This window comes from Periplaneta americana, chromosome 8 (assembly GCF_040183065.1).
Source record: "Periplaneta americana isolate PAMFEO1 chromosome 8, P.americana_PAMFEO1_priV1, whole genome shotgun sequence".
Classification (NCBI taxonomy): domain Eukaryota; kingdom Metazoa; phylum Arthropoda; class Insecta; order Blattodea; family Blattidae; genus Periplaneta; species Periplaneta americana.
In genome coordinates, this window is record NC_091124.1 from 170,250,461 (window position 1) to 170,538,818 (window position 288,358).

General features: G+C 35.4%; 2 protein-coding genes and 1 long non-coding RNA gene across 6 annotated transcripts; 2 read left to right on the forward strand and 1 right to left on the reverse strand.

Moving 5' to 3' along the window:
- Window positions 1–48,218: 48,218 nt before the first annotated feature.
- On the reverse strand, window positions 48,219–213,709 carry LOC138704348 (uncharacterized). The gene is made up of 3 exons (XR_011333330.1): window positions 213,585–213,709; window positions 88,216–88,292; window positions 48,219–48,828 (listed from the first exon to the last, which is right to left on the reverse strand). It is a non-coding gene; the product is annotated as an uncharacterized lncRNA (long non-coding RNA).
- A 5,981-nt stretch (window positions 213,710–219,690) lies between these two features.
- LOC138705236 (uncharacterized) lies at window positions 219,691–224,186 on the forward strand. Of its 3 annotated transcripts, none has more exons than XR_011333675.1 (6): window positions 219,691–219,990; window positions 220,593–220,921; window positions 221,001–221,156; window positions 221,287–221,364; window positions 222,253–222,321; window positions 222,510–224,186. XR_011333675.1 is itself a non-coding variant. In XM_069834051.1 (6 exons), exons 3-6 carry the CDS (start codon window positions 221,060–221,062, stop codon window positions 222,638–222,640), a joined length of 375 nt encoding a protein of 124 aa, XP_069690152.1. In that variant the 5' UTR covers window positions 219,710–219,990; window positions 220,593–220,921; window positions 221,001–221,059; the 3' UTR covers window positions 222,641–224,186. The 3 variants fall into 3 exon arrangements, 2 of the variants coding, with proteins under 2 accessions (XP_069690153.1, XP_069690152.1); XM_069834051.1 differs by having other exon boundaries at window positions 219,710–219,990; XM_069834052.1 differs by lacking the exon at window positions 220,593–220,921 and having other exon boundaries at window positions 219,707–219,990.
- Window positions 224,187–247,942: 23,756 nt separating this feature from the next.
- Window positions 247,943–250,206, forward strand: LOC138704349 (uncharacterized). 2 transcript variants are annotated; one of them, XM_069832189.1, is made up of 4 exons: window positions 247,943–248,153; window positions 248,282–248,359; window positions 249,246–249,314; window positions 249,711–250,206. In XM_069832189.1, exons 1-4 carry the CDS (start codon window positions 248,129–248,131, stop codon window positions 249,944–249,946), a joined length of 408 nt encoding a protein of 135 aa, XP_069688290.1. In that variant the 5' UTR covers window positions 247,943–248,128; the 3' UTR covers window positions 249,947–250,206. The 2 variants fall into 2 exon arrangements, with proteins under 2 accessions (XP_069688290.1, XP_069688291.1); XM_069832190.1 differs by lacking the exon at window positions 249,246–249,314.
- The last annotated feature ends 38,152 nt before the right edge of the window (window positions 250,207–288,358 follow it).

Genomic DNA, 288,358 nt, shown 5'->3' on the forward strand with positions numbered 1-288,358 from the left:
TGGTCTAGCTCAGGGCCGGACATGAGAGCGGCTCAGTCTAGCCGGCCAGAGCTGCTCTCGCTCCGCAAGGCACTTCAATTCCAAGCCGGAGCAGAACGCTCACGCAGTGGCGGACTCGCATTACAGCTACCTTCCCTGCATTAATGTAACAAGAGCCACGGTTGTTCTAGTCATTCAGTCTGTCAGTACATAATAGTTCATCATCATCATCAACAATACGATTTGGGCCCATTGGCCCGTTTCGTCTCCATAGCAATATTAAAATTGGTCTTTCCAGCGTTTTCTAGGGCGTCCGATTCGTCTTCTCCCTTGGGGTTTATAATGGTGTAGTCGGTATGGAATGCGAGTTGGTTCCATCCTACATATATGTTCATGCCATTTATTCCTATATTCTGTGATAGTTTCTGTAATATTTGGCATATTTAGTTCCTGTCGTATGTCTTCATTTCGCTTGTGGTCCAATAAGCTATATCCTGCTATTGGCCTCAGCAGTCTCATTTCAGCTGCTTCTATTCTCTTCATTTGTTGAGTTGTCATGCACCATGTTTCGGATCCATAGGTTAATGTTGGAATCGCCATTGTTTTGTAAAATTTTAAAATTGTGTCAGTCCTAACTTTCTTCTTTAGTGTTCTTTTTATCGTGCCAATTAACTGCTGGAATTTAGAGAGCTTCCTATCTATGTCGTTAATTTGTTCATATGATATCATGCAGCCTAGGTAATTAAAACAGTTCACTTGCTCTATGATTTCATTATTAATAATTATTTTTGTTCTTAATGGCGTTGTTCCCTTAAAACCCATCACTTTAGTCTTTTTAGTAGATATCTGAAGATCATATTCTTTGGCGATGCAGTTCAGTTTAAACAAAGCTCGTTGGAGGTCATCTTCTGTGGGTGTAAATATAGCCTGATCATCAGCAAACAATATTGTATTTAGAGGTGTATTGGTTCGGTTAAAAATTGTTTCCATATGTAATAGCCACCTTCTGGTGACGTCGTCAATGTATAAATTAAATAAAACAGGTGATAAAGAACACCCTTGTCGAACACCTCGTGTTATTTCTTTGCTTTCTTTGCTTATTCCATTCTTTAGTTTAATTCTAATTTTAGTGTTACTATATAAGCCTTGTATTACCCTTATTAGATGATCTGGTATTCCTTTAGATCTCAATACTTCCCATAATTTTTGACGATTAACAGTGTCAAAAGCTTTATTGTAATCAATAAAGGCAATATAAGTTGGGATGTTGTATTCCCTATTTTTCTCAATCATCTGGCTTATGGAGAATACACAATCGATACAGGATCTATTCTTCCTAAAACCATGTTGTTCTTCCAGTAATATATTTTCTGTTATAACAGCTAATCGGTTTGTTATTATTTTAGAATATATTTTATATCCGGTATTTAGAAGACTGATCCCACGATAATTTCCACAATCTCTCCTGTCTCCTTTCTTAAATATGGGGATAATTATAGCTTCTTGCCATTCTTCTGGTGAATATCCATATTTCCAGCAAACATTTAAAAGATTTAGTAATCTGTACATAAAGTTTTCAGGAGCATACTTTATTAATTCCATATTAATGTCATCCGGGCCGGGAGCTTTTCTGTTCCGGCTGTTCTTTACAACATCTTTTAACTCCTCTATCGTAATCGGATCAACGTCTTCGTTATTTATAGATAAATGTTCAAAGTTGTAATTATGCTCAGTTGTCCATAATTTTTCATAATAATTCAGCCATGTATTTTCACTAATTGGGTTCAATTCTAAATCATCTTTCTCAGTTTGATTCAGTTTCCTTAATATTTTGTATGCTTTCGTTTGTTTGCCATGTATATCGTATTCTACATCACTAATCAATTTCTCCCAACTTTGCCTTTTTAATTTCCTTACTTCTTTCTTTACTAGTGCTGATTGTCTTTTATATTTTACATGATCTTCTATTGAACGTGTATGTAAGTAATTTAAATATAACTTCTTTTTAATTTCAATTAATTCCTTTAATTCTTCATTCCAAAAGTGTAAGTAGCGATTATTTCTTCTTTTTTTCCTTTTTCCTAGGGCTTCTGATGCAGCCTGGTATAGAATTGATTTTAATTCTTGCCATTCAAGATTTATATTATTATTCACTGGCATATATGAGGTGAGATTCTTAAGTCTCTCATGGTATAGACTTCGTATAGTATAATAGTTTATAAGGATATTACATCAATCCATTGTACAGTACAGAATTTATAACACTCTTATTAATTTAATAACATAAACTTCGCTCTATGCACACACACAAATCATTAGGCTTATTTACATAACCCATACGCACATACTGCAATCTCCTCACCACGGTTCTACGAGACAGGCGTATGGCTTCCACTTCCCTACTTGCTGTGGACAAAGTTCATCTGCCAATATAATTGAACATCGCTTGATGAATTCACCTTCGTTGAATGTTTTCAATTTCTTTGCAATTTCGTGGCAAATTTTGTATCTAATTCTCATAGCCGATTCACTAAGTGCATTATTGTCATCATGTTAATATATAATATAATATAATATAATATAATATAATATAATATAATATAATATAATATAATATAATATAATATAATATAATATAATATATATATGATACGATACGATACTATATAAGATATGATATGACCATAAATAATACAACTTAAAGAAAATGTTTCTCAGGTACATTAGGCCTATATTAGAGTATCTATTTATTTTTTTATTTCATTGGGTTATTTTACGACGCTGTATCAACATCTAGGTTATTTAGCTTCTGAATGATATGGAGGTGATAATGCCGGTGAAATGAGTCCGGGGTCCAACACCGAAAGTTACCCAACATTTGCTCGTATTGGGTTGAGGGAAAACCCCGGAAAAAACCTCAACCAGGTAACTTGCCCCGACCGGGATTCGAACCCGGGCCACCTGGTTTCGCAGCCAGACGCGCTGACCGTTACTCCACAGATGTGGACATTACAGTATCTATTATATACTTATATTGCATTACAAGTTATTATAGTACATTTAGTAATATATAATTTTAAATTATACAAATATCATGATATATCATAGTATAGAATATTACAGTTCATGATATGTAATATGATATATGATGTATCACAATACTTGTATAATTTAAAATTATATATTACTAAATGTATAATAACTTATAATGCAATGTAAATATCAAATAGATACTCTAATATAATGTACCTGAGAAACATTATCTTTAAGTTGTATTAATTTATGGCGTTCATTACCAACAAATTTGTCATATTCAGTAGCATGTTGTAAAGAATAATGTCGTTGGATATTGAACTTCTTAATCAGTTGGAGTGTTTTATGACTAATTAAACACTTTGCTAATCCACTGCTCTCTACGAAAAATAACTCCTCCCTCCCATGATATATTAAAAGCATTGGGAGTAGCGGGACTCTTTAGTGTATGAGCGGAAGCTCCGTCTTCAAAGTTCGCCATCATATTTCAGAGTCATCACTGTACCGACACTGAAAGACGTACAGTATGCATACGTCACAGCGCCCGCAAGACCCGCTCTTTAAAGCACAAAGGGTTCATTTCTGAGAATCACGTAATGTGCCCAGCCCTGGTCTAGCTGGAAGTTAACGTTCTCTCAGATGAACGTCATTCTTTCCCTTCAAGATATTATTAATTTAGCCAATATAAAAAGTCATTACGCACTAGTCTAAGAAATATACCTTCCTCAACCGGAGAGCAGAGTCGTGTATTATAGACATCCAACAAGGAAAACTCAGTGCGCAGAAACCAGCGGGCGTCACGCGCAGATCACGTGTGCTCCCGTTCCCAGCATGTTCTCACGCCTATTACAGGGGGGCAAGAGGCGTATATCATGCGCGCCGCAAGGAGTTCGAGCTGAGTTTTGCTACTAGGATACCTATATTAATCTACTGCATTGCCAGGTTTTTCTCTGACCAGTCGGCATTCGAACCACTAATCCCGCGAAGTCATTGTTATTATGAACCCACGGTTCGTATTTTGAAAAAAGGTTTTAATAATAATAATAATGATAAAAATAAGAATAGTAATAATGATAATAATAATAATACTAATAGTAATAATAAAATAGTGCAGTACAAAGCATACAGTGACTACAGTATTTTTAAGTACGCACAATAAGGAAAATTATGATTATATATAGCTCAACTTATTACATTAGAGATATACCATTATCGGAAAATATGAAAACAAAAATATAAAATAAGTTGAATATCACTAGAACATTAAAAAAGAATGTGAATACGTGGAAACATGCCATACAACACTTGTCATACTAGTAAGTTAGTTTGGCAACTCGTCATAAGATAATTTTCTAACTTGGATGTGAAAGATTTCAATGTTCGGCAGCCCTTGACTTCAGGCGGCAGAGAGTTCCAGTGACGAGAGGTAGCAATAGTGAAAGATGAGGAATACAGAGACGATGTGTGAAGTGGAATTTCTAGCGTGTTATCGCGTTGTGATCGAGTATTAATATTGTGATAGCGAGAGAGAGTATGAAAACGAGCGAATAAATAATAGGGGGATGAAGTGTGCATAATTCGATATAAGAGAGAAAGTGAGTGCAGATTTCTCCTCTCATGTAACCTAAGCCATGATAACTTCTCGAAAGAAGGTGAGATATGATCATAGTATCGAACATAACAAATGAAGCGGACGCACGCGTTATGAACACGCTGTAGTTTCTGAGCGGAAGCAATCCTGAGATCACTGATGGTTCTTGTTTTGAAAAAGGTTTTAATCGCCCCTAACAGTTTGGAACACCGTGGCTTGCACACATTGTTGATGTAAAGTCGATGGATTGTTTTGAGATACTAGATTGTCGCATCAGGGATGGATGACACAAGACAAAGAGGGTTGGTAACTGCACGTTACACCACTTTTTCTCCCCCCGTGACATGATGTACGACTCCACTACTCCAGTCGGGCTGAGGGCTAAACAAAACAACAGCACTGCTTCAGAGCTGCCGAGTCCATCTTAATTAATGTCACGCTCTGGAAATATAGGCACGGCGACTCCACTAACGGAATATTTACCACACCATCATCATTCGTCCACCAAGGGCATTTCATTAATTGTTATATCATCGGCAGCATCATTATCATCACCAAATGACTCAGACTTTATGCTATTCCGTCCAAATTGTTATACTACTACGCGCAATGTTGAACTATAGTCTAGTGTATACAGTCACGAAGCCCAATATGTAGTAAATATGCATCCTTAGATAGTTGCTAACCACTAGGATCGCTACTATCGCCTCATCACAGACAATGCGAAGTAGTACCTGCACAGTCTATTGTTCCTAGTATCCTTATAAACTCAAGCTTCGTGATTTTATATTAGACTGTGGTAGGACTCTGACGTGCAATCTATGTTGTCCAATGGCACTATGTGAGGTCATAAGGTATAAAATTAAATTTACACTATTGATTATTGCTAAAAATAACCGAAACATTATAGAATTAAATTATGTTAGATACACAAAAATTGGTTTTCGACATATTGTTCTGAATTTTTAAAGAGTTTATTATTATTATTATTATTATTATTATTATTATTATTATTATTATTTATTTATTTATTTAACCTAGTAGAGATAAGGGCATCAGGCCTTTTCTTCCTCTCTACCAGGGGATTACAACTACACTATTAAGAATACAATTACCATTAATATTAAATTTACGAATACAATAAAAATCAAAGTACTAAAAGATTAACTGATTAATAGAAGGTAGACAGTTTATTGTAAAAGTTAAGAAGAGAGAAACATTTTTTTATTAATTAAATAAAAATTAAACATACTCTCCGCAGTAAGAAAATGCTGAATGAGCTTGCTTTTGAACGCTACCTAGTTCCGACAGTCTCTGATGTCACTGGGTATGGTATTCCACAAGCGCGAGAGCGAGATTGTGTATGATGATGAATACGATGATGTCTTGTGTGTTGGTATGGCTAGTATGCGGCTATTTTGCGTGCGAGTGAAGAGATTATGATATGACAGGTAACTGAAACGGGAGGCAAGGTAGGTAGGTGTAGAGGTGTGAAGGACTTGGAAAAGGAGAAAAAGAGAATGAAAATTTCTACGTTCGTTAAGCCGTAGCCAGTTGAGTTTACTGTGCTAATTTATTCAAAACATTCATACAGGATTTTCATTTCAAAACTTTCCAGTCTAAATAACTTTTATTTCAATTAAATTTAATTTAAACAAAAACACGTCAATTTATATATTGAAGGAGAAGTTTAAAATCATGTCAATTGCATTTTAGGTTTCATCCCCTCAACATGCACCTCCCTTTGTAATTCAACATTGCACAACTATATTTTGATATTTAATTTTGAAAAAAAGTATTCAATTATTATTTGTATATCTTATTTATTTACTCTCACTTCTTTTTGTTTTCTACCATTGCCTAGCAAACTTAATGATTGTTGTTGATTAGAGATGAAGGGAATATAACTACTAACATAATGTTGAATATTATACAATATTATGGTCGTCTGTTATAAACACATCCTTTAAAAATTTAAAAGGGGATAGAAGAAAATAAAATCCGAAGTATGTATTTACGTTATTTATGTAAGATTTTGATACTCTGGCTATGCTGTGTAGAAAGTTTCAAACTAGACTGTATTACTGTCTAGCCAACAATACAGCACATTTTGAACATTCAATTTATCAAATTTAGTAAATTATCCAAAATAAACGGTTTTTCATCCTACAGTCAAATAACAATAATAATAATTCAGATTGCCAGGCGAAAATAGAAAACAAAAGACGTCATAACAAATGAATGAGATGTAGTTTTAAAGTTTCCCCTCAATATCTAAATTGAAATTTTTTGTTCAATTACATTCAATTGAAATAAATTAAACAAATTGGGAAGTTTTGAAATGAAGGTCCGGTATGAAATGTACCTTAATACATATTCTCATATAATCAGTAAGCATATCTATTCATAAATTTATTTTATTTATTTTACTTATTTTCCCCAGTCGACTACTTATTTGTACAAAAATAAATAAATTGCATAACAGAAACTTGAAAGTCACAATTAATTTAAAATAAATGTGTTTGTATACAATGCCTATCCAATTCACTTGCGCTTGATTTGGGTTCCGTATATTGCGGATAGATGACAGGAATGTGATCCACTTTCAAGTTGCACACCACTTAGGCGAGCCACGCTATGCATGTATAGTATCTGTGGAGAGTTAGGTCGTGTAGGGTGAGTGTTTGTATACGTATTTGTCAAAGTGCAGTGTAGGGAATGGGTGAGGATGATGATGAAGATGAGGAAGGGAAAAGGGGAAACCCGGTGCCGGTACAACCTGTCGAATAGCACCAAGGGAGTCGCCAGGTTTAACGTTCCTCCGACGAACGAATCACTATCAACAGTGACATATGACTTTTTCTTCGTATGCACTGCGGAGAAGTTCGGAATTTATCCAAGATCTATTGGTACACAATCTAGTGCTTAGAAATTGTGCACCGCCACCTCCTAGTCCCGAGGTAGAAATTCTACACGAAAATCCCTGAGTCCAAATCGAACAAGGGCAGGCTAATCTGGAGGTAGAGCGCTACTACAGAGCCCAGATCACATAAAACAGATTGCTCAGCCTTATAGGCTTTGACGGTAACAACTTCGATCAATTTCACTATGCTGCCATCTAGGTACAGCATATTAAGTCACGTTATAACTCTCATTTTAATTGTATGCAGCAACTGTACTTCCATCTAGCGGTCGTTCCCAATTGACGGTGGCGATCCTGGTGGTTGTTCTCTTCCACATGTTGGCGATTTTAACATGGGCTACAGAGCTAGCCCGGCGAAATGAATTTAAATGTATAAAACAATAAATAAAGGGTGCGTCAGAAAGAACGGATGGATTTCAGACTATCGATACGCAGCGAGGGGAGGCATAGAGTGAGGGGGACCTTGACTGTTGGGTCAGCGAGAGAATGCAGTTTCAGTTGAAAACGTGTAGTGGTCGGGCGTACAACGTGCATTCATCGTAGAGACATTTTTGAAAAACGAAGAGTCTGTGATCGCCACTCAGGACTCATTTCGCGATCGGACGTCCAACTCTGAATACAATTTTGCACTGGATGGCTTCATTTCGTACCACAGGTTCAACATTGAAAAATAAATCTTCTGGAAGAACACGGAGCGCGCAGACTCCTGCAAATGTGGAGACAGTAGGACAGTCGGTTGTCCGGTCACCTCAACGATCAGCCCGCAAACATGCTGTTGCTCTTAGATTTTCCCTTTCTCGTTGCCAAACTTTCAGAACTGCCCCGAGGTTCACTCTGCCTCCTATAAAATTGAGTACCGGGTCTTTCCCGGGGGTAAAAGGCGGTCAGAGCGTGGTGCCGACCACACCACCTCATTCTAGTGCCGAGGTCATGGAAAGCATGGGGCTTTACCTCCATGCCTCCCAAGTACCTTCATGGCATGTTACGGGGATACCTTTACCTTTTACGTTTACGGTAAGATGAATTTTGAATTTAGACCTTTACTTCCAGCCGTATAAAATGGCAATTGTGCAACAACTTAATGCAGGAGATTGGCAGAACCGTGTTCGTTACTGTCGGCGTATTATCATGGACGTGGCTCCTACCACGTTCTGTTAACCATTTTCACCTCTCCGGCTGTGTAAATAAACAGAATTTCCGTTATTGGACAGGAACCAATCCTAATGAATTCCACGAGAAATCTCTTCACAGTGAGAGAGTTGCGGTTTGGTGTGCTGTAGAAAAATTGGGTGTTTTCGGGTTCTTACTTTTTTTTAAGATGACGACGTCTGTGCAGTAAGCATTACAAGTGCTCCTTACGTTCAAATGTTACAAACTTTCCTGCATCCAAGATTGAACGAGCTTGCTGTTGATGCTGTGGATATTTGGTTTCAACAAGATTGGACCACTTCTCACACCGCGCATCAAACATTAAATCTCCTACAAGAGCCCTTTTCGCGGCACATCATCTCGCATCGCGGCTACATTCCTTGGCCGCACGTTCGCCAGATCTCGCGCCCTGCGATTTCTTTCTTTGGGGCCATTTGAAGGCGGAAGTTTATGAACATCGACCGCATATACTGGACGAACTGAAGACGGCGATTCGTGAAGAAATCACGGCAATCCCACCAGCTATGACTGTGACAGTGATGGCGAACTTCAGAAAACGCATCGATGCCTGTATCAAAAGCCAAGAACATAATATGGATGATGTTGTATTCCAAAAATAAACTGCATGATTTGGTGAGTCTGTTGATAACAATACAATTTTTTATTTGATAAATCTTTACAATTTTCTTGCCCTGTGAAATCCATCCGTTCTTTCTGACGCTAGTATTTTCTGCTCGAACCACCATATGATTTTTTTAAGCTTATTTGTTCAGCTACAATATTCAAGTTGTAGTTCAAATGCAGTAGCACTGAGAGATATGGACAGACCAGATAGTTGTACAGGCATGCCTTGAAGCAGTAATGGTATCACCACAGGAGAAAGAAGTGCGTGTTATGATTCGCAGAAACGTATTCAATGATGATTGTCCAAAGGAGAGGGACACCGTGTATGAACGCACTTTGGGCCACTTCTCTTCTAAAGAAGAGAGATTATTTTAAGTTTTATATGACTGGCTATATTAAAGAACTTCAATTTTCTAGATTGAGAATGTGGAGGGCTTAATTTTTCATCATAAAGGAGCCCCGCCAAATAATGCAGAGATTTACAGACTGTGCTCAATAACCGATTCCCAAGGAAATGAGTAAGCAAATGAGGTTACTTTGCTCGTCCACCGCGTTATTCCAATAGTTTTCTTCTTTGGGGGCTTAGTAAAATAATTTTGTATCAAATAAAAGCCACGCCCTTGCCATAGTAGCAACCAGGAATGAAATTTCGATCGATATGCTTACCTGAGTGTGGTCTGGGATGTAATTCAGTTTTGATATCTGTAGGGCTGTTAATGGTGCAGATACAGTATTCAGTTATCGTAACAGGTAATGAAATTTGTAACATTATACTTTAACACTAAATGCTACACATATTTCTGCTTACAAATTTCATAAAATAAATATTTCATTTAAAACCCTTCATCTTTTTATTGCATATTCTGTATTAACGCAAATTTTAACATTCAAGTTTTATTATTATTTCTAAAATCTTATAATAGATGTCGTAACAATGACTTGGCGATATATGGTAGAAAACGAGTGTGAAGAATTTCATCAAAATCTGCCAAGTGCACGAATAACGTCTAATGTACAGTTATGACGAACACTAATTAAAAATCGTTTAAGCCGACTATTGTAGAGAAGAACGAGTGATTTCAATATCTGATGCCCGGTAATGGAAACAAACCTTGCAGACGTGGTCAATGTTTATCAGGCTCTCTGCGTTTAAAATACGTACTTTCCGACCTTTCCTACTTTCCCTGCCTGTCTTATCATTCTTCCCCATTCTTTTCTTCTTTCCTTCTGTTTCTACCCTCTATCTTTCTCCATCCCAAACTTTATAACATCTCATTCACATTAATTTTCAAGATGACTTAATTAGTACAAAAATAATTCAAACTAAATTCATAGCATTTATAGACTATACACCATTAGAATTAGCATATTTTAATAGCTATAAGTAGATAAGAAATGATGGGGAGTGACAGGCTAAATGGGCTTTAGGGCTTGAGGGGAGTGACAGGCTTAAGGGGAGTGACAGGCTTGAGTGGGCGTGGCCAAAGTATTACGTCATAGTGGGCGTGGCCAAAGTATTGCGTCATGGGCGGGGCTTAAATTATGACGTCACGAAGGGGGTGGGGGGGCTTAAATTATGACGTAGGAAGGGAGCGTAACGTAATAAATGGCAATCTAAGAGTTCAAGGTTAAAGTATGACGTAATGCATGTAATGGCATGACATGTTTATCTCCTCAATGTGGAAATTATGACGTAGGAAAGGGGCGTAACTTAAATTACGTCAAGGTTAAAGTGTGACGTGCGAGTATGTAATGGCATGACAAGTTTATCTCCTCAATGTGGGAATTATGACGTAGGAAAGGGGCGTAACTTAAATTACGTCAAGGTTGAAGTGTGACGTCATGCAGGTATGATGTTTATCCCCTCAATGTGGAAATTATGACGTAAGAAAGGGGCGTAACGTCATAAATGGCAATCTAAGAGTTCAAGGTTAAAGTGTGACGTGCAGGTATGTTGTGGCATGACAAGTTCATACATGTTTATCTCATCAATGTCGCTATGTGTTGCTGAGTCATATCCGGCAATTGTTCTAGTTCATACATGTTTGAAAACTGCTATGTGTGCAAATATTATACATCCGGCGAAGAATTAATCTATCACACTTAAACACATACATTCTTTTAATGTAATGGTAATTTAATTGATTGGGGAATGGGTGTTGGAATGTGGGACATAAATGGATAAAAAATTAATCTAGCACACTTGTAAATTAAACAGGATGTGGCTGAAGTGACGTTATAAATTTGTAATTGAAGTTGGAAATGGGGGAGGGGGGGGTAAAAATTTGAAATACGAACGGCATAACTTAAAGTGTGGCGTCATAAATTTTTAATTGAAGTTGGAAATGTAATAATTTGAAATGTACATGTTCATACAAGTTTGTATAGTGGGGGGGGGGGATAGACAAGTTCATACATGTTTGTATATTTGAAAGTCAACGTGTCATATTACACAAATATTGCATGATGCAAATAATATGCAAGCTGTTAATTCACATCCGGTGAAGACGCAAGTGCTGAATAATGGCCAGCTATCCAATGGATGTCCTGAAACTGGTTGTACTTTAAGCCAATTGTTGAGTAATTGATAAAAAATATTAAGATTCTAATGTACTGGTAATTGAATTGATAAATAGTAATGGGAAATGGAAATTAGAATGGGGGAATTATTGATGGCGTAAATGGTTGTACTTTAAGCCAATTGACAAAAAAATTAATCTAGCACACTTGTAAATTAAACACATACATTCTTCTCATATTATTCCAATGTAATACATTTTGAGTGGTTTGTTTAGCGTATTTAATACATTATTACCAACATTAAATTCATCAGAATGTGACATTATTATGATTTAGAGCAGTAATTGTAGCAGATAAATCAATGTAGATGTATATGTTGAAGTGTGTAAATATTATGCAAGCTTGCTGAATCACTTCCGGCGACGATGCAATTGCTGAGTAATGATAAAAGCATGTTCTTTAAGCACCTACAACGTGTCATATTACACAAATATTGCATGATGCAAATAATATGCAAGCTGTTAATTCACATCCGGTGAAGACGCAAGTGCTGAATAATGGCCACCTTATAATTATTATTATTATTATTATTATTATTATTATTATTATTATTATTATTATTATTATTATCGTTCCAATTTAATACATTTTGAAGTAACATTTATTGGATTGATTAATAATTTAATACATTTTGAAGTAACATTTATTGGATTTATTTTAAGCCATATATTATTACCGAAGCACTTCGTAATATAGTAATTGCTTCTTCTTCTTCTTCTCATTATTATTATTATTCGTCATAAAGAAGATTAAAGTGTGACGTTATAAATTTGTAATTGAAGTTGGAAATGGGTGAGGGCTGTTTTTAATTTGAAATACATACGTCATAACTTAAAGTGTGATGTTATAAATTTGTAATGAAGTTGGAAATGGGGGGGGGAGGAAATTTGATAAAATTCTAATGTAATAGTAATTTAATTGATAAATAGTAATGGGTAAGGGAAATTCGCAAATGTTAATTGAAATTAGAAAGGGGGAATTATTGATGGCGTAAATGGTTGTACTTTAAGCCAATTGATAAAAAAATTAATCTAGCACACTTGTAAATTAAACACATACATTCTTCTCATATTATTCCAATGTAATACATTTTGAGTGGTTTGTTTAGCGTATTTAATACATTATTACCAACATTCAGAATGTGACATTATTATTTCGTAATACAGTAATTGTAGCAGATAAATCAATGTAGATGTATATGTTGAAGTGTGCAAATATTATACAAGCTTGCTTAATCACTTCCGACGACGATGCAATTGCTGAGTAATGATAAAAATATGTTTTTGAAACATCTGCAACGTGTTATATTACACAAATATTGCATGATGCAAATAATATGCAAGCTGTTAATTGACATCCAGCGATTGTTCTCACAGCGTTTTATGTTACACAAATATTGTATTGATTACAAGTAAATAATAGCTTTCTGCTATGTGTGCAAATATTATGCAAGGTTGCTAATTTTATATCCGACGATGAAATTGCTGAGTAATGATAAAAAACATGTTTTTGATAATGACCTTGGAGGTAATATGGCTGGATGATGAGGTGAATTATTTAGAAGTGTAATGAAAGAAGTATTGCAGTTTGGAATAATTGATATTGAACAAGTTTAGACAGCAGTGGGAGGGGGGGCAAGATGATGAATAATACGCTCGAATTTATACAACTATTACACTATCACATATTTATAAAAGATCTTTGTCAAAAAAAAAATTTGGTAGTGTAATAGCAGCCATAGCGTTAATAATGTATCACAATATTTATTTTTAATTTTAATTTAGATGATACTGCATCCCCAGTCTCGGTTTGAGCTGAAGAAGAAGAAATCGCACAATTTAAATGCTCTGAGTGTAAAAAAAAAAGTGACCATGATGAAGCGTGGTGAATGCTAAGCTTGATTATGAAGAATCTTTTCGGAAATAGTTTTGCACTGTAATTTCTTTTATGTCTTAACCATCCATTTCCATCTCATATAACCAAAGGGTTGGGTTCGTTTAGAGAATTAAACTATAACACTTTCCTTTCAGATATTAGTAATACTTTTCCAATATTGAGAATTGGTATATAGGTTTTCAAATATTAATAATCCTTAAGAATTGGTGTATAAGTTGAGATTATTCTAAACATATATGTTACAAGAATATAACATAATTCCAGTGGTAGCTTATTGATTTGGGAAGCGGTGGATTCATTACATGTTTGTATGATAAAACCTGAGGATGATTGAGAGAATGTCAATGATTAAACTGAACCTAATCATTGGGGATGGGGATGTGCTTGGTTAAAAAAAATAGTAACAACATAAAATTATGCGTATATATTTATTCATAAAAAGAAATACAATGCATTGAGTATTGAAATATATTTTCAGTTAGTGAATCCCAATTTTGATAATGTTTTCACCAAAATTGAAGAAATTTCTTCCAAATTATACACATAACTGATGATAAATAATTTTTCCATACCCTTTGTATAAACACAACCAATAAGATGGCGCCAAGTGACGGGGTGTTTTCAGCATCCTTGCTGCAAATTGCCATGGAGACGGCGAGTTCATTTAAAATGCAGTTGTTTGTCCAAGCTTCTCGGAAACCATGTACATCATAATAGACGTTCTGAAAAAAAAAACGGTGTAGCATCATACATATTGTAAATTGTATAATGTCACAGAAAATAGTAACACATACTTACATTTTTAAATATATGAAAGCACTTTATACATAATCCAATAGGAAACCTTGTACATCAATGGACGTCCTGAAACAAAATAAAAATGTGTGGCATGGTACTTATTGTAAATTATGTCACAGAAAAAAAGTAACACATACTTACATTTTTAAACATATGATATGAGTAAAAGCACTTTATACATAATCCAATAAGACACTTTGAACATTGTGTTCGAACAACGCTCTTACACCCCTTTTGCACACATCTCCTGCGACTTTTGAATGGGATATATTGTACCAAATGATTTATACCATCATATCGATATTCTCTACTGTTATATGTAATCGGAGAACAAGTTAGTCTCACACCCGCTTTCTTTGTGATAAACATTGCAACTGATACGAAAATCGTAATCTTGTGACATATACGTTACAACTTGTCGAAAATCGTAATCTTGTGACATATATGTTACACCTTGTCGAAAATCGTAATCTTGTGACATATACGTTACACCTTGTCGAAAATCGTAATCTTGTTGCGATAATGCAACACCTTGTCGAAAATCGTAATCTTGTGACATATATGTTACACCTTGTCGAAAATCGTAATCTTGTGACATATACGTTACACATTGTCGAAAATCGTATTCTTGTTGCGATAATGCAACACCATGTCGAAAATCGTAATCTTGTGACATATATGTTACACCTTGTCGAAAATCGTAATCTTGTTGCGATAATGCAACACCATGTCGGAAATCGTAATCTTGTGACATATATGTTACACCTTGTCGAAAATCGTAATCTTGTTGCGATAATGCAACACCATGTCGGAAATCGTAATCTTGTGACATATATGTTACACCTTGTCGAAAATCGTATTCTTGTTGCGATAATGCAACACCATGTCGAGAATGTTTTTCTACAAGTTGCGACGTATATGTCACAAGATTGCGATTTTCGACATGGTGTTGCATTATCGCAACAAGATTACGATTTTCGACAAGGTGTAACATATATGTCACAAGATTACGATTTTCGACAAGGTGTTGCATTATCGCAACAGGATTACGATTTTCGACAAGGTGTAACGTATATGTCACAAGAATACGATTTTCGACATGGTGTTGCATTATCGCAACAAGATTACGATTTTCGACAAGGTGTAACATATATGTCACAAGATTACGATTTCCGACATGGTGTTGCATTATCGCAACAAGATTACGATTTTCGACAAGGTGTTGCATTATCGCAACAAGATTACGATTTTCGACAAGGTGTAACGTATATGTCACAAGATTACGATTTTCGACAAGGTGTAACATATATGTCACAAGATTACGATTTTCGACAAGTTGTAACGTATATGTCACAAGATTACGATTTTCGTATCAGTTGCAATGTTTATCACAAAGAAAGCGGGTGTGAGACTAACTTGTTCTCCGATTACATATAACAGTAGAGAATATCGATATGATGGTATAAATCATTTGGTACAATATATCCCATTCAAAAGTCGCAGGAGATGTGTGCAAAAGGGGTGTAAGAGCGTTGTTCGAACACAATGTTCAAAGTGTCTTATTGGATTATGTATAAAGTGCTTTTACTCATATCATATGTTTAAAAATGTAAGTATGTGTTACTTTTTTTCTGTGACATAATTTACAATAAGTACCATGCCACACATTTTTATTTTGTTTCAGGACGTCCATTGATGTACAAGGTTTCCTATTGGATTATGTATAAAGTGCTTTCATATATTTAAAAATGTAAGTATGTGTTACTATTTTCTGTGACATTATACAATTTACAATATGTATGATGCTACACCGTTTTTTTTTTTTCAGAACGTCTATTATGATGTACATGGTTTCCGAGAAGCTTGGACAAACAACTGCATTTTAAATGAACTCGCCGTCTCCATGGCAATTTGCAGCAAGGATGCTGAAAACACCCCGTCACTTGGCGCCATCTTATTGGTTGTGTTTATACAAAGGGTATGGAAAAATTATTTATCATCAGTTATGTGTATAATTTGGAAGAAATTTCTTCAATTTTGGTGAAAACATTATCAAAATTGGGATTCACTAACTGAAAATATATTTCAATACTCAATGCATTGTATTTCTTTTTATGAATAAATATATACGCATAATTTTATGTTGTTACTATTTTTTTTAACCAAGCACATCCCCATCCCCAATGATTAGGTTCAGTTTAATCATTGACATTCTCTCAATCATCCTCAGGTTTTATCATACAAACATGTAATGAATCCACCGCTTCCCAAATCAATAAGCTACCACTGGAATTATGTTATATTCTTGTAACATATATGTTTAGAATAATCTCAACTTATACACCAATTCTTAAGGATTATTAATATTTGAAAACCTATATACCAATTCTCAATATTGGAAAAGTATTACTAATATCTGAAAGGAAAGTGTTATAGTTTAATTCTCTAAACGAACCCAACCCTTTGGTTATATGAGATGGAAATGGATGGTTAAGACATAAAAGAAATTACAGTGCAAAACTATTTCCGAAAAGATTCTTCATAATCAAGCTTAGCATTCACCACGCTTCATCATGGTCACTTTTTTTTTTACACTCAGAGCATTTAAATTGTGCGATTTCTTCTTCTTCAGCTCAAACCGAGACTGGGGATGCAGTATCATCTAAATTAAAATTAAAAATAAATATTGTGATACATTATTAACGCTATGGCTGCTATTACACTACCAAATTTTTTTTTTGACAAAGATCTTTTATAAATATGTGATAGTGTAATAGTTGTATAAATTCGAGCGTATTATTCATCATCTTGCCCCCCCTCCCACTGCTGTCTAAACTTGTTCAATATCAATTATTCCAAACTGCAATACTTCTTTCATTACACTTCTAAATAATTCACCTCATCATCCAGCCATATTACCTCCAAGGTCATTATCAAAAACATGTTTTTTATCATTACTCAGCAATTTCATCGTCGGATATAAAATTAGCAACCTTGCATAATATTTGCACACATAGCAGAAAGCTATTATTTACTTGTAATCAATACAATATTTGTGTAACATAAAACGCTGTGAGAACAATCGCTGGATGTCAATTAACAGCTTGCATATTATTTGCATCATGCAATATTTGTGTAATATAACACGTTGCAGATGTTTCAAAAACATATTTTTATCATTACTCAGCAATTGCATCGTCGTCGGAAGTGATTAAGCAAGCTTGTATAATATTTGCACACTTCAACATATACATCTACATTGATTTATCTGCTACAATTACTGTATTACGAAATAATAATGTCACATTCTGAATGTTGGTAATAATGTATTAAATACGCTAAACAAACCACTCAAAATGTATTACATTGGAATAATATGAGAAGAATGTATGTGTTTAATTTACAAGTGTGCTAGATTAATTTTTTTATCAATTGGCTTAAAGTACAACCATTTACGCCATCAATAATTCCCCCTTTCTAATTTCAATTAACATTTGCGAATTTCCCTTACCCATTACTATTTATCAATTAAATTACTATTACATTAGAATTTTATCAAATTTCCTCCCCCCCCCATTTCCAACTTCATTACAAATTTATAACATCACACTTTAAGTTATGACGTATGTATTTCAAATTAAAAACAGCCCTCACCCATTTCCAACTTCAATTACAAATTTATAACGTCACACTTTAATCTTCTTTATGACGAATAATAATAATAATGAGAAGAAGAAGAAGAAGCAATTACTATATTACGAAGTGCTTCGGTAATAATATATGGCTTAAAATAAATCCAATAAATGTTACTTCAAAATGTATTAAATTATTAATCAATCCAATAAATGTTACTTCAAAATGTATTAAATTGGAACGTAATAATAATAATAATAATAATAATAATAATAATAATAATAATAATAATAATTATAAGGTGGCCATTATTCAGCACTTGCGTCTTCACCGGATGTGAATTAACAGCTTGCATATTATTTGCATCATGCAATATTTGTGTAATATGACACGTTGTAGGTGCTTAAAGAACATGCTTTTATCATTACTCAGCAATTGCATCGTCGCCGGAAGTGATTCAGCAAGCTTGCATAATATTTACACACTTCAACATATACATCTACATTGATTTATCTGCTACAATTACTGCTCTAAATCATAATAATGTCACATTCTGATGAATTTAATGTTGGTAATAATGTATTAAATACGCTAAACAAACCACTCAAAATGTATTACATTGGAATAATATGAGAAGAATGTATGTGTTTAATTTACAAGTGTGCTAGATTAATTTTTTTGTCAATTGGCTTAAAGTACAACCATTTACGCCATCAATAATTCCCCCATTCTAATTTCCATTTCCCATTACTATTTATCAATTCAATTACCAGTACATTAGAATCTTAATATTTTTTATCAATTACTCAACAATTGGCTTAAAGTACAACCAGTTTCAGGACATCCATTGGATAGCTGGCCATTATTCAGCACTTGCGTCTTCACCGGATGTGAATTAACAGCTTGCATATTATTTGCATCATGCAATATTTGTGTAATATGACACGTTGACTTTCAAATATACAAACATGTATGAACTTGTCTATCCCCCCCCCCCCACTATACAAACTTGTATGAACATGTACATTTCAAATTATTACATTTCCAACTTCAATTAAAAATTTATGACGCCACACTTTAAGTTATGCCGTTCGTATTTCAAATTTTTACCCCCCCCTCCCCCATTTCCAACTTCAATTACAAATTTATAACGTCACTTCAGCCACATCCTGTTTAATTTACAAGTGTGCTAGATTAATTTTTTATCCATTTATGTCCCACATTCCAACACCCATTCCCCAATCAATTAAATTACCATTACATTAAAAGAATGTATGTGTTTAAGTGTGATAGATTAATTCTTCGCCGGATGTATAATATTTGCACACATAGCAGTTTTCAAACATGTATGAACTAGAACAATTGCCGGATATGACTCAGCAACACATAGCGACATTGATGAGATAAACATGTATGAACTTGTCATGCCACAACATACCTGCACGTCACACTTTAACCTTGAACTCTTAGATTGCCATTTATGACGTTACGCCCCTTTCTTACGTCATAATTTCCACATTGAGGGGATAAACATCATACCTGCATGACGTCACACTTCAACCTTGACGTAATTTAAGTTACGCCCCTTTCCTACGTCATAATTCCCACATTGAGGAGATAAACTTGTCATGCCATTACATACTCGCACGTCACACTTTAACCTTGACGTAATTTAAGTTACGCCCCTTTCCTACGTCATAATTTCCACATTGAGGAGATAAACATGTCATGCCATTACATGCATTACGTCATACTTTAACCTTGAACTCTTAGATTGCCATTTATTACGTTACGCTCCCTTCCTACGTCATAATTTAAGCCCCCCCACCCCCTTCGTGACGTCATAATTTAAGCCCCGCCCATGACGCAATACTTTGGCCACGCCCACTATGACGTAATACTTTGGCCACGCCCACTCAAGCCTGTCACTCCCCTTAAGCCTGTCACTCCCCTCAAGCCCTAAAGCCCATTTAGCCTGTCACTCCCCATCATTTCTTATCTACTGCTAAAACGAGGCTATCCTATAAAAGGTTAGATTTTATTAGTAAGCCCTCAAGCTGTATTTTCGTTTATTGTCACAAAATTTGTGTTCTTCTAAGTCTTAGGATAAAGAAGCGGTTTTATAGAACATGCAAATGGAAGTCCATAAAACATATTCTCTACATTTGGAGCCTACTGAAACTTTAATGAATGTTTCGTCCTTAAAGAATTCGAGTCGTTCAAGTTAATCCCGGCGTCCCAATTACGGAGATTATCTAAACTCTTCTCATCCCGAGGATTTGTACTGGAATGAATGGAACTCCATTCAGTAGGCACAATTGCTTGGCATCTTCTGCAGCTTAACATGGAGATTAATCTAATTGTTTAGATCCCAAAAGTTGTAAATATCCACCATTGAAAGAAGCCACGTATGTCAAATTTCTGGGTATCATTATTGATCAGAATTTAAAATGGCCTCATCACATTGCTTATCTTTGTAAGAGGCTTCGTAAAACAATTTATAAATTCGTTAATCTTAGATGCTATTTACCCATTAGAGTTCTACGAAATGTTTATTTGGCCATTATTCAGTCTATCATTCTATATGGTATAATTGTTTGGGGTGGAAGTACAAAAATTAATCTTAGTCCGTTAAATTTACTACAAAAACCAATAATTGAAATTTGTTTGAAGAAACTTTTCGATTATCCAACTAAATTAATTTATTCTGAATTTAATGTATTTAATATTGAACAAATTTATAAGTACACGCTGCTAAAATTTTATCATAAAAATCGTAATAAGTTTGTATTACAGATACACAATTATGACACAAGACGAAATATTAATTCAACATTAGTAGAACCTAAATGTCTCACATCTGCTGGTCTAAAGCATAGCATCAATTTTGGCCCTCGGTTGTACAATGCTTTAACTAAATTACACCCAGAACTTCTAACATGTAACCCACTAACATATAACAAGAAAATTAGAAACGTGTTAATATCTTCAATTTGATTAAATAAATTTATAGCCTATGTGTATGTATTAATCAACCTATATTATATTTGTATTCTATAATTTTGAAATATATATATTAGTCCTACTTTTCACGTGCGATATTATTCTTCTCTAGTGTTAATATTATATTATATAATTCCATTGCCGCTGTAATTATATTTTAGTTCCTATATTATTTTACTTATTTATTATTATTATTTTTTTATTTTAATATTATATCTGAACTGCGACCGAGCACGAGCGCTGCTCATTCGGTCTCAAATTTTGTTAATACCAATGTATCTTCTTTTTATATTGCTTGTATTATTTTATTTCTATTCCTCTTGTTTGTTTTGTAATTATATTCTTCTTTATTCTGTATATTTAAATCTTATTTGTTTAACATAACAACCAGTGCTGCTTTAAGAAACTGAGAGATCTGTTAATGATTATGTTTTTAACATAATCATTCTTCGAGCTCCGCCAGACCAGGGATACAGAACTGGCGAGAAAGGGTAGAAAGCATGGGGAAAGCGTTGGTTCCCCGTCCACAGTTCACCGGCGTTGAAGGACGTATCTGTGGATCGTACACAATCACATAAATCAGACACTGAATACAAATCCCCTCCCCTACCAAGTCAAAGACGCGGGGGTGGAAGGAAGGGGTGAGTGACGTAACGCCACAAATGTCGCCCAGTTCTGCAAGCCTGGCCTAGATCTTGAAAGTCTCAGTTGGAGAAAAGAAGATTAAAAACGATAAAATTCTCGTGAAATGAATATTAATCATCACCCAGTCCGCTATAATATATTTTACAGTGTTGCATAATCTTTTTCTCCAGAATAAAATTACTGATGATAACTATAATAAAAATAATTTGTCTGAAAGAAAGTATGTCTACAGTAAGTATAAACGCTTAAAGAAAACGTGTCTATCACAACATAATAATAAAAATTGTGGAAGAAATTTCAATATCGGAATCGAATCAAAATAAATGAAAGTAAAATTATGACTAAAGCGTTAATATGGTAAAGGAATAAAAATGAATGGAAATAAAAGCAGAATGAAAGCCAATTTAATTAACTATTATTAAGGATGAAATAAGAATGGCATTAGAATGAGACGACATTGTTCGCATTTTAGAATGAGATAACGGAATTGTTGTACATTAATGAAATTGGAACGAGACAAAAATGGAATTATGATGAGAGGAGAATGAAAATATATTGAGAAAGGGAGTAGAACTAGTATAGAATGAAAACAGTTTAGAAGTGGAAGTTTATGAGTGGACTTAGAATAGCATGTGATAAGAATAGAATTACTGTAGAATGAGATAGAAATTAAATCAGTGTAGAAGGAAATGGGAATAGAAATTATTAGTGCAGAATAAGGTGAAATGAAATTAGAATCAAACTGGAGTATAATTAGTCCCGTATGAGAAACCGATTCAAACGAGTGTGGATCGGAAGAAATGAGAGCGGAGCTGGAATGAATGCAGAGACGAATTGAAATGAAATGACCTGAACTTGAATGAAGTGGGAGCGGAACTGGAAGAAAATGGAAGCGGAACTGGAAGAAAATGGGAGCTAAACTGGAAGGAAATGGAATGGGAACTGGAACGAAATGAGAGCGGAACTGAAAGGAAATAGGAGTGGAAATGGAAGGAAATGAAAATGGAACTGGAGCGAAATGAGATACAGGACAAGTGAAATGAGAGTCAGTACTGAAGTGAAATGAGAGTCAGTATTGAAGTGAAATGAGAGTCAGTATTGAAGTCCAATGAGTCAGAATTTAAGTGAAATGAGAGTCAGGATTGAAGTGAATGAGAGTCAGGACTGAATTGAAATGAGTCAGGATTGAAGTGAAATAAGAGTCGGGACTGAAGTGAAATAGGAGTAAGAACTAAAGTAAAATGGAAGTCGAGATTGAAGTGAAATGAGTCAGGACTGAAGTGAAATGAGTCAGTATTGAAGTGAAATGAGTCAGAATTTAAGTGAAATGAGAGTCAGGATTGAAGTGAATGAGAGTCAGGACTGAATTGAAATGAGAGTCAGGATTGAAGTGAAATAAGAGTCGGGACTGAAGTGAAATAGGAGTAAGAACTGAAGTAAAATGGAAGTCGAGATTGAAGTGAAATGAGAGTCGGAGCTGAAGTGAAATGAGAGTCAGGATTGAAGTGAAATGAGAATCAGGATTGAAGTGAATGAGATTCAGGACTGAAGTGAATGAGATTCAGGACTGAATTGAAATGAGAGTTAGGACTGAAGTGAAATAGGAGTCAGAACTGAAGTGACATGGGAGTCAGGACAAGTGAAATGAGAGTAAGAATTTAAATGAAATGAGTCAGGATTAAAGTGAAATGAGAGTCAGAATTGAAGTGAAATGACGGTCAGAATTGAAGTGAAATTAGAGTCGGGACTGAAGTAAAATGAGAGTCTGGATTGAAGTGAAATGAGTGTAGGGACCGAAATGTAATAAGTTGCGACCGAAGTGTAATAAGTCGGGACTGAAGTGAAATAAGTCGAAATTGGAATAAGATTAAGATAGGATTGTAACGAGATTGTACGAGTACTATCAAGAAATCGTACTGGAGTGATTTGAGACTGGAGTGAGATGAGAGTTTGGACTGGAATGAAATTAAAGTTTGAATTGAAATGAAATGAGAGCTTGGACTAGAATGAAATGAGAATATAGAATGGAATGAAATGAGAATTTGGATTGGAATGAAATGAGAATTTGAATTGCAATTAAGTGAGAATTTCAATTGGAATGAAGTGAGAATTTGGACTGGAATGTAATGAGAATTTGGTTGAAATGAAATGGGGACAGGAGAAACGTATAGCCTGAGAGAAATTCTAACACGTACCTGTTAAAACTAAAGATCAGTGAAGAATCGATTAAAAAACTAATTCCAAATTGAATGATTATCATTAATCGAGTCCACACCTGTGGAGTAACGGTCAGAGCGTCTGGCTGCGAAACCAGGTGGCCCGGGTTCGAATCCCGGTCGGGGCAAGTTACCTGGTTGAGGTTTTTCCGGGGTTTTCCCTCAACCGAATACGAGCAAATGCTGGGTAACTTTCGGTGCTGGACCCCGGACTCATTTCACCGGCATTATCACCTTCATATCATTCAGACGCTAAATAACCTAGATGTTGATACAGCGTCGTAAAATAACCCAATAAAATTTAAAAAATCATTAATCGAAACTGTACTGAACACACACTGAAGTTAAAGTAGTCTATTACAGATCACGTAGGCACAAACTAGTGGGAAGTAAGGTTCCCACCTTCACAGATAACCAGTATTAATAGTGGTAGGGATGTCATTCCTAAGTTCTTACACCGTTACCTCCAACATCCTATTATTAATTTCTATTAGAGGCCATAATGCGGCCGAAGGATTATAACATTGGAGAAAATCCATAACCACTATGCTACTACACATTCCAGTGAGTACTGACCATAATGTAGTAATACTCCAGGAGCACATAATATTTGAGAATCTTTCTTTGAAGCCAGTGGTTCAAAGAGGAAACCAAATTTAGATTCTTGAAATAGAAGAGGACGAATAAATCGGAAATAATATTATGCCGCATCTACCATAACAAGAACAAACACACCAGCTAAACAGACCGCAATTTCAAAACCCGGAAACGCTATGGAAAATGAGGAGTGAATGATATGAGTGAAACTCGATTCATTTAAAAACGTCATTGCACTTCCCACTTGTTTTGCTGTGATAGCTGATTAGCTCTTACACGTCACTGTGGTATTAATAAACATAGCTATATTTACACAATATGAATGCCGACGTCAGCTAGACAACATGAGCCTACGACCACTGGACCGAAAGTGTGAAGGTCATGCTTCATTTGCTTGCAATTTCTAGACAACCTTGTGAACCAGGATGGTTGTGTGTGCCGAATCGTAAAGTTTCATATCGGTATGACGTAAAGAACCGTCTGACAATAATTACGGTGTGATTAAATCACAAAGTTTACATGTGAGCGTGGGCGTCAGGATTGCATGCCTCCTGACGTGAGTCTGCATCGCGTGATGCTTACCCATCAGGGGCAAGTTCATCTCTATCTCTGTGATCAGGACTAGTACACGATCCACTCTGTTTCGTCCGTTCAGTGTAGGTGTCGCAGTTAAATCTCTGTACTCCTGACCTGGGTCGTTGCTCGAACGTTCAAATCTGGTCAAGAATCATACATTTTGAGGCAGGATAACATTCTCAACAAGTCTTCATTTGGGGAAAGTGTCATGCAAATTTTCTTGCTTGTATGACGCCACACTTGTGTACACTTGGTCAAATGAAAGTGGCAGGTCTTTTGAGCAGCGAAAATTTTCCAAGTCCCTTCGGGTGAGCGCGCAGTTCACAACCGTAAACCTCCGTGCGCCGCTTTAGTTAACTCCATAATACAAGGCGCTGATTTGGGCTACCTCCACAGCTTGCTTCGAATCTCCGTAGTGAATTTTTTGTTTTGTCCTTTCTCTTATTTTTTACAATTCCTTCTAGTGTAATACTTACTTACTTATAGCTTTTAAGGAATCCGAAGGTTCATTGCCGCCCTCACATAAGCCCGCCATCGGTCCCTATCCTGTGCAAGTTTAATCCAGTCCCTATCATCATATCCCACCTCCCTCAAATCCATTTTAATATTATCCTCCCATCTACGTCTCGGCCTGCCTAAAGGTCTTTTTCCCTCCGGTCTCCCAACTAACACTCTATATGCATTTCTGGATTCGCCCGTACGTGCTACATGCCCTGCCCATCTCAAACGTCTGGATTTAATGTTCCTAATTATGACAGGCGAAGAATACAATGCGTGCAGTTCTGCGTTGTGTAACTTTCTCCATTCTCCTCTAACTTCATCCATCTTAGCCCCAAATATTTTACTAAGCACCTTATTCTCAAACACCCTTAACCTATATTCCTCTCTCAGGGTGAGAGTCCAAGTTTCAAAACCATACAGAACAACCGGTAATATAACTGTTTTATAAATTCTAACTTTCAGATTTTTGGACAGAAGACTGGATGATAAGAGCTTCTCAACGCATTTCCCATATTTATTCTGCGTTTAATTTCCTACCGAGTGTCATTTATATTTGTTACTGTTGCTCCAAGATATTTGAATTGTTCCACCTCTTCGAAGGATAAATCTCCAATTTTTATATTTCCATTTCGTACAATATTCCCGTCACGAGACATAATCATATACTTTGTCTTTTCGGGATTTTCTTCCAAACCGATCGCTTTACTTGCTTCAAGTAAAATTTCCGTGTTTTCCCTAATCGTATGTGGATTTTCTCCTAACATATTCACGTCATCCGCATAGACAAGAAGCTGATGTAACCAGTTCAATTCCAAACACTACCTGTTATCCTGAACTTTCCTAATGGCATATTCTAAAGCGAAGTTAAAAATTAAAAGGTGATAGTGCATCTCCCTGCTTTAGCCCGCAGTGAATTGGAAAAGCATCAGATAGAAACTGACCTATACGGACTCTGCTGTATGTTTCACTGAGACACATTTTAATTAATCGAACTAGTTTCTTGGGAATACCAAACTGAATAAGAATATCATATAATACTTCCCTCTTAACAGAGTCATATGCCTTTTTTAAATCTATGAATAACTGATGTACTGTGCCCTTATACTCCCATTTTTTCTCCATTATCTGTCGAATACAAAAATCTGATCAATAGTCGATCTATTACGCCGAAAACTACACTGATGTTCCCCAATAATTTCATCTACGTACGGAGTTAATCTTCTCAAAAGAATATTGGACAAAATTTTGTACGACGTCAACAAAAGTGATATTCCTCGAAAGTTACTACAGTTGGTTTTGTCCCCCTTTTTAAAAATAGGTACAATTATGGACTCCTTTCATTGTTCTGGTACAATTTCCTTTTTCCAAATAGCAAGTACGAGTTTATAAACTTCGCTATATAATGCACTTCCACCCTTTTGTATTAATTCTGCTGGAATCTGATCGATACCTGGAGACTTGCACTTTTTCAGATTCTCTATCGCAATTTCGACTTCTGAAAGCGTGGGTTCGGGTATAAATGGCTCAGCAGTTTGTATTTCAATTTCGTCTCGATCATTTCTATTTGGCCTATGTACAGTTAGTAGTTGCGCAAAATAGTTTTTCCATCTGTTTAGGATTGATGGAGAGTCTGCAAGCAAGTCATCATTCTCATCCTTGATCACGTTTACCCTTGGCTGATATCCGTTCTTAAATTCCTTTATACCCTTATATAAATCTCTAATGTTTTTATTCTTACTATTTGTTTCTACCTCATTCAGTTTTTCCTTCAAGTAATCTCTCTTTTTATTCCTAAGTGTACGACTTGCTTCCCGTCTTTCTTTGAAATAATTATCTCTCTTCTCCTCAACTGGATCCTGTAAGAATTTCAATTTTGCCTGTTTTTTTCTTTCTACTACCATGCAACAATCTTCATCAAACCACGGTTACTTTTTCTTAGTTTCATAATAAGCTATGCTCTGCTCAGCTGCAATTTTGATACTATCTCTGATATTTTCCCACACGCTATTAACATCTAATTCTTTCTCAACTTCGTCGGAACTTTCTGAAGTGGCAAACCTATTCGAAATTACGACCTGATAATTTTGCTTAGCTTCCTCGTCCTTTAATTTCAAAATATTGAATTTAGTAATATTAACTTGTTGCTCTACTCGCTTGGCTACTGATAATCTTTCTCTTAATTCTCCAATCACCAAATAATGGTCAGAATTACAGTCTGCAGCCCTGAAAGTTCGAATATCTACTAAACTAGTATGTCTCCGTTTATCTATCAAAATGTGATCTATTTGGTTGTGTGTCAATCCATGTGGAGAAGTCCAAGTCTATTTATGTATATCCTTATGGCGGAATGTTGTACTTTTCACAATTAAATTTTTCGATGTGGCAAACGCTTGGGTGAAAATTTCCACACTTACAATTCGCCAGAAAGTGCAGTAGTGTCAATGATTGGATGAAGTGCAGTGTATTCACAATCAGCTGCTCCCACACCTTCCACCTAAACATCACAGCCGTCAACAACACAACCAGACTCCGCAGAAGTGGGTGACGTCGAAGTACCACTGCTCTAGAGGTTCTACTGTACCCGCTATGGACAAAATATGATGAGTTTTCAGATCATCCTTTCACACAGAAAAAAACCGCACGCGCGCACACACTCACACACACACACATACACACACACTAATACACTTACAGGCGTGTAACATTTTTCTTGCTTATTTGTGAAATAAGCATACAAAACGTTTCTTTCATTATACGGAATAATTAGAGAAAAAAGAAATGTAACATCTTTATTGAATTCCCAACGAAATAGCATTAAGATAGTGAAATATAACCAACATATAGAAAGTATAGTTATACTTGATAACACGCAGCCTTACTACATTTATGGATAAACATGTCCATTACTGATTATATTATTGTCATTAATTTTTATATTAATAATTAACTGTTTGATATTATATATATATATATATATATATATATATATATATATATATATATATATATTCAGGATTCTACAGCTACTGCCGTCTTCCTGTGCCTATCCTCCAAAGCCTTCTGTCTTGTGCGTCTTCAGTCCTCAACCCCCTCTTGTGCATGGCCTCCATTACTTCGTTGTCCCAAGTTCTTTTTGGTCTACCTCTTCCTCTTCTTCCTGGAGGTTTCCACTGGTAAATTTGTTTAGGCCATCTATCTTCGCCCATTCTCATCAGATGACTAAACCACTTCAAACTCAAGGGCCCTATTCATAGACATTCCTAGCGCGGGCTTTCGGTGGATGATCAGCGAACTAACATTTTTCGTATTCATAAACCAGTGTCAGCGATATGATATGATATGAATCCTGTTTAGCACGCTCGTAGCCCGGACTAGCGAAATGTCTATGAATAGCACCCTTATTTTCTATTCTATTTAACACTGTCTCTTCGGCATCCATTCTATGCCTAATTTCTTCCCTTTTGTATGTATGTATGTATTTATTCACACTGCAATGGGTATATACCCGGTGGCAGTGGTAACTAATTACACTCAATAATGACAATAATAAACTTATTAATTAAAATACAATTAATGATAATACTAACTAATAATAATAATAATAATAATAACAACAACAACAACAACAGGGAATATACTAAATTAAATGAAACGATCACTTAAAATAACATTTGAAATATTCTAATTTGTATCTTAAAACTAAGATCGAACTAAAACCCACGAGTATATGTTCATATCTGCACAAGTACCTTTCAACATTACACTCATTTCGCTGTTAACTCACTCACTGCACTGGAACTACGACACATTTCACTGATTCTATCCTGATTTCACTAACACTTCAAAAACATTTCACTGTTCAAATACTTTGTACTGCCACTATAACCTATAAAGCTTCAATGACAAGAACACGTTTCACTTACACAGCACACTTCACTGACACGACATACTTCTTCACTGACACAACATAATTCTTCACTCTCTTTATAATGAACATCTTAAAAAAATCCCTGCAGAAATACATATATTCTAATGGGACAAAATATTCCCAATAGCGGACATCTCTTTATAATGAACATCTTAAAAAAATCCCTGCAGAAATACATATATTCTAATGGGACAAAATATTCCCAATAGCGGACATCTCTTTATAATGAACATCTTAAAAATATCCCTGCAGAAATACATATATTCTAATGGGACAAAATATTCCCCATAGCGGACATCTCTTTCTAATGAACATCTTAAAAATTCCCTGCAGATAGACATATATTCTTATGGGAAAAAATATTCCAATAGCGGACATCTCTTTATAACAGACATCTTTAAAAAACCCTTGCAGGAATACACACAATCTTATGGACCGAAATATTTTCAGTAGCGTTCATCTCTTTATAATGGACATCTTAAAAAGCCCCTGCAGAAATGCACACATCCTGATGGAACATAATATTCTCACTATCGGACATTCTTAAAAAGGGACGCGAACATTGACTCTCCCTCCTAACAAATATATGTTCAAACTAAAATATACAAATATTGCAAAATTAAATAGAAATTGAAGGTTTATTTTAATGCATAATATAACATGCAGTACGGTTTTGGTTGAGATTTGTTCAAATGTAGAAAAATTGACAAGAAACAAGACTGAGAGATATCTTAATACACAAACAATACAGTATTATGTTAGTATATATTAAAGTAATAAATGTACAAAATTAAAAAAAGAACTCAAATTATTGTTGATTTATTTTAATGCACAATGCGAAATACTGTACAATTTATGTTATTATATTTTCAGAACTGGAGCTCTATTCCATTTCATCTTGCATTGTATGAGAATATAAATATATATATATAATACGTGTAATATTGAATTTGAAGAATGGTAATGATATTGACATTATTTTCTAAATAGTGGACACTTCTTAATACTGGACTGTGTCCGCTGTTGTGAGTTTCATAGTAAACTACATTTCATGATTTTGTCGTTTGCTCTGTCTGATGTCACAAAGTTTAAAGAATAATGTTCATTGAAATTTAGATTACAAAAATACATAAACCGAAAAAAAAAAAAAAAAACATACTAAGATTAGTAAATCGTGCTCAGTGACACAAAAAATACGTACACCCTGCCTATCCCAATAGAACCGAAGTAAATGACGCCAACCGTTCATGACGAAGACCACGTGACGCAGCAATGACGTCAGAGCCGCGGTGACGCGGCCACAGATGTCTGACGGTTTTAACGAAGAAGAAATCTCATTAAGACAGACGCAGACAGTAACTGCGACGCTAAGTGCCTCGCTTCTTAATCAAGGCAGGGGTGTACAGAGCATACCTCAATTACAACTCAGTTTTATAAAATGACAAATTTGTGAAAATTTGAACTAATATCGCAGTCTTGGAGGTCTAGTTTTGAATCATGAATAGAACGTCCGTCTTGTGTGTCCGGTCTATGTCCGGTTGAACGAATGTTTGACTTTTTTTCGATCTCTCTTCTAGGGTGGACTGCCCACCTAGGTATTACAGTTTTGTATCGTAAAGAGCAACAACGTGCAACGTAGATCTACACCCAATAAGAGCCTCACATTGTATTTTTTTAAATAATTTTATATTTTTTTAAAGCGTTTTTTTAGGCATACACTTTGACTTTAAGGTTTAAACATTGCAATGGAATTTATATTATTTACCCTCCTGTTTTATAATTAATTGTCAGTCTAGTTTTTGCATTTATTTACATATCATATTTCATATCATGCATTTTGTTCATTTTCATTGCTGTTACCGGTGTCCATTTGTCATTTGTGTAATAGTTATGAAATTATTGCATGATCAAAACAATAAAAAAGAAAAATGTATTAAAGTTTCTAATCAATTAAAACCATAATTATTCCATTCTCATTATCTGAAAAATGTAACAAACCTTCTACATCTATATTAAGTATTAAATCACATAATTCTAATTGTCGTCTTAAATGTAAATGTCCGATTATCAAGGAGTCCTCTAAAGTTAAGAATTTAGGCATAATTTTCGACAGTCATTTAAAATGGAACCAACACATTAATTGCCTTTGTAATAAAATACGTAAAATAATATATTACTTTGTTTTATTGAGGAATTACTTGTCAATAAGTTTATTACGCACAATATACTTAACTTTATTTCAATCAGTAATTATGTATGGAATTATAGGATGGGGTAGCTTATTTAAATCCAATTTTAATTCACTTTATTTATTACAGAAGAAAATCATAAAAATATGTCTTCATAAACCTGTTGATTTTCAACCTAAAAAATTGTTTTTAGACTTTATTCTTAAAATAAAACAAATTTATTATATTGTATTAATAAAATTCATACATAAAAATCGAAATAATTTTGAATTGTATTCTCATAGTTATGAAAAGAAATTACGAATTCTTTAAGATTGTTTGAACCAAAATGCAACACTGCTACAGTATTTAATCATGTAGTAATTTATGTCCAAGAATATATAACAAATTTATATTTAAAAATCCTAATCTTAGACTGATGCAAATTAATATTTTAATTTGTTACTCTTTTAACTATCTTTGTTACATTTTATAAGCTCCACATATGTTTTGCAGACTTTTATCTCAAGGCATACTTTTTACGGTCTTAATTTCTACACCTTACAGAGGTTTGAATTATTACAAATATTCGCTTGTTTTAAAGCCATTTTTTACTTTGCTTTTTGCACTGTTGTTTTAATATGTAATTCTCTCGCGTCGTGTACCTTATTATATTTCATTATGTTACTTTTCCATCTATGTCTTTATGTGAAAAGCTCAATAATATGCAAACCAAACCTGAAGATGCTATCTTAATAGCGAAAGCGCTAGTCGCATATGTGTTTTATGTATCTAACCTAATGTAATCTTTTGTATTATGCATCAGGTTTAAAAAATTAGACAGTTACTGAAGGACCTTTGATATTTATTTTCATCTACTTGTTAACTTGTCGGACCAACATGCCTTTCATATATCCTAATCTTGTGAATTCTAATAGTTGTAGTATTACATTTAAAAAGTTACGTATGGATTTTATAAAAATTGAAAACTTGTACATTTAAATTTATATATTCTAATTGCGTAGTAGATATAAGACAAATTTCATTATATATTTCTTAATTTGAATTCAGGAATCCGACCCTGAGCACGAGTTCTACTCTTTCAGGGGCGAGCTAAAGTTTTTCTGTTTATATTATATTTTATGCTACAACTATTAACAAAATAAATAAATAAATAAATTGTAGTTCTATGTCAAGCAAACACATTCTTTTCAATTAGACAAAGTGAATTTCCTTCAATTGTTACTCCCTTTGTGTAGGTAATAAAAAAATCTTAGTATCCGTGTATGATGAAGTACGCCGGTGTTCTGTCTAGTCTGCAAAACATCAGCAGTAACCGCTTGAAAGTCGATGCATGACCTTGACGGAAGTGTTCTGACTGGTCGAAAATAAACCGGTTTTAATCCCTAGTCTGGAGCTCTTTCAGTAATAATACACTCCATACATTGGAAATTATTAAAGAGAGTTACGAAAAGGGACTGTTTTCTTTTGTGCGAAGTTAAATCCGAAGTAAACGTATCAGACATTTGTGTAACAAACACGCTATACAGTATACGAGTATTGCAGGTGCATAGTGCTTGCGTTATTAGTCCATGAACGCTGGTTAAATGCTGCATTTGCTTCGCAACTATGCACGCAGTTTGTGCCGTCGTAGTTTGCGGTTGTATATTGTTTCAGCGCATTCCAGCGCAAGCATAGGACCACTTCCCCGATCCAGGCGCCACCGTCGCTCGACCAGGGGCAGGAGAGGGCGGTGTACCGCAGGGAGAGAACTCCCGAGGGGAGAGTATATTCAGTCGGGCGTAATGAAGGCGTGCGGGGGATGGGGGCTTGAAACCCGGACAGAGAGTAATGGAGCAGCCCATTGAGAAGCTATGAACAACCCAACACTGATTGCATAGCGGGCAAATTCAAGTGAGGAATAGTCGCTTATATCCCGAGTTACGAAGTTGCCGAAGCCGCTAGGTATGGTCGAGTTAGATATTCTTCCACTTTTTAGTCTGACCTGTCGAATTATACTCACAATATGAATGTTATTACTAGGCTTCGTATTCCAGCTACCTGTAAACTGGAATGAAGGTGCCTGATTCGTACTATATGTGAAGTCACAACGCAGGTACAGGTACGTTCGTATACAAAAGAATTACGCATCCTCTGCCCTCTTCCTCTAGAACAGGCATGTCAATTGATGCCCACAGGAGAAAGCTCGCGCTTTAGAGCCCAGGAGAGCCTGAGCGCTTTACAGCGGAAAGGAAAGAGACAGACCAAAGAGGTAATATATGCCGCTTGGTCGAGCTATATTCAGGGATGGCCAGCACTGATTCAATAAATAAAGGGAAGAGAACTTATTAAAACTGTATCCATGTTAATTTTTAGATTTGCCTGAGAAGTATAAGTGCATTATAAGAATGTAAGTTTTAATTTTAATACTCATTTTTCACAAGTTTGATTTTTTTATTCAAAAGAAATATTTTCTCAACTTTTCGTATAGAAAAGTGAAATTTTCAGATATAGGCCTATTTATTTAGTAGCCTTACACAATGTTTTCGTAAATCTGATATACCGTATATACATATTACTGGAGATAGTGTATTGAAAAGTTTGAAAATATTCGCATGGAAAATGTTTGTAAGGAAATGAATTAACAAAGCAACTACTATTACATTATAAGCAAAAGATACGTGCCTGTGTGTTGTAAAAATGTCAGCTTTATAGCTTCAGCAGATTTCGAGAAAATAATTTAATATTCTAATGATAGGAAGTTGCTCACAAATATCACCTTAAAAGCATTATACAATAAGAGTTTTGTTATGTAATATTAGTTACACTTAAAACAGATATAGTACCTAGGTAACTTTGCTTTGTACTGTAATATTGTTTTGATTAGTTTATTGGTTACTTTTGTAAGGCTAAAGATACCATCAATATAAATTCCAACTTATCATGTCATACTCAATCTCTTTCTTTGGAATATCACTTTCTTTATGAATGATGTGTTTCATCCACTTAATACAGTATAATATTATACTACTATGGAATTTAAGTGAATATTCCTTCTTAACTCTCTATTATGTTATTAAGATTTAAAACACAAGTGCAATATTAAGAAATCAGTGTTAGTACTTTTGGTTTACAGACAATATAGATAATATTAAACAGAAAGAAGCCATATAAAAATAACGACATAAAATTTCACGTTCCGTTTGAAGTTTGTGCACCACTGTTTTCTTAATCAACAGGTTGCTTATTCATATACACAACCCTTCCTCTTTCCATACTTAGCGCTTGCTGCCCGCGCACGACGTCAAGGTCAGAAAAATGCGCTTGCTTTGACATCACTGCTTTAGAAAGTCAAAATCTGGACGCAGTCATAGTGAGTAGTCTTATCGATCACTGCTCTTACTAGTCGTATTATTTAAATAACTACATCTTTATGGCTGATTGAAGGTTCACTGCAGAGGTAAAATGCCTTAGGTAAGACGCTCAAGCGTGTAATATTGCAGGGCATAGTTGAGGATATTTGAACCTGTATTTTCAGTTGTCAATATTAGACAACTTTACACATAAATTGTGCAAAATAAACGTAAAAGTGACAAAAACAGTGCGCTAAAAGACAGAGCAATTACCAATGACATTTTTTTCCCTCAGTCAATGACAGTAAATATCATGTACTAGCCCAGGGAGCGTCAAGTGACTACACTCTCGTGCGTACGTACAAACCCTCAAGCCCTGACGTACGGCTGCGGGCAAGGGTAGCTGCTTCCACAGTGGCGGAGCTAAGAACTAGTATGTGAACCAAATTTCTGATAAGAATATAAATTAATTTGAGGTTCTAATTGAAGCAAACTTTCACTGTTAATTGCACTATACTAAAAACAGTACTCTATACAATTTGGTACAGTTAACTATATAAAAAATAAATTCTTGCATGTTTGCACAATAATGAAACAAAACAAAATATACACTTCTATACAGATTAACATACTACGAAATTAAACTCTTCACTGTTTGTCTTCTTCTCATTGCTATACAATTCAGTTAACAAAATAAAACAACAGTACAAACGTTGTTATTAAAAAACAATTCTCTAACTATAGTACTTTTTCTTATACATCAGAGATCCTCGGCGATTTTTGCAGTTTTCTGTTAGTAAGCAGCTTTTCAATTCGCGGAGCTATTGTTTTAGTACCACCCAATCGCAAACATGCTTTCTATAATTCATCACTTAGTTGTCTTCTGTAACGTGACTTCGTAAACTTCATTAAAGAAAACAGTGTTTCGCATACGTAGGTTGTCCCGAACATGCACAACATTCCTGCAGCGAGATTGTGCAGTTTAGGAAACCATTCTCGTGAAAAACAAGTATAGAGACGATTCTAAACGGCGTCGGGGTTGTATCCGGCGTGGCTTAGTGGATAAAGCATCAGCACGTAGAGCTGAAAACCCGGGTTCAAATCCCGGCGCCGGAGAGAATTTTTCTCCGTTCCATCACTCTTTCATCATGTGATGACGCAGAATATCTGCATGGAAATATAATGTGTACTTCGGTACATCAATATATATATATATATATGATATGCGTAATAAATCACTTTGTGATTTAAGACGGCGCCCATACCGTCGGATCCCGGCCAAACAGTCACTCATCTGAGTGCACCTCAACACATGTATGGACTTCGGTCCTGCGTTCATAGACATCTATGACGTAGTGCAGAGGGCGGCCACTAGAGGGAACCCAAGAGATGGAGCTTAATCTGAGACGATTCTAAACGGCGTCGGGGTTGTATCCGGCGTGGCTTAGTGGATAAAGCATCAGCACGTAGAGCTGAAAACCCGGGTTCAAATCCCGGCGCCGGAGAGAATTTTTCTCCGTTCCATCACTCTTTCATCATGTGATGACGCAGAATATCTGCATGGAAATATCATATGTACTTCGGTACATCAAAATATATAAGTATAGAAATGGTTAATACTTTTTCTGTTTTGATACTTATCCTTTAGCTCAATATCGCTTTGTAAATCAAGTATTTCTAATTGTAGTTCAGCAGGAATATCCAGGACACTCGCTGGAAAGGTGTTGCAAATATCTTAAATTGTTGTTCAAGTTCTCTAATATCTTGAAATCTACGTTCGAAGTCTTCGCACAATTGTTGCATTATTCTTTTATATTCTTCCATGTCCAAGGCTTCTAACAGGTTTTCCATGTACATCTATAAGTAAGGCAGTTTCATTTCTAAGTGCGAAAAAACGTTCCAGAACTTTTCTTCGACTTATCCACCTTACCTCGGTATGGTAGAGTAAATCCCCATACTCACTGTTAATATCATCAAGCAGTGCCCTGAACTCCATGTGATTAAGTCCTTTAGACTTTATGAAATTAATTGTTCGCACATCATCATCTATTACATTGCTAAGGTTCATGTTTTTAGCACATAAATTTTCCTGGTGCAAAATGCAGTACACCGATGCACCCAAGCGAAGTTGACAGGTTCCACCTCTGACAGACTGCAGTGTACAACTATACTGCCCGCAGTGGAAGCCGTAAGCAGGCCTCTATGCCCTCTCGTGATCTTGACTCGACCTGGCGGAGTCTGTACTAGGCATTAGACAAATAATAAATACCAAGGACACAGAAAGTGTGTTGAACGTAACCGAAAAAAAAAAAAACAGTATGATCAAAATCTGAAAATGATGAAGGCATTAACTCGACCTTTAGTATGGATTTGTGTAGCCTACCATGATGTTCAGTGCCAACAACTCAATTAATAAATTAAATAATCTATATTTTAGGGAATTTCTAGAAAATAATATAGAAAATTAGTGAGTTTTCAGTGATAAGCGCCATGTGCATCCTAATGAAACACGAAAAACTATCAGAAAATAGGAATATCTTGTACTACATCTTGCACCAATAACGTAATGTGCTATTGAAATAATTTTTTGTAATATAAAATAATTTCAAGTGACATCCACATACGTTTAAATTTCGTAACTTACGAATGCACGTTATTATTCATTGCAAAGATCACGACGAAAATGAACATCATGGCTCAAGCATGTGTTTATTAGTATAGCTTCAGAATGTCGGGAGTTGACTGTACTCCACGAACACGCAGCGACGACCTGTTTTTTTTATATCCTTATCCTTTGCATTACCTGTGTTCGGCATACTACATACCCAATGAGTATTTAACTTCAGTCTTTAGGTAGCTGGAATACGAAGCCTAGTTTTTACTAAGATATTTTGAGCATAAGACGCGACTAGACTCGGCCGCAACAATGAAGATTTTGTATGCCCTGCACTGAGGTTTACCGTCATACCATCAACTTCATTCAACTGAGTCACATAGAGTTACTCTTTTTAATATTGGGCCACTTATGTTTGTAGCCAAATCAATGTTTATTCTGATTATCTTAATGACAAATATGAACAACAAAAAATATAAAGTCAACAATTCCTCTTTCAACATATTACTAAAAAAATTGATCAATCTAAAAATAAAAATAAATTCGTAACAAATAATTGACAATTATCACAGTCACTTTAATATTCGGCCACTTCAGCTTTTAACTAAATTAATCCTCTGTAGAAACTAAACAAATAACATTTATTAATCTGTAGCATGTCCTCTTCTTAAAATCTCTCTGAAGCGTTGTGACATATTGTTAATGTGTTTCTTAATGTTTTCAGTGGGTATTTTAGCCCATTCCTTCTTTATTTTTTCTTCTAATTCACCTTTTGATTTTGAAAGTGTTTTTCGTGTTCGTGATTTCAGCTCAACCCAGTAGATTTTATATGGGGTTCAGGTCAGGGCTGTAGGGAGGGGTGTCAATTATACAGGAGCCAGTTCCTCATAAGATAGGATTTCTGTTTTGAGTCGTTATTCTGGTAAAATTTAAATGTGTCCCTTATGCCCAGTTTGTCTGCATTTCTGAGTAAGTGTTGCTTCAATATACGAAGATAACCTTCCTTCTTCATTATTTCCTCGATTTGTGTCATCTTTACTACTCCTGCTGCAGAGATGCAACCTCAGATCATGATGGTGTCTCCTCCATATTCCACAGTGGGCTGCAAATTCAATTCAAGTTCTTCGTTTGGCTTCCGCCACACATTTATCTTGCCAACTGAATCAAAATCATTAGACTTGCTCTCGTCTGGAAAAATTACGCCATTCCACCAAGAAGTATCTTTATTTACACATTTCCTAGCAAACTGCAGCCTCTTTTTTTCTGTTCACCTCACTAATGAATCACACCACGAGCTCCAATAAGACCAATCACCTCAATGTCTTCAAGCTGGTATTTTGCCTTGAAGTAATCAACTGTTGGCAGATAAATGTTGATCTTTTCTTTATTGACATACTTTGGCTGGCTACTCCCCGTTTCAATCCTTATGGTAGGATCAATTACATATCCTTTCTTGGTAGTCTGGGAATACGCTATGATGTCAATACGTCTAGAGGAGCCATTAGTAGGAAGGCAAAAAACTTCCTCTTCTACTATCCAAGACTTTTTTCTTAAAGCAGTTGCAATTAAGGATCGAACATGATGGTGTCTGGCATTTCGGAGTAGTAAACCTCTGTTACACTGACCTAGGACGTGACCAAGAGTTTCAGTCTCCGGGCAGCCATGTCTGCACCGGGATCCGTCCAAAGAGCGACCAGGTACTCCTCTAACTGCTGCTAAATTGGCATTCATTTTGAGGCAGGGTACCTATTCAAATGTAGATAGTCCAGACTTATTAAAAATCCAGAAGTGTGTGTGTGTCTTGTTTTTGATATGCGGTCAAAATTCTCCATTCTTATGTAGTTGTAACTTTCGTTGCCATCTACGTTTGGTATAAAATGTAAATACTGTACATTCCTTTAACGACATAATTTTAGTTTTCAGCACTTAATAGTACATTATGCAACGAGCCTATAATGAAAGTAATTAAGACGCAAGTATGTTGTTTATGAAACTCGCCTGCGCTCGTTTCATAATTTTCATACGAGAGTCTTAATTACCATTATAGGCAAGTTTCATACGACTTTTTATGCTCGACCATATTTCTAACTTTAAATTATTCAGAAGTATACATTTTATTTGTATCTGACAGAAGATCGGAAGTGACCTTGTTCATAGCTCTTGAATTGTGAGATGTGCGCAGACGCGAAAGTATTGATTTTTTCCGAGGGACAATAATGTTATTGGCCTTGATGTAATGCAGAGAAAGTATAAGCTGGAAATTGATTTAGAATTGAAAAACGAGATGACAAATTGAATTTATTTGAATATTATTTACAATTAACGCTAATTATTATTGTAACAGAACATAACCTTCTGCGACAGTATTGGATTTCCAGCCTCCGTGACGTTTCCCTCGTCTTTCGATTATATATCCGAGAATAGTCGAAAACCTGAACTTTGATGAATAGGTGTACTTTAATGACATGCATTAAAGGACTGCTACCAGGTGTATAATTACTACATTTCGGCATGGTCGAGCATAAAAAAATTAATATTCTTATACTAAATTTCAAGTTTTTACTGTTATTGGTTTTGAAGATATTTTTGTTGTCCTAAACATCTGGACGAATGTGAGTGGACGAAAGGTAATGGACGGAACAAAGTGTGGACAAATTTCAATAAGTTGTTGAAATCCATAAACTACCGTTGTAACTATTATTTCACTAAGTTGACAGTAACATGCCACTTAGTACATTTAGGCTTATTAAAAACCTCCGTTCCTGTAATAGCTTTATAAACTATTGACATTTATAATGAATGTCAAGGGAATTACGGTTACCCAAGAAATTTTAAGCGTTCAGGAATCCGCCAAGAGAACCCTCTAGCGGCGTTACTGTGGAGCAAACACGCAATTATGACATGTGACATGCATTGCCGCACCTCCAGAGCTTATCGTGGGGCAATATTATAAATGTTGGTGGCATTATGGCCGCGTTGCGCTGTTTTACTGTGTTTTCAGTCAATAAACAATACAAACTACACCGCAAACAATGCCTACAGCTGTAATAGTGACGCCCAGTGGTCTGGAAAACTGCTGTATTGTGGTGTCAACACGCTAGGGGTTTGATTGTTGCTTACGTATGACCTATCTTTTCACAGGCGCTGTGTTAGAAGTGTACGAGATATTTTTCGCTTCTGCCAACTTGTAACATCTAATTCTCTTAATATATCGCAATCCGATTTATGCCATTATTCACAGATGACTGTTTGACTTCCGAGGTCATTGGAAAAGTCATTCATAATTGTTTTAAAAAATTGAAAGATGAAATAGAATATCTGGAAAGGTTCATTATAAATGCTGTAAAATAAGTAATTTTATGCTCGACTATGCCGAAATGTAGTAATTATACACTTGGTAGCAATCCTTTAATGCATGTCATTAAAGTACACCTACTCATTAAAGTACAGGTGTTTTCAGCCAATGACAACTCAGCTTACATGTGTTCAGCCAATGATAAGTCAGCTTTGTACCGTTACAAAACCGCAAGTATCGATTATTCTCGGATATGCAATCGAAAGAGAATTAGTGAAAAGCCACGGAGGCTGGAAATCCAATACTGTCGCAGAAGGTTATGTTCTGTTACTATAATAATTAGCGTTAATTGTAAATAATATTCAAATAAATTCAATTTGTCATCTCGTTTTTCAATGTCGAATTCAATAATCAAGGTTATACCAAGTTTAACGGGATTACACAAGGTCAGTGACATTATTGTTCCTCGGAAAAAATCAATACTTTCGCGTCTGCGCACATCTCACAATTCACGACATAGAACAAGGTCACTTCCGATCTTGTCAGATACAAATAAAATGTATATATCTGAATAATTTCAAGTTAGAAATATAGTCGAGCATAAAAAGTCGTATGAAACTCGCCTATAATGGTAATTAAGAAGCTCGTATGAAAATCATGAAATTCGCTTGCGCTCGTTTCATAAACATCCATATTCGCTTCTTAATTACTATCATTATAGGCTCGTTGCATAATGTACTATTATGCAATGTTTCTACATTTTGCGGCATTGAATTCATTTATAACACTGGTACAGGCTAATTTTAGTCATGTCATGTTGAATTACCGAAGAAGTAAGTTACAAATAAATGTGTTGCGAATTCCATAGCTGCTTCGTATATATATTTTTTTTTCGATTATGACAGCAAAATTGAGGGCTTTGCCGGAAGAAAGGCGAATAGACCTATACGCCCTTCTTCGGGAAAACGGTTTAAAATGTAGTGAATAATCATAGTAGCGAAATTTTGTTTTGATTGTACTGTACATACCTGCAGGACAGGGCTGCGTGAGTGTAAAACATTTTATTCAGGTGCGTTTTAAAATCTTAGATTGCATGTATCTCAATTCGCCATATTGACGTATACGCTTTTTTTCCGGCAAACCCCTCAATTACATTTTCTTATGCATTTATCACAACAATTGTTGCAAATCACGCCACTGTTGTAAAGTATTTAAGACTGTACATTAGGGTGTATAATTAAACTGTAAAGAATCAAGTTCCTGAAGTCGTATGATTTGTAACAATTTTTGTGATAAGTGCGTAAGAATGAGGTCATTTTTAGTTAAGAATTGAAAAACAAAATCTGTACAAAGCAATTAACACATTTTTAGCTTCAGAACACTAGCCAATTAAATGAAGACACTTCTGAATAGTTCATTCTCTATTTGTAATATTTTTTTACCCGTAAAACTAAAGAGAAAGATATTTTACTAACAACTTCAAATTAATGTAACTTTGAAAATATTGCGATTAGGACAAATGTTTATATGACTTGCTGTTCAGAATGTCTTCGGAAATAAGCTTCGTAATTGACGGTAAATCCTCGTGAATCACCCTATATATATATAAAGTACGGGCTCCCTTTATGTACAGGAATTGACCATTCTCACTGTCTTTCGTGAAATTCTTTCAAATTTTCTCTTGGAATAGGTCGAATATAAATAATGTCACACGTCAAAAAATAAAATACTCGTAATTATCTTTCTTGAGCTTTTGCGTCGATATGTAAGTATTTTGTCTGTACTCGATTTCAATTTAGTTTTTCTGCGACACGTTCATAGTGAAGCTACACAATCCGAGAAAAAAAAAAAACTTTTCATCTCATTATTTTAGTAGCATAAATGCATTTCTGTCATGGACAAAATCCCACTCCAATAAATTTAACGTCATGGTTAAATTTGAGTTTTAGTGAAGAGGATGAACTACGCTATCGAAAACGAACACATATTGATGTCTATGAACTTCAAATAAAAAGTTGCATCAAAGAACTGATAAGGATACTCGTAAATGCATTTTTAAGAACACGTCGCAATTCAGGAATTTCATAGAAAACACCCAATGTGCCATTATTCTAAATTATATGAAATATTTAAACACATTATAGTCTAATTATGAATTATAAAGAGATTTCAGTGTGCTAGAATAATATAGTAATAAGAAAGACACTCTTTCAGCTTTCCCAATAAGGGACTGCCTCATTGGACAAAGCATAAGAAACACACAGGGTGAAAAAAAAAAAAAAAAAACAGATCACAAAAGAGAAATGTAGGGAACGAACAAAAAAGGGAAATTAAGTACAGGAAAAATAATAGCATACATATAACAGGCCTAAACATAGTAGGCAAACAGATTAGACGTTCAAACAAAAGTTCTGCCTTGTTAGGAAACAAAGTACAGGTGGTATTTTAAAATGGCAAGTGATCCTCTGATAGCGGCAAGGGAAACATCACGAATGAAGTCGTTGTTCAGCTGGAACTTCTTGCAGAAAATGACTAAGAGGAGAAGTATTGTGCCCCTAGCACCAACCATTAGCCCAATTACTTCAATGGAGGTGAGGTGATATTTCTCCAAATAGAATGGAACTGTGGGCTCATAAATGCTACATTTTTCTGCGTGGACTTCAGCGGGCTGTTGTTCCTGTGCCTCGAACCTGACTGTCGGGTCGATAATGTAGGCGGATGTAGAGCCTGGTGGAATGGCAAGCATGTCAATTCGCCGACAGGATCCCTCTTCAGGGATGTCATGGACTTCTTCGTGTACAGTGAGACCTTTCTTCCTCAAGGATTCGGCAATCATGGACCTGGTTCTGTGATGTCTAGAGTTCCGCAGTGTCTCGCTGAAAGGACAGGCACCCAAAACGTGGCCAAGAGTTTCAATCTCACTGACGCAACGACGACAGTGGTTCCCGTCTCGGGACCTTCCTGGTATAGCACGCAGCGGACAAACATTAGCTGTCAGTTTAAGAGCTAGTCTCCATTAACTGCTAGTGAGGCGATCAGATTGTAGAGTCCCTTTATTGGCGGGAGTGAACTCCTTTATAGATGATGACGCCTTTCCCTTCCTGATTTAAAGAGCACCAATATTGAAATGCTCGCTACCTGAGCTCTTGTCTCAATTTTTTTCACTTTAAGTGAATCAGAAGAGATGTTTTGAAATTCAAGTTTATTTAAACAAACCCCTATTTCATTAGACAAGTTGCGACAAGCGTTGTACATAGATATTTTGGGATCGTTGAAAGTTCTGACATGCATATACTGTCATCGCAACAATACCAGAATTTCTCTGGCTATAGTGATTTCAAACTAATCAATTGAAAGTTAAAAACTTGGCAGTTCGATACTAAATACGAGTTCTGGACAAGACTGCTGTGCACAATTCACCTGTACCGTGACGTCAATCGCATGTTAGCAGAGTTTTCTCTTCATTTAATTATTACCTTGATAGACCTTGAGTTACTGAATCGGATGTAAGATATCGGACATGAAGACGGACTGATTATACCAATCTATATTAAATTGCGTGTAATTACATGTTACTACTGAATGAATATCGAATGTAATACGTTTCCGTATAGTTTTCCATTATATTTGCGAACATTCTAGAATATTATTCACTGGCTTGAACAATTTTTATATAACAGTAAGTGTGGTTCCAAACTGAAGGAATTAAAATAACACATATATTGTGCAACGGTTAGGAGTTAATACCTTCAGAAATTGACTAAGAACTTTCTAGAGTTTCATACACTGCCTGTGAGGCAAATTTCATTTAGAAGCAGGGACACATGTGAAATGACGCTTATTACACCCAGGGATTTAGTTCTGCCATGAATTAAAAACTAACGGTAAATTTTATCTAATGTTTCCCTCATTAGGTGTCATGAATTTTTATAATATGATACAAATATGTAAAAGGGGCTCTCGAAAAAAGTCACACTAAGGACTTTATCGTAATTTAAAAACTATCAATCTCGGCCAGGTTTCAATCTTAGGACTTCAGATCTAATGGTAAATATAGTAACCATTCATTGACCAAGGACGAGTGTGCAAAGAATGTGCAACTATTAGAACTGAAATAATATTGACTCTTATCCTTTGCTTTCAAATAAAGTTTTCACATAATTTTCCTTAAAAAGGATGAATAATAATGTAGTTAGATGATTTCCAATAGTTCTGACCCGCAGAGTTTGCGAACAGAAAGAGTCAGTAATCTTGCTTCCAAAAATAGAAAATTACACCAAAATCTTGTAATAATTTTCCAGCTATATTTCAACTGCAGAAATGATTTGGCGAATATTTTCACACCTTCATAGATAACTAATATTTCTGAAGAAGCAAAACAATGTTAATTTGAGATAGCACAAGGTAGCTTACAACAGTTTGAAGTTTATGATATCTAGAGCTCGAAATAATTTAAAAGTAATTTTAATTGTGTTATTGTTTTAGGAGGAATACATCAGGGCGATCCGATTTCTCCCAAACTGGGTGCCAAACATGGTCGCTAACATGGAAACACAGGACCAAACTACAAACGTGTCAAAGAAAAATGATGCGCAAAATTGTGGGCATATCACTGAAGGAGAAAATCTCAAATGCGACATTGTACCAACTGGCAGATACACAGGACATCACTCATGCAGCCATTACATCCAAATGGAAATGGGGTGGATACGTGGCCAGGCTACCAGGTGACAGATGGACATCCCGAGCTACCATGTGGGACCCCCGTATAGGAAGGAGACTTCAGGGCAGATCTCGGCGCAGATGGGCAGACTTCTTCAGAGAACAGGGAGGTCAACAATGGTTCAGAGAGGCAAGAGACAGAAGAAAGTGGAAGCTACTAGAGGGACATTTGTGCATAGACAGGAAGTTGTGAAAGGCAGTGAGAGAATCATTGTTAAAGAAATTCAAGTTCTTAGACTTAAATATCACGTCTAACGTTAACTAGCTCATCACGTTAGAAAAATAGAGCTTTACCTTCATGGGACACAATAGGCTATCTCTATCTTTATCTTATTGTTTTGGGGCAAAATACGATAATTTTCGAAATTGAAAGAAACTTACATTGTACGTTTTTCTGATGTTTGCATTAACCCAAAGACATGCATGAAGCATCTCTGACGCAGGTAATATAAAAATTGCTACAATCCACCACTTAACTCACATAAAATGTCCAGTAAACATGGCACTCATGTCTAGTATCAAGATGTTCTTGAGTTAATTTAAATTTACAACAGATATAAAAATGTTTGCTGTAGTCACTATTATTTCCCCCTACAACAATCCAGATCTCTCTCACATTGCTGCCCATGTAATATTTACGCCCTTTCTCCAATATGGATGGCTGTTCTAGAACAAACTAGATAAATTTGTCGGTGTCAAACATCTCGTAGAGTGCAAGATCACAAAATAAAGGACTGGAACTATGCCCCATTACGCCATACGGAAGGCAGTTTGTTGAAAGACATTGTATATAATACTATACAAGGTCTTTGGGTTTGATATGCGCTGATGTTATATAAATTTGAACATATGATTTTCTATTAACTGTTTAATTTCATTCACGTAATAACAATTCGATAGGCTAAAATTAGGTTAGGTTACCTGTGGGAGTGCGAGCAATGTCAACTGTGCCTTATTTCAACCTTTCCTTCGTGCTACAGGAAAGCATTTTCCATAGCTTGACAAACTCATTCTCGCTGTAGTATGTAAAGGAACTAAAGCAGCATTTACATAGTTCTATTTTCCATGCGTGTATGCATGCAAACTGGAAAGAATATTGAAAGAATCAAGACGATTTTGTGTCTACATGATGCGCCGTTTTGAACATCGTCTTCACTGAGTAAATATATTAATTAATATTAAATATCAATATTACATTCATTGTTTGAATGCGTGAAGTTGAAAGAAAAGTTTAACCGGGTAGATGTATATTAATGGATTCATGCTCATCGATTTACGGGGAAACAGCTGGCGACACTGACTAAACAAAAGAACGACCAGTGGCGTAGCATGAAATTTTGAGCAGGGGAAGCTAACTCAAGTTGCCTTTCATGCAATATGAGAAAACGTATTACAAAAATACAGTCTTAAAATAAATAGTAATCAATTTCAAGTCAGCAGTCGAAGATTGGTTGGAACATCGTAAGTAACACCAATAAGGCATGACCTCAAATGATACGTAGTAAAATATAATTTCACGGTTTACGCATAGCTCTTAACAAATAGACACGTATACGTATAACATTAGCTCACTCCCTGTCATACTTAGAGAAATCACAATATTAGTATCATTACGTAAGTATGCGTCTGTCTTTTGGTTGTGTCCTTCATTGACAGCAAGGGAGTCGGTCATTTGTTTTTTAAATCAAACTTTTGTTCGTAAGTCAGTCTTGATAATACAATTGTCCTAAAAAAAATTCAAGTAAATTAGAGTCAGGAACTGTTATTTCGCTCATTATTTATTATATCAGCCACAATGCACACTAACACTTCAACTGAACACAACTGACGAAAAGGGATAACTCGGAGACTACTTATTTTAAATGTTAAAGCTAGCTTCTTGCGAGCCTTGCGACTAGGGTAGTTTAGTTAGAAAGGAATGGAAAATCTGCGGGATGGATTACACAGAAGAAACGATTCTGCTTGGAAGCTGGTGTGTGCAGGCTTCTTGTTTACTGCTGAATCACAAATCATCCTGAGCTGCCGCATCACAATATTTAACGCGTAAATATAAATTCTATTAAAATTAATAAATAATTTTCTCCATATACTGCAGGTTTATTATGAAACTGGGGAAGCTAAGCTTTTTAGCTTACATTGACGCTACGCCAATGAGAACGACCATACGATAAATCGATAGCGATAAATCTAGCTGCAAAAATTATTGCGATGTCTGACTGATTTGTTGAAATTCAAAATTGGTCGAAAATGGATAGACGTCATATAAACGAAATAGGCAATATAACAATAGTACCAAAAACAAAAATGATGGCCAAAGAATAAGTTGATCTGTTAAATTACACTTTAGGAAGTATGAACATGAAGTTGTAACAAAGACATGCGACTTACGCTGTGAGCTGGATCTGCGAATGATGTTCTCCAGGAAAGTGTTTTGCGGAGCAACAAGACCTCGGCGTCCACCCGGCATACTGGTAGTGACGTCACTCAACAATCAGCGTCGTCTTCTGTCAACTTTATTAAATGGAGGCACACGATCATAGAGGGCAGCACTCACTCGCGAATCCTACTCTCTTGACTTCGTAGCAGACCTATCACTTTCCCTAGCGGGAACCCCGTAATATTCGTTGATTATCATTGTTACGTGAAATAAAAGTCTTTATCTTTCGTCGCTTGTTTATATTTATTCATTGAAGAAGAAACAAAAATATACAAAAGTCCGTCCCACAGTGCGTGCTCTGGTTTACTGCGCATTACATGGTGGTTCCATAGTCCTGTCTTGCACTGAGAGACGCTACAGTCGGCTGTTCCAAGTGTTGCCGTTACGTGGTTGCCTTAGCCACAGTCCAGGTGAATCTCTCTTTCCTGTTGCCGTCTTTGGTTTCGTAGCAACATGGCGACAGAGGCAGAGAGCAGAGACATCCTTCAAAACAATTCCTGCGAGCAGTCACCGTCACTCTCTGATTCCATAACGGCAAGGGGGGCAGCGAGGCGGTTGAGAAGAAATCTGCAACGTAAATCAAAATTCACTTGAGCACTCCTTGTTAAAAAATGTGTCATAAATTAGTGTAATTACTTTTGAATGATAGCAATAATTCTATCACATAATTCAACTATTGTGACGTTTTGTTAAGTGAACTGTGAGTCAAGTTACAGCGAGCTCACAATATGTGCATCAGATACGTGTGCAACATCCGACGATAAGATCACATATCACCGTCCTTCGCAAGTCTCTCGTGGCTCCGACTTAAAGAACGCAGTACTTTACACTCTTTGTCTTTACAATTTCGAATTCTGCACATCTCAACACCAAATTACCTTTCGTCTCGTTTCCCTTGTCTATACTCTAACCACGACGTAAATACCAGATCACTTATCTGTGGCACGCTAAGTACATAGAACATCTTGTTATTCATCATCTTTTACAATATCCACCTCGCGTCAATGGAATTCCTTGTCACAAAGTATTAGGGGCTGCAAGACAACAAACACCTTAAAGAACAGCTTAAAAGATAACATTATTAGCATTTCACTCCAATCATACTGATTTAAACTATCACTGACTACACTGTTACTTTTTTCTTTAGACATCATCCTGATTGTGCTGTATTTTCAAAATTGTCTCATAATAATCTCTTTCTATTATCTAATATCATTTGAAATATATTAACATTCTATGTATTTTAGTTTAATTCTGCTACACAGTTTATTTTAGTGTTTAATTAATAGTTCATAGTATTTTTTGTTTAATTCATAAATAACTCTTGTATACATTAACTCTCATCTAAATCAAATTGTTGAATTCTTTGTAAGTTCATGCATATGTATATACACTTTTTGCTGGTTGAGTGGAAGAGAAGGCCTTACGGCCTTAACTCTGCCAGCTAAAATAAATCATTATTATTATTATTATTATTATTATTATTATTATTATTATTATTATTATTAATATTATTATTAAATTATTGCGTTTATAAAAAAATTTAAATGTATTCCAGAACATTGTATCTTTTCCGTCATGTCGCCACAGCATTCCTTCGGTATCAAATCGTCCTCTGCAGGTTTGTTGCATTTTCAGTTCCGCAGAAACTTTCCATATAAACTAGACTGTGACTTTAAATATTGAATTTGTATTATGTTATCAGCACATTATTATTATTATTATTATTATTATTATTATTATTATTTTGGAAACATCAGTCTTTCTGCAGGATACGTGAATTGGTTTTAAAACTACCAAGTAATAAAACAAGGTGGTTATAATTAAACTGACGGTGTTCAGCGTGGCACAGCACGGACTGTAATGGTCGTAAGAGTGTGAAACTTCGTAGATATGCTAATTACCCAATGCGCTCGCGAATTATGCCAAAAAATTAGTTCTAAGTCTCGCCACCCGTGTAAATATGGCGCTGTAAGCAGTCAAAACGTGCAATTGTCTGTAACTCTCAGGTCAGTATGTTCTCTCGGTTGCATTGCATTCAGCGTATTCCGAATCTCACCGATCCGATGGCATCAATGACGTCACGTTGCAGCGAAATAAGGAACAAAACTGCTGGAAGGATCGATGGCTGTCATGGCGACTGTACAAGTTGTTGTCTGTGCTACGCTAGCAAAATTTTGCGAAATTTTCGTATTGCCATCTCGTTCAAAGAAAAGATAGCATAAACAATTTATTTCTTGAACCGGTAGTAATATCTGGTCCGTTGACATGTTCGCTCATAAGCCATTAACATATTGTTTTTACGTTGTGCTCATTACAAACAATACAGCAGAACTAAAGCAGAACACACCGCCATGACACAACAGTGCACGATGTCATTCGTCTGCTAATTCCCGCCCTATACAAGAACCAATCAGATTCACTGATGGCGGCTGATGGAGACTGCCATTACCTCTGCAAGATGATGGCACCGGTGCGACACCGGTGGAGCATTAATGACGTCATCGGTGGAATTCGGAACACCGTGATGTCATCGGATTGCTCACCGGTGAGATTCGGAATACGCTCATTGTGTGAGTTCCCCGTTGCTTGGTGACGCTTGTTCAAGTGAATGTTCGTTGAAAATTTAAAAGGTTGAACTTTTCCTTGTGAAACGCAATGGCTATTGAGAAGAGAGACCGTGCACTGCTAGTGAAGTTGTTTTACCAGAATGACGGCAATAGCAAAGCTGAATTGCTGGAATATCGCCGACAGAAATAGTTGAGAAGAGGTTCCATGTCAATTAATGGACTGAAGAAAATGATGAAAAAATATTCGAGGAAACAGGTGAATTAGGTGTCGCACCAGGGAGAGGATGGCCTGACCTAAAGGCTAGCATACAAAGACATGTCGCTCTGATTACACCAGATATGGTACGAGCAACCTTCGACCATGCCGTGTTACGGATCCAACATGTTGCTGAGGTGGGAGGCCATGTTGAACAGTGTTTGTAACCATAGTTCCTAATAAACATACCGTTATCATGTGTTTGATCTTTCCTGCCTTTTTCCTGCGCCCATACCTCGTTCTGACTGGTTATTGCGCCATATCTTTACCTGTGGAACTAATTAAATTTTTGGAATAATTCGCGAGCGCATTGCTTAATTAGCATATATACGAGGTTCCACACTCCTACTATCATTACAGTCCGTGCTGTGCCACGCTGAACACCGTCAAGGTGGTTATAATTAAACTGACGAGGTTTCAATTGCTGTACAGTATGAATTTTGTAGCGATACTAGTGTCAAATGCACCGCAAAATCTTGCGAACTCTTGACCAGGCGAGCGACAATTCACGTGACACAGCTTGAGCACTGGCTGCAGAATTCGAATCATGTGTTGCACGGCCAGCTACGGCTACAGAAACTTCATCAACGACTTCTATGAGGATGGGCCGCCAACCTATCCCTGGTGCGACACCTAATTCACCTGCTTCCTCGAATTTTCTCATCATTTTCTTCAGCCCATTAATTGACATGGGACCTCTTCTCAACTGTTTAGGCTGGTTCACAATGTATTAAAAGGTGAGCATTTACAATTAACGAGAAACTTTCCGGATCCCGGGAACGGAAATGAGAGTTGGCCAAATTTTAACTTTGCCATTCTCGTTTCCGATCACAGCCTACTAGATTCATTTTGTTGTCATCAAAAAGCTATTTGGTCGTCATATATTTTGTAGCAAGGAGGCCGTGACATAATATATTGCTTGTAACTAACGCAGAAATTCAATAGAATCACTTTCAATACGGTATATGCTTCGTGTATATGTGACCAGCCTACGACGTGAATTGAATTCTTAAATATTCCATGTCTTATATTTCGAAGCTGGTTAACCTGTGTTTATGTTGCTTGGCTTGTACTCTTGAGAGAATGTTATTGGTCAAGTATACACAAATAATATCAGAATGCTTAATATCGACTTTACACATCGTTATTGACATATACAGGTGTTTCAAAAATACGGGGCATAATTTCAAGTATATATTTCCCTCGTGTAGACAATCAAAATAGTTCCTTACAACATGTGTCCGGAAATGCTTCATTTCCGAGTTATGGCCTTCACAACATTGAAATTCACCGGAACGTTTTTCTTTCCTCAGGTCGTTGTCATTACAGAAGATGTTCAAAATGTCCACCTCCTGCTTGAATACAGACCTCACATCGATGTCTCATTGACCTGCGAACACGATCCCAAACTCCACGAGTATTGCGTACTGTATGTCCTCAGAACATGCCACAATTCGATTCCGAAGGGATTCCAAATCAGGCACCGGAGACGAATAAACCAATGATTTTAAATGGCCCCACAAGTAGAAATCGAGAGGGTTCAGATCAGGTGAGCGTGGAGGCCGAGCAATTGGGCCAACTCTACCTATCCATCGATCAGGAAACCTTCGATCCAAGTACCGGCGAGCCGTACGACTGAAGTGTGCAGGAGCGCCATCATGCAAGAAGTGAATGTGTTGACGATTGAACAGTGGAGTGTCTTCTAAAACATGAGGTATGGTGTTTTCCAGGAAGTTTGTGTACGCCTGCCCCGTAAGTCTGTTTATAAGTTCGTGGGGTCCAACTAATCAATCACCAATGATACAGGCCCACATGTTGAGGGAGAACCGCACCTGGTGATGAGATGGAACAGTTGGACGTAGGTTTTCATACGCCCATACATGCTGATTGTGGAAATTTGTTATGCCATCTCGTGTGAACTGTGCTTCATCTGTAAATAATACTAAGGCAAGAAAGTTCGGATTTACACCACACTGCTGCAAGAACCACTAACAGAACCTAACTCGTGCAGGGTAATTTGCTGGTGACAGGGCCTGTACACGTTGCAAATGATAAGGATACAATTGATACTCTTTCAACAGTCTCCAGACAGTCGTATGAGGAACATTGACTTGCAACGCTACCCTTCTTGTGCTGATAGAAGGAGTCATGTTCACAGCCTCCAGAATCTCCTTCTGTACTTCTGAAGTTGTAGATCTTGGACGTCCCCTTCCCAAACCAGGAGTTAAATTTTCCATACTCGCACAGACGGTAATGGAGACGTACAAATGTCTTCCGATCTGGACATTGTCGCTGTTGGTACCTCTTCTGATACAAACGACGAGCCAGCGCAGCATTGCCGTCCGCCTTACCGTACATGAAGTGTATCTCTGCCAGCTCTTGATTTGAATACATGTCGCACAGTCTAACGCCTACACAACACTGAATGTAACCTTCGCCTCGGAATGAACTGTCAGAGTGCCCTCTTAATGTCTCCTTTGACGGCAACGACCTGCGGAAAGAAAAACGTTCCGGTGAATTTCAATGTTGTAAAGGCCATAACTCGGAAATAAAGCATTTCCGGACACATGTTGTAATGAACTATTTTGATTGTCTACATGTGGGAAATGCATACCTGAAATTATGCCCCGTATTTTTGAAACACCCTGTATATCGATACGCATAATCGTTTCCGTTCTCTGTTTACTCGTACTGTGAATAAAAAAATCTTAATGTTTACGCTCTTCGCTTACTGTTTTCGTTCTGGTTCTCATTCCCGGTTTGTTGTGGACCAGCCTTTTCTGTCGGCTATATTCCCGCAATGCAGCGTTGCTATTGCTGTCATTCTGGTAAAACAACTTCACTAACAGTGCACGGTCTCTCTTCTCAATAGCCATTGCGTTTCACAAGGAAAAGTCCAACCTTCTAAATTTTCAACGAACATTCACTTCACTAACGGAATCAACACGCGTCACAAGCAACAAGGAACTGACACAATGCAATGCAACCGGAAGAACATACTGAAGTCAGAGATACAGACAATTGCACGATTTGACTGCTTACAGCGCCATATTTACACCTGGTGGCGAGACTTGGAACTAGTTATTTTTTGGCATATTTCGCGAATTCATTGGTTAATTAGCGTAATATCTACGAAGTTTCACATTCCTACGACCATTAGAGTCCGTGCTGTGCTACGCTAAACACCGTCAGTTTAATTATAACCATCCTGTATAATCCTGTGCAAATGTGTTTAAAAATCTTTTCCACTGTCCAACTTAAAACACTGAAGTGCCACAGGGTTCAATTTAAATATATCTTGGTGATCTTCATAAATGAAATCTGTAATACAAGAACAAGTACTGACTATTTATTATTCACTAACGTTTTAAAAAATCTTCTGCTAACTTGCAATCTCTTCAAAGTGACATGAAGCAATTGAAAAATGATCGGAAGAGATTGTCATGAAAGTTAATGTTCCCAAAACTGATGTCATAACCTTTTCGAGAAAAACTACGTCTCTGAAATTAGATGTAACTTAAATACTAATCAAATTAGTAGAACATAGTACGTTAAAGACAAAACAACCATGTAGTTTCATGTATAATGATGAAATTAGAATGTTTGCGTCTATTGTGGCCAGTGACTTATTCTTCCTCTACGTTGTTTCCCTTTAATACATCACATTAATCAGTGAGGTCGAAACTGGAACATGCATCTATAATCTGGAATTATACAACTGACCCAGTTGAATTACAGAATAACCTCATGCAAGTTCATGTCGTAGTGTCCATTTATATTTCTGCTATATGACTCCCAAACTATTTATGGGAGAAACTGCGATTATTTCCAAGTGGTACAGTTCAAATTCCAGGCGCCAGAACTTTGATTCCCTGTTTTTACTTAAAATCATTAAAGATAATACAGGGACATCATTTTATTTTTACTTCAATTTTTATTGTACCTGAGTTTTTTTATGTACTTCACTCCCACCACTTCTACTATGAAGTTCCAACTGTCCTCCACACAGGACCAAGGCCGCATATAGTAAACAATACTGAGTTAGTGAGTATAGTACGTTCCAGAAATATGTTCGCGTTTTCCAGTGACGAAAGGACTTTCAATATTAAATCATATTTTCGCACAGGTACTGTCGTCCATTTGCCTACGTCGCATCCCGATTTCCCCCACCTGCTTCTGCTCGTCCCTCTGTAAAGGCTACTGGCTGGGTCGTCTTAGCTCTTTTCTGAAAATATTAATTTCTGTTAGGAATTGGACGTTTACGTAATATTATACAACTGTCTAAAATACTTAAATAAAAGAGCCTCGCTAAGTAATTAACTGTCACATGATTTCCCCCCTTTCTACGATCCTGCGACATGGATGGACAGTAGATATCATGTCTGAGTAATTTTATCTGTGTGGGTCGGGCAGAAGTGAAGACTGAATTTACAGTACGTAAGGTACTCTTTTATAGAGTAGGTAAAGAATTATTTCAATATGAGTTACTAATACGAAGGACGAAACTGGTAATTGGAATTCTGATGAAATAGTCTATAGTGCGATAATATGCACAAAAGAACTGAAGCCTCTATTGAAATCAACGGCCACCATTTTCTAAATGTTTTTAAATATCTACATTATGATTATTTTTCAATTTAACTCCATTCTCTATATTGTACGCTAATGTACTGTAGATAGAATAATATGTACTGCATAATGAATACGTTCGCATGGATAACTCAGTTCGTGAGTAAACACACTCATTGTTAATACAGTACTGTACTTTGATTAACAAAAACCTAATAAAAATTATCAAACTCAAAATCGTGATATTTCCTAGTTTACGTAAATGGATGAACTACTTTTCTTCCCTCCTATACCTAGTAAAGTGATTTGTTTGTATTTTACACCAGTATCATCCAACTCCAGTCGTGGAAGAGGATAGCAAACGAGGTTTCCTTTTCTCAACCGTTAACCCAAAGGTATAGCCAGGTTAATACAGTGTTAAAAATGGCAGTAAAAATAAAATGATATCCCTGTATAATTATGAATCTCTTATGAACAACGTTAGCTTTCGTGTTCACACGAAAGGAATGGAAAGTCACAATCTCCTTTACAACAGAAATTTTTAAATCTCTTTGCCCTATCTTCTGATATATTGCAACTACCAGTTTGTAATTATACAAAAATATACGAATTTAATTTAGAAATTTAGGATTTGGAAAATTATTTTAAATACTTTTCATTATTATTATTATTATTATTATTATTATTATTGACTTTATTATAATCAATAGTACAGAATATGAGAATGAAAGCTGCTATTGGCTCCTGAGAAATTAAGCTTGTGCAATGCGATGAAAGAGTAATGGAACGGAGAAAAATTCTCTCCGGCGTCGGGATTTGAACCCGGGTTTTCAGCTCTACGTGCTGACGCTTTATCCATTAAGCCACACCGGATTCCACCCCGGCGTCGGAAGAATCGTCTCAGTTTTAAGTTCCAACTCTTGGGTTCCCTCTAGTGGCCGCCCTCTGCACTACGTCATAGATATCTATGAACCTAGGACTGAAGTCCACACATGTGCTGAGATGCACTCGTAATGAGTGACTAGTTTGGCCGGGATCCGACGGAATAAGTGCCGTCTTAAATGACGAAGCGATTTACGCATATCATGTACATTATTATTATAATGTACCGAAATACATATGATATTTCCATGCAGATATTCTGCGTCATCATACGATGAAAGAGTAATGGAACGGAGAAAAATTCTCTCCGGCGCCGGGATTTGAACCCGGGTTTTCAGCTCTACGTGCTGACGCTTTATCCACCAAGCCATATTTCTCCGTTCCATTACTCTTTCATCGTATGATGACGCAGAATATCTGCATGGAAATATATGTACTTCGGTACATAATAATAATAATAATAATAATAATAATAATAATAATAATAATAATAATAATAATAATAATATATATATATATATATACTTGTGCAGATATGATTCGCAAATAAACGTCATCGCATACACAGTTGTAATTTACAATTGCTGGTCGCTTACATGATTGTGTCTCCCACCTACATTCTGACGACAAGTTCCACATTCTCCTAATAATCAGCATTCGAACCTTCGCGTGCTTGTTGCCAGATTAATGGCGGAATGCTGGAACAGTATCTCATCATCACACGCTACAGTATCTCTCACGTCATAAAACACAAATCACAGACATCCGGCACAAACAGAACTGTCCTAAGATATGAGTCAGGCATATGTGAATTCCTGAGGTACAAAACGATAGATGTTATTCTTGACGGGCTTTTCTTTTTTGTTGACTATTACACTTTTACTACGTCACACTACTTTTGACCAATAAAACGGAACGAAAGGACGTCTTTCAACCAATCATGGCTGCTTATCGCATAATTTTATCGCGTCCCTAGCATTTGTTTAATTTTATCGCGTCCCTAGCACTTGTTTATTTATATCACTACCCTAGTATTTGTTTCTTTGTTTGCCAATATTTCAAACTGCACTGGTCTGGACGTCAAAAAAACAGAAAATTACAAACCACTCCAGTCGATGCACAGCAGTTTCAAATATGACTCGCATTGGCATTCAAGAACAAGAATTAATGAAGATCACGGGTCATAGCTATGCATCTTCCCTGAAATCCTATTTACAAATAAATGAAGAGTACCATTCGGAAATCCTGAATAAGTTGAGGAATACGCCATGTACATCAACGAGTTCACTTCTTTTACGCACACGTCCAATATAACATCAACTGAACCACCAACCACTAAAACATTCTAATATGAAAATTTTACTTTCAATAATTGTTTCATTTAAAATTATTCATGTTTACTTTTTATTTCATCATCGTTAATTAAAACGTTTGTTGTTTATTTCATCATCCCTAATTAAAACTTTTCTAACACTTGTTTGTATTATTTAGGTTATGTTATAGCTTCTGCTATATGATATTATGAATAGTCACGTATCAGAGATTGTTTAATACTAAGATTTATTGAAAATCATCTGTCAAGTGACGGTGATTACTGGGATCCGGATAATTGAAGTGGAATGCAACTGTTTTAATAAAAATGAAACTGAATCAACAAAGGCATCTTGATCAGTAACTGTCCACAGAGTTCAATGAAGATTCCATAGTTGTACAACTGATAACAATAAAACAGCTAATCTTAACACGCTACTGCCTTTTAGAGTAATATTTGTGATGTTGAGATGGTACAATAATACATTTGAAGACAGTTGTATTTTCGAAGGTCAATTAATATTTTATTGTATTGGAGTACTTCGTTACTTCTAATTTTTATATACTTTCTTCTAATCGTGTAATAGTCAATTAAATTTCACTCGAGTTTTCATTTTCTCTAGATAAATCAAAATCTCTAGTGAGATCACTGTTGATAATAATTTAGCTAATTATTCATGTACTAATAGACTCGCAGAAGTTACTTTATGCAACCTGGATCATAGCTAGCGGTTAGTCACGTTAGTGTGAGAATTCAGGCGTAATCGCAGAGTGAAATAGACGCCATGAAGAACTGAATCATGCCAGTTAATTTGATTTAGGATCGATTACATCCACATTGTTAATTAGAGTAAATTTTTAATCGAAGATCAAGAATGTGAGACATATTTCTATAGACACCTTAGAGGTAATGTATGATAAGCCCAAATTCCTTCAATTTTGAGATTATAGCAATATACATTAGGGGTGAGATGTATCTGAAGTTATATTGTGTACAACTGATTTCGGATTTAATGCACATTTTTTAAAGAAAACGATCATGTACTAAGGATATACTACGACAAATCCACGTAACTCTGTTACTTCTATGCCTGTCTTATAATTTTCAAGATATATGTATATTATGGTTCTACTGTACCAAAAATAAAAGGAATAGACAAGACTAATAGTAAAGGCTTTATACTGGACCCAACTGTTAGATTTGAGATGAGCCAGACCCAACCATCCGAGGTCAACAAAGAGAAACAACAAATTTATAAGCCTACTATTCCGTATTTTCGAGAAAAATATCAGATGGAAGGCACCTGGGAAGTACATGGTTTAATGATCGGAGCGAGGGGCACCATCCCACGATCAACTGTAAACAATATCAAAACATTTGGAATCCATGACATCATTCCAAAAATAATTACTTCAACCATTAAAGGATCTATGGCAATTCTGAAAAATCATTTATACGGAATATCATAATCCCCCCCCCCCATTCTATTCGTTAGTGTGTGATTGTTACAATATATGTACAAATTTATTATTTCTTAAATTTAAGCTCCTAGTTCACATTTCAATTTGACTCATCTATTTTACTGTAATCGTTACTATTCTTATATGTGTGTTATCCTGTGTTTTGGCAACCAGGATGCCTGGGCAGACTATTTCTTGGAAATAAATTATATATATACCATATATGAAAAATAAAAAATTGTAAAATTCAACAAATCAATGGGCATAATTAACAGAGTTTTAAAACCGTCATTAGTACAAAAATCAACCCGTACGCGTCTTTATCAAAAGCGTGGACTATAAGGACAAAAGAAGAAAGCAGACTAACAGCTTGCGAGATGAGATTCATGCGCCGAACAGCTGGCTACACTAAATGCGATCGAAAGAAAAATGAAGATATCCTTCAAGAACTTAATGTATCATCAATACTGGACTATATCTCCAGATGTCAGTCAAACTGGAAGGAACACGTCTCAAGAATGGTTTCATCCAAGATCCTTAAGGGAATAATGAAGTATCGTCCAAATGGGAAGCGGTCACTTGGTCGACCTGTGAAAAGATGGCAAGAAAATCGCTTTTTCAGGCCGTAACAGTTTTTTTGGGACTAGTACTTGACAGGATGATGATGATGATGATGATAATGATGATGAAAAATAAAACTTAAAGTAATTCGTTGCCTGTATTCTAAAGTTGATAAAATGTACTTACCAGGAAATACCTCTGAGGTACAGACTTATGCTGTGTAACACTGATCGTAGGATATTCTGTGAACTTGGTTCTATGCTGATCTAAGATCACAGAAATAGAAAAAAACGAGGTAAAATAATGCTTACAGCGAGTTGTTTGCAATATATTACTCAATATTCAGTTGTTTTCTGATAACAAACGGAACAAAAATATGGAAGAAAGCAAGAAGAATAGAGTTCGTGCATCAAATTTAAAAAAATAAAGAAAGCGAATTCGATTGAAACTTGTTCTGAAACATAAATCGGCTATAGAGAATAAAGAAACATCCTGTCACCACCAAACAAAAGAAGGAGAGTTGGGAACAAATTACTGCAGAGTAGAATTCCACGAATGTAACTCCAAGAGTTTAGAATTGGAACGAAGTCTGTAGTTGTCTTATGAGAAAAGAAACTTAAATTGGGAAGTGACATAACCTACAGCTCAAAGTATACAACAATGCATTGTAGCAGTATGCGCATAATTATACAGATCTTTCTCTACGTACAATTAAAATGAACTTCACTCACCATTTTACTTGAAGTTATTTTTCTCTACTTTGAAAAACATTAATTTAGCTTCTGCTAAACTAAGTTCATCCATCTTGTCAATTAAAATTGATCTTAGATGAAATAAATGTTCTTAGATTAGTGTTTATACAATCAAAAATCCAAGTTCAGCTTAACTGAAGATTGATTTCATTGTGTGATCTCAGATTAATTATTTTTACAGAATCCCTTAGCGACATAAATCTTAGGAAAGGCAAAGAGATAAATGGGTGAACTATTGGAAACATACCTCAAATAATCTCTCAGCAGGCTTGCTGAATAAAGAGGCTTTTCAAAATCCTCCTTAAGGATTGGTAGTAAAGTGCTTAAATTAAAACCCTATAACATTACAGTGGTCCACGAATTGCTACACTGCGACTTCGCGAGTAGTCAGATTTTTTAATTAATTGAATGTTGGAGACTGTTACTGATAGGAGAATGGATCCTGAATTAGCCATATTTTTGGACAAAACATAGTTCGAATTATATATCAAAATCATTTCACAAAACAACCAGTAGTTGAGCACAGAAAACCCTCAGCTAATGCATGACGTTTCACTACATGATAAAGAGATTGGTGTGTGGTGTGGTTTGAAAGCACAAAGAATAAGAGTACCTATTTTTTTTTATTAAGGCACTATCAATGCTGCAAGATATAGCACAGAAATATTAAGATACTTTTGAAACAAGTAATATTTATGCTTGCAGTAGGATTCTGCTACTGTACACACTGCTGACGAATCATCAAATCTTATTTAAGAGATTTATTAGGATAGAGTTATTGTTGTGATGCCCTCGTAGCCCCGATCTCACTCCGTGTGACTATTATTATTATTATTATTTGTCTCGGAACTTGAAAGCGAAATTTGTAAAAATAACCCTCACAAAATGGAGGAGTGAAAGAAAAATATCTGTGGAGATAATTAATTTATTCACAATTGATAAACTTAAACGTGTTAACGGAAGTTTTCTACGGAGATATCAAGAATGTGTCACTGCTGAAGGACATCATTTTCAATAATAGTTGTAACACAGGTTAGAGTTTATTGTCACTTTTAAGGTACAATTACGTTCTATTATTAGCAGCTGAACTTCCGACACTGACAAAAAGAAGACAAATTACAAGAGAAATGAGGGATTTAAGAAATATTACAGGATATACATGCAATATAAGAAGTAAGGGAAAATACATACTTGAGCAAACAAACGTTTTAAAATTAGCAGGCAACATAAAGGAATAATAGAAAATATTATAAGGAATAGTGAAAGACATAACCACTGGATTTTGCAATTAATAATCCGTTAAGTTAGGTCAGTCGCGAAAAGAAATACTAAAACGTCAATGAAATTTAATTTGGACAATTTTAACTGGAAAAATGTCATTAGATCAGGATGGCCCAAAAGACTGAGTCTTATATGCGTATATGAAAATTATAATGATTAAAGTGAAAATCTGTGTGTCTGTCAGTGTTGATATGAGTGTAGAAAATTAATTAATTAGTTCAGTACGCTTTAGGAAACAAATTATTTTTACTTTGTCTCAAACGCTAACTGAATTAAGCTGATGAGTATCTCAGATGAGATCCGTGGGCTTAGGATATTACTACATGATACAGATAACTCAAGTGAAGTGATATAAGTAAGAGGTGAGGTTAAATATAAGAATAATACAATTTTGTGTCTTGTTATAGTTTGAGTCTAATTTAATTTCGTATAGTAAAGCCTAGAAGTGTATGTGCTAGTGACGTGTGAATAATATAAGTGAAGTGTAGTGAAAATGTGCATTTTTTCAGGTAAGTGTGGTACGTGTAACTGCACGCATTGTATTCTTCATCTGATATAATTATGGGAAAATTAAATCCAGACGTTTGAGATGGGCAGGGCATGTAGCACGTATGGGCGAATCCAGAAATGCATATAGAATGTAGTTGAGAGGCCGGAGGGGAAAATACCTTTGGGGAGGAAGATAATATTAAAATGGATTTGAGGGTGGTGGGATATGATGGTAGAGACTGGATTAATCTTGCTCAGGATAGGGACCAATGGCGGGCTTATGTGAGGGCAGCAATGAACCTCCGGGTTCCTTAAAAGTAAGTAAGTAAGTAAGTTGGGTCTTCCAGGACGTTGTTAATTTTTTGTGTTTTCTCAGTTATTGAAGCATTGGAATTCGCTCACTAACGACACCTTCACCCTCGACTTTACATATTCCTGGAGCTACGATAGCAGCTCTATGATCTTGTCTCCAGTAGTGCTACAGAAGGACTGTAATCTCAAAATTTATCACCTCCATTTTATTTATATTCTTTGTGTTAAATATTGAGGGCTGTCATATGCTCACAATACTCTAGAATGACCATAGAATCCTGCAAATTCCATTGTCGAACTACAGAAAATCACTGAACTCTTACAAAACACCAAACTTAAAAAATCCACATTATTTATGAGTCGACCTAATATATCAGTTATTCATAGATTTCACAAAGGCATATGACTGGGTTTAGAGATAAGTTTTATACGATATTCTTATGGAATTTGGTATTCCCAAGAAACTAATTCGATTAATTAAAATGTGTCTTAGTGAAACGTACAACAGAGTCCGCATAGGTCAATTTCTGTCAGTTGCGTTTCCAATTCACTGTGGGCTAAAGCAAGGAGATGTACTGTCACCATTACTTTTTAACTTTGCTCTAGAGTATGCCATTAGGAAAGCCCATGATAACAGAGAGGGTTTGGAATTGAACGTGTTACATCAGCTGCTTGTCTATGCGGATGACGTGAATATGTTAGGAGAAAATCCACAAAAGATTATGGAAAATACGGGAATTTTACTTGAAGCAAGTAAAGAGATAGGTTTGGAAGTAAATCTCGAAAAGACTAAGTATATGATTATCTCTCGTGACCAGAATATTTCACGAAATTGAAACATAAAAATTGGAGATTTATCCTTCGAAGAGATGGAAAAATTCAAATATCTTGGAGAAACATTAACAAATACAAATGACACTCGGGAGGAAATTAAACGCAGAATAAATATGGGAAATGCGTGTTATTATTCGGTTGAGAAGCTTTAGTCATCCGATCTGCTGTAAAAAAGCTGAAAGTTAGAATTTATAAAACAGTTCTATTACCGGTTTTTCTTTAAGGTTGTGAAACTTGGACTCTCACTTTGAGAGAGGGACATAGGTTAATGGTGTTTGAGAATAAGGTGCTTAGGAAAATATCTGGGACTAAGAGGAATGAAGTTACAGGAGAATGGAGAAAGTTACACAACTCAGAGCTGCATGCATTTTGTCCTTCATCTGACATAATTAGGAACATTATATACAGTCTTTGAGATGGGAAGGATATGTAGCACGTATGGGCGACTCCAGAAATGCATATAGATTGTTAATTGGGAGGTCGGAGGGAAAAAGACCTTTGGGGAAGCCGAGACGTAGATGGGCAGATAATGTTAAAATGGATTTGAGGGAGGTGAGATGTGATGGTAGAGACTCTGATTAATCTTGCTCAGGATAGGGATCTATGGCGGGATTATGTGAGGGCGGCAATGAACCTCCGGGTTCCTTAAATGCCAGTAAGTAGGTACAGTAAGTATACCTTGAGTCTTCCAGGTCATTGTAAAATTTTTGTGTTTTCTCAGTTATTGAAGCACTGGAACACGCTCACTAACAACACCTTGACCCTCGACATTACATATTCTTGGAGCTGCGAAAATCATTGAAGTCTTACAAAACATCAAACTTAAAAAATCCACATTATTCATGAGATGACATAATATGTCTTTTATATGTTTATTTTGTTGCTTTTAAGATGGCACGAACTCATTTGGAAGACAAGTCCGAATTCTTCTTCAAAATCTGAATCACTTTCCTAACACCAGCAGTGAGGAAAACACAACGAAAATTCCAGCGTCTTTCTCACCACAAATAAAATCCAAGTGCGGGTAGCAGGTGCCTGTGCCAGGACTGAAACACTACGCTGCGTTATGTATTATTGCATTGACGCCGAGATGGCAGCGCCCATAAATCACCCGCCCTGACAGTTTAATGCCGCTCCTGACACACTTACAAATGCAGAATTGTAAAAAGTGTTTCTAAACATTCAGAGATCGAATTCATTTTTATGTGATCAATGTTTTATGATATAGGACTGCAGAGGGACTCCATGTAATTTCTATTATTGGAGTTTTAATAGTTGGAGAAACGAGCAGGATTAATTTTCCACTAACAATTATGACTCCTATCGTAAAAATGGAATGAATTCCATTTAGTTATAAGACCAGATGGTGTAAATGTCACGAGGGAAGCGAATTGTGTAACATGCGTTGTATGAAACTTTACCACTCTTACGAATGCACAAAGTAAACCAAAAATTGAACCGATTATTTTTGAAAGTTCACATGTCCACTTTTGTCAGTTTTACAGGAGAAGAAAATACTGTTTATTTTGCTAATGGTACTTTGTAATGTAACCAGATATTTTTTTATTCGACGACAAAGGTGTTAAGTTACATTTACATGCATAAATTAATGGTAACATCACTAAAACTGAACTCCAAAAAAAATAATATTTATGACAGACTTGTGCCCTTTCAATACTAAACTATAAGTAAAATGTAATAAAATGAATTTTTATGTTCTTAAATGTGTTTTAACTACTTAAATATTTAAGAATGTAGGTGTTAAGAATAATATTTATCTACGGCAATACATCTTATTTCTGAAATACAGCAATTTAAAAGCATAATAGTACATTATGCAACGAGCCTATAATGATAGTAATTAAGAATCGAGTATGGATATTTATGAAACGAGCGCAAGCGAGTTTCATAATTTTCTTACGAGCTTCTTAATTACCATTATAGGCGAGTTTCATACGACTTTTTATGCTCGACCATATTTCTAACTTGAAATTACCGGTATTCAGATGTATACATTTTATTTGTATCTGACAAGATCGGAAGTGACCTTGTTCTAGGTCGTGAATTGTGAGATGTGCGCAGACGCGAAAGTATTGATTTTTTCCGAGGAACAATAATGTCATTGACCTTGACGTAGTCCCGTTAAACTTGATAATATTATAATATTATAACCTTGATTATTGAATTCGCCATTGAAAAACGCGATGGCAAATTGAATTTATTTTAATATTATTTACAATTAACGCTAATTATTATAGTAACAGACCATAACCTTCTGCGACAGTATTGGATTTCCAGCCTCCGTGACTTTTCGCTAAATCTCTTTCGATTGCATATCCGAGAATAATCGATACTTGCGGTTTTATAACGGTACAAAGCTGACTTGTCATTGGCTGAACACATGTAAGCTGAGTTATCATTGGCTGAAGACCTGTACTTTAATGAGTAGGTGTACTTTAATGACATGCATTAAAGGACTGCTACCAGGTGTATAATTACTACATTTCGGCATGGTCGGGCATAAAAGCTTTTATACTCGACCATGCCGAAACTTAGTAATTATACACCTGGTAGCAGTCCTTTAATGCATGTCATTAAAGTACACCTATTCATTAAAGTTCATGTTTTCGATGATCCTCGGATATGCAATCGAAAAACAAGGGAAATGTCACGGAGGCTGAAAATCCAATACTGTCGCAGAAGGTTATGCTCTATTACTATAATAATTAGCGTTAATTGTAAATAATATTCAAATAAATTAAGTTTGTCATCTCGTTTTTCAATTCCAAATCAATTTCCAAGTTATACATTCTCTGCATTACATCACGGTCAATGACATTATTGTTCCTCGGAAAAAATCAATACTTTCGCGTCTGCGCACATCTCACAATTCACGAGCTGTGAACAAGGTCACTTCCGATCTGCTGTCAGACACAAATAAAATGTATACTTCTGAATAATTTCAAGTTAGAAATATGGTCGAACATAAAAAGTCGTATAAAACTTGCCTATAATGGTAATTAAGACGCTCGTATGAAAATTATGGAACGAGCGCAAGCGAGTTTCATAAACAAACATACTTGCGTCTTAATTACTATCATTATAGGCTCGTTGCATAATGTACTATTAAGTTCCTTCATTAAACACTTCCTCTGAAGTTTTCAGTCATCTTCATTGTTTTTTTTCTTCTGTCGGCCACTGGATAATTTCTTCATAAAATTTAAGATATTCAGGAAGTACATACTGCATCACTTTTCTGGCATCTTCAACTTTCTTCTTATATATTGGAACGTTTCCATAATGTGATTTACTTTAAAGTATTTTCAAGTCATTAGGATACATCGCATTAGTTCTATGCAGTAACTTGAATGTGTGTGTCATTATTCCATCAATATATTCATATGCAACCACTGTAGGCCTACCCGGGGACTTAGCATTAAAAACCATAATTGAATACTGTGAAATTTAAAAATACATTTAGTGATCTTTAGGCACTCCTTTTCCTAATGATTCAACTATTCGACATTTTGTAACTGTTATAAACATGAGATTTTATATTGTACATCATGCAAAAAATTATGGGAAAAGAAGAAGTTTGTTATTGATAGGTCACATGTCCTGGACACGTGCTCTTTCAATACTAAACAGAAATTTCTTTACACTGTAACATTCGGTAGAGTGCACATACTCGAGCCTTTTCTTCAGCAAACGGTGCGCTACACTAAGAAGAATATGGTAGTGGTCATAATTCAATTTGTCAAAAAAGTCGACAAGTGAATTTTCAATAATAATCGATTCAATTGTACAGGGACATCATTTTATTTTTACTTCAATTTTTATTGTACCTGAGTTTTTGAATGTACTTCACTCCCACCCCCTGACTGACTTTCTAAGGACTGAAGGAAATATGGAAAATGTATGGCATAAATTTAAGTGTATAATTTTCGAGGCATTAGTAAAATGTGTACCTTCTAAAATAATTAAGAAAAATCCGGACCCAGAATATTACACTAATTATATTCGCTACTTAAAGAAAAAGACAAGGCGCGCATTTAGCAAACGTAAACGGAGCCATGAGCATTGGGAAAAATATGTCGAATTAATTAAGAAACTTGAGTGTGAAAAAAGGTTAGCTCAGGAAAATTTTCTAAAAACTATTTTAAAAGAAGATGAAAGTAACAATTGGAGACAGTTTTATAATTATGTACGCAGGAGAAAAGGGAAAAATGAAGGAGTAGTGCTTTTACGAAATCAGAACGGAGAAAGTATAACTGATGACAAAGAAAAGGCCGACTTATTAAATTCCTATTTCATTTCGGTTTTCAATAATAATAATAATAATAATAATAATAATAATAATAATAATAATAATAATAATAATAATAATAATAATAATTCCGCTGATAGGAGTGGTTGTGTCACAGACCGTGAATGTGAACCAAATTCGACTTTCAAAATAACTTCCAAAGGGGTTAGAGAGAGAATAACGAAATTAAAAAATCGGAAGTCTCGAGGACCAGATAGTATTGCTACAGAGATTCTTAAATTAGGTTCCGAGGCCATAATTCCATACTTAATGCGTATATTTCATGTTTCCATAAACAATGCAGCTATTCCATGTGACTGGAAATCAGCTATAGTGGTACCCATACATAAAGGTGGAAATAAATTAGATGTCGGAAACTACAGACCGATTAGCCTTACATCTGTCGTATGTAAAGTCATGGAGCATTTGATATCGGATTATATTCGTCATGTTCTAAATGCGAAAGACTGGTTTTACAACCGCCAGCATGGTTTTAGGGAAGGCTTCTCATGTGATAGTCAAATTACGTCGCTGGTTCAGGATCTAGCTGAAGAGGTAGATAGAGGCGGAAGAATCGATGCAGTTGTGATTGACTTTTCGAAAGCATTTGATTTGGTGCCACATGACATATTAATAGATAAGTTAAGTAGGCTAGGAATAGATAAAAGAGTGGTGCTATGGATCCAAGAATTCTTAAAAGGTAGAACCCAGAGAGTTAGAGTAGGTCATGAAATATCGGAAATTGGAAATATAAGTTCAGGGGTGCCACAGGGCAGCGTTCTGGGTCCATTACTCTTTATAATATACGTAAATGACCTATGCCAGGATATTACATCAAATGTGAGGCTATTTGCAGACGACTGCATTATCTATAGAAAGATTAGAAATAATTCAGATGTAGATGCTATTCAAACAGACTTGAATAAAATTTACAACTGGGCGTTAAAGCATAGGATGAAAATAAATGGTTCTAAAAGTAAATCTATAACATTTTGTAAAACCCGAGAGGAAACTACTCTTAATTACGAATTCAGTGGTGTTGTAATTCCGCAAGAACAATGTTGTAAATACCTAGGAGTGTATTTAAACTCCAAACTTTCTTGGGGAGAGCATGTTGATAATGTTACAGGCAAAGCATGGAGGGCACTTCACTTTATTATGAGAATCTTGAGAAAGGCTAGCCCCAAATCGAGGGAAATAGCATATCTAACATTAGTGCGACCGTTAATGGAATACGGAACTACATGTTGGGATCCCTATAGAATATATCAGATAAATTCCTTAGAAAGAATCCAGTATAGGGCAGCTAAATTTGTTAAAGGTAAAAGAGAAGATGGGAACGATACGATAAAAGAACTTAAATGGGAAACTTTGGAAAACAGACGTAGGAAAACTAGAATAACATCATTGTATAGAGCACATCTAGGTCAGAAAGCATGGGTAGACATAACGGCTCGGTTAGAAAAGCCAACGTACTATGGTAGGAACGATCATGATTTTAAAATCAAATGTAGGAAACAGAAAACGGATGTAGGTAAATTCTCATTTTTAAATAGAACTATAAATGATTGGAATGACCTACCTGCAGCGGTCTTTGAGGGCTGTCCTTCCTTAAGGAGATTCAAGAATAATTTAAAGAGTTGTGTATAAAGTGAAAATTAAAATTAAGGTGACATTCAACATTTAATTTTTTTAAGGTGGCATGTATTTATCTAGCCTGACGAGTTTACTTCCTTGGTTTGAATTGTAAATTATTTAAAAATAGCGTGTAAGAGGGCCTTAGACTAGAAATGTTTAGTTTAAATGTAGTTCTGTTTATAAGTACAGTATGCATAAGAATGCAATTATTTGACTTATTTGAACTGTTGTATCAGTGAAGCGAGGTGAGTCAGTGAAGTTATGGTTTTACAGTGCAGTGAACAGTTCCGATCAGTGATAATTTATAGCGTCAATGAAATGTGTTCTATAGTGTCAGTGAAATGTGTTACAGAGTGTCAGTGAAATGTGTGCTAAAGTGTCAGTGAAATGCGTCATAGTGCCACTACAGGGAATGAGATGAGAGTAAAGTGAAAGACTATTGAAAATTATGTAGGACCTATACATAATCATGTAGGTTGTGTTGTAAAATTAGGTGTTTTATTTTATGTTTTATTATTATTGTGTTAAATTGTATTGTGTATTCTTATTGTATTGTGTATAAAATTGTATATGTGTTGTAAATTTTATTATGTATTGTAAATTTTATTGTGTATTGCTTATCATTTTAACTGTGTATTGTTAATATTGTATATACCACTGCCACCGGGTGCTTGCCCACTTGCAGTGTAAATAAATACATACATACATACTAAGGAAGTTCCAACTCCACACAAAACAAAGACCGCAGATAGTAAGAGTACTGAGTTACTGAGTATAGTACGTTCCAGAAATATGTTCGCGTTTTCCAGTGACGAAAGAGCTTTCAATATTGAATCATATTTTCGCACAGGTACTGTCCGTTTGCCTACGTCGCTTCCCGATTTCCCCCACCTGCTTCTGCTCGCCCCTCTGTAATAGCTGGGCTGTCTTAGCTCTTTTCTGAAAACATTAATTTCTCTTAGGAATTGGAAGTTTACGTAATATTATACAGCTGTTTAATTTAACTTAAATAAAAGGGCCTCGTTAAGTAATTAACTGTCACGTAATTTCCTCCCTTTCTACAATCCGGCGGCATAACCACTTGGACGGACAGTAGATAGTATGTCTGAGTAATTTTATATTTTCGGGTCGGGCAGAAGTGAAGATTGAATTTACAGTACGTAGAGTAGGTACAGAATTATTTCAACATGAGTTACTAGTACGAAGGACGAAACTGGCAATTGGAATTACGTACAATAGTCTATAGTGCGATAATATGCACAAAAGAACTGAAGCCTGTATCGAAATGAACGACCACCATTTTCAAAATCGTGTTTAAATATTCATATTATGATTATTTTTCAATTTAATTTCTTTCTCTATATTGTACGCTAATGTGCTGTAGACAGTATAATATACACTGAATAATGAATACGTTCGCATGGATAACTCACTTCGTGAGTAAAAACACTTATTCTTAATACAGTACTGTACTTTGATTAAAGAAAAACCTAATGAAAATTATCAAACTCAAAATCGCGATATTTCCTAGTTTACGTAAATGGATGAACTACTTTTCTTCCTTCCTATACCTAGTAGAGTGATTTGTGTTTGACGCCAGTATCATCGAACTCCAGTCTTGGAGGGGGGAGCAAGCGGTGTTTCCGGTTCTCTAAAGGTATAGACAGGTTAATATTAAAAATGTTAGTAAAAATAAAATGATGTCCCTGTATATTTTCACTGAAACAGGTTCGTGGTTTTGATGATTTTTAATTATATTTATAACTCGAAGCAAGTTCACAATCGATAGACTGATGCTTATTATCTTCTTCTTCTTCTTCTTCCAGTCTAGTACTAGACCTCATTGGTCTGTGACGGGTTCAATCAATCGTAGTGCTTATCAGTCCACATTTTTATCGAATATTTAACGACGCTGTGTCAACTCCGATGTTATCTAGTGCGCACGGAATTTGCAATAGCAAAATAGTATATGTGGAGATGAGTCCAGGATCCACCATGGAATTACCTGACGTTCATTTACAATTACGAAAGCCATAGGAAGCTCTAGTCAAATAGTAATGGTCAAAAAGGATTTTGTTACATAATTTCGTGCGTTTCTGATGTATTTTCATCTGATGATTCCAAAAATTAAGTCAGAAATTTTCCATCACCCACCATTTTCTTTCCTGTTTAATAACATATTTTGTTTCATATAACATGCTGATTAGGAGTATTTCACATTCTTAATTTCATTCCATTGTGTCAACAATTGATATATAACGTTTGATGATTGTTACTTGTGAATTCACGAATAACAACAATGGCATTTCCCTCACAAAACTGTGATTGTAAGGTAAAGTTTCCAGACAAATAGAAGCTTTCTTTAAAGAAAGAAGCTAATCCTGTGCTCTCTTCCGTTGTAAATTGAATTGTGATAAAAGTGTATAACACTGTATTATTGCCGCGCTCTCTTGGTTAACATTTGGCAGGTCTTTGAGCGGCCTCGTGCATAACATTCGGCAGGTCTTTAAGCGGCCTCGTGCATAACATTCGGCAGGTCTTTGAAATTTAATTGTATTATTGTTTTCAATTTCTTGTGACGCCGCTCCAATCACTCGCCTCAATTTCAATATTGCAACCAATAAGCTGCTTTCATTATTAAATGACACCTACTTATCTAATCCGTGTGGACTAAAACCGAGGTTGCAATGTCTTGTGCTGAGGACGAACATTACGGTATGTGATTAAAAATTATTATTAAAGAGTTATTATTAAGGGTTAAGAATGCCAACGTACTCGTATATGAAATAATAATAATGCAAATCAAACTTTCAGGTATAACTCCCTCTAAAGTTGATTTGAATAATTTCGAAGGAAAAATTGTTCCGGGGCCGGGTATCGAACCCGTGACCTTTGGTTTAACGTACCAACGCTCTACCAACTGAGCTACCCGGGAACTCTACCAGACACCGATCCAATTTTTCCCTCTGTATCCACATACCTCAAAGTGGGCTAACAACCGTGAAGCAACGAACATTGAGTCAGATCTGGGATTTTTTCAATTGGGATTTTTTCATTGAAAAAATCCATGTGATACTTGTGGCGGACAAGACCGCAGTTGGGGTTTTTCCCGGGGTTCTCCCGTTTTTCCCCAAATTAGACATTTACATAATTCCGTCACCATTTCTCCATTTCGTTATCATTCCGTAGCATTCCCCGAACCCCGGCTGGCGACGCATGGAGGATACTGGCCTAGGGACGAGTGGGGTAGCCTGCTCGAAACCTGGGTACTCAGAGAACCTTAGTGTGGTCAGCCGGTGTGGGTTTGAGAATGCTTCACCAGAGGATTAGTGCAATAGACCTTAACAGGTCGCAGTGCTGAGCCATAGTGCCCCCTTCGTTAAATTCAATTGAATTGAAAACATTCTGGCCCAGTATTACTGTAACTGTTAGATTCGAGATCTTCTTTTTAATTTTTTTTTTTTAATATTTAAATACCATGGTATGAAAGAAAAATTTCACAACCTCGAGCGGGATTCGAACCTGCGACTTCCTGTACTCCGGTCAGGCGCTCTACCAACTGAGCTATCGAGTTCGTCTCACGCCAAAGGCTCGAAATTCTCCTCTCATACTGGCGACTCTTGTTATAGAGTACTGTCCATAGCGTCTGATCTAGTCAGCACTGCTTATGGGTGGAAAGCAACATTGTAAATGTAAACTTCATCTTACGATGTTGGGTGACGTATATACGTCCATTGATGTGACATATTAATGAATATTTAAATACTTATATAGTCACAATCATGCCATGGTATGAAAGAAAAATTTCACAACCTCGATTTTTTTTTTATTTTAGTAGGTTATTTTACGACGCTTTATCAACTTCTTAGGTTATTTAGCGTTTGAATGAGATGAAGGTGATAATGCCGGTGAAATGAGTCCGGGGTCCAGTTACCCAGCATTTTCTCATATTGAGTTGAGGGAAAACCCCAGAAAAACCTCAACCAGGTAACTTGCCCCGACCGGGAATCGAACCCGGGCTACCTGGTTTCGCGGCCAGACGCGTTTACCGTTACTCCACGGTGAGGACATGAGAGCTTCTTCCCTAGTCTGTGATGTATATGTACTACACGCACTAGCATTTTATTTTTAGCTTTTACTGGAGATAATTTACAGGGCTTCTAACGTTCAAGGTAGTTTAGCGTACCGTACGATACCGATACACAGTTTTCTCTAAGTACAGAGTGTATACAAATGATCCATCAGGTTTTGACATCGTATAGCTTAAAATTTATAATGTCCACCCATTTGTACTCATAGCCAATAGAAAGAGCATATTCTTAAATTTGGTATCTATCATTTCAGATTTCATTCTGAGTCTTCAGTGGCTCACTTGTGACGGTTCGTAAAATGGTGACTGATCAACAGAAAGCATTTTGGAATAATTGAATGTTTTCTGTGCTGTGTCAAGGAGCACGGTTTACGGACCCTACTTTTTTGCTGAGAATACCGTGACGGGTGCGACGTACCTACAAATGTTGTTTCCTCAACTGACAAACGACAACCCAAACTTCATCTTCCAGCAAGACGGAGCTCCGCCTCATTGTCATAGAGAAGTGCGTCGATATCTGAACGAGGAACTTCCAAACCGGTGGATTGGGCGATGTGCTCAGGATGATTTGGCACTCCTCAGGTGGCCCCCACGGCTCCTGACTTCACAGTTTGTAATTTTTTTCCTTTGGGGTACGTGAAAGAGGATGTTTACATGTTACCTATGCCGACAACATTGGCTGAACTCCTGGATCGTATCACTGCTACGCTGAGGAACATCGGCAATGACATGCTCCAAACTGTATGGGTCGAACTGGACTACCGCATAGATGTGTGTCGGGTAACACGAGGAGGGCACATAGAACATTTGTAATGATATGTACAGAACTTGAAAATGTGCTCTTTCGATTGGCTATTAGTACAAATGGATGGACATTATACTTTTGAAGATATACGATGTCAAATCCCGATGAATCATTTGTAACACTCTGTATATTCGAATATATTTAATTATTTTTATTTCCACAAACGAATGATTAAGTAACGACTCTAATATTAGTTACAGTGTGTTATCTTACGTAATGTTTTTACAATTAATGTGTTTAGGAAGTTTTAACTTTTTACACTGTGTAAAACATAAAACAAAAAACGGAACCTGCTTCATTCAGGCCTAGATATTAGCTCTTGGTAATAAGATTCGTGAAGTAGGTTCCTCTTTCATGCATTTCCTGATAATGAGAGTTTATATTCAGCCTCGAAACATTGTCTGTTTCTAGATTTGTGTCACAAAGCAAAACTCGAAACTTTCGTACACCATTATGAATTAGATTAAGGCTACAGGTACATGAAATTCTCCGTCATACTCAGATGAAAACTGTACTTGAAATCACAACTTTCAAAGTCACTTCTCAGTCCATTGTGTTATCTCCTAAATTAAATAGACTACATATACAGTGAAACTTCCCTCAACGGACACTTCCCAATAGCGGACTCCTCTCAATAGCGGATATTTTAAAATTCCCCTGCAAAATAACATTGGCCTTCATGATAAAAGTCTTCCAAATAGCGGACATTCTCAATAACGGACGCGGACACTGAAATTTATCTCTCAACAACAATTAAAACTTCCAAATAACGGACAGCATGAAAGAAAAAAAGGAAAAAGACGATTGTAAATTAAACGGAATTCTAACGGAATTCTTTGCAACAATCATTATCGTGCATTTGAACGTTCTTATACTTTATTGAAGGGAAGCAGCACAGTTGTTAGTTGTGATATTGTACGTGAGCAGTCCGTACTTTCTTAGTTTGTCAAGCTGAGTATTCGGAAGTACAGTCACATTAAAAATGTCACAAAAACGTTAAACCTTTGTCATTAAAAGAGAAAGTGGATATTGTAAAGCATAGTGAGAAGGAGTAATTAAGTGTTCGTGAGCTGGCCACAGAGTTTAATGTGGGAAAAACTCAGGTTAGTGAAATTTTAAAAAACAAGGATGTTATTTTAAATTCATACACTGAGAATGCAAATGAGAACACAAAAAGAGCTTTTCCTAAAACTGAGGGGTTTGTCATTGATAATTTAACATATGAATGGTTCTGCCGTGCTAGAGCAAATAAGATGCCTTTATCTGGGACCTTGATTAGAGAGAAAGCCTTAGAAGTTGCAAAAGAGTTGAGTTATTCTAATTTTAAAGCTTCGGGTGGATGGCTAGACAAGTTTTGGTCACGACACAATATTTCCTACAAAAGTGTATGTGGTGAATCTGCTTCTCTTCATCCAAAAATTGCATCTGACTGGAAAAGTAAACTTACTGACATTTGTATTTTGATGTTCTGTATACATACTAACGATTTTCTGAATAGAGGACACTTCTCAATAACGGACATTTAATTTTTCCCCGGCGGTGTCCGCTATTGGGAAGTTTCACTGTATAAGACGAAAATGTGTGTTGTTTTTAATGCAAGTATTCAACGATTGACTCTTTCTTAAATACTCAATACGACTGTGGAATAAAATGTTATACGGGTATCGAGCACAGGACTCCCCGAGACAGCCACTTGAATCAGTTCGATAAAGCTGTCTCCCGGGGCGACAGTTGAGCAGCTTCGGTGTGCAACTTGTGTCCTTTTATTAGGTGCGGAGCTCACAACCAGAGATAAAGAACTTCTTTAAAGAGAAGGGAAAAAAGTAAACTTCACAAAATTCAACATCCCGCCGAGAGTTCGAACTGTTGCAAAGGATGTGAGGGGGGATCATCGAGGAAATCCCTGAGGTGTGTTCATATCTTCCTTCTCCACCCTCTTAAATTCCCCTCAACCTCTCAAAAATAAAACTTGAGTATCTTCAGGGGGATAACTGCGAAGTGAAAGGAGGAGCATACCGCTCTCTTCTGGACGTCATCGTATTTATTTCTCATTGTGGACGTGCAGAGGTTCGGATATACAATCAACGTTGCGAGGAAATCGATTTCAAAACAAATACAAGAAAAATTCTTCCACCTGTCTCCTTAGAAAACTTCATGAGAGTTATTACAGTTTTCGAACTGAACGAGTGGTTTCTACTTTGTTAATAGTCAATGACCGTCACATTTATTATTATTATTATTATTATTATTATTATTATTATTTATTATTATTATATCATCACCACCATAATAATAATAATAATAATAATAATAATAATAATCCATTATATTCTTCACCTGACATAATTAGGAACATTAAATTCAGACGTTTGAGATGGGCAGGGCATGTAGCACGTATGGGCGAATCCAGAAATGCATATAGATTGCTAGTTGGGAGGCCGGAGGGAAGAAGACCTTTGGGGAGGTCGAGACGTTGATGGGAAGATAATATTAAAATGGATTTGAGAGAGGTGGGATATGATGATAGAACCTGGATTGATCTTGCTCAGGATAGGGACCAATGGCGGGCTTATGTGAGGGCGGCAACGAACCTCCGGGTTCCTTAAAAGCCAGTAAGTAAGTAAGTTTACTAATTGTTTCACCATTATGAGTAATTATTGTAACAAAAAAGTGGCAGTTTTTGTGCACTGATGTGCCGTTTTTATGATAATGTCCAAAAATAACATTTGTGCGAGATCGTGCGTATTTGCTTGGTTTCCGCACAAAACCAATCCGCGGTAAGTCTAAAATTCCACATTCAGTATTCCCAACCTAACACACATAACAATTTCCCTCTTCTTACCGCTTAAGTGACATATTGATTTTACTGCTTTAGGCTTTTAACATATTATTTTTAGAGACGTTCAATATAGTAATAATTATAAATTGGAAACTTACCACTGCAATTTCACCTAAATTGCACTGTTAATTATTGCTTTTAAATATTTGCAAAAATTAAGTAAACTCTACAACTCCACTAAAGTTACTGCATTTCGTGATGCATGTAACATTAAGGAAGCCGTTTGTTTTAAGTTCGCATTTATAGACTGGGGGAAAAAAAGACAGACGTATATCACGGCCTGCTGGAGTATAGTAAACACAGAAAACATTTTAAAGCAACAATGTTGAAGATAGATATTTTTGTTTTGCAAATTTGCAGTCATTGAACAGAAACCAAGATGGAGATTTCATTTCAACTAATTAGAAATTCCTCTTTCAGGTATGTAATAAACGATCTTCGCACAAAATAATGTACGATACACGAGCGGTATGTTTTCTTTCAATTCTCGGAAATTAAAAAAGCTCAACTACGTTTCTCTTTTTCAAACTTTTCCTCAAACATGAAAACTTCAACATACGGCTCTTGTAACGCATATTACTATTCTGAGTCATTCTGAATGTCAAATGAACAATATGAACTACAATCTTTGAAACGTCTACAACAGAAGTATTTTTATTTTTATTTCCTATGAGAAGTTTTAATGTGTTTTAGGTAAAAAAAAATCAAAATAAACTATAAAAGAACCGAAATTGTTTTCTTTTTTTACCGTAAAGTTTTACTAATTTACGCTAAGTAACGTAGTGTGATATTTTAATTTACGTTTTGTTAGCTGTTAGTATAGGACAGATAAAGTTAAAATATACCACCAGATCATGTCATGATAGCAGTATTATTATCCGCTGGGTTGGCAGTATTGCGTAAAGCCGTGCGTAAAATATTTGTGGAGCACATGCCGACTTTCAGTTGTTTTAAAGTTTCATCTGTTATTGGAGAAGGTTCTGAATAATTATTTGTATTTAGTGGTTTGTGTCACTGGATGGTTAGTGTTAAACGTGGAAACTAAAAGAAGAAAAATCGATTGTGAAAATAGACAGTTTTTATCAGAATGGACTAATTTATATTGCTTTACGTTACCATGTCGATGTGTAATTCTATCGGTGTTTTATTTGTAACCAAACCGTTGCATAAATTAAAAGTTCTAATTTAAAAATACATTATGAAACCACACACAAATCGTTTGCAGAACCATACTCTTTCGGTATCAACTTAGAAAAACTAAAATACATACCTTGCTTTCGAACTATTCTACAGCTGTAGAGCTTATGAATCGATCTATGACGGAACAAGAAAAGTGCACCGAAGCATCTGTACGCATTTCATGGATTCTGGGAAAACATACGAAACCTTTTAGGCTACTGACGTAGAGATAGTTAAGGAGTATATAATTGATGTTATAGAAACATTATTTGAATATAAGACGGATATTATTAATACTCTTAAATGTGTGCCAGTGTCAGCTTCTTCAAATACGAGAAATACTACGACATTAGCCCAACAAAATGAAAACAAACTGAAAGATGTTCTGAAAGTCACGCTATATTTTTTATGCACTGCAGTCGATGAGTCCTATGATATTACGGACAACGCCAGGTGTTGGTGTTTGTGCGTTACTTCGATGCAAAAAGAAAAGCAAGAATTTTTGAAGAGTTATCAACTGTTACAGTATTAGAAAAAACACGAGAGGGAGGACTTGTACAAGGGTCTCGTTCAAGTGGTAAAAACTTACGAACTAGATCTGTGTAAATTATTATTGATTACAATAGATGGTGATCCAGCTATGGTAAGCTGTAATAAAGGATTAGTTCCGAGACTGAAAAATATTTGTCCACATTTGTTATCATGTCACCAAAGTCTAATATATACAGTCACGAAGCTCTATACGAAGCAAATATGCATACATGGATAGTTGCTAACCACTAGGATCGCTAATATCGCCTCATTACAGACAATGCAAAATAGTACCGGCACAGTCAATTGTTCCTAGCACCCTCAAAACTCAAGCTTCGTGACTGTATATACTAGACTGTGATGTCACTGTATTATCCATCAAACTGTTTTGTGTTGCAAATTACATCGTGACCTCCAGACAGTGATGCAAAATGTAGTAAACATAGTTAACTTTATTCGTGCTAAATCACCTCTTAAGCCATTGCATATTCAGATCATTCCTTGTTGAATGAATTGCTGAATACGGTGATTTATTGTTGCATAACAATGTAGGATGGTTAAGTAAAGGTGCTGTGCTGCAGAGGTTCTGAACACTTTTGCCAGATATAAAAGAATTTTTGTCTAAATGAAAAAAAAAATCGGCTCAGGAGCACTTCCAATTTCTGGAAGGAAAAACCCATTTAACAAAAGCTGGTTTCTTTTTAAGAGATCTCTTTGAATACACGAACGTACTAAATAAAAAAAAATGAAAAGCAAAGCGAAAGCTCGTGGCTGAATTAATATCGGAAAGAAGAATTTTCTATAAAAGAACTGAAGTTATTTTATAACAAATTTGGCCGGTGAACGGTTGTATTTCCTGAATCGAAAGGATTGGATATTAAATAACACTTAAATAGATTGCAATAATTTCATTATGATAAGTCATTTATTAGTTGAGTTCCAGAACAGAGTCAACTATTTAAAGAAATCAGTTAACGTCGTACAGATTTCAATAATATTTATGATGGACTCTGCAATCAAATACATGTTTTGGAATCAGATAATCAAGATGCAAAATTGGTCTGGCTTCTTCTATCATCAGTTCTTAAGATGTTTCAAACTTAAGGTGGAAGGTGTGCAGGATATATGAATGAACGTCATCCTGCTCTAAATTTCTGGAAGGAGGTTGAGAATTTAGATCCAACACTAGCTGTTCCTAAGAAGATCTCTTTGGTTTTTACTTCAGGTGAACTGAAACGTTTCTCAGCCATTCATGTTCCAGTGGAAGAAATATCAACATATGCAGCAATGGTACATGGAGAAAATTTGTCTTCAACTTCTGCCTTATCTTTCTGGCAGAAACGTTCCACCAAGATGCCTATCCTAAGTAAGCTGGAAATGAAAGCAATTATGGTTCCTGTATTATCTGCTTCAGTTGGAAGAAGCTTTTCTATTCTCAATTGGATTTTTAACTCTAAACGATCATGTCTGACAGAAGAAAATCTACAGTCTCACTTACAACTTGCAATTAATCAATCACGGATGAGTCAGCACTTAGGAAGACGTATGCTCCATCCATCTACCAGGAGACAGTACAGATAAGAGATAAAATTAAAGATAGTCCAATTTGGGTTTCAACGATGAGACTACAGACAAAGGTTTGTTGGCAATGTAGTTATTGTTGCGATGTACCGAAGTACATATGATATTCCCGTGTAGGAATTCTGCGTTAACATATGATGAAGGATCAGTGGAGCAGAGAAAAATTCTCTCAGACACAAGGATTCGAACCTTGGCTTTTACCTCTACGTGCTGACGCTCTATCCACTAAGCCACACCGAATTCCAATTTCGAAGCCGGATTGAATCCTCTCAGTTTAAGCTTCACCTCTTAATTTCAATTTAGTGGCCAACCCTCATGCACTGTGTCACAAAAGTGGGACCGTGGCACAATGTCCAACATACTAATCACTGTTGCCAACATATCGCTCTACAAACTCGCTAACTTTTCAACAAAAAGTAGCTAAATCTCTCCAAAGTTTGTTAAAAAATCCCCAGAAAAGCCGCTAAAATTGATAATAAATATCACTAAATAAAAATAAGAGAGACATACATATGCGTCACCCTCTTCTGCGGAGTCTGGTTGTATTGTTGACGGCTGTGATGTTGGGGTGGAAGGTGTGGGAACAGCTGATTGTGAATACACTGCGCTTGATCCAATCTTTGACACTACACTTTCTGGCAAATCGTAAGTGTGGAAATTTTCACTCCAGCGTTCTTGTGAAATGTAACATTTTTTTAAATCTTATATATTAAAATATATTAAAATCAGCAAAAACTACAGTCTCGTTTGATTCACACAAACTGTCGGCAGAAAATTCCAAAACTCAATTGCCTCGGGTCGGTTCGGAGTGGAAAATCTCCGCGTTGCGGGAAAGAACCAAGAATTAACTGGAGCTGGCGTCTTGTCACATGTCAATCAAAGTTGCCACCGTTTATCGGTGTTGGAGCAGTAGCATTGAGAGAGAGACCTAACCCGTTAGCACCTTTCACCCCTGATCACTGATTCCAAATTATAATATGAGATCAGGACTTTCACGTATGAATCATTAGACGACTCACTCATACACCCGTGCTTCTTCTAAAACTAAGTGCACGACTTCAGTTGAATGTTTTAACTTAAAAGAAAGGAAAAAGTGGAAGAGTATAAAAATCAGGAGAAAAGTTGCTAATCGTATTTTACAAAATTTGTCGCCGAGATTTATTCAAAATTCCCTAGATTTAGCGACTTACCGCTAAATATCGCAACACTGATACTAATGTGCAGAGGTGCACTCATTACGAGTGACTGAGTGGCCGGGATCCGACGGAATGAGCGCCGTCTTAAATCACTATTATATCATATTATTAATGTATTAGCTGTAGTATGATAAACAGGTTATCGGAGCAACTTCGACCGGCTCTAAACCCGCTCTTGTCGTCACTGATCTTTCCTTGTGTAGGCCCTAAATGCACCAAGTTCTCCCTTAAAAACTCCTCTGTAGAGGCGAACCGTAGTGTTGTTTACGGTTAAATATATTTAGTTTTTTGGGGGGTAATCTTTGTAATCTGTTTTTTATACAGGGTGTTTCAAAAATAGAGGGTACAATTTCAGATATGTATTCCCCATATGTAGACAATATAAAAAGTTCATTACAACATGTGTCCGGAAATGCTTGGTTTCAGAGTTATGGCCTTGAAAACAATGATATTCACCGGAACGTTTTTCTTTCCGCAGGTAGGTGCCGTGACAGGAAATATTAACAGAGGACACTCTGACAGTCAGTTCCGAGGCGAAAGGTACATTGAGTGCTGTGTTTGGCGTTGTACTGTGCAACATGTACTCAAATCAGGAGCTGGCAGAAGTGTACTTCATGTACGGCAATGCTGCAAGGTCGTCTGTATCAGGAGAGGTACCCTGATCGATGGATAAGTAAAGGTAGCCCAAATGCTCCACGCTCACCTGATTTCAACTCTATCGATTTATACTTGTGGGGCCATTTACAAAATAATTAGTGTATTCGTCTCCGGTCCCTGACACGGAATCCCTTCGGAATCGAATTCTGGCAGGTTGTGAGGAAATACGCAATACTCCTGGAATTTGGGATCGTGTTCTCAGGGCCATGAAATATCGATGTGAGGCCTGTATTCAAGCAGGAGGTGGACATCTGCTGTAAAGGCAACTACCTGCGGGAAGAAAAACGTTCTGATGAATACCACTGTTTTGAAGGCCATAACTCGGAAACCAAGCATTTACGGACACATGTTGTAATGAACTTTTTGTATTGTCTACATATGGGGAATACATATCTGACATTATAACCTCTATTTTTGAAACACCCTGTATACAGCTGTAATGTAACCTATTTTCATGTTTGTGCTCTAAAAATCCCTTTATACATTCGTTGAAAGTACAGTCGGGAGGTTGATTAATGTGTTTGTTTCGAAAGTTTCACTACATCAGTTAACAGAAGATTTATCATTTTATATTGTACCTAAAGCACGCTCCAGATCACACTCGTAGTAACGGACCATAGCCCCATTGTATCAGAAGGCGGTTGACGTAGAGAAAAAGAATTGAGATCCAAAATGCGCTTTTGTTCCTCAGAAGAGAGACAGAGTGCGAACTCTACACCTTTAGACTCACTTTACAAACTTGTGTGTTTTATGGAGAGTGGCTGGATTTTAATCATAGTTGAGGAGAGAAAAACCTACAAATTACGCTAGCCCGAGGGTGCACTGTGCTGATGACCGCTGTGCTACACGATATAAAGTAGCCTATGTATTTCATTGTACAATAGAGTAATATGATCATGTTACAAACATATAAAGTATGTGTTACCTCTTTTCAAAGAATTAAAGAAAAATGAAACTGTAAATAAGGATAATGGACATTTTGAAGAGCACACGTCCAAATACTAATCAATAATTCTTCACAAGTCCCTTTTCTGTATGAAAGAAATACTAATTTCTCCAATCGTTCAGAATAATATAAACACAGTAAATAAACGCAAATTATATTTTTCAAAGTTTGATGCGCCATACTGTCCGCAATTCATGTTCTATTCTCAGGATCGGTAGGCTTATCACATAGATAAATATATAATAGGATGCAAAACTGCGGTCAGCATCATCTGGCGGCGGGAGGCTGAAATAAGATGATCAGCACCCAACGTCGTGGTGGTGGTGAACATTAGAACTACGTGTTGGGTACATTACCCAGAGTTATCTATTTATCCGTTCTAGATATTGCTCGAGGAACGAGATGGCAGACAGAAAGATGCTAATAAGTGAACATAAAGTGATACGTGTGTATATAAGGAGTGTATGTTAAACAGTGATGTTTATGGACGTTGTAAAAATATTGTTGTTGAATGTATTGTAAAGTAACAGTAATATAATAAATTGAGCTTTCTAAGTAGTTATTGCAGATTTTTGCATTGTGCTATACAATACATACTCAAAGAGTCTACCTGGTTGGCAAGTTGGTATAGCGCTGGCCTTCTATGCCCAAGGTTGCGGGTTCGATCCCGGGCCAGGTCGATGGCATTTAAGTGTGCTTAAATGCGACAGGCTCTTGTCAGTAGATTTACTGGCATGTAAAAGAACTACTGCGGGACAAAATTCCGGCACATCCGGCGACGCTGATATAACCTCTGCAGTTGCGAGCGTCGTTAAATAAAACATAACATTTTAACATACTCAAAGGATACAATCCCAATAACCTAACTTTTTGCTTTATTTTTTGTCTCTGTCTGGTTATATTTTAATTGAGTAGTGTAAAATAGATCGTCTCTTTTATCTTCCTGTTGGCTCCGGTAAGAATTTTCAGTAGAAGATGCTGTGAGGAATAAAAATGTAAATGTTTTATTTCAAATTGGGTTAGTTTTGAATATCGACGAGGGTGGGAGGAAATACTTTCTGTACAGTTTAACATTTTCGTCACCAGGTGCGCTGCTAAATGCATGGAGTAATTACTCTTTTCGCTACTTGGTGCGCTGCTAGATGTAATAACACCCCTCCCCCCCCCCAACAGGTGGCAGAAAGATCAATTTCTACAACAGCGTCTCTAGTATGTGTTACGGGACACTCAGGAAGATTTGCATCCTATTATATATTCATCCATGCCTATAACTTGCTACCGAATCTCGGAGTGCTGCGATCTGTCCTTGTGCATGAAAAAAAATTATAGTCCAATGTAAAAATTTATTTCCAATTGCGTTTTATGTAAATCGAGTTAATTACTTTGAGTTAGAAATGTTTAGTCTCAGCGCCATTACAAATTAAATCAAACCTAGGCCTAATCATTTTATAACGATATCATGAAACTACACTTAGTTTACAATCAATACCTAGCAATATATGCGTGAAATACAGGACCGTTTGAAAGGAGCTGCTACGAAATAATTTAGCGTTCTAGAGCATTTACAGAATTTTTGATATCCCAAGATATCGAACAGCCAAGTTAAGAATGCAATATTTACATGTTTGCTTTTGTATAAGCTACATCGCAGGCGAGTTCTTTATACTTTATAAAGAGAAACGTAACGACCCTCACATGTCTGATAAACGAACTCTGCTACTGAAGACAATATCGCGTGTTTTAGACTCTTCCCGTGCCTTGGAATAAATCACCCTAAACAAGAAAATATTTACCGGTGTTCACATTATACTTTGACATATTTCGGCATCATATGGCTAAATTATTCGGATGAGGTGCATAATCCCTTCCTAATATTATATTCTACTAGCTGAAAGAGACTGTATAAACCAAAATAAGTGAAATATTCATAACTGAAATTAAGTTTTCTTCGGAGCACCTTGCACTTCAATCCAGTTGTAATTGACTGCAGATTAATTATATATTCCCAATAATTAAATTTTTATGAAAACTTATTTAACAAATAGAAGACACAGGGCCTTCTCCAGGAAAGAGGTTAGGATCAATTAAATACTCTCGATCTTTTCTCCTCTACCGGCACTCTACCATTACTACGTGATTATTAATAATAATAATAATAATAATAATAATAATAATAATAATAATAATAATAATAATAATAATAATAATAATAATCATCATCATATCATCATCTACGATGCTAGGTAACTCGCTTCCCATAGCGCATACAGCAGGCATGCCAATTGATGCCCACAGGAGCAAGCGCGCGCTTTAGAGCCCAGGAGAGCCTCAGCGCTTTGCAGCGGAAAAGAAAGAGACAGACGAAAGAGGTGGTATATGCCGCTTGGTCGAGCTATATTCAGGGATGGCCAGCACCGATTCAATAGATAAAGGGAAGAGAACTTATTAAAACTGTATCCATGTTAATTTTTAGATTTGCCTGAGAAGTATAAATGCATTATAAGAATGTAAGTTTTAATTTTAATGCTAATTTTTTTCACAAGTTTGATATTTTTATTCAAAAGAAATCTTTTCTCAACTTTTCGTATAGAAAAGTGACATTTTCAGGTGTAGGCCTATTTATTTAGTAGCCTTACATAATGTTTCCGTAAATCTAATATACCGTATATACGTATTACTGAAGATAGAGTATTGAAAATTTTGAAAATATTCGCACGGAAATTGTTTGTAAGGAAATGAATTAACAAAGCAACTACTGTTACATCATAAGCAAAAGATACGTGCCCATGTGTTGTAAAAATGTCAGCTCTATAGCTTCAGCACATTTCGAGAAAATAATTTAATATTCTGATGATAGGAAGTTGCTCACAAATATCACCTTAAAAGCATAATGCGATAAGAGTTTTGTTATGTAATATTAGTTACACTTAAAACAGATACAGTACCTAGGTAACTTTGCTTTGAACTGTAATATTGTTTTGATTAGTTTATTGATTACTTTTGTAAGGCTAAAGATACCATCAATATCAATTCCAAATTATCACGTCATACTCAATCTCTTTCTTTGGAATATCACTTTCTTTATGAATGATGTGTTTCATCCACTTAATACAGTATAATATTATACTACTATGGAATTTATGTGAATATTCCTTCTTAACTCTTTATTATGTTATTAAGCTTTAAAATACAACTGCAATATTAAGAAATTTGTATTAGTACTTTTGTTTTACAGACAATATGGATAATATTAAACAGACAGAAGCCATATAAAAATGACATAAAATTTCATTTCCGTTTGAAGTTTGTGCACCACTGTTTTCTCAATCCAACAGGTTGCTCATTCATTTACACAATCCTTCCCCTTTCCATACTTAGCGCTTGATGCCCGCGCACGACGTCAAGATCAGAAAAATGCGCTTGCTTTGACATCACTGGCATAGAGGATAATGCCAACGACGGTAAAACAACTACAGCTTCGGCGCGTCGCTTGCAGATTGGGATGGTTGGGTGAATGGTATAGTAACTCGCCACTGGATTGAACAAGTTTTAAATTACAGATTATTCCGAAGTGATTGCCCTGATTTCAGACTGTTATTGCTTTCCACTAATATCACTGATTTATGATTTTCCTTTGTAAGTGAGATGGTGCACTCTTTAAAGTTTTGGTGGCTATATGCTTCACTTCCCGATTCCGCACGCGGCGCGCCGCTAGGAGCTATGTATCTACTGAATATGTGAAATGGCTTCGCTACAGGAAAAGCCACAGTGTGTACTGTACAATTTTCACGAAAAGATCACTACGAGAGGAGTATGGACCTTGCGGCGTAAAAGGAAAGGGTAAGCTAGTAACTCAGAGCTTCTGAAAGAGCAGGTGGATGGGGGTGATGTCACTGGTCGACTGGTCGGCCGATACCGTGTCGGTAGTTGGTTGAAAGTGTGGGGGACAAACTCTCATTCCTTGCTCGAAAATTTTCCTAATCTCCAGGATTATATTAAACAGCTCCCTTTTTCCTTTTCATCCTGGATAATGCCGTACACGGTACAAAACTCATAAAACTGACATAATTTCTTTAGCTTTGCGTCACATAATAATCTACAGTTCAAATTACATTACAGAACAATAAAAAATTGTATATAAATAACACACAATGCATTGCCAATATTGCAATTGATATAAAATAATAAATTTCCGAATACTGCTAGTAAATCTCATATTTATCTTCGATCGGGCGCTTTTTACGTTGCATTTATTTTCATGCAGAATCTAAATTAAATTTCTGAAAAAAAAATTTTCACGAGTTTAGCTGATAAAATATTTTAATGGATAATTTACTATCACAAATAACTGAATACTGAAAATGATACACCATGTCTCCTGGTTCTACCTAAATCGATTTGTTTCTCAACGTTTTTTTTTTCTAAATGGAAGTCACGGAACTATAGTTTCTACAGGACATTTGAAAATGTCTCTTAGAATTGTATCATTCGTACATAATAGATATTCCGTATATTTTAACATGAATAAATGTTTCACTGTAGTTGTAATTTTAGATCCTATTTTATTTTATTGTCTATATTCCTCTTATATTAATAATATTCCTGAACTGCGACCGAACATGAGCTCTGCTCATTCGGTCCTCAAATTTAGTTAATATTATTATGTCCTCTTTTTATATTGATTGTATTATTTTATTTCTATTTATATTATTTTAATTATATTTAGTATTCTGTAAAAATAATAAATAAATAAGTAAATAAATAAATAAAACAAATAAAATAAATAAATAAATCTGATTTATGTCTGTCGCTTTTAATGATGTGTTAAGATTATATTCTTTGTATTCATATAATTGAAATAACATGCACATAATACTGTGTTCAACTCTACAACCACAATACAACTACCTGAATTTCCAAGACGGCCCCGGGACCCGGTCATCTCGAACCCCTGATCATGCGCAGGCTTCAGTCGCTCCTCGAACCTGTGAACATACACGTGAAATTTTTAAAGTAATTCTTGAAGTAATAATTTCATTTTTTGCTCACTAATTTATTTATTTATTCTGGTGTAGTTAAGGCCATTAGGCCTCCTCTTCCACACCACCAGAAATACATATAAAATAATAGAAATAAACAGTTAAAAAAATACACTATAAACAAAGTACAGCCACAAAATTATACATAGGTTACAGTCACACAAACTTTAAATGAGTGATTAAGTATCATAATTACTTGTATCCTAATTAACTAACATAAACAAGAAACTTGCAATTTTAATCTAGAGTAAAAAAAAAAAAAACACAAATCAACACTTCTAGCAATACCTAAAAGTATTCACTAAGAAAAAATTTCCAATTTAATTTTGAATTGTGATAAAGTCTGGCAGTCCCCGACGTCATTGGGTAACGAATTCCAAATGCGAGGTATTTCTACAGTGTAGGAGGATGAGTATAAAGACGTTCTATAATGAGTGATGGAAAGAAGTGCTTGACGCCGGTTTCGAAGAGTTGTAAGACATTGAAAGCGCGATAACAGATAATTCGGAGTAGAAGTACGCATGATTCTAAACAGAAGAGACAGTGAATGTATTGTTCTTCGTTCCTTCAGACGCACCGATGAAAGTAACTGGAAGGAAGGTGTTTTATGGTCAAATTTACGAGTACTGCAGATGAATCGTATGCACACATTATGAACACGTTGTAATCTCTCAGCTAAGAGTGAACTTACATTAGTTAGTAAGGGATCGCAATAATCACAAAGGGGCATTACAAGTGTCTGAATAAGATTCTTTTTTAGACTAAGTGGTAGAAATTCTTTCATATGAAACAAGGAGTGAAGTTGAGAAAATATATTGTTTTGCAAGTGTGTGTTACTTGAGTGTTCCAATTTAGATCGCCATCCATAAATATTCCAAGATTTTTAACTGTTTCACTGTATTTAACAATAATCCCATTCAATATTATATGTGGTAGAGTACCACTATCAAGATTGCTTCGTAGACGATTATGTCCCATTACGATTGCTTGCGAAGTCTCTGGATTTAACCTTAAACCAAATTTGTGTGCCCACAGTGAAATCGAATTCAAATCTTCGTTTATTTTATTTACTGCGTCACTAGTCTTTTCAGGGTGGAAATGCAATACATTTGCAAGTCGTCAGCATACATATGGTATATGCAGTGTTTTATCATTTTTGTCACGTCATTAATATAAATCATGAAGAGTAAAGGTCCAAGAACTGATCCTTGTTGAATTCCAGATTTCACGACACACCATTTTGAAGAATAATCGCTTACAATGACTAATGTTAGAATGTTGACAATTTCTTTAACATCCACAGCAGTGTATCAAAATATTATAAAAATTATCTTGTATCACCACATTTATACACACTAAAGTGAGTTTCTTGACTCTTTATAAGGTTCATATCTGGGCCTGTAAATGGTAGTAATATAACATTGCCTTCAGTTATAGTCTATCTTCCGAATAGCTCAAAGCATCCGCAAAACAAAACACTGGCATTGTACATGCATCTAGCCAGAGTAACGTTTGATATTTTGGTGGATCATTAGATCCAGTAGCATCGTGCTGGCATAACTTCTCTGTACGATACTGTTTTAGGAGAAATAGCCAGTGTTTACTATTATTCTTACTGTTAGCGGCGACTCTCTGAGGATTAACAGGTTTAGACTTTTTAGTATGTTCATTTAGCACACAACCATCTCAGCTTATTAACTCTGGCTTGACTTGACTGGCTTTTTGAAGAGCCAAACGTGGGGTGAGTCTATGTGCGCCCAGTATTTGACGGCTGTTCCACACCGACAGATGGCATTCGTGAATCGATGTCAACAGGTGGTCTATCCTGTCCGAGCCGTGGCACAGCTAGGTACCGTTCCCAGATGAGTAACTGATAAACTTCAAGGTCTATAGCTCCAAACTCTCCATTTCTATGTCATCATCGGATATCCCTACTACTGTCAAGATTTCACCCAGTGCATTTTCAACTACTACGGCAAGTGATACATGAAATAAGGGGGAGATGGAGAGAGTTAATTGAATAAATGAGGGAAACGAAAAACTTCCGAGAAAATCCCCTCTGCAACATCTGTTGTATGCACCACAAATTTCATCACGAACAAGCTGGGGATCGAATCCGGGCTACTTGGATAAATTTCAAGTGCATTGGGGCTATCAGACGCAGCAACATGGTGTTTCACTCGCAGCTTTTTGTTTGTATAGTTCCTTAGAAAGTAAAGCAGAAGCAGTGTATGTGGAAATTTTTTGTAGTCGCATTGGACGTGCGTGCTTGATGCAATGTATTTATTTATTTATTTATTTATTTAACTAGCTAGCGAGTACAAATTTCATGTATAAAACAAAAATGTTTCTAGCCACTACCGTAAGAGCCAGGCTCGTGTACGATGTGGTCTTAGTCAATAATATAACATAAAATTCACAAGGACAGATTACTAAATACAGTAACTTAATTTAAACCAATAAATACCACTTCACACATCATCTCTGTATTCCTCATCTTTCACTGTTGCTACCTCCCGTCACTGGAACTCACCGCCGCCTGAAGTCAAGGGCTGCCGAACATTGAAATCTTTCAAATCCAAGTTAGAAAATTCTCTTATGACGAGTTTCCAAACTAACTATTATGACAAGCGTTGTATTGTATGTTTCCACGTATTCACATTTTTTTAATGTTATAGTGATATTTAACTTATTTTATGTTTTTGTTTTCATATTTTCCGATAATGGTATGTCTATAATGTGATAAGTTGAGCTATATATAATCATAATTTTGCTTACTGTTTGTACCTAAAAATATTGTATGCATTGTATATTTTGTACTACACTATTATTATTATTATTATTATTATTATTATTATTAATACTACTTCTATTCTTATTTTTTATTATTATTATTATTATTATTGTCTAATTTTTTTAATACTTTGTCTCATTTACTTTGACCTGTTGTTCACATTTTATTCTGCTTTTTCCTTTCTTTCTGTATGTTATATATTATATCTGATTTCTACTTACTTGTTGTTTACATTTTATTATTATTTCTTATTCAGGTTTATGTTTAAAATTGTAGTGTACTTTGTAAATTTGTAGTGTTTTTTGTAACGCAATTTTACTCCTGGTTGAGTGTTAGAGAAGGCCGTATGGCCTTAACTCCGCCAGGTTGAATAAATTATTATTATTATTATTATTATTATTATTATTTTTATTATTATTATTATTAAATACAACACAAGAGCAAGAATAAAGAAGAAAGAGAAAAAGAGAAAAAAATACACATTTAATATAAATTGACAATCCAACAGAAGCCAGTGATACTCAGTAAAACATGAATATATTCGACAGAAATAAAAGGTAAGAAAATACATTTGTTAATATTATATATCATGGATAATTTTACAAATTTATTTTTAAAATCTACAATTTTTAAATATTTGAAATTTGGAAAATTTGTGATTTTATTATAAAGTCTTGGGCCGAAACTAGCACCATGTTTAAGAGCTGCACTTGTATGACATTTAGAATTGAATTAGAAACCTACACATTTTTATATTAGTGGAGCTTCATTATCCATTGGTATACTATTTTGAAGTTTTACTCGTAGAATTATGCCTAAAGCTGGCGATTCTCTCCTTCAGACTTAGTAAACATGCATTATTCTAGGAATATAATTAGTTTCTGGGTCCGTTCTTGAAAACAGCCTAATGAGAGAGAATCAGTTAGTTACAAATTTAAGTAGCGAACAATGTTTTCGAATGTTGCACCTGAAGCTATCAGACTAGATGGCAATATTATCGATGTGAACACAAACGAAACAAATAAGCAGTAGTTGTAAGATGGCAACTCCCCTTTACGAGTGTAACATTAGCGACTTGATTTAAGCATTGACACGAACATCTATTTCCTGGGGCTGGTATGTAGTTTGAATTTCTCTCCACATTCTCCCTAGACAAACGTTTGTACGATCATGTGCATTGTATTAATAAAGATAATTTATTAACCAGTGAACCTTAAATATAGAAGTGACATTAATAGATATTGAATCTGTTTTTAATGTATATAATGATTGTAATCTTCTTATAAGTGCATTAATTAGGTCTATGTGCAGTAGGCCTAATAGTTGTTTTAATTATTGTGTATAAAATTGAACTAGTTTTTGAATATTAGTTTGGTTTTAACCATTAAACAATGAATTAATTGAATAATGCAATAATTAACGAAAGTATCATTTTATTCAAGTGTTTTAATGTGTTTGTTTTTAGATTGTTTAATTATCAACAGTAATCTCGCTAGACGTTTTGATTTATCTAGAGAAAATCAAAACTTGAGTGGGATTTAATTGACTATTACACGATTAGAAGAAAATATATAAAGATTAGAAGTAACGAAGTACTCCAATACAATAAAATATGAATTGACTTACGAAAATACAACTGTCTTCAAATGTATTATTGTACCATCTCAACATTACAAATATTACGCTAGATGCATGCTAGATGGTAGTAGTGTCTTTATACAGACACTGTAATGATTACTATTCAATAAATCTTAATATTAAACAATCTCTGATACGTGACTATCCATAATATCATATAACAGAAGTTCTATTTATCCTCTCAGAGCAGAAGCAATAACATAACCTAACTAATATAAACAAGTGTTAGAAAAGTTTTAATTAACGACGATGACATAAAAAATAAATATGAATAATTTTAAAAAGAATAATTATTGAATGTACAATTTTCAAATTTGAATGTGGTTGGTGGTTCAATTGATGTTATATTGGACGTGTGCGTAATAGAAGTGGAACTCGTTGATTTAGGCCTACATGGTGTATTCAACTTATTCAGAATTTCCGAATGAATAATTTTAAAAGGAATAATTATTGAATGTACAATTTTCAAATTTGGATGTGGTTGGTGGTTCAATTGATGTTATATTGGACGTGTGCATAAAAGAAGTGGAACTCGTTGATTTAGGCCTACATGGTGTATTCAACTTGTTCAGGATTTCCGAATGGTGCTCTTCATTTATTTGTAAATCGGATTTCAGAAGATGCATAGGTATGATCAGTGATTTTTATTAATTCTTGTTCTTGAATGCCAATGCGAGTCATATTTGAAACTGCTGTGCATAGACTGGAGTGGTTTGTAATTTTATATATATTTTTGACGTCCAGACCAGCGCAGTTTCAAATGTTGGCAAACAAAGAAACAAATGCTAGGGACGCGATAAAATTAAACAAATGCTAGGGACGCGATAAAATTGTGCGATAAGCAGCCATGATTGGTTGAAATACGTCCTTTCGTACCGTTTTATTGACGTAGTAAGAGTGAAATAGTCTATTTAATCAATATGCCAATATCAGTAAAAAATTTCAATGTACCACATTAGATATTTTGAAAATATGCCTGAAGATGCCAAAATAGGCGAAAACATAGCAAAAAATTATTTTTAATGAATGATTTATATGTCTAAATATTTGTTGTGTTTTTTTAAATACTGATAAATCATTTCTACGAAAACTTATTCAATAAATATTACGTTATATTTGACTTATCTGAATACTACTACATGTTTTCTAAGTTAATTGCCTATCACGTTCACATCAAGCAGTCTACTATAATGGATGCAAAAGTTCTCTGAATAATGGATAAGCATCGAACACCGAGTCGGTCGGCCAGTGGAGATGACAACAGGTTGGCGACTTGATACGATTAGACAGGATTAAGGAGACGATATGCTAGCTCGGATAGTCAAATATGATGAGCCTTTGTTGCACAAGGGTCACTTACAGGTTTTCACCAACTATTTCGTTTATATGACGTCATTCCATTTTCGACCAATGAAGTATAATGAAATTTTGAATTCCAACCAATCACAGTCACACTTTGCGATAATTTTTGCAGCTAGATTTATTGCTATCAATTTATCGCATGATCGTTCTTTTGTTTAGTCGTTGTCGTTGTCCCCGTAAATTGATGATCGTGAATACATTAAGATGCAACTATACGGTTAAACTTTTCTTTCAACTTTAAAGCAATGAATGCCAGATTGATATTTATTATTAATTAATATATTTACGCAGTGAAGACGACGTTCAAAACGGCGCACCATGTAGACACAAAATCTTCATGTATCTTAACTGAGCGTACCTTTTAAACTTGATTCTTTCAATATTCTTCCCAGGTTGCACGCATACACGATTGGAATATTGAACTGTGTAGATGCAGTTTTAGTTCCGCCACACACTACAGCGAGAATGCGTTTGTCGAGCTATAAAAAAGGCTTTTCTGTAGCATGAGTAACGGTCGAAATAAGGCACAGCTGACGTTGGTCCTGCTCCCACAGGTAACTTAACCTATAATTTTAGCGTATATATTTGTATTTTGTGAATTAAATTAAACAATTAATAGAAAGTTAGATGTCCGAATTTATGTAACATCATCGCATATCAAACACAAAAACCTTGTATAGTAAAATATGCAAGATCTTTGACCAAACTGTCTTCCATATGGCGTAATAAAATTCGTGTTTTAATTATCTATACAGAGGTGGCTTCACTGTGTAGCAACATGTCTCGCTGTGAATACATTAGCATTAATAATCAGGTTACTGTAATTATATTACAAGATTTTAAATTATATTATGATTTTAGCAGATAATGACAATGTATTTATGTTTTAATAATAAGAGAAAAGTGCAGTACATGTAATTAACATTGCCAAACCTGCATTTCGCTTTTCCCAATTGGCATTACTGAATAATAACATCGAATTTCTGTATTGCAGTAATCGATATTCATCTATTTCAACTTCACAATGTCTAAATAGGTTAAGTATTCGTAAATATACTATTATTAACATTTTGCGATCGGGTTTTAGGGATATATTATTTACATTTTTATTTTATTCTCGAAATAGTCCTAATAAATGTCACTCGCTTCGCTCGTGGATTTATCGGAGACCTCTCGTGACATTACTACAGATAATTTCCAGGCCTGATCCGGACTCGAAACCAGACTATCTGCATGACAGGTTGATGGTCTGAATCAATCGTATTCTACAGACACACCCCATCTATTAACTATCTATAACTTTTTCTTATTCCTAGCAGAGCTCACTCTAAATACGTACATCATTTTTTAAAGTCACTTCAAAGTTGAGAGCATCATACATATTACAGACTCCTAATATTTGAGGTGAAAAGAAGAACATAACTGCTTGTGACAAAATATTAAATTCGGTTTTTACAAAATAGTAGAAATATATCGTGACCTTCTCTTCAACAAACACAGTTCTTTCAGCGAAAACATGCACAGCATTTTGTATAAAATTTTTGGAATATTCCCAACTCCTTGCAAGATAAACTATTTCAGTTGCTCTAAAGTTTTTGGGTGTGCCATGAAAACCCGTTCTTTTAGATAATCTCGCAACCAAAAGTATGCTTGAGATCTGGAGATCGTGGAGGCCATGTTGTTGGAAAGTGCCTACTGAAGACACAATCTCCAAAGACTCGTGTAATTATTTTGTAGTTGTGTAGACATGGGGTGTGCACAACAATGCATAAAGATGATGTTTTCCGTGATTTCTCACTCTGGGGGTGACAATATTTTGTAGCGAGCGAATAGTAGTGGTACTCCTCGTTTACTGTGACAGCCTCTATTTTTCCACTGTTGTCTTCTTCGAAGAAATATGGACCGACGGTGAATTGCGAAATGAAGCCATATGATATAGTGATATTCAAATCATGAAAACCTTGTTGACTTAATAGAAAAACCTGGGGTCATTGCAGACCAAATTCTACAATTACGTGTGTTAACTCAACAATAAAAAAAAAAGTGCTTTATCTGTCCAGAAAACTTTGTTCAATCAATGACTGTTATTAATTCGAATCTCTGCTAGCAGAAATGATACAATATGTATTCTGATAGTCACTTTCTTTTAGTGCGAACACTGGTTTTAGTTTTTGTGGGTACAGATTAAAATGTTTTCTTAGAATTCTCCAAATTATGCTATAACTCATTTAATGGTGTCTGGACACTTGGCAAACTTACTTACTTACGTATTTACTCACTGGCTTTTAAGGCACCCGGAGGTTCATTGCCGCCTTCACATAAGCCCGCCATTGGTCCCTATTCTGAGCAAGATTAATCCAGTCTCTATCATCATATCCCACCTCCATCAAATCCATTTTAATATTGTGGCACCCGTCTGGAAAGTTCTGCTGCTGTCTGGTTGCCTCGGGAGTCGCGCGCGCGTTCGGCAGAAGGGAGGGCGCAGGAAGGCGAGGCTCGAGCTTCGGTGGGCACTGGGGCGCGGTGCGAGGAGAGGGGAAGAAAAGCGACTGCGACTGAGCGGAGAAAGCAGGGGAAGCCTCTAGAAGCGCAATCCTCTCGAACCGAAGATTACAGAACGTGTGATTTCATAAATAAAAGAAGGTTAGTGTTTGAGTACCAGTCAGCTGCGAGAGAGCTAGTTAGCGAAGACGTATCCAGTGGATCTCAGTTCGATGAGCAGTGAACTTGAGTAACTGCGGCAGTGTCCAGGCGAAGGAAACGCCTCCGAAAAAATTTTGGGTTCGAAGTGCAGTAAACTGTATACGGAAGTTTTGGGTTCGAAGTGCAGTGAACTGTGTCTGAAGGCTTGGGTTCGACGTACAGTAAACTTGAGTGAGCTAGAAGAACTAGCCAAGGCGAACGAACTGTCAACTGAGAACTGACAGTTTTGTTTTGTACATAGTGCTTTGTGAACATTAGTTGAAATTAGGAGTACATTGTTTTTCTTCTCAATAATACACGTGAATTGTCATTGTCGTCGTTCGGAGTGCAATAACGACTACTGTGTTGCTGTGTTGAGTGGAATACCCATTGTTGACTGGTATGTCGTTAAAGTCAGAAATAAAAGCCATTATTGTTGAATAAAAGTTACAATATTATCATCTCATCTATGTATCGCCCTCCCCAAAGATCTTTTTCCCTCCGGCCTCCCAACTAACACTCTATATGCATTTCTAGATTCACCCATACGTGCTACATGTCCTGCCCATCTCAAACGTCTGGATTTAATGTTCCTAATTATGTCAGTTGAAGAATACAATGCGTGCAGTTGTGTGTTGTGTAACTTTCTCCATTCTCCTGTAGCTTCATCCCTCTTAGCCCCCAATATTTTCCTAGGTATCTTATTCACTTGGCTAAAACTAATTAAAAAATAATTATATCTACTTATTTCATTACTTAGTGAAGCACCTCATCAGCAATAGCATCATCGATTACTTTCGGTCTTCCAGATGTCTCATCACACAACAGAATTCGTTTCCGCAAACGTCCTGATCAATCGCCTTAATTACGAATGGGAACATAAGACTTCTAAATAGTTAAGCATTGTAAATTTTCTCAGACCATGAGAAAGGCTCCTAATGCTTTCGTAATAATATTGCATTTTAATGATAGAACCATGGTTTGTAGTTCAAAATTCTTGCATCGGTGCTAATATAATCATTGGGCGTCAAGATCTTTGTGACGGATCCATTCAGTTGTAGAATCGATTGAATTAATTTGTGGTGGCGCTTTATTTAATCTGTTATTATCTCACCTATTAATCACTAACAATAATTTAGAAATAAACTAGATTAAATGTTTTGGAACAGTGAAAATTTCCTAACTCAGCAAATCAATATTCTGTCTTTTATATTCCAATACCTCAAAGCAAGCGAATGGAAATAGTGGAAGTCAAATGGGAGAAATTCCGAAGCGGTTGAAGGAACTAAGATCTAAATCGAGGCTGACGACAAGTAGAGTAACGCAAGTAGGAGATAGTTCAGGGAGCAGTGATGAAGGAAGAGGGGAAAACAAGATGAAAAACAGTGTGACTTAAGGAAATGGTGTGGAGGGGAGGGATAAAAATAATAATGATTTAAACAATGCATGAGTTAACAAATGGAAAAAAAGCCAAGACAGAAAAACCTATAGACAATAATTTCCTTTAAATCATATTCAAAATTAGCCCCCAAACCCGCCATAAACATTGTTAAACCAGAAATAAGTAAAATAAAAATATTTAGCCAATCACTAAAAACAACTCTAAAGCTAATTAATAAAAAAAAACCTTGCAGTAACTAAAGTTGATCGTAAGAAAAGAAAACGAAGACCTAAAAAGTAGCAATGTGGAAAAGTGAGTAGTGAAAAGTGCAGATAATTAGAGATGTAGAGTGAGGGGAAATGTGTCATACAAGAAGTGGGGTTATAGTATTTTTGGTATAATAATGGGTTAGGAGTAAACTTGTGGAAGAATTTATGACAGACAAGAAAAGACTACTGGAAAAATTTCATTAATAAATTAAAAATAAGTAATGTCCTAAATGACTTGTACGAGAGGCGTGTAAAATGGTGAGTCGGCGCTGTATACTAATAATGTGAAGTGCCGTTTCACCGAAGGGATATTTCTTAAAGACATTACATACATACATACATACATACATACATACATACATACATACATACATCATTGGCATTACGGCCCTTATAGTTTAGCCTTAGCCTCCCTCAGAACATCCGATCAATCACTCCTGTCTAATGCTCGTGTTCTCCATCTTCTAATTCCAACTTTTGTTAGGTCAGCCTGAACGTCATCCAGCCATCTCAATTTAGGTCGTCCGACTTTCCTTCTTCCTACTGGCAATGCATCTAGTAGAGCTTTGGGTGTGCGATTTTTCTCCATCCTGGCTACGTGTCCCAGCCACTCTAACCTTCTGAGTTTTATGTCAACAACAATGTTGATATCTTTATATGATTCATATAACTCAGCATTTGTTTTGATTCGCCAAAACCCTTGCTCATAAGTAGGCCCGAAGATTTTCCGTAATACTTTCCTTTCCCAGGGATTTAAGATCTTTATTGCCCTTTCAGATAGAGTCCAGGTTTCACTTCCATATACTACTATTGGTTTAATAATAGCCCTAGTTTTATATATTGTTATTTTAGTTTTTCTTGAGATACACCTGGACTTCATAGATTTATTCAGTGCCCAAAGACCTCGATTCCCAGCTGCAATCATCTCTTTTATATCAGTCATAACATCATTATTGTCTTTCACCATGGAACCCAGATACTTCATCATCATCATCATCATCCTTCACGAATTAGGCCTCTGTAGACCTGTTTCGGCCCCATCTAGCAGTCTTCTTAAAGGTCTTCCTGGTCGACGATGTCCTCTAGGTTTATACTGCATCATAATTTTTGGGATTCTTGAATTTTCCATTCTTCTTACATGATCTAGCCAATTGAATTTGTATCTGCTGATTTTTTCTTCTACTGACTCTACTTCTAATTGTTCTAAAATTTCTTCATTCCTTTTTCGGTCTAAAAGAGTATATCCTGCTGTCCTCCTGAAAAATTTCATTTCCGTTGCTTTGATTTTGTTCATGTCTTTTTTCTTTAATGTCCAAATCTCGCTTCTGTATAAAAGGGAGGGTAATGCTAGTGCATTATATATTTTTATTCTTGTAGATTTTTGTACTAATTTAGCTTTTAATGTATTGTTTATTATTCCTAGAATTTGTGTAAATTTGGTAATTTTCTTGTTCACATCTTTTTCATTTTGATAAGATATTTCACTACCCAGATAACTGAAATTTTGCACTTGTTCGAGGCATTGGTTATTGAGTATTATCTTACTTCTGACTGGGTCTTGTCCTAAAATGCCATTACTTTTGATTTTTGTGCTGAAATTTCCATCCCAAAAATCTTTTAATATTTTATTTAATGTATACAATCCTCTTTGTAAATTATCCTCTGAATTGGAAATTATGACTTGATCATCGGCATAGAGTAAGGTATTTAATATTAGAGCACTGGTTATTTTGATTCCTGATGTGTAGATTTGGTTCCATTTTAAAATAATTTCATTTATATAGATATTAAATAAAGTTGGTGATAGTGGACAACGTTGTCGAACTCCATTATTAACTAATTTTCTTTCGGATATACAGTTACCTACAGACTACCTAACGATAAGGCTAGAAACCTATCTTACGGAAAATTATATTACTTTCAAGCCTCAAACAAGCAATATAAGGACCCAGATACTTAAAAACAGGAAACTCTTTCAAAATAGTATCATTCAAATTAATCTTATTAGTATTGTCATGATTCATATTATACATGTATTTAGTTTTATCATTGTTAATTTCCAGATCGGCTTTGATTGCTTCAGTTTCTATTTGTTTGAGTACATACATACATACATACATACATACATACATACATACATACATACATACATACATACATACATACATACATACATACATACATACATACATACATACATACATACATATTCCAATAACAAAATCAGCATTTCTTTTACGTTAAGTCGTGGCAATTAGGAACAGGAATCACTCTCAGCTCGTAAGGCCCGATTTTCTTTCCGTCTATATGAAAGATATAATCAAGATGTTCTTCGCCTTTTAGAAATCCATCGCTCTAGGCAGGCATTGAACTTGTGAACTTGGGATCTATTTACAAGATGGTATTCACGAGATCAGCGAGAACACCAATCAACTCTTATTTGATTTTTTAAGCGCGATGTTGGACCGAAAACTGCTGATCCAGTTATATTTGAGAATCAGGGAATCGCAACAAACACCGCTACTTCCCTTCTGTCTTTCTCTCGCAGTCGTACAGCTTTCCCTTCCCGCGGGCGAAGTTCCATAAAGAGGTGATCGAGCAGTTTGAATGTGACTATCGCACCGCAATTGTGAGTCATAATGGCGAACATCAAAACCAATGGCAGCTTTGTAAGATGCCAGATACACACTCGGCCCTATCTGAACAACGACAATTTTATTCAAGTCTTCTCATATCTTGCTTCATTTACGTACCTACTTCAATTTAACGCACTGCAAAATCTTACGACGTTACTACGAATCAACGCAAGGAATAAGAAACAGAATTATTGTCTATGAATGTCCCGAATTCTTCAGTTCAAGCTAATTCTTTTGTATCTTACGTAAGATACACTATTAACAATACGTGAATGTAATATTAACTTTCATTTAGCTTATTGTCAAATTTCGTATCTCTAGTAAAGGCAGAAGAAATAGGAGGGTTCTTGGTCTTGTGCGGAAACTACTCGCTCCACACTTTCTCTAGCGGTTTATGACTTGAACAAAGAGACCTTCCTGTCGTTGCTTTCGAATGCTGGTTGTTGAAAAGTGCTCGTCTGTGATATTACTGTGTTATAGCTTGATCGTAAATATACATAGGCCCTATTAATAAACAGTATTCAATCACTTATAATAAACTAATGGAAGAATATAGAAAATGGGGACTAAACATAAATCTACAGAAAACAGAATATATGTGTTTAGGAAGAGATGTGGGTGACCTCATACTTTAAATAGGAAAAATTAAAAAATGTGAATCCTTTAAATATCTTGGATCAAGAATCACAAATATAGGTACATGTGAGAGAGACATTCAAAATAAAATTTCTTTGGCAAAAAATGCTACCAGGACTTTGCACGGAATAATCTGGAATAAAAATATTACAAAAGAAACTAAAATTAAAATCTACAAGAGTATAATACAGAATATTTTATCATATGGAAGTGAAACTTGGTCCATGACAGAACTACAAAATAACAAAATTAGAACAGTTGAATTCGACTATCTTAGGAGAAGTCTTCAAAAAACAAGACAGGATAAAATTAGAAATGAACTCCTTTGGAAAGAAATGAACGTCACCACATCTGTTGTTAAGAGAATAGAAAATCAAACTCTGAAATGGTATGGACATGTACAAAGAATGGGCAACGAAAGATGGCCAAAAAATATATATCAATGGTCACCCCCAGGAAAAAATAAACGTGGTAGGCCAAAATTCAAATGGAAAACCCATGTCAGAGCAATAATGGATGACAGGAATTTGGAAAAAGGAGATTGGAACGATAGATATATATGGAAACTGAAGACGGCGAACCTTTAAGTGGGAAAAAGCCGAAGAAGAAGAAGAAGAAGAAAGAAGAATAAACAGTGTTTTCAAATACTAATCATCCAGGTAATCGCCACCATACCTCAGTCTAGCCCTGATATCAGAAGTCACACTAAAGACGTTACTTATCAAGTTTACTGGTTCTTGAAAGAACTTAAAGATTGTGAGGACATTAACGGGAGAGGATGGCATTTTTTAGTGAAAAATGAGTAAATTAAAAACAAATTCTTTAAAATACTCTGTGATATTTATGGAAAGCATTGCATAACATTTTCTGAGTATTTGTGCCCTTATCGGATGTTGAGACGCCATTTGTAAACTTCCTGTGCTATGGATTTTTAAATCACTCATCCCCTTTTATTGCTGTTTCCGGTAAATTAAATTTTCAAAAAAATTGTTGTTCTTTAAAATACCCTTTGATATGTGTGGAAAGCATTGCATAACATTTTGTGAGTATTTGTGCCCTTATCGGATGTTGAGACGCCATTTTTAAACTTCCTGTGCTATGGATTTTTAAATCACTCATCCCCTTTTATTGCTGTTTCCGGTAAATTAAAATTTCAAAAAAAAAAAAAAAAATTTGTTCTTTAAAATACTCTTTGATATGTGTGGAAAGCATTGCATAACATTTTGTGAGTATTTGTGCCCTTATCGGATGTTGAGACGCCATTTTTAAACTTCCTGTGCTATGGATTTTTAAATCACTCATCCCCTTTTATTGCTGTTTCCGGTAAATTGAAATTAAAAAAAAAAATTTGTTCTTTAAAATACTCTTTGATATGTGTGGAAAGCATTGCATAACATTTTGTGAGTATTTGTGCCCTTATCGGATGTTGAGACGCCATTTTTAAACTTCCTGTGCTATGGATTTTTAAATCACTCATCCCCTTTTATTGCTGTTTCCGGTAAATTAAATTTTCAAAAAAATTGTTGTTCTTTAAAATACCCTTTGATATGTGTGGAAAGCATTGCATAACATTTTGTGAGTATTTGTGCCCTTATCGGATGTTGAGACGCCATTTTTAAACTTCCTGTGCTATGGATTTTTAAATCACTCATCCCCTTTTATTGCTGTTTCCGGTAAATTAAAATTTCAAAAAAAAAAAATTTGTTCTTTAAAATACTCTTTGATATGTGTGGAAAGCATTGCATAACATTTTGTGAGTATTTGTGCCCTTATCGGATGTTGAGACGCCATTTTTAAACTTCCTGTGCTATGGATTTTTAAATCACTCATCCCCTTTTATTGCTGTTTCCGGTAAATTAAACTTTCAAAAAAAAAATTTGTTCTTTAAAATACTCTTTGATATGTGTGGAAAGCATTGCATAACATTTTGTGAGTATTTGTGCCCTTATCGGATGTTGAGACGCCATTTTTAAACTTCCTGTGCTATGGATTTTTAAATCACTCATCCCCTTTTTATTGCTGTTTCCGGTAAATTAAATTTTCAAAAAAAAAATTTGTTCTTTAAAATACTCTTTGATATGTGTGGAAAGCATTGCATAACATTTTGTGAGTATTTGTGCCCTTATCGGATGTTGAGACGCCATTTTTAAACTTCCTGTGCTATGGATTTTTAAATCACTCATCCCCTTTTATTGCTGTTTCCGGTAAATTAAATTTTCAAAAAAAAAAATGTTCTTTAAAATACTCTTTGATATGTGTGGAATGCATTGCATAACATAGAATTTTGTTATTGTAGGTTTAATTTGTAATTTAGTAAATACAAAAATATTGTTTGTTCTTAACTTCTATGGTAAAATGTCTAGCTTTCATTAATCAGGTATTATTGTCGTACTTTAATTTTTATTGTAATTGTAATTGTAAATTTAATATTAATTGTAATCATATTGTTCATGTTATAGTTGTAATCCCCTGCTAGAGGGGCAGAGAAGGCCTGACGGCCTTATCTCTACCAGGTTAAATAAATAAATACTAATACTAATACTAATAACATTTTGTGGGTATTTGCGCCCTTATCGGATGTTCAGACGCCATTTTGAAACTTCCTGCGCTCTGGATTTTTAAATCACACACCACCTTTTTATCGTTGTTTTCATTAACTTCATTTTTTTGCTACATTGCCAGACAAAAATGGATATATTTTCTGAACTATTAAATATACATGCATGAAATTTAGAACACACATTCTTTACACTATTAGGAAACTTTTCTATGTAACAGAATTTTGTTAATTGATTTCATTTTAAAAATACATCCGTTTGTTTGCAAAAAAAGGAAATAAAAATGTGTTACTAAATTTTAATTATTTATTTTATAAACGTAGGGACAAATATGAAATTCTGTTACAGACTGTTTTTAGAGCATGCTTTTGCAAGTTCATTACAAAAACTGTTTGAATCTATCTATAAAAGAAGTTTAGATATATCGGTTTTAGTAAAATCCTGCATTGGGATTTTTTTTCAAATCTGGGCCCCAAATAATTTTTTTTTCGAAATATTTATATTTTTTTGAGTTTCTACAGCTATGAGCTCTCAACATACAAAAAATTAATATTTTACACCAAATAGGAAATAAATTTTAAAAAATACCATCCTCTCTCCATAAAAGTGTCGTAACATCAACGCAGACAGCCATAGCCAAGATGTGTGGTGTTTCTCTATGATCGGTTCAGAGAATTTGTGCAGAACGATTTTTTGGTCATAGTTATTGTGTTATTTTGTTACGCTAAGCCATTTTTAAGCGTGCTTCTAATACATAAGTATTTTTTTTATTACGAAACTTGTTCATGTTATAATAACGTGTACAGTTTTCAAAAACAGTAAAAATATATTAATTTTTTGTACCTATTTTTTTTTTAATTTTCTCGTGATTCGCAAAGTTGATAACTGTATAAACATTATTTCGCATTTATTATTTCAATACAACATTCTGAAAACAACTAAAAATAAAATACTTACACACACGTGTGTAATGCTAAATATTTTGATTTCTCGTATTAGGTAATTATTACGTTTGTGAAATGGCTAACTTGCGAAATGTTATAAATGATACTATTATACATACTAGGTTCAAAAAGTTCCCGGAATTTGTTAGCATCATAGATACAACGTACCTTAAACACTATTCTACAGAATTCCCTTCAAAATAGTTGTTTTCCGCAACTACACACTTTTGCCAACGCGTGTAGAGTTCCAGGAAGCAGGCCTGGAAGCCATTTTGTGAAACCCGTCTTAGTGCTCTCGTCGCGTTTGCGATAACCTCTTCAGCATTGAATCTCCGTCCTTTCAGATGACTTTTCAGACGGGGAAACAGAAAATAATCAGGTGGTGAGAGATCAGGAGAGTGTGGTGGGTGATCCAAAGCAGTTATGTTGTGCCTAGCAAGAAAATTCTTTACAATAATTGCGCGATGAGCAGGTGCATTGTCACATGCATAAGGAACCAGTTTTTTTCTACCCACTTTTCTGGACGTTTCCTTCTCACTGCGTCCCAGAGGCGACGGAGGGTTTCTACGTACAATTCTTTCGTTACAGTACGACCTTCTGGAATGAACTCATGGTGCATGAGACCCTGAGAGTCGAAGAAAACTTCCAACATAACTTTGCTTTAAGTGTGCTTAAATGCGACAGGCTCATGTCAGTAGATTTACTGGCATGTGAAAGAACTCCTGCGGGACAAAATTCCGGCACATCCGGCGATGCTGATATAACCTCTGCAGTTGCGAGCGTCGTTAAATAAAACATAACATTTAAAATAACTTTGCCTTTGGAAGTGTCCCTAGGAAATTTTTGCTTCCGAGGAGATGTTTTCGATTTCCACTCAGATGACTGTCGTTTAGGGACTGGGTCGTACAAGTAGCATCAGTTTCATTTTGTTTAAGAAATCACCATCTTCATCAGCCATACTGATCATGTCCCCAGCAAAACACAGAACTTGATGTTTGTACTTTGCTCTGTGGACATAATTACAAAATGCGACGAACAAACAAAACACTATGATAAACAATTGCCTACAACTCAAAACCAATAATTGCCATTATCAACAAACTTTAAGGAAATGACATGATGAATGTTACCAACAAAACAAATGTATAATATCCCTTGTTATATATTAATACGAAAAATGGTAGTAAAATTCCGGGAACTTTTTGAACCTAGTAGTATAAAGTCTGATTACTCTAATATGTTTTTATTCAGTAATGTATGCAATGGAGGGGGAAAGGGAACTGGCCACCATACCTCATTATCCTTAGTTACTTAGTTACCTCATAAGTGATGCCTTATTGTTGTCACTTGAGTTTCAGACCTGTGTTCGGACAGTTGACTAAACAAAACAACAATATTCAGTAAATCAGGTATTTGTAATTATTAGAAATCACGATATTATTTTTTATTTTAAGTTTTCCTATAGAGCAAAACGTGTAAATGCAGGAGTAAGTTATTTGGGACGGGACCATACACCAAGCAGGTTCTGAGGGGTATAGGAGTTGGGGTAGTGAATGAGAGGTTCGCCATACCCGCCTATTTCTTCTGCCCCTAGTATACCTCCGAAGGATTGCGCCAACATTTAAATCATCTATGAAAAATAGCTTCAGAGAAAATAACAGCTTTCTCAGACCATCACAGAAGGTGAAATAAGTTTTCTACCCATCCACTCATATTTATTTCTTTCTCTCTCCCTTTTCCCTTCTCTTTCTCTTTCTTTCTCTCGCTCTTTCTGTTTATTATTCTATTTATCTGCTTAATCTCCGCATTTATCAGATTTAACACACCACTGCAAGTAGGGAAGCAGATTCATTTGATCGTACACTAGGCATCTCAACAAATGACAGTCATGGGATCGCCATGACGCAGAGTATCCACCGCTGTGGAGTAACGGTTAGCACGCCTGACCGTCCTCGTTGGGGAAAATTACCTGGTTGAGGTTTTTTCAAGGTTTTCCCTCAACCAATCGAAGCAGAATTGCTGGGTGACTTTCGACATTGGACCTCGAATTCATTTCCCTATCATAATTACACTTCCCCTCTTTCACCATCATCATCATCATCATCATCATCTCCGTTTCTTTCCCTGGTTTTGGGCCTACTCCGATGTAGAGTCGGCTGCGGGGTGCCGCCGAACTTGAACCCTGTGGATATGTGGTCATTCGTTGTTGGTGGTAGCTCTATGCGCCGCGGGCTCTTCACTGGGTTCATCAAACTCGCGGGACCGGGGTTGAGGAATCGCGGTGAGACCTACGTGGAAAGGTAAAGGGATCATGTACGCGGCGCACAGGTGGGATTTGTGCACTTTGGAGTAGGATGAAAATAGGTCCACGCATGCACAACCAGTTCCTGGCTACGTCGATATCGAGTGAACCGCGCTGTAGAACTTTAACTTCTGACGACCAAGAGTCTTCTCATTCTTTTTTTAGGGGAACTGTACTTCTATTATGAGGCAGTACATCTCACTTGACGATATGTGTCAGAGGAAGAACACTGTCTGTATGCATCTGAAGTCTGACTAGCGTAATATATAGCTAGTCGGCGATGTATGCAATGGAGGGGGAAATGAACTCACCACCCTACCCCATTTTCTTCTGGCCTATTTGCCTCATAAGTGGAAACCACTTGGTATCACTTGTGAGGTTCAGGCTTTTCTTAGGAAGTTGACTAAAAAATATTTTTAAAAGTCATATTGAGTTCAGATAAGTTTGTCTACCATGTAACGCAAAGATGAAAAGGCCACATCATCTGAAAACCTCCACTGTATACCTTTCGTGAGTATTAACTTTTAAAGCCCTTTCAGGCCTTAATCACTTAAATTCTCTTCAAAATTTTAAGGCATCCTTTCGATTAATTTTTTCAGATATTATGCCTCTCACCACGGCGAATAGACCGAGATTTTCTTTTACATCCACTTCGCTACAGTCTTCCAATATATTGAACTTTATAAAGAACAAGCCTAGCCTTCAGTTTCACATAATAATAATTTTAAACGATTTTAATTTTACAACTCAGGCACACTGCCTGCCTTTTTAATATATTGTATAAATTACAATTATATCCACTGGAAGGCTTCCTATCTGAATGTTAATTTAATACCATGTACGCCATTTAACCACTTTAAGAAAAGTATGCATGGTTAGACTATTTATTTGTGTTTTATAGATCTGTTTAAATATTTTTCACCGTGTTCAAATGTTTGTTTGTTAGTAAACTATCACCTGAAGATGACTTGAAAGTAAGTCGAAAATATTCGTGATGTATATTAACATTGTATCTTGATGTAACAGAATCCATTTCTGCCATCTTAACATGATAAGTGATTGACTGAAAATGAAAACTAATTAAAAAAACATTTTTATTCTTTACTAACTTCGGAAGTTGATTTATTATTGACTATTACACTCTTACTACGTCATACTACTTTTGACCAATAAAACGGTACGAAAGGACGTATTTCAACCAATTATGGCTCCTTATCGCACAATTTTATCGCGTCCCTAGCATTTGTTTAATTTTATCGCGTCCCTAGCATTTGTTTCTTTGTTTTCCAACATTTGAAACTGCGCTAGTCTGGACGTCAAAATATATATATATGACTCGCATTGGCATTCAAGAACAAGAATTAATAAAAATCACTGATCATACCTATGCATCTTCTGAAATCCTATTTACAAATAAATGAAGAGCACCATTCGGAAATCCTGAATAACTTGAATACACCATGTAGGCATAAATCAACAAGTTCCACTTCTATTACGCACACGTCCAATATAACATCAATTGAACCACCAACCACCAACCACATTCAAAATTGAAAATTGTACATTCAATAATTATTCCTTTTAAAATTATTCATGTATATTTTTTATGTCATCGTCGTTAATAAAAACTTTTGTAACACTTGTGTATATTAGTTAGGTTATGTCACAGCTTCTGCTATAGGACATTATGGATAGTCACGTATCAGAGATTGTTTAATATTAAGATTTATTGAAAATCATCTGTCAAGTAACGTTGATTACTGGGATTCGGATAATTGAAGTGGAATGCAACTGTTTTAATAAAAATTAAACTGAATCAACAAAGCCTTCTTGACTAGTAACATTGCCATCGTGTATAGATCGAGAACTTCTCGACGAGAAGGCATTGCTAGTACTCACTACTGCCATCTAGCATGCATCTAGCGTAATATTTGTAATGTTGAGATGGTACAATAATACATTTGAAGACAGTTGTATTTTCGTAAGTCAATTAATATTTTATTGTACTGGAGTACTTCGTTACTTCTAATCTTTATATACTTTCTTCTAATAGTGTAATAGTCAATTAAATCCCACTCGAGTTTTGTTTTTCTCTAGATAAATCAAAACGTCTAGTGAGATTACTGTTGATAATATTTAAACACTATGTTGTCGCGCATTTTTCTGTATAGATCAGGCTGTAACATGTGATTATTTTTCCAGACTTTATCAATAATTCAAACAAAATTTCATAATCTAGCAAAAATGTAAAAAAAAAAAATAAAATAAAATAAAATAAAATCTTAGGCCTTATTATAGTTAAAATACATGAAGTAGTTGTATTGCCAATTTTATTATTAATTCATATTATGTATAGTGATGTTAAGGTACGCAATACCAACATCTGTCCTGGATTGAAGTAACAAGATCTCAGCGCGTGCAACAAATAATAATAGATCTCAAAAATAGGCCACCAATATCGACATAGCAGAGAAGAGATTCTAGACGTCTGACATTCAGAAAGAATCTACGGGAACGTTGAAATCAAGGTAAAAAAAATCAAGGTCATTAGTTAGGTAGGATATAAAAGCAAATGTGAGTGTTGGGTTAAAGTGAAAGCCGTAAGGCAAAAACTGTCAAGAGTTTTTATATTCAGAAACACGTCCAAAAGTTATGTGAAGTATGTCACAGATAGCCTTTCCTGTTGATAGAATACATTTGTCACCTGAAAACTAGAACAGCTTCAATAATTTTACCTACTTTCAAATTCAGCGCTCCTTGCTTCACAGAATGTATTATGCATGCTTTCAACTCTGAGTCTGTCGATACAGATCCAGGTCGATTCAAGATCCCATTGAATATTGCTTTGAGTCTGCAATTGCAAAAACTGTCAGATATGTCGGTGTACGAAGCTGTGTTGGAAAGAGTGGGTGAAGGAAGAATGATGCTGAAACCGATCAGGAAGAGGAAGAGGAAATGGCTGGGTCACTGGTTGAGAAGAAACTGTCTTCTGAAGAATGCACTGGAAGGAATGGTGAACGGGAGAAGAGTTCGTAGCAGAAGAAGATGTCAGATGATAGACGACATTAAGATGGTTCATATGCGGAGACTAAGAGGAAGACAGAAAATAGAAAAGACTGGAGAATGCTAGGTTTGCAGTGAAAGACCTACTCTTGGGCAGAACACTATGAATGAATCAATTACAACTTAATCATATATGCTCATTGTGAAAAGAATATCTACTATACTATAGGTATCCTACAAGCAAAACTCAGCTCGGGCTCCTCGCGGAGCGCATGCTATACCCCTCTTACTGCCTTGCAGTAGGCGTGAGAGCATGCTGGGAACGGGAGCATACGTCATCTGCGCGTGACAGTTACACCCGCTGGTTTCTGCGCACCGAGTTTTTCTTGTTGGATGCCTATAGAAGCTCTCTATTTGATTAATTTCAAATTAACTGTCTTGTCTGTTCATTTTACATTCTAATTAAATATGGCATTCATTCTGAAATTGAGTCATTTTGATGCTCCTTACAGGCCGCTACGTCTCGTTACTCTGCTTTCCGTGAAACTCTACTTCTAAAAATCTAATTTTTAGTTACATTTCCTTGCTCCAACTCGTATAGGCTTACAATGTTATCATTCTCATCCTCAGCATTATCATTGAGTATAATTGTCATTATCATTATCATCTACACACACTTCAGGGTTTAGACAATTTCCTGTTCCGATTTCACAGCAGATTCTTCCATCTCTTTTTTGATCTTCCGTCTCATGTCCCTGATGGTCTACATTTTAAAGCTATCAGGGACGATTTTGTGGAATCCATTCTATTTACGTGTTTTAACCAGTCTTGAATTTTCTGTTTGAGTATATTCGTAATTCTAATCGAGACAGGGAAATCAAAAACTCCCTAACTCCAATAAACCAAATTTTACAGGAGAGAGAAAAAACTTATTATTTCTCTTACTAACTTTAAATATTATACATTTATCTATTAATATTGTGTTAAATTACATTCTTTATCAATTAAATACTTCAAAACCTAAATTTTTACATTATCTTACGCTACAATTTGAAATAAACACTGCTGGAGTTAGAGGTTTTTTGACTTCCACAGTGTATGAATTAAGAAAAGTGAATAAATATGAGCCATGTGAAGAAAAAAAATATATATCATGCTTCCTTTATGAAATATTGGAATATACGATTAAATGGATGTTTGTTATTAAGATTAACATTGCTACATGTTTTTAAATTTCAAATATATGAGACAGAAAATCACAAATTACCATAAAGCACATCAAAATACACAAATAAAACCATAAACAATATTAAAATGTTAAGACAGTCTCATTCATGTTACAGATTCTGTTTTTTTCTATCACTCTCATATTCTTCCTATGCATCTAGATTCTAGATTATTACTGTCCGCAAACATGGTTTGGTAATTCATCCTACTTTCCTCAGAAATAAACTGCATTACATTTTGCAAGTCCTTTTGCTTTCTTCTTTCAATGGCAATGCTGAATTGTACTTTAGTTGAGCGGGGAATGATGCATCTGTATTGTGTTTCTGGAAGTTAATCGACTCGATATTGTGCCTTTAATAGTCTTACCTACATGGATTTAATAGATTTTTGTGACAATCTGAATACCTTATCGTATCACTTTACTCAGCAGGTTTAGCGATAGTGCTGCCACCTACAGGGAAATTAAGCTTGGAATGCAAAAACTCTCTTATTCCATGGAGTAAGTGGAGTTCTGACTTCCACGAGTTTTAAAACAGCCCCCAGAATGCAGATTAATGTCGATATTAGTGTATTCTTGCCTTCCACGCATGCGGGACAAACTAAGAAGCATCAGCTAGCCCATAACTCAATTTTGTCAAAAGATGGATTTAGTGGGTTTTTGATCTCCCTGTTTCAATTGTATATCTTCATTTTTCAGATGATGCAGGTGTGTGAAACTTTTTTTAATGCCATTATTCTTTAAAATGTCATGCTCTGCTTTGTATTCTTGATTCTGTCGGTACCAATGTTTCACTCCCATATAATTAACTATAATAGTACATTATGCAACGAGCCTATAATGAAGGTAATTAAGAAGTGAGTATGGATATTTATGAAACGAGCGCAAGCGTGTTTCATAATTTTCATACGAGCTTCTTAATTACTAATATAGGCGAGTTTCATACGACTTTTTATGCTCGACCATATTTCTAACTTGATATTATTAATTTTAATTGTATCTGACCTTCAGCAATGTTCCGTATATTGTGAGATGTGCGCAGACGCGAAAGTATTGATTTTTTCCGAGGAACAGATGTCCACATTGACCTAGCTAGGCCATAAGAACCTACAGAGATAACATTGAAATTAAATTAGACGTTGAAAAACGAGATGACAAATTGAATTTATTTGAATATTATTTACAATTAACGCTAATTAAAAGACTAATGATTATGCTACCTTTGCACGGTCAAAATACCGCGGCCCTTCAAAATTAAGGTGAACTTTTTTCTCGATCTTCAATCTGTTTTTTTTTATAACATTGTCGCTATTATTATAATAAGTGACAGAACATAACCTTCTGCGACAGTATTGGATTTCCAGCCTCCGTGACTTTTCGCTAATTCTCTTTCGATTGCATATCCGAGAATAATCGATACTTGCAGTTTTATAACGGTAGAAAGCTGACCTGTCATTGGCTGAACAGTTGTAACCTGAGTTGTCATTGGCTGAAAACACTGACCATTAATGAGTAGGTGTACTTTAATGACATGCATTAAAGGTCTGCTACCAGGTGTATAATTACTACGTTTCGGCATGGTCGAGCATAAAAAAACTATAGTCATTAACCAACGGAATCTAATCCGGGTGGACCAAATGGACAACGGATAAAGCATATTAAGGACAACAACGTTCTAGCTTGAATTCGATTTCGACATTTGAGTAGACCTTTCTAGCATTTTGAGACTGATGGAACAGACTGTGAGTTCTAATTCGTATATTCTTTCTCCTTCATGATGATACCGATATTGAATCTAACAGAGTGTGTCCGGAATAATACTCTGATTTATGTCTATGTTGAATATAGGAAAACGTTTCTATTTTGGTATCCCCAAACAGACAATGCCGTCGTTCGGTCTGGAATTTTTGTAACGTGTTCAAGACAATAGTATTTATGAGCAATATAATGTGAAAGGTACCACGTGCATTCAGTGCGAGGAAGGTGGTAATGGAACTGGTGATGGTTCTAGAATGACTGCGTTCTTGTTGATGTGTTGTTGTTTTTAGAAGAAGCTTTACGATACCCAGGACATACTGTGCCCTAGTCGCTGCTTCTTGCGCCTATAAAACAGAATTATACGGACTATTTACCCACTATTCTCGCCGCCGAGGCCATCCCTAGAGTGTTAAAATTGATAGCGAGTCTTTTTAATGCTCATTTGGAAAGTTATGTGTTTAGAGTCTGCAGCACAATAGGTTTGCGAAAAACTACTCCTAATAGTACTAAGCCGGTGACCTCATTTGTAGAGTTACTGCATTTAATACATCCTTTTGTTCATGGATAAAGATATAAATATAATGTGTCTAGACTCGTCATTACTTCATTTTCAGTTCTTGGTAAATTTTACTAAGGTAACGCTGTGGGGGATCTCTAAGAGTTTAAAAAATGCGCACCCATAAACTATCTGGCCTACTGCCGTCTATGTGCGGCGATAGCCACCGATTTACAGTACACATCGTGAACCGTAAGTAATACAATTAATTTTAAGGGGTTATTCTTTGAGATATTAGAAAAAGAGTTAAATACAATTTGCTCCTTTCTTATTTATTTTCGAGATAAAAATTGTTTTATGTCAAATATTTCACAGCGTGTTTTGTGAAAGCCATTGATTTAATTCCCAATTTGCTCAGTCAATTTAAGAGAGCAGTATATCATTATAATACATTGTTGAAAGAATTTTAGTTTTGTCTGTCTTTCAAATTTGAACAAATTTGATCCGAAAAAATGTCATTTTTCGTTCTGCGAAGAAATTTCACAATGTTATATTTGTTCGGTTCAAATTTCTGCATATTTAAAGGACGAAACTAAAATTATTTTCATCACTTATTATCATAATTCACTTATTTACTTACTTACTCACTTACTGGCTTTTAAGGAACCCGGACGTTCATTGCCGCCCTCACATAAGCCAGCCATCGGTCCCTATCCTGAGCAAGATTAATCCAGTCTCTATCATCATATCCCACCTCCCTTAAATCCATTTTAATATTATCTTCCCATCTACGTCTCGGCCTCCCCAAAGGTCTTTTTCCCTCCGGTCTCCCAACTAACACTCTATATGCATTTCTGGATTCGCCCATACGTTCTACATGCCTTGCCCATCTCAAACATCTTGATTTAATGTTCCTAATTATGTCAGGTGAAGGATACAATGCGTGCAGTTCTGTATTGCGTAACTTTCTCCATTCTCCTGTAACTTCATCCCTCTTAGCCCCAAATATTTTCCTGAGAACCTTATTCTCAAACACCCTTAACCTATGTTCCTCTCTCAAAGTGAGAGTCCAAGTTTCACAACCATAAAGAGAAACCGGTAATATAACTGTTTTATAAATTCTAACTTTCAGGTTTTTTGACATCAAACTGGATGATACAAGCTTCTCAACGGAATAATAACAGGCTATTCCCATATTTATTCTGTGTTTAATTTCCTCCCTAGTATCATTTATATTTGTTACTGTTGCCCCAAGATATTTGAACTTCTCCACCTCTTCGAAAGATAAATTTCCAATTTTTATATTTCCATTTCGTACAATATTCTCGTCACGAAACATAATCATACACTTTGCCTTTTCAGAATTTACTTCCAAACCTATCTCTTTACTTGCTTCCAGTAAAATACCCGTGTTTTCCCTAATCGTTTGTGGATTTTCTCCTAACATATTCACGTCATCCGCATATACAAGCAGCTGATGTAACCCATTCAATTCCAAACCCTCTCTGTTATCCTGGACTTTCCTAATGGCATACTCTAGAGCAAAGTTAAAAAGTAAAGGTGACAGTACATCTCCTTGCTTTAGCCCGCACTGAATTGGAAATGCATCTGACAGAAACTGACCTATACAGAATCTGCTATACGTTTCACTGAGACACATTTTAATTAATCGAACAAGTTTCTTGGGAATATAAAATTCAATAAGAATATCATATAAAACGTCTCTCTTAACCGAGTCATATGCCTTTTTAAAATCTATGAATAACTGATGCACTGTACTCTTATACTCCCATTTATTCTCCATGATCATTATCATTATAAAAATTATTGAAAAAATTTTAGTTTTGTCCTTGAAATTTGCACAAATTTGATCTGAAAAAATGTCACTTTTTGTTCTGCGAAGGAATTTTATAATGTTTCATTTCTTCGCTTCAAGTTTCTGCACATTTAAAGAACGAAACTAAAATTATTTTCATCAGCCATCAACTTGCCTGTTTCAGCTGAGATATCATGCAAGAATTTTAATATTGCAGATGCTATAATTAAGATTCTCCGTTCGTGTCATACCTTGCACGACGTGGCCCAGCTAACACTTAAGACGGAGGATCTAAACTTGCAAGTAAAATGTCCGGTTCACAATGACCCATATGCGAACTACCGGTAAGGGTTCCAAGTCCAGGGTAAAGGTCAAATTCACAACGGCAAGGATGGCAAGAGCAAATCCCTCAAATAGCACGACTGGCAGAAATCGAACCGGTATCACTTATAATGTGGTTAGTTCATGAAGGAAGCGTACTTGCACTAGAATCCTGCACTTACCAATTTCGCTCGTACGCTATCAAGTAGTTTGCTTTTAAACTGCTAGATACAGCGAGTGTACGAGGCTTTATCGCTCGCCACTAAAATTAGAGGATGTGATGCTCGAGAAGAGCGAAACACTCGAGGCAGTTGCCCCATTAAACATAGCTGGAGAAACTAGACAGTTTGTGGAGGCTGAACTTTTAAGCCACGAATACAAATTAAGCAAAACCTTAAAAATGATCATAAATCTTTATTTAATTTCGTTGTGCACAGTTGTTTATTCTTGTATTAATCTTTATTTTCCAAGCAAAGATACAATTTAATATGGTATTTATTTGTGCAATTTTTCTGTTTTTGATCCAAGACATAAATTAATATAGAAATTATTTAAGTATGATATAGGCCTAGCGTACAAGATAGAAAATGTGCAATTCATTTTCATTTCTACAGCAATTGAAATACGGGAAGAAAGTAAAACTGAGCAGAAAATATAGTAAATTAAATGACAAGTTAGTTAGAACGAACATAAATATTATTCTCTTATTTTATCAATCATCATTCCGCAGAACATATACCCAAGTCATTACGTCACAATGAAAAGTACTGTAGGGTATGCCGCGCTTCCGAACAAAAATTATAACGACTCTCTGTTGCTTCCTACGAATCTCCTTCCACACGAGCATAGTTTGCTCGTAAACTTGATTTAGGAAACACTCTCGAGCGCGGGAGCTTTGAACGAATATAAGCGAGCGAAAATTACATTACAGTTCCCTAGCCTGCACTCTAAGTTGACGACCTCAGCAACAGACTACTCAAAAGTATTTCTTTTATGTAGGTTATTTTACGACGCTTTATCAACATCTCCAATTAATTAGCATCTAAATGACTTGAGGGTGATAATGCCGGTGAAATGAGTCCGGGGTCAAGTACCGAAAGTTACCCAGCATTTGCTTATATTGGGTTGAGGGAAAACCCCGGAAAAACCTCAACCAGGTATCTTGCCCCGACCGGGAATCGAACCCGAGCCACCTGGTTTCGCGGCCAGATGCGCTAACCGTTACTCCACAGGTGTGGACACTCAAAAGTATTTCTAATCATTTATAACATAAGAATTGCCGGTGTAATGGCGAAGAGACGATCTCGATTTCTAGTAAATCGGAACGCATCAAAGGACTCGATGATGATGATGATGATGACAATGATGATGTATGCGATTATTATGATTATTATTATTATTATTATTATTATTATTATTATTATTATTATTATTATTTCTAATCCGATGTGAAAATTCGTGGTCATCCGCTTCTGACAACCGGCAACACACTATGCCTTAAGATTTCCGAAAACATCATAGGAATATACATATTTTATGCTCGACCACGCCGAAATGTAGTAATTATACACCTGATAGCAGTTCTTTAATGCATGTCATTAAAGTACACCTACTCATTAAAGTGCAGGTGTTCAGCCAATGAGAACTCAGCTTACAAGTGTTCAGCCAATTACAAGTCAGCTTTGTACAGTTATAAAAACCGCAAGTATCGATTATTCTCGGATATGCAATAGAAAGAAAATTAGCGAAAAATCACGGAGGCTGGAAATCCAATACTGTCGCAGAAGGTTGTGTTCTGTTACTATAATAATTAGCGTTAATTCTAAATAATATCCAAATAAATTCAATTTGTCATCTCGCTTTTCAATGCCGAATTCAATAATCAAGGTTATATCAAGTTTAACGGGATTACATCAAGGTCAATGACATTATTGTTCTTCGGAAAAAATCAATACTTTCGCGTCTGCGCACATCTCACAATTCACGACCTAGAACAAGGTCACTTCCGATCTTGTCAGATACAAATAAAATGTATACATCTGAATAATTTCAAGTTAGAAATATGGTCGAGCATAAAAAGCCGTATGAAACTTGCCTATAATGGTAATTAAGACGCTCGTATGAATATTATGAAACTCGCTTGCGCTCGTTTCATAAATATCCATACTTTCGTCTTAATTACTATCATTGTAGGCTCGTTGCATAATGTACTATTATAGTATTTTTCTCTTTGTCGAAGTTCAAACACTCTTGTTCTTAATTACACTGAATGTAGAAGGAAAATTGGTATACTTAACATCAGCGCCTAATTCAAAACACCATCGCAGTAAATTACTGAAACATAACCTTTCATTGTAACACAAAGGGAACAACTCCATGCAACAGGAACTGCTGTTGAATGAAGCTGATTGGTCGTAACTCACGTGACCACAAACCTCGCTACCGCGTATCCTTTAAGTTTTCATCTTGGTCCACGCGGTTGGGCGTACTGTTCTGCTTCGTTTCAGGGTTAGGGTCTTGCCTGGAACGTCAGCGGTTTTGCATGCGGCTCTAGCTAGACGGTCTCGAAGCCACCGCCAGGGAAATGAAGAATAATTTATGGGGAAATGAAGAATAATTTATGAAGTCTGCTATCGAAGCTCCCTTTATAAGATCGGGCATGTGCAGAGCAGACCGATAAAGGGCTTCGTTATTCACGACCGGAATCATAACAAGTTCAAAATATACAAGTCAATCCATGAATACATAAACAAGTACTGGGATATGTTAATAAAGGAATGTATGAATAAGAATGAGCAAAGAAACAATCTAAATTTATGCAAAGAAATTAAATCAATCCTGTCGTGAAAGTGACACGAGCGTTTGCCTACACAAGTACAGAGTAAGTTCGATTCTCAGCGAGTAGATGGATATTAACTTTCTTCCATGCAAAACTTGTCTCCGTTTTCGTACGTTTCTTCGACGACGACCTTGAGCCATGATGACCATAGTATAATAATAATAATAATAATAATAATAATAATAATAATAATAATAATAATAATATTTAGATGACTTAATTAAAGAATGGAAAATTGAGGTGAATCCAGGTAAGGCAAACATTGGTAATTTCGTGATAATTTCATGAAAATTAATTTAAATGCAAATGTGTAAATATATCCTTATTTCGATTTTTTCATCTAAAAGAAGATAATTTGCTGTACAAATCTGGAGATATAAAAGATTGGACACGTTCTTGAACAAGTGCTAAAAACCACTTTTACAACTTAAGCTAAAAGTTTCGTTATTTCGTGATAACCTTGGTAATTTCGTGATAGGTAGAAGCATTGTGGAAAAGTTCATTAAAGTCAAATGAAATTCTCATTTATTGTTACAAGACTTCAAACATAGTAATTCCTTCTAATATTCATAGCAGGAAAACATGGAAATACATAGCAACACACAATAAGAATGAAATCAAAGCAAAATTGAAATTGAAAAGGGATCTTCTTTGCCCTGAAAGGGTGAACATTTTTATTACGGACTTTACTATAGCCTATATTACTAGGTTACTAAATCTACGTATTACTCTGTGAAGAGATTTATTAAATCAACATACTTAGATTTCAACAAACAAAATTTGATAACTCAATCCCAAGGGAAAAAATGGAACTCTCTGCATCAAAATCCACAGTTAATTCCCGATTTACCACGAAAATCGTCTGTAGCTGCATTTAGATTGGCAACAGGCCATCATTGTTTGGCCAAACACCTGCATAGAATTGGAATATATCAGTCCCCTAACTGCCCATTGTGCAACTCAAACCAAGAAATGGATTCGGAACACCTCAAAATCTGTGCTTCAGTGGCTGGTCATGATAATATCTTTGAAAAATATTGGAGTGCAAGAGGTCAAATGACTTTACTGTCAAACCCCTGGCATTAGAAAACAACAACATATTACTAGGTTAACTCCAAAAGTAATGCATAACATTTGTTTAAAAATTATATTTTTATCCTACAGCTTTGCTATTTTCACAGAATGTAGATACATCCTTCAGGAACAAAATATCACTTTTCCTTGCCTTACGTAATCTAGGAACGAGGGCCTGTAGACCAGCACGGTAAAATTCTGGATAAACACGTCTGAGCCACTCTTTAGCAGCGTGCACAAGGGAGTCATCTTCTAACCTCGTTCCGCGAAGGGATCCTTCAGCTTACCAACGAGATGGTAATCGCACGGTGCCAGTTCAGGACTGTAAGGCGGATGTTTCAGTGTTGTCTATCCGAATTATCTGATCTGGTCTGTGGTCTTGTGACTGATATATTATGGCTGTGCAATAGCAGAACATCCTGCTTCTCCCGATGTCGTCGAACACGCCTCAGTCGAGCTTGAAGTTTCTTGAGAGTTGTCACATACGTGTCAGAATTAATGGTGGTTCCGTGTGGCATGATGTCCACAAGCAGGAGTCCTTCTGAATCGAAAAAGCAGTAGCCATAACTTTTCCTGCCGAAGGTGCACTTTTGAATTTATATTTCTTTGGTGAATTTGGATGATGCCACTCCATTGTCTGCCTCTGTCTCCGATCCAAAATGGTGGAGCCATGTTTCATCTTCTGTCACAATTCTTGCAAGTAAGTCATCTAGCACTTATCATTAGCACTTAGCATGATAAGAAATCAAACAGAAGCTACACTGAAGACATTGCGCCCACCTTTCCTTTTTGTTATCACATCTTATCTTCAGATTTCTAAAATTCGTATTGTAATACAATTTTTAAAATAGTATAAAATGTAACGCTTAATGCTCAACAAAATTTCGCCTCAAACAGCTAAGATTTCCATCAGTAAAGCTAAGCCTATATGGCGACTACAGCTGTATCTAAAATTCCAAAAACCTTTCCAAACATTTCATTAAGATATAATAAGTCTTTGTACCAAATATCATATGCTTAGCTTTAGTAATAAGTCTGTAATGTAATTACAAACATCCACAAAATTTATACGACTGAGAAATCGACGCTAACTTGCTCTCTCCAAACATAAAAGCTCACTGAAGCAGCTACAATAGTCACACAAAGCGTAGCTGTATGTTTCTGGAAACCGGACAACATATGCAATCCCTTGTCGGAAATTTGAATCTCGTAACACCATTGGTTAGTTTAGGAAAGAGCAAAGAAAAAGTATCACGAAATTACCAATGTTTACCCTATACAGATTAGTAAAGATACATTTTTCTAATGTTTGCCGATGATATAACATTAATACAAGACAGCGAAGAAAAACTGCAATATGCCATTCACAAACTACACCTACTAGGAAAAGAAAACTATAATTTGAGCATATCAACTCATAAAACTAAAGTAATGGCCCACAGTGGTAAATTTCCAATTCGTACAAAAATAATAGTTGATAATAAGCCCATAGAACAAGTATCTCCTTTTCATTATTTAGGTTGTAATATAACTTATGATGTAGATAGAGATATTGACAACAAAATAAGCAAATTTCAGTGCATATGCGGAACAAAAAATACAACATTAAAAAATAAAACTAGAAAAGAAACAAAACTGAAGTTCTATAAAACTATGGCGGTACCCGTGTTGACATATGGAAGCGAATCATGGATAATTAAAGAACGAGATAAAAGTAAATTACAGGCTGCAGAGATGAGGTTTCTTCGCAGAGTAAAGGGATGTGCAAGAAGGAATCTGAAAAGAAATGAGGATATCCGTAAAGAATTAAATACATACAACATAAACGAAAAAGTTGAAGATTATAAAGAAAAGTGGAAAGAACACCTGTCTCGAATGGATAATGAAAGAATTCCAGCAATGATACAACAGTATCGACCTAAAGGCAAAAGAGATGTCGGACGTCCTAGGAAGAGGTGAAACTGAATAAAATGTGAAGACGGAACAAGCACTAAGCCTAAACCATGAAGTGAAGATGAAGATGAATAATAATAATAATAATAATAATAATAATAATAATAATAATAATAATAATAATAATAATAATAATATTTAATTTATTCTGGCGAAGTTAAGGCTAGCAGGCCTTCTCTTCTACTTAGCCAGAAAAAAAAAAGGAAACTGACACAATTTGCTGTAATACAAGTAAATGATTATGGACTAATATTTAAAAGAATGTCACGCTGCTGTTCAATATAATTAGTCTTAGATATACACTTTAACAGGCAAATTGCCCCATGTATTATGGGTCCCTATCATCACGGCATGGCGCGTCCTCAGGTTGCGGATAGAGGAGACGGCCTCCAGATATGGAGGGTTTCTTCTGCTCCCTCCCATACGTCGTAGTTCGACGACAATAGCACTAACATGCTTCCCCTAACATCCCTTTAATTTGGAAAGGTACATAGGCAGAAGGTCTGTAGTAGGCCACATGTACAAGTATTTTGTGAATTAGCTACTGTATTTGTGTACTGTGGTGATCTGTGAAGTGCTGTAATGCCCCCGATTAAAGTTCGAGAAGAGATCTTGTGGCACAATGGATCAAGAGAAAAGAGTATCTTAGAAATTTGAAAAGATTGTTAGTAGTACATTGTGCCATTCGAAAATAAAATGTAAGTTTCAATTGTGATAGTGCATATTTTCAGTGTTTTTTCTTCATTATGCATATTTGGCCATTTGATAATGCATGAATGCATGCATATTTTACAATTTGATAGTGTATGAAAATCCTGTCTCTAGTGTTAACATATCGGAAACGGTTGGTTTTCGGCCCTGTGTTCACTAGGACGTTTTGCTTTGCCTCATTGGCCTCTAATCACCCCTGAATTTCTATCTATAATTATGAAACACCCTATATATGCTAGTAGAATCCTTACCAGGCTGACTGTCAGGCCGAAATTTTTAAAATATGTTTCTTACGGCAAAATCACTATTATGCTGTAAATTAGTTGCAAATGATGATATAATAGTTTTAATAGAAAATTACAATGTGTATGACACATTTATCAGTAGCGAACACTCGCCACCTCACTGGTCTTGAATGTTAATATCTCATGAACACTGGACGAGTACTTTTCTATACTCTTTCCATGCTTTCTGTAATCTATAACTTTTCCGCGCTTTCTTCAATCTTCCCGCTCTTTTTTAGGTAACAGCTGCTTCTGCACTATAAACGTTTCGAGCAAAGATATAAAATAATATGAAGCACATTTCAGTTCACCTGTACACTTAACGGTAAAAAGAATGGGCCACCGAAAATTTCTTAAGTTCCAGATTCATAAAATTGCGCATGCTCGTCTTGTCAAAGCCGTAGTTCACGAGGTAACACATAATTAAACAAATTAAAAGTTTCTGCATTTTGTTTAAGAGTCTAAAATATGTAATAAAATCAAATAGAGAGTTAATTCTAGATACATCAGTGCCTCTGAAGAGTGAAATAATAATAAAATTAATAAATACTAAATCACCCGAAGCGAATATGGACAGGAAAAGCACGTATCATACCGAAACGATATTAACAGTCTCAGTAGCCTAAGTCGTTACAGCATTGGTCTATTGAACTGGTTAATAATAGTAGCTCAAGGTTCGAATTTATACAATCTTCTTTCTTTTTTAATGACAAATTTGACATATATGTCCCGCAAAGCTATATTTATGTCGCGATATCTCTTAGAATATGCCCAAACTCTAATAAATAATAAACCTCCTTCTCTCTTTCAAGCAATACTCCTGTCTGTTAATAAAACGTTCTGTCTCGTCATTACGCTTGAAGATGGCATTCAGACAACTCCGTCAACAAGGCCCTGCTTCGCGTAGGTTATTCTGAATCCATGGTGGCCAGAGAGATTGGAGTCCCATTGTCAACTGCTAAGTGGTTGGCTAAATTTTTTATTGAGAATGGTGAAGTTGTGAATCGTCCCATTCCTGGTAGGCCGCGCATCTCTACAAGGGAAGAGGACGGCATGTTATTGAGGGAAGTTGAGAGCCACCCCTTTAGAACCGCCTTTCAACTAAAGATGGCGTCCAACTTTCCAGGTTTCCCACACACCGTGAGGAGACGTTTTAGAGAGTGTGTCATACGATGTCGTCGAGCTGTGAGAAGAGAAAATTTGACGATGGAGCATGCCATGGACCTTCTAGCGTATGTTACTCTCCGACAGGACTTCGATTTGAGAAATGTCATTTTCCCCGACGAGGTAATAGTTTCCAGTAGAAAAGATAGTTCTGCGCTAGTTTATCGTATGGATGGCACCGATACGATGAACGCTTCATGAAATGACAAAAGTTGGGTCGCGTGAGAATCGCGTGTGGGGGGTGGATGTCATACAATGAGGCAGAACTTCTGGAACGCATCCACGGTCGGTTTACGGCAGAAGTCTACGAACACATTTAGGCAAATGTAATGATCCCTTCCGCCCGAGAACGATATCCAGAAGGAACACTTTTTTTTCCAGCAGGATAATCACCCGGTACCAGAGTCGAGAAAATCGGCCCAAATCCACGGGCTGAAACCCCGCTGACGTCACTGGGCTAAGCAGTGTCGCACAGAACTATCCCGTGACGTCACCCTGCACCACCGCACGGGTCGCGGCGGACTGATTGTGGAGCGGTTTAGTGCGGTGAACTTGTTTGTATCAAAGCATGACCCCAAGCTTCCGCTTCTATCAGTTACTTATGAATTGAGTTGGCGCGGGTTTGTGCTTGTGTGTGCAGTTCGATCAACGATCAGCTACTGTTTCAAACGTTTTCGTTTTTGATTTCTGTTTTTCAAGAGGAGTCCAAATAATGGTGCATCGCAAAGAAATACAGTCTCTGTGAGGCTGCTATTACACTATCAAAGTTTTTTGACAAAGAATATTATGATAAAATATTTCATCAAAGATCTTTGATGAAAGATAGGATTTGGGGTATATTACACTACATAAAATCTTTTAAAACACGCTTTCCGTGGATTGGTTGATACTAATATTTAGCGTTATGTTTATGATTTGTTTATACTATTATTTATGCGTTAAGTTCATAACATCATGAATAAAGAACAGTATTATGCTTGTTTAGCTGCAATTAGTTCAATTAGGCTATTACAATATGCATGTTGCTGAGAAAGAAACGCCTTTGGGTTAAACTCCTGATCACAATACAAATATGTGGACAGGGATTAAACCATGGACTGCAAGACGTGATAAGAGAGGTATTTTACTTAAAAATGGCTTTTAACGAACCCGCAGGTTTATTGCCGCCCTACATAACCCCGCCATCGGTCCCTATCCAGTGCAAGATTAATCCAGCCTCTATCATCATATCCCACCTTCCTCAAATCCATTTTAATATTATCCTCCCATCTACGTCTCGGCCTCCCCAAAGATCTTTTTCCCTCCGGCCTCCCAACTAACATTCTATATTCATTTCCGGATTCGCCCAAATAATGTTAATATTATATTATAAAAATGATTTATTTACATTTCATTTGCTTCATACTCTGATATCAAAATTTTTGTGGTACCAACAATCTAGTTATATTTGCGTTCCGCCATATTTCTTTCAAGGTATAGAAATCTTTTATCAAAGATAATAAGCTGCACTTACATTTAATAACAGATCTTTTATCAAAGGAACTTTTACAAAAGAAAACCCATTACACTGTCATATATTGTATAATATATATTTTATTAAAAAATCTTTGCAAAAAACTTTGATAGTGTAATAATAGCCCGGGAAAACTTCATCACAGACACCGACCGTGAAAGCATACTTTCTAAAATACAATCTCTCTAGATAAAAAGTAGTGAAGGAGAAAATCGCTGCCAGAAAGTTTAAAAATACAAAGTCGGATGAAAATTTCAAAAAGTACCATAGGGACAGTTTTTAAATCTGTGTTCGACATCAGTGGAAAATATTTTAATATTGTACTGTATCCTGTATGCTTATGCCACACGCCACGCGAAAGCACAACTAATGCTCGCAAGCAGGAAAGGAGTAGAATGCAATCAACTGGTGGGATGACGTCACCGCACTGAGCATTGCAGTGGGCTAAGTTGGGCTGCGTAACCCAGCGTGATGGGCTACGAAGCGGCCGCGCCAAGCAGTGTTGTTCTTGGGTGGGCTGGGCTGCTTAAGCATTAGGACTGACAGTGCTGCGCTAAGGGCTAGTCTGCAAGACTCTGCCCGGAACACACCGCCAACCGGATTCAAAGATGTTTTACGAGAATGCGGTCGATTGGCCTCCAAAATCACCAGGTATGAATCCGAATAAAAATTTGTGGGATACAGTCAAAAACGGATCCTACGCTCTAATTGGGCAGAACAACCACCCTTTCGGAAAGTTGACCAATTGTGAGACAGAGTTCTAAATGCGTGGGAGTAAGTGGCCATGAATTTAGACCTGTTCCATAATCTTCTAGACTCCATGTCACTCGGAATGAGGGCAGTTGTTGACGCAAGTGGTTTGTGGACGAGGTACTAGTCCCCACAACAGGCCTTGTTTTGTTAATATATTAACAAATTGTTTGTTTTTGTTAATTTAATTATTTATTTGTGTTTGATATGCGTCCGGTTATTTTAGGAAGTGAAACAAGTATTTTTGTTTTATAAAGGCCAAGTCTCGCCTATTAATAACCCAGAGGTGATGGGCAATAATATTTCTGCAAGGCAGGCATAAAGAAGTTTATGAACAAATGCCATTTCACATTCAAACTAATAAATTAATTAAAAACTGAAATAATAAAGAAACAAATCTAACCTACCGAGAGGCGAACTCATCACCTCTGGTTCAGATGTCGGACATCCTACTACTGAGCCACACACAGCTCGTAAGATTGACTACATTGTAGACGGACGACTTTCAATGAAGACACACCACAGCAGTGCCTTGAAGTGCAGTTCGTTTACAGTTTACACGAGTGAACCGCGCGATAGAACTTAGCATTTCTATCGACCAAGAGTCGGCCCATTCATTTTGCCTTTAAGTGTACATGACTTTAATCTATTTTCAGTCATAAACGATAAAGTATAAAAAATTTCACGTGCGTGTTTCTAAGTTTGATCTAGTGACAGTTTGCATTATCTTTCAATAAGGTAAATGTTTACTTCACACAGACATGTTAGGAATCTTGTAACAATTTACAACGTTGCATATGGACATTATATACTGCAAGCGTGATTTCTCTGAATTCTTGTTTATCCTGTGGAATATCGAATACAGCACAGGTCGATTATGGATTTCATGGAAGACCCATCAGGATTATCAGATCCAAGTTGGTCTAGTGATGGAGATATCATTCCGCCTTCACCTAATGCCAAAGAATCATACATCACACCAATATCTCTGTTACTGAAGAAACAGAGTCTAAATTTATCAATATAGTCAGAATGTATCCCAACAAATATATTTTCTGAGGATTCATTGTCTCGGTGCAATATATTACACATACATATCCCGTATTTTTCAAGTTCAGAATGTTGGTCCTGACCTCACTGATCAGTCTACAGTATGTGGTCTTTCAAACTTCACTTTCATCACACAATGTAACAAACGTAAGTCGAAATATACAACAAGAAGCGAGATGAAGACATTGCATAGATAGGACTAGTGATTTTTCTTACAACAGCAGACTACTATAGTAAACGTACACTGTACAAAAATTAAGTAAGCAGTCCCAAATACTATAAGTAGGAATATATTTGAAATTCTTCCGAGGTTGTGGTATTCTTCTGATAATGAAAAATGGTTGTCTAAAGATACCCTATACTATATAAAATCAAGCCATTAATGATATGGATGTGGCAACGTTTCAGAAATTTAATGACGACCCCCGGAAAAGAAAAGTAAAATAAAGTAATTTGCATTGATGAAACACTAGCACCTTTTTAAGGACGGCTATTGATGAAACAGAGCATCTCAAGAAGCACACAAATATGGAATAAAAGTGTTCAAGCTCGAGAAGAGCGAAAACACTCGTGAGTTGCCTCATTAAACATGGCTGGAGAAACTAGACAGGCTGTGGAGACTTTTAAGTCACAAATACAAATTAAGCAAAACCTAAAACATCATAAATCTATATTTAATTTCGTTGTGCTCAGTTCTTTATTCTTGTATTATTTTTTGTTTTCCAAGAAAAGACAATTTAATATAGTATTTATTTGTGCAATTTTGCTATTTTTGAACCAAAGACATAATTTTATATAGAAATTAGTTAAGTATGATATAGTGTACAAGATAGAAAATGTACAAATAATTTTCATTTCTACAGCAATTGAAATATGGGAAGAAAGTATTACTGAGCACAAAATATAGTAAATTGAACGACAAGTTAGAACGAACATAAATATTATCCTATTACTTTATCAATCGTTATTCCACAGAACATATACACACTGAGCATTAGTACTCATACTGGGAGAAGCATCTGTTCCCACTAGCATAGTGTTAAAACTTTCAAATTCCCTGCTGTGCTATGAAAGGACAGTAGTCACTGACAACACTATTACACTAGCATGAAGCTTGCCAATAAACTTTATGACCGTAATACAAACCTACTGGGAACTCTTCGAGCAAACAGAAAGGGTAATCCACATGAAGTCATCAGTATAAAATTGAAAAAGGGTGAATAGTAGAGATATCATCGTTCTGAAATGGTACGACAAGCGAGATGTCGCCTCCTTACCAATTATCACTGAAATGAAAAAGATTTGATCACCAGGCGGCAAGACAGTCATGAAACCAAAAGCTATTATCGACTACAACTCCGATAAGTCTTTATCGATCTGTCAGATCAGATGTCAAGTTATGCAACATCCCTCTAACGGACTATCAAATAGTTCAGAAAGATGGCAACTTAAATGTTGTCGTCGTCTTCCTAACAAGTACAGGGACATCATTTTATTTTACTAACATTTTTAATATTAACCATGCTATGCCTTTAGAGAACCGGAAACACAGTTTGCTGTCCCCTTCCACGACTGTAGTTCGATGATACTGGAGTAAAACAGAAACAAATCACTCTACTAGGTATAGGAGGGAAGAAAAGTAGTTCATCCATTTACGTAAACTAGGAAGTATCGCAATTTAGAGTTCGATAATTTTCATTAGGTTTTTGTTTAATCAAAATACAGTACTGTATTATCAATAAGTGTGTTTACTCACGAACTGAGTTATCCATGCGAACATATTCATTATGCAGTGTATATTATACACATTAAAGTTCAATATAGAGAAAGAAGTTAAATTGAAAAATAATCATAATATGGATATTTAAACACATTTTTGAAAATGGTGGCCGTTCATTTCGATACAGGCTTCAGTTCTAATGTGCATATTATCGCACTATAGACTATTGTACCTAATTCCAATTACCAGTTTCGTTGTTCGTACTAGTAACTCATGTTGAAATAATTTTGTACCTACTCTATAAAAGAGTACCTTACGTACTGTAAATTCAATCTTCACTTCTGCCTTACCCGCACAGACAAAATTACACAGACATGCTATCTACTGTCCGTCCAAGTGGTTATACCGCAGGATCGCAGAAAGGGAGGAAATCACGTGACAGTTAATTACTTAACGAGGCCCTTTTATTTAAGTTATTTTAAACAGTTTTATAATATTACGTAAACGTCCAATTCCTAACAGAAATTAATGTTTTCAGAAGAGAGCTAAGACAGCCAAGCTTTTATAAAGGAGCGTGGATCATATCGGGTGAGTACGGTGGATGTTCCAGTAGTCCGCGTTTTCCGTCTGCTTTGGAGGTACAACGTGATGCAGTATTACCCCATCAATGTCATATGCCACAATGAACATCACTTTCACAACCCTGCCTTCCTGGAACGCTTTAACCCATCGTGCCACTGTGCGATATGGCAACGCTGCATCGGCATATGCTTCATGCAGTCACTGAAAACATTCTTGTGCACGCGTGTCACTTCAATTTTGATCCAGGAACATTGCTTTAGTTTTGTAAACATGGTATTAGGGCGCTCGCACTATCTCTATGAAAGTGAACGTTCTATACACTGCAGTAGATTGACAGAGTACTGTCGCCACTGGCTGCACTAACTAATCTAACAGTCCTTGTTCATGTCCATAGAGCTGGCAACTCTCGAACGCACCATCGTCACGTGACAGCAGTGTTTCCATTACTTTTTATCCAACCTATGTATCATATGTTATTTGAAATGTTGTGTCTAGTTTAGTAATTTAGCACTGAAAGGGAATCAATTTTCTTTGTTTAGAGAAACATATGTGAAACGCACCATTGTGCACTTATTTTCTAATATGGTTGAAGGAGAGCAACTTGGCAATCCTGTATTTACTAACTAAAGCTGAATATCCACATGGTGGTCCTTGAGGACAGCCTTTGTTGTGTCTAGTTAATGTTCCAGTGATGGTTGGATAGAATCGGGTATACTGAATCATATTTTCAGGTAATTCAAGCACATGTAAACAATCTATCACACCCGTAACCAGAAAATGCTCTTCTTTATACTAATTCAATAATACATGCTTCTTTACACATACAGTAATATTGTAGCTTTAAAATTAGTCCTACACCACCAGTATATTCTGCTATTAATGTGATTTGGAAACCTTGTTTGATTAATTTCAATGGTTACGAGTGTGACATCTTTATGATGAAATTTCAACTTGGTAATTAACTCTCAGTTAGTACTTTTATCTATAGGCCTAGATATATTGTACTATCTAAAGTAAAACAATATTGATTTTAGGTTACATAATCATGCCTATGACATCAAAAGAAAAGGTTTCAAGACACCGTGGTAAGTTGAAAGAAGACCCGGAAAAATATCAACAATATCTAGAGAAAGAAAGACAACGAGATAAGAATCGAAGGTGTAATCGAATCAACTGATCTCAACTATAGTCAAACAAAACAACATCTGGAAGATAAAAATGTGTGCATGGATGTTAACTGCGAGGATTTAGATGATTCAAGCATAAAAAGGGAGAAGTGTAGGCCTCAGGTTGTCAGTACGGATAACAAACAGGGAAAAGTGTGGGTGTACTCTGAATAAATGTCATGTGAATCCAGAAAGCAGAACTCCCAAAACCAAGGATGTTAGAAAGTAGAAAGCACATGAGTTTCAAACAGCCTAATTTTCAGAAATGAAGAGTTCATTTATAATAATCTGTAATCACTTTATGTTGTTTATCAGTTATTAGCCTGTATATAATGTTGTATAGTCAATAGGAATAGTAAATTTGAGTAACAGTCAAAATGTATCAATTTATTATTGCGCAAGTCACACCCGTAACCATAATTTTCCAAATTAATATTTCATTCCACAACTTATATAAAGATATTATTGTACCATGTTCTTGACTGTTGGTGTCTTAAGTAGGAACAAACAAAAAAATTACTGTGCCTGAAAACTAAATAGATTGACAGAAATCTGACAGGGAGCGTGAGGAGTCAAATTTCCATGTCTTTTTCATGTCACACCCGTGACCATTACATATTAATTTTATTCTGAAGTGTACAATAAATTAATTTCAAATATTTTCTCACAGACCCAAAGAACAACTTTAATCGTAAGAATCCCAATTTTGAAAATTTTACAAATATGTGCAGATACAGATTTTCATGCACATTTATTGCTGGAAGATGTCACACCCGTAATCATGGATTGACCCTGAAGCTGATCAGAGAGAGAAAAGTAAATTGGTTGGGCCATTGTCTGAGAAGGAACTGTCTACAGAAGGGTGCACTGGAAGGAATGGTGAACGGGAGAAAAGTTGGAGAAAAAAGAAGACATCAGATTATAGATAACATTAAGCTACATGGTTCGTGTGCGGAGAGTAAGGATGTCAGAAAAATAGGAAATACTGAAGAATGTTGGGTTTGCAGTGAAAGATCTGCCCTTGGGGAGAAAATTATGAATTAGTGAATCTTTTCAGGATTATCAGCACTAAAAATTGTGACTTATTCACTTACAATATATTGCTATTCACGCCAACTTAAAAATCGCTTTATCCTTGAGCCTGATAAAATACACCTTCAGAGAAAGAGATGACTTCTTCATCTGCAACAGTGACTATCCAATAATTGTTCTGCTGTAACTTCACACCTTTCTCTATATTTCTCAGCCCACTACCAGCTTCTCCATCTGTTACAATTTTTACAATCAAATTTAGTGAAGCTTAGAAGATACTGAAACTTTTTTGTGCAGTCTCCAAGCTGAGTCTCTTCATGTTGTGTGTTTTAACGTTCACATGCATTTCTTAGGGCAGTATTCATAAACGAGACTTTTGATGAAGACTTCCCAAAGTCGAAATTCGTAGTGAAGTTTAGTTTTGTTGAAAGTCCTATTCATAGACAATACTTCTGAGACTTTGACTTTGACTCTGGTAAGTTGAGATTTGACGATCTTGATCTAATGTTGGCAATCACAATCACTGCTTTCTAAATGAATTAAATTAACAGATAGTTGAAATAGAGTAGGCACTACCACAATCAAAGCTATCTTCTGAGACCCAAACCAATGAAACAATTGACTATCGGTACATGTTAAGCGAACGTTAGCCGTTCTTGCAGCTTTACATAAGAATAATTATTCGTAGGCTTAGTGTGGAAGTCACTAAGTAAAAGAATTGATATTTTTAGATATTTACACCAATAGATAATAATTCATTCTTCTACTTGGTCACAAAAATTCGTAACTCAGTTTCGAACAGTCTTGTACTCGTATATAATACAATAAAATTCTTAACTACAAAACATGATGGTATAGTTCATCTGGAATAGTATTGCCTGCTAAGAATTTTGTTGTGAATAAAACATAGATTGTAGTTAGGTTAGGTTCACATTAAGCCCTCGAATTATTTCATTATAAAATAATTTTATTCTGAAAATAAGGAAGATAAGAAGATGCCACTAATGACAGACTACTTAAAAATTAATTGAAATCAATATTCAGAAAACATTATTATGACGACCGCAGGATTAAAATGAACTGCATATTCAACTGTATAACATATTTATCCTCTATACTATAGAGTCTATACAATTAAACAGTCAAATCATTATTAAGCCATCAATTACCTGTAGCGTAAAATCGCGATGAAATAAGAAATTCAAATATTGATTTTTATTCATCAACTAGCCGTACCCGTGCGCTCCGCTGCGCCCGTTAGAAATAAATATAAAGTAATTACATAATTAAAATAGGACATTTGATCCAGGGAACATTCGTGTTTGATAGAAGGATAAATCGTTTAATATGTTACTTGATTTATATTGTATTTAAATAATTAAAATGCGATCATTTTGGTCCAGAGATCACTCATTTGGTGCAATGACAATTCCTTGAACATGTTTCTTAATTCTTATTACATGCATCCATACTTTAATGAAGACTGACATATCATTTAGATTTAATGTGTATACTTTATTTTACTTGCTATATGTTTCCATTGAATTATGATAACTTAATTTTAACCCTTGTTTTCTATGTATTCAGTAAATGGCGCTTGGGCCACTATGGTTCTGAACCCTTCAAATAACTTAAATAAATTAAATTATATTAAAAATGTATTGATAACGGATGTATACCGATAAGTAAGTTTTTAATTTGTTATGGGGGCTCTTGGATCTCAGGAGGAACAATTTTACAATAGCGCAAAATAATCTGCTTGGCTCATTACCCAATTTTTTTGCATTGCATTTAATGCATATGTATTTTATGTATTTTTAACACGATTCAATTGAGCATAGTTAAAATTTAGATTATAAAATAATGGAATGCTAAGCTAACATATTATTACCGCATACTAAATCAATACACTCTTGTGGTTCGTTAATTCTCTGAGATAAACATTATTTTAAGAAATACAGGAAACGAATATACAGAATTGCCTATCCAAGCCGTTTGTGCATTAGAAGCTATTTTAATCTTACCTGTCCTCAATTCACTCCGAAGTTACTGTAATAACATTATAGCATTATGTCCATAAAGAGAAATACACTTTCCAATGGTGAAATAATAATTAATTACTCAAATCGGTTAATTTAGCTTCCGATATTATGTACTTCATACAAACACAGAAACATTCTCTGTAGGCTACGATTCATAGCTTTCGATTGTTGTTGACCAAGGCCCCTTATAGACGAATTCATTTGTTTATTTCATTACACCGCCTTAGATGGCAGTTATTTTAATTTTAAATCTCATTTATCTCATTTAATATCAGTCCTATCAAAATTTTTCAAAGAATAAAACTTATCGGAAATGATTTGTAAAGAACATTTTGTTATGGAACATTTTTCACAAAAATCAATAATAAGCGAGATATTTCGATTTATTTAATTCAAACCCCCTTATAACCCCCCTTTTAAATAATGTATTTTGAATGCCATATAGCCTAAAATCTAAGTTACAACGAACTTAATTTATATTCCAATTTTCATATAAATCGGTTCAGCCATTATCGCGTGAAAAGGTAACAAACATACAGACAGACAGACATACATACATACATACAAACAAAAATTTCAAAAAAGCGATTTTCGGTTTCAGGGTGGTTAATTACATATATGTTAGGACCAATTATTTTTAGAAAATCGAAAATTACCAGAAAAATTTCGGCTACAGATTTATTATTAGTATAGATTAATGTTGAAACATGACGAGGATATCTAATACGGTCTGTCTATTAAACCTGTACCTTGATATGAATTTATTATCTATATCTAATAATACGCTAAGGAACATGAACAGGTTTACATGCCCTCAATGTTCTCGGAAAATTAAAAAAATTTTCCAAATGTCAGCCATTTTCCTTATGTCCACGAACGAAAGTCAAAGTCAAAGTCTAGATTTTCGGCGACTTCGCAGTAAAGTCACGATAGAAGTTTACTTTCGTCAAAGTGCCGACTGTGAATGGGAAAATGGTGACTTTGTACTTTCCAAAGTCAAATTTGGTCCAAAGTCTTGTCTATGATTACGACCCTTAATGTACCACAATTAACTAAAAACATGTGACAGGGTTTCGAATACAAAAGAATTTCGTCAGGTGCCGAGCAAGATCACAGAAATGGAGCAAATGTCAGAACTGCGTGTCCACGCTACTTATCAAGCTCTCTTAAATAATGGAGAGACGGACGTTGTGTTGACATGGCCGATCCTCTGCAACTCGTGCGTTAAGCATTCATTGCGAGGGAGCAAACAAACATCGCCAGTAAGCGCCTTCATTTACTTATTCTGTTGGGTCTGCACAAACAATTGAAGGTCCTTGACAACCACAATCGATCCCGTCGGCTATATAGCTTCGCGGAGGAGTCTGTATTGTGTAGCCGGGAGTCCCTCCTTCGAGCAGAAATGGCGCCTGTCTGACGAGTCGATTGTCAAGACACGCAACTCCCCCGTCTCTTCTTTCCACGTCAACTCATTTACTTCATGGATTACGAATTTATCTCTTATTCACACACTGTTGCAGGACATCTAGCTTGCTTTAGATTACAGATCCAAATTATTCGAATAGGAATGAGCAGGGTCCGTCTATGCTCATCTACTTAACAAATATTAAATACTAACCGTACCCGTGCGCTCCGCTGCACCCGTTAGAAATAAATATAAAGTAATTACATAATTAAAATATGACATTTGATCCAGGGAACATTCGTGTTTGATAGAAGGATAAACCGTTTAATATGTTACTTAATTTGAATTGCATCCAAATAATTAAAATGCGATCATTTTAGTCCAGAGACCACTCATTGGTGCAATGACAATTCCTTTAACATGTTTCAAAATTTTATTACATGCAACCATAGTTTAATGAACATTGACATCATTTAGATTTAATGTGTATACTTTATTTTACTTGTTCTAGGTTTCCATTGAATTATGGTAATAACTTAATTTTAACTCTTGTTTTCTACGTATTCAGTAAATGGCGTTTGGCCTACTATGGTTCTGAACCCTTCAAATAACTTAAATTATATTATATAATATTACATTACATTTATTATATTATATAATATTATATATATATTATATTATATTATATTATATTATATTATATTATATTATATTATATTATATTATATTATATCAGAAGTTACTATAATAACATTATAGCATTATGTCCTTCTAGAGAAACTACACTTTCCAATGATGAAATAATTAATTTTACAAATCGGTTAATTTAGCTTCCGATATTATGTACTTCATACAAACACAGAAACATTCTCTGTAGGCTATCTTTCATAGCTTTCGATTGTTGCTGTCCAAGGCCCCTTATAGACGAAGTCATTTGTTTTTTATTTCATTATAGGCCTTAGATGGCAGTTATTTTAATTTTAAATCTCATTTAGCTCATTAAATATCAGTCCTATCAAACTTTTTCAAGCAATAAAACTTATCGAAAATTATTTTTAAAGAAACTTTTGTTATGTAACATTTTTCACAAAAATCAATAATAAGCGAGATATTTCGATTTATTTAATTCAGGCCCCCTTATAACCCCCCTTTTAAATAATGTATTTTGAATGCCATATAGCCTAAAATCTAAGTTACAACGAACATAATTTATATTCTAATATTCATCGAAATCTGTTCATCCATTATCGCGTGAAAAGGTAACAAACATACAGACAGACAGACAGACAGACAGACATACAAACAAAAATTTCAAAAAAGCTATTTTCGGTTTCGGAGTGGTTAATTATAATTATATGTTAGGAGCAATTATTTTTGAAAAATCTAAAATTACCAGAAAAATTTCGGCTACAGATTTATTATTAGTAGGCTTATAGATTAAAATACTTGTCACATTCTATTAACTTGAACGTTTTCGTCTTGAATAAGCAATCTTCAGATGATTATGCCTGAGAAAACATATAAAAGTAGACCGGTACATGCGTGTTGTGTAGTACAATGTGAACAATGAATTAATTATGAGCCTCTACCATAAACAGTTGTGGACTCTAATTAAAAGTGGAAAATAAAAAGCTATATAAGCATGAGTGTGTATATTTTTGTTAATTTCCATATCCAAATTTATTAATTTTAAACATTAGGTTTCAGCTACATTAGTCATTCCAGCTCGAAAGAGCAGAAGCTCGTGCTCGGGAGGAGTTCAGTTTAATTATACAGTAGTACATTATGAAACGAGCCTATAATGATAGTAATTAAGACGAAAGTATGGATATTTATGAAACGAGCGCAAGCGAGTTTCATAATATTCATACGAGCGTCTTAATTACCATTATAGGTAAGTTTCATACGACAATTTATGCTCCACCATATTTCTAACTTGAAATTATTCAGATGTATACGTTTTATTTGTATCTGACAAGATCGGAAGTGACTTGTTCTAGGTCGTGAATTGTCAGATGTGCGCAGACGCGAAAGTATTGATTTTTTCCGAGGAACAATAATGTCATTGACCTTGATGTAATCCCGTTAAATTTGATATAACCTTGATTATTGAATTAGACATTGAAAAACGAGATGACAAATTGAATTTATTTGAATATTATTTACAATTAACGCTAATTATTATAGTAACAGAACATAACTTTCAGCGACAGTACTGGATTTCCAGCCTTCGTGACTTTTCGCTAATTCTCTTTCGATTGCATATCCGATAATAATCGATACTTGCGGTTTTATAACGGTACAAAGCTGACTTGTCATTGGCTGAACACCTGTAAGCTGAGTTGTCATTGGCTGAACACCTGTACTTTAATGAGTAGGTGTACTTTAATGACATGCACTAAAGGACTGCTACCAGGTGTATAATTACTACATTTCGGCATTGTCGAGCATAAAATATTTTACAAAATTGAAGAGTGTTCATTCAGTACAATAGCATTAATATGGAGTAAAATAAAGACAGCATGTAATAGTATATACAAATATAGAATCTTCAAAAGTACACTTGTATTAAACTTCTATTTTAAACTCAAAGAGCGTTCATCCAGTACGATAGCATTAATATAGAGTAAAATAGAGACAGAATTTAATAATATATACATATAGAGGGTGTCCCATTTATCTTGTGCACCTATTATAACTTTTTTGTTTGGATAGGTATTCGAATTTTTGTTTTTGAGAGTTATGTTAGAACGAGGGGCTAACATGAATGTAGAGATTTTGTTCATGTAACTACATTATGGTACAAGATACACGTGACGTAATCAATTTTTCAAATAGCACTACATATTTTAATCATGTTACATTGATTACACACGTTAATACGAGTTCAAAAATGTATCACAATGTCACCTTCCCAATCAATAACAACAACAAAACGCAAAATGAATACCATCAGAATGTGACGTTTGTTGTGGTGCCCCATTCATCTTGTGCATTAAATTACACAAAACGAAAGACGATTGATGTCCGTACACGTCGTGTGTTGTGTGTTTGCTGTCTTAACATGTAAACAAACCACAATAACTGTCGACGCCATAGCGGCCTGCACGTTCTCCGGACCTGTCGCCTCTCGACTTTTTCCTGTGGGAACTGTAAAGGACAGTGTGTACCAGAACAACATTCTGACAACACCAGACAACATGCAGCATCGCATTCGACAGGCTTGAGTGTCCATTCAGCCAGCAACATGCCGGGCAGTCATACGGTATTTCGGGGAATGCCTTCGAATATGCATTAATGTGAATGGTCACCATTTGGAACATCTTCTGTGATTCTCAAAGCATAACATTATCACATTGGATGTACGTTTTTGTTTCCTTTTGTTGTTGTTATTATTGATTATGAAGGTGACATTGTGATACATTTTTGAACTCGTCTTAATGTGTGTAATCAATGTAATATGATTGAAGTATGTAGTGCTATTTGAAAAACTGATGACGTCACGTGTATCTTGTACCATAATGTAGTTACACGCACCAAATCTTCACACTCATGTTAGCCCCTCGTTCTAATATAACGCTCAAAAACAAAAATTCCAATACTTATCCAACCAAAAAAGTTATAATAGGTGCACAAGATAAATGGTACAATCTGTAGAAACTACAAAAGTACATGAGTATTACATTTCAATTTTAAACTCAATTAGCTTAAGGAAAGAGAAAACAATTAAATAATTAACCTAATTTGTTTTCAAAATCTGTGTGTGTCAAGTGTACTTAATTTAGGGTAAGCTCTCATATTAATGCATTAAATATTCTCGGTTCAAAATTTGTGCTGTGTTATAAATTTGAATCTGAATATAAAAATCATTAACGAAAAGATGATGTGCTACAGTTACTTTATTCCGAAATGATAACGGCGACTCTTATGAGAAATACACCAGAGACCCAGGTGCCGACGTCACGGAACCCCTCCATCCACGCGTTAGGCTAACGAGATTATGTGCGGTTATTACCCCTCCCCCTTCGGCTACCTGCAGATCATTGTAAAATTAATGAACGTAGCTACAGGAACGTTCCCTCCAGTGAAGCGTGAAGGCATTGTGCGCAAACGACCCTAAAATTCGAAGCAGATACTGAAAACACACAATCCCGGTACAGCGACCATCGCCTGCTACGCGGTCTCCTCTCGCACAGCGAACTTTTGTATCATTTCAATTTTCATTCCCATCCAACAAATTGCACAATATAACCTAAGGATGCAAAGACTTAACGAGGTCTTACACAACCGACAATATTTTAAATTCAACTTCAAATAATTCACGCAGCTAAAACATTAGGCTAACCAAAAAAACTATTAGAAAGAGAACACATGTGTTTAATAAGAGTGAAGAACATGAATTTTGTGCCCTAATGGTTTGGTGTGCGCTGAATCCGAAAATGCATCTCTTTTCTTCGTATCGCATAAGGGTTTTAAGATATACTGCTATTTTATTTTCGATAAGCGCTCCCCCAGGAAACATCTCCCATGAGTTGGGGGTTACCAACCAACCAACAAAAGCTAATGAATTTTATGAGTTTATAAGCGGCAGAGATGAGATTCTTGCGGAAAGTAAAAGGATGCACGAGATTAGATAGAATTATAAATGAAGATATTAGGCAGGAACTAGGAGTATTGATAAAATAGACAATTACAGAAAAGATTGGAAATTGCAGTAGAGAGAATGGACGACTACAGACTTCCTACGAAAGCGATAAATTATAAATCAAAAGGACGAAGAGATCAGGGACGACCGATGAAAAGATGGAGCGACCTTTGAAGCCGGAACGGGCAATTTCCCATACCATGAAGTGAAGAAGAAGAAGAAAACTTACTTCCGGTTTGTTATGGTTGTTGGCATGTTCTTTGCACTTCTAGTAAATAAACAGACATTGATTCCTTGTATTCAGTAAATTTCATAACAGTTCAAAGTGAAGTCTACGCAATGAACAAACAAGGGTGTAGTTTTGAGTATTTAAAAGAAACGTTTACTATTTTGAGTGAAGGTAAATTAAAAGAAGGCAATTTCATCGGTCCACAAATTTACAAAGTTATGGCTGACTCTTTGCTTGAGTAAAAACTTTGCGTTATAGAAAAAATGGCATGGCGCGCTTTCAAAGATGTTTGCTCAAATTTCCTTGGAAACTCTAGGGCAGACAACTACATAGAAATTGTTGTGGAAACCATGTCAAGTGCATATGAGAAAATGGGGTGTAATATGTCTTTCAAAATACACTTATTACATTCTAATTTCGATTTATTTCCTCCTAAACTTGGAGCAGTATGCGACGAGCATGGGGAAAGATTTCATCAAGAAATATTTGAAATGGAAAAGCGATATAAAGTAAGATCATTATGCAGTATGCTTGCAGACTATTGTTGGTTCCTTGTAAAAGACAGTCCCGGGTCTAGTTATAAACAAGTCATCCATAAAATTCTTTTAAATGTAAGTTCAAATTCCGAGATTTTTCTCATTATACGCATGAAATACTTTTATTGTTGTGTTTTGTATCCAGTACACATTTTTCAAGTATCGTACTCATAAATTTACCAGTAGCAATGAAAAATTATATAAAAAATAAGTTTTTCAATAAAAAATTCAATTCATTTTCCCCGGAAAATGGTAGGCCTACGTGATGGGGCAATTTGGATTTTAAATTCAGATTTAGGATACACGCATTAGTAATATTCACCTATTTCTATTTCGGAGCAAGGCAAAAAAGTAAAAATTTGTTATTCAGTGTTAATTACATCGAACGCAAGAAGTACAATTGATAGGCTTACAAGACAAAATATAGTCCTTCGAAATTGTTAGTTCTAAAAACAAACTTTGTTTAGGCTGCTTGGAAGCGGCTTCATACGTTTACAAAGGGCTATTTTGTGGATGGTAGTGTAAACAGAGAAGCTGGGAATTTTAACAATATACTTGCTTCATATACAACAATCATATGTCATTATTGAATAATTTCAAGGAAAAAAATTGTTCCGGGGTCGGATATCGAACCCAGGACCTTTGGCTGAGTGCGCTAACGTTCTACTGACTGACCTACACAGGAACTCTACCAGGCCACGCTTCAATTATTCCCTTCTATATCCACATACCTCAAGTGGGTTGACAAGACGTCAAAGACTCAGCATTGCGTTCACACTTTTTCTGTGGGACTTAAATTTTGGTTTTCTGTTAACGAACAGTGCCGTTCAGGAATAGGTCCCTGTATAATTTCAAGACGAAAATTATTCCGGGGACGGGTATCGAGCTCATCAGTAGAGTAGGCTATTCAGTATTCAGCATTCAAGCCAGCTTTACAGGGAACTATTCCTGAAAATTGAGATTTGTATGTGACATTATTGTTTGCGATAGACATTCAGTGAATCATCTGGATCCTACCTGTACTCCATGCATTCCATGAAGATGAACAGACAACTACAAATACCACCAAAATCACAACTGTGCCCAGCCCTAATCTGCATTGCTGAATGCGACAGATATTCAACCTCTGAAATTTCTAGCGCAATAATTAACAATAGATCTCTATTAGAAACAACAACAAACAAATTTCTTGGCTTAAAAATCGATAATGTGTTAAATTGGAAAAATCATATTAAAGAAATTACCTCCAAACTAAATTCAGCTTGTTTTGCTATTAGATCTATGCAAAAGATAGTAAATATCAATACCTTAAAAACAATATACTTTGCATACTTCCACTCGGTAATGAGTTTTGGAATAATATTCTGGGGAAATTCCACAGATAGTAACAGTATATTTCTATTACAAAAAGGAGTAATTAGAATAATAGTAGGTGTCAAATCTAGGGAATCTTGTAGGTCTATTTTCAAAAAACTACAAATAATGCCCATGGCTTGTCAGTATGTCTTTTCATTAATAATCTTCCTCTTATATAATCGTGAAAACTTTGTAACTAATTCAACAGTTCATAGCATAAATACACGTCAAAAAATGACTTTCATACTCCATCGGCAAGACTATCGTGCTGTCAAAAAGGAGTGCGTTATATGGCAGTAAAAATTTTTAATAGCCTCCCTATCGATATAAAAAAATTAAGCTCAAAACATAAGATTACTTAAGGCCAAATTAAAGAAGTACCTAATTTCTCACGCCTTCTATTCTGTAGGTGAATTCACGACATTCAGTAACACTTCATGAAATTGAGACTAAAACTATGTGTTGTACTTGTAGACTATATTGTAAATCTTCTCTGTATATACTCGTAAGCTTATTTGATCTAGACTGTGACTATAAATTAAGACTTTATAATAGTATTACGTTTTTTTTTTACTTGTTCAATATTCTAGCTGTAAAGCAATGTATGAATATCATGCAATGTTAATAAATACAATACAATACAATACAATACAATTGGAAAAAAAAGAAGGCGGGTGGAAAAAAACACATTTCAATGTTTCTATTATGAAGAAAGGATAGCCGGTGTGAATGAAGCTTTTAACATTGAAATTACCAGTAAAAGTGAGACATTTTAAGAAATGAACTTAATAGAAAAAAGAGGTGTGGTATAAATAACATGCACCTTATCATTGTATAGATTTAAATGTTTAGCTCTTTAGGGATAAATCCTTCGTTTACTGCAGTTTAATCTAACCTTTTATACCCATATCCAAAACTTCATGGTTAAGCAATTTACAACAAAAAGAAATGTGCATGAAATATTTGCTCAAGGCCACAATAGTAGCTAAACAAAATAAACCAGAAGGACAAACTATGGCAATTATTAAAAAATATAAAATCCCCTCCCCAAAAAAAACTGAATTATTTAAAGTTATCAAACCTGGTTTTCTAAAGAAATACAACATTAATTTATTATTTACCGCTTATAAATATTTATATCAATATAAATCGTCATACAAAATAAAATTTTGGAAAGAACTACAAACATCTATCACTCCTTAATAGATTCCAAATACTGCGATCCGTCCTGACCCTACCTTCACTTTCCGTACGGTAACATGTTATGTAAGTTAGAAATATTTTCCAAAACTCCCTATTCGTCGTTACTACTACACTTCTTAGTTTTGGAGCTACAGAAAGTATCGGTAAGGTCGATGTATTTGAAATAATTGCAGGAACTTTGTACTTCTAAATTCTCTCTTTGCGTCTAATACAGCATATAAACGTGTCAGGAAGTGAGATAATACATTCCTCATGTGCAAATTGTTACAAATGGTCGCACTTCGATCACAACATTTCTATACTGCAAGATGTTATTACTTCCTAATGTAGTTACGTTTATAATTATTCATTTTTGGGACGTTTTTAATCAAATCGAAGTTGAATTAGTCAAAGAAATTGTCTCTGAGAAATTAAACATTAACTCCAATTGACTTACATTGTTTTATACAGTCATTAAAACATAAAAAATAACTAAAAAATAAGTGGAAGAAGAAATTTTTCTTAGTTCCGGAATTGTATGTCCAATTTGATATTTTATACATTATTTTCGTGTCAAAATTAATTATGATAATTATTATTATTCGCCGATCTCTCTTAACATTTGTATGAGACGTTCCACAACAATTTTCTTTTAAATTTACTGCAAATTGGTATTGTTTTAACTTCACATGTTTAATTTCATTCAGCACTCCTGCTTGGATTTACCTAGGTAATTATAGAAGATAATATTTGGGTGGAATGAAATATATTTTGTTACACTGTATCTTTTTAACATTTATTCCGAACCCTTTGGGCAGTAATGTCAACGAGAGCGCAGATACGGCCCGTATGCGCTTATCAGAGCGTAAGGCACGCAGGTACAAGTCACTGGTGAACACAAAGGTTGTACATTACACATTGACGAAGAAGTCGTTCAGTAAGTTTCACGCTAACTAGACTCTTGACTTCTTATGTAAGTGAAAGATGAGGTGATCTCTTTGTTGGTTTGTTGAAATTATTTAGTTACAAAGACAAGCAGTGTCGAACGCCTGAAATTATTAGTTCATCTACAGATTGATATAATATTCAAATTAGTTTGTTTTATTGACATTAAATAGTAGTAAATATGTGAAGATGCATTGTATAGCTTCTTCCTCATAGCATTGTATTTATGTTTACAGAATAAAGTACAAACAAAAGTGCATGCTGCTAATGGCGTAAACACGTTACATGTCAGTTACGAGTTGTGTCTGTAAATTGTCCAGATTTTCGTACATAAATTCTCAGTTTGACGATATTTCTTACGATTACGATATCATTCGGTTAAGCCAAGAAAAAGTTCCATCCAGGTATTTTGAATTGCGTAAATATATCTTAGAATTCATAATAGAAAAATAGAGACACTCCAGAACTAGTTGACTCTACATGGATCGAGGAACTTAGCTTTCTTAAGGATATATTCGAGCATCTGAACGTTTTTAATTTGAGACCACAAGGAAAGAATTAATTAATTGGTATCGACAGATATTTTTAATAGCTTTCAGATGAAGATTTAATTGTGGATGTCACAGATCTCACAGCACAATTTTTATAATTCCAACGCCTTCAGTCATTGAACTCCTGTTCAACAGTGTAAAATACTGCAATGTATTTAAAAAATCTCTGGGAAGAGTTCCATAGCCGATTTAAAGATATTGACCTACTTCAGCCTAAGTTGGATTTGTTTTGTGATCCTTACTCACCAAACCCAGAATATATACCAAAACAATTACAATTGAATACCCGAATTGACAAACATCTCAAGTCCAAAATTTACCGAATTCGACTTTTTACCTAACAAGTTGTGTTTTACATAGGCTATCGTTCTGTAAAAAAGAATATCCTAAGTCAGACTCTAAGCCTGTGTTTTTGGATCATACAAATATTTATTTCAATAACCATAATGCAAGTCTAGCCTATATACAGTTTCTTTGCGGTCCTGAAAAATTTACTTCAATGGACTTGGAATGTTAGCCAATTCAGGTCTTCCATTAGAAATTATTTTGCTGCAGGAAACATTTCACCGGACATAAGAAGGCCGGGATCGGCAAAAATAAAAAAAGCACTTCTGAATACGCGAGAAATGTGGAATTTAAATTGTTTCTATAAGTGTCATGATGCTCATATAAGTAGTATACGATTATGTAACAGTTAATAACAATAATTAGGCTAATTATAGGCCTCATTATGTAAAACTGCTTAAGTTAAAGAGAAGCTATGTTTATCATTTCTTATATCCTACTATTTTATAATTAATTGCATTTATTAGAGAGGTACATGCTGTAAAACATGCTTTTATTTCCTGTTTTATTGTATGAGCGTAACACAATATCTCTTACTGAAGAGCAGTTTAATTCCTATTGCAGTGGTAGGCCAATAGAATTCATTTTGTTCACCCCTTTTTTTCACAGCTACTGCCTGCAGAATAGATACAGTGCAAACTTGTCCGTGCTTGGTAGACGTACAGTCTTTCACGTGCTCTGACCTTGACATCCCTACCTTAGGGTATATTTTATCTAAATGTGCTTTCTCTGATTATTTCTTACTTCCCACCTTCATTTAGTGGATGCTTGTGGGTTTCTTTCAGATTTTTCATTTTAATGTATGCATTTGCTATGTAACTTCCGATAATTATTATTACTCTAGGAGACTTTGTAGTGTAACCTGAAATTTTACTTTATTTTACTTGAGTGTTTCCAGCTACCATAACTTCATTTTAATTTCAGATGTAATTTAATATTAGTTATTTGTCATGTTTTGTTATTAGGGCTTGGTTTTGTAATAACCAGGCTTCAAGACTTTGGACCCGATACAATAAGTTTACTGTGCTTGTACTATAGGTTGTTGACTCGCTGCAGGTAGTGAAAGGTAGAGATGTGTTGAGGTAACAACGTTGCTATTTAGAGTAGAGTGCGGTAGTATGGGGAAACACACACATATGGACATTCTGAAAGTAAATATACATTACACTATGTCAAAATAATGTGAAAAGCATTTATTCTCCTGTCCTTTATAAGCATTTCTGTTTAATTATACACAGTGTTAATGGTGGAAATAAACATGTAGCAATTTTAATTTCTTCATTTATCCTATTGGTCGTCTTTAGGAAGTGCAGTTGCAGTACAGAATTGCAATGTACTACAAGATACATTTTCAGTGTCTCAAACGTAAATCTTTTTCACTTGTCTACCAAACACAGTTTGTACTGTGAAAACATGCGCTCTACGTCGCATGACGTTATAGGACAAAACGAAAAAACCTAACATCATTGCAATCTCTAAGAGACAGTCCTTTATTCTCGGGTGACTCTACGTCCACTAATTTGCTGTTTATATTACACAATGCTCCATATCCGTTATTTTTACATAAAATTGATTTCCACTTCTGTTTTACACGTTCAGTAACCGGTGTACTTGATGTCTCATTAATTCTGTGCGTCATTTCCTCAACTAGTTTTAGGGCTTCCGTCATCTCTTGCTCTGACTTTTCTAACCGTGTAATAGTTTCAGACACAGTTTGAAAATAGGTTTGTATGAAAACCAGATTATTCACCAGAACCTTCAAATCCAGAGCGTTTTCCTTTGCGTATTTGTTGTCATTCATTCTACAGTACCCCAACCCACTATACTCAGTACGTCGTTATGCGGATTTCCCACTGAACTGCTCTATCGGGTCCGAAGTCTCGAAGCCTGGTAATAACATTAAATTGTTATCCTAAGAAATGACACTAAATCGCTAATGCGTCCATATAAAAGCTCAAGGAGTACCGAAAGGTAGAGCTACCTGTCCTCATAATCTCAGCACTTGAATGCGTGTAATAAATAGAGCAGGCTGGCTTTTTAAGGGCATGATCCGGAGTGACTCCATGTACTTAGGGGCACATTGGCTCAATTCGTGCCCTGTATATATGAAGACTGCTCCAGTCTCATAAGTAGCCTGAGTGGCATTCGTGAATCTGATGCTGACATGTGGACCATCATACCTCAGCCTTGATAGACCCAGGTTCTATTCCCACAAGAGTGTCTGATAATCCCCAGGGCCTGGAGCAGTGGAGCTCCAAGTTCTACCTATATCAACATCGGAAACCCGCACTAACCCCAAGGTTTCACCGTATCAATTTTTAACTAATGGTTAGCATGCCTGACCTAAAACGAGCGGGGCCGTGTTCAATTGCTGGTTGGAACATGTTAACTGGTTGAGGTTTTCTCTGGAGTCTTCCCTGAATACAGAATACAAAACCTCTAATGGCAAAATTTCATTGCATTAATATTCTCATTATATAAATATATTTATGCTCGACCATGCCGAAATGTAGTAATTATACACCTGGTAGCAGATCTCTAATGCATGTCATTAAAGTACACCTACTCATTAAAGGTCAGGTCTTTCAGCCAATGACGACTCAGGTTACAATTGTTCAGCCAATGACAGGTCAGCTTTCTACCGTTATAAAACCGCAAGTATCGATTATTCTCGGATATGCAATCGAAAGAGAATTAGCGAAAAGTCACGGAGGCTGGAAATCCAATACTGTCGTAGAAGGTTATGTTCTGTTACTATAATAATTAGCGTTAATTGTAATTAATATTCAAATAAATTCAATTTGTCATCTCGTTTTTCAATGTCTAATTTAATTTCAATGTAATCTCTGTAGGTTCTTATGGCCTAGCAAGGTCAATGTGAACATCTGTTCCTCGGAAAAAATCAATACTTTCGCGTCTGCGCAAATCTCACAACATACGGGACATTGGACAAGGTCAGATACAAAGAAAATTAATAATATCAAGTTAGAAATATGGTCGAGCATAAAAAGTCGTATGAAACTCGCCTATAATGGTAATTAAGAAGCTCGTATGAAAATTATGAAACTCGCTTGCGCTCGTTTCATAAATATCCATACTCGCTTCTTAATTACCTTCATTATAGGCTCGTTGCATAACGTACTATTTAGATTTATATTTTTTTCTCCTTATAACATAGTTCTAGTAAACTTATATTAAATTAATTCTAATTATTTTATTAGCTATCTCAAATTAATTATAATTGATTGAATTAAATTAGCTCATAAATTAAGTTACTACTTTTTCTTACAGGTTTATCTAAATTTAGATAAACATATACTAATTGTTAAAAATTAACTGAAGAATATTGCTGGAGAATCTTTTAAGTGAAGTGTAAATATTCGTAATTTAAATATGTACTGTATTGATTAAGGCTGGTTGAGTGGAAGAGAATGCCTTATGGCCTTAACTCTGCCAGCGAAAATAAAACATTGTATTCTATTCTCAACGCAATGAGATAAATGCTGGGTAACTTTAGGTGCTGGACACTATATTTCGTTCCATAATGTCTGACAGGAGAAGTAAACATTGCTATTCAACCAATGGCAAAGATCTTATTCCACGCTTGACTTGAAGTTGGAAGGGGCTAGAACGCTTCAGACGGCCCACCTTCAAGATAAGCGTGGAATGACACCTCTGCCATTGGTTGAATAGCAATTATACTTCTCCCCTCCTCTGCCGACAATGTTTACTTCTTCCGTCAGACATTATGGAACGAAGTATAGACTCATTCCGCCGGCATGATCACCTTTATATCATTCAGACGCAGTATAACAGTTGATAAAGCGTCGTAAAATAAATAACCCACAAAAATAACTAGTGAAGATGACAGATGAAATGGAGTGAAGATGAAGTGTGTTGATGGAATGAAAGAGGGGAAACGGGAGTATCCGGTTAGGAAACTTCAACAACGTCTGCTTTCATTCATTGATAGTGTTCTGCCCAAGGGCAGGTCTTTCAGTGCAAACCCAGCTTTCTCCAATATTTCCTATTTTCTGCCATCTTCTTTGTCTCCTCATACGATCCATATATCTTAATGTCGTCTATCATCTGATATCTTCCTCTTCCCCCAACTCTTCTCCAGTACACCATTCCTTCCAGTGCATCTTTCAGTAGACAGTTTCTTCTCAACCAGTGACCCAGCCAATTCCTTTTCCTCTTTCTGATCAGTTTCAGCATCAATCTTTCTTCATCCATTCTTTCCAACATAGCTTTATTTCGTATTTTTTCTGTCCACTTCACAAGCTCCATCCTTCTCCATGTTCACATAATGTCTCCTTTGTCCATTACAAATTCAACCACGACTAGGCCGGGGATCGAGCCCGGTCTGTCTGTATAAGAAGACCAGCACGCTAGTGATCAGCCACCGACGTGGCAGCCAGTGCGTAAAATGTCGTTTTTGCTGATTTTATAAAATAAAGGAAACCAGTACTCATTTGTAGCACTACTTCAGGAGTTGTGACTAACAAGAAGAGGACACGCTCTGTATATCACCGAATTAAATAAGATTGTGTAAGGTGAAATCACAAGACGTACTATTTAAAGTCATACCTGGTATGGATGGTCAATGACCCCTCGTTTTGGAAATATTGGCTATTGTTTGTGACATACTTCCGTTAGGTGCCTAATAGGGAAGCATTAGACTGTGTTACAGCGTAGCCCATATGGTTGGATGCTGAGTTGTTATCCAGGCAACTCCAGTTTGAATCCTAATGCCTTCTCATCTTTTAAAACTTATTATTATTATTATTATTATTATTATTATTATTATTATTATTATTATTATTATTATTATTATTATTAGAACCAGAAGGACAATTTGGCCCAAGAGTGCAACTTCAAGTAGATGAACTCACTTCTAAATTCGGAAATATATATGTAACACGTTCATCAGGAAAGCTGACATCTCAACTCCATAAGCAATATCTGGAGAAAGTAATAAAGTCGTGAAAGAGCAGCCATTTCTTCTAATTCTGGACTCGTGGGAAGGGCAGGTAAAATTAAAAGAAAAAATATAGGACCAATTAAGATTCGAACTGAGGTTGTCTGGATAACAACTCAGCACCCAACCATATGACCTACGCTTTTACACAGTCTAACGCTTCCCTGTTAGGCACCTAACGGAAGTATGTTACAAACAATAGTCAATATTTCCAAAACGAGGGGTCATTGGCCACCCATACCAGGTATAACTTTAAACAGTCAGATGCCTCAAACTAGCAAGCTGTCTCGTTCGCGCAGGCGCATAGAGCACTTCTCCCCTACCACTGTCCGCCTACTGCTGTCCACTGTGGACTAGAATGGTACAGCTCAGTTCTAATAACAGTTGAGAAGGCTGCATAGGGAGGGTACATCTTGAATACATTGTCAAGAGGTCAACTTTTCAGATAATATGGCTATACCTGGATATCGGAGCCTAGGTGGGCCATCTCCGTTAGCTCTACTACTTCCCCTCTCCAGGCAGCTTCCTAGTTTGAGGCATCTGTACTTCTTGTATTATCATCTCACACAATGTTATTTCATTCGGTGATATACAGAGCGTGTCCTCTCCTTGTAAGACAAAAATGGCTTTATTCCACTGACGTCGAAATCTAACTCTTTCAGTTCTATACATGGTTGCAGTACTGCGTCAGTAGTGAACTATTTAATGCACAAGTAAAGAACAGGGGGGATCATATTCATTGCAGTTTTTGCTCTACATTTTTCAGTAGAGAATACAGGTGAGCTTATACCACCGACGATTCAGGTGATAAAATCAGATTTTACCGCTGATCGTAAACACTGTGTTATTAAATACGAATGAACAGTTGGACGCATTAACCGTATTTGGTAGGATACGCCTGGCATTTGAATCACAGGAACAGGTCATCAATCCAGTTCATCCAATTACCTGTAAAGGGTCAACTCCGATTTTTACATTTTAGTCTTCGGATCAATAAATGGGAATCGGGATGAAGGGCCAAAGGTGCTATTCGGGGAAAAACTTTAAACATCCGGGGAAAATGCTGCAGGCCACAGATAATACACGGCGATATTTCAAAACAAAGTTTAATCTCTCTGCATACGCTGGAGGATGAACAAAGCCGAAGCGGTAAAATAAAAATACCAACATTCTGATACCAAAGCCACATAATATTTCTAACTGACTGACATAGTATCGAGTTTCTATGGTTTTACAGTGTAAATACAAATTTATGCTTGTTGATTACATATATTGCACCTTTAGAATAATACTGTCGTAACTACTAAAAGTTAATTTTGAGTAAGTGGAAGATACACATTTCAAAGTCGTGTGAAAAACCAATATTACCAAGTATTAATTTCATTACTTTAGTGAATATGAAACACTTTAAAGCTTATCAGACCGACTAGTACTTATTTTTCTTTATTCAACCAGAAGTGTATGAACAATAATTATTCATCGTATTTACGACAGTTTACTTCTACACAGGAAATTTTAAATGACGTACAAATTTATACAATTACTGTATCTTAATTCTTATCCACTGTAACTTTCTAAGTAATAATAATAATAATAATAATATTAATAATAATGATTTATTTTAGCTGGCAGACTTAAGGCCGTAAAGCCTTCTCTTCCACTCAACCAGCAAAAGTATACATACATATGTATGAACTTACAAAGAATTCAACAATTTGATTTAGATAAGAGTTATTTACGAATTAAACAACAAAATACTATGAACTATTAATTAAACACTGAAATAGAAAAACTATGTAGCAGAATTAAGCTAAAATACATAGAAGTTAATATATTTCGAATAATGTTAGATAATAGAAAGAGATTATTATGAGACAATTTTGAAAATACAGCACTATCAGGATGCATGTCTAAAGGAAGGAGTAACAATGTAGACAGTGGTAGTTTAAGTCAGTATGATTGGAGTGAAATGCTAATAAGGTTATCTTTTAAGCTGTTTTTAAAAGTGTTTATTGTCTTGCAGCCCCTAATACTTTGTGACAGGAAATTCCATTGTCGCGAGGTGGATACTGTAAAAGATGATGAATAACGAGATGTTCTATGAAGAGGTATACTCAACGCGACACAGATAACTGATCTGGTATTTACGTCGTGGTTAGAGTATAGATAAGAGAATCGAGACGAAAGGTAATTTGGTGTTGAAGTGTGCAGAATTCGAAAGAGTAAAGACAAAGAGTGTAAAGTTCTACGTTCTTTAAGTCGGAGCCACGAGAGACTTGCGAAGTATGTACATAAGTACAGAGTTATTAATATGCTTTACTCATACTCACAAACAAAAAAAAATAAAATAAAATAAATAACTCGAAGTTGTCCAAAATTGGATTCCAGGTACTGAATTTTCTAAAATAATTTTGATATCCAACTCTCTGAATTAAAATGACAATAAAACAGATTAATTAAATGTACAAAATCAAATCTTTCTTTATATCAACTCACTATCAGGTGAACCAAAAGTCTGGAACCATATAAATATCTTCCATATACTTTATTTTCGATTACTATAGGTGTTACCCAATATTTGTAAGACCAAATGCTCTGCCAGTGACACATTCGATTCTAGCTCTCAGCTATCTTAAAAGCCGCCATTTTCGATGCAACTTTCAAATTTTAAATGGAAAGGGAGTCATGTAGGTACCCAAAATCATGTGAAAGTTCCTGAAACAATCAATGGTGCAATCCGTTTTGAGATATTTCTAATCGTTTTCAAGTCATTTAAAGATAACTGTCATAATTACACAAACATTAGTTACTGCATCTACAGACATTATGTAACATGGTATAGTGCTAAGGAGACTTTGGAAAAGGTATTTTTGTGCAATTCTGGTAATTAGGTTTTCCTGCTTTATTGTTTCTTTAACCTGTGACAGTTTCAATGCATTGTTGTGTTTATTTGAAGCTTTCCTATGACAATTTTCTTGATTTTCGTGATGGCATAATTGAAAGAGAGAAGAATTGATATCATCTTCATTCTGGTAGGCTAAGCCACGAAAATGTTGCATCAGACTAGACGCACAGTGCCCTGGACATTGGATTGGTCGGCGTGGACCGGTAAAATGACCGGTCAGGTCTTCAGATTTAACATCCCTTATTTTTTGGGGGGTTACATAAAGAGCTTGGTATATGAAGAGAAAATTGAGAATGAGGAATATTTAATGAACCGTATCATTGAAGCCTGTGCTAAAGTCACCCCGGATATGCTACAAAATGTTCTCTCCACATTCTATAAATGGACGTAGTTAGGACAATTGCAATTATTATAGATATTTGTACAGTTATTGCTATGAATTTTTTAAATATTCTCTCTTCCCGGCTTATAAAATTATGTCATACTTATAACATGATAGTTCTATTCTCCATCTCATAGTGTTTTTATCCTTAACTTTCAATGCTGAAGTAGGATTGAACAGAAACAAGACTAACCTCTGATCTGTTACTAACCGAAAAATGCGACCTAAGAGAGAGTGTCGCCATTTACGGAGTCCTTTCCCTGTTGAACAAGCTTCTTATCCAATATTTACCGAATGCCGTTGTTCACATTTAGGGCGGACAAAATTCAACTAAACGGCCAACCTGAGAAAGAATGGCAGAAATTCTACGGATAGAAACATGTGTCTAAAGTAAATGGAGCAACATTATCGACAGGCGCTGCAGCACCATTCTCGATATCTATTTTCGAAGTATTTAAAATATTGAGAACGTTTTTAGTGAGTGGAAACTCGCATTGGATGAGAGGACAAGTTTTTCTAGACAAGTTTTATATAATTTTAAAATCCAACGTTTTCTTAAGGAAAGTGGCGTTGGTGCGCTAAGGTAACTCCCGAAGAGATTTAAGTCGCTTAGGGTCAGCTGCGATAGTTTTATTTTGAATGCCACATAAACCAGAATATATATATATATAGAACGGCCAAACTGTAACAATTGGAAAAGGAAGTACAGAAGGTGGGTCTTCTAATCAATATTAATAAAACCAAAGAATTGCGCATAGGTGCCAAGCAACGTACTCTTCTAACTCTAAGCAGCGGCGTAATTGAAAATGTGAAGGAATTCTCATATTTAGGCAGTATAGTCTCCCAGAATGGTGGTACAGATAGCGATGTGAGAGTAAGAATAAAGAAGGCAAGATATGCCATGGGGCTGCTAAAGCCTATATGGAAGAGTGCTGCCTATACAATAAATACTAAACTGAGAATTTTTAACACAACTGTCAAATCCGCACTTTTATATGGCTGTGAAACCTGGAAAATAACCAAAACTATTATCAATCATATATATTATTTTAATGTACCGAAGTACATATGATATTTCCATGCAGATATGCTGCGTCATCATACGATGAAAGAGTAATGGAACGGAGAAAAATTCTCTCCGGCGCCGGGATTTGAACCCGGATTTTCAGCTCTACGTGCTGATGCTTTATGTATGTATTTATTTACACTGCAAGTGGGCAAGCACCCGGTGGCAATGGTATATACAATATTAACAATACACAGTTAAAATGATAAGCAATACACAATAAAATTTACAATACATAATAAAATTTACAACACATATACAATTTTATACACAATACAATAAGAATACACAATACAATTTAACACAATAATAATAAAACATAAAATAAAACACCTAATTTTACAACACAACCTACATAATTATACATAGGTCCTACATAATTTTCAATAGTCTTTCACTTTACTCTCATCTCATTCCCTGTAGTGGCACTATGACGCATTTCACTGACACTTTAGCACACATTTCACTGACACTATAAAACACATTTCATTGACGCTATAAATTATCACTGATCGGAACTGTTCACTGCACTGTAAAACCATAACTTCACTGACTCACCTCGCTTCACTGATACAACAGTTCAAATAAGTCAAATAATTGCATTCTTATGCATACTTATAAACAGAACTACATTTAAACTAAACATTTCTAGTCTAAGGCCCTCTTACACGCTATTTTTAAATAATTTACAATTCAAACCAAGGAAGTAAACTCGTCAGGCTAGATAAATACATGCCACCTTAAAAAATTAAATGTTGAATGTCACCTTAATTTTAATTTTTACTTTATACACAACTCTTTAAATTATCCACTAAGCCACAACAGATACCACCCCGGCGTCGGACAGAATCGTCTCAGATTAAGCTCCAACTCTTGGGTTCCCTCTAGTGGCCGCCCTCTGCACTACGTCATAGATGTCTATGAACGTAGGACCGAAGTCCACACATGTGCTGAGGTGCACTCGTTATGAGTGACTAGTTGGCCGGGATCCGACGGAATAAGCGCCGTCTTAAATCACGAAGTGATTTACGCATATCATATATATTATTATAATGTACCGAAATGCATATGATATTTCCATGCAGATATTCTGCGTCATCATACGATGAAAGAGTAATGGAACGGAGAAAAATTCTCTCCGGCGCCAGGATTTGAACCCGGGTTTGCAGCTCTGCGTGCTGATGCTTTATCCACTAAGCCACACCAGATACCACCCTGGCGTCGGACAGAATCGTCTCAGATTAAGCTCCAACTCTTGGGTTCCCTCTAGTGGCCGCCCTCTGCACTACGTCATAGATGTCTATGAACGTAGGACCGAAGTCCACACATGTGCTGAGGTGTACTCGTTATGAGTGACTAGTTGGCCGGGATCCGACGGAATAAGCGCCGTCTTAAATCACGAAGTGATTTACGCATATCATATATATTATTTTAATGTACCGAAGTACATTTGATATTTCCATGCAGATATTCTGCGTCATCATACGATGAAAGAGTAATGGAACGGAGAAAAATTCTCTCCGGGGCCGAGATTTGAACCCGGGTTTTCAGGTCTACGTGCTGATGCTTTGTGCACTAAGCCACACTTCGGTCCTACGTTCATAGACATCTATGACGTAGTGCAGAGGGCGGCCACTAGAGGGAACCCAAGAGTTGGAGCTTAATCTGAGACGATTCTGTCCGACGCCGGGGTGGTATCCGGTGTGGCTTAGTGGATAAAGCATCAGCACGTAGAGCTGAAAACCCGGGTTCAAATCCCGGCGCCGGAGAGAATTTTTCTCCGTTCCATTACTCTTTCATCGTATTATCAATCAGCTACAAGTTTTTATTAACAGATGTTTGAGAAACATATTAAAATATTCTGGCCGGTCCAGATATCCAACAAAACCTATGGTTAAAACTAAACAAAAACCAGTTGAACTTGAAATTCGGCATAGGAAGTGGGGATGGCTGGGACATACACTTCGCCGACCTGCAGATGACCCCGCCAGGAAGGCATTGGATTGGAATCCGCAGGGCAGCAGAGGAATTGGCAGACTCAAGATAACATGGAAACGAACTGTTCTCACAGAAGCAAAAACGACGGGGAAGACACGGAGTGAGATCGAGTTGGCCAGGAATAGAGTCAGATGGATAAGCTTTCTGAGAGCCCTATATTTCACCTAGGAATAATGGGAATATTGATTGATTGATATATAGAACGGCGAGAGAACTAACTCTTTTCTTCGTTTAAGCTGAGGTTGTATTACTTTATGGCTTACACGAAGATTTATATCACGGTCCACCTGGTTTACACCAAAATTGTTACATCATCTAAATATTCAAATGTCTTTTAGTTCCTCGGCATCACTAATGCTATCAATAACTCTGTGGAATCATGCAACGTTATTTGTTACACCAAATGGTATTCTATTGAATTGATGTAACCCCCATATACTTCAAATTCTGTGTACAACATATTATCTTCTTCCCGAATAGCTATTTGGTGATAGGGGTTTTTTTTTTAAGTCGAAGGCACTAAATACTTAATAAATTAGCAACCTTAATCATGATCTTTTGATAAGGGATAAGGATCTAGGAGACTGAATCGGTTTATTGTTCTTGAATGATAAATTGCCGTTCTTCGCTTATGGTTTGAGGCAGCTGTAACTAACACCTGAGCCCAATTACATCTTCTTTCAAAGTCTCTCTCTCTTTTTATAAACTTTGCATCTAAAAAAGCGATCCCCCCCCTTACTGCATACTAGTGAGTTTTTTATATTTAGACGAAAGGAAGTGAACTTAGCCTGTATAGGTGAAGTTGATTTACAGGCGTACAGCAGGTACACGCTTCTGTACTTGAAAGAGCAACATAAATATCGGAAGAGTTGAAAATATGTAAACAGTTCAATTTGACATTTTTCAAGAATCAATGAAAACAAAATCCTAAAGTAATATTACACAGAATATAAACAAAAATGGTATAGGCATAAAGAAGGTATTTTAAAGATTACTGGAGATGCTAAACATATTTAATAATGATTAATTCGTTATTGGAATTAATATTAATATTATAATATTACATAATAACCTAAGGAAATGTATATATAAAATACCTTCATCTGCTTAGATTTCATGAATATAAATAAACCGGCCTGCAATTGCAAACTGCATTCTATAACATTACGCTACAATGCAAAAGCCAAACACTTTAAAGTCAGATTTATAACATGCAGTGTATAAAGAACTTCTCAGAAAAAAGTAAAGTTAATAAATTAATATAGATTAAAGTATATGTGCTTGAAGTAAACATGTTTCACGCCACACAGATTACAGTCTTACAAAGTGAAAATCTGAAATGACCGACAGGTAATTTTCAACCTTTATACATAAGTGCCACCCAATAAGACTTGAAAATGTGTGTGTATCCAATGACTACCCACTTCATTATGTGACTAGGGTTCCGCATATTGCGGATGGATGGCAGGACTGTGATCCATTTTCAAGTTGGACACCATTTCGGCGGGCCACGCCGTGCATGATATGTATCCGTGGAGAGAATTATGTCGTGTACTAGGGAGAGTGTATGTGTAGTGTAGGAGAATGGACGAGGACGGTGTTGAGGAAGAGATAAGGGAAAACCCGGTGCCGCATGTGGCCTCTCCTGTCGAATGGCACCAAGGGGGCCGCCAGGCTTCTAGTTCCCGTCCGATGGACGAATCACTATCAACAGTGACATATGCCTTCTCTTCCTATGCACTGCGGAGAGATTTGGGATTTAACCCGGACATACTGGTGCATAATCTAATCATTGGAAGTTGTACACGAAAATCTCTGATCCCGCCGGAAATTGAACTCGTGCCTGCTAGTCTGGAGGGAGACGCGCTAGCACAGAGCTAACTCGGCGGAATAAACTTGAAAATGTAAGTAAAGTTGAAAGCACCTCATGCAGTACTTACTATTATTCGAAAGAAACAATGTCTATGACTTGCTCATACCGTCTGAAATGTCAGAGTTCATATAATACTGTACTAAAAATATTGTGAATGTGAATTTTATGCTGAGGGAAACTTTCGAAAGATGCTTCTTCTACGTTCTTTAAAACAACAGTAACAGAACTCGTGAACTTTTCAGTGACATAGAAAGCGGTAAAGTCGCCAAGTTGATTACTCTTAACCCTCAACTGGTATTGCTTTTTAAACATACATTTACGTTATCTATGGATCAATTGACCCATAGTGTTAGAAGTAGTCCCTAAGGGCCATATTCATAGACATTCTTAGCACGGGCTTCCGGTGGATGATCAGCGAACTAACGTTTTTCGTATTCATAAACCAGTGTTAGCGATATGATATGATATGATATGATATGATATGATATGATATGATATGATATGATATGATATGATATGATATGATATGATATGATATGATGATATGATATATGATATATTATATGATATGATATGATATGATATATATGTATGTATTTATTTACACTGCAAGTGGGCAAGCACCCGGTGGCAGTGGTATATACAATATAAACAATACACAATAAAATGATAAGCAATACACAATAAAATCTACAATACACAATACAATTTACAACACATATACAATTTTATACACAATACAATAAGAATACACAATACAATTTAACACAATAATAATAAAACATAAAATAAAATACCTAATTTTACAACACAACCTACATAATTATGTATAGGTCCTACACAAGTTTCAATAGTCTTTCACTTTACTCTCATCTCATTCCCTGTAGTGGCATTATGACGCATTTCACTGACACTTTAGCACACATTTCACTGACACTATAGAATACATTTCATTGACGCTATAAATTATCACTGATCGGAATTGTTCACTGCACTGTAAAACCATAACTTCACTGACACCTCGCTTCACTGATACAACAGTTCAAATAAGTCAAATAATTACATCCTTATGCATACTTATAAACAGGACTACATTTAAACTAATCATTTCTAGTCTAAGGCCCTCTTACACGCTATTTTTAAATAATTTACAATTCAAACTAAGGAAGTAAACTCGTGAGGCTAGATAAATACATGTAACCTTAAAAAATTAAATGTTGAATGCCACCTTAATTTTAATTTTCACTTTATACAGAACTTTTTAAATTATTCTTGAATCTCCTTAAGGAAGGACAGCCCTCAAAGACCGCTGCAGGTAGGTCATTCCAATCATTTATAGTTCTATTTAAAAATGAGAATTTACCTACATCCGTTTTCTGTTTCCTACATTTGATTTTAAAATCATGATCGTTCCTACCATAGTACGTTGGCTTTTCTAACCGAGCCGTTATGTCTACCCATGCTTTCTGACCTAGATGTGCTCTATACAATGATGTTATTCTAGTTTTCCTACGTCTGTTTTCCAAAGTTTCCCATTTATGATATATGATATATGATATGATATGATATATGATATGAATTCTGTACAAGTAATCAGTCGATAGCCGGTTCTAGTTTAGCGTGCTCGTAGCGTGGGCTAGCGAAATGTCTATGCATAGAACCTAAGAGACAGTAATGACAGAAGTTATGTACTTTTTCATGACAATAATTATTTGTTATGTAAATTCTCACATTATTGTATAAATTAAAATTTGTTTGACAATGGACGTGATTATTGAGGTATTTCCTCTTGTAATGTCTCATCAAAGAAAACTGAATACATATATACATTCAAATATGATTAACTGTAACCAAATTTTCACAAAATATCTTTCTTTCTGAAGCAACTGACTCCCAAGGGACATAGTTACTCTCTGAAACAAATATATAGGAAATATTTAGAAAAACAAAAATTCTGACAGGCACTACAGGGAACGTAATACAGTCTACTATAACATGAAATCCTGATTTCACTACTTACATTCCTGGGACCTTTTGCAATGTACATATTTAGTTGAATGCTTTAAGGCTGCACCTTCCCCTGAAACCAGCTAGCGTCTCATCTTTAGTTACATATTCGGAACAACAATAATTGGATTTGTAATTTGCGAAAAACACTTTGAAATATCTCTGAAATTGCCGCTAATTTGTCAACATTTTTCTTCCTTTCTTTTTTTGTTTCATAGTAATCAAATAGTAATGTATTTATGAAGAAAATAATTCGTTTCAATGGCATTGTGCACCTGAATATGTCACGTCCGGTACCATTAGTGGCCCAAAGTGATTCTACTCGCACATCTTCGTGAACTGACTTGAAAACTTCGGGCAGAATTAGCAATCAGATCAACGCTTTCATTTCTACTTCATCTGTGCAACTCACAAATGTAGCTATGACTCCGAATTTGTATCCGAGTTTAGTTATCTTGATGTTATCATTTGCTCATCTATCAATAATAATCGTGTCTTGATTGGTGTGTCAAGTTATAGATCACATGTTGCACCTCTTAGGCCAGGCAAGTGTGTAACAATGTTGTGGCTTCGTGTTTTTGCTGAAACAGTAAGAACATTCTAATATTTCAGTCTATTTTTGACGTAAATAAATCTCCTTTTGTTCATTATCTGAAACTGTACTCTTTCTTCATTGTTTCTTACTTCTATAATTCCATTGTTATCTTCATTTTGAGCAGAATTATTGCTATTTACATAGCTTATGTCATTGTTGTCAATGGAGTTGTTTACAGCTGTAACTGCTCCCCATTTCAGTTTGTTGAGAGGCTTTCCCCTCTACTCACACTCTCTACCGTCAGTGAAGGGGAAGGTGCTACAGTCCGTCGTAAAAACGTTCGACTAATTGACTTACAACATAAAGTGTCAAAATCTATATTTCGAAAGTCTATACCAAGAAATCAATTCTATTTTTATTACTGTCTATATCAATAATTTGCATATTAAAAATATTTAATGAGTTCAATATACGACAGTTACTTGTAACGTAAGAAGAAATAAATACTAAAACAGGCGTACAACTGACATATTAAATTTAAGTATTTCAATCTTAATAAGCATAGGTCTACTGAACCAGTAGTAATGCGTTTCTACGTTCAGCTACACAAATTATAGTACTATGCATTGAATTTAAGTGGAATTATGAATAATAACATTATAATACAAAGCCTGTATTATGACATGCATTATAATAAAATTAGAACTAGAAATATTTTTATAGATTTTCATAATCTGTTTTGTGCGGAAATCAAGAATTAATTTAAATTAACATACCTCGAGAATTTTGGTAGGTTATTATCACTACTATCTTCATCACCGTTCACCGCAGCTAATATTTTGTCCAAAGTTGGCAGTTCTTGATTAAAAAAAGAATCGGTGAACTTTAGATCTTATTGCCGATTTTGTGAATTCGTCGTATTTTTCTAATAGTGGAACAGTTTTGCGAAATTTCACCGGACTCTTTAATTTGTCATTCATCTTCGCCTCTCTTCTGATGCGATAAACACTTGCTTTCCCCACTCCCGTCAGTTTCCCCGTCATCTCAGCCACCTTTTCTAAACTGTAAGTTGGATTTTCAGCACATAACGTTTGAAATAAATTTAACACACATCTCTTCTGACCACTTCGCATTGGTTTACCTTTTTACGTTTTATAACACTGCTGGAAGCCATAATGTTCGTTAAATAATTTACAAACAATGATAAAATACGGTCCTAAACCTAAATAATAAAAACTATGTACTTATATAAGAAATTAACACTACACTATGTACACTATTTCCTATACCGATATTCACAAAACACTACGAAGTAAACTGTAAGGACGGAACAAATCTCAAACCACTCAGAGCAACAGATAAATGTTTTCTCCTCCGCTAGTTGCTACACTGCGATATACACACTGGGACAATCTGCACTGTGTCGCTCCCCAACATTCAAACCAACATTCGTTAATTTTATTAGTAGCCAGTTGAAAATATTATAACAATGACACTAAAATATACTGAAAAAAGTCATTGTCAAACATCTGTATGGCTGCATTTTATATCCCCTAGTGTACTTTATTAAATATTTTATTTTGTTCTGTGTACAGCGTAGGGGGTGCAGGTATAAGAAGTAACAGCTACTGCTCGGTCGCTAACGGTATCTGGGGAATAGGGAGGGGGAAAAGAATGTCTTCGCGCCCTCTCAACTTGCAAGAAATGCCGTTTAGACACTGAGCATTTACATAATTATTTGCACACACCTCCTCTAATACCTCCATTTCGGAATTTGTATTATGTTCACAAACTTCACTTACTTTATGATTATGATAATACAAATAATATGATATTCACTCTCTACATCATTTTCGAATTCGCTTTTATTACTAACAGGAACATTCATGTTTGTAAGCCAGCACATTGAAAAAATGACATATAAAATCAATCTGTATAAACTGACACAAACTGTATCACGTCAATCCACCAACTGAGGAAATCAACTGCATCTAGATATATCTCTAATGATTGTATTTTATACAGTAGGCTACTTATATACGACTAAGCACTGATTGGTAGTGTACTCACTTACTTACTGGCTTTTAAGAAACCCGGAGGTTCATTGCCGCTCTCACTTAAGCCCGCCATTGGTCCTTATCCTGTGCAAGATTAATCCAGTGTCTACCATCATATCCCACCTCCCTCAAATCCATTTTAATATTATCTTCCCATCTATGTCTCGGTCTCCCCAAAGATCTTTTCCCCTCCGGCCACCCAACTAACACTCTATATACATTTCTGGATTCGCCCGTACGTGCTACATGTCCTGCCCATCTCAAACGCCTGGATATAATGTTCTTAATTATGTCAGGTAAGAATACAATGTGTGCAGTTCTGTGTTTTGTAACTTTCTCCATTCTCCTTTAACTTCATCCCTCTTAGCCCCAAATATTTTCCTAAGTACCTTATTCTCAAACACCCTTAACATATGTTCCTCTCTCAAAGTTAGAGTCCAAGTTTCACAACCATAAAGAACAATCGGTAATATAACTCTTTTATAAATTCTAACTTTCAGATTTTTTGACAGCAGATTGGATGTTAAAAGCTTCTCAACCGAATAACACGCATTTCCCATATTTATTCTGTGTTTAATTTCCTCCCGAGTATCATTTATATTTGTTACTGTTGCTCTCTGGTATTTGAATTTTTCCACCTCTTCAAAGGAATAATTTCCAATTTTTATATTTCCATTTCGTACAATATTATCGTCACGAGACAAACATATAGTTTGTCTTTCAGGGATTTACTTCCAAACCTATTTCTTTACTTGCTTCAAGTAAAATTCCCGTATTTTTCCTAATCGTTTGTGGATTTTCTCCTAATATATTCACGTCATCCGCATAGACAAGCAGCTGATGTAACCCGTTCAATTCCAAACCCTGTCTGTTATCCTGAACTTTCCTAATGGCATACTCTAGAGCAAAGTTAAATAGTAAAGGTGATAGTGCATCTCCTTGCTTTAGCCCACAGTGAATTGGAAACGCATCTGACAGAAACTGACCTATACGGACTCTGCTGTACGTTTCACTGAGACACATTGATTGGTAGAGTGCAGAATAAAAATCGAGTAAGTGAGCAGAAACTATTGGCCAAAATGAGGATTACATTTATAATATGGGTCTTCATTGACCTATAGATGCTTAGTCTAAACTCATGCTAAATGTTACACTTACGGTACACATGGGTCTAAAATGATCTATATCACATTATAGCAATGCTTGCACATACACAACCAATATCAATTGTGTATATTTTGTTTATTCTTTAAAGACATCACCTCAAAGAATTTGAGTGACCACAAGGGTCCTGAATACAATAAACATGTAGAATATAATGTGTTTTTAAACACTATGGAAAAAAGTTAATTTTTGAAGACAAATATAAGTGAATTAATTTAAATACCGATGATGTAATATTTGAAGAGAATCCTTGATAATATTTATAAGAATAGACATTACACAATCAAAAGAAACTGAATATTAGTTGTGAATACCTCGAGTCATGATCCGGTAAATATGTGCACACTAGAAGAAAATAAAAATCCATGTGGGTCTATATAGACGAATAGATACCAGTTCAGGGTTTGTCTCGAAGGTTTGTGTGTGCTAGATATTAACTAAAAAACTACAAATTTTAAAGAGTGACGGGATCATCAATAAAGTAAGTAGGTATATATCCAAACAATGAAAAGGGCTCATTTATACAGGGATGGAGTATCAGAGAACAGCGCATACGTCACGTAATTTAAAACAACGAAGGGAACACCTTATATGAAGTTCCCAAACTTTCAATTTTTAAGACAAGAGTCTAATCCAAAGTTTTTATTCAGTGTGGCGAGGGCGGATTTTCATTATTTTCACCGTGTTTTAGATGTGGTTTAATATTGTAAGCAATGTGCTCTTAAAACAGATTTTAATAGGTTTTAAACTAATCAAAAATAGTGTTCGGGTATTTGGACATTGATTTACTACGGAGACCATTACGTTGTAATTTTAATAAACCAACCGCGAGTGATAACTATAGCTTTGCAAATCAAGATTTCAGGTATAACTCCCTGTAAAGTTGATTTGAATAATTTCGAGGGATCGGTGTCGGTTAGAGTTCCCGGGTAGCTCAGTGGTGGAGCGTTGATACGTTAAACCAAAGGTCCCGGTTCGACACCCGGCTCCGGAACAATTTTTCCCTCGAAATTATTCAAATCAACTTTACAGGGAGTTATACCTGAAATCTTGATTTGCATAATACACGTCACTGTTCGTTAACAGAAAACCACAATTTAAGTCACACAGAGTTAGTGTGCACTCGAAGTTGGTTGCTTGAAGGTTGTCAGCCCACTTTGAGGTCTGTGGATATAGAGGGAAAAATTGGATCGGTGTCGGTTAGAGTTCCCGGGTAGCTCAGTGGTGGAGTGTTGATACGTTAAACCAAAGGTCCCGGGTTCGAAACCCGGCTCCGGAACAATTTTTCCCTCGAAATTATTCAAATCAACTTTACAGGGAGTTATACCTGAAATCATGATTTGCATAATACACGTCACTGTTCGTTAACAGAAAACCACAATTTAAGTCACACAGAGTTAATGTGCACTCGAAGTTGGTTGCTTGACGGTTGTCAGCCCACTTTGAGGTCTGTGGATATAGAGGGAAAAATTGGATCGGTGTCGGTTAGAGGTCCCGGGTAGCTCAGTGGTGGAGCGTTGGTACGTTAAACCAAAGGTCCCGGGTTCGATACCCGGCTCCGGAACAATTTTTCCCTCGAAATTATTCAACTATAGCTTTGGTTGTAGCGGCAGCGGCGGCGACGACGACGACGATGATGATGATGATGATGATGATGATGATGATGATGATGATGATGATGATGAAGTGGTGATATCGGGGATCAATAAGGTCAGTTATTTTTATATAAATACGTGTATTTGTCTCTTTTATGACGGACTAATTTTGCACTTTTTAAATTCGCAATGCAAAGGACTTGCGTATAATTTTTTCTAAATACTTACGTAGTACAAGGCTTTCAAACGGAACAGAACTGCAGTACATTGATTTATTTATTTATTTATTTATTTATTCATTCATTCTTTCATTCATTTCTACTGGCAGAGTTAAGGCCCTAAAGCCTTCTTTCCCACTCAACCAATATAATGACCACCATAGCAAATATAAAATGACAGAAATACAGGAACAATATACAATTAATAATAATAATAATAATAATGATAATAATAATAATATTAATAACAATAAGAGTAAAATGAAGTCAAGTTTAGTTACATGTACTTCTAAGAATCAAACAATTACATCAATGTGAAATAATCGTGATCGTAGCGGTATTGGTCCTAATGTTGATAGTAGACATTAATAAGAAGAAACATGACAAATTTCCACATTCCTATCGTAAAATCTTTTACGAAACAAATTGTCAACCACAAGTGTTAAATGCTTTGCTCTTTTTTCAAAAGGTAAATTCAGAGATACTTCTATGTAACTCTTAAGAAATAGTGCAATAATCCTTCAATTGAAAATAGTTCCACTGAGCATATTTCAAGTGCGGTGTACTAAAAATTTAATTATCCCATTCTATAATAATGATACATATCCAACACTACATGAACAAATGCAGAAATCGAAATAAATTCCTTTCATTGCTAATATTACATCTTCCATGCAAGTCGTATTTACTAGAGAATAGAGTGATCGCAAAATAACAGCTTTAGCCCAACCGCTGCCATCCCACCGCGAGGCCCGGACTCGCATCTCACGTAGCTATGACGTCATAGAAGACAACGCATCCCATTGGCTGAACTCAATGACGTCAGGCAGTTGGGGAGACCCAGTGCGTAAGGACAAGCACCACACGTGCGTTCTAGCGCAGAGTGAGACAGCAAATGCACTACATTTTACGTTTATGAGAAAAATGTGAATTGTGTTTAATAGATATGCAAGATAAAATGACTGCCTGTTCTACAAATTCTGTGACGGCTAGAGCTCTTGGATTTAAAACAATATACCCATGCATGAACAGGCCATATAATGCTGTTTTAATGTTGTATGCCAAAGTTGAAGATATTCTCTGCGTTGCAGTATTATTAATTATAATGTTAACTTGAGGGCTTAACGGATTTTCTTCTTTCGACTTGATTTTCCCATTCGTGTTGTGGACGACAGCAGTCTGTTTCGCCTCAGCTTCTATGAGAAAACAGGTTCCAGTATTCTTTCGTTGTACTTATATTTTAGTGATTTTTCCATCACATCTCCATTATCCTATTTATAATTATGAGTCCTTTCTAGAATTTAATTTCCTAGCAATAATGGGTTTTTAAGGAACCCGGCGGTTCATTGCAGCCCTCATATAAGCCCGCCGATAGTCCCTATCCTGAGCAAGATTAATCCAGTCTCTACCACCATATCCCACCTCCATCAAATCCACTTCTATTTTATCCTCTCATCTACGTCTCAGCCTCCATAGAAGTTTTTTCCCTCCGGCTTCCCAACTAACACTCTATATGCATTTCTAGATTCGCCCATACGTGCTGCATGCCCTGCCCACTCAAACGTCTGGATTTAATATTCCTAATTATGTCGGGTGAAGAATACAATGCGTGCAGTTCTGCGTTGTGTAACCTTCTCCATTCCCTGTAACTTCATCCCCCTTAGCCCCAAATATCTTCCTAAGAACCTTACTTTCAAACACCCTTAACCTATGTTCCTCTCTCAAAGTGAGAGGCCAAGTTTCACAACCATAAAGAACAACAGGTAATATAACTGTTTTATAAATTCTAACTTTCAGATTTTGTGACAGCATACTCACATTCTTAAATGTTTATTACTTAAAATCTGAATCTAATTGATCAGCCGGATGATGTTGATGATGATGATGATTATTATCATTATTATTATGACGATGATTATGATGATGAGAGCCATGGTTGATCAGCAGTTTTCTTCATTTGTTATGTCTCACAAATCTTATTGTAAAAAGGCGACAATAACATGGTGTAGAAGTTGAGTTCTGCCATATAAACTTTTTATTTTGCTGCAAATTAGTTGAAGTGGTACAAAAGAACTCTGAGAAATATTTGTATTGAGGTCATATCACTTTGAAATCTCTGTTTTTAGCGAGTTTGCTATGATCCGTGTCATCGCCATTTGCAAATTGACACCAATGGTTTATTTTCATCTTCACTTAAAGTTCACAATCCTTCCACATTCGTCAACAATCGTGTAATCGTATAGTTCAATAAACTTTGTAACTTCAATTTAGTATATTATATATATATATATATATATATATATATATATATATATATATATATATATCAGTAGCATTATATGTCTTCTTATCCAGATAGTAATCCAATTTTACCTTCTAAACAATTGGGCAATGGCCAACAAAATGAAAATAAAATCTCTAAACAGCAAAGCCGCCAGCTTTACAAGGAAAAGAAATAAAATAATCGCACCGTATACGTTAGGCGGTGAAACAATTCCGGAAGTTAACAATTAATGTAAATACCTAGGAATAACTTTTAGCAGCGATCTCGGCTGGGAGGAACACGTTACTGACACAGTAGAAAAAGCATGGACAGCGTTATACTTTGTGATGAGGGTACTAAGAAAAGGCTCTCATAAATCCAAAGAGATTGCATATAAGTCACTAGTTCGTCCAGTAATGGAATATGATGCTTCATGTTGGGATCCTTACAGATTAGAACATATTAAGACATTGTGAAAGATTCAAAAACGGGCAGAAGAACGCGAATTTGATTACGCGCAATGTTCAAAACATACAGAGGTGAGCCTGCCTGGAGAGAAATAAAAAATAGGTTGCAGCCGCCAAATTACTCTTCAAGGAACGACCACTCACATAAATTGAGGGAAAGAAGACAGAGGACGGACACTGGAAAGTTTTTTTTTTCTCAATCGTACTATCAGGGACTGGAATGCTTTACCTGCAGACTTACTAAAGGCTTTACCAATAACAAAAAATTTATTTAAAAATAGGCGTAAGAACTTTACTAATAGACGGTAGTATATTATGCATACTATTTAAAGGGTGTAATTGATGTTTTGTTACTTGAAGTGTTTTATCAGTGAGGAAGTGTGTTGTGTCAGTGAAGTGTGTTTGTGTCAAAGTCTTATAGTTTATAGTGGTAAGCAAAGTACTTGAACAGTGGAATGTTTTTGAAGTGTTAGTGAAATCAGGATAGTGTCAGTGAAATGTGTCGTAGTTCCAGTACAGTGAGTGAGTTGACAGCGAAATGAGTGTAGTGCTGGAAAGTACTTGTCCATGTATGAACATATCTTCCTCGTGGGTTTTACTTCGAACTTAGGGTTAAGATACAAATTAGATTTACTTTAAATGTTATTTTAAGTGATTGTACTTCATTTAATTTAAGATGCTACTTATTAATATTATTATACTGTTGTTGCTATTATTATTAGTTATTATAATTACTATTAATTTATTATTCATTGTCATTATTGAGTGTACTTAGTTACCACTGTCACCGGGTATTTATCCATTTGCAGTGTGAATAAATACATACATATGATACTGTAGCAAGGATTGGTTTTTATTAGTTTATATTATTTCATATTGTCTTCTTGAAAGACCACCTTCAACAAACATACAAAGTTTTTAATTTCACCTGGGCACCGTAAGTGAATACTTCCGTATCTGTAGTTCTACGCAAATCTTCTGTCCTTCTTTTGCTTCTCGCACTCATTTTCTGAAATGTCTTCGTTGGACATCCTGGTCGATTCATTACTTAGGAATCGTGAATATTCCTTCGAGTCAATCACTGCTTTTGTTAATAAATGTATTCTCTTTACTGTTCTCCAACCAGGAGCTAAACCGTGAAAGGAATGTGCTTACTATTGTGTCATCTATGGGCGCGAATTAGATAGACTATTTCGTTTATATGACATCATTCCATTTTCGACCAATGAAGTGTAATGAAATTTTGAATTCCAACCAATCACAGTCACACTTTGCGATAATTTTTGCAGCTAGATTTATCGCTATCAATTTATCGCATGGTCGTTCTTTTGTTTGTCGTTGTCGCCAACTGTTTCCCCGTGAATTGATGATCATGAATACATTAAGATACAACTACACGGTTAAACTTTTCTTTCAACTTTAAAGCAATGAATGCAAGATTAATATTTAATATTAATTAATATATTTACGCAGTGAAGACGACGTTCAAAACAACGCACAATATAGACACAAAATCTTCATGCATCTTAATTTAACGTACGTTTTAAACTTGATTCTTTCAATATTCTTCCCAGATTGCATGCATACGCGATTGGAATATTGAACTGTGTAGATGCAGCTTTAGTTCCGTTACACACTACAGCGAGAATGCGTTTGTCGAGCTAATAAAAAATGTTTTCCTATAGCACGTAGTAACGGTCGAAATAAGGCACAGCTGACACTGGTCCTGCTCACACAGCTAACCTTACCTATTGTAGCCTATAAAATACATCTTCATCTTCTAATTCCATGTCCATTGTAGGCTATTTGAAAAAAAAATTACATTCCTTCATTCAGATTAGATAAATGCATTTTCAACAATTCTTCATTTAATTAATGTATTAATTAGGTTACTATAATTATATTATAAAATTTTAAATTATATCATGATTTCAGCAGATAATGAAAATGTATTTATGTTATAATAATAAGAGAAAAGTGCAGTACATGTAATTAACATTGTTAAACCTGTATTTCGCTTTTCGCAATTGGCATTACTGAATAATAACATCGAATTTCTTTATTGCAGTAATCGATATTCATCTATTTCAACTTCACAATGTCTGAATAGGTTAAGTATTCGTAAATATACAATTATTAACATTTTGTGATCGTATTTTAGGGATATATTATTTACATTTTTATTTTATTCACGAAATAGTCCTAATAAATGTCACTCGAGGTCTGAGATTTATCGGCAGATCTCAGACCTCTCGTGACATTACTACAGATAATATTGGAGTTATAACATCAGTTTAAAAATCAGCGCTCTCCTGCATTTGTTATTTCCTGTATGGAGGGATTAAAAGACCAGGAGATTAACCGTGATCTAATTTTGTAACTAGGGTAGTATAAAAATGTGTATATCAGTGTTATTGTTTGTGCTGTAAGTGCTAGCCAATAGAGATATGAGTACCCACGTGTGTGACCTTATGACATCTTATGACAACATTCATTCACAGTATCACCCCGCTCCCTCTCATTCTCTGGACACTTTCTCGTGGTTGGAGTACAGTATTGTATGCTGGGGTCCATCTTCACTTCAATTGCAACTTAAAATGTGAAAATGTATGCTTCATTTCGTTTATTTGTTCCTCTGAGTAATTCTCATAATATGGTGATAGGTAATTTTCTACAAATTCAAATTGTTCGTTAATGTTTGGTAAACTTTGAAGCTGCGTCATGTTACACAACTTCCTTCGAGTCATTATATTGACGTCCGAACAATATAAAACAGAAATAAACATAGGGTTGAAAAATCTACACTTCTATTAATAGATTTAGTTTACTTTTTACTAATACCCTAATGTTCTCCAAGCAGGAGAGCAACCGTAAAAGGAATGTGCTTACTATTGCTTCATCTATTGCAGCGAAGTAGATAGATAATATTACCGTTATAATGTCAGTTTAAAAACCATGCGCTCTCCTGCATAATAGGTTATTTCCTGTATGGAGGGATTAAAAGACCAGGAGATGTGTATCAAATTTATCGTTTGTGCTTTGAGAGACCGCCAATGGAGATGCGTCTACCCACGTGTGTGACCTTATGACATCTTATGACATCAACATTCATTCACAGCATCACCTCGCTACGTCTCATTCCCCTCAGACTTTCTCGTGATTGGAGAATAGTACTTCATCCTTCAAACATGAATTTTCATTTTTACATTATCTTTATTTTTCTCCTCATATTTTGACATGTGGGCTCCTAAAAAGATCTTTATTGCAAATTTAGATTTTAAACATTTGAAAAATGATTTAGCTTTCCCTTATTTTTTCTCCAATATGCATACATAGTACATTTACGAAGTAATGTATAAATTTTAATATTTAAATATCCTAAAATAAAGACAATTTTATAAAATCTGTGCACTTATGCTGAAAAAAACCGAAATTTTGATGGTGTACATAATGATGCATATAGGATATGAAAGAGTTAATGAATCTAAATCCTGGAAAACTGCGCGATTCTGCGACTGAATTTTACGAAATCGTGAAGTAAAAGCCTTAAACTTCTCTATTACAGTAGAAACAGTACCGGGAAATAAGCGGAAGTGAACTAATATAATCAAAATTTTTTTAAATTAGCCTAAGAAAATAACGAAAAAAAAAACATTTTTTCAGAGCTTTTTGTCTTCGTCAAAATAGGTGGTGAAAATATTTAAAATTTATTCACACTTAGCTGATTCATCAGAATCAGAAACTATTCCCTTTCAACCATACACCAAATAAATAAAATTCACTCTATAATGTAAGCTTACACAAACAATGCCGAGAAATGATATGTGCGCTCCAAGATATGATCAAGTTTCGATTGTCATACGGCTGCTAGATTTACGCGAAGCGATGGTACCGTAAACTGGGGTAAAGAGGATCACATGTGGTAAAGTGGATCATATGTGTATTGTTAGATAAGTCAGAGCCACATGGATCACACATGCAAAGAAAACTATTTTTAGTAGCATTTATAGAAGAAAGGTTTTCTTTGCATGTGCGATCCATGTGGCGCTGATTTATCTAAGCAATACACATATGATCCACTTTACCACATGTGATCCTCTTTACCCCAGTTTACGGTAGTAGGATAGTTTATTATTCCCTGACTATTCAGTTTTCACATGTTTTTTTTTCTACCAAAGTTAATTTTAGAAAATCGATTTTTGGCCTCCTAAATCGGCCAAATACACCACTGTGGCGTCAGGACAAACAAGATCTTACTTGCATGCAGCCAGTGTCAACAAATACATGACCGTGTGTACTTTGTCTAAACGACAGTTCAAACTAATAAGTATTCACTTAAGTACTGTATATTTTTAACTAGAGAAACTATCCGGAGAGGGTAAATTGATGAGTGATGGTGCAGAAAACGTTATTGCAGAGAAAATAGAAGCGAAATAAGCTGTACCCAGAGCAAATCTGTCCGAAGCGAATGTCACCAGAAATCTTACGTCGTGTATCATAAATCGCTCCTCGGTTACCTGAATATTAATTTATTAGATGCGTTCCCAATTTTCTCAGCACTGAATTTCTCTCTATGTACGTGGTAGGACTGGTATAAATAGAAATTTCACTGTATAGGATATACATGCATACAAGAATAAAAAATTCATAATGATTACTCCTTTGTTAATATGTAATTACAAATAAACCCGCCTACTGAACTGGAACATTCAACAGCATATAATAATAATAATAATAATAATAATAATAATAATAATAATAATAATAACAACAACAACAATAATCCCGAATGTCGAACTGCGACTCATTTGGTGCAAGGTAACAAATTACACTAAAAATAGGCTTTATTTGATCAGAAGTCATTTGAAAATATTAATATTGATGTGATAATACTTAATGCCATATCCATAGGAAAAACTCTTTAAGATATGCAAAGAAAAATGCAACGGAAACCCGTTAAGGAAGACAGACGTTATGTACCGCGCAGTCAAAATCTATTATGTCTAGCAAACAGTCCAATGTTTGGAATATGGAGATTATTATATAGATTATCTACTACAAGTATATAAAATCAATAGGTTACCCTACTTACTACACAATTTTTAATTACGACAAAATAAATAAGTCTGACAGAACAATGTATGTTACGAGTGGAGATACCGTTATGAGTACTGTATGTCAGAACCACAAATACAAGATTTCTACAAAAGAACTCCGGGGTTTCAGATAAAGTTTATTACACCAATAACAAGAAAGTCAAAATATATATGACATGAAAAACATACATACATACGTGCATACATGCATGCATGCATACATATATACATACATACATACACATACATACATACATACATACGTGCATACATGCATGCATACACACACACACACACACACACATACATACATACATACATACATACATACATACATACATACTGTGAATTTTTTTCCACTCAACAACAGGAATTTATTCTTCCAACAATAATTCCTTTCTACAATTCGCCTTAAACGCTCTCGTCAACAATTAGATTTTCACTCAACACAATATTCGTTATAGCACTCCACCGACGACAATGACAATTTACTTGGACTATTACGAACAACAATGAACTGTTAATCTTAACTAATATTTACAAAGCACTATTTACAAATCAGAACTATCAGTTCTCAGTTCTCCTAGCTCAGTCACTCGAGTTCACAGTATCTCGAACCACAGACCTTCAGAGACAGTTCACTGTACTCGAACTCAGGTCCCTCCAACTGCGGTCCACTGCACTCGAACTCAGGTCCCTCCAACTGCGGTCCACTGCACTCGAACTCAGGCCTTCGGATGCTGACGCAGATGCGGACGCACACTCGAGTCGAACTCCGGCACACAAGTCTGGCTTGCTTGCTCTGGCTTACTCACCGACTGAATAACTGAAAACAGCTCGAGTTCGCTGGCGTTTCTTCTTTTATAGCGAAATCATAGTTGCGAGAAATTTCTACAGGTGTGCAGAGAATTATCTGGATATCTCCACTTCGACGCACTTTTCGAAGAGTCGGGAGGATCCGACCCCCCCCCCTTTACTCCGTACGCAGCAGTTGCGCGCGCGCACTCTCCCTCGTCGGGTAGGCCCTTTCCCCTCTCGCCGCTCACCGTCCCTCAGTGCTCCGTGAAGCCCGCGCGATCTGCTTTCTTGTGGGACGCTGGTCGTGAGTTCGAATCTCACGTCGCTGTCATAATACATACATACATACATACATACATACATACATACATACATACATACATACATACATACATTCCACACCTGTGTAGTAATGGTTTGCACGTCTAGCCGTGAAACCAGGTGGCCCCGGTTCGATTCCCGGTCGGGGCAAGTTACCTGGTTGAGGTTTTTTCCGGGGTTTTCCCTCAACCCAATATGAGAAAATGCTGGGTAACTTTCGGTGTTGGACCCCGGACTCATTTCACCGGCATTATCACCTTCATCTCATTCAGACGCTAAATAACCTAAGATGTTGATAAAGCGTCGTAAAATAACCCACTAAAATAAAAAATACATACACACATACATACATACATACATACATTACATAGGCCTACATTACGGAAGTTTTTTTTTTCTCTTTTTGGCATTTAGTAGATTTCAATATGCACTTCGTCCGTAGGTCTGCATACATTCAAACGGTATTCAATCGCTTTCCATATACGCGCCAGCATGTTGGGAGTAATATGTAAAAATAAACAAATGCCTGGGCATTTCCGCTCCAGGTGTGTCAACTAATGATTAGGCAGGGCATTTTGGTTCCCAAACGTACAGAAGATCGAGTAGTTTCGTCTGGTAGCTACATCTGCTACGTCACGTGGATACGTAAGCAAGGTCGAACTGCAAGCAGGTACGCATGGGGTCATTAAATAATAATGATGTAATGTATTATAAATATGCCCCTGTAACGTCGTATAACGTAGAAACAACATTCTCCTAGTTTGAACAAATTTTATGTGATGTTCGTAAAAGATTTGCATTTCATAACCTCAGAATATATGTTTTCGTTCACTGCAGCGGGATAGGTTTTGATAAACGAATTACTTGTATATATTGTGTAATAGTACATTATGCAACGAGCCTATAACGGTAGTAATTAAGACGCGAGTATGTTTATGAAACGAGCGCAAGCGAGTTTCATAATTTTCATACGAGCGTCTTAATTACCATTATAGTCAAGTTTCATACGACTTTTTATGCTCGACCATATTTCTAACTTGAAATTATTCATAAGTATTCATGTTATTCTTATCTGACTGAGGAGCGGAACTGACGTTGTGCAATATCTCGTAAATTGTGAGATGTGCGCAGACGCGAAATTATTGATTTTTTCCGAGAAACAAAAGTCAACATAGACCTTGATATAATCTAGAGAGTAAAATAAACATTAATCTTGATATAACCTTGAAATTGAATTAGACATTGAAAAACGAGATGACAAATTGAATTTATTTGAATATTATTTACAATTAACGCTAATTATTATAGTAGCAAAACTAGTTGTCTTTCGATTGCATATCCGAGAATAATCGATACTTGCGCTTTCATATTGATACAATGGTATTTTCTGATTGGTGGAACACCTGAACTTTAATGAGGTCCATTAAAGGGCTGCTACCAGGTGTATAATTACCGCATTTCTGCATGGTCGAGCATAAAATATAAATATCGTTTTTTGTTATTATTTTGTCCCTGTAACGTCATGTGACGTGGGAAGAACATTTTCTTAGCTTCAACAAATTTTTACTGGCAGTTATAGTAAAAGATATGAATTTTATAATCTCAGAATGCTCGGCTAAGGCTGACTTGACCACGTGACCTAGACGGCAGTTCCTTCTATGCTCGGTGATTCGGGTCTTGAAGCTACGCTGTGTTGTACCTATGTACACTGACCCACAGGAACACAGGATTCTGTATATTCCAGCTGATGAAAGACGGTCACGTTTGTCCTTGGCCGACCGTAAGTAGTTGCAAGTCTGTCTAGTAGGTGTGAAGATTGTATCCACGTTGTGTTGTAGTATCTTGCTGATACGGTCTGTAACTTGTCTGTAGTACGGGAGAAAAACCGTGCCTCTCTTGGTTTGGCCTTGTCTCGGATCAGGTAGTGTTTGCCGTCTTGGTTTTAAGGCTCTTTTAATTTCTCCTGTGGAGTAGCCATTGGCCTTCAGTGTACACATGAGGAGGCCGATTTCTTGTTTTAGATTGGCCCGGTCGAAGAGGGTTATCATCGTTCGCCTGTCTGGGGTGGTGGTATGAGTCATTGTGTAAATATCTGTTATACCTTTACCAAAACTACTTCCAACTTGACAGCTTATAGAGAAGGGGGAGCAATGTCATGTTGCCCATTTTTCGTGTAAGGGAGCGCGCTGCCGATAGAGTGCAGTAATGAACGGCTGACATGAACACATATAATTTCTAACCAATTTGTTGAACACTAGGCATTAAAATTTGTGTACATTATTATTTTTATTAGCCTATAATAGTAGAACAATAATAATAATAATAATAATAATAATAATAACAATAATAATAATAATTAGTAGTATTAGTACCGGTATTCTTCAATGTAAATACCATTAGAAAAGCGTCGAAAGGACTGTAAACTGTAAAAACAGTTTTAATTTAATACAAAGCCTCTACTTTTATGAGTGTTGGTATTCTTCAATGTAATATTGTTAGAAAGGCGTTGAAAAAATTGTAAACTGTAAAAATATTTATAATTTAAAATCTGCACGGCCTTTTTCTTTTCAAATATTGGTAACAGTGCTCTTATTAATTTTAACACAAGCAACAGTTCTCATTACGACTTGCGCCAAAGGTAAAAGAGGCCCGCCATTATCTTTTCTCCTGTCAAAATACTCTCTTACATAACACACCATCTCTCGCGCTTGACTCTTTAACGGGGCACCTTGTCCAATATTCTTTATTCTCCGCCTGCCTTTCCTTCCTTCCGACATTGCACAAGTCATCTGTTTAAAAACTCTAGCAGAAACTGGAAAACACACACTCCACCAATGACAACGAAGATAATAGTGTAATATAATTTAAACACAATAATTATCGATACACTAAAACAATAACACAACTAAATAATATTTTTAATTCACACAAAGCACGCATTAACTCAGTCATTCCGGCCACTGTATTCACCATTAGGCCCTGGTATTCACGTGCAACTTGTAAACATAGACAAGGCAACACCGTCCCGTTACCATGGTTACGCGTCTCTTGTGATTGGTTGATTTGAATGGTTGCCATGGTAACATGCTAAAGGCGCCATTTGTCAGGTCGAAAGTTGTTTTGGACAGACCATAGTGTGGGTGGATTTCCTGTAGACTTAGTGGCCGAGAGAACCATTGTCCTTCCTGTTTTTTTTCACCTTGGGGATTTAATTGAAGTGAATTTATTATGGCTGGCAGAGTAACTTTCTCATGCCCCCATGTTTTATATTGCTACCAGTGCACTTCGTTAGAACCAAGTACCCGGCTTCGAAGCCGTTAGCCCTGTGAGCTTACAATATATTTATTTTCCTCTATTACAATATATTTATTTTCCCCTATCCTTCCTGTGGACCATCCAACGAATTATATACAGTACTATAGAGAGGCAGTATACCTTTGATAAGCGCTCCCTGCGGAGGCTGGCGCTACTATAGATCGTACCAAACAAAACATGGCGATCCATAGTACCGCCAGCCTCGGCAAGGTGTGCTTATCGAAGGTATACCACAGGCAATGAGTTGTAATACTACTGGAGACTTTGAATAATCAGGTGTCCGGTAGTTTTCAATGCATACTTTATTTCATATTCTTGTATGATACAGTTTTAATAATAATATTTCACAACATATCTATTATTCAGGCCTTAACTCTGCCAAGTAAAATAAAATATTATTATTATTATTATTATTATTATTATTATTATTATTACTATTATTGTTACTATTATTAGTATTTTAGTATTTTTAGTAGTATTTATTTATTTAACCTGGTAGAGATAAGGCCGTCAGGCCTTCTCTGCCCCTCTACCAGGAGATTCCAACTACAATATCAACAATAAAATTACAATTAGTATTAAATTTACAATTACAATTACAAATAATATTACAATTAGTATTAAATTTACAATTACAATTACAAATAATATTACAATTAGTATTACATTTACAATTACAATAAAATCAAAGTACGAAAAGATTACCTGAATAATTAAAGCTAGATAATTTATCATAGAGAAACAAAGAATATTTTATATTTACTGAATTACAAATTAAATCTAGAATAACAAAATTGTATAGTGATGAAATTACTGAATATTGAAATATTTTGTGGTAGATTAAAGAAACTATTTACAAGTAATCAATTACTGACCAAGTGCATAGTAAGTTTTCGTTTGAATTCAATTTTATTTCGACAGTCCCTGATGCTAGCAGGTAGCGAATTGGCAGGGCTATTGTGAAAGAAGATGAGTATGAGGAGGTGCGATGGGATGGTATTGTTAGTATTGTTTCATGACGAGAGCGTGTGTTCAGATTATGGTGGGAAGAAAGGTAAGTGAAGCGAGACGACAGGTACGAAGGAATAGAAGAGTTCAAGATTTCGAAGAGAAAGAGAAGTGAATGTAAATTTCTTTTCTTGTCTAGTTTAAGCCAACCTATTGCTTCCAGGGACGGGGTAATATGATCATATTTACGAACATTGCTTACAAAACGTACACGCAAATTATGAGCACGTTGAAGTTTCATTTTGTTGTCGCTGGAGAGGTCAGTCAGTAAAATGTCCGCATAGTCGAAATAGGGAAATGCAAGTGTCTGCACAAGGGACTTTTTTAAGCAAGAGGGGAGATGAACATTTATCGTTTTTAGCACATGGATAATAGAATATACTTTTCTGCAGGTTTCTGTGATTATTATCATTATCATTATCATTATTATTATCATTATTATTATTATTATTATTATATTTTGCGGATATATCAATAGATTCCGCTATTGCTTTTGTAAAAAGCTGATTTATAGATAAATAGAGAAGTAATGAATTTCTAAAAATGTCTCACTCCCTTGGATTTAAATTAAAATTACCGTAAATCGTATAATATTCGTTTGTGGATAACTAAACCCTTTCAATACAGATTGCATAGCTCCAGAGAATTATAAGATAAGACGGACTGAGCATAAGCGAAATATATATTTAATAAGTTTGTACCATCAAGAGTTTAATATTTATTGTGTTTAAGGGCCTACTCCAATTTTCTTTTTATTAATGCGTAGGGCTCTTTTTGTTGACAAAGAGGAAAGTCAGCACTTGCGTCAAATGTAACAACAGTTTTATTCTCCAAAGCCTCATCCTAGTTGCGAGACACGTGTGAGATCAATATTTGTTTCAAATTATATTAGACTACACGATGTCTCCATCACGCGAAAAGAAGTGTAGCAAGCTGTGGCTCCTGTTGTTTCTGATAACAATGTTAATCGTAAGTATCTTATCGTTTCAATAAATGTGGTGAGTTATGATCATGAGTAACTTTCTATTAGTGTCATTCTTTAATTATTATGTTGCATGCTAAGAGGTTATTTGTAGTTTTAATAATTGCAGTTTTCAAAAAGTCCCTGTATTAATTCGATTTTCAAATGAATTTTTCAAAATAATTATTGTTTTTTTTTTTCGCCACCACGTTTCCTATATTTTACTCCTATTAGTTACATACGTCGCCACTCTTAAAATCACTTTGTGAGCACTGAATTACATGATTTTATATTAGGTTAGATTAGCTGTAAGGTAATTAAATTTCTGACGAAGCCAAAAAGTACGTATTTTTATTTTACCGAATACATTCATCAGTCGTTAGGTGCTTTGGTTTGGTTGCATTAAGTATAGCTTGGCATTTAATATCTGGGCTATATTTAGTGAAACTAATAAAACACACAGCTGTTATAAAACGTGAAGTTTTGTGTTTTTACTTTTTACTTATTAACATAGGCTTAATATGTAACTCAATTTACAATAATACTAACTTCATCACTGTCATTTCCTACAACATCCGAGCCACGCCCCTTTGTTTTGACCAAACAAAACATGGTGGACTAATGTTCAATTGTCTTCAACTAGAAGGTGTTATTGCCTCTCTATAGCATATAACTCGTTGGGACCATCACATCAAGGAAGGGTAACTGATCATCTTTCTCTGTCTCCATGGTGAACTGAACCTGTGTGTGTGAATGTTCAGGTGGATTAGGAAGTCCTTGAGGGCTTCTTTCCGTAATTTCAACAACAGGCAGGCTTAAGTGCAGCAAACTCCAAGGAAGGATTCCATGTAGAAATTAGCAACTAGAGGACCGAGGAAATTCCCCATGGCCACTCCGTCTGTGTGTTCGTAGAAAATCTGTGTACATTGGAAGTACTGTATTTCTTAAGTTTATAGGTTTCTAAAAACATGTTGAATTGAGTTTACTGTGATTCGAAAAATCGTTATCACATTAACGTGAAAAGTGATCTCAAATAATTGAACACCTTCTAGTTGTAATACTTATAAGGAGAGTACACGCTCTGTATATCACAGAATTAAATAAGATTTTGTGACATGAAAGTATAAGACGTACTGTTTAAAGTCATACCTGGTATGGATGGCCAATGACCCCTCGTTTTGAAAATATTGGCTATTGTTTGTGACATACTTCCGTTAGGTGTCTAATATGGAAGCATTAGACTGTGTAACGGCGTAGCTCATATGGTTGGTTGCTGAGTTGTCATCCAAGCAACTTGAGTTCGAATCCTAATGCCTTCTCATTTTTTAAAGCTTGATATTATTATTATTATTATTATTATTATTATTATTATTATTATTATTATTATTATTATTATTATTTCATTTTTATTTTTTTTTATTCACTTTCAGTTGTCAGCTCCTATATTCAAAGCCATGTTGAAATATGCGTGGTATGCATCAAAATTAATAAACGAATGAGAAGTGTTTGTGAATGTGAATGATATGTTTCGCACTAGAAGTGCGGAAAAATGTGTGTGACTGTGGGCAACCTTCTTTCATTTGCTGTGCATGGTGCAGGAAATATGTATGTTTTGTGTGTTTTTATGACATTTGTCATAATGAATCGGGACACAATGAAGTGGAATAGCTGCTACAGAAACAGAACAGACACCAGTGACACATCTTACATGCCTACATGAGTAATATTTCATTGTTTATCCTTTTACAATACAATGTTAGCTAATTATAATTTGTTTAAAACATGATGAAGCGTTCAATACTTTGAGAAATATGATATATGTAAATAGATTACTGTGATCACAATATTAATCATTATTAAAAGAAAAAAAATAGGATCAGTTAAGATTCGAACTCAGGTTGCCTGGATAACAACTCAGCATCCAACCATATGGGCTGCTCTTTTACACAGTCCAATGCTTCCCTATTAAGCATCTAACTGAAGTATGTCACAAACAATAGCCAATATTTTCAAAACGAGGTGTCATTGGCCACCCATAGCAGGTATGACTTTAAACAGTACGTCTTGTACTTTCATCTCACACTATCTTATTCCAATTCGATGATATACAGAGCGTGTCCTCTCCTTGTTAGTAATATTAAAAGTGAAAACTGCTTTGCAACGTTTATCCGCAATGGTTTTATTCTCGCATTCACAACTTCTACTATGCAGTATATAGAGGTTGTGATTTAAAAAAATAGTAACTGGTTTATATTTACAGTAGTTTGCTTACAGGAGAGTTTATTAACCATGTTCAATAATACTTCTACTAAAAATTGTGCGTATTCCGAAAGACAATACAACAGAAGAGTTCGCATAAAATGCCTCCAACATCACTGCGTTGCTAAGCAACGTCCCTCGTCATATCGCACCAGCGCATGCATTTAAATTGTGTAGTAACAATGCTCTGTGGGGGTGTTAAAGCATGTGAGCGTTAAAATCAAGCAGTAAACCCGGAAAATGCCTGGCATCAGGTGTAAAATGTACTGTAAGTGTGTCACTTTTTTGTAAGAATCTGTACAGCAAGCTTCCACATATGAGGTCGATAAGACCAGGAACTGGCAATATTTTTATTTTTATCAGTGTAGGATGCATGCAGTGCTAAACTTTGAGTGAGATAACGCTTCAAGCCTTTTGACTCGTTGAACGTTTAATGCCTATGTCGGAAAACTGAAAAAGAATGACGTTATTACTTATTATGATAAAAACCTATGAATTATAATACTTGTGATTAACACACAGCGCATCGGAGAGTGGTCACGCTTCCAAAATCAACGTTAGTGGTAGCGTGGATCACAGTTGTTATCCATATTTTAAGTTATTTTTACAAATAATTTTAATTTTCAACTTTTTTCCTTTAAATTATTAATGGCTACCTATCAGAGGTCTGCATCGGACGTTTTCGCTCGAGCGCCAAGTAGTTCATAGTATAATCCGATAGGTAGCGCCCATGCATCATAGGTAAAATTGTCACGAGCGATAAATCCTCGAACGGTATAAGCCGAGCGTTAGACATTCGTTCTTCTTACAGTGATGAACTGTGTAGTAACATCATAGATGTTTATCATTTCAAAACTTTGCAGTGTTTAACTAATCTCTCCATAGTACAACTACAAAACTTGCTTTAAAAGTAATATAAATGTTATAGGTAAAGGGTTTTTTTTTTCCACATAGGAGTGATTTCGTTTTTGCCACATCTGATAGATGTTATTGGACGTAAATATAATTATTATTAACGGAGAACACAATCACGATAATGCAAGAACTGTATCAAGTTTTCTAGTAGCAGTAGTAGTAGTAGTAATAATAATAATAATAATAATAATAATAATAATAATAATATCTAATAATTAGTGTATCAATCTTTGCGTCTGTAACAGTTGTGCAGCATGATTATTCGTTTTATTATATTTTCTGTGACGTTATCTCTGTACTAATATTGTTATTAATCTACTGCTATATCAATAATATTTTGTAAAACGATTCTACATTGTCGCAGGATATAGGCGGAACACTATGTATGGACCTATCATATTATATATGCGGTAAATCAAATACTGAATAATTATTAATTAGCAATAATAACTGTATATCGAAGTTTTTCATACTATTTCATTTATAACTTCATGTTCCTGTTTTGGTACGTTCCATTGACTGTTCCATTAAACGTTTGTCATAAACGCAGAAAATAAAGCCTTATTTTTTACCGTGTGAGCAAAACATATCTGTATCTTATCTGTCGCCTTCCATACAAGATAAGACATGTCGGTGAGATGACCTTGTACTGTGCTTCTATTTATTACGAGCGTATCACGACCGATCGTATCTCACTCGAGGGTGCGACACTCGACCGAGTTCAAGCGAGCGATTTAACTCCAATGCAGCACCCTGCTACCTATTAACAGAGTCAAAGCATATTCATTTTTTTCAATATCTCCAAAGAATTTTTTATGGACTAAAATGTTTGCGCAGAGCACAAGCGTGATCCGAGAGTGCACCAAATTAATTACGCTCCAAGAAAACATTTGCGTAACGCACTTGTCAATTACAACAAACTAGAAGGGGAAGAAAATATACGAACGAAAAATCGTGCCAACTTTGATCAATCAAAAATCAGGTACCGGATCACTATTGTGATCCACGCGACACTTAAGGGTTACATTTGAAGTCACACAAAAATGGCTAAAACATAAGTTTAGTATTTAATGCTGGAACGTTCAGGAGCTTATTTGAGGCTAAGAGGATTGAAGTTACAGGAGAATGGAAAAAGTTACACAACACAGAACTGCACGCATTGTATTCTTCACCTGACATAATTAGGAACATTAAATCCAGACGTTTGAGATGGGCAGGGCATGTAGCACATATTGGCGAATCTAGAAATGCATATAGAGCATACCTGCACAAACAGCGCTCAATGAGCGCGCGCGCTCCTTCGGAGCGGGAGAGCTATGTTTACCGCTCGCCGAAACAGAGAGGAAGATACAACAGAATGACATAGACTTGCTGTAGGTAGAGGAGAGAGAAACGACCACTCAGTTATCTAGTGGATTGCAGTGTGTAGGCCTATTCTCAGTAACAGTTTCACGTTGCTTACCTACTGCTACAGTACAGTATGGAGGAATCTAAAAGACGGAACATAACATTTACTATTTAACGATTTACAGCTCGAACTTATTGATCTTCAATGTGGCCTAAGGGCTAAAGATCGTTTGAATTATACTACTAGCCTGGTTGAGTTTTACAAGACTAAACATTAGCAATAATATCCACGACTACACAGGCTGGCTGTGAAAATTATTGCTATGTTTGGCTCAACATTTATATTTGTGAGCAACTGTTTTTTTTAATCAACTTTAATAAAGGCGGACATCGAACATCTGTAACTGATGTTTCATTACGATCAGTAGGCTACTGTTCCTTTCAGCTGCCAACAGTGTAAAACCTGTTTTGATGTACTGGTAAATAAAAATATAACAAAATGATATTGTAGATTTAAGTAGCTATAGAATTTCTATTATTTCTGTAAAATAAATACTTCTTTACTATTTAATAATAGTCCAAGATAGTTTTGCAGACACTGAACGGGAATTCATTTCATAAGTACTCGTAATAGTATTTCCTTTTGTGTATATTTTGTACGAGATCACCCCTTCTTCCAGTCCACCCTTATACAGAGTGCAGCTAATATCTGCATTCCGCTCATGAGCTGTGAGCCGGCTCGGAGAGCGCAAACCTTGTGCAGGGCTGATATAGAGTGTTAGTTGGGAAGCCGGAGGGGAAAAAGACCTTTGGTGAGGCCGAGACGTAGATAGGAAGATAATATTAAAATTGATTTGAGGAAGGTGGGATATGATGGTAGAGACTGGATTAATCTTGCTCAGGACAGGGACCAATGGTGGGCTTATGTGAGGGCGAACCTCCGGGTTTCTTAAAAGCCAATAAGTAAGTAAGTAAAGCTTAATGAAAACTTCGAGAGGTATAAGAAAGTATAAGTATTAGACAAAATTGTATCGTAGTACATTTCTCAAGTTCGAATCTCTGGAGTACGAAGTGGAATTTGTAGTAGATAGAAATGAGATTGCTTTTTGAGAACTTCTTTCGATACTTAAAAGAGTTTTGTCGAGATTAGAAATGAATACAAAATTAATATGTGTAGAAAACAGTGTGTTACAAACAGAAACGCGAATACTGGACGAAAACAATAATCTACCGACATTAACTATTCTTAAATGTGAAATTTATGACAAGAAAAATTTACATTGCCTGTAATTGACCGGAAACAGATTCATCTTTCAACTCACTATCCCATGTACCAACTTAGACAAAAAAAAAAAAAAAAAAACATGCCACGACTGTCATACTCACAGTCCCCTTCAGGAAGATATCGCTTGATTAAGTGGGAGCTAAATCAACACGAATTTCTGATCCATGACTGCACTCTTTTTTTCTTTGTTTTGTTTGTTTGTTAATTTTTTTTGGCTGTTTATAGATCAAGTGTTATAAATAATCTATAGCAAAAATATATTAAAGTGGCAAATTAGGTGCAATATTTTCAGCTTTGTTTATATAATGCACTTTAACTTCAAACAGTAACTTTTCTTAGCGGAGAAAAGTTTACTCAAATAAAAATGAAGAATTATGAACACTTCTATTTATTCTACCATAATTAATTCCATCAGATAACATCAATTATATTTAGAAGGAAATCTCAGAATCCTACAATTAGCAACTAAAAAAAGGGTGCTATGCATAGACATTTCGCTAGCCCGTGCTTCGAGCGTGCTAAACTAGCACCGGCTATCGACTGATTATTTGTACAGAATTCTTATCATATCATATCATATCATATCATATCATATCATATCATATCATATCATATCATATCATATATCATATCATATATCATATCATATCATATCATATCATATCATATCATATCATATCATATATCATATCATATATCATATCATATCATATCATATCATATCATATCATATCACATCACATCATATATTATATCATATCCTACATCTATATTAGGTATTAAATTACATAATTCTGTTGTTGTCTTATCCAGTGTAAATGTCCGATTATTAAAGAGTCCTCTGAAGTTAAGTATTTAGGCATAATTTTCGATAATCATTTAAAATGGAACCAACACATTAATTACCTTTGTAATAAATTACGTAAAATAGTATACAATTTTGTTTTATTGAGGAATTACTTGTCAATAAGTTTATTACGTACAATATATTTAACTTTATTTCAATCGGTAATTATGTATGGAATTATAGGATGGGGTAGCTCATTTAAATCCAATTTTAATCCACTTTATTTATTACAGAAGAAAATAATTAAAATATGTCTTCATAAACCTACTGATTTTCCATCTCAAAATTTGTTTCTAGACTTTAATGTACTTAACGTAAGACAAATTTATTATATTGTATTAATAAAATTCATACATAAAAATCGAAATAATTTTGAGAATATGAAACAAAAGGTATGAATTCTTTAAGATTGTTTGAACCAAAATGCAATACTGTTACAGTATTTAATCATAGTAGTAATTTAGGCCCAAGAATATATAACAAATTTATATTTAAATATCCTAATCTTGTCAATTCGAATAGTTCTAGTATTAAATTTAAAAAATTATGTATGGATTTTTTAAAAATTGAAAAATTGTAAATTTAAATTTATATACTATAATTGAAAATTGTATTGTATAATTATTAATTATAATTGTATTGTATAATTGTTAATTTCAATTCAGGAATCCGCCCCTGAGCACGAGTTCTACTCTTTCAGGGGCGAGGTAAAGTTTATCTGTATATTTTATATTTTATGTTACAATTATTAGTAAAATAATAAATAAATAATATATCATATCATAACATATATCATATCACATCATGACATATATCATATCATATATATCATATATCATATCATACCATATTATATATCACATCATAATATAATATAATATATCATATCATAACATATCATATCATATCACATATCATATATCATATCATATCATATCATATCATATCATATCATATCATATCATATCGTCGCCTGAATGCAAGAACTAGGTAACTTGATTTTTCATATTTTGTGACATTGCCTATTTACTTATTTATTGCACTAAGGAATATGTCTCGTTTTCTTTTCCCTATTTGTTATATTGGAAAATAGATGTCGCTGGTATCGTTCGATCAGTTATCTAGATCCTGGATTACATTTTGTGCGATTTTTGCCATGCTATAAAAGAGGTAACTAAAAACGCAAATTTCGAGTTACCTAGTTCTTGCATTCAGGCGACGATATATCATATCACATCACATCACATCATATCGCTAACTCTGGTTTATGAATACGAAAAACGTTAGTTCGCTGATCATCCACCGGAAGCCCGCGCTAAGAATGTCTATGAAAATGGCCCTAGAAGTTTAGCAATGATCTAACGATTACGATTATTTTAAAACATGCACCAATAAAACCTTGATGCGTTTATTCTTATTGTACTGTACAGGGCTGCGTTCTTTTATTTTTCTGGACATCCGTTCTAATTGTTTAATCGCTATGCACAAGTTACATTTCTACAAGGCAGGAAACATAAGGACTGAGAATTTACGCAGTACGATTATTTAAAATGTATATATCGGACTCCACTGAGCTCGCGGTAGCATTGTGGTTAAAACAAACTAGAAGATCGTGGGTTCGTCTACCGATGAGGTCATGAACTTTCTTCATTGATTTAATCTTCCCGGCCGCATTACGATCCTGGCTACCATTCAGTCTCTAACACAAATAACAACGAAGCAGTTTTCCTTGGCGTAAAGGCGGCAAGCATGTACGACTGATCTCCCTACAGCTACGATTTTGATTCTCTTCAAAGATGGAAATTCAATTCAATTTATTAAGCCATTAAACGTGCAATGATAGGCTTCGTCACAGACATTTAAAAATACACATATCTACTAGGTTCAAAAAGTTCCCGGAATTTTACTACCATTTTTCGTATTAATATATAACAAGGGATATTATACATTTGTTTTGTTGGTAACATTCATGATGTCATTTCCTTAAAGTTTGCTGATAATGGCAATTATTGGTTTTGAGTTGTAGGCAATTGTTTATCATAGTGTTTTGTTTGTTCGTCGCATTTTGTAATTATGTCCACAGAGCAAAGTACAAACATCAAGTTCTGTGTTTTGCTGGGGACATGATCAGTATGGCTGATGAAGATGGTGATTTCTTAAACAAAATGAAACTGGTGCTACTTGTACGACCCAGTCCCTAAACGACAGTCATCTGAGTGGAAATCGAAAACATCTCCTCGGAAGCAAAAATTTCCTAGGGACACTTCCAAAGGCAAAGTTATTTTAAATGTTATGTTTTATTTAACGACGCTCGCAACTGCAGAGGTTATATCATTATCGCCGGATGTGCCGGAATTTTGTCCCGCAGGAGTTCTTTCACATGCCAGTAAATCTACTGACATGAGCCTGTCGCATTTAAGCACACTTAAAGCAAAGTTATGTTGGAAGTTTTCTTCGACTCTCAGGGTCTCATGCACCATGAGTTCATTCCAGAAGGTCGTACTGTAACGAAAGAATTGTACGTAGAAACCCTCCGTCGCCTCTGGGACGCAGTGAGAAGGAAACGTCCAGAAAAGTGGGTAGAAAACAACTGGTTCCTTATGCATGACAATGCACCTGCTCATCGCGCAATTATTGTAAAGAATTTTCTTGCCAGGCACAACATAACTGCTTTGGATCACCCACCATACTCTCCTGATCTCTCACCACCTGATTACTTTCTGTTTCCCCGTCTGGAAAGTCATCTGAAAGGACGGAGATTCAATGCTGAAGAGGTTATCGCAAACGCGACGAGAGCACTAAGACGGGTTTCACAAAATGGCTTCCAGGCCTGCTTCCAGGAACTCTACACGCGTTGGCAAAAGTGTGTAGTTGCGGAAGGCAACTATTTTGAAGGGAATGCTGTAGAATAGTGTTTAAGGTACGTTGTTTCTATGATGCTAGCAAATTCCGGGAACTTTTTGAACCTAGTATGTATAATTTAAAACAGTAAAGTTTAATTAGAATGAAAACACAAAACATTTTGAAACTCTAAAATTAACGAAATATTACCCTCCCGCTACCTATCAGCCTTCATAGTCTGTAATAGGAATAACGTTTTTAATATTTGAGATTTCGCTGTTTTTTGCAAACACAAAATATGAATACGCACATGACATCAACATTCAAATATGAAAGACCCGCTAAAATATAAGTATGCAATGTTTGGGATATATGTATAAAAAAATAAATCAGTAATACGTCTCCATTATTATTTGAACGCCTAAACACTGGATAATTGTAAGGATCACAAAGCATTGCACTAGACCAGAGTTTCTCAAACTTTTTTGAAGTGGGGACCACTTTTTTAAGTCGGAACAGTTCCGCGGACCACCTTACTCTTGTTCCCTTCGAAAGCAAATTTATCATTTTTGTAGTATATTTTAATACCAGTATACTTATATTTTAAAATAGAATTAATTAATTATAATACTTTCGTAATTATATTTTTGTAGCCAATCACAAGTAACTTATAACAAATTCTGTGCATTGTTGATTCATCGCTTGCCTGTTAGCAGATAGTTGTTTGAAATCCTAGTAGTTGTCCATGTCTCTGTTAAATAGTGCCCGTTATAAATAATGTAAAACTGGCTTTGATCCGGATCTTTGAAAAGAAAGGAACATGATGATACACTTCATTTAGGCAGTGTTAATAGTTCAGAAGCTGTGTGTGAAGAAATATATTAATTATAGTGCCATTAAAGAAATATCTAGCCCTAGTGGTAGCTATTTAAAGAAAAAAATACTTTCGTAAATATGACAAGAGTTATTCGGAACTTGGATTTGCAATGAGAGTGAACCAAAACCTCGGTGCGTTGTTTGTTACGAAGTGCTTTCAAACGAGTGTATGAAACCCGCGAAATTGAAACGGCACCTACAGACGAAATACGCAAGTGTAAAAAGTAAACCTGTCGGATTTTAAAATAGGCGGAGTATAAAATGTCTAATATCGTCATCTGGGAAAACAAGTAAAAAAATAATGCAGAAACATGCCCGATTTTCAACAAGTAAAGATGTAATTTGGCACGTTCTATTATTGGTATACGACGTACAGTACGTGCCCATTTCAATGTGCAGACTGGGTGTCGGCAAAACTATTAATAAAGTCATCAGTACATGAAAAGGTTCGGTCCTCTGTTATCAAATCGGGTGGTCTCTGGCTAGGTTACAGGCGCAGCACCAGATGTGCAGGGAAACGCCACGTACATAGCGCTTTAAATTCTTCTTTTGTTGCTGAGAGTAGAGTGGGAAGTGGGTAGACGGGTAGAGTAAGAAATTTCATAAAATATTAGTCCTGAGAGAAAAAGTGAAAGGCGATTGCCATGTGTCATTTCCAAACTCTGAGATTTTCAGATATAGTGTTATACGCAATTCTTTTGAATTTTATTTTTTCTTCTGTCTTTTTTGAAGGATCGCAAGGGCAGAACTCGAGGAGCAGAGGTGGTCCGCGGACCGTAGTTTGAGAAACGCTGCACTAGACTAATACGCTGTATTTTCTCACTAGGGCTTCGTTATGATTATGAGCACAAAACTAAAAAATTATTATTATCCAGTCGAAATTTTGAACCTACGATGTAGCTGCGAATATTACAATGATCTTTAATTACTAAAAACAATGAATTGTGCTAAAATTTAATGAGGAACTTGGCAACTAATAATACATGACACTTAAATTGTTATGAAATACGTCGATAACTTGGAATGATTCTATATTCTATGCTAAACCCAGAATGTGATATATTCCACTTTGCAATGGTATAAAACTCCTCTTTCAAGAGTTCAGTGGTAACTGTGGCCAGAAGAGATTATGAATTTTAATGTATCTTATAATGCAATGGTGATGAAGTATTTATGTACAGTACATTAAATTTAAGACAGTTACCAGATAAAGCGAAAATTGTAGCTTTCGGAGCTAGTCACTATTCTCGTTCGCTTCAAAGAAAATGTAATGTTATAGGAGCATTTTTTAATACTCTTATGTACATCAACTGCACAGTTTCCATTTTTATGCGCTTTGCGGAACGCCTGCAGATATGGTTCAGACTACCCGCTCTGCACACATGTTAGAGAAGTGGTCGCAGTGTTGAGGATTTAATACAGTAGTTTCCTATCGGCTCTTAACAAGTCTAAGAGAACTTCACGAAACAATGATTTTTACTTGTAAACAGCCTGTTAAGGCAAGAATTTTTGGACCTTGTCTTGTTGAAATATGACAATAAAACCCTTGGTCATGTGTGAAGCTTCTGCCGTAAAGAAGAACTACTAAGAAGCACTCGCCATCATAAAGTAAAATCAATGTTAGATTTTGCTTTGCGTGATCAAAATAACTGGCACGTTTACGAAGAAATACAATGCACCTCTTCAACGGGGTGCATGAGAAGAATTGATATATTAGGCATTCATCCGAAGAAAAGCAAAGTTGTAGTTCTCGATCCAACAAATTGTTTCGAAACAAGTCAAAGAGAGTTGACTTGAAAAAAAAAAAAGTATTTATGAACCTGTCTTGAACATACGTTACGGCGTACCTCTAAAAATTGGTCAGCCACGGGACTAATTTTTAGTAGTAGGGGTAGTATATTCAAATTTATATGGAATATATTAAAAACTTTTGGTATTCCACACCAAATTGTGAAAAAAAATCATAGGCATAATCAAAAAGTCCATTAGTATTTTGAATTTTCACCTTTGTTTTAAATCCTAATACTTTAATTTAATATGCATCTCATTTGTTTTATATAATTACTAGCCGTACCCGTGCGCTCCGCTGCACCCGTTAGAAATAAATATAAAGTAATTACATAATTAAAATAGGACATTTGATCCAGGGAACATTCGTGTTTGATAGAAGGATAAATCGTTTAATATGTTACTTAATTTAAATTGTATTTAAAATATTAAAATGCGATCATTTTGATCCAGAGACCACTCATTTGGTGCAATGACAATTCCTTTAACATGTTTCTTAATTGTTATTACCAATTATTTTTGGAAAAGTAAAAATTAACAGAAAAATTTTGGCTACAGATTTATTATTATATTATGTTATATTATATTATATTATATTATATTATATTATATTATATTATATTATATTATATTATATTATATTATATTATATTATATTGTATTATATTATATTATATTATATTATGTAAAAAGTGTGTTGATAATGGATGTACTCGAAATAGAAAGTTTTTAATTTGTTGTGGAAGCTCTTGAATCTCAGGAGGAACAGCTTTTACAACAGCGCAACATAATCTGCTTGGCTCATTACCCAATTTTTTGCATTGCATTTATTGCATATATGTTTTATGTATTTTAACACGATTCAATTGAGCATAGTTAAAATTTGAATTATAAAAATAATGGATTGCTAAGCTAACGTACTATTACTGCATACTAAATCAATACACTCTCGTTGTTCGTTAATTCTCTGAGATAAAAATAAATATGTTCATAAACATTATTTTAAGAAATACAGGAAATGAATATACAGAATAACCTATAACGTTTTCTGTGCATAAGAAGCTATTTTAATCTTACCTGTCCTCAATTCACTCACAAGTTACTGTAATAACATTATAGCATTATGTCCATCCAGAGAAACTACACTTTCCAATGATGAAATAATAATTAATTATACAAATCGGTTAATTTAGCTTCCGATATTAATTCATAAAACACAGAAACATTTTCTGTAGGCTATCTTTCATAGCTTTCGATTGTTGTGTCCAAGGCCCTTTATAGACGAAGTCATTTGTTTTTAATTTCAATACACAGCCTTAGATGGCAGTTATTATATTTTAAAACTCATTTATCTCATTAAATATCAGTCCTATCAAATTTTTGCAAAGAATAAAACTTATCATAAATTATTTTTAAAGAAAGTGTTGTTATGTAAGATTTCTCACAAAAATCAATAATAAGCGAGATATTTCGATTTATTTAATTCAGGCCACCTTATAACCCCCCTTATAAATAATGTATTTTGAATGCCATATAGCCTAAAATCTAAGTTACAACGAACTTAATTTATATTCCAATTTTCATCGAAATTCGTTCAGCCATTATCGCGTGAAAAGGTAACAAACATACATACAGACAGACAGACATACAAACCAATATTTCAAAAAAGCGAGTTTCGGTTTCAGGGTGGTTAATTATATATGTTAGGACCAATTATTTTTGGAAAATCGAAAATTACCAGAAAAATTTCGGCTACAGATTTATTATTAGTATAGATATCGTATATAGTGTAGTTTATCTGATTAATGTTTACGGGTATGATTCAAAATATTCAGTTTTATATAAGTTTGCTATTTATTTATTTATTTATACATTTCTTTATTTACTCTGGTGGAGTTAAGATCATCAGGCCTTCTTTTCCACTATCATCGTTTCAAAATTTATATATAATTTAGACTACTATTCTTCGAACAGAAAGTTTAGTTTTCTAGAATTCAGGACCTTTGTAACCTGCCAGTGTTATTGGTCTAATATGTTTTCCATAAAAGTAATGTGTGTTTATATATATACAGTATATATATATATATATATATATATATATTATATAGTCTATAACTCACTATGGTATATACTCATGAAGATTTCTCCACAAATTATTTCTGTAATGTTTAGGTGTAAATACAGACTTTAATAAATTTGTGTGTTTAATTAACAAATAAAATAGTGACGTTAGTACTGCATGTAAATTGAAAATTGTATGCTTCATTTTCGCAGTTGGAAGCCTTTCTATTTTAGACGTTAACTAATTTCAACTCTTAATAACTGAAATGTAACAGCCTGTTGACATGAATATATTTTTAAGTAATTTGCTAGTTTCTGGCAGAAGGAATCCTAGCTTTATTATATTCATTAGTGAATAACCTATAAATATTACACCCCGGTAGGTACAGTTTGCTGTGTTGTTAGAAGTAATCCATCTGTACCGTTCCATTATTCCTATGCAGACTAACTTTAAAGGGAATAATCATCTCTATCTCCTTAATTGAATTCGTCTTTCTCCTTCTAGACCATCTTAATTAAAATCGTCGTCGTTAATAAAACTAGAATATCTTTAATACTAAAGACTCCATTACACGAATGAAGGATCTGTATGCTGAACTAACGACATGGGTTACGCCAAGTATAAAAAATGATTTAGCGTACGAATACATTTAAAGAATAAGCGAACTGCATTAAAATATTCCTTTGCTCTGCTGAATCCTGAACAAAAATTTTGGTTATTTGAAAGATACTGTACAACGAGATAAAATTAATAAAACTACAATAATAATAATAATAATAATAATAATAATAATAATAATAAATTTTGGATGTATGCCCGTTCTTGCCTCTGTCTTTCAGAATTCCCTTTACAGGACGTCCTCGGTTTCCTACACGCTGAAGCTTTATTTGAAAATTGACCCTGAAATATCGTCCCTATCCGTTCTCCTTAAATGTTACGCCCAGTTGCTTATATATTTCTCTCTTTTTTAAATAATTGGTTCGATTTTGAGTTCTTCGTAATTATCTACATTTGGTTACCTGTTTTTCTTAAATATATTTTTGCTACTGTGATTATTGATTTGGTTCGTTTCTTTCAAGTCCTGATCCATAAGTAAGGTAGGTTTTGCTTATTTGTATTTTTTAATCTACTCGTAATTTGTTACAATGTGTTGAGGGGTTTGAAGATCCTATTTGTAATACCTGTGACTTCAAAAATTGTGTACAGTTTTAATGCCATAATCTGTTTCTGCTTCATAAAATAATGTGCACTCCCATAACTTAAAACCTTTGTTGTATAACTTTATTTACAAGTATGTTGGATCTAATGGAATTTTATTCTGTAAATGCCATGGTTTTCATTTTATATCATACTAGCCGTACCCGTGCGCTCCGCTGCACCCGTTAGAAATAAATATAAAGTAATTACATAATTAAAATAGGACATTTGATCCAGGGAACATTCGTGTTTGATATAAGCATAAATCGTTTATTATGTTAGTTAATTTAAATTGTATTTGCATAATTAAAATGCGATCATTTTGATCCAGAGACCACTCATTTGGTCATAAAATTATTTTAGGAAATACAGGAAACGAATGTACAGAATAGCCTATCAAGTTTTCTGTGCATAAGAAGCTATTTTAATCTTACCTGTCCTCGATTCAATCGGAAGTTACTGTAATAACATTATAGCATTATGTCCATCTAGAGAAACTACATTTTCCAATGGTGAATTAATTATTAATTATACAAATCGGTTAATTTAGCTTCCGATATTACTTCACACAAATACAGAAACATTATCTGTAGGCTATCTTTCATCGCTTTCGATTGTTGCCGTCCAAAACCCCTTATAGACAAAGTCATTTGTTTTTTAATTCATTACACGGCCTTAGATGGCAGTTATTTTAATTTTAAAACTCATTTATCTCATCAAATATCAGTCATATCAAAATTTTTCAAAGAATAAAACTTATCGGTAAGTATTTTTGAAGAAACTCTTGTTATGTAACATTTTTCACAAAAATCAATAATAAGCGAGATATTTCGATTTATTTAATTCAGGCCCCCTTACAACCCCCCTTTTAAATAATTTATTTTGAATGCCATATAGCCTAAAATCTAAGTTACAACGAACTTAATATATATTCCAATTTTCATCGAAATCCGTTCAGCCATTATCGCGTGAAAAGGTAACAAACATACAGACAGACATACATACATACATACATACATACATACATACATACATACATACATACATACATACATACATACATACATACATACATACATACATACATACATACATACATACAAACAAACAAAAATTTCAAAAAAGCGATTTTCGGTTTCAGGGTGATTAATTACATATGTTAGGACCAATTATTTTTGGAAAATCGAAAATTACCAGAAAAATTTCGGCTACAGATTTATTATTAGTATAGATTAAATTTTTTTTCTATACATTTTCGAATTTCTCGTTAGAGATTTTTCCTTCTCCACTCTGTCCTAGAGTAGTGATCGACAGAATTTTTGTCATCACACTACTCTAGCTGAAGAGGCGAATTGAAGCCAAAACAGAGAAAACGCAAAACAACAAACAGAGTTTACACTCTTAAAATACAAGTTTGTGTTTTCACAGATCTTTGCAAAGGTTTAATCCTTTGATTGCATTTGGTATTATCCTTTGCAATCTTTGGATTTTCCAAAGGCTTTGGCCTGTGATACACAAAATAGGATGATATTCTTTTAACCAGTTTGCGAATTTCCGATTTCGAACTATTCGGTTCTCATCAGCACGACGAAGAAGTCGTGGAACGGTAATCTTGTCAGAAATATTGCAAAAGCAAAGTCAAAAGACGTAAGCCAAAAGAAAAAAACAAAAGCAGTTTTTCTTTCTACTTTATGTACAGCCTGCTATAGTAAGTATTTTTAATCTGCTATCAATATTTGATCAACGACAAAAAGGAGATTTTTAAGATTAAAGATTCAGAAAAGTTCTATTATTTTTATCTCACTGTTATTTCAATCGAATATAATTTCACATTACAGCAGTCAACGCAAACCACGCAACGAAGATTCAATTAAGTATTGGAACCGCGTCAGGAGGAGCAAGCCGCACGAGAGCTTTTGTTTTGTACTTTTTATTAAATTAACTCTTGTTTTTTGTATCCATTTTCGGAAGCAATTGTGTAAATAATTCCTAATTCATGTTAAACTTTGAGTTTATTATATGCTTCTTAGTTTATTCTAATTTAAACAAGAAAGTCACTAATAAAACTTTAAAATTATGGTTAAAAATATTCATTTATATAAATGATAAAATGTATTGATGACCCTGGGGCAACTTTGTCTAATACGTCTGTTAATAAATGCAGATTTTGAAAGTTTGGAATGGAAGTTAATTTTTGTTTAACTATTTTCATAATTATATGTCATTATGTCTAGATTTAAAACATTGAAACAATAGTTGAGTAATATTTCAAATAATTTTAATTTATTAATTTGGTCAACCACTACCTCATAATCAATGGTTAAGTAAGTGAATCCTTAAATGATATTATTATCTTATCATTTAAATTGGTAGTTATAATGTGAATGTCGCATATACACACGACTGACATTTTTAAATCCACACTGACATTCAGCAATTATTGCCTTTAGTTTATTATTATTATTTATGCTCGACCATGCCGAAATGTAGTAATTATACACCTGGTAGCAGACCTTTAATGCATGTCATTAAAGTACACCTACTCATTAAAGGTCAGGTCTTTCAGCCAATGACGACTCAGGTTACAACTGTTCAGTCAATGACAGGTCAGCTTTCTACCGTTATAAAACCGCAAGTATCGATTATTCTTGGATATGCAATCGAAAGAGAATTAGCGAAAAGTCACGGAGGCTGGAAATTCAATACTGTCGCAGAAGGTTATGTTCTGTTACTATAATAATAAGTGTTAATTGTCAATAATATTCAAATAAATTCAATTTGTCATCTCGTTTTTCAATGTCTAATTTAATTTTAATGTTATCTCTGTAGGTTCTTATGGCCTAGCAAGGTCAATGTGAACATATGTTCCTCGGAAAAAATCAATACTTTCGCGTCTGCGCACATCTCACAACATACGGGACATTGGCCAAGGTCAGATACAAAGACAATTAATAATATCAAGTTAGAGATATGGTCGAGCATAAAAAGTCGTATGAAACTCGCCTATAATGGTAATTAAGAAGCTCGTATGAAAATTATGAAACTCGCTTGCGCTCGTTTCATAAATATCCATACTCGCTTCTTAATTACCTTCATTATAGGCTCGTTGCATAATGTACTATTTTATTTTAGTACAGTGGAGTTAAGATATCCGAACTATGCAGGCAGAGGGCAATCCTGATAATACAGGGGATGAGAGCGCTATGTGGTTTTTTACCCTGTGATTTTATAGGGACAAAGTCCGAACGCAGAAATGTAGAAAGACGTTACTTCCATGTACATAATAAACGAGTACTACAGTACAGTATGTAAATGACTGTAAAAACTTTATTATAGACATGTTAAATTGTCTTACAGAATTTATCAGTAATATTGACACTTAATATTTTAGGAGAAAAATTCGCTCCGGCTCGGGGGACCGAACCCGGGTATTTAGATCTACGTACCAGGCGCTCTGACCACTGAACTACGCCGAATCCAATCCATAGTATCGGATCGAACCTTCCTCCTTCAATGTTTCCCTTTGTGGCCTGACTCCAAGTTAGGCATATACAAGGACATCATTTTATTTTTACTAACATTTTTAATATTAACCTGGCTATACCTTTAGAGAACCGGAAATACAGTTTGCTGCCCCCTTCCATAACTGTAGTTCGATGATACTGGCGTAAAACACAAACAAATCACTCTGCTAGGTATAGGAGGGAAGAAAATTAGTTCATCCATTTACGTAAACTAGGAAATATCGCGATTTTGAGTTCGATTTCACTACGTTTTTGTTTAATCAAAATATAGCACAGTATTAACAATAAGTGTTTTTACTACGAACTGAGCTATCCATTCGGACGTATTCATTATGCAGTGTATATCATACTGTCTACAGCACATTAGCGTACAATATAGAGAATGAAGTTCAATTGAAAAATACTCTTAACATGAATATTTAAACACATTTTTGAAAATGGTGGCCGTTCATTTCGATACAGGCTTCAGTTCTTTCGTGCATATTACCGCACTATAGATTACTGCATCCAATTCCAATTGTCAGTTTCGTCCTTCGTACTAGTAACTCATGTTGAAATAATTCTGTACCTACTCTATAAAAGAGTACCTTACGTACTGTAAAGTCAATCTTCACTTCTGCCCGACCCGCACAGATAAAATTACTCAGACATGCTATCTACTGTCCGTCCAAGTGGTTATACCGCAAGATCGTAGAAAGGGAGGAAATCACGTGACAGTTAATTACTTAACGAGGCCCTTTTATTTAAGTTATTTTAAACAGTTGTGTAATATTACGTAAACGTCCAATTCCTAAAAGAAATTAATGTTTTCAGAAAAGAGCTAAGACATCCCAGCTTTTACAGAGGGGCCAACAGAAGCAGGTGGGGGAAATCTGGATGCGACGTACGCAAACGGATAGTACCTGTGCGAAAATATGATTCAATATTGAAAGCTCTTTCGTCACTGGAAAACACGAACATATTTCTGGAACGTACTATACTCGCTAACTCAGTGCTGTTTACGCTATGGGTCTTGGATCTGTGTGGAGGAACTTCATTAATAGAAGGGGTGGGAGTGAAGTACATTAAAAAACTCAGGTACAATAAAAATTGAAGTAAAAATAAAATGATGTCCCTGTATATGTTGCTGTGCATCCAATGTCAACTGCCATTATACTAGGAGCGCACCCAGCTGGGTGACTTGTTGGCCGGGAATCCGCAGTTATTATGCACTGCTAGCTGACAGAATATTATAGACATTGTCCTACAGAATTTATCTGTAATATTGACACTTAATAATTTAGGAGAAAAATTCGCGAATTTTTCTCCTAAACTATTAAATGTTGAAAAACTTTGTTATTGTTCAGTACTGTATATATGTATACTACCGTAATTTAAAAAATGCGATCTGGATAACACGTAAGGCCGGACAATCGAAGTCCGGATAATCGGGGTAAAAGATATTAGTCAGACTTTTGCCGCTATAATTTTGTGGACCTCTGCTATCGCCACGTTAAATATTTATATTCATATTATTGAAAGATTCTATTCTTGTGGTACATTCCAAGTTTTAATATAATACATGTTGTTGAGAAAAGTAAGTACCGGTAGCCTTTTTTGTGAAAAGCTTCAAAGACTTTGTATAATTTTAAATTTAAGTTATCATCTCCTGCAGCATATCCGCTTTGAAATGAGTCAAATATACTTCTACTTCATAGTTTGTTATAATTGAGTTGTCACGTGTGTGTTTCTGTTTTCAAAAATATGTTAACATTTTTATCAGAAAATATAATGTATGTTTATAATATATTTTTTATCTCATCCTTTTCGCATTTGTGCCTTTTTTTCTGTAATTTTACTTCTATTTCTTACTTCCTTCTTCTGTCTACCTTAGTTTCCTGTATATGTCTATTTGTATTGTGGTAGTGTGGTAGAGAAGGCCTGATAGCCTTAACTCCACCAGACAGATAAATAAATAAATAAATAAATAAATAAATAAATAAATAAATAAATAAATAAATAAACAAATAAGTAAATAAATAAATAAATAAATTAATAAGTAAATAAATAAATAATTAAAAATAAATAATGTTGAAGAAATTCATCTTCATTGAGGGGACATTGAATATTACATTTTCTTTGGCAGTCTGTAAAACGAATAGCAGTGCCTAACTTGATTAGGGGAGAGTCGGGTAGTATCGGACATCGGGTAGTATCGGACAGTGCGTTTCTTTCATGTACCACCATATGGTAGTACCTGAATGACATGACTACTTTTCTCTATGCGACATCACAGAAACGTAACCATGTCAATCAGGTACTATCATCGTGTGGTAGATGAAAGAAACTCACTGTCCGATATTACCCGCTGTCCCATACTACCCGACTCTCCCCTACTTATTTTTTTTTAAGCATAGTGGTTTACAGGCTCACTTTATACACTGAAAACAGTGGATAAAATGCAACTTTACGCATAACATTTTTTAAAATAAAGTTAATAATTTGTTATTTTTATCAAAATCTCCATTTTCTCAGAAACCATTAGTTAGTTTGTATATAAACGTTGCATCTTTATAATTTAAAAATTTCAGTACGATATCTTCAGCTGTTCCTGAGAAAATGTGTCACTGAATAAGCACATTTAACATTAACGATATATGGTTGTTAATCTCCATTTAGAGCATTTTTAATTCACTGCTTTTCCACGATACAAAAGTCATGCTCTCCCCTCACTACCTGCTTTCATTATTCTTAAAGCACAGACTACTACAGATGTATTTGTTAGATGTCTTTCCGCTTGATTTCTTTCATTGTAGTAATTCAGTATAATTTTCACTTCCTCACAAGTTCTAAGGACAGTAGTGACAGTACACTGATGTTTGCAGAAATTATAGAAAATTAAACATGTCGAGTTTCCTCACAGCATTACCACAAATACTCTTATTACAATCGACGGAAAAGAACATTAACAAAGAAGTAATGAAATATAGAAAGACGCAAACAATGCGAGTTCGTGTACCTTAAAACTCGTAGGAAAAATTGCGAACAAAGCATTGTCCATTGCGTACAACGAAAAATACAAAATAATAATTTACAAAGCAAAATTTGCCTTTATATTCTTTTTATTCACAATACTAAAAATATCGTGAATGTCCACAGGTAATATTTCACGGTTAACGGAGGGCTATATATTCTTCCACTTCCCTGGAGTACGCTTCTGACTCACCACACAATGTTCATATCCTAAAAGCGTCATCGCAATTTTTACGACGCCACATCTACGAAGTTGAAAGACAAGAAGAGAGAATTTCCTGCAATAGTTGTAATATCTAACATTTCAGTATCTTTACTGCCTATTTAGAGCGAAATGGGCTCTTCAACTTTACTATTATACGCCGGTGTATTCTCCTTCAGATAGACTAGTCTCGTCTTATCAGTTACTGTATCACTGAAGAATATTATAGTTCTGTTCTGAAGAGATCCTATGTATTAGTCAAGTTTCCTCCCTCATATTATTCCACTTCTGCTTCTTTATCTTTATTAACATTTTATCAACAGTAATCTCACTAGAGGTTTCGATTTATCTAGAGAAAATCAAAACTCGAGTTGGATTTAATTGACTATTACAAGATTAGAAGCAAGTATATAAAAATTAGAAGTAACAAAGTACTCCAATACAATAAAATATTAATTGACTTACGAAAATACAAAACTGTCTTCAAATGTATTAGTGTACAATCTCAACATTACGCTAGATGGCAGTAGTATGTTATGATTAGCTGTTTTCTTATCAGTTGTGCCAACTATGGAATTTTATTTTATTTTATTGGGTTATTTTACGACGCTGTATCAACATCTAGATTATTTAGCGTCTGAATTATATGAAGGTGATAATGCCGGTGAAATGAGTCCGGGGTCCAACACCGAAAGTTACCCAGCATTTGCTCGTATTGGGTTGAGGGAAAACCTCGGAAAAAACCTCAACCAGGTAACTTGCCCCGACCGGGATTCGAACCCGGGCCACCTGGTTTCGCAGCCAGACGCGCTGACCGTTACTCCACAGGTGTGGACGCCAACTATGGAATCTTCATTGAACTCTGTGGACGGTTCCTAGTCAAGAAGGCTTTGTTGATTCAGTTTCATTTTTATTAAAACAGTTTCATTCCACTTCAATCATCCGGATCCCAGTAATCAACGTCTCTTGACAGATGATTTTCAATAAATCTTAGTATTAAACAATCTCTGATACGTGACTATCCATAGTATCATCCAGCAGAAGCTATAACATAACTTAAATAATATAAACAAGCGTTAGAAAAGTTTTAATTAGGGATGATGAAATAAACTAGAAACGTTTTAATTGAAGATGATGAAATAAAAAAATAAACACGAATAATAATTTTAAAAGAAACAATTATGGAAAGTAACATTTTCAAATTTGAATGTTTTAGTGGTTGGTGGTTCAGTTGATATATTGTACGTGTGCGTAATAATAATATACGTTACAAGAGCGGTATGTTGACGTTTTCATGTTCGAGGAAAAGATTGAAAAAAGCGAAACGTAGTTGAGGTTTTTTAATTCCCGAGAACATGAAAACAAACATACCGCTCGTGTATCGTACATTATTTTGTGCGAAGATCGTTTATTACATACCTGAAAGACGAATTTCTAATTAGTGGCAATGAAATCTCCATCTTGGTTTCTGTTTAATGACGGCAACTTCGGAAAACCAAAATATCTATCTTCAACATTGTTGCTATAAAATGTTTTCTGTGTTTACTATACTCCAGCAGGCCGTGATATACGTCTGTCTTTTTTTTCCCCCAGTCTATAACGGTAAGGTTATGTAATGATTTATTTTTCATTTAATATTTTAACAATATTATTTATATAACTTATTGCAGTAATAACATCGGCATCTGGAATCTTGTTGATTTTTTCACGGTTTCCTTAATGTTACTTGTATCAGGAATGCAATAAGTTTCGTGGAATAGTAGACTTTACTTAATTTTTGCAAACATTAAAAACAATAATTAACATTGCAATTTAGGTGAAATTGCAGTGGTAAGTTTCCAATTTATAATTATTACTATGTTAAACGTCTCTAAAAATAATATGTTAAAAGCCTAAAGCAGTAAAATGAATGTCGCGCTTGAGCGGTAAGAAGAGGGAAATTGTTATGTGTGTTACGTTGGAAATACTGAATGTGGTATTTCACACTTACCGCGTATTGGTTCTGTGCGGAAAACAAGCAAATACGCACGATCTCGCACAAAAGAAGTGAACTCGTTGATGTACATGGTATATTACTCAAATTATTCAGGATTTCCGAATGGTACTCTTCATTTATTCGTAAATAGGGTTTCAGGGAAGATGCATAGCATTGACCAGTGATCTTTATTAATTCTTGTTCTTGAAAGGCAATGCGAGTCATATTTGAAACTGCTGTGCATTGGCTGGAGTGGTTTGTAATTTTTTTTTTTTTGACGTCCAGACCAGTGCAATTTGAAATGTTGGCAAACAATGAAACAAATGCTAGGGAAGCCATAAAATTAAACAAATGCTAGGGACGCGATAGAATTGTGCGATAAGCAGCCATGATTGTTTGAAAGACGTCCTTTCGCACCGTTTTATTCGTCAAAAGTAGTGTGATGTGGTAAAAGTGTAATAGTCTCCAAAAAACTGTGGTTAAGATAATTAAACACGAATTTGTTACAGTTCTTACTCATTTAAAACTGAACCGTGAATTGCAGAAATCTCACATGTTCATTTGTGTAAATTTTTTCAGGAGGCACAAAAACTGACCACCTTCAAAAGCTATAGTATTTTAAAATTATTATGTATTAATTAAATCATAGACGTAATATTAACACGTAGTGTTTCACATACATGAACTTAAAGCTTTTTCTTTAGTACTTTCTGTGAAAAAACCTGAATTTCTTGGACATGGAGATTCCGAAATTCATGACTAGAAACAATAATTGTATTGCTTTAAAACAATTTCTAGGTGACGAAGACGAAGGAACACAATTTTTTTAGTCTTCTAAACCTCTTTAAATAAATGTAATATTTAGGTCACAAAACAGAAAAATGTATACAAACATAAACAAATGGAAAATTATACAGTATCATTAGTATATTTAATTTCTCAGGTTCCTTTAAATCAGCGGTGACCAAAGCGGATATCGTGATTACATCATGTAATCACAGACATTCAAACGGGTACGAGGAGTTTCCTGTGCATTGCTGTGTGTTTCTTTCACGTACTGAAGGCAAGCAGTGGCGTTATCATGTCGCTCTACAAACTATGTCTCTACGAGCAGTAAGAGGTGGTTTCGTAAAGAATGAGAAGGAGAACTTTTTTTTGTGCGAGATCGTGCGTATTTGCTTGTTTTCCGCACAGAACCAATACGCGGTAAGTGTGAAATACCACATTCAGTATTCCCAACATAACACACATAACAATTTCCCTCTTCTTACCGCTTAAGCGCGACATTCATTTTTAACTGCTTTAGGCTTTTAACATATTATTTTTAGAGACGTTTAACATAGTAATAATTATAAATTGGAAACTTACCACTGCAATTTCACCTAAATTGCAATGTTAATTATTGTTTTGAAATATTTGCAAAAATTAAGTAAATTCTACTACTCCACGAAACTTATTGCATTAAGGAAGCCGTGAAAAAATCAACAAGATTCCAGATGCCGATGTTATTACTGCAATATGTTATATAAATAATATTGTTAAAATATTGAAATGAAAAATAAATCATTACATAACCTTACCGTTTGTTTTAAGTTCGCATTTATAGACTGGGGGGAAAAAAACAGACATATCACGGCCTGCTGGAGTATAGTAAACACAGAAAACATTTTATAGCAACAATGTTGAAAAAAAAGATATTTTGGTGTTCCGAAATTGCCGTCATTAAACAGAAACCAACATGGAGATTTCATTGCAGCTAATTAGAAATTCGTCTTTCAGGTATGTAATAAACGATCTTCGCACAAAATAATGTACGATACACGAGCGGTATGTTTGTTTTCATGTTTTCGGAAATTAAAAAAGGTCAACTACGTTTCGCTTTTTCAACCTTTTCCTCGACCATGAAAACGTCAACATACCGCTCTTGTAACGTATATTACTATTGTTGTTGTGTCGGACAAAATGTAGCCTAATAGGCTATATTTACTTTGGTCAACGGTTCAATTAGGAGTATATAGAAACATTAATTGCCACTGATAATTCTTCTGTACGTGATTGAATATTGATAATTTTAGATCATCTCCCTAGAAGGATAAAATTATTAGGTTTTATCTCAATTTTGATCTTCTTGATCTTTAGATGAAGGTAATTATTTATTAGTCATTCATTTAATAATAATAATAATAATAATAATAATAATAATAATAATAATAATAATAATAATATTGTAGAAAAACCGATTCAATGTTCTGTGCCAACGAACTGTTAAAAGCCAAGGACTGACATGTCTTAAATCATAGCCAGGAAGAGAAAGACTAGATAAATAAATGTAAGGAAGTCAGCTACCTAATGGAGTTTGAAATATCTCGTGCTCTAAAGCTTTTAATACTACAGAATTTCTCTAAAGAGTAATGATTAAAATAGCTTAAATACCTTGTCCATAAGAAGTTTTTAATTTTGAAAAGCTACGAATTTCTCGACCAAGTATCGAGAGAAGAATTTAGAAAATTCCTGATTATATTCAAGAGGAAGGTAAAAAAAAAGAAGCAAGAAAAATCTTATATTATGCACTGGCTTTTGATGACAGCAGTGACATTTATGATACTTGAGATTTTTATCCACGGGATTGATCAAGATGTTAGTACAGGAACCACCACTGGTTGCAGTTTTCATGCCGAGTACCTTTCCTCCGACTCCTTACTTCATAGGCTGTCTGTCGCATGTAATCACTGCAGTTAGAGTTTTGGTCACTACTGCTTTAAATCAATAAAAAGGCAAAGAGAAGTGAACTGAAAATCTTTTAGTTTGCAAAAAATAACACATGGCCTAGGCTTGTGTGCTGCAATTCACTGTAACTTACTGCCTCTGTGAAATGTATATTGAACACAGGACATGTGCTGTTTTTGCACCAGTAGAAAGGCCTATGCATGAATATTACAACCACACGAAAAACTTAATTTGAGAGAAAATGTGACTTCTAGAGTTTCTACAATTTACGATTCAATTTTAAGAGATGAAGGATTATCACGAAAGAGATATTACGGAAAAATAATAGCCTTCGTCGCGATATCAATTAAAACTAAAATCTGAATAAATAATAAAATACTTGATAAAAACAAGTTTCAGAGAGCCAGAATCTAGTTCTGTATTTACCCAATAGCCATAATATTAAGTGATTTTTTTTACTTGCTTATTTAATAACTACTCTGTTATTTAGCGTCGATGGAATTGGTGATAGTGAGATGATATTTGCAGAGATCAGACCCAGCATTCGCAATGGATTACATGACATTCGCCAAACAGTTGAGGAAATCTCGAAAAAATCCAACCAGTTAATAAGCTCAAGCGGGAATCGAACCCATGCCAGAGCGCAACTTACCGGATCGGCAGGCAAGCGCCAAAGTCGATGAGCTACGACAGAGGCTAAGAAGTGAAGTTAAATTCAGATTTTGATGCGATATCGTAATATAATTGAAACAAAATTAGGCCTACATGTATGAAAATAGCTTATTATTATCACTACCACTGCTATATGCTTATAAATTTTTTTTTAAATTAAATTAAATTATGGTTTATTTAACGACGCTCGCAACTGCCGAGGTTATATCAGCGTCGCCCTATGTGCCGGAATTTTGTCCCGCTGAAGTTCTTTTACATGTCAGTAGATCTACTGACATGAGACTGTCGTATTTAAGCACACTTAAATGCCATTGACCTGGCCCGGGATCGAACCCGCAACCTCGAGCATAGACGGCCAGCACTATACCAACTGCCTACCGAGGCTGACTTATAAATATTTCACACAAAGGAAAGATCAGTCAAAATGACTGGAGTTTATGGTAATGGAATTCCTTTTTGAAATACCCCAACTATAAATACAATGTAAACATACCCTCAAAATTCCTACACAGCAAAACGTTTCTAAAGAAACATGAGGAGAATGCAAGAGAACGATTTTAAGCGTAGGGAGTCAGTGGGATTATTATTATTATTATTATTATTATTATTATTATTACCGCCATCCACACTTACCATGCTTGATTGTGAAACGAGCGGATCCGGGTTCAAATCCTGATAGGGACAAGTTACCTGGTTAAGGTTTTTCCGGGATTTTTCCTCAACTCATTAAAACCAAATGCTTGATAACTTTCAGCACTCATTTCGCTGGAATTATCACCTTTATATCTTTCAGACGCTAGATAATCACAGCAGTTGATAAAGCGTCATAAAATAAACCACTAAAAAAACACCATCCGCAACGCGACAATGATAATCCAACGATAACGGGAATAACATATGGTCAGCACGATGACCAGCTATTATGCTGGTTCTCGAAAACGATTTCGCTGGATATCTACTGTAGCTCCCAAAATTAATCACGATAGTAGGTTGGCACCTGTTCGAGACACTGGCCTAAATTTATTTAGAAAAATCCTTCTCCTTAAAGAACAGAACCAGCGCTGACTCCGCAACGATAGTATAGGCATAATGACTTCAACCACTACGCTAGGGTGTAAAACATCAGTGGAAATGTCAGAAATTTATAAGTTGAATTGTAAAAACCACACAACAGATGGCAGGTAAAGGGATAATGTAACCCGAACGTGGCGATAATAGGGTTGAGTAGAAAAGATGGAGGTTTCGAGCTTCACAACGGACATTTTTGTCCAAGTCTTGTGGTGGGTGATTTTTTTACTTGATTATTTAACGACGCTGTATCAACTACGAGGTTATTTAGCGTCGATGGGATTGGTGATCGCGAGATGGTATTTGGCGAGATGAGGCCAAGTATTCGCCATAGATTACCTGGCATTTGCATTACGGTAGGAGAAACCCCGGAAAAAACCCAACCAGTTAATCAGCCCAAGCGGGAATCGAACCCGTGCCCGAACGAACACCGGACCGGCAGAGCTACGCCGGTGACTGGTGGGTGATGCTAAAAAGATGATGATGACGAGATCGATGACCACGACTGAATCAGAAAATTTGCTCTGGATAAAGTGACCAAATTTCTCAGAGTGTCTTGTAGGCTTAAATTTCATAATTTCACTACGATCTCTTCGTTTATTTCAGAAGCTTCATGCAGTAATATTACACCGCAATAGTTATATTAAGTACTAGCGCTTCGCTACACTTGTTATAAATAAATATTTCAATTATGTAATTACTTCATAGTTTCATCTGTTACTGTATGACGTTATGACTGAAATACCTATGTTGTTAAATGTTTTTATTGTAACATTCGGCAATAACTGACCGATTATATAAGATCTCGCGTTCAGAGGGGTGAAGTTCGGGTTTGAGATGCCCTGCAAACCACAAGTCATGGTAAAGACGTTGATTTGTTAATTATTGAATATGGAGTATTGTGCACTATAGAATTGTTACCTCCTATACATTACCCTAGCTCACCCAAATACGTAATTAAGCAATATGTACTGTTATGTTACTGAATAATTAATCTATACTAATAATAAATCTGTAGCCAAAATTTTTCTGGTAATTTTCGATTTTCTAAAAATAATTGGTGTTAACATGTATAATTAACCATCCTGAAACCGAAAATAGTTTTTTTTTTTATTTTTGTTTGTATGTCTGTCTGTCTATCTGTCTGTATGTTTCTTACCTTTTCACGCGATAATGGCTGACAAATGTTAGCTATGCTCAATTGAATCGTGTTAAAATACATAAAATATATATGCAATAAATGCAATGCAAAAAAATTGGGTTATGAGCCAAGCAGATTATGTTGCGCTGTTGTAAAAGCTGTTCCTCCTGAGATTCGAGAGCTCCCACAACAAATTAAAAACTTTCTAATTCGAGTACATCCGTTATCAACACACTTTTAATATAATATAATATAAACATAATAATAAATCTGTAGCCAAACTTTTTCTGTTAATTTTCGCTTTTCAAAAAATAATTGGTAATAATAATTAATAACATGTTAAAGGAATTGTCATTGCACCAAATGAGTGGTCTCTGGATCAAAATGATCGCATTTAAATATTTAAAATGCAATTTAAATTAAGTAACATATTAAACGATTTATCCTTCTATCAAACACGAATGTTCCCTGGATCAAACGTCCTATTTTAATTATGTAATTACTTTATATTTATTTCTAACTGGTGCTGCGGAGCGCACGGGTACGGCTAGTACTTAATATGTGCCGCGTGTATATTTGTAAAATTATTCCATCTCTGGCTTTCATACTTTCATAAAGAAAACGCAACGCAAATTAGACATCAAATTTCAGTACGGTACCTCCAAATAACATTAAATTTAACTACAGTACATATAGCTAATTATTAGTTTCGACAATATATAAAGTTTTCTATGCGTAAAGTTCTGTTTAGTCCTACCTTATATGCATTGTGCCCAATCCTCGATTCACTCATGAGCTTCTGTAATGACAAAGCCTACGTCCATCAAAAGGAACTGCACTTTCCAATGATGAAAGAATTATTTAAATATATTAAATAGTTTCCTGAGATTGCCTCATACAAACACATAAATACTCTCTCTTTATAATATAATAATCTTTATTATATTATAAACACATATTATATCATCCGTATATTAATCCGATTGTTGTCCAAGGACTCCAAGGCCGCCTTAAATAAATGCACAGTTATTTGTTTTATCTTTATTACTCGTATTTTAATCTTCCTGGCCTGATATAAAAAGCACTGTTATTTTAAAACGGAAATTATCTCGCCATATGGTAAAGCAGAATTGCTGCATGGAATATATACTTCGGTACATCATAGTAATATCAGTCCTATCAAAATTTTGCATAGAATAAAACTTATCGGAAATCGTTTTCAAAGAAACTTTTGTTATGTAATATTTTTCATATAAATCAATAATAAGGGAGATATTTCGATTTATTTACTTAAGGCCCCCTTATAACCCCACTTTTAAATAAAGTATTTTGAATGTCATATAGCCTATAATCTAAATTACAACGAACTTAATTTATATTCTAATTTTCATATAAATCGGTTCAGCCATTATCGCGTGAAAAGGTAACAAACATCCAGACAGACAGACAGACAGACATACTTACTTACTGGCTTTTAAGGAACCCGTAGGTTCATTGCCGCCCTCACATAAGTCCGCCATTGGTCCCTATCCTGTGCAAGATTAATCCAGTCTCTACCATCATATCCTACCTCCCTCAAATCAATTTTTATATTATCCTCCCATCTACGTCTCGGCCTCCCCAAAGGTCTTTTTCCCTCCGGCCTCCCAACTAACACTCTATATGCATTTCTTGATTCGCCCATACGTGCTACATGTCCTGCCCATCTCAAACGTCTGGATTTTATGTTACTAATTATGTCAGGTGAAGTATACAATGCGTGCAGCTCTACGTTGTGTAACTTTCTCCATTCTCCTGTAACTTCATCCCTCTTAGGCCCAAATATTTTCCAGACAGACAGACATACAAACAAAAATTTCAAAAAAACGATTTTTTGTTTCAGGATCAATAATTATACATGTTAATGCCAATTATTTTTGGAAAATCGAAAATTACCAGAAAAATTTCGGTTACAGATTTATTATTAGTATAGATGATTTTATGTACAATAGGCCTATATAGGAATATATTCACTAGTTTTTTTTTTTAACAAAGAACTTCGTCGCTGCAATTTTTGTGCCTCTGTCTTAACACACTAAATAATGACATTTGTAGGAACACTCATGTTCAGAATTGCCTCTCTAAGAAATTAAGTAAAAAACAGCGTCCCCCACTTCTGTTCCTTGCCATAGATGCTAAGCAACAGTTCCGTTTCGCATTCTGAGGCTCTGTGGTCGCTCGTCGAGGTATCTATCCAAAGATTCTTTATGGTATTTATCATTTTAACCGTCAATACACCGGGTTAGCACTTTGACTTATGTCACGTCTAATCTTTTTGGACCTATTATTACATAATTCAATCATATTTTCGTCAACATTACTTAATAAATGTCATAATAAAGAAATTGGGGCAAATGAGTAGGTTATATAAAAAATCGATAAGCTTGAATACAGCTGTTGGTGACGAGAATTTGTCTTCGAGTTCCGTACCTCGAGAATTGAAGTTCATAAAGTTGCAAGAAGGAAATAAAATGTTGGTGTTGTGAATAATTATAATAAAAAAGGCTACTAATTGAAATAAATTAATATCAAATAAATGAAGATGAGTAATATACTATAAATGAAAACAAATAAAATGCAATAAGTGAAGATAAATGAACTATTGTAATTGAGAACAGTTGAACATAAAAATGTAAAGGTAAAGGAAACGTCATCTGTGAAATATATATATATATAAACTAAATAGGTGGAAGTAAAACTACAACGTAGATATGAAATGTTACGAATTGGGAACACAGAGAAATACAACTCAAAATAAATAACATGTAGTTAATAAAATTCAATGTAATACTATAAATATAGTTGGAACTCAGTAAATGTAAATAAAAATACAATAAAGACAACTATAATACAGCAAGTAAAAGACAAATGAATCAAATAAATAGAGAACAATCGACCGAGTAATTTAGTAAGTTACTGTACGACGCTTAATCAACATCTAAGGTTATTTAGCGTCTGAATGAGATGAAGATGGTAATGCCGGTGAAAATGAGTCCGGGATCCATCACCGAAAGTTATCCAGCATTTTCTCATATTGAGTTGAGGGAAAACTCTTGAAAAACCTCAACCAGATAACTTGCACCGACCTGGAATCGAACCCGGGCCAACGGGTTTCACGGCTAGACGCGCTAACCGTTACTCCACAGGTGTGGACCAATCGATCGAAGTAAATATAATAAATAAATGGCCTATACATAATATAAAAGAAAGATATACGATAAAAGTAAAGAAATAAAATGTTGAGTTCGGTAACTGTCAAAAAAATAAATAGAATTAAAAGTCAACAAAATCAATATAATAAAAATGAATACCGCTTAGAGTATTAAGAGATAGAAAGCGTCACTAGGCACTTGTTTCACATGTGAACGCTGAAAAGAAATCAACTTGGGGCTTCTCATATGCAGAACCGGCGATGACAACGACAATAAAAAAAAGGAAGCAAAACAGGTGGCGATCAGAGGTAGCCGGTACGCAGTGGAGACATTTTGCAACCCCGGGAGAAAATGGGGTACAATAAAAGTAAACACTCCACTACATCACAAGAAGTAATACTCACTCCGAATGCAGTAGCTAGCTGCATCACGACACTCACAGACCGAATCCCCATCACCAATCCCCTAAGTAACGACATCACATCGTGGAAGTATAGTACCACTTTCCCATACCGCACCAAGTCCAGCCAGGTCTGACGAAGCAATCGACCTCAACTGTCCGGCTTTACTCTGCAGTGGCGCCACCATCTAGTGAGCGGCGGTGCTTGGAACCATATTCCGCGCATGCTCCGTATCGACCCGAGCCTGCCCGTTTTGGATGTGAATTATTCAAACCTGAGACTTTGTTCCAAGTAACATAGTTACGTCTTCGGATATTCTGTGACTATAAACGTGGCGACGATGACGTGTTATTCTTCAGCTTCAAAGTCTTTCGATTGATTCATAACGCATGCTTAGCTACAGTTGTTTTCTTTCGATCTAAACGCTCGAGTCCTCAGATGTGACTCTAACGGGCGTTTCTAGATACAGAGAGCTGATTCGGGTTTGATTCCCTGCGGAGAAATGGTAATTAGTATATCTTCCTTTGAACTCGTTATTTGTCCCTTTGTTTTATGTTTATTCTGTGCTGTCAGTTGTCTCAGTGTTAAGTCTTTCAAACGTCCACTAGGAGCACTGCACACAGCTGAAGTCGCAGAGAGAAAAAAAGACGGGCGACGCCAACGTAACCGATCTTTCGTTATTGCTATACCTAGATTATTACCAAAGACCGGAACTTTGGCAGAATGCCTTTTTAAGTGTGTTAAATCTATCTTCATTTTGAAAATAAATCTGTACGAATTATAGCCTACCTTTGTGATTGAAACGTCACAGTTTATATTGCCCTTTTCTGCCTTTTTTAATATACGTAAATGCCTACTTTACAAAATAAATGCTCTTTTTTGCATTTATTTGATTATTATTTATCTATTATTTATTCATTTATTATTAAAAATTACCTACAGGTATATTTTAATTTATTTCTATAACCGCTACAATGAAAGTGACTTCACCGAACGTATATTATTGTCTTTCAGTCAGTTCATATTCTCTTTGCAACAATGAGTGCTGCCGGCAACTGTAGACTACCTACAGTATAACAGTAAGCGTTTTAATTATCGCCTGTGTTTATTTGACAAGGCAACAATGAGTGCGGGTCTAACGTTATTTTGAACGGTTATTTTTCTTTCAGTTTTCATTGCGACGTTGTTGTAGCTATAGTCCCGTCGCTCTAATTTCCGGCAGCCAATCACGTTGCAGGTCGGCTACATTTAAACGTGTGATTCGCTGATGAAGATGTTAAGCATTTCCTAAGGCTGGATGATATATGATCGCCCGCCATTTTGGCTCTTTCGTTGGCGTTCGCAGAAAGCATACGAGGACGTTATTTGCCGCTCAATTATTTGCTGAATTACAGTGTGTTTGATTTATTATCATAGGAGCTGCGACATGATAATGTTTAACGGTGTGGCAAATAGATTCCTCGTATGGTAGCTCGGCAACGAAAGAACAAAAATGGCGAACGATACTCCCTACCTAGACTTTATAGAACCTTCACTTCCTAAGACGTAAACAAAGAGGAGGAGTCACTCCGGGAATAACAGCGTCGAGACTATAGCTAAATGTTTCATATCGCAACATATCAGTACAACCAAACACAAAAATGCACTTTCCAAGGCTACTGGGAAGAAGATTTTTTTGCTTTCAACAGTAATTGCAACATCGAGTCGAAATTTTTTTTTTAGTTGGTTATTTAACGACGTTGTATCAACTACGAGGTTATTTAGCGTCGATGAGATTGGTGATAGCGAGATGGTATTTGGCGAGATAAGGCCGAGGATTCGCCATAGATTACCTTGCATTCACATTAAGATTGGGGAAAACCTCGGAAAAGACCCAACCAGGTAATCAGCCCAAGCGGGGATCGAACCCGCGCCCGAACGCAACTTCAGACCAACAGGCAAGCGCCTTAACCGACTGAGCCACGCCAGTGGCTCGAGTCGAAAATCTCAATTTGCCCTCGACTTATGTAAAGCTTTTCTTGCTGCCGAAATCCTTTTGTGGAAAGTGCAAGGTTTTTGTAATTGCTTTTTATTGCGTATTTCAGCTATTTATAATGTATTTTTGCCTGCCTATTTTAGCTATTTATGATGCCTCTTTGCCTGCCTATGTTAATAATTCATAATGCCTTAACTTCCGGTCTCTGACTATTACTATATAGGGTAAGGTTGCGTATATCGCACCACTTTAGCATTTATAATTTTTATTGAACAATACAGTTTTTATTTTCTGCAGTCCTTTACAGAAATACATTCCCAGAACATTTACCTTTCATGTAAAAAAAGAATCCTTGAATTTGATTTAATATTTTTGAAGTAGAATGACATTTTCGAAACACTTGTCAGTGGTGCCATTTAGGCAACTAGTTTCCCAAATAGCACCTGCGGTTTCTTAAATCGCACCTCTTTAACTGCAGGGAACAGGATGAAGGAAAGCTTTTAATAATGAACAGTATTTAATATGAATAATGTAATAAATGTAAATTACAAGTTTATTGAAATTAATGAAAGAGAGTAACGCATCTTCAAATGAAATTGAAAAAAAAAATAGAGCATAAATTACCTAACATTTAAACTTCTTGAATGCGTTTTTTATTGTTACACATTAGCCATGTGCTTCACCAGGCAGTTCAAACTGTAAACTGCGTCACCTTTTCTCCGCGATTATCTCGAAGCCACCTGAGAACTGCTTCATGATTTAGCTGTCTGAAATGGTTTGAAGATAGAAATATCTAAAGGCTGGGCCTATGAGTATTATGACGAGGAAGCTGAAATAGGAACACATCATTTTCCCGAGATAATCTAGCTTCTAAATTTTTGGAACGGTTCGTATAGGTGGACATACAGAAGCAGCACTTTTTTCTATGGCAGGTTTGAGTGGCAAATAAAATGTTTGAGCTATTCGACAAATAGTTCACTGTTGATGTAACCTGAATCAGAGCAAACAAATAACGATCCTGGAAGAACATCAGCTGATAATGTAGGATGCACTGTTTGACGTTTAAAAATGATCATAGGTGGCACAAAATACCTGGTGCGCTTGTACAACACACACTTGTTGTATTAACGCCCTTTTCACCACTTGATATTGCACCCACCTGATGCATTCCTCGTTCAGTTAAAATTTTTGGGCCTTCTTTTGTACGGCTAGAATTGAAACAGTTGCTCATATCGCACCGGTGCGAATTAGGCACCTACAAAGTGGTGCGAATTAAGAAACTACGTCATAAGTTATTATTTCCTTCATTCTAGCCTATAATCACCACATTTTCGAAAATCGTACTAAGTTAAATGTTCTTTAATATTTCTTTTAACCAATAACATCTTAAGATTATGGATTTCTTTGTCTACAAATCCGTTATTTAGTTACAAAATGTTAGCTAAATATACGTCCACCTGAGCGATTATATTAAATACTCTATTACCACGTTGCTATCACAAAGAAGTGACAGAAATCAAGTGACATGGTGGAAGTTAATACGGTAGATTGTAACAATACCACTACAGTCGAGCCGTTCTTATTTCCGGCGTGGCCACACCTCGACTTTCGGCGCGACGAAGGTAGGCAATAGCGGTGTTGCTAAATCTCTGTCAAGCCAATAGTGAACGAACGCAGTTCTAATAGCAGGTTATCGAACAATCAGTCGGCAGTGCAGTGTTATTGTTGTCAGTGTTGTGTTATCGCTGAGTTTTCAGCATCATAATGCCGTGGAGGAGTCGGAAGACCATCAATTCGCAAAGCAGAGAAATGATTCTTAGCGTTAGAGATTATTTCGAAAATGAAAGTCAAAATAAGGGTATTTATTGCCTTTAATGTAAGTGGTGCAAAGAACAGCTGATGCATGTGATGTGAACAAGTTCACGGTTTCTCAAATAACTACAGAGAAGTACGGACAATCCGGCAAAGAAGAAAATAAACTGAGAACTATGGCGGCGGCAGGTACTAACAATGATTGTAGCGATCTAAGCGTAGCACCTCTAAATTGAACAATACCGGTAGGCAAGGTTCTTTTTTTATGTAGCAATGACTTCTCATGACAAAATTTTTACTAACATATGTTGCTTAATTTACAGGTTGTGTGGTTTTAGTTATTCAATCATATAAAAAATGTTTGTTTTAATATTTTACAGCTTTCTCCCATTTTAGTAATTTCTAATATTGTTTCTGTATTTACGAAAATCGTTACTTCAAATGGTCGGAAAAACCAATTATAGCACAACATGGTAAGTCTTCTGTGTCCTGGGATGCTAGGATCAACAATAACAATAATATACAATATTATGTATTCATATATTACTAATTATTTATCGTAGGAAATAATTTTTCGTTCGATGTTTAAGACTAGACATATGCTAAAACTTCGTTAAGAGTACAAGGGTAGACTTGACAACACAGTAACATCCACTGTGAGCGGGAAGCGGTATGTCGTCTGCATAACCTTGACGACAACCACTGCCAGTGAAGCAGCGTGTCAGCTGACCAGAAGCTGTCGTGTGATTTGCTGCCGGAAATAAGAACGGCTCGACTGTAGATGCTACACTACTACAGTAACTTGTTTTAAACTAGCAGTGGTGCCATTTAGGAAGCGGTGCGATTTATGCTACTCTACCTTATGTACAATCTAAGACAAAAAATGACTGGTTGCCATACGCTTAGTTCCCTTCGGAAGACTTCGGTTGTTGTTTAGTTTCTTCTCTTATACTTTTACGGATGGATCCTAAGGCTTACACTGCGGCCTGAGGCTTATTGTGCTTATCACTTCCGTTCTGTGAATGATACTTGTAGGTGTAGCCGAACGACCGCTCTCTTGTACAAGTACAGCATGCCTCACCGTGAACTTAACCCGAAACAAGGATGACATGTGAATTAATAATGGTGAAAATTAGTCCGACGTCAAACGCTGAAAGTTACCCAGTGATTCAGCTTCAATTGGTCTAGTACAAGCCTCGGGAAAAAAAAACCGAAACAAGATTTGGACTCAGGTTCGATCGTTTCACGGTCAAACATGCTCACCTTTACTCCACAGCAGTGGACACTTATTTTTGCACGTGAACGAATTTCTTACACACGACTCGGCTGACTTTTGTTTGTTTGCTGCTTTTTCTGTCTATTTATAAATGTTATAACTAGACTTCGGACTTTTAGGTCCTAAAAATCTTAAATTAGGTACCTAAAATAGGTTCTATCACAAATCAAAATAGGTTCTAAAATTACAAAAGTAGGTGAACAAAAAATGACATTATTTCATTTCCCATTACAAATTAGCCGAAACATTTGATATTATTTCATTGTACATGCCCATAATTAGAACCAGAGTAAAGAACTAACAACTTTTCTAAGATAACACCATCTTATATGCCGAAAATGAGCGTTCCACATCAACTGATGACATCAGAGCATATTTAAATTTGGTATTGCAAGGGAACAGGACATTCATGTTCAGGTGTTTTGCCAGTCACTGTACGGAGAACTGTCAGTCCTGGTTTTTTTTGAAGCACTGATTTGAGTTTTTCATAAACTTCAGAAACCAGGAACCAAGTTGATTTTTTCTGTCACCTCTTTTATCAATCCCAGTTGCGTGTACACCGGTTTGCCTGAAGACTCTAGAGCATTAATAATAGGGACCAGAAATACATAATGTGATTTGATGAATGCAATATCCCGGGCAATTATTGGGTCCTGCAGATGTTTTTTAGCTGAAGTAATGCTCACTGCATTCTCCCCCAGTTTCAAAACAAAGTTCTTAATGTCCTCCAAATGCTCGCTGTAATATTCCACGGCCTGTAACCATGTTCTCCATCGGGTAAGAATAGATTCTGGTGGAAATGTTACACAAATTTATAAAATTTACTCACCTCTTTATGGCACACATCGCAGTGAATAATTCTTCCATCCGTTGAGAAATTAGGAAATTCTTGTAACCATTGCTGAATCAGAGATAATCTGTTACTTGGTACTTTCGGCATGTTTTACTTTCCACTAAATACAATGTCTTCGCTCTGAAATCTCACACTGTAATGAATAGAGGAGACGAACTATGCTGCGATTGTTGTCAAGGCACGGCCATGGATAAATATATAATAGGATGCGAAACTGCGGACAGCACGATCTAGAAGCGGTATTCTGAAATAAGGTGATCAGCGCCCGACGTCGTAGGTGGTAAATCATAGAACTACGTGAGGACCAGCGTTCTCCACTCTCCGATACGAAGTAGTTAGAACGTTGGCCGATGACTAGCCAACAGCGTTATGAAGGCAAGATGGATTCCAGAAAAATGCAAAAGATTCGAGGAAGATGCTCAGCGCCTGGATGCAAGACTGTTAATACTGTGGGAGGGAAGCATTTTTTCTATTTTCCTCAGGAACCTATGAGGTAAGCTTTAGTATTATTATTGTGTCCTGTGTAGCCTAAACCTTACACTTGAAAACAATGTACTTTTTGGTGAAGTAGGTTAGACGAGCTGTGCATTGCTTTCTGCTAATTTATTTAGGATTATAGTAGGAGTATAAATTTAGATGGTTCCGAAATTCAGTCAAACTGTAACGAAATGTGAAATATTGACGAAAAAGAGCAAGAAGGCTGAAAATGAAACCTCGTAAACCTGAATTGTAGCATTAGGCCACATGGCTGCAAACTAAAGCCACGTGGTTTTTAGTATAAACATCTCACAGTTATGGAAAATAAAATTATGCCTTCTTTGATGTAGTTAGCCATTCTGGAGAAATTCTCAATCATGTGTAGTAATAATAATAATAATAAGCTTAGGCCTAATATTTAATTTAGTTTTACCCAATATCTGTTGCTGCTACCAGTTTTCCTATGGTCACTCACCACCTAGTGATGCGCATTAGACATCTCTTAAAATAACACAAATGCAGCAGATAACTTATTATTTTTTTCCCCAATTTTTGCATGATTTCTATTCAATATTTCTTCTACTTTATCTCATTAGTAATTGTAATCCATTGCTTTAGGTGTTGGAAGTGGCTCCGATTTTGTGGGCTAGAGGACCGGTATCGAGTTGCCGCAGATGCCACACACAGGTTGAGAATCTGCATGGACCACTTCATTGAGTATGACTATTATAGCTCTTCACAAAAAGTGATACTTAAGCAAACTGCAGTGCCCACTGTTCATGCTAATGGATTAGTGGTGCCATCAAACCCTAAAATCCGGAGCCCACCATCTAGCCCAGTTATGCCTCGAGCGACCTTATCACCGGGGTCTACCCCAACTTTCAGGCATCACAAGACTTTGCGGACGTATGCTAGGAGGGCGAAGATTGATTCTGCAGCTGCTGAAGGTAATTAGTACACTAGCAATGTTTTTATGTCATTCATGTTTAAAATTTCCGATTTCATTACTCTTTTCTTTATTTTCAGGTACGCGTAGTCTCATAGGTTTACAAGCTGCAACTGAGTAGGCTGCAGGCTTGGCAGCTATGCCTCAAACAATTCCTGCTCCTATGAGTACTCCAGCTTCAAAGATTACTGCTTCGACGGCATATGCCGGGATGAATAAAGATGCATGCCAACAAGGTAATTATTCCACTTAGTTAAGTTTATGGATTTCAAGGAATCCCTTAGTTTCTCATCAGCTGTTCTTACATTACATGTTTCAAAATACATTATTAATTATGTTTCGTTTTTTTTTTTGTGATTATTACAGGGAACAGTATGATTGGTGAACAGCTGAGGGGCTATCAGCAACCATCGCTCCTATTCAATGTGGTTCCCACAGCTGAAGGTAAGCGATACTGTCTTGTGAGCCTGGTAACATGCTAGTAATCATTTAAGTTAATTGCCCCCTGCCATATGTCTGCAGTTTTCATACTTCATTCTTTTACAGTAGCGAATAATAACAAATCCTCTTAACTACAGGGCAGGGTGTTTATCTTGTTATATATTGATCGTCCAGTTCAAAAGTGCGACAACTCCAAAATTGCCATTTTTTAGTTATTTATACTACTGAAAGCCCCTTTCGGAGCTCTTTCCAATTCAATATTGAGATAAGTCATATTTACAACCAAAAGGATTAAAAACGAAATAAACTGCTTTAGAAGTAATTATAACTATGGACTTTATTAATTCATTATTACTACATTTCGAAATCTATTAATAATGAACTGGAAGATCGTGATATACTCGTCCTGAATACTGACTCAATTCTAATTGTCGTGGTTATGAACCACAACTCTGTCCCTTTTTAGGGGATTTATTTGAAACTTTCAACTGAAGATATCTCAAAACTTGTTTTTTTGTGTTGTCGCACTTTTGAACCAGACGATCGATATTGCAACTGATATCCTGACAAGTCTCCCTGGCACACGAAGTACACTATCATTCCCTCTTACTGACTTCTCTTTAATATCCCAACACCTCTGCTGATTATCCCTTTCTGTTAGTGTCAGTTGTCCTCTATAGCCCAGCCTATTAGCAAAAAAATATTTTATATTACATTACAACGAACAATTCAGATTAACACAATCAAATTTGTTGCAGCATTAAACTTTTGGATTGTTACTATTACTTAACATTTATATGAGTTATAATTTGTACAGTTAAGAGCAGTTTGAAATGAATGGAGCACAAAGTCTGTTCAATTCTTGCTTCAATTTATCATTTATTTCCTTAGATACTGACATGAATACATCCAAGATGGAACAGTTTCCTTCAGCTTCAGCTACACCTCCTTCCAAACTTGGTAAATATTGATCACATTTTGATGTATTGTCAATTTTGTAGTATGTTATATAGCCTATCCATAGCTTGCATCCCTTTTGTTAGGCCTACATTAACTCAACAAGGCTAAAGGTGTTGTCACGTTTCATTTTTTATTTAAAATAGTTCCCAGCAATTAGATTAATCTGAAGTTAATTTCGTAATCTTTAGGTCCTGGTGTTGCAAAACGAAAACTTTTCTCGAGTCCTCACTTCTCATCTTCACCCAGGAGCAACAAACTAAAAATGGCAGCTCTGAAAGCAAAGGTGAAGAGACTGGAGAAAAAATTGCAGTGTCTTTAAAGTAGTGTAAATAGCTCATATTGTGTGTAACAAAAAGGTATAATATCATATTGGTGGAAAGTTCATAGCTTTTTTTATTATTTTTTTATATTTTTATTTATTTTTTTTTTTTTGCCCCAGAAAAAAACGTTTTTAGCAAGTGTTAAATATATTGTGTAATTGTAGGGAGCAAAGTTACAGTATGTGGTACATGTGTGCGTATGTAAGAGAGATATTTGACTTTGGAAGTTGGGGGTTAACATACCTTCAGTTCACCTAGTAAACTTTTTTGCCCAACATAATGCAAGTAAGTGATGCAGCTCATGTATTTCACTCTGACCCTCAGTACATACAACATTTTGGTATATGTTACCGTTATGTGTATGCCAAACAACAATGTCTAAGAACCTTAGATGTGATCCTAGAAAAGTGTTCTAAAATGTGTTGCAAAATAGTAGATAGTAATATGACAGTTTCAATTATCAAACATTTTTTTGTAGTATCTGAAATCCGATTAATGTAATATGTATCTAGTCAGCGATGTATGCAACGGAGGGGAGAAAGGAATTGGCCACTCTTACTCATTACCTCCTGCTCTGATTGTCCCATGAGTGTTACTTGTAGGGTCCAAACCTGTTTTTGGACAGTTGACTAACCAATAGTTGATGGGTCCAGGCAGACAAGGGGACAAACCATAAATTTCGATACGTAGGATATCTCATTGGAATGTGAAGAAATATGTTCTGACTAAACTATATGACAACACATTATTCAAATGGTATCATTTACATCTGTAAACGAGCACAGATGGCAGAGCATTCCAAAATATAAATATATAGATGTGGCTTTTTCTCTTATCCGACTGGGCCCCACAATTTCAATTATTCAATTTGTTGTATAGACTTTACCAATGTACTGCACACTAAATATGTAAGTGTATCTGTGTGTATAGGATTACCAGATGTTCTGGATTTCGCTTGACATGTCCTGCATCCTGCCAGGGTTCGTAAAAATCAGAAATTGTCCTGCTTTTCTTTCTTGCCAATTCCCAATGGACAAAAGAGAGTAACTATTGAGTTGGGGTCCATTAGAGGAATTATGTTTGTAAAATCCTTGCTCAAACAAGTCGAGTCACCAGAGAAGTATTAACAATCCGAAAATTAAATAAGGTAAAAGCTAATTTAGAATCCGTATACTTCAATTCTATTCATGATAATAGTTTTGTATCAGTTTTATTGTACAAAGACAAACAAATTACCTAATTATATAACAGAATGTAAAAAGACGTCACGTCAAGTATCAAGTTAGTCTATTATGCCCTGCTTTTATATGGAAAATTCTTTTTCATTTAAAATGACCTGCTTTTAAATTGTTACAATCTGGTAACCCTAGTGCACATGTAGTGTATGTTAAACAGTGATATGATGGACCTTGTCAAAATTGTGTTGTTGAATGTATTGTAAAATAGTATACAGTAATATAGTAATTTCAATTATGTAACTAGTTTTTGCAGACTTAAAGTGCACTATACACTATTACCTAAAGAATAAAATCCCAATTATCTAACCTTGTTTTCTTTTATTTTCTGTCCCTGTTTGGCTGTATTTTAATTAGTTACATTATAAGATAGTGTAAAATAGACCGTCTCTTCCAACTATTGGCTCCAATAACAATTTTCAGTGAAAGATGATGTGAGGAATAAAAATTTTAAAGTTTTACTTTAAATTGAGGGTTTGGGGCGGGGGGGGGGGAGGAATATTTACTGCATATAGTTCAACTTTTCGCCGCCAGGCGCGCTGCTAGATACGCGGAGTAACTAGTTATTATTTTCGCTACTTGGGTGCGCTGCTGGATGTACGGAGTAGTTACTCTTTTCGCTACTTGGTGCGCTGCTAGATGTAATAACGCCTCTAACCGCATATAGATGGCAGCACGATCAATTCTACAACAGCGCCTCTAGTATGTGTTACGGGAAACTCAGTGAGTTTCGCATCCTATTATATATTTATCCATGGCACGGCTGGCATACAGAATTACACAGCGTTTCCACATTACCAACTGTAGAAATTGTAAAATTTAAAATGAGGTAAAAATAGTTTCTAACGTGAAATTAGGTACTTTTAGGTTGTATAGGACCACCATTTTCGAACATATATTTCCATAATTCGTATATACACAACTTTTCTTTTGTATATATCATGAGGAACAAAATAGGTTTTTACCTAAAATCCGAGGTCTAGTTATAACTAATCTGCGAGAACAAAGATATATTCAAGGGGTAAATTAGGTGTAAAATGAACATCTTTTTCCTAATCGTGCGAACCAGAAGCTATCAGAAGTGGGATTATTGTACAGAGTGATTTATATAGAACTGACACATTTCTTTCATTAATTGTTTCAAAACGAATTGTGCTAGCGACAACTTATTATATCTAAAATGTAGAGGAATTCTGGGAGATTATTTACCTCTATAGCAAATGTTGAAAATGTCCTCCATCCTGCATAAGGCACAACTCAACACGTCGTTCCATGTTACTGGCCACTCGTTGGAGGACTCTGTTGTCAATAGCTTGAATCTCCTGTGTGATGTTGTGCTTCAGATCGTCCAATGTCTGGGCGACGTGTGGCGTAAACCCTGTCTTTTAAGTAACCCCATAGAAAGAAGTCCGGCGTTGTCAAATCCGGAGATCTCGGTGGCCACAGGTTCCTGGAAATTATTCGGTCGTCACATAACCGGATAAATGGAACCATGCTTCATCTGTAAACAATGTGTTGGGCAATATGGCAGGATTTTGCACAATGAACGTCTGAAACCAACGACAATAATTCAATCTTTTATCCTTATCTGGTTCCTGTAGCTGATGAACAACCGTAACTCTATATGGCTTTAGGCTCTCTGACATATTGAGTAGGTGTACCCTGTCTCCTGCGACAAACGTCTTAATGATTTTTTGGGTGACTGCTCCAGTCGTGCTCTTACGTCAACAACAACCGTGGGAAGCCTAGATGAACGATGCTTGCCCTTTCCACTCACCAGAGATCCAGTTGTTTCCAATTTGTTTACCAGTCCCAGTATTGTGTTTCTTTCGGGAGGATTGCGAACACCAAATTCTCTCTGGTATGCCATTTGAATAGCTGTAATTGAATTCGTAATCCAGTATTGCTTCACAAGGAAGAGTCGTTGATTTAATGTGTACTGCATTTTCACGTTGACACAAAATGTCGAAAACAGCTGCCAACAATAGGAATAAAACATAAACATCTGCGCATCTAGTGACAAGGAATCGAAACTCCAGAACATTCTGCTCAATTTGGTGCTAAAATTGGGTCAGTGCTGCCAACAATAGGAATAAAACATAAACATCTGCGCATCTAGTGACAAGGACTCGAAACTCCAGAACATTCTGCTTAATTTGGTGCTAAATTGGGTCATTGAATGAATTTCCAACGGAATAATTAAAGAAAGGAATGTGTCAGTTCTATATAAATCACTCTGTATAAAAATTCACGCTATAGGAAGATCGGTCATATTTTTGCGTCTAAGACTGTAGGGTAATAGTTGGAATGCTAACAAGCAAGCATTCTCATGGGGCAGATAAAAAAAGTTATCTTTTTTCTTCCAATTATACTTGGACTCTCACTTTGAGAAAGGGACAGAGATTAAGGGTGTTTGAGAATAAGGTTCTTAGGAAAATATTTCGGACGAAAGGCTGGTTCACAATAAAACGGGAACGAAAACGGCAACAAGAACGGGAACAGAAATATTAAAATAAATGTATTTGAATCTGAGGATTCACAATTAACTATTGTGAACGCTCACGTTTAAATACATCCCGGTTTATTGTGAACCAACCTTAAGAGGGATGAAGTTACAGGAGAATGGAGAAAGTTACACAACACAGAACTGCGCGCATTGTATTCTTCACCTGACATAATTAGGAACATTAAATCCAGACGTTTGAGATGGGCAGGGCATGTATCACGTATGGGCGAATCCAGAAATGCATATAGAAATGTTAGTTGGGAGACCGGAGAGAAAAAGACCTTTGGGGAGGCCGAGACGTAGATGGGAGGACAACATTAAAATGGACTTGAGTGAGGTGGGATATGATGATAAAGAGTGGATTAATCTTGCACATGATAGGGACCGATGGCGGCCTTATGTGAGGGCGGCAATGAACCTGCGGCTTCCTTAAAAGTCATGCGTAAGTAAATATTATGTTAATAATGTCAAAACAAGTGCTTATACAAATTTTGGCCAGTCGAGCGCAATTACGAGGGCCGTCCTGAAAGTAAGTTTACTTGGGGCCGTTTACAGAAAGAAAACATAGTTTCTTGGAACAGATACAGCAATTGTTGAGCTATTTTTTAGACACTCCCTACCGGAATTGAGACATTTTTCACACCAAGGGATCAACTTTTGTATCCCTGTATCATGCAAGTCTGACGCCTGGGATCAGAACCAGTATGTGACAGCGTCTGCACCTCTGTGTTGATCCCACGAGATGACAGATGACTCAATTCCGGTGGGGAATATGTTGAAAAATATTTCAGCAATTGCTGTATCAGTTCCAATACATTTTCTCGTGAAATTGTGTTTTCTTTCTGTAAACGTCACCAGGCAAACTTTCTTACTAGCCGGCCCTCGTAATTGAGCTGGAATAGACAAAATTTTTATAAGCACTTGTTTTGACGTTATTAACATGATGGAAGAAAAAAATCTTCTTTTATCTGCCTCCATGAGATTGTCTGCTTGTAAGAGGATGATGGAAAGTATTAAGTGAAGAAAGATGAAGCGGGATTATAATGTAAAGTAGTGGAAAAAAAAAGAACCGGACCGACCCTTGTAGCTGATTTCAGAGACTTGTTCACCCAAGACTGGCAACTAAGGCTTTCTTGTTCGAATCCTGCCTCTTCTATTATTATTATTACTATTATTATTACCATTATTATTATTATCATTATTATAACTATTTATTACCAGTGTTTATTATTGTCACACTAACATTAGTTATCCAATTTTCATTATTTACTTTCATGTTGTTTTATGATCTAGATATTAATGTAATAACTATGTAAGCAAATGTATTTAATTAGAATTAGAGTCTGGCTGGGCGGAAGAGAAGGCCTACTGGCCTTAGCACTGCCAGATTAAATAAATTATTATTATTATTATTATTATTATTATTATTATTATTATTCCTTATTCAAATTTATTCCCAATATGTTTCGATTGCAGAGATATTTTACTACTTAATCAACAAATTCTTCCCAGAACATGAATTTTACCAATTTATTTCCTAATGGCTTTCGAAATGGGCTACGTCAGCAGTCGAAACTACAACAATTTCAATAGATCACTCGCTATCTTGTGAATGCGGGCGTGGCATGCGCAGTGGCTCATTTCGGGGACTTGGATTATTCGGTCGGTGCGGTTTTCTTTTTGCCACTACTGCACAAGAAATGGAGTTGTCTTGGTAGGACTGATAATGCATTCCTGCCCATATTTACAAATCCAAAATTACGAAGAGACTTTTTTTTTTTTTAGAATGGTCGTTTCTCCTAAGACTTTTTCCGAATCTTCCCCAAATCATTTTCCAATAATATTTGTGATAATCATTGCTTAAAAATATATAACAGTAATGATTAATGAATTAAAATTTAAACGCATAATAATGGAAGAGCAGTAATGAAATCTTTCTATAGTACGAAGCTTCACGAAGACGAAGAGGGAACCTTAAATAACGTAAAATAAGCATGGGGTACTTGCAATTGTTGAACGATCTAAGACTTTTTTGTAGGCCTACCAAATTAACATGGAAAGGGGACGTTAGATAATACAATCCGCATGGGCCGGCCTGAAATTATTATTATTATTATTATTATTATTATTATTATTATTATTATTATTAGGGATCAAAGCTGGCATGGCCACAGGGAAGCTACTGATGCCAGGTAGGTGTGCTCTATAAATACTGTGTTAAACCATCTGTCAAGCCATCAGAAGCTCTACCAGCAAATCCTACTCCCACGTCCTTGTCGTGATCCCTGGGCAATGTAACCTCAAGGTTATAGCAAACGGGAGAGGGTGAGAGAGAGTATCCAGCGCTCACAAACTGGATTCCCCTGGCTATGGGAGCATACCCAAACAGAAAACAGGCAGGTTCAGAGGCCTTAAGGTGGCATTCCCACCACTGAACTTTCTCAGCGATGGGTTGGTAACCCATTCTGAGGAGATTTTACTTACTCGTCATTCTCAGGACAAACAAAGCCGGACTGCCCCCCCTTGGATACCGAGATCGTGGACGCCCGAAGAAGCGATGGAGAGACCTGCTTTTCACCTGAAACGGAACAGGCCAAATGGCCTAAACCCTGATAGCTATTGATGATGATGATGATGATTATTATTATTATTATTATTATTATTATTATTATTATTATTATTATTATTTCTATGCAAGACTACGGGACCTAAGGTGTGTTACAGACGGCGGCAGTAGCCTACTTATGGACTGTTGGTCACAATTTCAGCATCTCATAGACTAGAATCTTTCATTGTCTCAGAAAATTGTAAGCAGATTTTCAAAACTCCAAATAAAAGGTCTAATGAAAATATTTATACTTACTTACTTACAGACTGGTTTTAAGGAACCCGGAGGTTCACTGCCGCCCTCACATAAGCCCCCCATTGGTCCCTGTCCTGAGCAAGACTAATCCAGTCTCTATCATCATATCCCACCTCCCTCAAATATTATCTTCCCATCTACGTCTCGGCCTCCCTAAAGGTCTTTTTCCCTCCGGCCTCCAAACTAACACTCTATATGCATTTCTGGATTCGCCCATACGTGCTACATACCCTGCCCATCTCAAATGTCTGGATGTAATGTTCCTAATTATGTCAGGTGAGGATTACAATGCGTGCAGTTCTGTGTTGTGTAACTTTCTCCATTCTCCTGTAACTTCATCTCTCTTAGCCCCAAATATTTTCCTAAGCACCTTATTCTCAAACAACCTTAACCTATGTTCCTCTCTCAAAGTGAGAGACCAAATTACATAACCATAAAGAACAACCGGTATTATAACTGTTTCATAAATTCTAACTTTCAGATTTTTTGACACCAGACTGAATGATAAAATCTTCTCAGCTGAATAATAACAGGCATTTCCCATATTTATTCTGTGTTTAATTTCCTCGTGAGTATCATTTATATTTGTTACTGTTGCTCCAAGATATTTGAACTTCTCCACCTCTTCAAAAGATAAATTTCCAATTTTTATATTTCCATTTCGTGCAATATTCTCGTCACGAGACATAATCATATACTTTGTCTTTTCGGGATTTACTTCCAAACATATCTCTTTACTTGCTTCAAGTAAAATTCCCGTGTTTTCCCTAATCGTTTCTGGATTTTCTCCTAACATATTCACATCATCCGCATAGACAAGAAGCTGATGTAACCCGTTCAATTCCAAACCCTGTTTGTTATCCTGAACTTTCCTAATGGCATACTCTAGAGCAAAGTTAAAAAGTAAAGGTGATAGTGCATCTCCTTGCTTTAGCCCGCAGCGAATTGGAAACGCATTTGACAGAAACTGACCTATACGAACTCTGCTGTACGTCTCATTGAGACACATTTTAATTAATCCAACTAGTTTCTTGGGAATACCAAATTCAATAAGAATATCTTATAAGACTTCACTCTTAACCAAGCCATATGCCTTTTTGAAATCTATGAATAACTGATGCACTGTAACCTTATACTCCCATTTTTTCTCCATTATCTGATCAATAGCTGATCTATAACGCCTAAAACCACACTGATTATTCCCAATAATTTCATCTACATATGGAGTTAATTTTCTCAAAAGAATATCGGACAAAATTTTGTACGACGTCAACAAAAGTGATATTCCTCGAAAGTTACTACAGTTAGTCTTGAATGAATTTTATTATTATTATTATTATTATTATTATTATTATTATTATTATTATTATTATTATTACTACTACTACTATGCAAGACTATGAGACATACAGGTGTCTTACAGACGGTGGCAATACTTACGGATTGTTGGTCACTACTTCAGCATTTCATAGACTACAATCATTCATTGTCTTAGAAAATTGTAAGCAGATGTTCAGAATTCTAAATAAAATGTCTAATGAATGGGCAAGATTAATGCTGTCTCTACCATCATATCCCACCTTCTTCAAATCTATTTTATTATTATCATCTCATTTACGTCTCAAATTCCAATAAAAATTGCCATCATAAATAAACATACTGTAAACATATGTGCACAAATCCAGTAAAAATGCGAAATGTAATAATGTCTATTGTTAACAGATTTACAAAATTTCAGAAGAAAGGCCAAAAGTAAATTTTGTAAACAGATTTGTCAAATTCTATTAAAAGATCAAATGTTAATTGCAAAAATATTTGAAGTATAAGGTCAAATGAAAGCCGAATTTAGTAAGACGTCATTATAACGAATTTTAAGCGACGCCCAGAATGAGTTCGTTATCACAAAATTTCGTTAAACTGATAGTATTAAGCATTGCTTCGAAAGAATCTAGTAACTTGAATGAAGAAAAATCTTATTTTCACAGTGTCACTAGAACGAAAGGAAATTGCCAACCAACCCCATTATCTACTGGCTTAGTTGCCTCATGAGTGATGTCTTACTGGTGTCATTTATGGGGTTCAAACCTGTCTTCGGATAGACGACTAAATAACAACAGTGTTAATACTTGTATTTTGAATGTTAATCACATTTAACTCATACCGAACGTAGAAGTACAATTTGAATTAAATTTCCACGTGTATATATATATATATATATATATATATATATATATATATATATATATATATATATATATATATATATACTTTACGTAGCATTCCTGATGAGTAAGTAATAACATATGTACAGTAGTGGCCAAAAAACCGGACCGACCCTTGCAGCGATATTTTACTACTTAATTAACTTATTATTCCCTGTACATGAATTTTACCAGCATTCGAAAAGTATTGGGAATAAATTTGAATAAGGTGCAAAATACAGTTTCCTTCCCAGGCAGGATTCGAAACACGAAAGTCTTAGTTACCAGTCCATCGTGCTCTGGAGTGAACAAGGCTCTGAAATCAGCTACAAAGGTCGGTCCGGTTATTTTTGCCACTACTGTACACCAGAGTGCTGCACTGGAGTTAAATCGCTCGCTTGAACTCGGTCGAGTGTCGCACCCTCGAGTGAGATACGATAGGTCATGATACGCTCGTAGTAAATAGAAGCACAGTGCAAGGTCATCTCACCGACATGTCTTATCTTGTGTGGATAAGATATACATATGTTTTGCTCACACGGTAAAAATAAGGCTTTATTTTCTGCGTTTATGACAAACGTTTAATGGAACAGTCAATGGAACGTACCAAAACAGGAACATGAAGTTATAAATAAAATAGTATGATAAACTTAAATATACAGTTATTATTCCTAATTAATAATTATTCAGTAATTGATTTACCACATATATAATATGATAGGTCCATACATAGTGTTCCGCCTTTAGGATACTGCGACAATGTAGAAACGTTTCTCAAAATATTATTGATATAGCAGTAGATTAATAACAATATTAGTACAGAGATAACGTCACAGAAAATATAATAAAACGAATAATCATGCTGCACAACTGTTACAGACGCAAAGATTGATACACTTATTATTACAGATTATTATTATTATTATTATTATTATTATTATTATTATTATTATTATTATTATTATTATTATTATTACTAGAAAACTTGATACAGATCTTGCATTATCGTGATTGTGTTCTCCGTTTATAATAATTACATTTACATCCAATAACATCTATCAGATGTGGCAAAAACAAAATCACTCCTGTGTGGGGGGGGGGGAATTACCTACAACATTTATATTACATTTTAAAGCAAGTTTTGTAGTTGTACTATGGAGAGGTTAGTTAAACACTGCAAAGGTTTGAAATGATAAACATCTATGAAGTTACTACACAGTTCATCACTGTAAGAAGAACCAATGTCTAACGCTCGGCTTATACCGATCGAGGATTTATCGCTCGTGACAATTTTACCCATCATGCATGTGCGCTACCTATCGGATTATGCTATGAACTACTTGGCGCTCGAGCGAAAACGTCCGATGCAGATCTCTGCGTCGAGAGTGGTATTTTAATACAAACACAAATATATGCACATATACAACACTTAACAAGTCATCTGTAGACAGCTTTATTTTCGTCTTGAATCCCTGCGGTCATATCTTTTTCGCATTCGTCTTATGGAATCGATCTCAAGACTTTATTCAATGTTCTGTTCTTTAGGAACGTGGAAAGAGTCGACACACTGATGCTATACTTTCTCATCGCACCTCCATTTTACATACCAATGTCTAGTTTACCAACTTGTTCTTTCCCACGCTAAGTCGATACGCGTCCAGCATTGTGTGCACACCAACAGTAGTCGGCTTGGATACCAAGGCCAAAGACCAAAGCCACCAACTAGAAAGATGTACAGTTGATAGATGCGCTGCAATCAGATACACATACAGTAGTTTTTATACAGCCACAGTAGTCAATCTGATTATTGAGTTTTCCTTAGAAATTCCGTTATAAACAATACTTTCTCCTACATTAGGATCACTTTTACATTCACTAAATTGGTAAATTCTCTATACCGGCGTACGTAAGGACATTATTTTGCATTAAAAGTACAGGGACATCATTTTATTTTTACTAACATTTGTAATTTTAACCTGGCTATACTTTTGGATTAACGGTTGAGAACCGGAAACACCGTTTGCTACCGTCTTCCATGACTGGAGTTCGATGATACTGGCGCAAAATACAAACAAATCACTTTACTAGTACCGGTATAGGAGGGAAGAAAAGTAGTACATCCATTTACGTAAATTAGGAAATATTGCGATTTTGAGTTTGATAATTTTCATTAGATTTTTTAAAATTAAAATACAGTAACTTACTGTATTAACAATAAGTGTTATTACTCACGTATTATTGAGCTATCCATTCGGAAGTATTCATTATGCAGTGTCTATTATACTGTCTATAGCATATGAGCGTACAACTTAGAGATTAAAGTCAAATTGAAAAATAATCATAATATGGATATTTAAACACATTTTTTAAAATGGTGGCCGTTCATTTCGATACAGGCTTCAGGTCTTTTGTGCATATTATCGCACTATAGATTATTGTACCTAATTCCAATTAGCAGTTTTGTCCTTCGTACCAGTAACTCATGTTGAAATAATTCTGTGCTTACTCTATTTTTATTGGGTTATTTTACGACGCTGTATCAACAACTAGGTTATTTAGGGTCTGAATGAAATGAAGGTGATAATGCCGGTGAAATGAGTCCGGGGTCCAGCACCGACTGTTACCCAGCATTTGCTCGTATTAGGTTGAGGGAAAACCTCGGAAAAAACCACAACCAGGTAACTTGCCCCGACCGGGATTCGAACCCGGGCCACCTGGTTCCGCAGCCAGACGCGCTGACCGTTACTTCATAGGTGTGGACTGCCTACTCAATGGAAGAGTACTTTACTTACTGTAAATTCAATCTTATCTTCTGCTCGATCCGAAAAGATAAAATTACTCTGGCATGCTATTTACTGTCCGTCCAACTGGTTTTGTCGCAGGGTCGCAGAAAGGGGAGAAATCAAGCGGCAGTTAATTACTTAACGAGGCTCTTTTATTTAAGTTATTTTAAACAGTTGTATAATATTACGTAGACGTCCAATTCCTAACAGAAATTAATGTTTTCAGAAAAGAGCTAAGACAGCCCAGCCACTAGCCTTTACAGAGGGGAGAGCAGAAACGGGTGGGGGAAACCGGGATGTGACGTAGACAAACGGACGACAGTACCTGTGCGAAAATATGATTCAATATTGAAAGTTCTTTCATCATTAGAAAACGCGAACATATTTCTGGAACTTACTATACTCACTAACTCGGTAGGCCTACTGTTTAAGGCGAATTTGACTGCATACGCGGCCTTGGTTCTGTGAGGAGGGCGATTGGAAGTTTACTAGTAGAGGGAATGGGAGTGAAGTACATTAAAAAACTCAGGAACAATAAAAATTGAAGTAAAACTAAAATGATGTCCCAGTATAAGAAAATGGCGGAGATCAATAGAAAAAATCAGTCCACGCCTTGCAGTAATGGTTAGCACGTCTAGCCGCGAAACCAGGTGGCCCGGGTTCGATTCCCGGTCGGGATAAGTTACCTGGTTGAGGTTTTTTCCGGGGTTTTCCCTCAACCCAATATGAGCAAATGCTGGGTAACTTACGGTGTTGGACCCCGGACCAATTTCACCGGCATTATCACCTTCATCTCATTCAGATGCTAAATAACCAAAGCTGTTGATAAAGCGTCGTAAAATAAATAAGAAAGAAATAAAAATAGAAAAAATCGGAGAACTATGAAATTACTTATTTTGGCATTCGTTATAACGAGACTTTACTGTACTAAATCAGTTACACCTCCGAAAAGTAATTCGGGAAAATGGTTTCGGTAAATACTACATTCGGAAATTTGGCTTTCAGAATTATAATTGAAATATGCATTTCAAAATAATGTCCTTCGTAAAATTGTCAATTCGGAGAATTTCAATCGGAAGAATGACAGGGAATCTTCCTGTTAATATTTGGAACTTAAACATAATTGCTAGAGCAACATGACTCGCAACTACTAGAATCTAGATGTGAATAGCTCACACGAAGACGCTGACTGTTGACTATTTCCCTTTCTTCGTCTCTGAAGGAGGGTCGCTGAGCCCCCCACCGTGCTCTACTTCATCTGCTTTGAGACCACTGTCATAAGTGATGATCTTGCGCGATGCCACCACATGGACAGGAAGTCCACATATACAGGGACATCATTTTATTTTTACATCAATTTTTATTGTACCTGAGTTTTTTAATGTACTTCACTCCCACCCCTCCTACTAATGAAGTTTCAACTGTTCTCCAGACAGAATCAAGACCGCATATAGTAAACAGCACTGAGTTATTGAGTATAGTACGTTCCAGAAATATGTTCGCGTTTTCCAGCGACGAAAGAACTTTCAATATTGAATCATATTTTCGCACAGGTGCTGTCCGTTTGCCTACGTCGCATCCCGATTCCCCCACCTGCTTCTGCTCGCCCCTCTGTAAAAGTTGGGCTGTCTTAGCTCTTTTCTGAAAGCATTAATTTCTGTTAGGAATTGGACGTTTAAGTAATATTATACAACTGTTTAAAATAACTTAAATAAAAGGGCCTCGTTAAGTAATTAACTGTCACGTGAGTTCCCCCTTTCTACGATCCTGCGGCATAACCATTTGGACGGACAGTAGATAACATGTCTGAGTAATTTTATCTGTGCGGGTCGGGCAGAAGTGAAGATGGAATTTACAGTACATAAGGTACTCTTTTATAGATTAGGTACAGAATTATTTCAACATGAGTTACTAGTACGAAGGACGAAACTGGCAATTTGAATTAGATGCAATAGTCTATAGTGCGATATTATGCACAAAAGAACTGAAGCCTGTATCGAAATGAACGGCCACTATTTTCAAAAATGTGTTTAAATATCCATATTATGATTATTTTTCAATTGAACTTCATTCTCTGTATTGTACGCTAATGTGCTTTAGACAGTATAATATACACTGCATAATGAATACGTTCGCATGAATAGCTCAGTTCGTGAATAAAAACACTTATTATTAATACAGTACTGCATTTTGATTAAACAAAAACCTAATGAAAATTATCGAACTCAAAATCGCGATATTTCCTAGTTTACGTAAATGGATGAACTACTTTTCTTCCCTCCTATACCTAGTAAAGTGATTTGTTTGTGTTTTACGCCGGTATAATCGAACTCCAGTCGTGGAAGGAGGTAGCGAACGGTGTTTCCGGTTCTCTAAATGTATAGCCAGGTTAATATTAAAAATGTTAGTAAAAATAAAATGATGTCCCTGTACATAGTGTTCTGCCCAAGGGCAAACCAAGCATTCTCCAATCTTTCCAAATCTGCCTTTCTCTTATCTCTGTTTATGATCCATATGCAGAGTGATTCACGAGGATATACCATCACTTACAAAGATTATTTCTGAACATATTCTGATCAACTATTATGAAACTGTAAGCCATCAATTTCGCATACTATAATATTGTGCTATTGGTTTTAATTTTTATTTTAATTTGGTATTTGATTTCTAATTTTGAGCCATTTCTTGTAATACCTCCTGATTGCCAAATTTTGTTACTAAATAAAGTATGTAATTCGTAAATTTTAAGCCATCTCTTAGTATAGCTACTTATTGCTCTTAAAATAATTCGTTTAATAGCTATTTTATATATATACAGGTTGCCATTGACAAAGAGTACCATGATACAATAAAATATGGAGAAATGGCTTGAGGCTTTATGAAACATATTTTTGTTGTTACAGTGGAAAATAACAAATTGAAATAGATTAAAACATAAAATAATATACGAAGTAACGTCAAGAAGATGTGAATTAAAGTCATGGTCCATGTACAGTATATAATGCCTGAAAATAGTTATTGATCCTTTGCGTGTTTGTTTTTAAAATGTGTTTAATCAGTAACTACAGAGAGTGTATTGATATTATATCTCTTTGTTGTTACCTATTGCTTTAAAAAGAATGTGTTTAACTTGTAATTTTAAGCCTATTTTTCTACTATTCCTTTACTGTTTACTTAATTTTAAAGCTTTTGTAATGCCCCTACTATTACATATTGCCCTTCAACAATTTCGTTATTCGTTAGTTGTAAGTCATTACTTGTGTTATTATTTTAATTACTGTACTTGTTCCTGAATCACGTATGTAACTTGTAACCGTAAATCATTACTTGGAATATCCCTTTATTACTCTTAACTGTTCCATTGTTCATGAATTAAGTATTAATTTGAAAGTGAAAGTCAACCTTTGTTTTATTAATCTACTATTGATTATACTTTTTAGGTCGTGTATTTACTCTGAAACGGTTAGACATTCTTGTATATCTTTGGCATTGACTATTCCTCAAACATCTCATTAATCTTTAACAGGATCCATTCTCTCATTAAGGTGCATTCTTCTACATAATTCATGTGAATTGTAACTGTGACCACAATTTTGTATTATAATTTTACTATAGCTTTTTGGTCATAAAATATGTATTTTGATGCCAACTGTAACCCTAATATTTATACCTCAGGGTGAAAGGGGGTTTATTAAATCTATACTAATAATAAATCTGTAGCCGAAATTTTTCTGGTAATTTTCGATTTTCCAAAAATAATTGGTCCTAACATATATAATTAACCACCCTGAAACCGAAAATCGCATTTTTGAAATTTTTGTTTGTATGTCTGTCTGCATGTTTGTTACCTTTTCACGCGATAATGGCTGAACCGATTTATATAAATTAAGTTCGTTATAACTTAGATTTTAGGCTATATGTCATTCAAAATACTTTATTTAAAAGGGGGGTTATAAGGGGGCCAGAATTAAATAAATCGAAATATCTCGCTTATTATTGATTTTTGTGAAAAATGTTACATAACAAAAGTTTCTTTACAAATTATTTCTGATAAGTTTTATTCTTTACAAAATTTTGATAGGACTGATATTTAATGAGATAAATGAGCTTTAAAATTAAAATAACGCCATCTAAGACGGTGCAATGACAGAACAAATGACTTCGTCTATAAGGGACCTTGGACAACAATCGAAAAAGGGGCCTTGGACAGCAACAATCGAAAGCTATTAAACTTAGCCTACAGACAGTGTTTCTGTGTTTGTATGAAGTAAGCTAAATTAACCTATTTGTATAATTAATTATTATTTCACCATTGGAAATTGTAGTTTCTCTAGATGGACATACTGCTATAATGTTATTACAGTAACTTCTTAGTAAATCGAGGACAGGTAAGATTAAAATAGCTTCTTATGCACAGAAAACTTGATAGGCTTTTTTGTACATTCGTTTTCTGTATTTCTTAAAATAATATTTATGTGCACACTCATTTTAATCTCAGAGAATTAACGAACAATGAGAGTGTATTGATTTAGTATGCAGTAATAGTACGTTAGCTTAGCAATCCATTATTTTATAATTCAAATTTTAACTATGCTCAATCGAATCGTGTTAAAATACATAAAATAGACTATATATGCAATAAATGCAATGCAAAAAAAAAAAATGGGTAATGAGCCAAGCAGTTTATGTTGCGCTGTTGTAAAAGTTGTTGCTTCTGAGATTCAAGAGCCCCCACAACAAATTAAAAACTTTCTTATCGGAGTACATCCGTTATCAACGCACTTTTTATATACTGTAATATAATATAATAAATATGTAGCCGAAAATTTTCTGGTAATTTTCGCTTTTCCAAAAGTAATTGGTGTTAACATGTATAATTATTCATCCTGAGACCGAAAATCGCTTTTTTGACACTTTTGTGTTTATGTCTGTCTGTCTCGATGTTTGTTACCTTTTCACGCGATAATGGCTGAACGGATTTCGATGAAAATTGAAATACGTTGTAATTTAGATTTTAGGCTATATGACATTCAAAATACTTCATTTAACGGGGCCTGAATTAAATCGAAATATCTCGCTTATTATTGCTTTTTTGTGAAAAATGTTACATAATAAAAGTTTCTTTAAAAATGATTTCCGATAAGTTTTAATCTATGCAAAATTTGGTAGGTCTGATATACTTCTAAAATAACAATACAATACGTTTTCACCGCCGCCTCAGATTGTAGCATTGTTGTTCCTGCAGTAATTCCCATGTGCAAAATATAAAATTTTTGAGTAGGAAGAAAAAACACATTTATTCATTCCATGGTAAAGGTACATAGTAGATCGTGAATTCTTACATTTTCGAAAGAAAGAAATATAAATACATATCACTGTTTATGCTGTATCACTATTTAAGTTATTTGAAGGTTTCAGAACCATAGTGGGCCAAGCGCCATTTACTGAAGACGTAGAAAACAAGGCTTAAAATTAAGTTATTACCATACTTCAATGGAACCATATAGCAAGTAATGTAAAGTTTACACATTAAAACTAAATGATATGTCAATCTTCATTAAACTATAGTTGTGTGTAATAACAAATATGATGAAACATGTTAAAGGAATTGTCATTGCACCAAATGAATGCTCTCTGGACCAAAATGATCGCAATTTAATTATTTAAATACAATTTCAATTAAGTAACATATTAAACGATTCATCCTTCTATCAAACACGAATGTTCCCAGGATCAAATGTCCTATTTTAATTATGTAATTACTTTATATTTATTTCTAACAGGTGCAGCGGAGCGCACGGGTACGGCTAGTCACTTATAAAAAAAAATATATTCTGAGCAAAAAATGTCATATAAACATGTGCCCTAATCGCAATGGCGTCATGCTATGTCCATGTCGCTGTTAACATCAATCTCGGTGAAATGCAACCGCTGCCGAAGCGTAATTATCATTATTATTATTATCAAGGTAGACTATTAAGACCTATTCATCCGCCCATCCCACATCACGACGTCGTTTTTCTCTGTAGGCATATTGATAGATTTTTTCGTTAATCTCAATGCATCTGCTTTTTAACAATTACTCATTTATTGCAATCATATCTGACTTTTTTAAACTTATTTTACTTTAAAGCCGCACCGGGTGACTACGTGGTCTGACGTGCGTCCCGTAGGCGGCACGCTCGCAAGGTTCGTGATATCGAATCCCGCCTCTCGGGTATGGATGGATGTCCTTCGTTAATGTTCTATCCTGTTTCTCTGTGGAGGCCCCTATACTCTGCTGGCTCCAGGATAGGGGAAGCCCAGATATGTGTCGGTGTCTAATGTGTGTGTCCATAGAATAGTCTCTTACCCTACAGGGAGAGGTGTGTAAGTACTACAATAGGAGGAAGTTAAACGAAAACAAACAAAACAATGCTCTTTAAATCAAACATAATATACTGTACTCTTATATGATTCGAAACGTGAGCCCTGAGGGTATACAGGGGATATATCAATATCTTCATTTCACGTGATTCTATTAATCTTCTGTCTTTTCTAGTCATAGCCAAAATTTTAAATGCTTATATTACCATAGGAACTCACATAACTTTATATAATTTTAAAATAGTGTCTCTTCTTAATATGCCTGTTATTATTCGGTTGAGAAGCTTTAATCATCCAGTCTGCTGTCAAAAACTCTGAAAGTTAGAATTTATAAAACAGTTATATTACCGGTTGTTCTTTATGGTTGTGAAACTTGGACTCTCACTCTGAGAGAGGAACATAGGTTAAGGGTGTTTTAGAATAAGGTGCTTAGGAAAATATTTGGGGCTAAGAGGGATGAAGTTACAGGAGAATGGAGAAAGTTACACAACACAGAACTGCACGCATTGAATTCTTCACCTGACATAATTAGGAACATTAAATCCAGATGTTTAAGATGGGCAATGCATGTAGCACGTATGGGCGAATCCAGAAATGCATGTAGAGTGTTAATTGAGAGGCCGGAGGGAAAAATACCTTTGGAGAGGCCGAGACGTAGATGGGAAGATAATATTAAAATGGATTTGAGAGAGGTGGGAATGTGATGATAGAGACTGGATTAATCTTGCTCAGGATAGGGACCAATGGCGGGCTTCTGTGAGGGCTACAATGAACCTCCGGGTCCCTTAAAAGCTAGCAAGTAAGTAAGTAAGTAAGTAAGTAAGTAAGTAAGTAAGTAAGTAAGTAAGTAAGTAAGTAAGTAAGTCTCTTTTTAATTATTTTAAGTTTTTTTAGTTGTTCTTTCAGTAGGTTACTTAACAACGCTGTATCAATCTGGATTATTTACAGTCAATGGGTTTGGTGATAGAGAAATAGTATTTGGCGAGATGAGGCTGACAATTCACCATGGATTACCTGATATTTGTGTCACGAATGTGAAAAACCTCCGAATAAATCCAACAGGTAATCATCCCAAGAGTGAAACAAAACACACTCCCGAGCGAAATCAGGAACAGCAGACAAACGCGCTGCAGCCTAAGCTAAGCTGGTGGATTATTATTTGTTGCACAAATATATTGCAACTTATACATTTTCTGGTTTAAATCTACATCGCCTATATAAGATATCTGGGAGTCCAAACAAATAAAATTTCAGACATATTCCATAAATGTATTATTCAACATAATTTTTGTTCTTATTTGATCTATCCTTCAAAACGCCATATAGACTATTTTGTTTTTCCTGCTGAAACTTATAAATAATATTCTGATATTACTGAATTGAGAGTTCAGAGTGACCATCTGCAATACTGATCTTCTGTTTCTGTATACAGGGTGTCCCATTTATCTTGTGCACCTATTATAACTTTTTTGTTTGGATAGGTTTGAATTTTTGTTTTTGAGAGTTATGTTAGAACGAGGGGCTAACATGAGTGTGGAGATTTGGTGCATGTAGCTACATTCTGATACAAGATACACGTGAGGCCATCAATTTTTCAAATCATGTTGCATTGATTACACACATCATGAAGAGTTAAAAAATGTATCCAAATGTCATATTCCTAATCAATAACAACAACAAAAAGAAACAAAAACATACTTCCAAAGTGATAATGTTATACTTTGGGAGTCACAGAAGATGTTCCAAATGGTGACCATTCACATTAATGCACATTCGAAGGCGTTCCCCGAAAGACCGTATGACTGCCCGCCATGGTGCTGGCTGAATGGACACACAAGCCTTCGAATGCGTTGTTGCATGTCGTTTGGTGTTGTCAGAATGTTCTGGTACACACTGTCCTTTACAGTTCCCCAAAGGAAGAAGTCGAGTGGCGACAGGTCCGGAGAACGTGCAGGCCACTGTGGCGTGGACAGTTGTTGTGGTTTGTTTACATGTTAAGACAGCAAACACACAACACACGACGTGTACAGACGTCAGTCGTCTTTCATTTTGTGTAAGTTAATGCACAAGATGAATGGGGCACCGCAACAAACGGCATCCTGATGTCATTCATTCTGCACTTTGTTGTTGTTATTGATTAGGAAGGTGACCTTGTGATACATTTTTGAACTCGACTTGATGTGTGTAATCAATGTAACACGATTAAAGTACGTAGTGCTATTTGAAAAATTGATGACGTCACGTTTATCTTGTACCATAATGTAGTTACATGCACCAAAATTTATAATAGGCGCACAAGATAAATTGGACACTATGTATATTACCTCGTCATTAGCAAACGAGATAGTCTCTAAAATAGTATTTCCTGTGTAAACATGATTAACTATATCTCCCGTTCAATGACAACTGCGTCTTTACAAGAAGTGATAGAATGATGGAATCCTAAGCCAATAAGATAAAATTTTGCATATTAAAAATTTAGAATCCAATGCTATTAGATGCGGTATGATAATTTCTTCAGCGTATGCTATTTTATTGAGTAAATTTTACTAGTAGCTTCTTCATGTGTGTAAATAATGAACTCTCATACAAAGTAATTTTTTGTTAAAAGTGTTTCTTTGGATTACCTCGTTTTCAACGTTTCATAATATCGACATCAGAAGGCAACCCTATCATAACTCCTACAGAAACCATTTCTGTCTTGGAACTTTGAAGATATTTATTATAGATGTTGATGACCGTAACCTGTCACTCTAAATGCCAAAACTGACTCCCCTATGCTTCTGAAATCGATTCCTTGGTTTAAGAAGTTACATAAAAGAGCAGGCGAGCTCCATTAACTGCGCAATTTGTTAGACTTCCCGACCAAAACAACTTTAAATTTGCACGGGTCAGTGTCTTAAAGTCATTTAGCCCTTCAAATGCGTACCGTAGAAGAGGGTAAAGTCGATCAAAATTTTGCAATTTTTAAATAATATTTAGGTTATGCAATGGAGAGAAGTTCCTCAGAAAATAGCATTTTGTCGTCATACCCTTCACTTATGAAGGCACATTACAAGAAGTGAATTACAATCTATCAAAGACTAATTTTCATATTTGACTTGTGATCGAAGTTACCTGCTTAAATAGGGTAAAGTCGATCATCATTGAATTTTTAGTTTAAGATCGATTTAAAAATATTGCGGAGTAAAGTCGGTCACTGTTTATGTTTTTAAAAAACAAATTAGGTGTATCACATATATTTTATTTCTTATAAGGCGTGTAAAAAACAATAATAATCTACAATATATGCCGATTGCATTATATAGTGTATCTTTTGTTACTGTGATCATACAATTCGATACAATTAGGCCCATAGGTCTCCACTGTACAATCGTGACTATGATTTCCAACTTATAAAACATAACGCTTCACATACCATCAAACAAAGATTTAAGAATTCAAAATTTACATTGAAATACCACACTTCAATTATAATCTAAAATGCTACTCAACATTGCTTGAAATCTTCCCCTTCTCATATCACTTTAGAAACTACGTTGTTCCCATCGTCAGGTACAGAGGGATATACAAAATACGTTCCTTTTCCAATGCTTTTTCTTACGCAAGAAATTCACCATAATTTCGTCTTCCCCTTTCCCCACTGTCCCATCAATATAAGCTATACTATGACACTTTTCTGTTTATAAGTGTTAGTTGGAAGTATTTCTGTGAATAATTTATTATTCCTGTTGGTCCTATCTGCTTCGACTAGGTCGATGGCATGATCGATTTGACCCTATAAAGGTACAAGTTTTCTTAAAATAATAAGTTTCAATATCAACATGTACGAACTGCAAAACTATAATTTCTGGATACAATCTCAACGAAAAGTACTTACGTATGCTTCCTGTCTCCTTTCACTGCTGACGATAATTTAGAATTTGTAAGACTTTGTTTTCATTTAAGAGAAAAAGTTGAAAATAATAATTTTCACTTCAACGGTAATTGCACAGTTTTCCCATTGTTGACATTCGCAGTCTTTTTGTTGTCCCTCTCGCTTGCATTTGCAATGTCAGGCAATGAAGTCAGCATAACAAAATTTTAACAAGTAAATGCGAGAATATATAATTTTCAATAAAAATCTCAAGTGATCGGTTACACACCCACTGATTGACTTTACCCACTTCTACGGTACAGGTTCATTTCTGTAAACCCTTAAAATTCGCAGACGTCACTCAGCTTCATAGGCTATGAAAGGTCAATTTTTTTCGGTAATTTTATGTCATTTTCTTTAAAAAATCCATTCTACTTGTTTATCATATCGATTCCTTAAACAATATGATTTTGCTATTTTGAAACTTTTTTTTTTTTTTTCAAGTTTTGGTACTGTTGCAATATTTATGGCAAGATAAGTTTGTATGTATATATTTTAAGTGCATCAACAAACACAAAAATGTATTAGGAAGTGTGGTACTGGTGTGGTCGAAAGACTCCACGAATTAATAGCTCTTTTCTATGACACTTCAGAGATAGCCCACATTATTGGAGATAAAGGACTCTTGGAAACGATGTAATTATCCACCAAATAGTTGCAAAACAGCGAAGCTTCAGTCGGATGAGTTGAAATTAAGTCTTCAAAGAAAGATTTTTGAACTTCCTATGGGTCTAGAAGACATAATTCAAATACCCAGTGATATTATTTGCCACATTCCGATTGATCGTCTCCGTGCTTTAGCCGAGATTTTGTGTCTTCCTTCACCAAGATTACCGACAATGAGATGAAAATGACAACCAATCAAAATTATTGCTGTTGACAGCTTTGTCAATTCAAAGTCAACTACAATGGTGTTGAGATTGAAGATTCTATCTAATTTAACGTATTTCTTTAATAGATTGTGAAAGTACAGGGTTAAATTTCCTCAAGTCTACTTTGCAACAATCAGTACATAGGCGAAATATAACGTCCGTTGTTGAGATCATGCATCGTGCGCATTTATACTAAGTATTTAGTAATGTAAGAAAATGTAACATCCATATCACACAAACTGAACTTTTACCGACCACTACAGACTTAGCGTCTGGATAAAATGAAGGTGATAATGCCGGTCAAATGAGTCCGGGTCCAGCATTTGCTCATATTGGGTTGAGGGAAAACCCTGCAAAAACCTCAACCAGGTAATTTTCCCCAATCGGGAATCGAACCCGAACCACCTGGTTTCGCGACCAGACGCGCTAGCCGTTACTCCACAGGTGTGGACTGCTGTTACAAGCCACTAGTTTATTATAAACAAAAAATACCCTTTTGCCTCTAGCAGTGATGTCAAAGCAAGCTCATTTTTCTGACCTTAACGTCGTGCGCGGGCAGCAAGCTGTAAGTATGGAAAGAGGAAGGGTTGTATATATGAGTAAGCAACCTGTTGAATTAAGAAAACAGTGGTGCACAAACTTCAAACGGAACGTGAAATTTTATGTCGTTATTTTTATATGGCTTTTTTCTGTTTAATATTATCTATATTGTCTGTAAAACAAAAGTACTAACACTGATTTCTTAATATTGCACTTGTGTTTTAAATCTTAATAACATAATAGAAAGTTAAGAAGGAATATTCACTTAAATTCCATAGTAGTATACTATTATACTGTATTAAGTGGATGAAACATATCATTCATAAAGAAAGTGATATTCCAAAGAAAGAGCTTGACTATGACTTGATAAGTTTGAATTGATATTGATGGTATCTGTAGCCTTACAAAAGTAATCAATAAAGTGATCAAAACAGTATTACAGTACAAAGCAAAATTGCCTAGGTACTGTATCTGTTTTAAGTGTAACTAATATTACATAACAAAACTTTTATCGCATTATGCTTTTAAGGTGATATTCGTGAGCAACTTCCTATCATCAGATTATTAAATTATTTTCTCGAAATCTGCTGAAGCTATAGAGCTGACATTTTTACAACACATGGGCACGTATCTTTTGCTTATGATGTAACAGTACTTGCTTTGTTAATTCATTTCCTTACAAACAATTTCCATGGAATATTTTCAAAATGTTCAATACACTATCATTGATAAATATATAATAGGATGCGAAACTGCGGTCAGCACGATCTAGATGCGGTATTCTGAAATAAGGTGATGAGCGCCCGACATCGTAGGTGGTAAATCATAGAACTACGTGAGAACCAGCGTTCTCCACTTTCCGATACGAAGTAGTTAGAACGTTGGCCGATGACCAGCTAACAGCGTTATGAAGGCAAGATGGATGCCAGTAAGATGCAAAAGATTCGAGGAAAATGCTCAGCACCTGGATGCAAGATTGTTAATACTGTGGGAGGGAAGCATTTTTTCTATTTTCCTCAGGAACCTATGAGGTAAGCTTTAGTATTATTATTGTGTCCTGTGTAGCCTAAACCTTACACTTGAAAACAATGTACTTTTTGGTGAAGTAGGTTAGACGAGCTGTGCATTGATTTCTGCTAATTTATTTAGGATTATAGTAGGAGTATAAATTTAGATGGTTCCGAAATTCAGTCAAACTGTAATGAAATGTGAAATATTGACGAAAAAGAGCAAGAAGGCTGAAAATGAAACCTCGTAAACCTGAATTGTAGCATTAGGCCACATGGCTGCAAACTAAAACTACGTGGTTTGCAGTATAAACATCTCACAGTTATGGAAAATAAAATTATGCCTTCTTTGATGTAGTTAGCCACTCTGGAGAAATTGTCAATCATGTGTAGTAATAATAATAATAATAATAATAATAATAATAATAATAATAATAATAATAATAATAATAATAAGCTTAGGCCTAATATTTAATTTAGTTTGTACCTAATATCTGTTGCTGCTACCAGTTTTCCTATGGTCACTCACCACCTAGTGATGCGCATTAGACATCTCTTAAAATAACACAAATGCAGCAGATAAGTTATTTTTTTCCCCAATTTTTGCATGATTTCTATTCAATATTTCTTCTACTTTATCTCATTAGTAATTGTAATCCATTGCTTTAGGTGTTGGAAGTGGCTCCGATTTTGTGGGCTAGAGGACCGGTATCGAGTTGCCGCAGATGCCACACACAGGTTGAGAATCTGCATGGACCACTTCATTAAGTCTGACTATTATAGCTCTTCACAAAAAGTGATACTTAAGCAAACTGCAGTGGCCACTGTTCATGCTAATGGATTGGTGGTGCCATCAAACCCTAAAATCCGGAGCCCACCATCTAGCCCAGTTATGCCTCGAGCGACCTTATCACCGGGATCTACCCCAACTTTCAGGCATCACAAGACTTTGCGGACGTATGCTAGGAGGGCGAAGATTGATTCTGCAGCTGCTGTAGGTAATTAGTACACTAGCAATGTTTTTATGTCATTCATGTTTAAAATTTCCGATTTCATTACTCTTTTCTTTATTTTCAGGTACGCGTAGTCTCATAGGTTTACAAGCTGCAACTGAGTAGGCTGCAGGCTTGGCAGCTATGCCTCAAACAATTCCTGCACTCCAGCTACAAAGATTACTGCTTCGACGGCATATGCCGGGATGAATAAAGATGCATGCCAACAAGGTAATTATTCCACTTAGTCAAGTTTATGGATTTCAAGGAATGCCTTAGATTCTCATCAGCTGTTCTTACATTACATGTTTCAAAATACATAATTAATTATGTTTCGTTTTTTTTTGTGATTATTACAGGGAACAGTATGATTGGTGAACAGCTGAGGGGCTATCAGCAACCATCGCTCCTATTCAATGTGGTTCCCACAGCTGAAGGTAAGCGATACTGTCTTGTGAGCCTGGTAACATGCTAGTAATCATTTAAGTTAATTGCCCCCTGCCATATGTCTGCAGTTTTCATACTTCATTCTTTTACAGTAGCGAATAATAACAAATCCTCTTAACTACAGGGCAGGGTGTTTATCTTGTTATATATCGATCGTCCAGTTCAAAAGTGCGACAACTCAAAAATTGCCATTTTTTAGTTATTTATACTACTGAAAGCCCCTTTCGGAGCTCTTTCCGATTCAATATTGAGATAAGTCATATTTACAACCAAAAAGAATAAAAACGAAATAAACTGCTTTAGAAGTAATTATAACTATGGACTTTATTAATTCATTATTACTACATTTCGAAATCTATTAATAATGAACTGGAAGGTCGTGATATACTCGTCCTGAATACTGACTCAATTCTTGTCGTGGTTATGAACCACAACTCTGTCCCTTTTTAGGGGATTTATTTGAAACTTTCAACTGAAGATATCTCAAAACTTGTTTTTTTGAGTTGTCGCACTTTTGAACCAGACGATCGATATTGCAACTGATATCCTGACAAGTCTCCCTGGCACGAAGTACACCATCATTCCCTCTTACTGACTTCTCTTTAATATCCCAACACCTCTGCTGATTATCCCTTTCTGTTAGTGTCAGTTGTCCTCTATGGCTCAGCCTTAGCAAAAAAATATTTTATATTACATTACAACGAACAATTCAGATTAACACAATCAAATTTGTTGCAGCATTAAACTTTTGGATTGTTACTATTACTTAACATTTATATGAGTTATAATTTGCATAGTTAAGAGCAGTTTGAAATGAATGCAGCACAAAGTCTGTTCAATTCTTGCTTCAATTTAATTTATCATTTATTTCCTTAGATACTGACATGAATACATCCATGATGGAACAGTTTCCTTCAGCTTCAGCTACACCTCCTTCCAAACTTGGTAAATATTGATCACATTTTGATGTATTGTCAATTTTGTAGTATGTTATATAGCCTATCCATAGTTTGCATGCCTTTTGTTAGGCCTACATTAACTTAACAAGGCTAAAGGTGTTGTCACGTTTCATTTTTTATTTAAAATAGTTCCCAGCAATTACATTAATCTGTAGTTAATTTCGTAATCGATTGGTTTAAACATGCACTAAAACAAGACGTAAGTGCAAGTTTGAACCAATAAATTATTGTCATTTGCGATAGATTAATTAGTTTAGGAAATTGTATATTTATTATGTAGAACTACATTTGTATATAGATCTTTTGTTAAATTATTAAGTTTTGTACTTTTGTGAACAATATCAATAAAGCTATCTGCTATATATAATTTCGTAATCTTTAGGTCCTGGTGTTGCAAAACGAAAACTTTTCTCCAGTCCTCACTTCTCATCTTCACCCAGGAGCAACAAACTAAAAATGGCAGTTCTGAAAGCAAAGGTGAAGAGACTGGAGAAAAAATTGCAACAAGTCGAAGAAGACAGAATTTCGGATCAAGTTGGAAAGAGAAGGGAGCCAATGGCCACATCATCTCAACTGCCAACAATTGTTCAAAAGATATACGAGCACAGGTGCAGATGAGAAAAATTCATAAACATGGATATAGATGGAGTGACGTCATGAAAGATTTTTCTTTGTCATTATTTTATCACAGTCCTAAAGGGTATAATTCTATGAAAAAACTTTTCCTATTGCCCAGTATCAAGACACTTCAAAGTTATCAGAACAAAATAGACATTGAGCCAGGTCTGATGCAGCCTGTTTTGACAACTCTTAAGTCACTTGCTGCAGGGCCTCTGTCTGACAGATCAGAGAATGTATGTTCTCTGATCATTGATGAAATTGCCATACGTCAGCAGTTGCTTTATGACTCAAAATCTGATATGATTAAGGGTTTTACTGACGATGGAATAGCAAGATATCCCATGAAAATAGGCAACCATTGTTTGATGGCAATGGTTAAAGGGATTAAGAAGGGATGGAAACAGGTAATAGGTTATTGGATATCTGATGATGCTATATCTGCTACATCTCTCTTGAACATTGTCAATTTGTGTGTTTGTGAACTTCACAAAATCGGGTTCCACATTAAGGTTTTAATATGTGATCAAGGTACAAATAATCAAAGTTTGGCATCTAAATTGGGGGTTTCAGCAGTAAGACCGTATTTTGAAGTCAATGGGAATAAAATTCATTTCATGTATGATCCACCACACCTTTTGAAGTCCATTAGGAACAACGTATTGCGATATGATTTGCATTACATGGAAAAACCTGTATCTTGGTCACATATTAGAACTATCTATGATGATGTGTTAAAACTTAAGTTAGTTCCTAAACTGACAAAGGACCATGTTTTCCCTAAAATGTTTTCTCGTATGAAGGTTAAGCTGGCAACACAGGTGTTTTCCTATTCTGTACATACTGCAATTCATGCATATGTTGGAATGGGAAAGCTACCTGTCAGTGCTCTGCATACTGCCGACTTCATTGAGATGATGGACAAGCTGTTTGGCACTTTCAACAGCACGAAACTGAAAACAGATAAATTTAAATATAGATTTGCCATAACTCCTGACTCCGTTCACGTAGAATTTTTGAAAAAAACTTTGAATGACATTCAGTCCTTGGAATTCGTGGGTTGCAAACGTCAGCCAGCTTGTCTTGAAGGTTGGAGAATTAGTATTCTGAGCTTGCTAAATTTGTTCGATGAGCTTAGTTCTGAGTACAACATTCCTAAATTAAGGACTCGATTTCTGAGTCAGAATGCATTGGAGAATACATTTGCTACCATAAGACAGCAGCACGGGTGCAATGTAAATCCATCTGTCCAACAACTTGAAAGTGGTCTTCGACTCATACTCATTACATCTCTTTCCAAGTTATCACACAGAAGTAGCAGCGAAAAAGATGTTGAGTATGTGTTGACGAAATTGAATAGTATTTCTGTTAGTGACAAGGCTGTTCAGGAGTCGTCATCTGTTACAGATGTAAACTGTATCAGTGATTGAACTCCTGATACTATAGTCGAAATGGATGTGGAGTGTGATACTGGAAGTATTGAGGACGATAATGCTGTGTACTACATTGCAGGGTACATTTGCTCAAGGTTCCTCAAAAAACATAAATGCAGTCACTGTAAAAATACTCTCACTCTGGGAGAAAGCCAGAGAGAACTGAGTGAAAGCCATAAAATATTTACTTACTTCAAGGCATTTGATGACGATTTTGGAAGTCTTTCATTGCCCAGAAACGAAGTTTTCACTCAGTTCCGAGAATGGGAGAATTCATTCTGCAGACATTTCAAAGCAAACTGTCATTGTAAAAATTTGAGGACTGTGATGAAAAAATATGTGTTGAATGATTGTAATTTTTCTCTTTGTAGTCAGGACCAATTCAATAATTTGTTTAATATGTATATAGTATCTAAGATTAATTGGTCGACTCGGTTTTTGAACCAGTCACATTGTTTTGGTCCTGACTTCAAGAGAAAACTAAGGATATTAAATAACTGTTGAGTCTCTTCTGAGAAGAAAGTAGGTACAGTGTTGATAGCATCACATGTACACTGGCGTTCAAAGATATTCGGCCTATGATTATATGACCATGTAAGCAAACTTTCCAATCACGGAATAAGTCAGAACCAAAGACATTAAAAATTGACACAAATTGGAAAAATTCCACTAGTTTTCAATAAGTGGTACCATTATTTGAGCAGTTAAAAACGTGTCAGGAAAAATTACAATGTAGATTGAGCATAAATTATTCTCGTAATTGACAATATCAGTGGTTTCCCGCTAAATTCAGTGTTGCTTCACAATCAGCAGTGTGGGATGAAATATTGAATTCTATAATGCGGGTATATTTATGTGTGATTGGCAACACTGACTATTATCATCACCATGTATTCATACAAGTAATAACTAAATAAGCCATACTAAAGGTAAAGGTATGCCCGTAACATGCCATGAAGGCACTTGGGGGGCATGGAGGTAGAGCCCCATGCTTTCCATGACCTCTGCACTAGAATGAGGTGGTGTGGTCGGCACCACGCTCTGACCGCCTTTTACCCCCGGGAAAGACCCGGTACTCAATTTTATAGGAGGCTGAGTGAACCTCGGGGCCGTTCTGAAAGTTTGGCAACGAGAAAAAAAATCCTGTCACCACCTGGGATCGAACCCCGGACCTTCCAGTCCGTAGCCAGCTGCTCTACCAACTGCGCTACCCGGCCGCCAAATAAGCCATACTTACACCAAAAAAAAATATCGATTAGTAGGGCCAGATATTTTGAACGTCAGTGTACAGCAGTGGCTAGAAAACCCGGACCGACAGAATAATCAAAGTCACCAAAATTAGCCACTGCACATGCCACACCCGCATTCACAAGATAGCGAGTAATCTATTGAAATTATTGTAGTCTCGACTGCTGACGTAGCCCATTTTGAAAGCCATTAGAAAATAAGATGGTAAAATTCATGTTCTGAGAATAATAAGTTAATTAAGTAGTATAATATCGCTGCAATCAGAAAGTATTGGGAATAAATTTGAATAAGGAAGAAAAAGAAAGGTTCCTTTCCAGGCAGGATTCGAACCACGAAAGTCTTAGTTACCAGTCTATTGTGTTCTGGAGTGAACAAGGCTGTGAAATCAGCTACAAGGGTCGGTCCGTTTTTTTTTGCCACTGCTGTACATCATTGTGCATCTATCTTCTTGAATTGCAGCTACCTAGAGTAGTGACCCACCCATCTCTCATCTGCATACTGTGAACTCGGCAGAGTCTTTACAGTAGTGTAAATAGCTCATATTGTGTGTAACAAAAAGGTATAATATCATATTGGTGGAAAGTTCATAGCTTTTTTTATTTTTTTTTTTAATTTTTATTTATTTATTTTTTTTTTTTGCCTCAGAAAAAAATGATTTTAGCAAATATTAAATATATTGTGTAATTGTAGGGAGCAAAGTTACAGTATGTGGTACACGTGTGTGTATGTAAGAGAGATATTTGACTTTGGAAGTTGGGGGTTAACATACCTTCAGTTCACCTAGTAAACTCTTTTGCCCAACATAATGCAAGTAAGTGATGCGGCTCATGTATTTCACTCTGACCCTCAGTACATACAACATTTTGGTATACACTACCTTTATGTATATGCCAAACAACAATGTCTAGGAACCTTAGATGTGATCCTAGAAAAGTGTTCTAAAATGTGTTGCAAAATAGTAGATAGTAATATGACAGTTTCAAATATCAAACATTTTTTTGTAGTATCTGAAATCTGATTAATGTAATATGTATCTAGTCAGCGATGTATGCAACGGAGGGGGGAAAGGAATTGGCCACTCTTACTCATTACCTCCTGCTCTGATTGCCCCATGAGTGTCACTTGTAGGGTCCAAACCTGTTTTTGGACAGTTGACTAAACAATAGTTGATGGGTCCAGGCAGACAAGGGGACAAACCATAAATTTCGATACGTAGGATATCTCACTTGAATGTGAAGAAATATGTTCTGACTAAACGATATGACAACACATTATTCAAATGGTATCATTTACATCTGTAAACGAGCACAGATGGCAGAGCATTCCAAAATATAAATATATAGATGTGGCTTTTTATCTTATCCGACTGGGCCCCACAATTTCAATTATTCAATTTGTTGTATAGCCTTTACCAAAGTACTGTACACTAAATATGTAAGTGTATCTGTGTGTATAGGATTACCAGATGTTCTGGATTTCGCTTGACATGTCCTGCGTCCTGCCAGGGTTCGTAAAAATCAGAAATTGTCCTGCTTTTCTTTCTTGCCAATTCCCAATGGACAAAAGAGAGTAATAATGAGTTGGGGTCCATTAGAGGAATTATGTTTGTAAAATCCTTGCTCATACAAGTCGAGTCACCGGAGAAGTATTAACAATCCGAAAATTAAATAAGGTAAAAGCTAATTTAGAATCCGTATACTTCAATTCTATTCATGATAATAGTTTTGTATCAGTTTTATTGTACAAAGACAAACAAATTACCTTATTATATAAAAGAATGTAAAAAGACGTCACGTCAAGTATCAAGTTAGTCTATTATGCCCTGCCTTTATATGGAAATTTCTTTTTCATTTAAAATGACCTGCTTTTAAATTGTTACAATCTGGTAACCCTAGTGCACATGTAGTGTATGTTAAACAGTGATATGATGGACCTTGTCAAAATTGTGTTGTTGAATGTATTGTAAAATAGTATACAGTAATATAGTAATTTCAATTATGTAACTAGTTTTTTCAGACTTAAAGTGCACTATACACTATTACCTAAAGAATAAAATCCCAATTATTTAACCTTGTTTTCTTTTATTTTCTGTCCCTGTTTGGCTGTATTTTAATTAGTTACATTATAAGGTAGTGTAAAATAGACCGTCTCTTCCAACTATTGGCTCCAATAACAATTTTCAGTGAAAGATGATGTGAGGAATAAAAATTTTAAAGTTTTATTTTAAATTGAGGGGTGTGGGGCGGGGAGGGAGGAATATTTACTGCATATAGTTCAACTTTTCGCCGCCAGATGCACGGAGTAATTAGTTATTATTTTCGCTACTTGGGTTCGCTGCTGGATGCACGGAGTAGTTACTCTTTTCGCTACTTGGTGCGCTGCTAGATGTAATAACGCTGCTAGATGCACGGAGTAATTAGTTATTATTTTCGCTACTTGGGTGCGCTGCTGGATGCACGGAGTAGTTACTCTTTTCGCTACTTGGTGCGCTGCTAGATGTAATAACGCCTCTAACCGCATATAGATGGCACCACGATCAATTTCTACAACAGCGCCTCTAGTGTGTGTTACGGGAAACTCAGTAAGTTTCGCATCCTATTATATATTTATCCATGACACTATCTTCAGTAATACGTATATACGGTATATTAGATTTACGAAAACATTCTGTAAGGCTACAAAATAAATAGGCCTATATACCTGAAAATTTCACTTTTCTATACGAAAAGTTGAGAAAATATTTCTTTGAATAAAAAAATCAAACTTGTGAAAAATGAGCATTAAAATTAAAACTTACATTCTTGTAATGCAGTTATACTTCTCAGGCAAATCTAAAAATTAACATGGATACAGTTTTAATAAGTTCTCTTCCCTTTATTTATTGAATCAGTGCTGACCATCCATGAATATAGCTCGACCAAGCGGCATATACCACCTCTTTCGTCTGTCTCTTTCCTTTCCGCTGTAAAGCGTTCAGGCTCTCCTGGGCTCTAAAGCGCGCGCTTGCTCCTGTGGGCATCAAAATTGACATGCCTAGCCTATGGTAATATTGTCAGTGTGCATTATAGTGATCACTTGCTTATGACTTTCACGTGTTATACAATTTTAACAATATTCTCTTTCATTATTAATTATAAATAATTACAATAATGTCCTGAAAGAAAGATATGAGTTTATATTCAATTCTGTTTTCATATAAGTTACTTCTGTATGATGTTTTATTAATAATCTGCACACATAAGAACAACAGTTCATCATGTCTTGAGGAATTACTTAAAATAAAATGAGGCACAGTTGTCACATTACTATAATGTAACTAATATTTAATTAATTACTTGATTTTTTTTCTTTATCTTCATTTTTAGTAACTCACTTTCTTCCAGTTGCATTAAGTACCGACAGCTCTTCTCTATCCATTTAGTTTGATTCAAATAAGCTTTCAATTAATAACACAAATAAAAATAACACAAATTACTCAACAAAATAACAAACCGCAAAGTAAGCAGCACAAGCTGCTAAGTGAGGTGGATTTTCTTCACTTGTCTTCTGACATAATGACAATCAGTTTCAATGTTCTGATAAAGTGCTACCATCTTTTGCCAAACCTTTAAATAATAGATTCATTTTATTATTCATTTTATTCTTACGTTTATCTACAGTATATACAGGGGCTGGGAAAAAAGTAATGGCAACACTGCTGTCACATGACGATGGTGCGTTCGAGAGCTGCCAGCTGTGCGGACACGAACAAGGACTGTTAGATGAGTTAGTGCAGCCAGAGGCGACAGTACTCTGTCAATCTACCGCAGTGTGTAGAACGTTGACTTTCGTAGAGATATTGCGAGCGCCCTAAGACCATGTTTACAAAACTAGAGCAACGTTCCTGCATCAAAATTGATGTGGCACGAGGTCATAGTGCACAAGAATGTTTTCAGGGACTCCGTTAAGCACCATCACCTTCGTCCAGCGCTCAGGAGAAAACGACGACACTTGGTGGTACAGAACCGCATCATTCTTCATGACTATGCAAGGAGTCACACCGTCAAGGACCTCTTGTGCCACTGGCAATGGGAGATTGTAGAACATCCACCGTACTCACCCGATATGAGTCGCGATTACGATCTCTTCGCCAAAGTGAAAGAAAACTGTGAGGGACCCAGTACAATACGAGAGATGAACTTATCTGTGCTAAAGGGCGGGCAATACGGAACATCAACAAAGATGGATGCGGTGATGGTGTGCAACGCCTTCCAAACATTTGGCAAAAGGTGACAAATACGGGGGGCGACTATATTGACGGTACGTTAATGTTGTATCCCTGTGAATAAAGCCATGTCAGAAATATCGAACTGTTGCCATTACTTTTTATCCAACCTTTTGTATTAAGCCTTAAATTAAAAAAAAATGTTTAAATTTTGGACTTGCACCTCTTGTATTCAGGACGCCTCAATTATTTATCGAACTACATACAACATATCGCGAAAGAAGAGAACGAGTTTCGTGCTTTAGATGGAATCATAAGACTTGCGATACCATTAATAATTAACACGGAGACGCATGATATTCTACTTCATATTAAAAGGTCTCGAACTAAATTTACTCAAGTAGAGAAAATATTGCAGCCCGGCATTCAAATCTTATAATGGATTTTATTGCAGTAGTTACACGCCAGTTTACCTTCCTCCCCATTTAACACGCTCCTCTGGCTGGTCGAAATAAATTCGTCCATATAGTAGGCCTATATAGGGGACAAATCTTTGAAATAATAGAAATACTAATTCACGGACTAAAAGTCACCCCACACGGACTACAGCTTTCTTTCGGATCTTATTAGAGCCAGTCTTTAATATGAATACTCCTCTCCATGCAGACCTCAACCGGACTGGACAACGAAGAACCAATCATATGCCAGAAGGAGAACCTACGACCTATCATTGGAAGTCCTCTCCCATTGAGACTCCTATATACATACAAGCTCACGCACTATTTCCTTATTCCACTGCTCTGAAGATGACCACAACACAGTGGTCGAAACGTCAGCCACCAGCACCAAGACAATGCGGTATAAGCCCGGAAGTTTCTCCATAGACCAAATACCAAGACAGTTTGAAGAGCATTAAGAAGAACATATCACAGTCTACTATATACAGTCGCGAAGCTCAATATGTAGTAAAAATGCAAACATGAGTAGTTGCCCACCACTAGGATCGCTACTATCGCCTCATCATCGCAGATCTCTCTCCTATCAGACGACAAAATATGTTACACTTTCGTTGTCGTGTTCTTTTGGAAAAATTAACACCTTCCTTCCATTATTGACATATTAAATGCATAAAGTTAATTTATTATTTTAATGAAGTATATTAAATTCCACCATAAACTCGAAGATACCTGCGAGAAATAAGTTAATATAATTTTTGTTTGTGCAAAACGAACTGAAATTTACTATAATAGCTTCACTCATTCAAGATTATAGCGATAATTAACTATGAAACCAATAAATATTAATTTGCACTTCCTTTTACAACAATAATAATGGAAATATGAATTAATGGGAGTAACTTACGTGTACCAGTACTTGTAGTGTAGGCTTACGTAGTTAACAAAGTGGGATGAGGTTAAGCAGTAATAATCACACCAGAATTGGAAATAAAACGTGATCAATAAATTTTATTGTAACATATTGTTTCTACGTCTCTAGTAAAGCAACAAATAAAAATAACAACAAAATTAACAGCTATAATTAAAAACATATCCTTTGAAGAAAAAAGTAGGCCTAAGCAATAATAATCCCACCAGAATTGAAAATAAAACGTGATCAATAAATTTCATTAAAACAAACTTAATTTTTCTACGTCTTTAGTAAAATAACACATAAAAATAATAACAAAATTAATAGCTACAATAAAAAATATATCCTCTGAAAAAAAGTAAACCTAACCTTCATTTCTCTTGAAATTTAGCAGCCTAAGTGACAGAACTTTAACCGGTATCTAATGTCCTTTCGGTTAGACTGAAACATTTCATTGTGAAATTTAAGGATATAATTTATTCTAACAGTCACAAAGCACTTCAAAATTAAGAGTTTTGTTTCTGCACAGCACTCTTGTGGAAACCCAGGAACCTTTCTGAATCTTTCGGAAATCGGAAAAAAAGATAACTCTGGCCTCTTTCTCTTACTGTTGCTACAATTTACAGCACTACAAACGTTTCCTCCTTGTCCCATATTATTATTCCAATTATTATATTTTAGCCATTATCATTTTCATTACAACCAATAACGAACATTTCACAAGCATCAATGTGAAATACGCAACGAGCTAGCACTCGATAGAAATACGACACAGTCCAAAGTCGACCATGGACAGTCTATTGTTTCTAGATGCTAACCGCTTGGAGCGCTTTATCACGAGATTTGCAAAAAAACACTTCAAGCTTCGCGACTGTATATAGTAGACTGTGAACATATCTTGATCCAACTATTGAAGGTTTTCATTTACTCTAGGGATTTAAGCAAATTCTATAACATTAACACTTCTGTACTTATTTACTTAGAGCTTTTAAGGAACCCGGAGTTTCATTGCCGCCCTCACATAAGCCCGCCATCGGTCTCCATCCTGGGCAAGATTAATGCAGTCTCTACCATCATATCCCACCTCCTTCAAATCTATTTTAAGATTATCATCCCATCTACGTCTCGGCCTCCTCAATTTTTTTCTTCTGGCCTCCCAGCTAATACTCTATAAGCATTTCTAAAACGGCAAACGTATTTGAAAGTTCGACCTCACAATGTTGCTTAGTTTCCTCGTCTTTTAATTTCGGAATATTTACTCACGTAATAGTCACTTGTTTCTCTACTCGCTTGGCTACTGATAGTCTTCCTGTTAAATCTCCAATCAAATAATGGTCAGAATTACAGTCTGCTTTCCTAAAGGTTCGAATTTATACTATACTAGTAAGTCTTCGTTTATGTATCGAGATGTGATCTATTTGGTTGTGTGTCAATCCATTTGGAGAAGTCCAAGTATATTTATATACATCTTAATTACATTACTCTTTACACTATATCACTTCGGAAAACGCATTACGTGTCTTTCACGTGTTAAATTTTACATAATCTCGGTTAACATGTTTCAGCCTGCTATTGGCCATCTTCAAAACTGGTTGTTATTGATCTTGGCGTCTTTTGTTTGTGTTTTCTGTAGGGGTGTGTTTGTGTAGTGTAATGTGGAGTCAAAGAGTTATTTATAAGGGTGAATGGTGTACTTTTGACACTGACATTTTTTGATGTAGCAAAGTTGACTTACCTAACTCTATTATCATTACTAGTTCCGTGTAAGCTCTCTTTTCCAATAGTCTGTTTAAAAAGATCATCCCGTCCTACCTTAGCAATGAAGTCACCCAATAAAATTTTCGTGTGATATTTAGATAACTGATCAAACGAGTGTGCCAATTCCTCATAGAAACTATCCTTTATAGGGTCATCTTTCTTTGTAGAGGCGTGAGCATTTATATCTACGATATCGCACCATTTTGCACTTAAGTACTAAATACGGTAACCTATCACTGATAAAATCGATTTTTTACTATTGATTTGATTCTTTTACTAATTATTTTTACTACTGATTTGATCATGTTCCTAATTGGTGAATATTGTTTCCTTCCCCATAATTCAACAAGTAATCTTCTAATTGTGATATGCCGTTTCCATCTATATATTATTTAATGTACCGAAGTACATATGATATTTCCATGCAGATATTCTGCGTCATACGATGAAAGAGTAATGGAACGGAGAAAAATTCTCTCCGGCGCCGGGATTTGAACCCGGGTTTTCAGCTCTACGTGCTGATGCTTTATCCACTAAGCCACACCGGATACCACCCCGGCGTCGGACAGAATCGTCTCAGTTTTAAGTTCCAACTCTTGGGTTCCCTCTAGTGGCCGCCCTCTGCACTACGTCATGGATGTCTATGAACGAAGGACTGAAGTCCACACATGTGCTGAGGTGCACTCGTTATGAGTGACTAATTGGCCGGGATCCGACGGAATAAGCGCCGTCTTAAATCACAAGTGATTTACGCATATAATGTATATTATTTAATGTACCGAAGTACATATGATATTTCCATGCAGATATTCTGCGTCATGCGATGAAAGAGTAATGGAACGGAGAAAAATTCTCTCCGGCACCGGGATTTGAACCCGGGTTTTCAGCTCTACGTGCTGATGCTTTATCCACTAAGCCACACCGGATACCACCCCGGCGTCGGACAGAATCGTCTCAGTTTTAAGTTCCAACTCTTGGGTTCCCTCTAGTGGCCGCCCTCTGCACTACGTCATGGATGTCTATGAACGAAGGACTGAAGTCCACACAAGTGCTGAGGTGCACTCGTTATGAGTGACTAGTTGGCCGGGATCCGACGGAATAAGCGCCGTCTTAAATCAGAAGTGATTTACGCATATAATGTATATTATTTAATGTACCGAAGTACATATGATATTTCCATGCAGATATTCTGCGTCATCATACGATGAAAGAGTAATAGAACGGAGAAAAATTCTCTCCGGCGCCGGGATTTGAACCCGGGTTTGCAGCTCTACGTGCTGATGCTTTATCCACTAAGCCACTAGAGGGAACCCAAGAGTTGGAACTTAAAACTGAGACGATTCTGTCCGACGCCGGGGTGGTATCCGGTGTGGCTTAGTGGATAAAGCATCAGCACGTAGAGCTGAAACCCGGGTTCAAATCCCGGCGCCGGAGAGAATTTTTCTCCGTTCCATTACTCTTTCATCGTTTCATCTTACCTAACCTTCTGTACTCCCACAAAGTCTATTGTAAATCTAACTAGTATTTTTGCTACTAATGTTACCACTTCTGTTCTATATAGACTTGCGACATTCCAAGTACCACATTTCATAACCATTAACTCTTCATTAGGTACTTAAATTAGACACACACTATAATAAAATGCTTGACGCGGAGTCCTTACATCGTAGAGCATTGGTCGTCAACTCGATGCCCTGTGACGTCATCTCAGGCAGCTCTGAAGCCCGCTGCGCTCGTGTTTTGCTGCCATGGGCACAGCCACTGCCATCGTGATCTAATACAGGCCGTAAGGCAGACCACGTGACTCGCTTAACAGCTGATCGCGAAAGGCGGTCTTTCAACCATATGAATTAGTTGCAGTGCATGAAGAATAACATATATTTCTCTGAAATGCAGTGTTATTGCGTCAGTAAAATTTTAAACTGTGATTGTGAGACACTTGAGACACAATTTACTTGCAATTTAAGGTATAATATTATTTTTTTGGTGTGAAAATTACGTTGTTGCAGGCAAAGTTCGTATGTGTAATACCTGCATTTATTTCGATTAAATATTGCGCCCTAATGTGGTTAAGTGAAATTTTGGTCTTATAAACAGTAGGCTAAATATGTGTAATAATATATACGTGAAAGTGAAACATTGACTGGCATGTAAAGTAAGTTGTGATTGGGCCTAAGTGCAGCGTTACCAATGTTACTCTTGTCTAATCCATTATTGCTAGTTTACCGTATTTGTCTTAATAAATTTAAATTATTGCGCCCTTTTTATTTGTAAATAACCTACATTATACGAGAAAATAATACGACGTTTGATAATATACACAATTTGAACTAAAAACGAGATACATATAGTTAGTATATTACGAAAAATTATACCCTATAGTTTTCATTACTGTTACAGTATCTAGAATTGTAATTAGTTGAAATAAAGCACTCATGCTTCATTACGAAATTCTTGCACATTCATTTATGCACGTTTCAACAATTTTCAGTTGCATCGCACGCATATTGTAATGTGTTGAAGTTATAGGTTATGTTTATTCTATCAGTACTTGCCTTATTTCCATATTCGCAATTATGCATTATAATTAAGCATAACGCTACGTATAACTTATAAATGCAATTTGTCTACACTTCAATTGTATTTATTCGTTTCAGACGGTACTCCAGTCTGAAGTCTGATTAGTTTAATATGTTACTAGGGCTAAACTAGCGCTGAGGTAGTTCCCTTCGTATTCATACATCTTGCATATACAAATTAGTTCGGTTCGTTCAGGATTTTAATATGCCTTGCTTATAGGATCAAACGCATCTCGACAATTTTGTACCTACAAGTAAGGAAGGTAGATGTGCTAAATTAAAATCACAATATAAATAATTCTTCTTTATTAAATCTCAAAATAGCTTCCAATCCAAACTTAAAATGTTGATGCAACCAGGTTATGTTACCATGTAAAACTCCGTTCACATTAAAATAACACAGTTTTGTAATTATTTCTGCAACATATTATGCAATAAGAAGTGTGAAGGGGTCTTATACACACATTACACTAAATAAAATTGAGCGCCGACACGCTATAAAGTAGTATATTTCACTCAGCTCCGTATAAGCAAATAGAAAAGCCCGACTCATCGGGTGACGTCACACAACCTGCATTACAACCTGGTCTAGATCACGATGGCAGTGGCACAGCGGAGGCTTGCGATGGTGGTTGCTTTTTCGTGATAATAAATGTTTCTCATTCTGATCAAATTAAACTTAAAGTAATGTTAATAATGCCTAATACTGGTATTTACATGTTTGAAAGCAACTGGTTGATTAGTTAGGGATGAAATGAAAGCTGAATAAAACTAAATACTATACTGCATTTTAAATTTATACTTTTTCTTTTCATTCTTTACATACATTCCAGACCCAATACGATCAATGAATCGATTGACAAGTTAAATTGTGACCTAGCCACTGTCTCCACTTGGGCGGCCAATTTCGGACTCGCACTTAATCCAAGTAAGACTCAAGCCATAATTATTGGACATAAGCGTTTAGTTAACTCCCTTAATAACAGTAATCTTTCAGTTGTTACCCTTAACAACACGCTAATCCCTTATTCATCTGTCGTAAAAAATCTTGACTTCTTTTTTGATAATAATCTAAGTTGGAATTTTCAAGTTAAAGAAACGATAAAAAATCTGTTCCTCCATTCACTGTTTGAGTCGCTTGAGAAACTTCTTGCCCCAGCAACTAAAACTTACCCTAGTACAAACCCTAGTAATGCCGCACTTCGAATATTGTGACGTTTTGTTAAGTGACCTAAGTTCTGAACTGTCAGTCAAGTTACAGCGAGCTCAGAATATGTGCGTCAGATACGTGTGCAACATCCGACGATATGTTCACATATCACCGTCCTTCCAAGTCTTTCGTGGCTCCGACTTAAAGAACCCAGAACCTTACACTCTTTGTCTTTACTCTTTCGAATTCTGCACACCTCAACACCAAATTACCTTTCGTCTCGTTTCTCTTATCTATACTATAACCACGACGTAAATACCAAATCACTTATCTGTGGCACGCTAAGTATACCTCTTCATAAAACATCTTGTTATTCCTCATCTTTTACAGTATCCACCTCGCGTCAATGGAATTCCTTGTCACAAAGTATTAGGGGCTGCAAGACAACAAACACCTTTAAGAACAGCTTAAAAGATAACTTTATTAGCATTTCACTCCAATCATACTGATTTAAACTATCACTGACTACATTGTTACTTTTTTCTTTAGACATCATCCTGATTGTGCTGTATTTTCAAAATTGTCTCATAATAATCTCTTTCTATTATCTAATATTATTTGAAATATATTAACATTCTACGTATTTTAGCTTAATTCTGCTACACAGTTTATCCCAGTGTTTAATTAATAGTTCATAGTATTTTGTTGTTTAATTCGTAAATAACTCTTGTATACATGTAACTAATCTAAATCAAATTGTTGAATTCTTTGTAAATTCATGCATATGTATATACACTTTTTAGCTGGTTGAGTGGAAGAGAAGGCCTTACGGCCTTAACTCTGCCAGCTAAAATAAATTATTATTATTATTATTATTATTATTATTATTATTATTATTATTATTATTATTATTATTATTGTTAATGCATGACCATTAGTACAAATATTTCCCGATCTTCTGTAATGCTAATTTTACGAGATTTTTTAGCCTCTTTATTGCGTACTGATCGCTCAATATTATGAACTATGATCTGGGTAGTGCATGGACTGAGAAAATTTTATAGATTGTAGTCAGATGAATTACGTAGTTCTGTGGTGGGATTTACTTATTTCCATTAAAGAAAACAATGTTCGTATGTGTATGTGGATCCGAACATGCACAGTCTGTCGAAAGCTGGTGATGAAGCCTGAGAAATCTGACTAATGGAAAATGTGAATAAAAATCACACAGACTTTTTCCTGCTTTTATACAGTACATATATCACCTTCAGTTCATTATCACACTATCAGTCTGTCATTTCTAGCTGAAACTAAGCAGGAGCACAATCTACATCCACAGTAGATAGGTCTATGATAGAGATAGGGAAAAATAACATAACAGTACTTTCGAAACAGTTCCGAGAAAATAACCGTTCCAGAAAAACTATAGGTCGGGACACCCTATTCCAAAATAACAGTAGGAGTTTCTGACAGAATCTTTCTTATAGGAAATGGAGTACTGTGTAACATACCGTCCAACTATCTTGTCTGGAACACTCCAGATACTCTCTCAGAGACCATAACAGTTCCAGCCTAAATGTTCTTCTTGGGTGTACAGTAGTTTCTTCAGAATTGAGTATGTTGGAAGGAGAGCGAAATTTTTTACTACAATGAATTTGCAGGGCGCGTTTCAATATTAAATAATTAATCTGATTGGCGAATCAGCTTCAGTTACATTGTTTGCTATTAATATAGCAATAAGAATGAAAAGAAAACCAAATTTTGAGATTGTGCTTATTATTATTATTATTATTATTATTATTATTATTACTATTTCAAAGTCACTGTTTTACTATATAAAATGAAAAAAAAAATACACAAATTTATATACCGCACTCTATTGTGTTATAAAATTCGTATATTGTAACATATCTGCCTTCTGAAGGATACACTGGAAAGAATGGTGAACGGGAGAAGAGTTTGGGCAGAAGAAGATATCAGATGATAGACGACATTAAGATATTATATGGATCATATGCGGAGACTAAGAGGAAGGCAGAAAGTAGGAAAACTGAAGAATTTTTTTTTTTTTATGTATCGAAGTACATATGATATTTCCATGCAGATATTCTGCGTTATCATACGATGAAAGAGTAATGGAACGGAGAAAATTCTCTCCGGCGCCGGGATTTGAACCCGGGTTTTCAGCTCTACGTGCTGATGCTTTATCCACTAAGCCACACCGGATACAACTCCGACGCCGGTTAGAATCGTCTCAGATTAAACTCCAACTCTTGGGTTCCCTCTGGTGGCCACCCTCTGCACTACGTCATAGATGTCTATGAACGCAGGACCGAAGTCCACACATGTGCTGAGGTGCACTCGATATGAGTGACTAGTTGATTTAAGACGGCGCTTATTCCGTCGGATCCCGGCCAACTAGTCACTCATATCGAGTGCACCTCAGCACATGTGTGGACTTCGGTCCTGCGTTCATAGACATCTATGACGTAATGCAGAGGGCGGCCACCAGAGGGAACCCAAGAGTAGGAGCTTAATCTGAGACGATTCTAACCGGCGTCGGAGTTGTATCCGGTGTGGCTTAGTGGATAAAGCATCAGCACGTAGAGCTGAAAACCCGGGTTCAAATCCCGGCGCCGGAGAGAATTTTCTCCGTTCCATTACTCTTTCATCGTAAACTGAAGAATGCTGAATTTGCAGTGAAATGCCTGCCCTTGGGCAGAACACTATGAATGAATGACTACGGTAACAACAGTGCAAATGTAGTCAAACTAATTTCAATGTTTATTACAAATAAATTAAGAAGCTTTAATAGAGACTAATATCACGTAGTAGTAATTTCCCTTATTTAACAGGAGGAATGATCAGATTATTGCAATGTTTTATGGCTTGTATAAATTACTGTTACACCTGACCAACAGCTGTCGTGGTTCGAATTGCATTATGGTCTAAGATTTTTTAAAACGGAACTAGTTCCGGAACAATATAAAATTTGGGTGATTATTACGTTATGTCAGACGCTTGCTGTTATTTCTGAACTGTTCTTTAAAACTAGTACTTTCTTGGAAACGAAACTCTTGGAAAAGTTCCAGAAAAAGAGCGATTTTTTCCAACGCTAGCTATGAAAATCTTGAAATCTGACATCATACGTTCAACTCTTGAAACTGTGAATGAAATTCCTGACGACTGTTGAAACATAGCCTACTACTTCTATTCAACATTGCAGCTAGCTTCTGCCAAGAGCCGCTACTGAACGGGAGATAGGGTTGTATAATGCCGAGCACGAGGTAATGCACTCTTGCCCCGCACGGAAGCAGTGCCGAGCGCCCTTGCCCGTTTTCAGTCGAGTTGACGATCACTGTCGTAGAGTCTTCTTCCTTGATAACAAAGAAGATCAGACTGACAAAGGAATCTGGATCTTTTAATCAGAATATCAAGTCAGGACCTTGGCTTTCAACACAATTTCAAAAAAGTATCTTAGCCCTCGCGCTTGACACGGGCGGTCATCCTTCTCCTATTGCAGTATCACACTTGTAATGATTCCGTGTAGTGGCCGCGTTCATCATTGTATTGTAGTACGACGAGCAGATGAGGTCTCATTGGTTTTGCCTAATGGAGCGAGCTCAATTCGTAGTGTGTGATTGATCGCTGGTGCAACGCACCATTTGGTGCTCTCATTAAGCTGCTTGCATATCAACTCCAGATCACAAAATGCTAAGCTGCCTTTGCCTTGGATATGTTTTTACTGGACCAGTCTCTGGTCAGTGTAAAATCAGAATTTCATTACATTATTAATTCTACTTGTATTCGTAGTATTTTAAGTTGTTTTATTTGAATATGACAGCTTTGTAAAATGCGACAATTAGGTCACAGTTTTGTTAAAATCCTACGATCTAGTACTACTCGTAAGGTAACTACGCGTCATGGGTTTTCCACAAAGTATTCAAAGGTTAAATCGAAAAAAAAGATATGTGGATCTAGGTCAATATTATTCAAGAGCTGTTGAGCCAGAACTGTTAGCAGTAGATAGTATAGTAGAAAACATAGCAAATATTAAAAGTATTAATGTAACACTAAAATTATTGTTAGTAATGGTTGCAGATGTCAAGCAGTATTAGTTGTAGATGAGCAGTCTATTAGTGATAATAGTATATACAGGGCTTTGATTTCAAAACTTCCCAGTCCAAATATAACTAATTATATAAATTGAATTCAATTTAAACAAAAACACGTCAGTTTAGATATTGAGGGGAGAGTCTGAAACCAAGCTTATTGAATTTTAGATTTTACCCCTACCCTCAGCCACCCCATTTTGAAATTTCAAATGTTACTCCTATATTTTTATCCCAGATATGCCTACTGTCCTATTAAAAGGACAGTGGTCAATGTTTAAAATTACCCTCTCTACAGTTAACGCATTTACTTTTTCACAGGTGTCTCTATTACTGTCTTAATTAGAGGCTTGCTAGGTGTGTTAAGACTGGTAATTAGAGTTCTGGTCATCGTTGAGTTTGAGATGTGGACGTGAGAGTTTTTCGTTTATTTCAGTTTTGGCATCCGAGACGCAAATCAGATATGAAAGTTAAATATTGTTACAGTACGGAATTATTTTAAAAATTGTTGTAGATCAAATGACTCCTAATAAACATAAATATAACGTGAAACCACAATGCGCTCGAAATATCTATTCATTGCGACATTACAATGACGAAAACTTATGTGTCCTTTTAGAAGGACAGTAGGCATATCCCCGTATATTTTGAAATTGTTTCGCTTTTTCAAATTCAGTGGACTTTCCGTGCATGAAATGCTTTCTACGTTTGAAAATTATTCTACGAGAGAAATTTCATATCAAATACAGAGATATCGCTATAATGCAGCCTATAAATTCCACTGAAGACGTAACAGACGAGGATTCGGAGGAAAAAAGTGATGTAACACCTACTAATCTATCTCGTTCACAGCTTGCAGCAGGAGCAAAAATATTTCAGCATAGCCTTCTTGAAGAGGAGGGGGAGCGTTTAGGAATGGGGTGACAAATTTGTTGCATGTGAAGAGCAGACGCAGTCATAGCAATATTTCTGCGAACACAGCAAGATCTGAATACTTTCAAGGGAAAAATTATTCCGGGTGACTTCCTCCTATTCCCTAACTTGAAAATTTGGCTTGGAGGGAAGAAATCTTCATCAAATCAGGAAATGGTCGTTGCCGTCAACGGGTATTTTGCAGAATTTGACAGAACCTATTTTTCCGACGGGATGGAAAAGCTGGAAAACAGCTGAACCAAGTGTGTAGCTATCAATGGAGACCATTTCCAGAAATAAAGTGAATTGTTAACGAAATAAACATTTTTTCTTGATTTTTTACCAGACTTATCAAACCACCATAGTATGTCTTGCTGCTTTTTGCACTAAAATAGAATTTGTAATGAAATTGTCTTGTTCCACTTTACTCATGAAAGAATAAAACAGTAAGTGGAATTGTCTCATGTGTTGTACATTTAATTTCGTAGCTTCGCATCGTCTATTCTCATGTTTACGTCCGAGTCTTGGCGGGCGGCAATCACTTGGACATCTTTGCGCTTTTTCTTTATCTTTCTTCCATTCTGATGGATTTAGAGCCTTTTTCCTCTGTCATTATTACATATAAGCACACAATCGCAATCACACAAAGCAGACTAACAAGCATCCGCCACGATACATCACGTGATCACGTGACTATATGGAGCGTTACTCTGAGCCAGTGGAAATGCGACTCATTGGAAATAAAAACACCATGGAAATGCGTAGTATTGGAAATAACATAAATGTTCTATTGCTTTCCAAATCGAGATTAACGTCGTTTTGGAAATAATTTCTGCTTAGTAGGTTCAAGGAATATCCTCTCAATGTATTGATTTTTTTTTTCCTTTATTTATTTTATTTCATAGATCTTACATGAGCAATGAAGCTTTGAGATGTGGAACAAGTCAAAATGTTATAATATTACAATTACAATTTTTAGTTTTGCAATTTAGTGATTTTCTACAACTTTTACAATTTTGTGCAATCTTTTACAATATTTTGGCGAGATGTAGTGAGATGAGGTGAGGTCCGAGGATTCGTCAAAAGATTACCCGGCATTTGCCTTTTGGTTGGGGAAAACCTCGGAAAAATCCAACCAGATAATCAAATCAAAGGGGTTGATACCGAGAACTCGCCATAGACCATCCGTCTTCAGTCTCACGGCTGGGGAAAACCTCGGAAGAAACCATTCAATGAGATCAAAGGGGGATCCAACCCAAGCCGGAACGCAGCTCCGGATCAGCAGCCCAGCGAGTCTGCCGACCTAGCTACATCGATGGCTCTACTAAAAATATACAATACATAGCCAATTAGATTATTAAATTTACAAACGCAAATGAACATTCATCAGTTGAGCTATATGTATAATACAAAACAAGTAAGTTAATTAAATTTAAGGCATAAACAATTCAATCAGTTGTGATATACAGAAATTGACAATACATATCATGCAAACTACTTCAAATTACAAACACAAACAACAATTTATCAATAGAGCTATACAGATTACTATTCAATTTAAGGCATATAAAATTCATTGGCCAAAACTATACAAACATATACAAATCAAAGTAAGCAGAATAATTCAATTTACAAGCATACTTTCATTAAGTTATACAAATTTGTGCAATTAATATCAAGTAGATTAATTCAATTTATAATCATAAAAAATTCATCAGTTGAGGTATACAGACTACTATACAATTTACAGCATATACAATTCATCAATTGAGCTATACAGACTGCCATTCAATTTACAGTATATACAATTGCTATGCTAAACTAATAAAAATTAAAAAATTGGAGATACGTCACTTTGAAAATACAATTTTCGAATAAAATTAAGCTCAGCTGCCATTTTTTGCTCTTAACAAGGAGTATCGCAAGAAATTATAGTGTATAAAAACACAACTGGCAACTGTGTGAGAAAAGCTGCAACATACAGTATTTTAACTTTGACAATGAAAACAGTGTGAACTTGAAGTTCTGTCGGCCTTCTTTACGCTAAACTCTAATCTCGCACCTGCCAGTCATCACAACGACTGAATTATGCCTGATTAGCCCAGAACTCTGAGTCCCAAGTCCTTCCTAGGAAACCAGTATTACCCTGGAGACTTCACCCCACTCTGGTCTTAACTAATGTTATAGGCTTCGAGACTTCGGACCTTATAGAGTTTTTCAGTGGGAAATCCGCATAACGACGTACTGAGTATAGTGGTAAAGCGTACAGTGGGTAAGGGTACTGTAGAATGGATGCCAACAAATAAGCAAAGGAAAACGCTCTGGATTTGAAGGTTCTGACGAATAATTTCGTTTTCATACAAACCTATTTTCAAACTGTGTCTGAAACTATTACACGGTTAGAAAAGTCAGAGCAAGAGATGCCGGAAGTCCTCAAATTAATTGTGGAAATGACACACAGAATTAATGAGACATCAAGTACACCGGGTACTGAACGTGTAAAACAGAAGTGGAAATCAATTTTATGTAAAAATAACGGATATGGAACATTGTATAATATAAACAGCAAATTAGTGGACATAGAGTCACCCGAGAATAAAGGACTGTCTCTTGGAGACTGCAATGATATTAGGTTTCTTCGTTTTGCTCCTATAAAGTCATGCGACGTAGAGCGCAGCTTTTCACAGTACAAACTGTGTTTGGGAGATAAGCGAAGAAGATTTACGTTTGAGACACTGAAAATGTATCTTGTAGTACATTGCAATTCGGTACTGTAACTGCACTTCCTAAAGACGATCAATAGGATAAATGAAGAAACTAAAATTGCTACATGTTTATTTATTTCCACCATTAACACTCTGTATAATTAAACAAAAGTGCTTATAAAAGACAGGAGAATCGATGTTTTTCATATTCTCTTGACATTGTCTCTCAGAATGTACATATGTGTGTGTTTCCCCATACTACCGTTCTCCACTCCAGGCATGTCAAAACCCCTGCACATTGTGCAGTATTCCCCTACCTGGAGGGAATGAATCGCCTTGGAGGGGAACGCGACAGGGCTATACACACCTGCAACAGCATATCAGCTTTTCTTTCAGTAACTCAGTTTCAGTACGGGTACTGATTTGGCTGTCTGTGAATGAGTTATGATTAGGGAACGGAATTTGGAGTAGTAAAAGCTAGTATTGGCATCTACACAGCCATTTGTTTACAACTCTTTATACCAAGTCCTCCCCTCCATGACATACTCGCAGATCTCTGCACGTCAACAACAGGTGAACGGGACAGTTGTCGCATAAGAACTTCAACATGCAGGTTTGCAGTTCAGAGTAGTGAAGTGCAGGTACAATGCCGAAAGTGAAACCAACTAACAACACAAAATTGAAAGAGTAGCTTATATTTGTAAAAGCTCCAGATCGAGTATCAAAATTCAGGAAACAATTCCCTAAATTGTTGCTTCCCCCATGTCCAGTTCTTAAGAGCTGGGGGTCATGGTTAAAAGCTTGCAATTATTACGCACATCACCTCCAATCTGTGAAGAAAGTGGTCCAGTCTTTCCATCTCGATGACGCCGCTGCGATTCAAATACGCCAGGAACTGCTAAATGATAGAAAAATCGAGAAAGAAGTCATGGATATTAAGAAAAATTAGGGATATTTACCGGATGGCATTATTCAATTAGAAAAGTCAGGAGTGGAACTAGTTGAACATATAAATATGATGAGGACTATTGTAAATAAACTGAGTGCAGTAGAAGGTGAAATAGGATAACGTGTTGGTGAAAAAATGAACAGAGGTTTGATTAAAAATTATGGGTTCGGTATTCTTAGTCGGATTTCAGATGTCCTAACAAGGATGTGTCCCAATGACATCATTCAACATGTGAATTTAATTGACGTATCTTGTTTCAAGTTCTTTCCAATTGTCTCTCCTAGATGTAGAGCGGAGTTTTTCCATGTTAAAAAATTTCCTTCCTTGCAACAGAGCAAAGTTGTATTTTGAAAATTTGAAAATAATATTTACAATTTATTATAACAAGGCACTGCAGGAATAATTGTTTCATCAACAAAACATAGCATTAATTGAAAATGCTATTTCGCTTGGTTCTACATTTTGTTCAACATTTAATGATACTGTATTAGGCTATATTATAAATATTGTAGTATATAGCATATATTTTAAATACTGTAGTATACGTTGTATATATATATTATCATATTTCATGATATTGTAAATAACGGTTTTAATTTAACACGATCCTGACAGAAAAACACACGTATTCAGAGGCGAGTTCCATACAACTGTCTATCAGCCATCAATATGTCCACTGACAGGCGAACATGCAGAGGTTGATATTTAATTATGTATATTTGTAATGTTGTTTATTACTGTCTTGTGCGTTGCGAAGAAAAGCACATGTAGTTAAAAAAGGAATGCAGATTATGTATGTAGGTCACTATATGTCATTAAACTATTCCATTTGTTTATTCTGAAATACGTTTATAGCACGTTGCGTGTAATTTGTATGAAGTGTACTGTACTAGTCCATGCTCTGTAACGCAGCTCGCTTGACAGTCAGTGAGCTACGAATATCTATACTACGTTTCACCATTCTTTATAATCAAAGCTCGGAACTTGGGGACTTGTGTGTCGTGTGCATGAGTAAGGTTACAGGTACAACGTACACAAAGCTCACGCTGCAAGTGCTCAAGGACAGTCGTGTGTACTAAGAAAGTGGTCACATCGAATGACAGGAAGACGGACGAGGAAACTGTGTCGTGTCGAAACCAATGACATTCAGATAATTAATTAGAGGTAAAAGGTCTGTTTGAAAATAAGAAAATACGTATTATTCGAATGGGTATTGTATACGTTTGAAAATATATTTCTTAAAATTTAGGTACAGAATTTCGTGGAGGAATTCTGAGGAGATACATTATTTTCTTCGAATGGAGAGTTTATATTTTGTAACTTGTGTCAAACACAAACTAGAGATTGGAAACGGGCATTCATTGAAATACATTGCAGTCCCTTAAATCGGTGGAAAATTTGTCCATAGCCATGGATCAAGTCGTAGTGGAACCTTCCCTAGTAGCGACATAGAAATTGATAACTATTTTCGAGACAAATTTAGGATACTTATCTTTCTCAGACACGAGATCAGCTAGCAACTACTGAAAATCGAACAGGAAACAGTGACAGTGAAAACATTCAATACTTTATTTCGGCCTAAGACTTTATAATACAATTACAAAACATTTTCCAAATTTTAAATTTTTTAAAATTGAAGCTTTTAAAAAATAAATTTGTAAAATTATCCACAATATAATATAATATTAACAAATGTATATTTTTTTCCTTTTATTTCTGTCTACTATATTCTTGTTTTTATTGAATATCACTGGCTTCTGTCGAATTGTCAATTTATATTAAATGTGTATTTTTCTCTCGTTTTCTCTTTCTTCTTTATTCTTGCTCTTGTGTTGTATTTATTGGTTTGAATTAAGTTACTTACTCTATTTAGTAAACTGTCCTTGTAAATTTTATGTTATATTATTGACTAAGACCACACCGTACACGAGCCTGGCTCTTACGGTAGTGGCTAGAAACATTTTTGTTTTATAAATGTAATTTGTATTCACTAGGTAGCTAGTTAAAATAAATAAAATAAAAAAATTAATTTTGCTCCCGTCACTTCATGTCACGTGGAAATAAGTTTCTTTCGTTTCAAATCATGTTTAACTAACAGACGAAGAAGGTATGGGTTCGAAAAATATTCGAATGTATGTAGTCATACACTGTAATAAAATATACAGAGCAGAACTGTAAATTTGATATATTTTTCATGTTTATATATATATATATATATATATATATATATATATATATGCTATAAAATTACTTGTTTCAACCTACCATAATATTATCATTGTGTTGTTCCAGCCAGGAACCACCTTTATAGCAGACCTGACAGTACCTTTGTGCTGGAAGCGGGAGTTTGTTGACATTGAAGTCCGGTCGCTTAGTCACGTGCAAAGACACAAGTCCCCAAGTTCCGAGCTTTGTTTATAATACTCCAAATCCCTTTCCCTGGTTATGATAATAAAGCGAGGAGTTCACAGATAACGAAGAAGGTAAATTATGAATCATGTAACATAATTCTTATAATGTTTTCCTCAGCGAACAATAATTATTTTAAAATGAAAGGTTTTGATCAGCTCATGTCTAGGTAATAGTGTTGTGACAGTTTAGATCAGATTAATAAAGTTAATCAGTACGCTTACGGCAAAACGAACTTGACATTGGCGTTGTTTTAGAATCTGTACAGTCATCAAAGATTAGACGACTTACGACTTTCATTTCATAAGCTGGTAAGTGATGAGAATATAGTGAGGAATACATGTGAGGCTCTTGAGGTTGTAAGGAGCGAAGAAAGCAACTATTTGCAAGGCGGAAAAATTTTCTGGAAAAATATACAATGACAAATTTTCCGTCTCACGTCACTATATTATGCTAATACACTTACATTAATAAATCTTTAAACCTGACAAATAGAATATCGTCGCTTCACAGCTTATGAACTACACTTTTAATTTCTTTCATTAACGCTTCCAACTTGTCGATACTTCCTCTTAACGTTTTATAAATAAACTATATGTGAATTTGAATTCTAAGCTTAATTTATTTCATTTATTAATATTAATGTAAATTTATATTGACGTACAGCAAGAAAATTATTTCAGTGTAAAAACTTCACAATGTCCTAGTGCATGTAATTAATTGGGAGTATATTTTCTTTAAGATTTGTGTACCAATGGTCCCAATAAATAATAATGCTTGACGAACTATGAAAGAATAGAGTCTATTATTTAAAATAATTAGTATCTACTAAGTAAAATGAAATACTATATTCGTTTTTTATTGTTTCGAAATTACTGCAATATTCTTTTTCTTCAAATACTATATAAAAATCATTTTAATAAATTATGCTTTACAAATCACTATTTTGTGAAGTATAACTGAGTAAGCCTAAAGTTTTTGTATTGCAATTATCAAATATAGACATTGATAATAACCGTGATTTTTTCCTTCTGCTAAGTGAATTTATAATGTCCAAATGGCTATTTAATCCAACCCTACAAGCGCAGAATAGATTATTGTACACTCCTCCAGCTAAGAACTGGTAAGAGCAACGCTTGATTGATGCAGTCTGCAAGGACCGACGATCCGCGCACATAACTGCACATTCAGAGTCTGATTTCTGACATGCCTGTCTTAGAGACTGCAATGATGGTAGGTGTTTTCGTTTTGCTCCTAACACGTCATGCGATGTAGAGCGCAGCTTTTCACAGTACAAACTGTGTTTGGCAGATAAGCGAAAAAAAATTACGTTAGAGACAATGAAAATGTATCTTGTAGTACATTGCAATTCGGTACTGTAACTGCACTTCCTAAATACGACCAATAGGATAAATGAAGAAACTAAAATTGATACATGTTTATTTCCACCATTAACACTGTGTATAATTAAACTGAAATGCTCATAAAAGACAGGAGAATAAATGTTTTCATATTCTCTTGACATTGTCATTCAGAATGTACATATTTGTGTGTTTCCCCATACTACCGTACTCTACTCTAAATAGCAACGTTGTTACCTCAACACATCTCTACCTTCCACTACCTGCAGCGAGTGCACAATCTATAGTACAGGGACATCATTTTATTTTTACTTCAATTTTTATTGTACCTGAGTTTTTTAATGTACTTCACTCCCACCCCTTCTACTAATGAAGTTCAACCGTCCTCCACACAGATCCAAGACCGCATATACAATCACAGTAGCCTTACGTTCATAGTAAACAGTACGTTCCAAAAATATGTTCACGTTTTCCAGTGACGAAAGAGCTTTCAATATTGAATCATTTTCGCACAGGTACTGTCGCCCGTTTGCCTACGTCGCATCCCGGTTTCCCCCACCTGCTTCTATTCGCCTCTCTGTAAAGGCAAGTGGTGGGCTGTCTTAGCTCCTTTCTGAGAACATTAATTTCTGTTAGGAGTTAATTGCACGTCTACGTAATATTATACAACTGTTTAAAATAACTTACATAGAAGGGCCTCGTTAAGTAATTAACTGTCACGTGATTTCCTCCCTTACTACGACCCTGCGACATAACAACTTGGACGGACAGTAGGTAGTATGTCAGAGTAATTTTATCTTTTAGGATCGGGCAGAAGTGAAGATTGAATTTACAGTACGTAAGGTACTCTTTTATAGAGTAGGTACAGAATTGTTTCAACATGAGTTACTGATACGAAGTATGAACCTGGTAATTGGAATTAGGTACAATAGTCTATAATGCGATAATATGCACATTAGAACTGAAGCCTGTATCGAAATGAACGGCCACCATTTTCAAAAATGTGTTTAAATATCCATATTATGATTTTTTATTCTGTATAGTGTACGCTAATGTGCTGTAGACAGTGTAATATACACTGAATAATGAATACGTCCGCATGGACAGCTCAGTTCGTGAGTAAAAACACTCATTGTTAATACTGTTCTGTATTTTGATTAAACAAAAACCTAATGAAAAATATCAAACTCAAAATCGCGATATTTCCTAGTTTACGTAAATGGATGAACTACTTTTCTTCCCTCCTATAGCCTACATAGCAAAGTGATTTGTTTGTGTATTACGTCAGTATCATCGATCTCCAGTCGTGGAAGGGGGTAGCAAACTGTGTTTCCGGTTATCAATAGTTGATTCAAAAAGGTATAGCCAAGTTAATAATAGAAATGTTAGTAAAAATAAAATGATGTCCCTGTACATGCACAGTGAACTTATTGTATCGGTACAAAGTCTCGAAGCCTATGATAGCTGAAATGAGAGAAAGATTGAGCGTGTCGGTAGAATGATAGAGTAAAACGAAAGTATCACGCGAAGAACCTACTGCAACATCTGCTTTGTCCATGATAAATACTATCACGACCTAGCTGCGAATGGAACCCGGGCCACCAGGATGGAATAGCAGAACAGTAGCACTTGAGCCACAAATGCGGTGACCCACGAGAGACTCAAACCAACTACCGCGGCTTCATTTTGACCGCTGTGTACACCATTCGGCACTGTATCACTTCCTGGAATGTTTATACAGTTCGTAGGGAACGGTAATGGAGAATTTGATAGTAGCATAGCTGTTCTGACTGAACACAAAAAGCATTTAATTCACGCTATCGTATGCATATGTGCTTCCAATATACAATAGTTATTGGATTTTGCATGTGACAGTGTATGTAATAACTTTTTAGGTCGATGACTGTGTGTTGTCAATTGTGTAACTGCATTCACAGTATGAAAAAAAACTTTGTTTCAAAACTGCAAGAGAATGGACTCCTTATGACGTGTGTGGAATAATCGATTCACGACCAGCTTTCCTGAACTTTGTTTGTACCAGCAATCAGCAATAATGGAAAAACAGTGAATCAAAATTCCCCAGAGACCGCTAACAAATTCGCACGAAACGTACGGCTTTTTTATTGGAAACATTTCAAAGGAAAAGAATTCTCGGAACTCAGACATATGCGTCATTTCCGTCTGGGATCCAGGGATTTCCCTTTTTTGGTAAGGGGTGAAAAACATGATTGCGTTCAATGAATTATTTATGTGTTTATGTAGTCCTAAAGCATATTCTTATATTCTTACAGTGACATAAAAAAAAAAGAACAAATGATGAAATGAAAGTCATAAAACTATAATTAACTTGAGTTGTGTACTCCATAACCTTTTCTCCGACATACAATCACAGTCTACTATATACAGTCGCGAAGCTCAATATGTAGTAAAAATGCAAACAAGGGTAGTTGCCCACCACTACGATCACTACTATCGCCTCATCATCGCAGATCTCTCTCCTAGCAGCCGACAAAATATGTTACACTTTCGTTGTCGTGTTCTTTTGGAAAAATTAACACCTTCCTTCCATTATTGACATATTAAATGCATAAAGTTAATTTATTATTTTAATGAAGTATATTAAATTCCACCATAAACTCGAAGATACCTGCAAGAAATAAGTTAATATAATTTTTGTTTGTGCAAAACGAACTGAAATTTACTATAATAGCTTCACTCATTCAAGATTATAGCGATAATTAACTATGAAACCAATAAATATTAATTTGCATTTCCCTTTACAACAATAATAGTGGAAATATGAATTAATGGAGTAACTTACGTGTACCGGTACTTGTAGTGTAGGCTTACGTAGTTAACAAAGTGGAATGAGGTTAAGCAATAATAATCACACCAGAATTGGAAATAAAACGTGATCAATAAATTTTATTGTAACAGACTTTTTCTACGTCTCAACAAATAAAAATAACAACAAAATTAACAGCTATAATTAAAAACATATCCTTTGAAGAAAAAAGTAGGCCTAAGCAATAATAATCCAACCAGAATTGAAAATAAAACGTGATCTATAAATTTCATTAAAACAAACTTAATTTTTCTACGTCTTTAGTAAAATAACACATAAAAATAATAACAAAATTAATAGCTACAATTAAAAATATATCCTCTGAAAAAAAAAGTAGACCTAACCTTTATTTATCTGGAAATTTAGCAGCCTAAGTGACAGAACTTTAACCGGTATCTAATGTCCTTTCGGTTAGATTGAAACATTTCATTGTGAAATTTAAGGATGTAATGTATTCTAACAGTCACAAAGAACTTCAAATTAACAGTTTTGTTTCTGCACAGCATTCTTGTGGAAACCCAGGAATCTTTCTGAATCTTTCGGAAATCGGACAAAGGATAACTCTGGCCTCTTTCTCTTACTGTTGCTACAATTTATAGCACTACAAACGTCTCCTCCTTGTCCCATATTATTATTCCAATTATTATATTTTAGCCATTAACAGTTTCATTATAACCAATAACGAACACTTCACAAGCATCAATGTGAAATACGCAACGAGCTAGCACTCGATAGAAATACGACACAGTCCAAAGTCGACCATGGACAGTCTATTGTTTCTAGTTGCTAACCGCTTGGAGCGCTTTATCACGAGATTTGCAAAAAAAACACCTCAAGCTTCGCGACTGTATATGGTAGGCTGTGATACAATCTTCTAGGCATCTATATTATACAGGAAGATCCAGGGAATTTTACCTTCACTTAGGGAGGGTGTTCCTGACGTCAAATGGAGCAAAAAATGTAAATAAAATATAAGGTCCCACTTAAAATTAAGTCGCTACAGGCTATTGAATATTTGAAAGTAAAAGCAAAATTTAATATCACTACTTACGTACTTACCTACGTACTTACGTTCTTACTTACAAATGGCATTTAAGGAACCCGAAGGTTCCAACTGCCCAGCGGAGCTGTATTTTGCTCAATTTTAACAGATCATTATTTTGACCTGTTATTATTGAGATCTCTTTTGAAGGTCTCTGAGTGTCTACAGCTCTCACTTGAGTTCCAATAGTTTTTGTGTTTTTTGAGAGCCCAGTCCCTGATAACCTGCGTTACTTGTCTTAGAGATAGTCCCAGCATAGGTTCAGGTCCTATGAATGGGATCTCGGTTCTCTTCTCAGCAGCCTCATCTGCTCTTTCGTTACCACGAATCCCTATCTGTCCTGGAACCCATTTCAGTTGGACTGTGTTATGTTCCGCCTGTAACATGAGGGACCCGCGGCACTCCAATACCATCTCAAGATAGGCGCATTCCCAAACCCAGACCGGCTGAGTACACTAATGCCCACGTGCATCAACGTCGGTTAGTGTAACCACCAGTTAAAATTGTCATCTAACCTCTGGTTAAGCATTTTTACAGTGGATCGACCTCGGTTACGACTTAAATAGGAGGTTAACCACAGTAATCTATAACCGGCCATTTTCGAGCGGTTAAAGGAGATAACCAGTGATTAGTAGAGCAAGTAAAGCAAAATGGCGGCCAGGGCCACAGATGTTTACTTCGAAGACGATTATTATTGTACAGTACTTGAATTACTTGGATAGAACGTGGGCGTGAAGTTTCTTTAGTGGAAAGAGAGAATCTTTACGAGGAATTAGGTGACAGAAAATTTCAGGAGGGATTTTGTTTATCAAAATCTACAAATGGCTCACTTGCAATAACTCAAAAACAGTCATATTTCTTCTTTTGATCAGCTCCTTATGTTAAGATTCTATGTAACTGTTATTTTCTGTATTTTAAGAGGGAATACTTGAATATCTCTTTCTCTGTCACTGGCTGAACAAAGAGAGGTTATGGATGGATCTTAGGATAATGAACAGTAACCTGGTGTAAATGGGAGCTTGGGTCGTACACACATTTCTACTAATCTTCTGCATCCTTTTCCTTTATGGATATTCCTTCTTTATTATATAATATATTTAAATCTATTAAGTAAGTCTATCGATACTTAACCTCACATTGGGATATAATCATTTTTGCATTCAATTTTCTATTTTGTACGATTTTAACCTAACAGCAATGAAAAACAAAGAAATGCAACTCGCAAATATAACAGCGCCCAAAGGCAAACAAATGCAACGCGAAAATGTAGGACATGTTCACTTCGATGTAGAACGGAGTGAGCGCAGTCGTTTTTAGATGTTGACTATTATCTTTGCTGTGGTATGAATGCTTTCCTTTAGTCATTTTGTAGAAACAGTGTACCATCATAGACTTTGCTCTGGTTAAATGAAGTGTCAGCTAACTATGTTTAAGTAATCGGTGATTATGAATGGTGCACAGAAATTACATTTTAACCACGGTTACTGTTTAACCGTCGTTTCGTAATCTATGATTACTGCGTTTTTAACCGATGTTGATGCACTTCGCCATAAGGTTCGCTGCGTACCCGAGTTTCGAGCAGGCAACCCCACTCGTCCCTAGGTCAGCCTCCTCCGTGCCGGCGATGGGGCAATGCTATGGCATGATGACGAAATGGAAAGATGGTGACGGAATTATGTACATCCCTAACATCGGGGAAAACGAGAGAACCCCGAGAAAAACCCCAACTGTGACCTTGTCCGACACAAGTGTCATTATGCATTTTTCAATTAAAGACGACATGGGATTACTATAAGAAAACATACACACAATGGATCCCTACACTTAGGCCCATTGTACGCGTAAAAATTATGCGATGATTGCCTACTGTACGTCAGACGGAAGGCATGGGTGCATTTGTGAATCCGACGCTGGCAGATGGATCATCCTTCCTGGACCCTGCAGGTAAGGTCCCATCATCTAATGATGAGTACGAACGCAGAGTCCGGAGCCCCAATCCTTAGAACAGCGGTGACCACAACTAGAGCTGCAGTGTTTACATGCGACAGACAGCCTATGAAGTAAGGAGACGGAGGAAAGGTACTGGGCATGAAAACTACAACCAGTGGTGGTTCCTGTACTAACATCTTGATCAATCCCGTGGATACAAATCTCAAGCTTTGCTGTATCAGTAATGTCACTGCTGTCATCAAGAGCATGTGAATAATATATTATTTTCTTGCGTCTTTTTTAAACCTTCCTCTTCAACATAATCAGGAATTTTCTAAATTATTATCTCAATATTTGGTCGAGAAATTCGTAGTTTTCAAAATTAAAAAACTTATTTTTTAGTAGATTATTTTACGACGCTTTATCAACATCTTAGGTTATTTAGCGTCTGAATGAGATGAAGGTGATAATGCCGGTGAAATGAGTCCGGTGTCCAGCACCGAAAGTTACACAGCATTTGCTCATATTGGGGGGGGGGGAACTTCTTATTGACAAGTTATTTAAGCTATTCTAATCATTACTCTTTTGAGAAATTCTGTTCTATTAAAAGGCTTTAGAGCACGAGATATTTCAAACCCCATTAGGTAGCTGACTTCCTTACATTTATTTATGTCATCTTTCTTTTCCTGGCTATCATTTAAGACATGTAAATTTCTGGCGTTTAACAGTTCGTTGGCACATAATATTGAATCAGTTTTTCTACAATATTATTATTAAATGAATAACTAGTAAATAGTTACCTTCATTTAAAGATTAGGAAGTTTAAAACTGAGATAAAACCTAACAATTTTATCCTTCTAGGGAGAAGATCTAAAAATATCAATATTTAAGCACGTACAGAAGAATTATAGAAATAATAATAATAATAATAATAATAATAATAATAATAATAATAATAATAATAATAATAATACATTATTCAGCGTGGGAATTAATGTTTCTATATAGCTACCCCTAATTGAACCGTTGAGCAAAGTAAACATATTACATTTTGTCCGACAGAACAACAAAAAAGTTCTCCTTCTCATTCTTTACGAAACCACATCTTACTGCTTGCAGAGACAGAGTTTGTAGAGCGACATAACACCGCCACTGCTTGCCTTCAGTACGTGAATGAAACACACAGCAATGTATAGGAAACTCCTCTTACTGTCCGTTACTCAGGAGAAGACGAGGGGCAAGAATGTGACCTTCTTGACTATCTCTGTTGATTATTATAAACATCTCTCAGATAAGCATCCCAGTATCCAGGTTATTACTCGTGCAGGAAACATGAGTAACAATGCGTATAGAAATTAAAGCTAAGTTGAACAGAAGGAGACCTAATGTTTCCGCTTACTGGTGTACAAATATTGATGTGTTGTCGTACGTTATCTGTTCACATCCCTTTCCCCTCAGTCCGCTCTCGTCTTCTCCTGAGTCACCGACAGTACCCGTTTGAATGTCTGTGATTACAAGATGTAATCACGACATCCGCTTTGGTCACCGCTCCTTAGAACCTAAGGCATATGAGCATCGGAAACCCGTACTATTCACAGAAAATAATCTCAGCCTATTTTTACTATTACAGAAGATAGCTGAAATGAAGAAACGTAGAGAATGTTGGTGGAACAAAAGAGGGAAACGGAGTACCCGGAGAAAAACCATCTCCAAAGTATATTTTGTCCACAACAATTCTACCCAGACCTGACCGGGAATTGAAGCCGCGCTGCTTGGATGAAAGACAGCGCTCTAGCGCGGTAGCCACAGACGCGGCCAGCTCTTAAAGAAGGAAGACGTAAGTCTCTGCCGGGAATCGATTCCAGTTTGCTGGACTTGTAGTCGAAAACCGCTACTATATAAGCCAAACATAATTCATACCATACAAACAGCTGGATTGAGACTGAAGACAGGATAACTGAAGAGGAAGTGCTGATCGCGGCGTTATGGCGTCATTGAGACCTTTCGAATTTATTTGGTCTCGTTGCAAATCGCCAACTCGGACGCGACACTCTAAGCTGTGCTTCCTTCTTCTTTCCTTCTTCTTGCCCGTCTGTTGGTGTCACAGTCCGAGTAAATTCCAAGATTTATGGCTGGAGATGCGTGCTTAGCAATGTAGATACATCGGGGCTGCTGCCTTCCGCCCAGCTTTCTCAGTTCAGACGTTTATAGATCGAGTAATCATATTGTTTTTTTTTCTTCGGAATGCAGAAGTGTAAGTACACCTTTTGCTGTTGTATTTCAGAAAAAATCAATTATATTTCAGATTTGTCAATTCAATTTCAGATAGTATCAATTGTATTTCGGAAAACATCAATTGTATTTCAGATTAGTCAATTCAATTTCAGATAGCATCATTTTTATTTCAGATTAGTCAATTCAATTTCAGATAATATCAATTGTATTTCAGATTAGTCAATTCAATTTCAGATAGTATCATTTGTATTTCAGATTAGTCAATTCAATTTCAGATACCATCATTTTTATTTGAGATTAGTCAATTCAATTTCAGATAGTATCAATTGTATTTCAGATTATTCAAGTCAATTTCAGAGAGTATCAATTGAATTTCAGATTATTCAAGTCAATTTCAGATAGTATCAATTGTATTTCAGATTAGTCAATTCAATTTCAGATAGTATCATTTGTATTTCAGATTACTCAATTCAATTTCAGATAGTATCACTTGTATTTCAGATTAATCAATTCAATTTCAGATAGTATCATTTGTATTTCAGATTAGTCAATTCAATTTCAGATAGTATTAATTGTATTTCAGATTTGTCAATTTAATTTCAGATAGTATCAATTGTAGTTCAGATTAATCAATTCAATTTCAGATAGTATCATTTGTATTTCAGATTAGTCAATTCAATTTCAGATAGTATCATTTGTATTTCAGATTAGTCAATGCAATTTCAGATAGTATCATTTGTATTTTAGATTAGTCAATTCAATTTCAGGTAGTATCATTTGTATTTCAGATTAGTCAATTCAATTTCAGATAATATCATTTGTATTTCAGATTAGTCAATTCAATTTCAGATAGCATCATTTTTATTTCAGATTAGTCAATTCAATTTCAGATAGTATCAATTGTATTTCAGATTAGTCAATTCAATTTCAGATAGTATCAATTGTACTTCAGATTAGTCAATTCAGTTTCAGATGGTATCAATTGTATTTCAGATTAGTCAATTCAATTTCAGATAGTATCATTTGCATTTCAGATTAGTCAATTCAATTTCGGATAGTATCATTTGTATTTCAGATCAGTCAATTCAATTTCAGATAATATCATTTGTATTTCAGATTAGTCAATTCAATTTCAGATAGTATCATTTGTATTTCAGATTAGTCAATTCAATTTCAGATAGTATCATTTGTATTTCAGATTAGTCAATTCATATCAGATAGTATTAATTGTATTTCAGAAAACATCAATTGTATTTCAGATTTGTCAATTTAATTTCTAATGGTATCAATTGTATTTCAGATTAGTCAATTCAATTTCAGATAGTATCATTTGTTTTTCAGATTAGTCAATTCAATTTCAGATAGTATCATTTGTATTTCAGATTAGTCAATTCAATTTCAGAGAGTATCATTTGTATTTTAGATCAGTCAAATCAATTTCAGATTGTATCAATTGTATTTCAGATTAGTCAATCCAATTTCAGATAGTATCATTTGTGTTTCAGATTAGTCAATTCAATATCAGATAGTATCAATTGTATTTTAGATTAGTCAATACAATTTCAGATAGTATAATTTGTATTACAGATTAGTCAATTCAATTTCAGATAGTATCATTTGTATTTCAGATTAGTCAATTCAATTTCAGATACTATCAATTGTATTTCAGTTTAGTGAATTCAATTTAAGATAGTATCATTTGTATTTCAGATTAGTCAATTCAATTTCAGATAGTATCATTTGTATTTCAGATTAGTCAATTCAATTTCAGATAGTATCATTTGTATTTCAGATTAGTCAATTCAATTTCAGATAGTATCATTTGCATTTTAGATTAGTCAATTCAATTTCAGATAGTATCAATTGTATTTCAGATTAGGCAATCCAATTTCAGATAGTATCATTTGTGTTTCAGATTAGTCAATTCAATATCAGATAGTATCAATTGTATTTTAGATTAGTCAATACAATTTCAGATAGTATCATTTGTATTGCAGATTAGTCAATTCAATTTCAGATAGTATCATTTGTATTTCAGATTAGTCAATTCAATTTCAGATACTATCAATTGTATTTGAGTTTAGTGAATTCAATTTAAGATAGTATCATTTGTATTTCAGATTAGTCAATTCAATTTCAGATAGTATCAATTGTATTTCAGATTAGTCAATTCAATTTCAGATAGTATCATTTGTATTTCAGATTAGTCAATTCAATTTCAGATAGAATCATTTGTATTTCAGATTAGTCAATTCAATTTCAGACAGCATTAATTGTATTTCAGAAAACATCAATTGTATTTCAGATTTGTCAATTTAATTACAGATAGTATCAATTGTATTTCAGATTAGTCAATTAAATTTCAGATAGTATCATTTGTATTTCAGATTAGTCAATTCAATTTCAGATAGTATTAATTGTATTTCAGAAAACATCAATTGTATTTCAGATTTGTCAATTTAATTTCAGATAGTATTAATTGTATTTCAGATTTGTCAATTCAATTTCAGATAGTATTAATTGTATTTCAGAAAACATCAATTGTATTTCAGATTTGTCAATTTAATTTCAGATAGTATTAATTGTATTTCAGATTTGTCAATTCAATTTCAGATAGTATATTTGTATTTCAGATTAGTCAATTCAATTTCAGATAGTATCATTTGTAGTTTAGATTAGTCAATTCAATTTCAGATAGTAGCAATTGTATTTCAGATTAGTCAATCCAATTTCAGACAGTATCATTTGTGTTTCAGATTAGTCAATTCAATATCAGATAGTATCAATTGTATTTTAGATTAGTCAATACAATTTCAGATAGCATAATTTGTATTACAGATTAGTCAATTCAATTTCAGATAGTATCATTTGTATTTCAGATTAGTCAATTCAATTTCAGATACTATCAATTGTATTTCAGTTTAGTGAATTCAATTTAAGATAGTATCATTTGTATTTCAGATTAGTCAATTCAATTTCAGATAGTATCATTTGTATTTCAGATTAGTCAATTCAATTTCAGATAGTATCATTTGTATTTCAGATTAGTCAATTCAATTTCAGATAGTATCATTTGTATTTTAGATTAGTCAATTCAATTTCAGATAGTATCAATTGTATTTCAGATTAGGCAATCCAATTTCAGATAGTATCATTTGTGTTTCAGATTAGCCAATTCAATATCAGATAGTATCAATTGTATTTTAGATTAGTCAATACAATTTCAGATAGTATCATTTGTATTGCAGATTAGTCAATTTAATTTCAGATAGTATCATTTGTATTTCAGATTAGTCAATTCAATTACAGATACTATCAATTGTATTTGAGTGTAGTGAATTCAATTTAAGATAGTATCATTTGTATTTCAGATTAGTCAATTCAATTTCAGATAGTATCAATTGTATTTCAGATTAGTCAATTCAATTTCAGATAGTATCATTTGTATTTCAGATTAGTCAATTCAATTTCAGATAGTATCATTTGTATTTCAGATTAGTCAATTCAATTTCAGATAGTATCATTTGTATTTTAGATTAGTCAATTCAATTTCAGATAGTATCAATTGTATTTCAGATTAGTCAATCCAATTTCAGATATTATCATTTGTATTTCAGATTAGTCAATTCAATTTCAGATAGTATCATTTGTATTTCAGATTAGTAAATTCAATCTCAGATAGTATCCATTATATTTCAGATTTGTCAATTCAATTTCAGATAGTATCAATTGTATTTCAGAAAACATCAATTGTATTTCTGATTTGTCAATTTAATTTCAGATATTATCGTTTGTATTTCAGAATAGTCAATTCAATTTCAGATAGTATGAATAATTATATTTCAGAAAACATGAATTGTATTTCAGATTTGTCTATTGAATTTCAGATAGTATCATTTGTATTTCAGATTAGTCAATTTAATTTCAGATAGTATCAATTGTATTTCAGAAAATATCAATTGTATTTCAGATGTGTCACTTTAATTTCAGATAGTATCATTTGTGTTTCAGAATAGTCAATTCAATTTCAGATAGCATTAATAATTGTATTTCAGAAAACATCAATTGTATTTCAGATTTGTCAATTGTATTTCAGAAACTGTCATTGGTATTTCAGAAGTTACGGTTGGTACCTTATTCTCCAATGTTAAACCCAAACGAGATCATTTCGTG

What these genes read in the sequence shown, in the direction of transcription:
- LOC138705236 (XM_069834052.1), top strand. Translation starts at nt 221,060, where the DNA reads ATGCCTCAAACAATTCCTGCTCCTATGAGTACTCCAGCTTCAAAGATT. An exon ending in TAAAGATGCATGCCAACAAG is followed by an intron (nt 221,157 to 221,286) that starts GTAATTATTCCA and finishes TGATTATTACAG; the next exon opens with GGAACAGTATGATTGGTGAA. An exon ending in TGTGGTTCCCACAGCTGAAG is followed by an intron (nt 221,365 to 222,252) that starts GTAAGCGATACT and finishes TTATTTCCTTAG; the next exon opens with ATACTGACATGAATACATCC.
- LOC138704349 (XM_069832189.1), top strand. Translation starts at nt 248,129, where the DNA reads ATGAATAAAGATGCATGCCAACAAG. An exon ending in TAAAGATGCATGCCAACAAG is followed by an intron (nt 248,154 to 248,281) that starts GTAATTATTCCA and finishes TGATTATTACAG; the next exon opens with GGAACAGTATGATTGGTGAA. An exon ending in TACACCTCCTTCCAAACTTG is followed by an intron (nt 249,315 to 249,710) that starts GTAAATATTGAT and finishes CGTAATCTTTAG; the next exon opens with GTCCTGGTGTTGCAAAACGA.